Source organism: Symphalangus syndactylus, chromosome 18 (genome assembly GCF_028878055.3).
Source record: "Symphalangus syndactylus isolate Jambi chromosome 18, NHGRI_mSymSyn1-v2.1_pri, whole genome shotgun sequence".
Taxonomy (NCBI): domain Eukaryota; kingdom Metazoa; phylum Chordata; class Mammalia; order Primates; family Hylobatidae; genus Symphalangus; species Symphalangus syndactylus.
The window spans coordinates 105256640-105544997 of record NC_072440.2 but is presented as its reverse complement, the minus strand read 5'-3'; the positions used below and the strand labels follow the sequence as shown (position 1 = coordinate 105544997).

The 288358-nt window shown below is 43.8% G+C and overlaps 3 protein-coding genes across 16 annotated transcripts; 2 read left to right on the top strand and 1 right to left on the bottom strand.

Moving 5' to 3' along the window:
• Positions 1–45466: 45466 nt before the first annotated feature.
• Positions 45467–70249, bottom strand: CMPK2 (cytidine/uridine monophosphate kinase 2). Of its 3 annotated transcripts, XR_008652390.2 has the most exons (7): positions 69372–70249; positions 67801–67915; positions 65529–65730; positions 56382–56615; positions 54219–54911; positions 47041–47154; positions 45467–45593 (listed from the first exon to the last, which is right to left on the bottom strand). XR_008652390.2 is itself a non-coding variant. In XM_055252062.2 (5 exons), exons 1-5 carry the CDS (start codon positions 70044–70046, stop codon positions 54788–54790), a joined length of 1350 nt encoding a protein of 449 aa, XP_055108037.2. In that variant the 5' UTR covers positions 70047–70249; the 3' UTR covers positions 53268–54787. The 3 variants fall into 3 exon arrangements, 1 of the variants encoding a protein (XP_055108037.2); XR_008652391.2 differs by lacking the exon at positions 47041–47154 and having other exon boundaries at positions 45508–45593; XM_055252062.2 differs by lacking the exons at positions 45467–45593; positions 47041–47154 and having other exon boundaries at positions 53268–54911.
• An 11332-nt stretch (positions 70250–81581) lies between these two features.
• LOC129467565 (S-adenosylmethionine-dependent nucleotide dehydratase RSAD2) lies at positions 81582–103774 on the top strand. The gene is made up of 6 exons (XM_055252063.2): positions 81582–82466; positions 89335–89496; positions 92883–93112; positions 96426–96575; positions 99897–99929; positions 102232–103774. The coding sequence occupies exons 1-6, from the start codon at positions 82121–82123 to the stop codon at positions 102394–102396; spliced, it is 1086 nt and encodes a 361-aa protein (XP_055108038.1). The 5' UTR covers positions 81582–82120; the 3' UTR covers positions 102397–103774.
• Positions 103775–123914: 20140 nt separating this feature from the next.
• On the top strand, positions 123915–287400 carry RNF144A (ring finger protein 144A). Of its 12 annotated transcripts, none has more exons than XM_063622844.1 (12): positions 123924–124123; positions 148104–148303; positions 160745–160845; positions 161610–161782; positions 173248–173344; positions 203316–203461; positions 223238–223342; positions 223495–223555; positions 229237–229444; positions 233120–233267; positions 238857–238946; positions 248280–252823. In XM_063622844.1, the coding sequence occupies exons 6-12, from the start codon at positions 203327–203329 to the stop codon at positions 248409–248411; spliced, it is 879 nt and encodes a 292-aa protein (XP_063478914.1). In that variant the 5' UTR covers positions 123924–124123; positions 148104–148303; positions 160745–160845; positions 161610–161782; positions 173248–173344; positions 203316–203326; the 3' UTR covers positions 248412–252823. The 12 variants fall into 12 exon arrangements, with proteins under 12 accessions (XP_055107499.1, XP_055107504.1, XP_055107503.1 ...); XM_063622845.1 differs by having other exon boundaries at positions 161607–161782; XM_063622847.1 differs by lacking the exon at positions 173248–173344.
• The last annotated feature ends 958 nt before the right edge of the window (positions 287401–288358 follow it).

Genomic DNA, 288358 nt, shown 5'->3' with positions numbered 1-288358 from the left:
GGAGAATGGCGTGAACCCGGGAGGCGGAGCTTGCAGTGAGCCGAGACTGTGCCACCGCACTCCAGCCTGGGGGACAGAGCGAGACTCCATCTCAAAAAAAAAAAAAAAAAACAGAAAGCGACCTCAGTGGGCCTGTGTGGCAGTGAATGTCAAGGTCCACTGGGTCACAATGAGAAACGTTGAGAAAAAAAAAAATGAACTCTTCTGATCATAAATAACAGAAACTGTTGCCTGCTCTCGGTGGAGATATTAGACAAAGGAGAAAACACACAGTGAGAGAAGAGAGGTTTTGAGAGAGACAGTCGGCCAGGATGTGATGGGGTCAGGCAGGCTCAGGAGAGAGCAGCTCAGGCAGGATGCCCTGGGGTGGATTGGACTGGATTTCTAGTGGTTGTTCGTAAGTTGTTGCCTGTTCTCTGACGGGGCCACTCTATGGCTTCCGAATGTCAGCAAAGTCTGTTTCTCCAAAGCCTGTGTTGGTGGCTCTTAATGAATGGGGGGAGCGAGGAGTAAAATGCTAGCTGTGGGCAGGGAATCAATGAGGTGAGTGGACAAGAATCCAGGGGCCTGAGCACCGGCTACGAGAATAAGGTCATCCTCGGGCAGAAGGGGATGCTCCCCATAGGACATGGCTTCAGGCTTCAGTCACTGCATGTGGATCTTAAAGAAAGGAAATCTTCAGAAGATTGGGGAACATGGGAGTGGCAGACTCTGGGTTCAGGTACATGAACCAAACAACTTACCTTTTTTTTTTTTTTTTTTTTTTTGAGACGGAGTCTCGCTCTGTCGCCCAGGCTGGAGTGCAGTGGCGCAATCTCGGCTCACTGCAAGCTCCGCCTCCCGGGTTCACGCCATTCTCCTGCCTCAGCCTCTCCGAGTAGCTGGGACTACAGGCGCCCGCCACCACGCCCGGCTAATTTTTTTTGTATTTTTAGTAGAGATGGGGTTTCACCGTGGTCTCGATCTCCTGACCTCGTGATCCGCCCGCCTCGGCCTCCCAAAGTGCTGGGATTACAAGCGTGAGCCACCGCGCCCGGCCTACCTTTTTCCTGCAGCTCCCTATTCCACTTTCCCAACACATTTCAGCTTCCAGCCTCCCTGTCTTTGCTCATACCATTCCTCTGCCGAGGATAGCACCCTTCTCTCAAATGATTAAAAGACCACTTTGCTTTAAAACCAGCTCAGCATTCATCCTATGTGCAAGAGCCTTTCTAAGACCATCTCTGTATTTTCTCAGAAACAAAGGATATATCACTGTTTTTGAGATGCATTATGTTTATCGTTTTAGTGGTCTTAACTTACCTGTCAATGACACAGGGGCCTTCACTTATGCCTGGGTTCAAAAAGAGATGCTGAGACAACAGAGGAAGATGCTGGCACCCTCAGCATCCTCACCTGCCCCCTCCTGCAGGCAGGATTCCGCCTGATGGAATCCCAGGTTTGTGAGACTTAGTCACAGCCAACACATGATGTTTATGATCAAATCACCAAGAAAGAGGCAGAAGGAGAGAATGAAAGTGCAGCCCAATGAGAGCAGCAAGTGCAGAAGGGAGAGAAGGTGTCCAGCCTCATCTGTCTGGGGAAGCTGGGTGTGCATGCAGGGTCGGTGCAAGCATATTTGTTAGTCCCCTGCCACCGAGATGGAGGCCATCAGTTTCTTCTTCTCAGAGATTGGCGCCAAATTTCCTACGCAAGATGGCCTTGGAAGAGGCAAACCGGTTGGAAGAGGGGGTTTGACATTATCACGGGGCTCTCTGCAGAAGACGAGAAAATGTCTACAATTAACGTCAGAGAAAAATAGAAACAGGTGAAGATTGCTGTGGCTCTCTGGGCCTTTCAAGCAGGGTGATGAGCAGCTGACTTCGCTTAGGGGTAAAGGCCAAAGACTGAGCGAAACAAGTACGTGCAAACGTGTTATCAAAACAGGTGCAGGAGAGACTCTCTTAAGCAGAGGGGCAGAACCGGTGGGTCTGAAAATCTCATCGCAGGGCAGGAACTGCAGATCAGAAGAGGGACAGGAATCCGACGGCGGCATTCTGGGCTGGATCCTGATGCGCTTCCTACATGTATTTTTGTGGACAGCATATGCCCTTTTAAAGACACTAAGCACGAAGAAAGAAGAGCCACAAACACCCGACCTGGGATGGGGCCTTTCTGCACTTTAGCACCAAAAATTTTAAAAATGAGAAACTTGGGGAGAGCAGATGACATTTATCAAGGTCTTACACTGCCGGTCCCTCCAGAAGTGCTTTACCTGTAATGTCCTTTAATTCTCACCACAGCCGAGTGCTGTGAGTCTTAGATGATCGACAAGACGTGGAAAGAAAGCAAAACAGAGGCCTGGCCTCGGTGGAGCCCAACGTCAAAGGCCAGAGCAGAAAGAATGGTCGAGGGTGCAGGTCAGAAACAGAGGCGGGGCCCCAGCTGGCCAGGCGTGGTGGGGAAGGCGTGGCTTCCTTAGCCTGGAAGAGCATTCACCCACAGAGTATCCTGAGGTTATCGAAATTCCACAGGAGGCCCAGTGTCCTCTCTCCAAAGACCAACCTCCACCGCTCTTATGATTCTGCACCTATACGTCCTATAGGTCCAGAATTCTGAATTAAATGTTTTGCAGCTTCATGAGAAGAGCAGTGGAAAGAATGTGTTTCCTGCTCCCTCTAGCCAGCTTTAGCCTAATCCCGCTTGTATTGCCATTCTCCCAAGACTGTTCTCACGTCGTTGCGAGGTTGTATCAGCTGAGTGACATTCAAACTGTTTGACATGTCATACTAAGGGAAAAAACCATGCCCACGATCCATTTTCCTGTCTGTTCTCACTTCCCAGGAAAAGCAAAATGAGAGGGGAGGAAGGAGACTGACTAGGTTCACACAGGTTCACCATGGGAAAGAATCCAAATGTGCGGCACATGCAGGCACATTGAGCATTGCCAATCACGTTGCCATGCTGGGCCCTGCATTAGAACACTAATTAGAATCCTCAGTAAATATTAGCACTTGACTAGCTTTAGCTTACCGATGCCAAGACTAGCTTCCTAGTAAGGAGTCTTTAGACTTGTGTAAAAATAGGACTCTAAGGAGGTGACTTCTGTAAAAATAGAAGTCTACAGGTGGAGAGGGGCACACGAATTACCCAGTTGCCTATTAGCCAGCTCCTCATAGTCTCTTAGCTCTCAATTCGATTCTTAGACTTCATTTTTCTCCTCTCAGCAACCAATTTTGTTCATCCCCTGAGATGAATTCAGCAATGCAAAACATTTGCAATCGCACACCTTTGTGTGTGTAAGATGTTAACGGAGAATGTACAATTGAACCAACCAGCCATTGCTTTCTCCCAATCAAGGCTACTCTGATTTTTCTTGTCCTCTCTCACACAACCCTACCACCAGTGTGCACGTGTGTACATGCGCATGCACACACACCCACACATCAACACACAACCACCAATCACAGTGAGCTTATTTTGTATTTAGGTTTGGCTTTGACCTCATTCATTTTTCTAAGGCTGTAGTTTATATGCCAGCCATCTGCAGGCACAGGTCCTCACTGTTAAACTTCTGTTTTTCCCTTCCTAAATTCCTCAGGGAATGCTGGTCAAGCCTGGATCAAGGGTATATGTAGAAGATATGTCGACTGTTTCTGCCAAATAAAGAAATGGGAAGGTTTTGTAAATGCCAAAGCTAAAGCATGGTCCCAAACAATGGATACCATCAACATGAATCATAGAGTAATGATTAAATTATATTTTATTCTCAAAAAAGGCATGATAATGAGCTTTGAATACTACAAACCAATGGGATGTATCTGAACAAATGCTAAATAGAAAATTGAGGATGTACAAAAATCATGCAAAATAACACACATCCAATTATTAAATGATTGAGCAAATAATCTTCATGAAACTTAAAAATAGCTATGTGGAGTGGTCAGGAGATGGAATGTGGCTTGGACTCTCGAAGGTAGGAAGGCTTTCCGATTGCCCTCCATTTGCCCTTCATCATTTTACAAAGGTAGAGGTAGGGTGTGCTGATTGTGCTGAGTAACAGGTAGGGAAAGGGGATGTACATTTCAGTAAAAACACTTAGAGGATGGTGACCATGACCATCTAGTTAGATCCTTTCTTTCTTCCACAAATATGGATTAAGCAACTACAGTCCCTAAGGCACAGCAGTAGCTGTGGAAACAGCTCCCTGGTAGAATAAGACTCCACCCAAGCCATGCCCCCATGGATAAGTGCTGTCTCACAGGCAGCAGAAGATAGCCCTCTGCTGAAGGAAGCTGAGGATGGTATCCCCAAAGAGAAAGCATTTTCACCAGGCTAGGGGAATCATTTGTTAAAACTCTGAAACATGCCTTTTATGAAAATCGTAACCTTTTGGGGGAACAGAGGGAACTTTTTTAAAGCTACAAAGGAGCCAGAACGAAGGAAGAGGAGATGAGAAATGAGAAACAGATTAGAGCAAGGAGCACAGTGTGTGTGCACGTGCCTGTGCAGAGGTGTGGAGGTGTTGAATAAATTACCTAAGAAGTTTGGGCTTCATTCTGGGTGCAATAGTGCATAAGAGATTAGGGGTCATAGCCTCTTTTGAGAAACTGATAAAACACTGATCTTTCTCCCAGGGGAAAAAATAGCATACAGACATCCTTGCAAAAATTCATAGACAAATTCACATTTTTCGCAGTGTCTCTGAAGCCCATGTATGGACCACATATTTATAAAAATATGCAGTGCAGAGCATTAAGCAAATAAGATTGCTAGCAGGAAATGGACACATCTTAAGATTAACATTATTTACTCATTACTGTGTGTGCAAATTTTCATTATTTATATACATTTACTAGAAAGTATTATAATATTTGTTATTATTACTCTACCCACTTAAAGTGAGATCTAAGGAATGATTCTATTCCTAATCACCTGAATTCAAGTTTTAAAAATCTGATTCTCACCAAACCTTCTCTGCGACACGATTACAATTGCACAAAAATCAAGCACCATGAAAATTGTAAGTTTTATGTGAATATAAAGAAATTAAAATAGTTGTTATGTGAGGAAGGTAAGATTACAGGAGATTAAAACATTTCCTTCATGGTGTTATGTATTTATTAATTACATACATATTTTAAGAATTCCTCAGGGTGGCTCTGCTTTTCTTGATTAAAAAATGTGGAAGAAAAAACAGAGCACATCTCTTCATGTCCTGCTCATCATTGTCCTCTCATCTATGGAATGTGACTAGAAAAAAAAATTAGAGCATCTTAAAGATCAAAGTGACATTTGAGGTCATCTTATCCAAATGCACTGCCCACAATAGACTCATCTTAGAAACATCCAGCATAGAGATCTCTGCTGATAAGTCACCCAGTTCAAAAGCAAACTCTCCCTTGTTGAATGGAGACTGTGTTGAGCTGAAACTTTTGACCCTCAACTGTTGCATAAATTTGGCTTTATTCTTCCCATTGCAGCCACAGAGAACATGAGTATTTTCTGTATTGTTTTTTAAATAGTAATCTATCAGTTGTTTGCAAATAGCTGTTAAAATCACTTCTACCTAGTCATCTAAGGGCCTCCTATGCAATATGTAAGCCAAAGTTAAATCAGAGGACTAGCCACCCTATTCCTCATTCTTGTCAGGCACTCAGTTTCCACCATATTGATTTTACTATACTAATTATCAAAATGGGTGTATGGAGGCAGGTATATTCCCTAGGCAAATGCGGCCATCTTATTTACAGCATGAAATTTCAAGCGAACCTCCAAGTACATTTGACAAACAGCAGTGTATGCTGATGTAAATCAAAAGGACCAGTGGTTCTTTTAGTCCATGAGCAATTTTATTGGCATATTCTGAAATGGCTGGTCTTCTCTCTTTCTACTAGGCAGATTGCAAAAGCTAAAAGTCGGCAATTAAGGGGTCAGATTCAACATGAGCCATTCATAACATCACAGGCTATGCTGGGGCAGTACGTCTACAGGGGCATAGCAAGGACATCATTGTCTCAGCCACCTCCTAGGACGCATGGAATACAAGTGACTGATAAAACTGAAAACTGCAGCCAAGGTGGTTCACACTGTTTCCCAGTCACTATCAACTCTGTCCTTCTTGGAGGGCTCCCCATGCTGACTGAGGTCCAGGAACAGGGATGTGCTTGGGCAATCAGCCCCTTCTCCTCTCACTTCATCACTGAGTGCATCACCCCGGTGCTTCCAAGCATAGCTCTGGCTGCTTTCTATGTTTTTTTTTTTTTTTTGTCTTCTAGATGCTTCTGGGAGGGATCCAACTTCACATCCAATGCCTCCTGAGACTGCAGAAGCCTCTCAGGGAGAGAATGCAGGTGGGCCTGGAGGCCACGATGGCTAATGACAGGCTTGGTTCCTGGAACCCAGGGCTGTGGCAACAGGAGCCAGAGGCATCCAATGTGAGCCAGAACCTTCTTGCAGGTGGTTAGGTGGATCTTTGAGACTTTGAGAGAGACCAGAAAAGGCGAATGCGTCCTCAGGTGAAAGAGTAAGACAGAGTTGAGGGAGAGGGTAAAGTACAAAACCCAAAACAGGGGACACCTGGACATCAAGATGAGAACCAAAGTTAAGAAAGAGGCACAAGGAGTCAGTAATGTTGCTGGGAGGAGGGCTGAGATATCTAAATGTTGTCCTTATTGGGTACAGACCACATGGTCCTGGGACAATGACCTGGACCATGAATGGGATCCAGGTGGCCAGGACATGTCCTTCGCATGTGGCTATGTGACAAGCACCCCAGCTTTGTAACTTATCAGAACAGGGTTGCGATCACATCAACACCCTATGTTGGCAGTGTGGTTTTGGGAAAATCACTTCACTGAGTTTCATATGAAGATGGTACTAGCTCTGTGACAGTTTTATCAAGGTTGGTGTTAACATACACACAGTGCCTCCTGTAGTATCTGGCATGTAGCTGATGACTGTATGTTGTCAGCATGTCAACATCATTGGTGTTGTCTTAAGGCTCGCTGTGTCCAAACTCAGCCCATTCTCCAAGTATGCCTTAGCCTAGTTCCTTCCCTAGAGTAGTCAGGATTTTCAGCTGCATCAGTCCAGTATTCAGAATTTTCTGGGAAACTCCTAATTACAAATACTCTACCTCATTGTCCCATAAATCAACTTATCTTTGCAGGTTTTCTGATTGCTTGTTCAGAAAACAATTTCTTCCTATTCAAGGAACTTTAAGGACTACCAATTTTTTGGCTTTGTGTGCTAGAAGTCTACAGAGCCTCCCTGGATGCTGCCAGCATAGACAGTGCAATCCCACCGGGGTTATGTGTCTGAATTGATGTAGGTGGAGCTTTTATCTAGACTCGAGAGGCAGAAAGAAGAGGTAGGAGTTTGGGTTTAACTGAGAACTGGGAGTACAGAGAGGTGGTTGAGGGGGACTCTTGGTGGTTAGAGGGAAAGCCAGAGAAAGACAGATCTTTGCTAGAAATGTTATGAGTCTGGAAACAAGAAATACAGTTAGGGGCCAAGCAATGGAGACTGGCACTGGGTCAGGGGAGAGATCATTCTTTTGCCTTAGCCCAGGTCCCAACACCTGTCTGGTACCCCTTCCACCTGGCTGGTGGCCTCGGGAGCACTTGGCTCATCTGCACAGACATGGGACTTCTTTCCATGGGTACTTGATGCCAAGGCAGCAATAAGCCTCCTGCAAGGAGCTCCATGGATGGCAGGCATAGGCAGTGATGCAGGCCAGGAGACATGACAAATGCTCTTCAGAGCAACCCAAGGTGGTTGCTTAGCAATGTACAGGCAATGCTGGGGAGTCATGGCTGTGGCCACAGACCATGGAGCTGAAGATGCCAGGAATGATGATCATGATGAGGAGGAGGGGGAGGACTGGTGAAGAAGAGGATAGGATGTCTCAGTGTAGAAGAAGGAATGCTCTTTTCTAGCCCTCAGTCATAGGTTCTGGAAAATTTAAGGAGAAATTGTTCTCACACTAAATTTGAGCCAGTAATCACAGTTTCTCATTGCCAGAAGGAGGCTTAAATTCATTCAGTTAATGACACATAAGCAGGATTGTCTATTCAAGTCCCCATAGAACTATGCATCTCTCCTTTACAAAGCAAGGAAACTGAGGCAAGAAGAGCTGAGGCATGTGCTGCAAGCTAAAATCCCCATCCTGCATTCTTCAGTGGACCTCCCTTCCCCAGGGAGGGCTTGAGCCTGCACATTTAATCAATAGCTTGATAGATTTTCTTTCTCTGCTTTCAAAAGATATTATTTCTAGGCTGTGAAAAAGCACGGGAAATTTGCATTTCAATATAGAATGTTTTTTAACAACAATAAGAACCCTGCTCTCTTCAGACTAAGACAGCAGCCTGTTTTCCCCTTTCTGAATCAAAGGGGCCACTGGATAGTCATTGAAGACCTAGAGGAAAGCATCCCTCCCTCTCTAGCCCTGGGTAAAACAGTGAGAGCCTGCTCTAGGATACAACAAGTGGCCCCTATTGAGAGCCAGTAGCCCACAGCAAGAAAATTATCAAAAATTTAACTAATTTTGAGTTAAGTGTTTGAAAGACAATTCAGGATAAATTAATAAAGTAATCAAGTAGCCTAGGTTTTAAAATAGGATAAACATAAAGCTTAACATCAATTTTCTCTGCATAAAGATTATCTGTTTCCTTCTCTCTTCTCTCAATAGGAGGTGTGTGTCTTGCTGCTTAGCCTAACCTCGCCTTCCAGCCTTCTGGACCCTACCTGATATGGTCTGGCTCCGTGTCCCCACCCAAATCTCATCTTGAATTGTAATCCGAATTGTAATCCCCACATGTTAGGGAAGGGACCTCGTGAGAGGTGATTAGATCACAGGGGCAGTCCCCCCCATGCTGTTCTCATGATAGTGAGTGAGTTCTCATGAGACCTGATGGTTTTATAAGAAGCCTTTCCCCCCTTCACTCGGCACTTCTCCTCATGATAGTGAGTGAGTTCTCATGAGACCTGATGGTTTTATAAGAAGCCTTTCCCCCTCTTCACTCGGCACTTCTCCTTCCTGCTGCCATGTGAAGAAAGATGTGTTTGCTTTTCCTTCCACTATGATTGTAAGTTTCCTGACACCTCCCCAGCCCTGTGGAACTGTGAGTCAATTAAACCTCTTTCCTTAATAAACTACCCAGTCTCAGGTATTTCTACACAGCAGCGTGAAAACAGACTAACACACAATCCCTCTCCATTGCTCCTCAAGACCAGGCTTCAACTCTTCTCTTTCTGTTGCTCTTCAGGCTTTTTCCCTCTCTCAGCTCCTTTCTTCTCACTTTGCAAACTTTATGCAAATTTTCCCCATCCATTGGTTAATTTAAAAAATAAAGAATGAAGATCAACCACCTTTTATTTTGCCTTGGTCTTCTTCCCCCTCCTTCTTTCTGATTCTAGGAAAGCAGTCAGAAAATAGAAAACCCACCCTCAGTCCCCTAACTCCGAGCACTCTCTACCACCCTCCTCTTCCCTCTCTAGATTTCATTATTCCACTTCTGAAAGTGCTACACTTTCCTCCCTGCTATGTTGAGTATTTCATTACAGCTTAATCATCTCAAAGCCTTGGGTTAAACTGACTCTAACACAGAAAGAAAAGGTTAATAAGCACAGACATGATAATTGCTCTTATATCTATCCACGTGCAATAAGTCATGCTGCAGCAACCAAAACTGAGAGAGAGAGGTGTTCTGCTGAGGCTGCCAGAACACACCTAAAGGGAAGTCCAGTGTCAAGGAAGCCTATTAGAATGATTATATTAGTGGTAAATGGAATGCAAATGACAAGGTCTTAAAAAAAGATGAAGTCAAGCACTCTCTGATGAACACAAGCCACTTTTGAAGGAAGGATGAAAGATCTTGAAGTGAAAAATAATAATAACAATAATGCATCTTTAGGAATCAGTCATTGCAAGGGCAAGGTGTGGGGTATCTCACTAACCATCAGGTTAGTCAAGATTCAAACAGGAAAGAAAAACATTGTTAGAGTCTAGAATTTGATGGGTGCCAAGATACAAGCTAAGGCTATCAACACAGGCAAGAATCTGATGAATTTCACCAATGTAACCAAGCATGGAATAATCTGTTTCCCAAATCACCTAATCATTTGCCCAAACATATAAGAAGTATCATTGTCATTATCAGTTTACCTAAAATATTATGTTGATTAATAGAATAAATGGGGATTCCTCAGCCAAGCCAACAAGATGTCCTATATTTCTGAGCAATATTTTCATGTATTGCAAACCTAATTAACTTCAAATCCATTGTCTGGTCTCTTGTGTTCAAAATTAATGAGATTTGTATGCAGTCTATCGGAGTAACAGCTTCATGTCCCTCTGTCATTTCTTCAGATGCTGAGAGCCAAAAGGATTTCCAACTAGAAAAATTAAATAGACAACACTCTTTACGTTGGATCAAATGTTACATCCACACATCTAAATTTCAAAGCTAAGGGCAAAGTGTGGAGTAGACATATGTGCCCTTTTTTAGTTAAGACATTTTGAATATGCCTGCCTTTATCTGCACCGTACGTCCCTTGAGGGGCCCAGCCCCACCTGCCATTCTTAGACTGTGACTGGCTCCTCGCTGAGCTCTCAGGTCCTCTGCCCACCCTGTAAATGGCCACACTTTAGCCACAGCACTCAACGCTCAATGGGAAGTTGTATTTATTCCTCTGTGTCTCTTGTTAAAGAATTTCTTTGGGAGCAAAGAACAACCTCCTCAGCATGGTTTACAAAGGTTTCCAGAATCTGACCCTGCCCTGCATCTCTCGTCTACCTCTCCAGCAGGGCTGCACCCTTGGCCCAGGTGGGAACCGCCCAGTGACTTGAAATTGCCTACATGGTCCAGCCTGTTTTCCTGCTTCTGCCTTCACCCTGGTCTCCTTCAGAGACCGTTTACTCCTCTTCTGTGAAGTCTTCCCATTCCTCCCTAGACAGTTACAGCTCCATTGCCTGTTTTTCAGAGTAGCACGAAATTCCACTTTTAGACTGATTACTGAGGATGTATTTGCCTTTCTGCCATCTCCAGTTGAGTGTAAGTTTCTGGGGTCACAGGCTCTGTTTTATTTATTTTACTCACTTATTTCTAGGTGCTGTCACAATGAGTGATTGGAAAATATCTGTTAAAGAAAGGAAATGGATGAAATGAAATGAATAAACAAATGAGTATCTGTATCCCAAGACTGGAGCCGGCTCACTCATTAGACAAAGCCAGTGAGGCTGCCAGCATCGTGGTCAGGCTCCAGCAAGTCGTTTGGTCCCTGCTGTCTTGTGTGGGCTGTCTTGCATATGCGTTTAAAGGGAGTTGCCCCAAGTCTCCCAGTCAGGGCAGAGGATGTGAAGGACGCAGATCACACCTATTTTCCATAGGTTACAGAGTACTCACTCCCTAAGCCTCGCGTTCCACTGCTAGTATTTTTGGCCTAACAGGCTCTCCCAGATTTCATGAATGCCTCCTTACAAAGAGAGGGCAAGAGGCATGGGGACAGGAGCTGGTGCTGGGCTGGCTCAGCCACCCTGGGTCACATTTCCTGTCCCAGACCCAGAGGGACACCCTTTGCCTCTCCCTCTTCCCCAGATAGCCAGGCTGTGATGGACAAGGACCTCCCTCTCTAACCACTGGCAGAGCCCAATGGGGCCGTCTTCCAAAGGCAAATGACCTGAAACCTCAGTGGCTAGCAGGTAACTGGCTCCTCTCCCAGTAAGCCCTGGAGTAAGAAATGTGTCTTCTGAACTCAGAATCCCAATCTCTTTTTCAATAATTACTTGTCCCTGTGTGGGCAAGTTTGGAAAGAAGCAAAAATTTTATAACGTGGACTCTTGAACTTTCTGATCTCAAATCTGTAATTCCAAACATTCTCAGAGCAGATATCTAATCTTATTAAACAGATCATGTGTTTCCTGAGGTTGGATCCATACGCACTACCTGGGACCTCCCTGTAACACTGTTTACAAGTATGACCAGGAGGAAAAGTGTATTTTTGCCTACTTTGGGCCAGACACGTTCCCTAACTCATCTCATTTGAGCTTTTCTGGAATACAGGTGTTATTCTCCCAACTTTACAGATGAGAAAATGGGGCCTCAGGGGAATAAAATGACTCACCCAGAGTACCCAGCTGGGGTCCCTGGAACCTTGCTCTGCAGGTCCCAAAGCCTCTGTTTTGTCCACAGGACTTCAAAGCGTAGCTCAGACTATTCGGAATGGCCTTCGGGGTCTTGGTATCAAGAAGGCCCTGTGGGTTAACAATCTTACTTGGAAATAAGGGACCCAAATTTTCTGAACCCCAAAGCACAGCATAGTCTGCCTGCTATAAGGTAAAATATGAGAAGCGAGAACTGACCCCCTTTACCTCCACGCCCCCAGGCCTCACCCCCATCCCAACCCTGTTATCAAGATGAGGACACCTTTCGCCATTTCCAGTGTGAAACTTCTATCTGGTAAGGGGTAATCAAAGTGAGTCACAATATTTGATTAGCTGTGAAAAGTGCTCTTAATGTCAATGATGGAACACTTCTACCAGGTTAGGGTGAATAGGAAGGGGAGGACAGAGAAAGATCAGGCCTAGCAGGAAGTGGGGGAGCAGAGACTCAGCTTCAAAGCCATGGTCTCCGGTTCTCACTTCCCCACTTATTATATGCAGCATCTGACCTCCACTGCTGAGCACTCCTGTGTCCAGTTTCCACATCCATAAAACAAAAATAAAGCCCTGTTAGCATTATCACTATGGGGTTAAATGAGAAAGTGTACATGAACATAGGAAGCACGTAAATGGAGTTCTTACATTGGTCCAAAAGAAATGCTCTCATCCAGGATTTGTCCGGAATGTGATAACTGGCCTCCCCATGAGATCCACAGCAGAACGGCCAACCTCGCCCTGCACATGCTCGGTCCAGGAACCTGAAATGGTCCTGGGCCATTTCAGTAGTCAAAGAAGCCACAGTAAAGACAGATATAGAAATTTAATTCTTGTCAAAGTTTTTCTAATGATGTCATTCACACATGACAACCAAAAAACTATCATCTAGAAAGAAGCCAGAACATATTAGGGTTAAAAGCAGAGAACTAGGAGACCAGCGTGAGGAGCTGTAGTGATCTATGTGTACAATGGACCATGACACAAAAGCTTAATGAGCAGCTTCAAAGTGCTGCTTAGAACATCTCTGTTACTCAGGAAGTCTTCTGTCATGCTCTGTGACACTCGTTTGTAAACTGTAGGAATGCTATTTTTTATTTAGACCATTAGACCAAAAATACGTTTGGGCAAAAAAGAGAGGGGAGGAGGAGGGAGGAGAGAGGGAGGGAGAAGTGAGGAGGGAGGAAGAAGGGAAGAGGTGCAAGGAGAAAGAATGAGGAATGGAGAGAAATAAGAATAAGAGGGAGGAGGATGAGAAAAGGAGGAAGAGGAGAAAATTTGCAACGGAAGCTCAAAAAAATCAGATGCAGATGGGGCTGCTGTGCTTGGCTGGGGAGGAGGGCCAGAGACCTGACTTTCTGCCTGCCTGAAGGCTCTTCTTTGCCAAACACCTCTTGCGTTCCCTCTTTAGGAGCCTCAGGAGAGATTAGAGAGTAGTGCACCCAGAAAAGCCCAACCAACAGAATACCTGGGAATGACCTCGCATGGCTCTGGAAGGCGTCCAGGACACAGCGGTATTTCCACGTTCACCTTTCCCCTCTCCAGCCACACCAGGCACCACCGGCACCCACTCACACCATGAGCTCCCATGACTCCACCCACTGGCATCCCCTAAGTCCATTTTCCAGGCTGTCTTCGTAAATCATCTTCTTGTCTAAAACTCAAGGGCTTTTTCTGGGTGTGTCCTCCATCTTTCGTGAAAGTTGCCTCCTCTTCCCTCTTAGCATGCATTAGTTATTCCTGATTCCACGGGAGCAATATTGCCATGGCACTGTCAGTGCCTTGTAGGTCTGTCTCCCAGCTAGGTTATGACCTCCTGAAGGAAAGGACGATCACTTGGCTTCTTTTATCCCCATAACAGGCTTAGCACATAAGAAATGATCAATAAATTTTAAGTGAAGAGTAAAGAAATTATCCTGGAGAATGAAAATTCAGTGGGTGTTCTACTAGCACATATAATAAAATTGCTATTTCATTCAATGAGAGTAACACAGCAAGAATTTGAAGGAACGTTACAGAAAGAGCACAGTTCTTGGAAGCAGTCAAGCTTTGGTTCAAATTTTTAAAGCTGGACGACTTTGTGCCTCACCTTCCTCATCTGTGAAATGGGGCTGAGAACGTACTCAACCTGCAGGTGCGTTCTGGTGGACTTTGTGAGTGGGCAAGGACCTGGCTCAGGGCACCCTGCAGTATGTCAGTTACCCGGGAGGGCTGTAAGAAAGTCCCACAAACTGGATGGCTGAAGCAACAGAAATCTTTCCTCTCATGATTCCAGAGGCCAGAAGTCTGAAATCAGCCGGGCCATGCTCCTTCTGAAAGCCATGGGAGAGAATCATTCCTTGCCTTGTCCTAGCCTCTGATGTTTGCTGGAAATCTTTGGCGTGAGATATCTGAGGTATGGAGAGGTCACGTCACTTGCCAAGGGCAGCACAGCTGGGAGTGCCTTGGAACCCGGGCTCTCTGGCCTCAGAATCTGGGTTCTTCACATCACATTTGTATTGTCATTCGACTGGCAGCACGCTCACAGCTGCCTCTCCCTGTCTGGCAGTGAACTCACAGCTGCCTCCCCCTGATTTCCTGCCTTTGCTGTCCCATGGCCCCTCTTCTCCTTATGTGCTTCTGTCTTGTCTTCTTGTAAGGACACAGTCCTACCGGATTAGGGCCCACACTAATTACCTCATGCTAACTAATTACATCTACAAAGTCCCTATTTCCAAATAAGGTCACATGCACAGGTCCTAGGGGCTGGGGCTTCTACATCGTTTTGATGGGTACAATCAGCTGGGACACTCAGTGAATGACCATAGAAATGTGACGTGAAGAACATAAGCTCTGAGGCCACACAGCCCGAGTTCCAAGCCAGCACAGCGTCTCCCAGCTGTGCTGCCCTTTGGCAAGTGACTTGGCCTCTCCACACCTCAGGGGTCTTATCTGTAATGTGGGAATCAGAATCATACTAGCTCATAGAGGTGCTGGAAGAATTTGTGAGTATATAGAGGTAAAGGGCTTCCAAAATGCCTGACACATGGAAAGTGCTACACAAGTGTTAGCTATCGTCATGTTCCCAGTTGAAATACACCCTCCCTATATTCATAGGTAGCCCCATGTGGGGAAAATCATATACACATGTGCATCGGAGAGGGTCTGTGTGTGCAGGGGGCCATGAAGACTAGTTATGGACACTCAAGAGTGAGAAAGATGCGAAGAAAGATTGTGACAACAGGGTTTATAGAAAATGATTTAAAACATGAGGCCAACACCAATGCCTCTTCTGGAGATCCCCAAAAAGGTCCACTTTGTTCCTCCAGCAAAGGCACCCCATATGCTGTAGTCACCTGCATGCAGGTGAGTGCCAGGTTTCTGAAGGGACAACTGGTTCCAATGGCTTCACACTCTATTCCAGAGCGGTGGCAGCAGGTGGCCTTGTCCTGGGGCCCTGGCTGTCTGCTGCTGTACAGGGCATCTCATAAGCAGCGCAGTGGCAGAGCAGCACAGTGAGCCTGGCGACAAGGCTGCGTGAGAGGCAGGCCATCTGGGAAGCCCTGCTAGGCAGAGACCCAGAAAAGTGAGGTCAGCAGCAAGTTGCTTTCCATGTATTTCTTTCCGTTCAGAGCTAATATTCAGTTTTCACATTACAAATAACTATCCCTAGCAATGTTTTACTTCAAAGTCTGAATGGAGCATTTAGAGAGGAGAACAGTGGTCAGTGCACCTCGGACCAAGGCTCCTGCTCCCCACCACATCTGGAGATGGTTTGTCACTGCTTATCCTATCCGTCTCCCCGTGACCACCATTCTCAGGGGGCTCAGCCTCTGTGTGACAGCAGGGGCTGCATGGCCACCTCTCCCATATCTTTGCCCTGGCTGGTGTCACTCTGCAAAGGCTGCAGGGGACAACAGGGGCCCCAGAGGGAGAGCCTGCAGAGAGGGACTTGGCCAAGCTGGCTGGCATAGACTGCACACTGGACAGAAGGTTGCAGACTAGGAAATCAGTGCCAACTGCCCAAAGGCTGTGCTGTTGGGGACCAGCTGGGATAGGGCCATCACCAAGACTGGGGATGCATGGACTCCCCTGAGCCTTCTAGGCATCTCCTGGGAAGAAGCCGGCATCAATGCCTGGGGCCACCCCAGGGAGAGGTGGGTCCTCCTTCTGTAATGCCTGGGGCCACCCCAGGGCGAGGTGGCTCCTCCTTCTGTAATGCCTGGGGCTACCCCAGGGAGAGGTGGTTCCTCCTTCTGTAATGCCTGGGGCCACCCCAGGGCGAGGTGGCTCCTCCTTCTGTAATGCCTGGGGCTACCCCAGGGAGAGGTGGGTCCTTCTGTATTTGCCATTGATCCATGGGACCACTGTGTGCTCACTTCTTCCTCTAATCCACCCCTAGCACTGTTGAGAAACAGGATCCCTGCCAAGTACTGGGGACAAGTGCCATAGGAAGCTCAGGATCCGAGAGAGAGCCACAAGATTCCAGAATACAGGGCCTCGGAGAGAGGCGAGCAGAGCCTACACAGAGGAGAGACCCATAGTCTGCCTGCAAATGACAAGGAGGGTCCTTGAAGAAAAAGCTCCCCGAGCCAGGCCCTAACAATGCAGAGAAACCTGCCAGGTCAGTGCAAGCCCGGGCACTGGCCGGAAACACACAGAGGTGGACAGAAGGTGTCCTCAGAGGTGAGAATGATGAGGGCCCATGTGGCCAGAAAGCCCGTCAATTAAAGCGGAAGTCATCAAGAAAGATCATGCTCACAGACTTACACTCAAGCCCTATAAGCGGTGTGTGTGTGCGAGTGTGTGTGTGTGTGTCTGTCTGTTTACACATTACATGCAGTTATGTGTTGGTAAATGTTTAACAGCTGGCTGGGGATGGAAGAACCCTCCTTTGTCACATTTGTTCATTGCTGTGAGGTAAATGCTCCAGGTGCCAGGTCAGGAGCCAGGCAGTGCTCAGTGGCCTTGCACCAGCACCAGCCAGCCCTAACACACCTTTCTTTTTTTTTTTTTTTTTTTTTTGAGACAGAGTCTCGCTCTGTCTCCCAGGCTGGAGTGCAGTGGCACCATCTCGGCTCACTGCAAGCTCCGCCTCCCGGGTTCACGCCATTCTCCTGCCTCAGCCTCCCGAGTAGCTGGGACTATAGGCGCCCGCCACCACGCCCGGCTAATTTTTTTGTATTTTTAGTAGAGACGGGGTTTCACTATGTTGGCCAGGATGGTCTCGAACTCCTGACCTCGTGATCTGCCCACCTCGGCCTCCCAAAGTGCTAGGATTACAGGCTTGAGCCACCGCACCCGGCCCCTAACACACCTTTCAAGGTGGATATATGTATGAAGCATTTGAATTCTTTTTTAAAGGTATACTCTTATGTAGGACCTATCGATTTTTGGACCCATCAATTTTCTTCAAGTGAGAGTCTATTTTTTCTGCCTTGTATTGTTTTCCACTCCCTGCTTCTCTTTCCTAAGTGGGATGAGAATTCCAACATGCTTGGGAAGCAATCATAATGCCGGATGCTTTTGATTTTTGCCATTTCCCCTCCTGTAGAGTTATCGTTCCCATATCAAATTCAACATTTATTTTAGCTACTTCCTTTTATTCAGTTCAAAGGATTCAAATTAGCTTTTATAAAAAGAGCTCAGGGCTTTGGGTTAAAGAGGCAGATTGAACATCCTTACCCTCCTAAAATCCCATTAAAATGACAACAAAGAGATAAAACTAAAAGGCATAGACTTTAAAGGACAAAGGGAACCAGAGAGAAGACAACATCAGAAAGACAGAAAAGTTTAGAGGCTGAGAAGCGTCAACAAGCAGCACCTGACTCAGCAAAGCAGGAAACCGGAGACCCCAGCTCAGAGCCAGCTGGCCAGGACTCACCCCCCAAGGAGGCTCATGGACTTGAAGCCCCGTTGGGCAGTTACAGCGAGAGGCAGTTGAGCTGGGAATTTATAGAAGCAGCACTGCGGCTCCCAGTGCCTTCCTCCAACCTCAGCTACGGGGGAGTTGCCCTGCCCCACCCTTGTGAAAACACGGGGGTCTCTAGAGATGCTGAACAAAAGGAACCTGGAGCCAGGACAGCAGCTCCACCGAGCAGAGGGCATCATGCACAAAATGGGAGGAGCCCATGACAGTCTGCCCACAGAGCAAGGGGCCCCGCCATCCGTGCCCTGACCAGAGATCAGGCAACAGATGGAGGATGCTTCTGTGGACAAAACAGCTAGGTTCCTGCCCAGTCCCCAGCAGCAGCACAAAACAACCCCACTGCATCCACACAGGAGCACACACAGCCATCCTGAGAGCTGCCGTCTGCTTGCTTTACCCAACACTTACACGTGATTAGACGTGTATGGGAGGGAGAAAGGGAGGGAGTGAGGAGGGAAGGAAGTGGGGGGGAGAGAAGGAGGGAGGAAAAGAGAGAAGGAGAAAGGGAGGGAGGGAGAGAAGAAGAGAGGGAGGGAGATAAGAAGAAGAGAGGGAGGGAGATAAGAAGAGAGGGAGGGAGATAAGAAGAGAGGGAGGAAGAGGGAGAGAAAGAGGGATGGAGAAAGGGAGGAAGGAAAGAAGGAAGGAAGGAAGGAAGGAAGGAAGGAAGGAAGGAAGGAAGGAAGGAAGGAAAAGAGGGAGGGAAAGAGGGAGAGGAAAAAAGAGGGAGGGAGCAGGGAGGAAGAAGGAAGAAAGGGAGGGAGAGAGGGAGGAAGAAAGGGAAGGAGGAAGGAAGGAAGGAGAGAGGGAGGGAAAGAGGGAGAGGAAAAAATAGAAATATATTCTGTTGCTGTTTTGTAGCCCAGAATCCTAAATCAGGGTGTCAGTCTGGAGGCCAGAATCCAACTCTGCTGTAAGGTTCTAAGGGAGAATCTGTTTCTTGATTCTTCCATCTGTGGTGGTTCCAGATGTTCCATGACTTCCAGTCCTTGCCTCTGTCTCCACGTGACCTCCTCCTTGCTGTCCATGCATCCTCTGAGGGCATTGTCATTGGATTTGGGACCCACCCTAATAATCCAGGACGATCTTCTGTTGATAGCCCTAGCTGAATGTCTGCATATTCCCCTTTTCCAAATATGGTAACAGGTTCTGGGGGTCAGGACTCGAATTTCCCTTTCTGAAAGCCACCATTCAACCCACACAGAAGAAACAAGGAAAGACAGAAAGAAGAAAAAAGAGGAAAAAAGGAACCTTAAAAAATGAGAGAATGAAGACAACAAAAATATCTTCTTTGAAAGGACAGAAAGGTGGTCACAAAATCCCGTTAGAGAAGAGAAGGCAAAGCAGATGCTGCATCCACAGAGGAAGAGCAGGGTGGGGAGCAGAGCAGGTGCACACCACACTCAAACAGCACCCCTCACAGTGGCAGGAACTGGCCACAACCCAAGCTTTCATCCTTGAACAAAACATGCAACATGCATGCAATGGAATAGTATTCAGCCTCAAAAAGACGAAATTCTCACACGTGTTACGATATGAATGAACCTGGACAATATTATGCTAAGTGAAGCAAGCCACTCACAAAAAGACAAACGCTGTGTGATTTCACTGATATGATGTAAATTCTCAGAGACAGAAAGTATAATGGTGGTCACCTTGGACTGGGGATAGAGAGAGGGTAGGGTGTTGGTGCTTAATGGGTACAGAGTTTCAGTTTTGCAAGACGAAAAGAGTTCCAGGGGTTGGTTGCACAGCACTGTGAAATGTACTTAACACGACTGAATATAACACCTACAAAGTCTTAAGATGGTAATTTTTTCATGTGTGTTTTACCACAATTAAAGTTCATTTAAAAATGACGGGGCATTCTGAGAGCAACTTAAACTTTGGATACTAAATGTATGATAGCCGAAACTGAAAATTTAGCAGAAACATTTTCTCAGTCTTAAATGAGTTTGGTTTCATAGAAAATGGTGACATCTTGAATGCAGCCCCAGCACCTGCCTCCAGAGCCTGCCTGTCAGTACCATGTGTCAGCACTACACAACACACACGTCGCTGGGGCTGCGTCACTCACTGCCCAAAGAAAGAGCATTTGGAAAATTAGAAATATAGAATTTCCAACACAGAAAATACAAACTGGCTAGGGTGAGATAAATATCTCACTGTGGTTTTGATTTGCATTTCTCTAACGATCAGTGATTATTAAAAAGTCAAAAACTAACAGCCTGCTGGTGAGGTTGTGGGGTAAAAGGAACACTTATACACTGCTGGTGGGAGTGTAAATTAGTTCAACCATTATGAGAGACAGTGTGGCGATTCCTCAAAGACCTAAAAACAGAAATGCCATTAGGCCCAGCAATCCCATTACTGGATATATACCCAAAGGAATATAAATCATGTATCATAAAGACACATGCACCTGTATGTTCACTGCAGCACTAGTCACACTAGCAAAGACATAGAATCAACCTAAATGCCCATCAGTGGTAGACTGGATAAAGAAAATGTGGTACATCCACACCATGGAATACTATGCAGCCATAAAAAAGAACAAGATCATGTCCTCTGCAGGAACATGGATGCAGCTGGGGAACATGATCGTTAGCAAACTAACACAAGAACAGAAGAACAAACACTGCATGTTCTCACTTGTAAGTGGGAGCTAAATGATGAGAACACATGGACACATAGAGGGGAACAACACATACTGGAGCCTGTCAGAGGGTGGAGGGAAGAGGGTGGGAGGAGGGAGAGGATCAGCAAAAATAACCAGTGGGTATTGGGCTTAATTCCTGAGTGATGAAATAATCTATACAACAAACCCCCATTACACAAGTTTACCCGTATAACAAACCTGCACAAGTACCCCTGAACTGAAAATAAAAGTTAAAAAAACACAGACTGGCACGTAGGGCATTACAATAGGCTGAGAAATGAACTCAAGTCATCAGAAAGATCCTGAGAAAGGTCCCAACCATAGACCACTTCAACTTCAGATCCCTTCCCATTTTCTCCATCATAAGCTTGGACTGGTCAAACCATGTCTCTTAATTTTCATGTAGAAACCATGGACTCAGGATGCAGATAGAAGAGAATCAAAGAACTTATTTTGGAAATGAATGAACTTCAGAATCATTACATCCAAAAGGTGGACCTCTCAGGAGAGGAAATGACTCACAGGAAGTGACATTTCTAAAGAAATGAGTGATGGAGCCCAAGCTCTCATTCTGGTGCCCACACATACTTCTGAATTCTGATACGGAAACGTTTCCTTTAAACACTGGATAGTTCATGGAAATGGCAGCAAGGAAAGATAAGACTTTGAAGGTAGACTTCAATTTCTGCCCTTTGAGACTTAAATAGTTATTTTAACTTTTTCTCCAAAATTGTATTCTTTGACTATTTCATGAGTCTACGGAAATTACATGCTGACACACCCCGTGTGCACATGGTGGGTGCTGTCTGCTGAGGGGAAGTAGAATACCATATTAAATAATAACAATGGCAACACACATGTATAAAGCCATTACAGGGTATGTTCACCTGGGAAAAGTAATTGCTTTCATCTAATGAACAAATATTTCAGATGTGTTAGCTAAGACAAGTAGTTTTCTAACAATTCTTAGAACAAATTTAGAAGGTAGATACTAGTATTAGCCTTAGGGATCCAAAGCTAATCTACATCACCTTTGCACAAATATGGAAAATGACAATTAGACAGGTGAAGTAATTTGCCTGTAAATTACTTCAGCTTGTAACTTCCCACCAGCTTGTAAAAGGCAGAGATGAGATTACTTGCAGATCTTTCTGAATTCATTTTCTTCTCACTCTCTCATTTCCAAGTGTGCTTCTCCTGCAAAGTCTGCCTCTTTCAAGCTTGAGGGTTTCAGCCTGGCCCCAAGGCAGTGAGAATTCATCCCGACACAAATCCTATGTGTGCCATTTTATCACATTGGTGTGCAAACCTTCAGACCCTTGGAGCACTTAAATCACAGCTCAGGAGAATAGAGATGAGACAGACAGAGACAGAGACAGAGAGAGAACGAGAGGGATGAGTTCATTGACATTCTGGTTTGTGTAACAAAAAGAAAGCAAAGATCCCCTCCTTCCAAAAGTGTCATGTGTCATCTCAATTCCTCGGTATGCTTGCTCTCGTCTCCCACCCTGCCTGGATATGGACGCCTCTCCAACCCAGGACAGCAACCCGTGGTCCGCCAGCTGGGGCAGGCAGGTGCTGCACATGTGCTCAGCTTCCGCCAGGCCTGGAAGCTCTGCACAGAGACACAGGTGCCCCCATCACCCTCTGCTACATGAGTTCCTTTCACAGGGGATGGGCTGACTGCCCCATGAGGGTGTGTTGACCTGCTCCTGTGGGTGCCAAGACTAACCAAGGCTGCCCCCACTGGCTTGTCTTGACTTTGATACCTCTCCTGCACCTCTGTTTTATCTCCTGGCTGGCAAGGAGGGTGTGGAAACCAGGAGGCAGGGCACACGCTGGGTCTGTCGTGCTCACTGTTCATCAGGGCAGGAACACAGTGGGGCTTGGTGCTGTGGCTGGAGCACAAGCATTTGTTCAGGAAGGTCTCAGATGTCAGAGCTGGAGGCACCAGGGAGAGCCCCAGTTTTTGTGTTTAAGATATTGTTATCCATGCAGCCCTCAGATATAAAACAGGTAAAGCAGAGAGCTGTGCGGGTAGGTCGGAGCAGAGGACTGGATCTCTGCCAGCGTGGGGTCCTTCTTCTTTACAGTGACCCCAAGTGACCTCTGCAGAGCAGAGTTTCAAACCATAGATTTAATGGAGCCTCTTCATTTTTCTTATGAGAAAATAGACCCATGAAGAGGAAAGGCAAATGCAGGAGACCACACTGACTTTTAGCACTGGCTTGCCTCTCCAGCAGTCTCTGGATTCCCAACTCCAGGCTTCTTCTGCTGTCCTCTCTCACCCAGAAGAGATTTAGCAGGAGGCAGCCCACTCACCAGGTCAACTACTGCCCACTCGGGCAGATCCTTCAGGTCCCCTTTTTCTTCTCAATCCCACTTGCCTCTTGCTGAGCTGTGTTTTAGTGTGTGTCAATTTACATTTAGATGGAGAACACGGTCCATTTGCTAAGGTACATTTCGGTAAGTGACAAATTCCAGAATGGCAGTGCATTAGTTACAACCAATTAGGAGGAAATTATCACTGTGAAGTGCCCATATCTACTGCACCGGGACAGAAGCCAACATGTAACATTTATGAGTCTTACCTCATCAGGCTCAGTAGATGGTGAAGAGGTTTAAATCCAATTCAGAAAAATATTTAATGTAAAGACTGAATCTTTAGGACTATAAATTCCAGTTAGTGGACCGAAAAGAGGTTACTCCACGTATCCATGCATCATCCAACCCCTGCTTCCACCCTTACTGGCAGGAACAGAGACTGGAAAACCTCAGCATTCCGAAGACACACAACTTATGTTCAGGTCTTGTTTCTGTGAGACCAGTTTTAAGATGTGTGACCTCAGGATCTTCCTTTCTCTTATATATTAAATAGAGATAAAAATACACCCCTTACAGGGTTGAGGGATTTAAAATGGGTAAAATTTCTAGAGAGTTCGCTCAGCACATGGTAAGTTTTCAGTGAATAGCAACAGTTATCTCTATGCTAGCAGTGCCTACACGGAGGGGCACTGCTTAATACCAGTTAAAGCAAACATGTGTCATCGCAGCAAGTATTTAGTGCCATGTACTACCCAAACATGTTACTGCCTCTTCAGTAGATTTCAAATGCAAAATGCAGCTCTTGCCATCAAAATAACTCATGGGAGATAGGTGAAGAGAAAAATTAGCATATATTTTAACACAAATAATTTTGGATGGATTACAAAATAGAAGTAAAAAGTGAAATCATGAACTAGAAGAAAATTAAGACTAAAAAAGTATCTTGGAATTGGGAAAACTTTCTAAACAAAGCATCAAAGTCAGACGCCATTAAGGAAAAGGTTAGCATGTTTCAATTCTACATAAAAAATGTAACACTTCTTCAGGAAAAAAAATAACATAAAGCCACGCTTGCAAAATTTGTACAACGCAAAAGACACAGGACCTGTATGTAAATATATAAAGGAATCTCTACCATTCGATATTCTAGAAGGACAGTGACCCAGTAGGGTAATCAGCAGAGTATGTGAAGAGACAGAAGACATAAAAAAGGCTTAGAAACAGACACTAATGTACAGATTCATTGATATTAAAAAATACAAATTAAAACAGTGCTATGGGATTGTTTGCTTATATAACTCACGAAAATTAAAACAGGAGGATATTTTCCACTGTTGGTGTGACTAAGTTAATGTAACATTTTTTGGATGCCAAGGTGATCAATTGTGAACAAATGAAAAATAAAATGAATGTATTCTTTGACTCAGTGGTTACTTTATAATGCATTTATCCTACAGATATGCTCATAGGGATACACAAATACATGTATACACACATATAGGCACACATACACACATGCTGGTGTTCATTGGAAGCACTGATGATTCTAGCTAATAACTGGAAACAACAGTCAATAATCCACTCAATAAATTCAGATTGATCTATACAATGAAACACTACACAGATGTGAAAACAGGTGAAGTAGCTATATGTTCATGTGAAAAAAAAATCCCAAAATATATATATTTTCCAAGCAATATTTTAATATTCTAGAGAGAAAAACAAGGTATAGAAAAAAATTGCATTGTAAGCTGCTGTGTGCTTTAGTAACAAACTAAAAATAGAATATGCACAGTGACTTCACACGTGGCCATTTTCTGAAAGGGCACACAAGAAACAGTGCATGTCAGCCCCGGGAATGGGCACTGGATATTCAGGCAGAGGGAGACTCACTTCTCACGGCATACTTTTTACGCTGTCTTTTAATTTTTAGCCTGTAGATGCATCACTTCACACGACAACACAACATTTCTAAAATAATGAATAGATGTGAAACAAAGGCCAACAAAAGGTTAAACTGTGGCTGATTCAGTTCCTCTCTGAACACCGGGAGGAAGGAAGGCTGGGTGGGCCCAGGGGACTGAAGAAGGGTCCATTTCAGAAGCCAAACTTGATCAGGGATTCGAAAGAACACGAGGCAGGAGTGGGAGAAGCCGGGCAGCCCAGGTGGGGATGAGCAGGGACAATGAGAGGCACGGGCTTCAGGGGTGAGACCCTGAGTGTCCCTGGGGGAACAGAGGAGCCCTGGCAGTGGGAAGCCTGGTTGGCCCAGTGGGGAGACAGCAAGTCAAAGAGGGAAGTAAAGAAAAGGCTCCCAGGGGGAGTGGTGAGGCAGTGAGGCCGTTTCCAGGATTGCTGCGCGTATTAATCAGCGTTCTCTAGGAGGACAGAGTAGGATAGATGTATGTATAAAGGGGAGTTTATTAAGGAGAATTGACTCACACGATCACAAGATGAGGTCCCACAGCAGGTCACCTGCAAGCTGGGGAGCACAGAAGCCAGTCTGAGCCCCAAGCTGAACAACGTGGAGTCCCATGTTCGAGAACAGGAAGTATCCAGCACGGGAGAAAGATGGAAGCCAAAAGACTAAGCCAGTCTAGTCTTTCCATGTTCTTCCGCCTGCTTTTATCCCGGCCATGCTGGCAGCTGATTAGCTGGTGCCCACTCAGATTAAGGGCGGGTCTGCCTCTCCCAGTCCACTGACTCAAATGTGAATCTCCTTTGGCAGCACCCTCACAGTTACACCAGGAACAATACTTTGCATCCTTCAGTTTCATCAAGTTCAGAGTCAATATTAACCGTCACACTCCGGGAGCTGAGAAGAGAATGGAGTGGCTTGGTGGGTCCTGGCTACAGCTACAAGACTGATGCCCGATTAAAGCACTGGGAAGGTGGCAGAAGGGAGAGGGAGTGAAAGACAAACCCAAGGGTCATTCCAGAAGCAGATGATCGGAAGGCGAGGACTCAGATTCACAATGGACTCCAGGGAGCCCAGGAACAGAGGGACCATGTTCACAGGGACAAAGGCCGTGGGAGAACCAGGTCCAGAGACAAGACGAGGAAATGACATCAGATGCATCAGAGCAGGGCTGGAAGTGGACAGCAGTACTGAGGAGAAAGGCAGCTCTGCAGCAGGAGATGGAGGAGGCATGGGTGCTGTCATCTAGAGAGAAAAAAGAAAGCCTCAGCACCCCAGGAGTTGCCCCCAGAAGTCATCCAGGGGGGAGAAATCATAGTTTTCCCCACGGCCCTCCAGAGAGGTGACTGGAAACAGGGAGTGGAGAGAGGCCAGAGTGCACGCTCACCCCAGTGTGAGCTCGTCTGTGCTTCCCTCTTGACCTGGGCTCCTGTGAGCCTGAGGGAAGGCGGAGCGAACAGAACAGTTTGGAGTCACTCAGCAGAGGTGACAAGAAGCACTTGGAGAGTAGCTGGGTCCCTCAGGCATGGGGAGCCCAGAGCCAGTCCGCTCATCCCCTCAGCTCCCGAGGAGAGGGGAGCCCAGAGCCAGCCTGTCACCCCCTCAGCTCCTGCAGGCCTCGAGGAGCTAAAATATATCTTTCATGAGCTCTGTGTATAGCTAGAACCTGACTTTTCCCTTCCACGTGCAGACCCACATCCACTGTCACTAATACAATGGGATTTCAGACGGGAAATCTGTCCTAAGAGAAGGAAGAACAAGAGACGAGTGAAATCAAAATGCAGTTGGATTTAAGGGATTAGAACAAGACTCTTCTATACTGGCTGAAAACTCACCTCATAAAATTATAGTCATTGGATATGAGAGCTGAGAGGGAACTTACAAATCTTTTATTGAGAGGCAGTGGAGTATAGAGTTTAAAAGCGTGGCTTTGAACCCCATCAGAAAGCTACTTAACCTCCTTCCTTCTTAGTTTCCTGATCAGTAAGGTGGGAAGAAGAGCATTACCTACCTCGCAGGGTTGTCCTGATGATTAAACAAGCTGCTATTTGTAATGTGTTTAGAACTATGACTAGCAGAAATTAAGAGCTGTAGAAATATTGCTTACATTAACACCCTTTTCCAAGAACAGAGGAGAAAATGGCAGAGGTGTGCAGTAAACTAGTTTATTCATGTTTATTCAGCGAGCTAATGACCTGCCTGGTCCTGGAATCCTGGGCTCCAGATTCTTCCCCTGTAGGGGAAAACAAGACTCCATGAAGCACCTGCAGATGCAGCCAGGACCCCCACCCTATCCCGCCTGGAGCCATCACTGCCTGGCCTCGTGCTAACATCTCTTTCTTGAGAAATTCCACCAGACTAAACAGAGGAAGCTGCCCTGTCTCTAAGTCTAGTCTGCTGTGGCCGCTGACAGTACTTGTAGCCCACATGTATCTCCAAACTGGCCCCCACTGCTGGGATTTGGAGATTGTTTTGGCAAAAAGTAAGAGGCCAGAAAGTCAAGTTATCTCTAACCTCTCCTCCAGAGGGGAGAATATCCCCAGTGTAGTCCCCAATGACTGCATCCTATTCCATCAAAGCCGGGTATCACAGCTTACTTAACCTTTCCCTATTGTTAAGCAATTTGCTTTATTCAAAGTTTTGCTCTCATAAGTAATGCTGGGATAAATATTTTTGGCTTATTGACTTTTATTGCAGTTCTAATGATGCCTTCGGGGAGTACAATTTTGATGTCAAAAGGTAAACACATTTTTTAAATTCCTGGTGCATTTTCCCAAGTGGCCTTCCATAAGATTTGTATCTTTTTACATTCCCATGGCAGGGGATGCTGTCTCACAGACTCTTCTCAGCAAGCAAACATTATGTTTTCTATAAACGTTTGTTAATTTTGATGATTGGAAAGTATATCCTGTTATTTTTAAGTCAGTAGAATTCCAGCAGTTTTCTTCCCATCAAATACCATTTAACTTTCCATTCTGGAAGGGAGGGAGGAAGGAAGCAAGGAAGGGAGGGAGGGAGGGAGGGAGAGAAGGAAGGAAGGGAGGGAGGGAGGGAAGGAAGGAAGGAAGGAAGGGAGGGAAGGAAGGAGGTAGAAAAAACAGATAATATATCTCCTATTCAACTACTTCATGGGCTTGTTGCAACAATAAAATGAGATAATATATTTTAAATGTTAAAGAGTGCTACATAAATGTCAAGTAGGAAAAAAATGAATTCCACTGTACTGACTTCCAGTGAGCACTTATGAATCCTATTAATTAAAAAGGCTTAGACAACTTCATGACATTTAACTGCACTATAGATAATTCACGTATATGGTCCTTGAGAATCTGAGCTGTTCTGGGAAATATGATAAAAATGCGTGATATCTGCCAGGAAGATTGCAGTCTTTTGAGAGAAACTACTTTAAACCAAAAGCATGCTTTGTCCGGGTCTTAGAGAGCAGGCAGGGTGAGATTCGCTTTTCAGAGCACACACCAGCTCAGCCATTTCCTGATGCTCAGATGAGGGCTTTTCTTCAAGGAATGGGGTTGACGTTCATTACATTGCACTTCGCTGTTCTCAGGGAACACAACTGGATCTGCAGCAGAGAGCTCTTCACATTTAGGAAACAGAATCGGCTCTTTAAATGTTTTGTTGACGCTGTAAATAATTGTGCGGATGTTGCTGCTCTAACCCTGCCATCCCCTGGCTGGCTTTGTCACTTCCATCAGGTGCCTAAACATCTCCAGCAAAGCAGCTTTCTCCCACCACCCAGTTAAAAACCTCAACCCTTTCCCTCTAGTACTCCTATCCCCTCACGAACTTGACTTGTCTGTGGCATTTACATCACCTGATATCTTATGCATTTGTTTTATTTTCAGCTAATTGCAACTTTACTGATTTTAAAAGTATGTAGATATCTTTGAATTAAAAGAAAGAAAACAATTTTTACAATTTTGAAATTCTAAACACATTATGTACATATGCTTTTTTTTTTTTTTTTTTTGAGACAGAGTCTCCATTGCCCAGGCTGGAGTGGCGTGCTCTCGGCTCACTGCAACCTCCACCTTCCAGGTTCAAGCAATTCTTCTGTCTCAGCCTTCTGAGTAGCTGGGATTACAAGCGCCCACCATCACAACCGGCTAATTTTTATATTTTTAGTAGAGATGGGGTTTCACCTTGTTGGCCAGTCTGGCCTCAAACTCCTGACCTCAAATGATCCACCTGCCTTAGCCTCCCAAAGTGCTGGGATTACAGGCATGAGCCACCGCGCCCAGCCTAAGATATGCTTTTATTATAGCATTACAACTTCTTAGTGTTACAAAGTCTGTACATTTAAACACATTAAATGAACCATTTACGCAGCCAACAAACATATTTTAAAAAGCGCACCACCACTGGTCATTAGAGAAATACAAATCAAAATCACAAAGAGATACCATCTCATACCAGTCAGAATGGCAATTATTAAAAAGTCAGGAAACAACAGATGCTGGTGAAGCTGTGGAGAAATAGGAACGCTTTTATACTGTTGGGAGTGTAAATTAGTTCAACCATTGTGGAAGACAGTGTGGCGATTCCTCAAGGATCTAGAACCAGAAACACCATTTGGCCCAGCAATGCCATTACTGGGTATATACCCAAAGGATTATAAATCCTTCTACTAAAAAGACACATTTATTTGTTTATTGCCTGTCTCTGTCCTTCAGAACGAAAGCTGTGCGAGGACAGAGACTTTGTCCACGTTAGTTTAGGCTCTGTGTGTTCCCAGCAGCTGCTAGAGTGACTGTCTATTAGAAAATACTCAGCAAAAACATAAGAAAGACTGTAACTACGGGATGAAAGTTCTTCTAGAAAGTCCACGGAGGCCGGGCGTGGTGGCTCACGCTTGTAATCCCAGCACTTTGGGAGGCCAAGGCGGGCGGATCACGAGGTCAGGAGATCGAGACCACAGTGAAACCCTGTCTCTACTAAAAATACAAAAAATTAGCCGGGCGTGGCGGCGGGCGCCTGTAGTCCCAGCTACTTGGAGAGGCTGAGGCAAGAGAATGGCGTGAACCCGAGAGGCGGAGCTTGCAGTGAGCCGAGATTGTGCCACTGCACTCCAGCCTGGGCGACAGAGCGAGACTCCTTTCCTGGGTCTAGAGTCAGACAGACATGAGATGGATTCCAGCACCCATGGGTAATTAGCCACATGACCTGGGGCTGGTTACGCGACATCAGTGTAGCAGCTGATGCTTGGTTTGATGTGAACAATATGCACAATGATGTGTATGAAACTCGTAGCAGATGCTTAGTGGTCATCTTTTCCTTGACTAGAATGTTTACTGTTTCCAAGGGAGATGCATTCTCCATTGGAAAAGTATTTGGTTTTTAACCACAAAAAGAAAGAGGCCTCCTTCAAAGTTTTAATTCATAAGACAGTGTCACTTATGTCAGGTGATGGGGAAAATGCTTAAGGTGATGCTCTCTAGTGGCAAAAATACAGGCCTTAACTGTCCATTTTTGTCTACTCATAAAATTAAATAATAAACCACCGTTGCTCTTGACCTTGGGGGAGAATATTTCCCGTTCGGCATGCTTAAAGGCGAGTAAATCTGCTCTGCGTTGGGACAGTCCCTCCTGTGGAAAGTCATGTTTATGTTTATCTAATGTCATCTCCTGCAGCTGGGAAGTCTTGGTTTTCCAACTTTCAAGATAACTAGCAGTGAATATTAATAGGTGTGCTTCTCTTTGAAGCCAGAAAATGCATTAAAATTCTGGATGTTCTCAACAAGACAGCAGGAAGGAGAAGGAGATTGACCTCAACTTGGAGTTTTTCCTGGCCAGGCCTGAGATGGCTCTTTTTCATTATAATATCTAATTTTATCCTCACAAAAGACCTTTGAGAAAAATGATGACATTTCTGATATATAAATGAGAAAATGAAGTCTCATGGAAATTAAATAACTTGTCCACAATCGCACAGCTAAAAGGGCCCCAATCTGAATCTCAGTCAAGTCTGATTGACACTTCAAGTCAATGTTCCACATTTGTACCTCAATAAATATTTGAGAAATATTTATTGAGCTCATTTGCAAAAGTCATCGTGGTGGTTTTGCCATTAAAAGTAATGGCTAAACACCACAATGACTTTTGCACCAACCTGGTATATACCAGGCATTGTTCCAAACACTGAAATGACAGTAATGAGCAAAACAAAGTCCATGCCTTCATGGAGTGCAGACTCCAGTTCAGGAGTAGAAATCAACACAGGCATATTACAGATATAGGTATGGTTATTGATATGTACGTGGGTACAGGCAGAGCTATGCATATAGACAGAGGTACAAGTGTAATCAGAGACAGAGATGCAGTTATGATGATGGCTGTGATACAGACATAGACATAGACAGAGGTAGGTATTAATAGTAAAGAGGTAGAGCCAAGGGGAGGAGAACGATGCAAGGCACTATTTGGGACTGAGTAGTGGAGAAGGCCCCTTGTAAGAGCAATGCTGAATACAGACCTGAACCAAGGCCTGAATGAAGCGCTAAGCATGACGAACAGGTGGGTGAGTTGATTTTAATTAAGTTTAGTAGGGATGGTATTGGGTGCTGCTCAAAGAATAGACTGTAGGGGGCGGTAGAGCATTGTGTCAGCAGGAAGATCAGAGAGGAAATTACTCAGCTGGTTCTCATGGGAGTTGAAGGGAGCTGGACTAAGGGAGTGATAGAAATGGTCACTCCTTAGTCATCATAGAAGTCACTTCGATTTCCCTGGGGAACATAAAGTGAAGTCTTTTTACAAAAGACTGATTTACTTGAAGGTTTTGTGGGAACCAATGCATTATGGAACACATTATATACCAATACCATGCTTTCTCAAGTTATTAGAATAGTAACAGAATGGCATAAAACAGCATATCTTGTGTTATGATCCTGTTAAAAATTATAAGACATTTGAGACTATAAGTGACTTCCACTTGTCATGGCCAATTAAAGTCATGGCCCACTAGAAAGGGGCTCTTGGTTCTCCTCATGTCTGACCTTATTTTGCAAATAAAAAACTAAAGTCCAAAGATGAATAACTTGTCAGAGGTCACAAACGCAGTTAGAAGTGGGACCTACATCTGCTTGCAGCCAGAAGTTCCTTCATTCATTACTTTGCACGTATGCACATAGAAGAGGAAGAATTAATAATTTTTAAAATTAATAAAATGACCACAGTTCCACCCAAAGTTCACCTTATAAATGTATCTCCAAATTCCCTAACCCTAACCCTTATTTTTCATGCAAGCTCTCTTCAGATAGAAATAGTCTAGAGATACTAGTGAGGATATTTGGAGGCATGAGGAAAACTCTTCAATTGTTAGTTATTACAACAAGACATACTGAAAAAAAATTATGGCTTAAAATAATAACACATTTATTGATGGATATTTTCTTAATTACAGCTTCAGAATGGAGAACTTGAGTGTTTGGATTTTTTTTCTTCAACTAAAACACAGAAAATAATGTTTTCAATCTCAAAGACGAGCATAAATGCATTAGGTTTGGAAAAGCTTACAGACCAGGTTCAGCCAAAAGTGAAATTTGATAGCTCCCTTGAATGCCTTCTTATTTGAGAGAAATGGGACACACCCTCAATTATGGCAAAATAAGCACAACCATTAATGTCATGCATGTTAATAAAAATTTTGGAGACTTCACAGAAAAGTTTATGATGTGTTTTCTAAACCACAGTATTTTGGCGATTGCTCAATAATTACAAGAGCCTGGGCCTTGCAGGACCCATTAGCTGTATCCAACATAAGCAGTGCATCCAGAGTTCTACAATGACGAGGGGGTAGGGAGGTTTTAAGAGCAAATAAACAAGGACATATAAAATCCCCATAATGTCTCTTAAAGCCAAATTTCAAATCATTACCTCACATGGAAGAAAATATATGCATCCATATATATGTACCTAAAAAAAGTGTGTGTATATACATATCATTTACTGCATCAGATATGCTGAGACCATACTGCATTATAAAGAGCACTAGAAAAAGAACTGCAGAACTTCTATTCTCGCGTGCATCTGCTACTAACAAATTATATGACCCTAGGCAGGGCAGGCCTTTCCTTGGGCCTCATTTTTCACAACTATTAAAGAAAGAGATTGCGTTCCATGATCACTAAGGTTTTCCTTTGAATATTTTTCTGACCCTAGGGCTGTATTTAGAATTCTTGAAGCAAGAAATTAGCCACTTTTAAAGATGTGCTACTTTGACCTAGAAATGTTCCCTGTTTTGTCCTTTGTTTTCCCATTAGAGCAGACATTTAAATAAAAATGAAAGGAACTACTGTTGTTTTTCTAGGCACAGTTTGTGTGTAATGAGGGAAGTGATTGTCTCAGCAAAAGCACAGTTCCTTCATAAAGGTTCAAAATTAGTGCTTTTCCTCCCTCTAGTGGAAATGTAATGTATTCGCTCTAAATTGAATTGGTTTCAGCTTTTATCAAATTTAAAAAAAAAAAAAGAGAGAAAAAGTTGGCATATCTAAAACATAATCAGGGATTGAACCAAATGCAATTTGTTACAGGTTTTCCACACAAATGTTTTAAATATTTTACTTGTTTAAATAAATTCAAAATTAACAATGAAAAGCTGCAAAGTAGATTTAGGTCAATTGTAGGTCTCCAAATGAAATAGACAAGTCCAGGCCGGGCACGGTGGCTCACGCCTGTAATCCTAGCACTTTGGGAGGCTGAGGAGGGCAGATCACGAAGTCAAGAGATCAAAACCATCCTGGCCAACATAGTGATAATCCCGTCTCTACTAAAAATACAAAAATTAGCCTGGCATGGTACCATGTGCCTGTAGTCCCAGCTACTCAAAAGGCTGACGCAGGATAATTGCTTGAACCCGAGAGGCGGCGGTTGCAGTGAGCCGATAGTGCACCACTGCACTGCAGCCTGGCGACAGAGCAAGATTCGGTCTACAAAAAAAAAAAAAAAAAGAAAAGAAATACACGAGTCCACATTAGATGCTTGGTATTTAATTTATGCCCACATGCATCTGAAAATCAGTCCACGTATAAAAATTACTAGGTCAAAGCATGTCACTGAATAGGACAAGAAACACAGCACTAACGACACTAATAGGAAAGAAATGTTTACTCCACTGTAATTCGGTCTAACACGTATTATATCTGTTTTACATGAGGGTTTTCTGATTCCCTCTCTCTGAAACCTTTGTTCACTCTCTCAGGCAAAGTAAATCAGAATCAGACCAGGTTTGTCTGACCCACCTGTGCCGGGGTGGGCAGGACCACAGTGATGATCACCAGGTGTGTATGTTTGCCTCGCTATTGAGGGAGGCTCTTCTTACTATTATTTTTCTCTCCTTACAGTTGTAGAGCAACAGAGAGACATGGCAAATCGGAGAAATTGTGACTCCAAAGGTATTCGCATTCCATTGTCTAATAATCTGAACAGTTGTTTGTTTGTTGTAAGTAAAATCAAATAGCACCATGCTGGCTGTATTCAGTCTGTGAGCCACACCAAGGACAGTCTTGCTTAGCCCTGGAAGACAGAGATTTTCTATGGAAGAGTTGTAACAAGATGTGTGCTTTAAAGGATGAAAAGAGTGAAAAAGCAAAACCATACCTAAAAGGTTCTTAAAAATATCAAACATTCGGCCGGGCGCGGTGGCTCACACCTGTAATCCCAGCACTTTGGGAGGCCGAGGCGGGTGGATCACAAGGTCAGAGTTTGAGACCAGCCTGACCAACATGGTGAAACCCCATCTCTACTAAAAATACACAAAAAATTAGCCGGGCATGGTGGCGTATGCCTATAATCTCTGCTACTCGGGAGGCTGAGACAGGAGAATCGCTTGAACCCGGGAGGCAGAGGTTGCAGTGAGCCAAGATCATGCTACTGCCCTCCAGCCTGGATGACAGAGTGAACCTCTGTCTCAAAAAAAAAAAAAAAAAAAAAGAGTTATTAGGTTACATACACAGATTAAGAGGCTGGAGGTGTCTGTTGCAATAATCCAGACGAAGGCTACACTGGATGAGACAGAATGCTGTGCACAAAGTGCTTAGTCTTCCCATGCATCGTGAGCAGTTGCCAAGGCACCAGAAAACCATGTCACCTGGAAGATGTGAATAAAATGAATAAACAAAGCCCCACCTTAGAGAAGACTGAAAGTTTGCAGGAATCACTGTAAGTGAAGCAATAATTAATAGTGGCAGAAAAATAAGTACAGATATTGCATCCAAGAAAAAAATATTTTAAAAGAACCTTAAATAATTAGAAAAGAAAGAATAAAAAAGGAAGGAGGAAAAGAAGAAAGGCAGGGAGAGAATGCAGAGGAGGAGTAAATGGAGAAGGGAAGAAAAGAGTAAAGAAGGGAGGAAGGGAGAGAGGAAGAAAGAAAAGGAAGACAGAAAGGAAAGAAGAAAAGGGGGGAAAGGAGGGGCTTTGGAATTTAGAAAGTTGATAGCAGAAATGAAAATCTTAGTAGAAGATTTAAACACAAAGTTAAAGAAATCTTACAAAATAAAGATATAAAAAGTGACATATGAGGGAAAGATACGGTGGTTTTGCTTGTTTAAAATACCCCACTAGGGACTTCTGCATCTTGCCAAGATGGAGTAATAGAAAGTTTTATCCCCCAACATGAAGAAACCAAATAATCAGACAAGGTTATGAAACATTAGTAACAATTGAAAATGTCCCTGTGACCAGAGAGAAATGAGGTGAGCCCTACAAGTGCCTGAGCACACTGACTTCGGGTAGTTTGCAGACTGAAAGAATAAACAGGAAGAATCCAACAGACTCCCTGAGTTGAGGGATAGAGCTGGGAGTCCCAGGAGACCAAGGCAGTTGGAGCTAGAGATGCACAGAGAGAATGTTTGAGTTCTATAGAGAGTCTTCCGTGAGCATCGAACCGTGAGAGTGAGAAATGCTGCCTAAGGCCAGGTGAAGAAACATCCAAAAAGATTAGAGGAACTAGAACCCAGGGTCAGAGTCAGACACTGCCTAGTGTCTGTTCTTACTAGCCAGACTATACAACTTTATAGTCCATTAGGTTGATCCATTGCAATTGAGCACTACAAAAGATTAGTGAACTTGAACACACAGCAATAGAAACTACCCAGAAAAAAACACAGGGCAAAAAAGAATGCAACAAAATAAATAAAAGACCATCGGTGAGTTGTGGGGCAGCTTCAATCTAATACGTATGTAATTAGAATCCCCAGGGAGAAAAGAGAGCAGTGACAGAAAAACTATTTGAGCTTTTTTCTTTTTCAAAATTTAATGTAAACTATAAATCCACAGATCAAACACGATCAACAAACTTCAAGCACATGAATAACTGTACACCAAAGCACATCATAATCAAATGATTCAAACCAGAGGTAAAGAAGAAAAGCAGCCCAGAAATGATACAGGTTACATACAGAGGAACAACCAGAAAAGGACAGCAGATTTCCCGTCAGAGATAATGCAAGTGGGAAGACACTGGAGCAACATTGTTAAAGTACTAAAAGAAATAAACAAATTCTGAAACCTAGAATGCTACACGAAGGGAAAATCTCTCTCAAAAACCGAGGTAAAATATAGACTTTTTTACATATACAAGAGCTGAAAGAATTCATCACCCACCAGCAGACTCACCATAAGAAATGTTAAAGAAAGTTGTTCAGAAGAAGAAAAAATATTAGACAGAAATAGAGATTTACACAAAGACATGAAAAACAACAGAAAGTGTTGCACACGGTGCCCAAAGCAGCTTTATTTGCAACAGTTAAAATCTGGGATCAACCCAGGTTAAGGATAACATGTCCAGAAGATAAAATACTACCCAACAAAATTAAAAAAGAAATATAGAGGATGGAATAAATTATCGATCCACAAACCAACATGTATGAATCTCAAAATAATTTTGCTGCTAATTGAAGAAAGTCTAATAAAAATGGCACAAACTGTATGATTCCATTTATCTAAAATTCCAGAAAATAAAAACTAATTTTCTGTACAGTCAGACCTGTGTTTGCCTGGGAATAAAAAGGTCAAGGAGGGCAGAAGGGTGGGACTGCAAAAAGACCCAAGGACATTTCTAGAGGTGATATTACAGTTCACTGTCTGTACTGTGGTGATGGTTTCATGAGATTATACATATGTCAAAATTAATTAACTTGTACATTTTAAATGTGTGTACTTTTCTGCAAGCCATTTATACCTCGATAAAGCTGCTAAAGATGGCATTTCTAATTTTCCATGCTGTTGTAGGAAATAGGGAAAATTTTTAAGATGTTAAAAAAGTCACAGATTATCACTGAGAAAAAATGTATTTTTGATAATTTACATCTTCTTAGATGCTCAGCATTCTGCTTAGCATTATATTAAAAGGATTTATCTCAATGTATTTAACCAGTGTGTATTATAAATAAACACATTATACACATACATAAATATATTCTGATTATTTAAAGATAATAGTTATAATAAAACCTTTTTATGTGTACCACTGATTATTTTCTTGGTGTATGTTCCAAAATGATCCAAGCATCCAAACACTTTTAAGATACTATATAATTGCTCCTAGAAAAGAGATTTTACAGAGAGAAGGATCAGCACAAAAGGAGATTAGTCTAGTCTAAGAAAAAAATAAACAAAACCAGGCATGTACCACTGAGGAAGGAAGACAATGGAGAAATGCTGTGTCTGCTTCGCAGCTGTTTCCCTGAGTGGGCAGACTGTTTGAGATAGAACACTAGGCACTTTCATTCCCAGGCCTATTCTATTAATACTTTTGCATACGTGAAGACTGACTGAGCCTCCCACTTACTAATAGAAATGCTTGCTGTGCTTAGGGAAAATTTATTTTAATTTAAAGGACATTGCAGTAATCTGCTCAGGCTGCCATAACAAAATACCACAGGCTAGTGGCTTAAACAGAAATTTCTCACAAGCTGGGCATGGTGGCTCACAACTGCCATCCCAGCAACTCAGGATCCTGAGGCGGGAGGATTGCTTAAGCCTAGGAGTTTGAGGCTGCAGTGATCTATTTCAGCCTGGGAAATAGAGAACCATCCCAATAAGAAGAAAGAAAAGAAAAAGAGATAGAAAGAAAGAGAGAGAGGGAGGGAGAAAGAAAGAGAAAGGAAGAAAGAGAAAAGGAGGAAAGGAAAGGGAAAGGGAAAGGGAAAGAGAAAGAGAAAGAGGAAGAGAAAGAAAGAGAAAGGGAAAGGGAAAGATAAAGGGAAAGGGAAAGAGAAAGAGAAAGAGAAAGAGAAAGAGAAAAAGAAAGGGAAAGAATTTATTTCTCACATTTCTGGATGCTAGGAAGTCCAAGATCAAGGTGCCAGCCAGGTAGGATTCATTTTAAGCCCTCTTTTCTTGGCTCATGGGAGGCCACCATCTCACTATGTGCCCACATAACCTCTTCTTTATGCAGGTGCAAGGAGGGGAAGAGAGAGAGTGCACACATGCAAGGGAGAGAACACTCTTGTGTCTGTTCTTATAAAGACACAAATCCTATTGGATCAGGACCCAACCCCTGTGACCTCACTGATCTTAATTACTTCCTTAGAGGTCCATCTCTAAATGCAGCCACTCTAGGGGATAGGGATACAACATAAGAATTTGGAGGTGGGGGGGACACAAACATTCAGTCCATAACAAACATTCAACTGTTTGAGTAACTCAGAGTGGGGCTCAAAATCTAAAACATTTTGATGAATCACATTAATTTACATGTTGATAATGTGCCACATCATACATTTTAATGTAGCATTATATGTGATTAATTCTCTTACCTTTGTTTTTTTTTTAAATGTCATTACTTCACCTTATTTTCGCACATTTTTACTGTACATAGAATTCTATGTTGGCATATTTTTCTTTCAGTACTTTAAAGATCTTGTTGCACTCTCTTGCCCATAGTTTCTAATATAAAGTCAGCAATAACTTACATCTTTGTTTTCACATAAACATTTATAATGTATTTTTTCTTCAGCTGCTTTCAAGATTTTATCTTTGGTTTAAGTGTTTAGATGAGTGCATTAATTTTCTAGTTATGCTGTGACAGAATACTCAAAATTAGGCCGCTTTAAACAATAGAGATTTATTTTTTCACAGTTCTGAAAACTAGAAGTCCAAAATCAAGGTGTCCTCCCTCTGAGATTCTGAATAGAATCCTTCCTTACCTCTTCCATCTTTTGGTAGTGATGATCATATTTTGGTGTTCTTGGCTTTCAGCTGCATCAGTCCAATCTCTACCTCTATCATCACATGACATTGTGTCTCATGTCTCTATCTCCTCTTCTTATTATGAAGACACTAGTCATATTGGATTAAGGTTCACTCTAATCCAATATGATGTCATCTTAACTTGATTACATCTGCACAACTATATTTCCAAATAACGTCACATTCTGAAGTTCCAGAAAGGACATCAGTTTTAGAAGGTCACTGTCCAATACAACTATGATATGCCTAGGCATGGTTTTCTTTGGATTTACAATGATGGGGGTTCACTGAGATGTTTTGAATCTGTAAATTTATGTTTCACTATATTGGAGAAACATTTTTTGAAAACATTTACCCATAAAAGGGGAAATATGGTTCCTTCACATTTAAAAAACATTTCATTCTCATTCTCTTTTCATTCTAGAATTCCAATTACATGTATGTTAGATCTTTTCATATTGTATCACAAATCTCCAATGCTTTGTTTATATTTTGGAGCAGATAATTTCCACTAATCTATCCTCAAGTATACGGACTCTTCCCTTTGTCAATTCTATTACACCACTAAAGCCATCCAGTGATGGCTTTTAATTTCAGCTGTTGTAATTTTCAGTTCTATAATTTCCATTTGATACTTTTTTAGAGTTTCTACTTCTCCACGAGCTTTCCTATCTTTTCATTTATGACACACATATCCCTTACATCCTTGAGCACAATTATAATAGCTGCTTTAAATTTCTTATCTGCTAACTCCAACAACAGGGTCACCTTGGGGTTATTCTCAATTGATCAATTTCCTTCTCTTGATAATGTTTTATATTTTCTTGGTTCCTTGTATGTTGCATAATATTGGATTGTATATTGGATATTGTGTATATTACATTGTGGAGACTCTGGATTCTGTTACAGTCCTCTAAAAAGAATTGAGTTCTAGGGCGCAATTAGCTTCATTTGACAAGAACTGCACACCTTCTTTTGGATGTCAGCTCAAATCTCATACAAATATTTTAACTTTTGCTGAAGTCTATCCTGCACATCTATGATTTGTGAAATAGTCAGATATTTGGGCAGAGTATATACTCAAAATTTAGGCCTTCCCCCTTTTGGCTATCTTTTTTGCAAGATTGTCTTTCATTTCCCAGTGGTCTCATTTCATAACAGAAAGACCCTTCTGTCTTTTCTATCAGGGTTTAGTCACCAAGGTGGAGCTGACATGGGCCTATCATTAGAATAAAAACCTAAGACATTCCTTTCTTCCAAGTTTCAAGTCCACTCTAAAATCTTCCTCTCTTCTTTACGCTGCCTGCAGAACATTTTTTTTCTCCAGAGTTGACAGTTGTTTTCCACAGGAAGTACAGCTATGATAAGGGCTTACTTAGTCATACCAGGTGCAGAAACAACATGGCACTGAGCAGAAGACACTGTAGCTGAGGAATTACATCTGTTTCTAAATTATATAATGACATATTTGAACCCAGATAAAATAACGGAAAAATATGACTCAAAACAAATTGCCATGAAGTCAACTTTTCAATCCGAGTTTGTTCATATCTTGTCTGCTTCTGTACAAGTGATTAATGCATTCTATATCTCAAAATTCAGTGATGAAAATGAATACTGACTTAACATTGGCAAGAATCAAGAAACTCCATTTGGGATCCCATCAGAAAAAGAAAGACGTATATTTCAGAGCCTTCTGAAGACCAGGTCTGTTTTCTAAGATAATTTAAACTGTCACTTACAAAGTTGTATATAACAAAAATAAATTTGAAGGATGTCTGCCCATTTCTCAAAGCTGAGCTCCATTCCCTTCCCTATAAATTTTTTTTCTAATGTGTGCTCATATCAATATTAACTCATTTCACAACTGCCTATGCCATACCCAATAGTCCTTTGTTATATATTTACTTTTATATTTGAGAAAAATAAAGTTAGAAACTAAGAGATCAGTTATATAAACTCACCATAAATGAGCATATTAAGTATGTGTTAAGATATAACATTATTTTCTCTGAGAGAGAGAGAGAGAGAGACTACAAAATCACCATGTCTTGAACAAGATAGAGATGAATGTTCCTTTCCCATAACAGTTCAAGGTAAGCAGCAAGGGCAGGTGAGCTGACTCTACCATCTCAACCTATAACTTTCCTCTCACAGTCAAAGTGACTTCTTCAATTCTTATTATCTTCCAATGAGCAGAAAGGCAGAAAAGGACTATGGGATTTGAGCACAACCCTCTGTGAGAGCAAAAACAGTCCTGAAGAGGTACATATTTATCTGCTCACACCCCATTGGCCAGACCATACTTCAGTGGCACATATGGTTGCAAGACAGTCCAAGAAATGCAGTCATAATCTAGAAAGTCATGCATCCAGCTAAAATTCTGTCACCAAGAATAAGTGGTAAGTAGATACTGTGGGACAAACAGCATTATGTCACTCTCTAAATACATGAAATTTATGAGGACTAAATCCTGACATATTCTTGACTCTTTAAATTTGCAAATACCTCTCTCCCATATAACATATACCTTAAAATGCACATTGAACAAGAGATAATCACAGAATTGCACTGACATTGTGGTGCTGGACTCAGCTGGCCCAGCCCTTTCCACAAAGGAGTGGTTGGCTATTTTCCATGTCTGCCTCACAGACTGTGATTTAACTTCATGCTTTGGAAAATGGTGAGTTAGTAGCTGGCCATGTGCCTTCAACTTGCTTAGGAGTATTTGAAACTATGTAAGCAGATCAGTGCCTGATCCCAACTGTTCATCGGATCAAATGGAAAACACACACACACAAACACACACACACACACACACACACACACACACACACACACACCATTCCTGAACAGTCTGACTTAATGGATCTGTAGCAGGGTCATGGCATCCCTTTTTGCAAAACTTGCACAGGTGATTCTAATGTATAACCAGAGTTGGGAACCACTGAGCTAAGACATTCAAACTCCATGTTGGCTGTGGGAGACATCAAAAAGCATTGGGCATGTCTCCTGGCTTCAAAAATATTTTAAACTGATTCACTGTTCATATCACATAATGTGTACTTTATTATATATTCTAATCCTCTAGTGTAACTTATGTCTAGACTATAATTTTGAGAATTAAACAAGAAATATGAATTGACTGTCATCTTTGTACCTGGCACTTTTGGGGTATGACAACTTTTACATAGGAAAGTGTCATGGTTCCTTCTCTCGAGGCACCCCAGTCTAGCAGACAGAAAGAAAACTCCACGGGATCTAATCTATTAAGCTCTAAGCAATCAGTCAATAATTGCATATAATTGATTTCAGTATTTTCTTCAATATACATAGCATTTGATATCTCATGGGTTATTTTTATTTTTTATTTTATTTTATTTGAGATGGAGTCTTGCTCTGTTGCCCACGCTGGAGTGCAGTGGCACCATCTCGGCTCACTGCAACCTCCACCTCCCAGGTTCAAGCAATTCTCCTGCCTCAGCCTCCTGAGTAGTTGGGACTACAAGTTGAACTCCTGACCTCAAGTGATCCACCCACCTTGGCCCCCCAAAGTGCCGGGATTACAGATGTGAGCCACTACACCCAGCCTCATGGGTTCTTTTTAAATAGTTTTAATACTGGCTGGGCACAATGGCTCACACCTGTAATCCCAGCACTTTGGGAGGCTGAGGTGGAAGCATTGCTTGACCCAAGGAGTTCAAGACCAGCCTGGGCAATATAGTGAAACTCCATCTCTACAGAAAATATAAAAATTAGCCAGGCATGGTGGGACATGCCTGTAATCCCAGCTAATTGGGAGGCTGAGGCACAAGAATTGCTTGAGCCTGGGAGGTGGAGGTTGCAGTGAGCCGACATCAGGCTACTGCACTCCAGCCTGGATGACAGTGAGACTCTGTCTCAAACAACAACAACAACATTTTAGTCCCATATGTTAGTGAAGCTGTCCTAGGTTCTTGGTGCAAAAAGTAAAAGAATATACATTCAACTCCGTGTGGATCAGAAACCCAAATCAAGAATGGCTTAAACCAGGTAGAAATGTGCTCATCACATGGACAAGGAGGCAGAGCCCAGGGCTGTGGGGGCCCTCCACATAGGAGTACCATTCATCTTTTTCTCCATCTCTCTGGTTACAGCATTGAGTATGCAAGGTCCAGACATTATCACAAGGCATACAGGAAAAAGACGTCCTAGTAGAGGAGCTAACCAGGTCCAAAACAGAGACTGGAATCCATTAAAAAGGGATTGTAGCCAACTGAGTTTGCATTTTCGCCTAATTTGTCAATGATTCTAATTGAGTCTTTAAGCACTCGTTAATTCTCCTCTACCTGACTGGAAGTGTTGATCCAGAAACAGCATGTTTCATTTACAAATGCACAAGCGCCCCCTACTTCGGCCCTAAGGACATCAAGAGTGTGTGTATTTTGCATGACCACTGAGGCCAGAGAATTTATGGACTGCTGTTGGGCTTTTATGGCTCCTACAGTTACCTTTCACCCTTGTTACGTCATGATAGAAATATTAAGCACTGATCGTTCAAGAAGGGGAATACTGCCAAGCCAAAATAGGCCTCTGGCTATTGCACATTTTATTCCTGGTTTTTCTAATATAGGATTGCCATGTGCATATTCTTGCCAGTTCTCTCTCTCTCAGTTTAATCTCCATATGATGGCATAGAGATAAGTGATCTCCTGTTTTGGTATGTGCGAGGGAATGCACTTTCTGTAAAAGAGCCCAAACTGGGGATGTCACCCAAAGATGCTACCCTGTCAGTGGGGTTTAAAAATTACAAATTGGGGACCATTGCCACTATACTGCATGTTCCTCTCCAGTGCCTGGGCAGGAATAAGCATAGCCTGGAGCCACAGAGAAAGTAAAGCCCTGTTCCCTGAAGGGATGGTTCTATGTTGTGATTTATGAGGGTTCCAGCTAAGTTTAGTCCAGGCCTTATGAGGTTGCCTTCCCTACATCTAATTCAAGCATCTTTAGAATAAGGATATCCATACTTAATATAGTCATACACAGTATCGTTTGGAACTTTACATGCTGGGAAGGAAGAATCTTCTTGGCAAATATAGTTTCCAAAGATCAGAGACACAATATGTTCCAGCCAGTATCTTAGACAACCCTCCTTACAGGGGCTATTGTCCAGACATCCCCTGTTCATCCACAAATTTGCAATCACTGTCATTATCAAATATCATACAAGGGTCCAGGATTCCATGTGTGGGCATGTTTAGGAAGGACCATGTGTTATTTATTACCTGATAATAAGGTTGGCGAGGGGTGGCATTTCTGCCCGGGATAGACATTCCCATTGGGAACTCCACCTGGGAGGTCTGGCTAGATTGTTAAAATTTTTCCAGTCCGTCCCAATGTTTGGTGTCACCTTTGTTCCTTCTTAGTCTCCAGATCTCTGTGGTCTCAGAAGTTACAAGCATACAGTTGGCAATATTTAAGGTTTCCCAAGTATGGTCCTTTTCCTTTACTCTTAAAGCAGAGACAGGCATTGGCTATCATTCTATCAACTTCACCTAGTCTAAGGGTGTGAGTTTTACCCTCAGGGGGTGTGTCTTTCTGGGAGGAGTTAAAAATGCTCCCATACCATGTTCCCTTTATACCTATTAGGTCCTTAATGATTTAAGGTAAAGCCATCAGAGGGAAACCCTAAGATAGTGAGTTCTGAATCATCAAAGAGTCCACTCGTGTTATTAAACTGAGTAAACTGTTCAGGACAAACCCAGTAATCAGTCTTGTTGTACAGATCAGTAATATCTGATATTGTAGGGGCCAAAGAATGTAAGGCATTGCTACATCTAACAGTGAATGCTAGTAAACTTGATAGTAACAAAATCTTCATGTTTACTTCTTATCTGTGACTACTATCCCTGCTATATGAATAACAACTAAGCAAAAGATTATGGTAATTGAGACTCTTTTCCCAATATTCCACTTAGAAGATGCCACAGTATATACTCCTACTGCAAAGAGCAAGGTGAATACAATTCCCATATGTGTGAAGTAATAAACTTCCACTTTAAATCTTACTCACCAAGATATACAATTTCTTCGTGGGGGTGGTTTATGAGGTTATGAATGGAATCCCATGGATAATCAAAATCTCCGTAAGTATGTGACAAAGAGACGTTCTAATATCTAACAGCAAATCTCAAGAGGAAAGGTAGAAATGACTTTAGTATCTGGTAAGGTAAGGGTGGGATTGAACTGAACAGAGAGTTCCCACTCATTTACTTATCTTTAGTATTTTCAGTTTGAAATCCCCGAATTTTTCACACTGATATCTGAGATGTTCTTCTGGGATTTCAGGGGTCATTCCAGGTCTTGACTCGAGTGTGATGGATCCAAGATTCCAGTCCCACAAACTTCACTGCCAAGCGGGTGGAGAGAAGGACGGCATAAGGTGCCTCCCAGCTGGGACCTAGGGAGGGGAAAAGAGAGGAAAAAGCCTTCACCAGTACCGAGTCTCCTTGGTTGAACAGAGGTGGCCCTAGTTCTTGGGGCTGGAATTCTGATAGCTGTTTTAATTACTGCTAGAACAGGGCCAGGGAGGTTACATGTTTAACCAGTTCAGAAGTTCTCTATCTAATATAAAATCATTGGTAAGGAAAGACCATCCATACACCATTTCAAAATGGCAAAGGAACACCCCTTCAACCCCAAATTTGAAGGGGTGCTCCTCATCTGCACTAAGGCTATAGGAAGATAAGCAGTTTAGAGGAGGTGAGTTTCTTGAGACCACTTCCTGAGGTGTCTCTTAATGATATCATTTGTTTTCTCCACCTTCCCTGAAGACTGTGGTCTCCAAGCACAATGAAGATAGTATTGTGTGCTCAGTGCTTTTGAGACCCCCTGGGTAATAGTTGCCTTAAATGAGGGGCCATTGTCACTTTGGAGGTATTTAGGGAGTCCAAAATGAGGAATTATTTCATTGACTAGTGCTTGTATCACCTTAGAGCACTTTCTGTTTGACATAGAAATGCCTCTACCCAGCTAGGGAAGGTATCCACCCACACCAGGAGGTGCTGAATTCCCCCTTATCTTTGGAAAATGGGTAAAATCCATTTGCCAGTCTTCCCCTGGGCAATTTCCCATTCTTTGTGTTGCTGGGGATGGGCAGATGCCATTTGTTGAGGGGATTGTTTTTGAGGCAGATCTTACGAGCATTAACAATTTGTTTGACTGTTTTTGGTAGATATTTACCTGAGAACAACCTCTGGGCTAGTTGATGAGTTTTATTCTTTCCCAAGTGAAAAGTTTGGTGAAGGATCTTAAGAACTTTCCACTGACTGGAGACTGACAAATAACATTTGCCATCCTGATTGTAACCATCCTGAGGGCTGAAAAGTGTATCCTTGAGAGGTGGCCCATTCTATCTCTGTAGGAGAATACTGAGGCTTTATTTCCCTTATGGAGCCCTCCCAAATTAGGGAGGCTTCAAGTGTGCTGGGACTTTGGGGTTTTCTTACTGCTGACTTAGCTGTTTGGTATGCTAGCCTATTTCCTTCAGCTATTTCATCCATCCCCTTCTGGTGTCCTTTGCAATGTATTATTGCCACTTCCTGCAGAAGGAAAACTGAGGACAACAATCTATTTCCTAATGGTATTTAATGAAAGACCCATTAGCAGTCAGGTAGTGTCTTTCTTTCCAAATAGTGGCATGAGCGTGAAGAACCAGGAAAGCATACTTAGAATCTATATATGTTAACTGCCTTAGCTTTGCTTAGTTCAAGCACCCTCATGACAGCAATTAATTCAGCTAATTGAGCACTGTACCTGGTGAGAGAGGTGTGCTTTTAATGATGTCATCCAGGGTGACTATTGCATACCCTGCCCTACAGGTTCCTTGTTCTATAATAGAGCTTTACCTGTAAAGAGAGCCCAGTCTCAGTTTTCTAGAGGAGTTTCCCGGATGTCCTCTCTGGCTGCATAGGTTTGCATCACGATTTTTTCACAATCATGTTCAGGTTCTCCAATTTCATCTGGAAGGAAAGTGGCTGAGTTCAGGAAAGGACAGGCCTTTAACTGAACTGCAGATCCCTCCGGCAGCAAAACTTAATATTCGAGAAGGAAATTATCTGTTAGCCAGAGACTTCCTTTAGAGGATAACAGTCCCTCTACATTATAGGGGGTGTAAACAGTCAGGTCATTCCTCATGGTCAACTTAGTCACTTCTGGCACCAGCAAAGCCACCACTGCAACTGTTCAGAGGCAAGCTGGCCATCCTTTAGCTACCAAGTCAAGTTCCTTGCTTAGGTTACTGGATGGCTGCTGGGCTAGGCCTCAGGCCTGAATTAAGATCCCCAAAGCTATTCCCTTCCTTTCTGAGATGTGCAGATTAAATGCCCTCCCTATGGAAAGACTGAGGGTTGATGCTTTAAGTAAAGCTTGCTTTAGCTGATTAAAGGCCTTCTGAGCCTTAGGTTCCCAGATCAGGGAGTGAGTTTTAGCTACTTGAGTTTCTTTTATAAGGTGATATAAAGAGTGAACTATTTCACTGTACCCAGGTATCCACAATCTGCAAAAAACCCCAAAATCCTCTTAGCTGTTTGAGGGTTTTGGGAAGGGGAAAGGAGGAGATAGGCTGAATCCTCTTCTCATCTAATGTGCTGGTTCCTTCTGATAAGACTAGACCTAGGTACCTTACTGAAGTTTGACAGAGCCAAACTTTAGATTTGGAAATTTTATATCCACTACCTGCTAGAAAATTGAGAAGAGCCTCAGTGCATTTTTGAGAAAGTCCCTCAGTTGGGACAAAGAGGGGAATATCATCTACATATTGTAAAACTTTAATCTGAGGATGAGAGAATTCAGAGAGGTCTTTTGATAATGCTTGCCCAAACAAGTGGGGGCTGTCTCTGAACCCCTGAGGCAGTACTGTCCAAGTCAACTTGGTAGCCTGATTGGAGGGATCCTCTAAAGCAAATAAGTATTGGGAGTCAGGGTGCAATAACATGCAGAAAAAGACTTCCTTTAGGTCCCACACTGTGAACCATTTAGTTCCCTCAGGGATTTGAGTTAGCAAAGTATCAGGATTATGAACCACTGGATGGATTGGAATTACAACTTCATTAATGAGATGGAGGTCCTGAACTAGTATCTATTCCCCACTGGGTTTCTGTACCCCTAATAGTGGGGTGTTACAAGGGTTGTTGCAAGGTCCAAGAATGTCCTGCGCTTTCAAATTATTAATGATGGCTTAGAGTCCTTGAGGGGGTACTGCATTAGGGGGTACTGCTTCTAGTTAGGGAAGGAGGCAGGATCCTTAAGGTGAATCTGGACCAGGATAGCAGTTGCAGCCTGGCCAATTTTCCTGTGACTTGCCCACACCTCTGGGCTAATACTGATTTCTACTAAGGGGAGAAAAAAATCTGTCCTGGAACCATAAGGATGGTAGCTCCCATATGGGCCAGAATATCTCTAGTAAAAGACCGGGACGCTCAGCCATGATTAAAAAGGCATGAGTAAATAGCAATTCCCCCCTACTACAACTGAGGGGCTATGAAAAATATTGGGTTAAAGACTTTCCTTAGATGCTCACCATGACTGTGCTATGGGAGGACAGAAGGCCAGGACTGGAGAGGAGAACAGAGAGGCTGGCTCTGGTATCCAGAAGGAAGTTTACCTTTCTCCTTTCTACGTCCAGAATCACCCAGGGATCCTGGATAGTAATGGCAGTGTGAGTTGCTGGAGCCAAGAAATTGAGCCCCAGGACCCATCAGTCCTGCTGGACCATCTGAGAGACTGGCTCTGGACCTAGCGACCTATGTCTCCAGGGACAGTTTGACTTCCAGTTGTCTCCACCACAGGGTGGACAGGGTTGAGGTGGCTTCTTCTTGCTGTCTGGGCAACCCCTTTTAAGTGCCCCAGTTTTCCACAGTGGTAGTGATTAGCAAATGCCCCTCGGGGATTCTGGATTTTATAGGCCTCTAATGTGACCAGTAGAACCTCTGTTTTTTCTCATATTTCCTCTTCTTCTCCTGGGCTTCCTCCTGGACTCTATTGTAAAAGACCAAAGTAGCCACTTTCAAGAGGTTCTCTAGAGTACTATCGGGACCTATGGCCAGTTTCTGCAACTTCCTTTTGATATTGGTGGCTGCCTGGGTAATAAACTTGTCTTTTAAGATTAGCTTTCCATCAACTGAATCAGGAGATAGGGAGATATGTTTCACTAATGCCTCTCTCAGCCTTTCTATAAAGGCTGAGAAATTTTCACCTGGTTTTTGATCTATCATGGACAACTTACAATAATTAAGAGGTTTGGTACTGGTCCTTCTCAAGCCTTCCAGTATGCACATCCAAAAGTGTTTTCTATTAAACGCATCTATAGGATCACCAGCATTCCAATTGGGATTTTCAAGGAATACTGCCTCCCTCCCTATTGGTAATAGAGATTCTGCTACTTGTTCACCTCCTTTTTCTCTTTTGCCCTCCCTTCTTTTAGACTTCTTCCCTTCCAGACTTTTAGACTGGCTATAGGAGATATATTGTTCATCTCTGAATGTTTCTGCTTCCTGTAAGCCTGCCTGCTTTTCTGAAACAGTTAGGGTTTGGCTTAAAAGTAGCATAGCATCTCTCCATGTAAGATAAAACACTTACATTAAATTTTGGAAAGACTCTATACATCTATCAGGGTCATCAGAGAACCTGTCCAAAGTTGGGAATTTCTTAAGTGGCACAACCAGAGGAACAAATGATTTGGCTATTGGGAGCCCTGAATAAGTGAGGCAGGTAGGGCACCCAGAAGTTGCATTTGAGGATTCCCCAAAGGGTTTGACTCTCTGATTTTGGGGAAGTATCTATTGTAGGCTAGTCTGACATGGCTGCCAAGAGTGTGGGGTCAACTGTACAATGCTTACAAAGATTTGGGTTGTCTCTCAAGGCAAAGAAATCTTGTATATAGTAAACCTTGGACCATTTACCCTCCTGCCTACAGAAAATATCTAGTTGTTGAATAGTATATAAAAAAAGACTTCCCTCAGAAAGCCAGGTTTTTTCATCCTCAAGATGGTAAAAAGGCCATGTCCTTGTACAAAAGAATATGAGCCATTTTACCATCCGAGCCTCAGGGTCAAAGGAGTTCCAGTGATTCAGAATGCACTAGAGGGGATTACAGAATGCAGATGGTTTGTTACCCATCTAATAAGAGATGGGAGACAAGGCATCCCTCAGTCCTCTTCCTCCTTTCTGTGTTACCCAGGGTGGAGGAAAGAGAGAAAAGGCATTCCTCTTCTCCTTCCTTCTCTCCTCTGGGTCCCTGCAGCCATCATAGGTGCTGCCCCATGGATGCAAGCATATCCTTCACCCATGGATCCAGAGGAGCCAGTAGGGCATAACTAGTCATGCTCACCTGCATAAGGCTCTAGCTTTCCGCCCTGCTGGATTCCTAGACTCACTCAGCCCAAAAGGCTCCCAAGGTACCCCAAGAGGCCTAGGAGAGATTATGTAGTAGTAGGGTTTGGGAAAGACTCTTTAATGTAGGAATGTCCTAATACCATCTGTGGCTTCCCTTGCTATGGCCCCAGTGAAAAATCAGAATTCCACAGAATGGGACTGATTAACTTCCAAACATAAAGTTCCTTTTTAAAAAAATCCCATTGTAGTTGAATGCAGAACAGGTGCCTCAAATGAACGTAAGAATTGAATGGCTGCCATTCCTTTGATGAGGACAGTATTAAAGCTAAGATTTGTCTTATCGGGATGGCTACCTCCCAGCTGTTGAAAGTGGAGGTTTTTTTTTTTTTTTTTTTTTTGTTTTTGGTCTACAAATAAGACATGGGGTCTGATCACTGACAGAGGAACGTAAAAGGGAAAAGAATTGGGAAACAAGAAGTTTGAGGCAGAGGGATGACAAGGCTCCCCAGGGAGAAAAATTCCTTTCTACTAGGTGGCATTGTAGGGTTAGAAATGTTAGGTAAAAACTCTGACTCCAAATTCTTTTCAGGCAGAAGTTACAAAGAGAGATTTGGGGTTTGATAGGTTGCCCCCATAGCAAGCCCCCACCATAAGAAAATTAACTTCTCTCATAAAAGAACTGTTTAAATTCACTGGACAATGCTGAACTATTAAATGGAGGAAAAAAACAACCCAAAAGGAGACCAGGATATTCACTTGGGGTGAAAGATCCTCCCATATGGTGCCATGAATGTCTATTATTGAGGGATAGAAAGGCACTTACTAGGTGAAAATTTAGACTGAAGTCTTGAATTCCCTGTTTCCAGGAAATCACAAAAACAACAACTCTTTGAATTACATTCTTGATTATTAAGACACCAACTAACTCTACTCAGCAAGATTATATCCCTAGGTTACAAAAACACCCACAACATTGCATGGAAAGAAGAGGTTGGAGACATGATAGCCACAAGAAGAAAGGAAAATGCAATAGGAAAAGATTGCAAGTCTTTATGCTGACTCCCTGATGGGCTGTAGGGGACTGGAGTTAGTCCAAGGGCCTTCAGATAACACTGAAGGGTAGCCCCAGCCAGAAACCTTCAGTTGCCCTGGGACCTTCCAATCCCACATGACAGCTAGGCCCTCTGTGAAAGGAAACTAGACTGGAATAGACAAGAAGCCTCAGAAATGCAAGTAAAGGATGAAAGTTAAAGGTCAACTCTTAATCATCCTTCTGATGAATTCCCTTCTTCCCGGCTAGTTCACCAAAATGTGTTGTAGTCTTACCAATGCACCAAGATGTACAGTCTCTCACTGTCTGAGATAATATCCAGAGTTCTTTGTCCTAATTCCAAGAAGATTAAGGAGTGCAGACAACAAGGGTGAAGTTGGAGTGAAACTTTAATAAGCAAAAAAAGAAAGCTCTCTGCCAGCAGAAAGGGGAGCTCTAATCGGGTGCCTACTATGAGGCCAGTTGTGGGTGTTTTATGGGCTGGAAAGGGGAATGAATGTGCTTAGTCTACCGGCTGTCTTGGAGAAGGTGTGACTCAGCTTGGCCAGGCACCCTGGCCCAGGACCAATCAGAAAGCCTGGCCTAGGACCTTTGCCTAGGACCAATCAGGGGCTGAAGTTATGACCCACAGAGGCCAGACTCACAGTCCAAAAACTGGCAATGAAAGTGCCCACTGGAACTCACTGGAGCCCACTGTGCCCACACCCACAAAAGGAGAAAAAACTTTTTCCTGGGAGCCTGCTGACTATACAAAGGACAAAGGCGTTTTTACGTCAGGACTTTTTCCCTCATATGAGTGAGCCAGAGATTTGTGCAAGCTTTTATCTGAATGGGCCAGAGGCTCTCCTATCTGTGCAGCTATAGGCATGTCTCCAGGCACAACACCCTGTGCTAGTTCCCTTATCAGTGCCTGCAGCTTGATTTTTTCCCCAGGCTGCTTTTTACATTATGTGGGGTGAGGCACTGACCGGTGGGCCAAGGGCTCTCTGAGGAGCCTTCCCTTGCTATTTACCTAAGGCAAGCTAATTCCTTTTAGTGTCATCCTCATCTCTTGGTCCTTAGATGGCTCACTATCACCTCTGAATGCAGCTGATATGAAGAGTTAAAGGGGAAAGTGATAACATCCCCTTGACATTTCAGGTATTCCTTCTGCTCACATACTATTGGCAAGAAACTAGCCAGTCGCCCACCTCTAGCTGTTAGGGGAGCCTTGGAAATGCACTAGGAATTATTGGCACCCATGTACCAAGCTAAATATTACATTACCATGGAAGAAAGGAAGAATAAATTTTGGGGTAACTAATGGTCTATCACAGGAACAAAAACAAAGTTCATCTTGCAACGAGCAGAGCCAAGCAAAGGATTACTTGCCATCAGTTTTAGGGTAGAAGGTGCTATTTTACTGAATACTTGTAAATCATATATACCTATCAGTATATAAAAAGTCCAGGTGTACAAAGAATGAATTACAAAAAGTCTTTAATATTTGTAATGAGGAAATGATATTTAAAATAAAACAATAGCCCTCCCCTTTCTCTGAAAGCACTCTGACCACAAATTCCACTTAGCCTGCCAGCTCACACCTTTCAACTTCCTTTACCAAAATTTCCCTCCTTTACATCACAATATTAAAAGGGGAACTGAGAAAGCACTTTTCAGACAAATCAATATGTACCCAGGATGACAGCATAGATTAGTAAACCACAGCAAAGTTTATTCATGTGCAAGGGACATAAAGATACATTAATTGTTTGTTTTCCTAGGCTGCCAGTATAAGCTTTGTTTAAAGTAAATAAAACCAATAATACGGCTAGATACCACATTGCAAAGAACCCTAATGCTATTTATCAGCTTTAAAATACTTTCAACTGAAATCAATTACATTTTTATATACATATATAGAAATTACCTATAGTTCTTTTAAAAATCCTATGACATTAACATGAAACTTTATTAGAATTTAAGATTCTATATGCAAACCTGATAAAGCCTTAAATTTAATTATTTTGGGGTAATGTCTTCTTAAGAAATGGTAGATAGGATAAAATAATTTATGGATTTATCTGCCTTTGAACTGGAAGGAATTTTAGGTAATCACCTGGTTCAATCTACTCCCTAAAGTCACATAGCTCTATAATTTCCCCTTCACTCAGCTACTTTTTTCTGTCTAAAGATATCTCAAAGCAATTTCATACGTAATCATGAGACATTCAAGTGCAAGATAATTTATCAAGAAATCCCACTCCAAGATCCACTGTACTTATTGAACAAGACAAATTAAGTTTGTGTAATGAAAATACACAACAAACGCTGCATTTAGCGTTTTGACTCCACTTTTAATTAATGAATCATAGCTCCTATGCTGAGGAAACATATTATGTATAGATCAATATAAATAAATTACTGGATTGGCTAAATGAAATGCAACCAGTTCAATGGAAAATGTGCATTCTATTCAGAGCCATACTTTAGAAGAAACGAAAACGAATATAAATAAGCAAAATATAATTCAGAGAAGGTTGGTATATTTGCAGCTGGAACATCTTGGCTTGAATGTCTTTATATATGACTCAGAAGCCTATCAAAAGGGCGCTAAGCCTCAGACACAAAATCAATGCCTTCTTTCTAAGTGTTCCTTACCCAAAAATGGCTCTGCAGGAGTGTCCTTGGACAGCCAGGACACATAGACAGCCTCTGCAGGAACACTTGGCTCTAGAATTTGGACTGAGGAAGATGCAGCGAGCCCATCATGACGAGTGCAACCAGATGTGGAAGAAGCCAGTGTGGGCACGTCACGATCTCATTAGCATGCCAGTGTAGGAGAGGGAGAGGCTCCGGGGCCTCCCTGCTGATCTGGAAGATCTTTCTGCTGCTTCTGTACACCTGGTGCTGTCTGAGTAAGACAGGTCTTCCAGATATTTGGTAGTGATTAAGTGAAACATATATTCCAAGAAAATGTTTACTATGCCAGGAAGAAAGCAGTCGCTGGCCTCTCACTGGAACATGATGAGAGAGTCCTTTGTGATGATGGCTCCATCAGTCAGAAGAGGGTACGATGGCTGAAGTAAAATTAAGATGCCTGGTCTCCAGTTTTCTGCCACACAACATGCTTGTACAACAGAAATTTGGGAACACTGCACAACAAATGGTGGATGTAGATGTTTCAGACAACATCTAATCTAGTTAGAAGTGGCACCTGGCCAGAGTAACTACGGTTCATTAAAACTATTTTGGATTAGGCTTAATACCGTCTGCAGGACCTTTTCTCTGGAGGGGCTGGCATCAACCACATGGCAGCCAGGATTCTCCATCCGCTGGTAGGACATTTCTACCCTGGAGACAGGCAAAACACAAAGAGTTGGTCTATTTTTTCACACAGCTATTTGCATTAATGTTCTTTTCCTACCATAGTATAAATAGCTTGAAGCAAGCTTCCCATGTCATTTATCTCACTGTAACTAGCTTTGCCCACAGAAGACATTCATGCATTTTGTTTAATAAATAATAAATGAATAATAATGTTTAATAGCTAGTACTTGTTGAATACCTGTTTTCTGCCAAGCATTAGCATTTTGCATGATTTTTCTCATTTAATTCTCAAAGTAACCTTAGGAGGGAAGACTGTTGTCATCCCTGTTTTGCAGAGAAGGCAACTGAAGCTCAAAGAATTTAGGGAATTTGTTCAGTGGCAAATTTACCCCAAGACTGTGCCCTGAATAATTTTCATACAAGCCAGAGTCCTTAATATATGCATAGGACTCTTCTAATATTTTGCCAGAAATCTACATATCCTTTCCATGCTAGCTAGCCTTCATGTATATACAGAGTGACTAGTGCCTATTTCTTTATGGAATCCTTATAGCACTGTAGTTAAAATAGGGGTGTCGAGGTGGATCGTCTGCCCTGACAACTCTGCCTGACCGCTTCCTAGCTAAGTGAATTGGTCAAATCTCTTCTCCTCTCTGTGTCTCAGTTTCCTGTTCTGCAAAATGAAGACTGAAACCGTACCTTCCTTGCAAATGTTCACTGAAGTTTAATGGAATTAATACAAGTAAATTGCTTAATATAGTATCTTTACCCACAGCAGCTACCATTATTTATAACATTACTATGTTATGATAACAGTCTATCATTGTTTAGTTAGAGAAAATATTTCTGCTTCAGTTTTTAAAGGCAGTGGTGTAGAACTGATGCATACTCAGTCATGAGGCAGGAGGCCTGGCCAGACTCTCTTCTGCCGTTGTGTTTATAACTTTCTAATTAAAACAAAAACACTGGCTGCAAAATCAGAAAGATTTTAATCCCGGTTTTACTACTGAGTAGTTACGTACATTTAGACAAATCACTTAATCCTTTGAGCCTTAAAGTTGTAAACTGTAAAATACGGCTAATGTTTTTGTCACAAGGATGACATAACATCAGTAAAATGCCTGACACACAGGAAGCATCTAATAGGTAAAAGTTACTATGAGCTCGTTATCTAGTGCTCTGTGTGATTGTACTATGACTGGGGAAACTGAGGCACAGAGACACTTACTGTCTTACCCAGGTGCAGCTGCTCCTAGCACAGCCAGGATCAGTGGCAGGGTCTGATCCCTAGTCCGATGACCTTTGCTTTAAGATAACAATGCTGCAGCCCTGTGGTGACAAGCCCATTGGAAGGGGCTGAAGTAACTTAGAGGATGTTGCGTCTTGTGTTTGAAAACTGGAAACAATATCACTTCCTCACAATCCTAAAGCCAGTGCCAGTGGTTCATCTCCCTTCAGGAACGCCTGCTGCTCACATTGCATCGGGACACCTACTTTTGACGAAACACGCTGTTGGCCTCGAGTTCTGCTTCTTCCCTGGTCTTCTCCATGCCCCGGCCCTGCAGCCTCTGCAACCTTTCCTCAGGATTCACGGTGAGCAGCAGGATGAGGTCAGGTTTGAGCAGGTCCTCCGGCCACTGGTATACAGGGTGATGGGCTGGGGGCAGGTGCTGGAGACCCCCACTCACCTCAGTGGCTATGGCATAGGTGGCCGTGCTGTGCCAGTACCTGAGAAGGAATGGGGTAGTGAGTTCTCTGTCTGCAGAAGAAGTCAAAGTAGCATCTTAAAATCAGCAGCCGGGAATGATGAAACCAGGGTTGGCGCTACAGAAGTTTCTCTAGTATTGCATAAGTTAAATAAAATTAAATTTTATAAACTAAAAAAAGTTATACAATATTGTTTAAAAAATAAAATTGACAACAGTAATAATGCAGTGTGTTCTTCACACAGCTCCATTGACCCATCTCAAACTACCATTTAGTGTGGCCTCCCCTCTGTCATCGCGTCTTTTTGGTCCTGCTGTCCGCATTCCTCTATGAAAGAATGGAGGGGGATGGGGACGATGAACCTGTTTGGCAGTTCATTTGTATTTAAGGGCTGTGTCTTGGCAGACTAAAATTCTGGAAAGCCCATGTCAGTTCCTACACTGTTTTCACCTTGAACTTGCCAATGAAATTCGCGTTCTGGGACCCCTGAGGTAGAAGCCTCTTTGTTTCTCCCAACTATCCAGTCTGCTGATGGTGCCTCAGTATGAGACAGGGAGACAAATACGCCCTGCCCAGCTCCATGAAAGTCCTCCCTAAGCAAGTCAGTCGTTCCTTCTGCTGGCTGTTTTAAAAAGTTATTTTGGGGGAGGAAAACAAAGTTATTACCATAAACAAAAGTCAAATCAGTCTCTATTTAAAAATGCCTAGTGGCTTCCTACTACCTACGGGAAATGCTTGGTCTTCTGGTAAGACCCAGAACATCCCTCCTAGTCTGCACCTGCTTACCTTTTCCTCTGGTGAGAGTGAGGTTCTCAGCCAGCAAAACTCTCCTCTCCCTTCAGACTCCTAGGAAGCCCCCAAGCAGAATTGATTGTTTTCTATTCTTTGCTCTCAAAACCCTTTCTACGTGACTCTACTGAAAAACTCCTCATTGCAAATTAGAGCTACCTGTTATAAGTGTAATATCTATTGTCTCCTCCATTAGGTAATTTCTTGAGTGGGAAATCTTTTTTAGTAATGCATGTCTGACACATAATAGATATGCAATGAATGAATGTTCTTTGGGTGTATAAATGAATAAATGAATTAGAATGATTTCATTTATCAGCATAAATGAAATCTGCTCTTGCCCTGTTCACGCCATCTTCCAATTTTAAAGGACTAAATGGACAATTCAGATCCAATATAAAAGGACCATCACTCGCAATAAATATTTATGATATAAACCTTCCAACGTAGAGATACCCAGGGGCCCCTCCTCATTTGTACTTTCAAATTACCACCTTCAATTCTTTGTTTTTGTTTGTTTGTTTGTTTTGAGATAGAGTCTCACTCTGTTGCCCAGGCTGGAGTGCAGTGGCACGATCTCAGCTCAATGCAACCTTTGCTTCCCAGGTTCAAGCATTTCTCCTGCCCCACCCTCCCAAGTAGCTGGGATTACAGGCATGCACCACCACACCCAGCTAATTTTTGTATTTTTAATAGAGATGGGGTTTCATCATGTTGGCCAAGCTGGTCTCAAACTCCTGACCTCAGGTGATCCACCCGCCTTGGCCTCCCAAAGTGCTGGAATTACAGGCGTGAGGTACCATGCCCGGCCCAATTCTTTAAAATCCTAAAATTTTGATCATTTTAGAATTGAACTCCTCCCCACAGTGAAAAGTACACAGTGGGATCCACATAATAAATTCCCTGTGTTACCTGAACTGTACATCATTCTGCCTGTGCCCCCCGCCCCACTTGTTTTGTAGATGTAGGTAAAAGTCATCTAAGCTAATATAGCCTCCATCTCCTTATCTGGAAAACAGAGATCATGCAAGGTTTGTTTTCCTTCCATAGTTGTTACAAATACAGACAAGTGCTTTAAAAAAAACTGTATCACAGTGTTACTATAAGATAAATATCTAATTCTTATCAGACACTGGTTATAACTAAAGCTGGATCATTGCAAATTATGATAACAGAACACAAGACAGCACTGAAAAGGACACAAGTAAAAAATTCACTTGGTTGGGAGGCCGAGGCGGGCGGATCACGAGGTCAGGAGATCGAGACCATCCTGGCTAAGACGGTGAAACCTCGTCTTTACTAAATATACAAAAAATTAGCCGGGCGTGGTGGCGGGCGCCTGTAGTCCCAGCTATTCAGTAGCCTGAGGCAGGAGAATGGCGTGAACCCGGAAGGCAGAGCTTGCAGTGAGCCGAGATCACGCCACTGCACTCCAGCCTGGGCGACAGAGCGAGACTCCATCTAAAAAAAAAAAAAAAAAAATTCACTTGGGAGTTGATAATCTCAACATCCATCCTTCAAAGCCCTTGTTCACCTCCAAAAGTGTGCTCTGAGAGCTTCAGGCCACCGCCAGCTCCTGTGAATTCTGCCTGGACACCTTCCTACGTGTTACTTACCCAACTCCTGTTGCTCACAAACTTGTACTTTCACTCTCTCTGCCAGATGGATTTTGTCCCTCAAGCTCAAAAAAAGCCAATCAGGGTCTCAGTTTTCTTTTTCTGGTACTTAAACTATAATTTACACCATGGTCAGCACATGCTCCAGATTCACTGAATTAAATACCCACCTATGAATACAGAGTCTGATATTATCTTATTTTTAAAGTCTTCTTTATTGTAGAAAAATCACCAGCAAGAATAGATTTTTAAAGGTAACAGGGGTGATTAAGACTCCAACCTTGACTACAGTCCCCATTAACAATTACTGTCTCTCATATTTTTCAGCTAGATGATGGTATTGTCTAAAATGGATTTCATTAAAATCTTTAAACATGAACAAAACCCACAAAGACAACAAATAACTGCTCTTTTCTTTTCATCTGACAAGGTGATACAGCATTTCTTTAAAGAACTAAATTGCAGACAATTCACACACACAAAGAAGACAAATCAAGGGAAGAATTAAGGACCTGTTTCCTATAGAGTTCTCCCATTGACAATACGGCTGCTTGTTTAAATAATCACACCCTTAGCCCATCAATTTCAGACGCTTCCCACTATTTAGTATTCTCCAATCCTGCCATCAGGGAAGCCACATTAGTTCAAATCAAAAGCAATTTGCCAACACATTATACACAGCTCATATAATAATGCTTTATCTTTTAATAGCAATTTCCTATTTTCAAGGCACTTCCACACACATCCACTCACTGAATCTTCATCACAACTCTTGACAGTAGGCAGGGAAGGGGGCATGAGTATCCACACTTAACAGATCAGAAAACTGGAGGACAGAGTGCAGAAATCCCTGCCTGCACACAGTGACCAGAGCTGCTTCAGGATCCACAGGCATCCTAGGACATAATGGACCTCGAAAGTCATACCCTACTAGGAAAACCTTAGTCTTTCTCTTTGACATAAAGGGGACTGTATCAAAAAAGATGTCAGTATGGTCTGGTTTTTTGTCCCCACCAAAATCTCATGCCAAAGTGTATTAGGTTGGTGCAAAAGTCATTGCGGTTTTCGCCATTAAGAATAATATCAAAAACCACAATGACTTTTGCAGCAACCTAATAATTCTCATTGTTGGAGATGAGGCCTGGTGGGAGTTGATTGTATCATGGGGGCAGACATCTCCCTTTCTGTTCTCATGATGGTGAGTTGTCATGAGATCTGGGTGTTTAAAATGTGTAGCACTTCCCCCTGCTCTCTTGCCTCTGCCCCTGCCCCTGCCTCTCTCTCTCTCTCCTGTTGCCATTGTTTTCTCTTCAACTTCCGCCATGATTGTAAGTTTCCTGAGGCCTCCCCAGCCATGCCTCCCATATAGCCATGAGGAACTGTCAGTCAACTAAACCTCTTTTCTTTATAGATTACCCAGTCTCAGGTATGTCTTTATAGCAGTGTGAGAAAGAACTAATACAGATATCACGTATGATAACATCAGGCCTGTTAACAATAGGGCAAAAACATTTTCCAGGCAAAGCCTTCCCATGAAGGAACAAGATTTTGTATCCTTCTCAGTTCATCCTAAGATTCCACATAACTTGCCAACCTTGAAATTATTATTGTGTTATAACCATTGCCATCCCCATTGTCATCCCAGGGTTAAAACTACTCATGGGCCATCACAGCCTAGACTGCAGCAACAGCCTTCTAGCTGATTCTTTTTCCTTTCTTGCCCCTCTCCCACCACACACTTTATTCTCCACATACAGTCAGGGTGGTCTCTTGATGGAATATTTCAGACATACAGAAAAGTGTACAGAAAAAGTTATACTTTCAAGAAAGGAGTAGTAGTTCTGTGTCCAGATAGGACAAATCGGCTTTTCAGTGACCAGGTTACCCACCAGGAACAAGTGGAAAAGCTAGAGGAGTCAAAATTAAAGCCTGGTAATACTAAATGTCAACAGGGCTGTTAGTCACAGGGAATTGGCAAATACTGCTGTGGGGAGGGGAGGAGACTCAACATGCTTTCAACCCCTTTAGAATACTTTTTGCAACACCTACCAAACCTGAACAGCCACAAACCCCATGCCCCTGCAGTTCTGCTCCTGGGAACCTATGCAACAGAACTGCATCCATATGTGCACCAAAAATGCATAAAATTTAGTTCACAACAACACAGGAAAATCTTCAAAACACATGTGGTATGAAAGAAGTCAGGTGCAAATAAAACTCCATATCCAACAAACAGTTGCATTTGTAGGCAGTTTAAGAACAGGCAGAACTAATATATGGCTATGGCAGTTAGGACAGTCGCTACCCCTGGGGAGGAAATGGGCAATGACTGCGTGGGGGGCAGAACAGTGGTGTAGGGGCTGTGGCAGGCTCTCATTCTTGATCTGGGTACAGGTGACTTGACTGTGTTCACTTCTTGAAATTCCTTGAGATTTACATTTATGATTAATGTTCTTTACCAACTATGCCATACGTAAATGCAATTGCTTATGTTTATAAAAATAAGTAAATCTGCTGTATGGTTCTCCACCTTATACATATGCTGGTATTTATTTATGCTTTCTCCTGTTGATGGGCTTTAGGTTCTTCAAATTTTGCAAGAGTATGAAGGAAGCTGAAAGAAACTTTTATGAGTGTTTCTTCAGTAGGCAGGAGCAATCTTCCACTTTGCTACATCTTCTCAAACTGCTCTCTAAGTGATTATGCTAGTATCATATGATATGCTCTGACCAGCATCTTATGAGAGTTTCTATTGATCCATATCATATGAGGAAACCTTTAGTTGTAGTAGTTTCACTGACTGGATGGGAGTAAAATGAAATCCAGATGGGAGTAAAATGGAATCTCACGGTGACTGTAATCTTCTCATCCCTTTGCCATTGTGATGTAAGTTCAGTATGACCTGCTTATCATATCCTTTCCCCTTTCTTATAGTATTTTTAAAGCTTTTTTTTTCTTTTTTGTGTTTTTTGTTTTATTGTTTTTGGGATTTTTTTTTTTTTTGAAACAAGGCCCCTCTTGCTCTGTCATCCTCTTGCTTTGTCATTGCAGCCACGACCTCCTGGGCTTAAGGGATTCTCCTTCTTGAGTCTCCTAAGTAGCTGGGACTACAAGTGGGTGCCACCATACCCAGCTATTTTTTTTTAATATTTTTTGTAGAGATGAGGTCTCACTATGTTATCAAGGCTGGCCTTGAATTCTTGGGCTTAAGCACTTTTCCCAACTCAGCCTTCCAAAGTGCTTGGATTACAAGTGTGAGCCACTGCACCTGACCTAAAGCTATTTCTTACAGGTGAATTTTTTAAGTATAAATCAGTTTATGTCTCTCCTTTATCAGAAACATTCCAATGGCTCCCCAGTGCACTCAGAATAAAATCCACTCTATGCCACGGCCTACAAGCCCTATAGACCTGCCCCAACCTTCCTCTTCCCATTTATCCAGAAAGCACCTCCTCATCTACTATGTTTCCAGAACATAGAACATTTTCTAGTTGTCAGATTTGTTAGCTTATTTCAGTCTTAGCTTCATTCTTGCAGATTTCTTTCTCCACAGTGCTTTCTGTTATCCAGGAATTTTCACATTTGGCTTTTTTTTTTTTTTAAATCATGGCTCTGACTAATGGTGCTTTCTCAGACAGGACTTTCTAAACCATATCTAGCGGGGGGTTAGCCATTTTTTAGCACATCACTTTGATTTTTCCTCTTCCCTGCATTTATCATGCTTTGATATTATCTTACCTCATCTTATGTATTATTTTATGTATTTGTTCACTTGATACTTTTATTCTTCTATAATGTTAAGTTTGCTCCATGAAAGTAGGGTATTATCTATCTCATTGATATGGTTTGGCTGTGATCCCACTCAAATCTCATCTTGAATTCCCACATGTTGTTGGAGGGACCCAGTGGGAGGTAATTGAATCATAGGGGCAGGTCTTTCCCATGCTGTTCTCATGATAGTGACTAAGTCTTACAAGATCTGATGGTTTTAAAAAGGGGAGTTTCCTCACACAAGCTCTCTGCTCTTGTCCGCTGCCATGTGAGATATGCTGTAACTTCCACTATGACTGTGAGACCTCCTCAGCGACATGGAACTGTAAATCCATTAAACTTCTTTCTTTTGTAAATTGCCCAGTCTCGTATATGTCTTTATCAGCAATGTGAAAAAGAACCAATACAGTAAATTGGTACCAGAAGTGGGGTGCTGCTGAAAAGATACCCAAAAATGTGGAAGCAACTTTGGAACTGGGTAACAGATAGAGGTTGAAGCAGTTTGGAGGGCTCAGAAGAGGACAGGAAAATGTGAGAAAGGTTGAACTCCCTAGAGATTTGTTCAATGGCTTTGACCAAAATGCTGATAATGATATGGACAATGAAATCCAGGCTGAGGTGGTCCGAGATGGAAATGAGGAACTTGTTGAAAACTGGAGCAAAGGTAACTCGTTATGCTTTAGCAAAGAGATTGGCAGCATTTAGCCCTTGCCCTAGAGATTTGTGGAACTTTGAACTTGAGAGAATAATTTAGGGTAATTGGTGGAAGAAATTTCTAAGCAGCAAAGCATTCAAGAGGTGACTTGGATGCTGTTAAAGGTATTCGGTTTTAAAATGGAAACAGCATAAAAGTTTGGAAGATTTGCAGCGTGACAATGTGACAGAAAAGAAAATCCCATTTTCTGAGGAGAAATTCAAGCTGGCTGCAGAAGTTTGCATAAGCAATGAGAAGCCAAATGTTAATCACCAAGACAATGGGGAAAATGTCTTGAGGGCATGTCAGAGACCTCTGCTGCTGCCCCTCCCATCACAGACCCAGAGGTTTAGGAGGAAAAAAATGGTTTTATGGGCCCAGGGTCCCTCTGCTGTGTGCAGCCTAGAGACTTGGTGTCCTGTGTCCCAGCCACTCTAGCCTTGAGTAAAAGAGGCCAAGGTACAGCTCAGGCTCTTGATTCAGAGGGGGAAAGCCCCAAGCCTTGGCAGCTTCCATGTGGTGTTGAGCCTACAGGTACACAGAAGTCAAGAATTGAGGTTTGGGAACCTCCGCCTAGATTTCAGAGGATGTATGGAAACGCCTGGATGTCCAGGCAGAAGTTTGCTACAGGAGTGGGGCCCTCATGGAGAACCTCTGCTAGGGCAGTGCGGAAGGGAAATGTGTGGTTGGAGCCCTGACACAGAGTCCCTACTGGGGCACTGCCTAGTGGACCTGTTTGAAGACAGCCACTGTCCACCAGATCCCAGAATGGCAGATCCACTGACGGCTTGCACCATGCACCTGGAAAAGCTGCAGACAACATCAGCTTGTGAGAGCAGCGAGGAGTGGGGGCTATACCCTGCAAAGCCACAGGGATGGAGCTGTCCAAGACCATGAGGATCCACCTCTTGCATCAGCATGATCTGGACATGAGAAATGGAGTCAAAGGAGATAATTTTGGAGCTTTAAGATTTGACTGCCCAGCTGAATTTCAGACTTGCAAGGAGCCTGTAGCCCCTTTGTTTTGGTCAATTTCTCTCATTTGTAATGGCTGTATTCACCCAATGCCTGTAGCCTCATTGTATCTAGGAAGTAACTAACTTGCTTTTGATTTTACAGGGTCATAGGTGGAAGAGACTTACCTTGTCTCAGATGAGACTTTGGCTGTGGACTTTTGAGTTAATGCTGAAATGAGTTAAGAGTTTGTGGGACTGTTGGGAAGGCATGACTGGTTTTGAAGTGTGAGGACATGAGATTTGGGAGAGGCCGGGAGTGGAGTTATATGATTTGGCTGTGTCCCCACCCAAATCTCATCTTGAATTCCCATGTGTTGTGGGGAAGGACCCAGTGGGAGGTAATTGAATCATGGGGGCAGGTCTTTACCATGCTGTTCTCATGATTGTGAATAAGTCTCACAAGTTCTGATGGTTTTAAAAAGGGGAGTTTCCCTGCACATGCTCTCTACTCTTGTCTACTGCCATGTAAGACATACTTTTTACCTTCCACCATGATTGTGAGGCCTCCCCAGCCCCATGGAACTGTAAGTCCATTAAACCTCTTTCTTTTGTAAATTGCCCAATCTCGGGTATATCTTTATCAATAGCATGAAAATGGACGAATACATTGGTTTATCATTGAATCCTCTGAATTGAAACTAGTCTTTGGCACACAGGAGGTGTCCAATAAGTATTTGTTGAATAAGCCAATGAACAAATGAATGACTGAAAGTATAGACTCATTAATGTCCCCAGTATGCTATTTCCAGCTTCCCTTGGCAAGTTTTTTTACCTTTCTGAGATCTATAGTTCTCATCAGTAAACTGGGAATAACATGTAACATTCACCTACCCAAGTTATAGCTCCAGATACTAGTATTATATATGTAATTCTCTAGCAAATGCCAGTGCCTGGTATAGGTAATTAACAATTCATAAGCAGAATTCCTATTATTATCATAATACAATTTTTTCCTGGCATATACATGTACGTACATGTGCGCACACACACACACACACTCTCATATATTAGGGAGAAAATGTCCAATTCAAGGCATCTTTATACCTACCTGTCTACAATCACAGGAGATTTGGCAGATTCTTTAGCTATTTCGGAGGCCACAAGATAATTGCCCAAAGAGTAAAAAGCTCTTCTAATGATAGTTGGTTCATCATCAAAGATCTTCCTCCACTGGCCAATGCAAGAGGGTGGTGACTTTAAGAGGACAGCCTTAAGTGAATCTGCCACTGACTGGGTCACCGTGGTTTTACCTGCAGGTCATACACAAAGTATATACATCTTAACCACAGCCGAAAAGTTAATATTGACTGAGAAAGAGCACAGACATTCTCTCAACCAGCAAATCAAATGAGTAGACCAAATAACAGGATTCTTTATAAAAAGCTGTAGACCCATAGGAAGTTCGGATTCCTCTGTGTGGTATTAGGAAACCTGGAGGAAAAATTCTGGTTAGTGATCAAATCTGATATTGGGAGTCTGGACACAAGAGCCCCTTTTACGTGTGACTTTTATTCCTGGCAGCTCAGCTACTGCTCACCCTCTTACCACGTTCCCCACTCTGAAGACTTTCTCTCCTCTTACTGTCTATAGCTGATGAACCCATGCCTGGCATCCACAGCGACTCTTCTCGCCCCTCCTCTCTTTCCACCTTCTTCATACCCTGCTTCCACTTCTGTGCAATCCCTTTCCAATTTCCAGCCCTGGCTCTACCACTCACTCCTGTGCTTGCCCCTTTGGGTTTGGCCTTTAGAGCTTTTGTATCTGCTTTAGGCTTCAGCTTTCTCCTCAAAGGCACTGCTTAGGCCTCATTGACTTTCTGACTCTGCCTTGCACAGCCGCGGGTGACAGATTAGCCCCTTCCCAGAGCCCATCTCACAATTCTCAGCTGCTGCCTGGAGCTCAGGACAGGTGGTGATGAGAAGATCTACTCCAGCACACTGTGCACTAGTTTCTCTGAGCTCCTACTGTTTCGATTTATTTTTAAGTTTCTCTATCACACACTTAACACTTTATTACCAACTATCTATTTTCCTTTTTTCTTGGGTTGTCAGGACGGACCCTAACAGTAGCTACCATTTCTCAGTGTCTACTAGGAGCCAAGTACTCAGCACGTTATACTCTTAATTCTCCCAGTGACCCTGCAAAACAGTTATTATTTAATCATCTTACAGATGAAGAAACTGAGCACTGGAGAAGTTAACAAATTTACCTAAACTCACCCTCCTGACAGGCCTTGGTGCAGGACGCAAATGCAGGGCAGACAGAACCACTAGCCTGTGTTCTTTCTGTCACTCTGTGCTAACTCCTTGTAACATTTGTATGTGTGGATGTTTGTGTTGAGGCTGAATTTTTTATGTCTCCTGTAATCCCACCAAACCTAAATTAGCTGTGGGTACAAAATAAATGATCAACAAAACACATCAGCTGAAGGACCGATGGTGTTACAATTCCCTCTGCAGCTGAAAGAAACTATGATTGGTCCTGGGCACAGCCAGTACATTTGAGTGATGACAGCTGGTCTCCCTGAAGGCCAGGACACGGCCCGATCCTTCACATGGAGCCAGGATGGTCAACATGGGCCATCACCTGTGCCACGTCTCCCTCGCTGGGTACACAAGTGCCTCTATATGGAAATTGCCTTCTATATTATTAAAAGTCTGTACTCCTCAAGTTTACACAGGAGGAGAAACTCCTGTGCTGAATCACTCGGATGCTAGTTCTCCAACATCAACCCTCTCCTCAGTGTGTCCTGGGCCATAGGAGCAGCATGTCTGCCCCTTTTGTACTTTGGTCTAATGTGAGCACACGTTGTATTTTGAACTCAGTTTGACAGCTCAGAAGGCTTTTTTTTCTTCATTTCCTAGTTCTTCCACATTTTGCTCCAGAAGAATCTCTGAATTGCCTATGGTTCCTGGACACACCACCCTGGTTCAAGCCCCTGAACCTTTGCCCATGCTATTTCTTCTGTCTGGAGGATGTTACCTGCTTTCATCACCTGACCAACTCCTATCTGTATTTAAAATACAATCCAGGTATCACCCCTGACCATGCACTCCACCCGACAAAGCCCCACAGAGGCCAGATTCAGTGCCCTTCCTGTGTTCCGCCAGAGCACTGAGGATCCGTGCCCACACATCATGCTGCTTCATATTGAAGGTCTTACTCATCTCTGCATCCCAGGGCCTGCCTAGCACAGGGCCTGCCACACAGTAGGGGCACACATAAGGCTCCATATAAAGTTTGGTTTTGCAAGAAGTATTTGTTTCTGCAACTAATCAGTTAGTGTCATTGCCTATAACTAAAAGGTAGTATTATCTTACCCGTGGCATCCAGTCCTTCGATGGCAACAACCTGGAACTTTCCTTTCTGGACCTGTTTTGGGCACTGGTCGACCAGGTCAAGCACCGCCCGGGCTTCAGGAATAAAGGAGGTACACTGTAAAACAAGGTCTATCCATCAGCAACGAAGCCAGGGGGCTTTTGCCGAAATCACACCTAAATGGCTGAGCATAATATTGCCGCATGCTAATAAGGCCTAAGTTATACTGAGCACTGTGCCAGGCCATGGGAATTCAGAGTATTTCGATGCTAGGATGGACTGGAGTGTTTTATTTTATATTGAGTAGCCGAGGCTTGAAACAGCTGTCCCTGTCTGGATCGCTTGGTGGCCTGCAGTCCTCACTGAGCAGGTTTTAGAAAGGCCAGGCGACGCACATCACCACAATGTCCTGTGACACAGCAACCACGGAACTACAGGCCCGCTGGGAACATTGTGTCACAAGAATGGGAAATCAGCTACACAGTGGGTTGAAGAGAGCAGTCTTCATCTGCAGCATGTCCTCTCCTAGCCATTCAGGGAGCTGAGATAAAGAGTCAAGCAGTGCAATCATGAAGCCAGCGGAGCAGCGCCCCCCTGGGAATTCCCAGTTCCTCAATGTGCATTATCTCACTGCATGCTCACAGCATCTCAGAGCGAGGCTCAGACACTTACTTATGTGCTTGCTCTGAGCAAGGCAATCTTCTAAGTGCTTTACAAGTATTCAGTTGCCAATCTCTGTGATAGCTTTGAGGTGGGTGGGGGAGTACTATTATTATTCCCATCATATGAATTAAGGAAACTGAGGCAGAGAGTTGAAGAAACTTGCTCAAAGTGACACAGTTAATAAATGCCAGAGTTTGAATTTAAACACACGTGGTTGATCTTGCACTCTTAACTGCTCCACAACGCTGTCCCGTAAGCTTGGAAAATATTCCCAAGCTCCATGGGGCGTCCTCAGGGGTCATCTGTGTCACAGGAAGACATCTGCCTAGCCCGCGATCAGAAAGAATTTTCAGTCTCTTTCTGTGAGTACCTGCTGCGAGTCAGATGTTTCCTTAATCGTCAGGACAACACCACAAGATGGGAATTTTACATGTCAAAGGGCAAAACTTAAGAGTAGTTGAGTAACCTGCACAAGGTTCATGGCCAGTCGGTAGGTAAACGCTATTTAAGTCTAAATTTCTTAAACCCCCTAAACGCATGCATTTTCTTTTTCACCCCAAGATCCTTGAATGGTGATCATCAGCAAATAAAATTACTTCCCAGCTGACATTATTTTCCCTCACTCCTGGCAGCCCCTTTATTCCCTCTGTACTGCTGTTGGGATGCTTTTACAGCAAGCATCGCGCGGCTTGGTGTAGGTCTATGTTCCACGTCAGGTTGGAAGACCCTTGCAAACAAGAATCTTAAGAGTTGCCTGGCTTACAGGACACCTTCCCTACCTGATTTGTTAACGGAAATAAACAAACCACCCAGGCAAGAACCGGCTTTACAGACCAGCCTCTTGGTCCAGTTCTCTGGTCTGAAGGGTTCAGAGGCCACGCTGGGAGCTGGAAAGGGACAGAACTCTTACCTCCTCCAAAACGGCCCGGGCGGCTTCCCGGTCCGGGAAGACCACGGAACTGGGCAAGTCTGGCACCACCGGGTGTAGCGGGGGCTCCGGGGCGGGCACGACCTGTGCGCAGCCCACCTGCAGCCGCCTGCCGTCTTGCACCTCCCAGAGGCGCTGCCACAGCTGGCCGCGTGGGTCGGCCTCGAACTCGCCCAGGTGCGGGCGTGGTGCCTCCTGGCAGGCGCCCAGCAGCTCGAGCAGCGCTTGCCGGGTGTCAGGGTCATCCAGGGGGTCGCGCAGCAGGAAGCCTTGCTGCGCGCCGCCGGCCTGGCCGCCCGGGCAGTAGCAGAGCAGCCTGAGCAGCTGGCACCGCTGGAAGGGGCCGCGGCGAAGCTGGTGCAGCAGGCGCTGGTGCAGCCGCGCCGCCCGGACCCGGGCCCCGCAGCCGGCGTCCGGGGTCACGGGCACGCACAGCGAGTAGCTGCGCTCCGGGGGCCCCAGCAGCGCCGCCAGGCGGGGGTCGGGGGCGTCTGCGTCGCCGGGGGCGTCGGCGCCTAGGGCGAAGTGAGCCAGGGTGCAGTCGGGAAGTTCCAGGACGAAGCGGCGCGGCGGAGCCATGGCCCCAGCGCAGACCCCGCGCCGCCCGAGCAGCGGCCCCGACAGTGGCCTGCGCAGGAGCGGGCGGGCGAAGGCCATGGGCGCCTCAGCGACACCGCCCTCGGCCCCGCCTCGGAAACGAAACCCGGCGGGAGCCAGGCGCCGGCGGGAAACGAAACCTGGAGGGAGCCAGGCGCCAGCGGGAAACGAAAGCGAAGCGTTGCGGGGAAACGAAAGCCGCAGGCCCCGGCGGGGCGGGAGCCCTGGGGCTGGGGCGCCCTTCCGGCCTCTCCTCCTCTCCGCGAGATTTGCGCGATAAACGGCCGGCGCTCGGGAGCAAACGTTCGGCCCCGGGGCCCCAGGTGCGCGGCTCCGCCGGCCTGCGCGGTCCCCAGGCGCCGGCTCCCGGGGCTGACACCGAATGAGACCCCGCGCCGTCGGCCCCAAGGTAGCTCCGTGTGCGTTCTGCGGGTGGCTGGCCGCCCCGACTCTGGTTTGAGTTCCTCCTCTGCGGCTTATGCCGGGTGCATGGAGGGGGGCGGGGGTGCACGCGCGAGGGACAGAGGGACAGAGAAGTCCCTTCCCGGTGTTAACTGGCTCTTCAACGCCCACGTGCAGGCGCACTACTGCCCTTGGATGACTGACCAGGCCCTGCAGACCATGGCCCTCCCCGACCTCAACTCCTAGCTCTGACCACGCGTCCCCGCCCCTCTAATCCTGCAGAGCTGCTTTCCTGCGGGAACAGGGCGCAGTTCTGGCCCTTCCCTCTCCTGTGTCCTTATCTCACCTGTGCACTCACTCACCTGTGCACACACTCACCTGTGCACAAGCTTTTCCCTCTTCTTGGAATTGCCCTCTCCCTTTTGCTGACTCTCCAACTAGGAAGTGTCGCCCAGATTGGCACCTCGAAATCGTCTTTCTTCCACCAAATGGAAGTTTCCTGCACTAAGGTGAAGTGTGTCAGGATAGCACCCTCTGCCTGCCACGGTCCAGCATCAGCACTGTTGCTGCCTAACAGTGTAACTGCCTAACAGTGTAACAGTGTTTGCCCAGTTATTTGGATGTTTTATTCTGTGTTTACTCGTTAAGTGATGCCTTTTAAAAATGATGTCAAGCAAACCAAAAACAAACAAAAGGACAATATTCTCCAGGGAAACTCTCTCAAAAAAATAGAATTGAGACAAAGATTGAAAACATTAGATGAGCTGAAAGCAGTTTTTTTTTTTTATGTCTTAATAGTATTGGACTTAAACTTGGGATTATGTTTAATTCTGAAAAAAAAAAGTCTTAACAAACGTGAAATATAGATAGGTGGTTGGAATGTGGGTTAATAGGCTAAGAAGAATTAGGAGTTTAAAATTTTTTAGCTCTTTGAGAATAGAATTGTTTTTATTCTCTATCGGGATTTTCACTTTTGGACATTTAGCATGTGCCAGTGGTTTCATGTGTATGTAGTATATGAAAGTAAGAGTCTTCCAGTCACTCCCTTTTCTTCTCTAAGGCAGTACTGCATCCTCAAGCCTGCTTGACCTTTTCCCTATGCCATCCACCTCTCTGGATGTATTAGTCTATCCTGGCTGCCATAACAAAATACCACGGACAGGGCAGCCTAAACAATAGAAAATTTGTTTTCTCAATGTTCAGGTGGCCAGAGAAGCTGGAGATCAAGTTGCCAGCAGGGTTTGCTTTTTCTGAGGCCTCCCTTTCTAGCGTGCAGACCGCCTCTCTTTCTGGCATGCAGACGGCCTCCTTCTCTCTGTGTTCTCACAGGGCCTTTCCTCTGTGCTTGCATCCTTGGCGTCTCCTTGAAGGTCTAAATTTCCTCTTCTAGGAAGGACACCAGTCAGATTGGGTTAGGGCCTACCATAATGTTCTCATTTTAATGTAATCACCTATTGAAAGCCTTATTTTGAAATACAGTCATACTGTGAGGCACTGGGGGCTAGGGCTGAACATGAATTTTGGGGGACATGATATAGCCTATAACTCCCCACATATCTGGGTTAGTAGCCTCTCCTGTGTCCCCCACCAAGGCTATTTGTATCCTCTGTCCTTGACACTCCACAGTCACTTGCCAGTCTCTTTCCCACCACTGAGCACCTTGAGGGTAAGTAGGAAGACCAGCTTCTTCCTAACTTTTCTCTGAGCCTCCAACTGAAAGAAAACCTGACACACAGTTTGCTAAATGAAGCATCCTATCTTTTTTTAATTTAAGTTTTCCTCTCTATTTTTCACCTACCTTCGCCCTACAAAGAGATGTAAAGTTAATAACACTGCAGTATTTGGGCTTAGTTAATATTATATAAGTGTTGAAGATGTTGAAGATATATCTTCATTCATAAAGAAAAATTTCTGTTAGATTTTCAAGCCCCTTCAAATTTGTAGGACAGAGACTCTGTGAGCCACAGCTGGATGTTTATATTGACTAAACATGCCTGTAGCCACCCACCCTTGCAGGTGGAAAGGAGAGAAGCTGCAGGTGGGGAAGATACTTCAAAGAGGTGTCTTTAAATGAATGAATAGCACAGCTGTATCATAGGAAAAACCATAATGTTCAACACTTACAGTATTAAACAAGAGAAAATGAAACTTTTCTAGCCATTCTGCTCCTAAGAAAAAAAAGAAACAAAATGGGAGAATTAAAAATATAAATGGCAATTAATAAATAAGAAAAAATAACACTTTGAGAAAGAGCTTAGTTTTTGAAAACATGTTTAAACAGATATGTTTCTAGGTAGTTTAATTCAATTGGAAAAAGAAAGAAAATGCAAATCAGAATAGGAATCAATGAGATGATAGAATCACAAGTTGAAAAGGATACCCAAAAGAGAATATTACAAACAATTCCACATTCATAAAAGTGAATATTATAAAATAAATGATGAGCTCAGAAAATAAGAATTAATAAAATGAGCCCAGGATAGAATGTTGATTCTGTGACTCTGTAACCCAAATCCTAGGCTAGAAGTTAATGAAAGGGCTAAAAAGCACTGAAGAAGTTTCAGAGATCACTTGGTTATCAAGGAACAGGTAAGCTCTCTCTCACATAACCTTCTGTTTCTTTTTTAAATAAAAATTCATTCTAGCACATTTGTGGGCTTACAACGTGAAGAGTATTCTACTGTCTCATGGAGTTGATTTTCTCACAAAGAAATGCTATTGATACAGCTACCTTTGAGGGAAGAGTTGCCATAACAGGTCTAGCTGCTCACCCCTTGCATATCTCCACAGGAGCCTCTAACCATGATTGCTGGGCCAAACTTTGGAAAGATGACCCTCCAGAGGCTCTTTATATTAATGGTTGGTGACTCTGTCATGTACACCTGGGGCAATACTCCATGACATGCCAGCTTGCAATCATTTTGCACAAACGTCAAGATTAACGATGTGCACCTCATTCATTGTTGGGGTCCTGAGATTTGGTTACCATAGCTGGGCACGTGGCAGGATGTGCCTGCGTGCCTAGCCCTTCATATAATGGCAGACCCTGAGACTCAAACAGGCTTTTCCTGGCCAGTGGTTTCAAACACGTCCTGGTAGTTCACTGCTGGAGGGAGCACACCCTGTGCAACTCAGGTGGTGAAGGACTCAAAAGCTTATGGCTACCCTCTCCAGACTGCTTGACTTACACCTTTTTCCTATTGTTCTTGCTCTGCAGGCTTTTAGAGGAATAAAGCCCAGATGGGAGTCTAACATGCTACTGAGTCTTATGAGTCCTGTTTGTGAATTAGCAAGCATAAAGGTGGTCTTGAGACGTCCACACATGCACACACACACATACCCACTCATGAAAAGAAAAAAAATTTCCAAGATTAGAGCCCACTGTTATTTCAGAGCATGTTGATATTCCATTTTATGCATGTAAATACACACACACATAAACACAAATACAACTTTTGGCCCATGAAGTAGTGAAAGGGAAAGGCAAAGAAGTTAAAGAAGTCTGCAACCAACATCTGTGTACAATCACCAACAAAGTGTACAATATATGATGAATTTCTAAAAATTAGTGATAAAATGCAGGAAACCTAATAGGCAAAGGATTGGAACAAGCACATCACACACAAAAAATATTCAAATGGCTAACAGAGGAAAAGATACTTAATATCATTGGTCATAAGGGAACTGGAAATTACAACCATAATGATAGGAACAGCAGGCCTACAAATTTGTGATGTGAACAAATGTGAAACAGAAATAGTCCTTCAAGACGGAGCCCAGGTGGCCAACTAGTTCTGAATTTAAAATAAAGCCAAGTAGCCATTTGCTGATTAGAGGTCACACGAGTACTGTGACTTCCTGGAAAGCCCACCCGTTCTAACTTTGGGGCTTTGAGAGCTCTCCTGGATCAACCAATCAAAACACAATGGTATTGATTAATCAGAGCTCAGTTGTATAAAACAATCAGGATGCAGCTGTGTTGCCCAATCAGGACTAAGTGAGTTTAAATCCTTCATTTGCATAAATATACCTGATTGGGACCCTAGGTGGGATTTTTGCTATAAAACCCTAGACTTCCTTTTGTTCTTTGGAAAACACCTCTGTTTCACACTGAAGGCTGGTGCAAATTATTCACTGAAATAAAATCTCTTTCTTCCAGATTCCTTTTCAGAGAAGTTTTGTTCACATTTATAGTGTCAGAAGTGGAATAAGAAAAGAATCCTGATTTTTCTCCCAGCACAGTCCTTAACCAACTCATTTGTGCCTCCAAGAAGTCCTTGAGCTCAGTTGTCTTAAATAATTTCAAGGAACAGTACTCACTGTTATTTCAGAGTATTTTGATATTTCATTTCATGCATGTAAATACACAGACACACAGACATGATTACAACTTTGGGACCATGATGTGAGGGGAATGAGGGTCGAGAGGTCCTCTGGTAAGTCTTCCTGAATTCATACCTTCCATGCTTTGGATGAGGTCTTGGAGACTATTTTTCCCCCATAGGTCCCATCTATTGGAACCTCAAAGAGAAACTTCTTTTAGCCATGGGCTTGAGTAAGGGAGCATTCTCAGCCATTCCCCCCATCTAGACTGCAAAGGGGACATTTCCTCTTGACCCCAAGTTTAGGAGGGAGCCTTTCCAGCCAGTTCCCTCCATCCAGACCCTGGAGAGGACTTTCCCTGTTGGCCCAGCGTTTAGGAAGGGCTTCTCAGTCAGGCTATGCCAGTCTGTAAGGTTTTGTGGGGATGCTCACAGTAAGGGCACTGAAAGGAACAAGTTTGTCAGATCACTGCAATGAGTAGGCCATGCTTTCAGTTCTTCCTATCTGGTCAGCTGCCTTCTGGCACTCCAGCTGGATTTATGAGCCAAAATTATGGTTTCAGGTGTTGTAATTGGCTAAGTCTCTGGACACAAATTACCCAGAATAATCTGAAACTTTACTGGCCAAAGTGGGACTCCTTTAAAATTCCAAGACTTGCCAGTCTACACACACAACTGGAAAAAAGAAAATACCAAACCTCCCAGAGACAATGGGAAGCCTTTTTCAGTTGTTGGTACTTTGAAAGTCCTCAGTGGAATCAAGGCAGTCATCACCTCTCTTAGGGAAAATAACTACAAAGTGAGTGAGCACATCAGTGAAATAGAAACATCAGCGCTTGCAGGACCAACACCAAGGCTGTAGAAACACCACTGAAACCATTGTTCCACTAGCTGCCTTGCCTGTTGCTCTACCTGTCTTCTGCACCTTTCTTCACCAGCTTTATCCTTCATTCCCTCCTTCCTCTTTCAGGTTTTCACCTAGTTATTTTAAGAAAAGGTTCTGAACTACTTCTCTAGACTCATCTGTGTGTTTTCTTGTCCTGTGATGAATTCCTGTGATTTATGTTACTTTGGCATTAATTTTAATCCTCCTCTAGCACACGCAGACTCCTTCTTGAGAAAGCTTAAATTCTTTCTGTATTTGAGATGTAAATTTGCCACCCTCTTTTCTCTAAAATTTGGTAAGGGATTTTGCTATGTGGGACAGATACATTTCAACTTATTTTATTTACAGAAATGCTGGTTGAATCCAACTGTCTTCTAAACAAGGGGGTTTTACCTGACTCATGGCTCAAGTTTTAAAATTAAAGCTAAAAGATCATTACTTGTGCCTACCTGTATTTTTGTGTGTGTGTGCGTGTGTATACATGTCTGTTAGTATATTGTCTACCAGATTGGCTTCTAAAAATGGGTACTCATAAGTTAAGCAAATAAGTCAAAATGCTTTTCAAGTTCATATCACTTAGTAATTTTTAGATGGATAAGACTAGTCTAATATTGTTTGTTTGATGGGAATGGCTATGTCTTTGAGTTATCAGAAAAATATGCATATATTTAACATTAAGATTTTTAGTTTTATTATACTTGCCTGCCATTCAGTAGTATAAAGTTGGTTGATAGAAAACAGCTTGAGATTATGCTAGATTTGCCTGAAGTATCATGAAATTTTCCAGGCATAATTATTAAAAATGAATAGATGGGGTGGATGCAGATGGGATAAAAGTTTTTAAATGAACTTTTGGTAATGGTTATGTTTTGTAATATATTTACTTAGGAAGGCTTCTCCAAATCTTTTTGGTAACTATAGCTATAGAATTTTTCTGAGCTAAATTAAATGGTTAATATTCATTGCATATCTAGATCATTTAGAAATAAGATAATGCTAAGACATTATTGCTAAATATGAGTTTAGGCTTACATATTTTTGGCTTCTTAATTCAGAAGAACAAAAGTTCTTTGGATTTGTTAGTAAAAATGTCCTTTTTCATATTAAAAAGATGTTCTGTTAGAAAGCTTGTGTCTCTTGAAATTGTAAAACGTGTATTCTTGGATTGTTGGTATGGCAGATTTTCACTGAAAATTAGGGTTGCTAAGAAATAGTATGGTGATTAAAGTGTGTGATTAAGCTATAGGGCAGAAGGCATTCTGTTTGCAAGTGTTTGAGGAGGGTAGAATGTGTTTTTGATAAAGAAGGTTGAAAAGAAAAGAGAAATGAGAAAGAACCTTGTGTGATAAATTTTTGTCTTACAGTAAAATGACTGGTTATTTAAGAAAGGAAGTATGGAACAGAGAAGAAAGTCTAAGCATGTCATCAAAGGTCTAAGTAAATCATAAGCTGCATGAAAATCAAGTTTATAAAAGCAATTTTCTGTGCAATCAGGTTGGCTACAATTGAAAAGAAATCGTATATGAGTCTTTCTCAGGATTAAACGTTGATGTTAAAAATACACTGATACAGAACTTTAAAATTTGATCTCATGTATTAAAACAAGATTTTCTTAAAATACTGATTTGCTCTTAGTAAAATTGCAAGAGGTTTTAATTTTTAATTTGCAAATCTGTTCCCTTAATAGTAATCCTCTAAACTACAAACAGTTTCTGTTTCTGGCATATTTCCTCCTGAGATCTATATAATTTTCCTGTTTTCAGGTTGTAAATGCAGCTCTCTTTCTCTTGGTCCTTGAAAAGGTAAATTATTTTTGCGTGGCCACAATGATAACCATCTCCTTCAACCTTTTTGTCATCTCCTGTAACTTTTTCTCTGGTTCTAACACTGCTGTCATGGCCTGATGCTAAAATGTTTATTTTGAAGATCTAGAAAACCAAAGTTTTCCTTCATTATAACTTGATTTTACACTCTTGGCTTTTCTTGATGTGTCTGAATTGTTCCACGTAACCAGGAAACTTCCTATGTTGTTCCTAAGAACCAAGGATTTCCATGTTCAGAGTACTAGTTTTCTTGTTTACATTTCTCTATAGTAGCATATGCTTAGAATTCTGGATACATTCTTTCTGTGCCTGATTAAATTCAAATACCCTTCGCATCAGGTTTAACTTTCAGGTTATGTGAATGGGCTTTCTGTAAGGAGAAGCAATCATACTAAAGGAGGTTTGTTTCCCCTTTACCTATTAGGTAACTGGCCTAGTAAACTAAGAGTCTGTGTTTTGCTGAGATAATTCTTTTGCTTCATGTTGTTTTTATTAGGCTTTTGATTACTTAGAGAAGCTGAACTTTAAAAAGTTTAGGGTTTTCACATGCATGTAAATCTGTATTCTTTTCGAAGTCTCCTGATTATCACTTTGTTTATTTAGCAGTGACATATGGTTCCGGTTAATCAAGTATTTTGAACCTTTTGACATCTTTGGCAGGTTTCCTCAATATCAAAACCCTAAATTAAGCCTTTCTGATCTTGTAGAGATACCAAATGATTAGGCTTATTTGGCAAATCATATGGGAAGCATATCAAATAAGAAATGATGTTTAACTTGCTTTAAGTTATATTTATATAAATACGTTATTAATATGTGTTCCAAATTGCGTGAGATCTTAAAATTCCAAGATGTTGTATGATATGGTTTAGATTTGTGTCCCCAACCAAATCTCATGTTGAAATTGTAAACCTCAATGTTGGAGGTGCAACCTGGTGGGAAGTGATTAGATCATGGGAGCAGGTCCTCATGAATGGCTTAGTACCATCAACTTGGTACTGTCCTCAGGATAGGTAGTTCTTGTGAGATCTAATTGTTTAAAAGTGTGTAGCACCTCCCCCTGCCCCAGCATCTTTCTTTCTTGCTCCTGCCCTGGCCATGTGAGACATCTTCTCCCCCTTTTCCTTCTGTCATGTTTGTAAGTTTCCTGAGGCCTCCCCAGAAGCCAAGCAGATGCCAGCATGATGCTTCCTGTACAGCCTGCATAAGAATGAGCCAATTCAACCTATGTTCCTTATAAATGACCCAATCTTGGGTATTTCTTTACAGCAATGCAAGAATTGACTAATATATCATAATATGTGTTATCAGTCTTGAGTATGATTATTTTGTTTAATGATTGTATGCCACAAAAATACCTAAATTTTCTTTTAAATTTTCTTGCAATTATTTCTACATTATTTCTTACAATTTCCTTGTAAACTCTCATCAGAGTTTTGATCATAGCTGTTCTTGATTTTTCTCATCCACAATTATTGTTTTAAATTCTTCTCTAGAAGCATTTGCAATCAGCTATAGCCCAAAATTACTAATTAAGGAAAGCAAAATTAATTAACTAAAAGTAAGTAATTGATAAGGATAATTTTATGACTTTTATTTAAAATGTTGGTTCTACACTTAAATATTTTTTTCAGATTCAAGGAATTTTTCTTTCACTAGCTATAGTTTGCAATAATTTGGTGAAGTATACTTTTGTGAACAAAAGTGGAGGCCTTTGCCTTTCTCCCTACTTGAGTCCTCCAAAATTCAGACACTATTTGTGAGCATTCTTATTTTATTTCTGTAAGTTCAATAAAAATCTGCTCTCCCTTTATAAGCAGGATACTATTGGAAATACTGATTATATTACTAGGCTTTGATTGAAAAGTCATATTTAAGAAGGGTCATAAAATGCCTGGCTTCAAGAGTTACCAGCCTTACAGTGAATACATAAAACTTGTCACTTCCTGGTAGGCCCAAGAACCTTAAGTCCCTAAGTAAAATCTAAAGCCTGCCTTGATTTGGCTTCCTAGCCTCTAGAGGTTCTAAAACCTGAAAGTTCCTGTATGATTAATGTGGAGAGAAAAAGTCATGTTCTTAAGAAAAACTAATGTGCACCTACTACTAGGTTAAATCCCTGTGCACTGTTTTCAAGTTCTGTTTTTCTACCTGTAGACCGGACTGGATCCTGAGTTCTCCTAATTTCCTACAATATCTGGATACAGTTAAATCCTGATAAAGTTTACCAGCCCTCTTCCCTCAAGCAAAACTGTAGAGCCTCTCGGACATTTCCCCTACTCGAATTATTCAACTAGGGGAATTAGGTATTAAGACTGGAGAAAACTCATCAGAGCTCTGGTCAACACTGGGGCTACTCTGTCCATCCTTAACCCCAGCATGCTTTCCATGGACCCTCCCCGGAGTTCTGAATTCATCCAGATTATGGTTCCTATTCTTCACCTATTCTTTTCCAACTAGTACCCCTCACGGGCAGTTGTTTTTCCTTTGGGCTTCCACACACTTCCTAGGCAGGGACTTCTTAGAAACATTCCAGGCCCATATTTTATTCTCCCAGAAAGGAGAAATAATGCTTGAGTTATCCTCACCAGGAGATTTGGCCACGGAAATAACTTTTACCCAAATTCCCATCTATTCAGTTATCCTCAACACTACCTACCCTGTTCTCTAACAGCTATAATTCAACACTCATGATAATCCCTCAGATTATGAAGATAATAGTTGTGGATACTCTCAAGGATATAATTCATCTAGAAGGGCTAACCCTAGAAGGAGCTAGATTAGAAAGGTTTTTCGGGTCCCAATTTAAACTAGATTGTGCTTGGAATTCATAAATGATCAGAAACCCTTCCTGAACTGTTCACAGGATTGCCTGCTCTACCACCCAGGCCATCAGGATGCAACAGAGGTCCATAGACTCCCTTGCTCATGTGGTCCTAGACAAACACATTGCTTTAGACTGTCTCCTCTCTGCACAGAGTGATGTTTGTGCTGTTGCTGCCACTTTCTGCAGGGTAAATACTTCCAGGCAGGTTGAATTTGAAACATCTAAGATCATAAGGCTAGCCAAATCTCTGAAAAACACCTTCAAAAAGCCTCCTAGCTGGACTTTCTAGGTTAAGTTTCTGATCTCCAGATATTTCCAGCTGGCTTCCCCTGTAGTAGTGTTCCTTCTACATGCCACCCTGCAAGTCTTGATCCTCCTCATGTTTGGGCTAAGCATTTGGCACCTCTTTAATATTTTCCTAGCCTATTTTAACAGATGCCTGCAAGAGACCCCCACTAGGATTGTGCTGACCTAACCTTTGAGACTTCAAAGGTTGCTCCAGCCAGAAAGGGGAACCAAGTTAACCCAAAAGAATTTGATTCAAATTTAACAGATACCTGTATGCCTCTCATGATCACATGTTTATGAAGAAGCGAGATCTAGCCAAAAGTGGTTTTCAATTGTGTAAGACCATGGCATGAGAGTTTAAGAAACTTTGGGCTGAGATTTCAAGGACCTGAGATATATCTACTGTTGAATATTTGGTAATCATTAAGCATACAATTTTGCAGATGTTAAATGTTAAGTTAAACACATTTAATGTTTTTTTAAGTAAAATAAGTCATTTCTGTTTCTATTCAGAATATGACAGTATCAGAATAACCCTAACTGAACACTTAAAGTTTGCCAGGCACTATTCTGAATTCTTCACAAAAATTAGCAGTTTTACTCTGCACAAAAATCACATGAGATACGTGGCTTTGCTGATGAAGAAATGGAAATCCAGAGAAATAAAGTCGCTTACTCAAAGTCACCCAGCTACATGATTTGTGGCTCTGAAAGTTCAGCTACTAGGACTCTTCCAACTTCCTACGGGTGTCACGAAAGCACAAGACCACACATTTACACACAGTTCTGATGAAACAGGGCTAAAAGGAAGATTTCTGTAAAAAGGTCAACAACGCTTTCTAAGAAAACTGTAAAGATAAATCAATGATGAGTCGCCGTAATTCTCACCAATTAGGAAGCATCTTAGAAAAGCATTGGATTTCCTCTAACTAAAAACATCTATAAAAAATGATATCGAAATATAGGAAGATATAAATATCTAAATTTTAACACTGTCACCTTGCATAAATTAGGCTGAATAGCTAATGGGATAAGACCTAAATTCAATTTTGTTCCATACTTTTTTACTGTGATCTGAAAGGGGTCTTGAGATGAATGATCCTGTACTCATCTTCCACCAGCCAATCGATCTGTTTATTATTTGGCTTTAAGAAGAAACCCCTCCACCATGATGGAGCAAAAACTGTTACTTGGCTATGTCAAGAGAAAGCAATGCAATAAGTACAAAGCGTGCTGATTAACGCACCTTTGTCTATCTCTATCAGACAGAGAGCTACATATTGATGGAGACTGCTATCCTCATCTGTAACTACATCAAGCTAGAGAGACTGTTATAATACAAGTGGACTGAGGCAGCCATAAGTAGAGAAACCAGGAATGCTTGCCCCGATCTCTACTCTTCAGTCTTGGCCCTGTTTCAACTTTCAGTTTCATACGTGGAAAAATCGAAACTAACTCAGCTGAGTGTTAGTCAAAGAAGGTGTGTCCTGCTCCTTGATGACAGGTTGCTCAGAGACTGCTGATTTCCACCCCTATATAAAGAGAGTCCCCGGCATACAGGGACTGCTCTGCTCCAGGCATCTGCCACAATGTGGGTGCTCACACCTGCTGCTTTTCCTGGGAAGCTCCTGAGTGTGTTCAGGCAACCTCTGAGCTCTCTGTGGAGGAGCCTGGTCCTGCTGTTGTGCTGGCTGAGGGCAACCTTCTGGCTGCTAGCTACCAAGAGGACAAAGCAGCAGCTGGTTCTGAGAGAGCCAGATGAGACCAAAGAAGAGGAAGAGGACCCTCCTCTGCCCACCATCCCAACCAGCGTCAACTATCACTTCACTCGCCAGTGCAACTACAAATGCGGCTTCTGTTTCCACACAGCCAAAACATCCTTTGTGCTGCCCCTTGAGGAAGCAAAGAGAGGATTGCTTTTGCTTAAGGAAGCTGGTGAGTCCATGGTCCCAGACAGAAATCAGGATTCTCAACCATTGGGCAGTGGGGTAAGGTGAGAAGGGGCTGGGGACACACACAAGCTGGAAAGCTTCTCCAAAACTTGAGGTCACCATTTACCATTGCACGGTGAGCATGTTGTCCTATGAGAAAATAATTCAGTAAATTTTGGAGTGGGCATCTAGTCCTTCCTAAATCACAGAATTGGGCTGGAACAGGGGATTTGTGGAGCAAACCTGTCCCTCCTGCCACTTGGAAGCAAGAAGGGGTCTATGCAAAGGGCAGGTCCCTGTAACACTCGGTGTTTGGAAAGAGGCGGTTTGGGAAGTTTGTACTACTTTCTGAGTTTGCCCACAACACTAACGAATTTGGGTTTTCCAGAAACAGTTATTAATAATTAGGAAAGTTGGAAACAAAAATAAAAACTTTGGCATAAAAGCAGCAGTAGTTAAATCTTATATTTGAGTTTGTGTATATTCTTTTATTTTTTTATTGTTTATTTATTTATTTATTTTTTATTATTATTATACTTTAGGTTTTAGGGTACATGTGCACAATGTGCAGGTTTGTTACATATGTATCCATGTGCCATGTTGTTTTGCTGCACCCATTAACTCGTCATTTAGCATTAGGTATATCTCCAAATGCTGTCCCTCCCCCCTCCCCCCACCCCACAACAGTCCCCAGAGGGTGATGTTCCCCTTCCTGTGTCCATGAGTTCTCATTGTTCAATTCCCACCTATGTGTGAGAACATGCGGTGTTTGGTTTTTTGTCCTTGCAATAGTTTACTGAGAATGATGGTTTCCAGTTTCATCCATGTCCCTACAAAGGACATGAACTCATTAATTTTTTATGGCTGCATAGTATTCCATGGTGTATATATGCCACATTTTCTTAATCCAGTCTATCGTTGTTGGACATTTGGGTTGGTTCCAACTCTTTGCTATTGTGAATAGTGCCGCAATAAACATACATGTGCATGTGTCTTTATAGCAGCATGATTTATAGTCCTTTGGGTATATACCCAGTAATGGGATGGCTGGATCAAATGGTATTTCTAGCTCTAGATCCCTGAGGAATTGCCACACTGACTTCCACAATGGTTGAACTAGTTTACAGTCCCACCAACAGTATAAAAGTCTTCCTATTTCTCCACATCGTCTCCAGCACCTGTTGTTTCCTGACTTTTTAATGATCGCCATTCTAACTGGTGTGAGATGGTATCTCATTGTGGTTTTGATTTGCATTTCTCTGATGGCCAGTGATGATGAGCATTTTTTCATGTGTTTTTTGGCTGCATAAATGTCTTCTTTTGAGAAGTATCTGTTCATGTCCTTCGCCCACTTTTTGATGGGGTTGTTTGTTTTTTTCTTGTAAATTTGTTGGAGTTCATTATAGATTCTGGATATTAGCCCTTTGTCAGATGAGTAAGTTGCAAAAATTTTCTCCCATTCTGTAGGTTGCCTGTTCACTCTGATGGTAGTTTCTTTTGCTGTGCAGAAGCTCTTTAGTTTAATTAGATCCCATTTGTCACTTTTGGCTTTTGTTGCCATTGCTTTTGGTGTTTTAGACATGAAGTCCTTGCCCACGCCTATGTCCTGAATGGTGTTGCCTAGGTTTTCTTCTAGGGTTTTTATGGTTTTAGGTCTAACATGTAAGTCTTTAATCCATCTTGCATTAATTTTTGTACAAGGTGTAAGGAAGGGATCCAGTTTCAGCTTTCTACATATGGCTAGCCAGTTTTCCCAGCACCATTTATTAAATAGGGAATCCTTTCCTCATTGCTTGTTTTTGTCAGGTTTGTCAAAGATTAGATAGTTGTAGATATGCGGCATTATTTCTGAGGACTCTGTTCTGTTCCATTGATCTATGTCTCTGTTGTGGTACCAGTACCATGCTGTTTTGGTTATTGTAGCCTTGTAGTATAGTTTGAAGTCAGGTAGCGTGATGCCTCCAGCTTTGTTCTTTTGGCTTAGGATTGACTTGGCTATGTGGGCTCTTTTTTGGTTCCATATGAACTTTAAAGTAGTTTTTTCCAATTCTGTGAAGAAAGCCATTGGTAGCTTGATGGGGATGGCATTGAATCTATAAATTACCTTGGGCAGTATGGCCATTTTCACGATGTTGATTCTTCCGACCCATGAGCATGGAATGTTCTTCCATTTGTTTGTATCCTCTTTTATTTCATTGAGCAGTGGTTTGTAGTTCTCCTTGAAGAGGTCCTTCACATCCCTTGTAAGTTGGATTCCTAGGTATTTTATTCTCTTTGAAGCAATTGTGAATGAGAGTTCACTCATGATTTGGCTCTCCGTTTGTCTGTGATTGGTGTACAAGAATGCTTGTGACTTTTGTACATTGATTTTGTATCCTGAGACTTTGCTGAAGTTGCTAATCAGCTTAAGGAGATTCTGGGCTGAGACAATGGGGTTTTCTAGATATACAATCATGGCATCTGCAAACAAGGACAATTTGACTTCCTCTTTTCCTAATTGAATACCCTTTATTTCCTTCTCCTGCCTGATTGCCCTGGCCAGAACTTCCAACACTATGTTGAATAGGAGTGGTGAGGGAGGGCATCCCTGTCTTGTGCCAGTTTTCAAAGGGAATGCTTCCAGTTTTTGCCCATTCAGTATGATACTGGCTGTGGGTTTGTCATAGAGAGCTCTTATTATTTTGAGATATGTCCCATCAACACCTAATTTATTGAGAGTTTTTAGCATGAAGGGTTGTTGAATTTTGTCAAAGGCCTTTTCTGCATCTATTGAGATAATCATGTGGTTTTTGTCTTTGGTTCTGTTTCTGTGCTGGATTACATTTATTGATTTGCATATGTTGAACCAGCCTTGCATCCCAGGGATGAAGCCCACTTGATTATGGTGGATATTCTTTTAATAGGAAACCTGAAAATTTTTTTAACAAATATGTCAAGGACTTAGCTCTCAAGAATGCTTACTGAGCATCTCCACGCTAGTAACTGGCAGCATCTTGGAGAGAACTCAGCATGTTACCTTCAAATTTAACATCTTCCACTCCGGATCTGTTCTTCCTTCCGTCTTTGTCCTCCTGTCTTTCGTAGAGTACCTTCTGAGCTAGTAACTTCAGCAACATCTCTAGCTTCTTTCCCTCCTTTTTTAACTTTTCTTATTTATTTATTTATTTATTTATTTATTTTATTTTATTTTATTTTTTTTTTTTTTGAGACGGAGTCTTGCTCTGTCTCCCAGGCGGGAGTGCAATGGCGCGATCTCGGCTCACTGCAAGCTCCGCCTCCTGGGTTCATGCCATTCTCCTGCCTCAGCCTCCCGAGTAGCTGGGACTACAGGCGCCCGCCAACACGTCAGGCTAATTTTTTGTATTTTTAGTAGAGATGGGGTTTCACTGTGTTAGCCAGGATGGTCTTGATCTCCTGACCTCGTGATCCGCCCGCCTCGGCCTCCCAAAGTGCTGGGATTACAGGCTTGAGCCACCGCGCCTGGCCTTATTTATTTTTTTTTTGAGATGGAGTCTTGCTCTGTCACCCAGGCTGGAGTGCAGTGGCGCAATCTCGGCTCACTGCAAGCTCTGCCTCCCAGGTTCACGCCATTCTCCTGCCTCAGCCTCCGAGTAGCTGGGACTATAGGTGCCCGCCACCACGCCTGGCTAATTTTTTTGTATTTTTAGTAGAGACGGGGTTTCACTGTGGTCTCGATCTCCTGACCTCGTGATCCGCCCGCCTCAGCCTCCCAAAGTGCTGGGATTACAAGTGTGAGCCATTGCGCCTGGCCTGTTTAACTTTTTAATGAAAGCATAGCATACATGCACCAGATTACACAGATTTCTAGATAATCGAGGAAAACTGTTTTTTTGGTTGTAAGAATTAAAGAGGAAAGAAACACAAAAGGTGGCTCCACAGTCAAGGACAGGTTTATTTTAGAGAAAACAAACCTGAGAGGGGCTTCTGGCTGAGTTAAGTCAGAGCCCACTCTCTTACAGACTAAGAGTTATAAGGATTTAGGGTGGGAGAGTTTATATTAGAGACTTGGACTGCTTCTGTTTCTCTTTGTTGTGCTTATCTGGGAGGGAGAGTTGTGTGTCTTTTCCTATACATCTTCCTGCAGCTGCAGGCATACCCACCCTGAATCTGCTTTTAGCTTCCCTATCTTAGAACACTGAAGAGAAACTAATGTGCTTATTAAGGCCCACTGTTTTACTGGGACCCATTGTATGAGAGTGAAGTTTGGCAGTTACCTAAGAGACTTCCCCTCAACCTCCCTCTGTGCTCAAGCTGTCTTGTCTGTGTTCTACTGTCTGCTCTTTCTGGCTGCTTGTAGTTAGAAGAGAAGTGATTTCCTTGAAATGCATGAGGCTAGAAAGGGAGCTGGAACTTAAAGTGGTGGTGTTTGTCTGAGATGATGGTGCTCCTGCTCTGTCAGTGGTAATTAAAGGTTTAAATTCACATTGAAATTTTAATTTTAATATATATTTTATATATTATATTTAAAATTAAAATTTACCATTCTGGCTAAAGATGCTTCTAAAATATATTATTTACTTTCCTGGCTTTTAAACTGTCTTGAAATTCTACTCAGACTGAATAGAATTAAAAATAAGGAGCATCAGATCTGGGCTGTAATATGATCACTCGTGTATGTTAACACTATTGTAAATAAATTACTGCTTGTCTAAGATCTTAATTATGCCTCTAAATTCTATTCCTTCCCTTTTGTTATTCTTCCATCCCTTTTAAATATACTCCTCAAAATTGTTAGCAGTTCTGTGCCACTGGCCAGGACTCTGTCTTACTTTCTCCAGTTTATCTGCTGCTATATCACCACACTTCTTAGGTAATTATGTTTTGTTTTGTTTTCGGGTTATAATGAGTGTCACTCAAACTGCCTCCCAGCATGATGGATTATAAATAGGGAGGTGATATAATGCCTCACTGTCCAATCGTAGAGACATCTGAGAGTTAAAGGGGGCACTAAAACTCACTCACAGATATTGTTTCGTCTACCATAAACCAAAACTGTTCCAGGCACACCAGCCTGGAGGCTTCTCTAGTTATAAAGACTTTAGGCTTTGGAGTCTAGGCATGTACCCTAGCTCTACTTTTCTCTAACCTTATGATCTTCAGCAAGTTGTTTAACCTTTCTTGGCTTCAATTCTTGCACTAAAAACCAGATAATAATTCCTTCCCCATGGGTTATTTAAGGGTTGAAAGCTTTTACCATATTACCGTGGGTGATGTATGGTGAGGCCAGATACAGATTAAGAGAGACAAGAAAGAGGTTTGCACAGGTTCATTCTCCTAGAATGCAGGCAGGCAGGTGTAGGACGCACAGGCCCATCCTTCTAGGACGTAGGCAGGTAGGTGTGTAACGCATAGACCCCACCCTCCTGCAATGCAGGCAGGTAGGTGTGTAACGCATAGACCCCACCCTCCTGCAATGCAGGCAGGCGGGTGTGTAACGCATAGACCCCATCCTCCTGCAATGCAGGCAGGCAGATGTGTAACACATGCAAGAAACAGATGTTCTTCTCTGAGAAAACAAAATGACCCCAGAGTAAAGACCAAGGATATTGGCAATAGGAGGTTTTCCTATGAATAAACCAGTTTACCTCTCTGTCTCTCTGTAGTGAAACCCTCCTTTGGACCAGCCCCTCCCTTCGTCACAGAAATTCCATTCTGCTATTTTGTGCCACACTGAAATTTGAATGAACAAATAAAAACATCAAAAGAAGAGGCAGACACCAAAACAAATACATAGAGAGGATGTAGGAAGAAGAAAACTTCCAAAAAAATCTATAACTAGTAATTGCAGAGAGATAAGAGAAAGAATTGCATATATGAAACAAGAATAGAATGCCCGGAAAGGAATAGTCAGAATATGGAAGCATCTGGGGAACTAAAAATGGGGTTTCTAAAATTAAAATCTTAATGGAAAGACGAAAAGGTAAAGTCTTACCAAAATGAGACCAAAAAATCAGGGTAGACATAGGAAGGAAGATGATAAGAAAATAGTGGTTAAATTTAGAAACTCCAATATTCCAGTAATAGAAGTTCCAGAAAGATGAAAAAGGAAAAATTGAGACAAGGTGCGAATAAGCAAATAATAAAAGAAGATTTTTCTTTATAACATAAAGAGCTATGATTTGAGATTGAGGCCTTCCAGGTGGCCAGACAGTGAATAGAGAGAGATTCCTAGGACACCCTGTCTTGAAATTTCAAAACATTAGGAAGAAAGCTTCTGGAAAGGGAAAAAGCCATGCACTTACAAAGGAGTACAAATGAGGGTGTTATCAGGCCTCTGAACAACAGCATTTAAAACTGCGTGAAAATGACTTTACCTAGAATGTGATACCTGGACAAACAATTGATCACCAATCCATTTTGAGGCATACAAGTCATCACTTTAATTCCTGCTTTACACTTTTTTCAGGAAGCTTGTAAAGGGATTCTCCAAAATAAGGGAGTTGCCCAAGAGAGAGGGCGATGCAGAATCTAGGACAAGGAGTAGGGAATGGAAACGCAGAGTGAGGAGGAGTGTCATTCCCAGGCTGGCAGCTGGCCCGTGGACAATCACGCCACATGGCGGGGATGTGGCTTTCTGCTTTGCAAATCCTGGTGCTGCCTTATTGTACCCTTTGGTGTCTGAGCAATTCTATTCATCTGCGTAACCAGTTCCCTGCATCCCTGTTTAGATCCCGAATTAAACACATACTATTCCCATTGGGTGGGATTGGTGTTGGGAACCAGGGTTAGGGGAGGGGAAATTAATGAGAAAGTTTTATTTCTTTTTTTTACATTGAGAAAATGCTACTTTTGCTATTAAAATAATAATGTGTATTTGTGAAGTTGTAAAATTCATTTATCACCTTGCACAGGTATGGAGAAGATCAACTTTTCAGGTGGAGAGCCATTTATTCACGACCGGGGAGAATACCTGGGCAAGTTGGTGAAGTTCTGCAAGGCAGAGCTGCAACTGCCCAGCGTGAGCATCATAAGCAACGGAAGCCTGATCCGGGAGAGGTGGTTCCAGAATTATGGTGCGCTCCATGGGGTGGGACTCTCCTTATTGCTACTGTTATTGTTAGTTCTTATATTTCCTTCCATCCTGGGCCTTCAGCCAGACCTGCTGAGGAACTGGAAGGGAGGAAAAACTAATCTTGCTTACTCTAATTGCTTTTCAAGCTGTGCACGGCGTTATGGCAGTTTTAGTTCCTTAGGGCTCTCGGTAAACAAGTTTGGCAAGTTAGATAATAGACCTTTTACTGAGATGACTATCTTGTACATTGCAATTTAGCAAATGCAAGATCTATGGCCTTAGTTTAGACACTAGGTAGGAAAATTAGCACATTTGACAGCGTTGTAATAAAATATCTCTGTTGGGACTGGACTGGATCCATGACCAATCTTATCAGAACCTCGTGGTGTGTGGATTGGCCAATGTGGAGGGCTCCAAGGGATTCCACCGTGTAGCCAGGATTAAGAACCGCTGAATTCTAAGGCTGCTGAGATTCCTCGCAGTTCAGTTTTCTGCAGATGTCATGTCCGTATAGCAGTTCTTAAAACTTAGCAAGAGCTTGGAAAACATTAGCTCTTCTTATACGGACTGTCATGTTGGGAAACAGGTATAACCTGTTACAGTAGAATTCTCTGTTCTTGTTTCTATGAGCTGTTGGAGCCTTGAAGTCTTTCAAAGAGAAGCTGCATTTCTAATCTGTTGAGGATGTTGCCGAGACATCTCTGATACCCCATCTGTGATGGTGCGGACTGTGGGGGAGAGGCGCTGTGGATGTGGGTTGGAGGGTCCATCTGATAAGGGTTAAGCAGGTAGGAAGAGTCAAGGTGTCAGGTTGCAGGTGAATTAGGAAGGGCCTACAAGTATGTGAAACAAAAACGGCAGTGAAGGGAGGCACTTTGTCACACAGGGGGTCTGAGGTTCAAAAGTGAACTTTGGGAACCATACTCAGAGAAAAAAGAAACTGAGGAAGCAGTGTGATGGAGGCTAACTGGAGGGGTTTTCTGGGTGGGTACCCAGCCAATGCCCTTCCTCCAAGATCAGCCATCCGGGACGTCCTCGTGGTGTGCAGAGTAGGGACAGTACTGCATGCCCAGGTCAGATCTCTCAGGCTTGTGGAAGAAAGTGGTATAAATTAGCGAATTTAGAAGCATATAAGAAAGGACACTGGCAGCAGCATGGAGACAACAGGAAAGCATGAGGACTGTGGAGAACGGGAAGCATTGCGCCCTGCTCCTATAGTGCATGAGTGATGAGTGGAGAGCCAGCTAGCAGCTTTCCTTGATTTTTGTGCTGCAAGAGAATTTGGATGATCCTCAAATTATTAAACATAGATCAAAAATCTGCAATTATAAATATTTGCAAATAATTAGAAATATTTTTAGGCATTGTGAGGAACAAATGTATATAGATGCCTATCTGGCCCATAAGCTGCTAATTTTCCACCTCTGGCTTAATGGGTCAGGGATGGGTCTATGCGCTTGAGTGGATGAACAGAGCTGTTTCAGAGCCCCACAACCTCTACAAGTTTGGTAATTTGCTAGAAGGACTTCCAACACTCAATAGCCAGCTATACTAATGGCTAGGGTTTATTAGAGTAAAGGATGCAGAACAGAAACAGCAGGGTAAAGACATACATATCACCAGAGTCCAGAGAGTCCAGACACAGGCTCTGAGTCCTTCTCCATCCCAGGCCTCACAGGTTGTACTTTCTCTCTAGCAGTGAACTATAGGGACATATTTGGAATGTCTTTGCACAGGAAGGTCCATTTGATTCTTAGGGTCTGAGGCTTTATACAGGGCTAGTCAGTTATGCACATGCTGCTATGTAACCAGCTATTGGAACTGAAACTCAGGACCTCAACAATGCAACCAAGGAAATCGTGGATTTTGTTAAACAATCCTGAGAAGTCTTGACAAGTTGACTCAACATGCCCCATTGCTCCAGGTTTATACACCTCACCAATGATGTATAGAATATTGTAGTCACCATATATGCAGGGATTGGCCAAGATTCCACCATGGTTCCAGGTTTTCCTGGAAAGATGTAGTGACTGAGCAAACAGACCTGCTCCATTAAATCTTTCTTCCCAAGAGCTTTGGCAAGGAAAAGCTGAGGACAGAAGGATAGTTATCATGGACATATAGCAAAAGTTGGAAAGGGGACAGAATATAGCAATTGACTTACAGATCCTCAGATGACTTGGAAATCAACTAGGTCTGTCTTTAGTATAACTGATAAGTCTCTATGTTTTTGGTTTTGAACTTAATTTCTGGTCTGTTTGGAGGTCAGGTGCTCAGTTACTTGCCTTTTCACAATGTGATATGCCATTAGGAATTTATTTGAGATCAATTTTTAGAACGTTTTGAGTTGTTTTAAATCATGGACAGTTGCCTTCTTCTGGCTCCAGTTTATGCTAGATGTTTTGAGGGCATATGTTACATACGGATAAAATAAAATTAGCCCAAAATAGGAGTTAAAATGACTTTTTATAATATTAGAGGATAGTTGCTTAAAGAGTTTTTGGAATCTCCAGCTTCTATAATTTGAAAGTAATTTTAAGAAAAAGAGTCAACTCTTAAAAAGTCACAAAACTAGGAAAACTCAGACTTAATCAACTGCAAGGAGTGAGTCAGCCATTGAGAATACCTGTACTTAAGAGGTAAGTGGATACCATGAAGGAGCAGAGGAAATTGGAGGGATGATAAGAGAGGTGGAGTAGAAACTAGTGTGACAGAAACCAAAGCGAAGGTAATTGTGAACACTTTCTGTGCTCCCAAAACGACACACTATCACAGCTCTTCACATACCATGTTGCAAGGAGGGGTCTGTTTACACTTTATTCCCACACCAGGCTTCCCTTTCTCTTGGTTTTCTTGGCATCTAACACAGTTGTCTCTGACATCACATAGAATGTCTCTAAATATTTAGTTGATGAGCCAACTATCAAGAAGATGTCCAGAAGAAGCTGATGAACTTAGCAAAAATACTAGGGATCTTCAACAGAGCAATTTTATCTGTGTGATGGAAAGAAAAAGAAGTAAATTTATAATTGTTCATAAATAAGTCTAGAGGCATCCAAATATATCTACCTGCCTCAAAAATTACATAATTTGTATGCAGGAATAAATGAAAAACCTCATTTAAATATATCAGTAAGTGCTCACATACATGTGCAGAGTTTTCAAATAATCAACTAAGTATTTGCATCATTATTTTACATATATATTTAGTTTTTCAAGTTTGACACAAGAAGAAAGTATAATTCATATCTGAGTGAGTTTTGTGGGTATAAGGAAAAGTGTCTTTTTAAAAATGTAAACAAGATATATTTTTTCACAAGAGATCTAAATAGCCCGAGGGGCTCGGTCCTTGGATAGAAAAGTTTAAAGATGATCATTTTCCCTCAGGTGAGTATTTGGACATTCTCGCTATCTCCTGTGACAGCTTTGACGAGGAAGTCAATGTCCTTATTGGCCGTGGCCAAGGAAAGAAGAACCACGTAGAAAACCTTCAAAAGCTGAGGACGTGGTGTAGGGATTATAGAGTCGCTTTCAAGATAAATTCTGTCGTTAATCGTTTCAACGTGGAAGAGGACATGACGGAGCAGATCAAAGCACTAAACCCCGTCCGCTGGAAAGTAAGTACACAAGGTCGCTTTTGCTGATTTTCTTCAAGAAAACATTCAGGAATGACTTTTTTCAATTAAACTGAAAACAATACTGATACAAGAGAACTCTGGACTCCTTAAGGCAGTCCAGAAGTCAGGTTCTTGGTCTTTCAGCTCTGTTAGATTAAAACTATACTTTTCTTTGCCTTACTTCCCTTTTCTGAAAACTTGAAATGATTTCCTTTGGAAATATTGTGAGGATAAACATCAAAAAATATGCTCAGTGCTAGGAAATGTTTGGAAGAATATGTTCATAGAAAGTCTAAATTTATTTTTAAAACTCTTGGCTTATGGATGGACAGATACTGGTTCCTCATAAATTCTGATGCAGTGAATTTCTGGAAGACATTAGGGGTAAAGTCATCCCCAAGTTGTAGCAAAATGGGACCTTTATTCCCAGATTCATGCTTTAGGGCTGGCCCCACTACCAGCTACTAAAAGCCTAAAGTCCATACACATGCGAGCCAGCTCCACATATGCAGCTCCCACTCCATGCAGACACGCATGACTGAAATCCCAGTTTTCTACCTTTGACTGCTCATCAGAATCAAATCAGGAGGCTGTTTAAGAAGCAGCTTCTTGGGCCTCATATCTGCTGCCCTGAAACAGGGCCTGTGGTGAAAGCAAGCATAGCAGGGAGGGCTTGCACAAACATATATTTCTAACAAGCAGTCCCAGTGAAATGAAAGATAAGATGCAGAGCTCAGTGCTAGCACAAACACACAAAAAGAGATGTGGGAAAAGTCACATGATAGAAAGCTATGTGTGCTACCATACCGTGAAATGGCAAAACAGACTGAGCTTAAGTGGAAGGCTTCATGTAGGAGGAAGCATTTGTCTATGCTCTGAAAAATGGAAAGAATTTTCGTAGGTGGCAAAGACCTGAAGAAGAAAGGCACATCCAGACTAGAAGGCTTGCCCGCACAAAGAACAGCTTTTCCTTCAAAGCTGCCTTGGCTGTTTTTTTAAATCCCATGTCAGCATTCCAAATAGAATTAGGGAGGAGGGAAAGGGATATTCTATCATTTTCCTGAAGCTGTCCTGTAATATGTGGAAATGGGTTAGGGGAAGCTGGAGATGCTACTTTCAAAAATTTTTAATAGGTATGTTGAACTTGAACTTTTGGTTACATATATCAGGACATGATTATCAGCCACATTCCCAGGTCTAGAAGGAACTGGAGAAAAGCTAAAGCGAGAGGTCTGATAGGAAAAACAGGGACACAATCCACCAGGAAGGCAGAGGCTCCAGCGGGAGGGCTAAGCTGCCTTAGACATGTTGACTTTCCTGCCTGCCCCTCTCCTGTCCCCACCTCTCTCCTCTTCCCCGTGTTTCCTGTTACTGTCTTCCTCATTGTTCTCTTTTGGTGTCCTTTTTTCAGATGTGTAAGTATTTTTTCCCCACAGCTTGGTTTTCTCCTATCTCATGGCCTTTCTCTCAGATATTTTGACTCCTACACTGGCTCCCATTCATCTGATTCACTGTAGATTTGCCATCAAGATCCTCTTTTGGTGGAAGGCTAGTTTCTGCCTGTTTGGAAAACCAGATTATTGATGTATGCAGGCTTCCAATTGATGTAAATTGATGCTTGTGGATCAGGTGCCTGTTCTTAGTCCAATCGTACATTGCACTCAGAACCTAGTTTCCTGAGGCTGCCTCCTCCACTGCGAGGCTGTGGGCTGGAAGGTGTCACCAGCCGTGTCCCCGGGACAACAGCACTGGGCATGCGATTGCTCACTGGGAGGCTTTGTTGTGACCTGTAGGCTTGCTCCAGCAGCATGGGAGGAGAGGGCTACTTCTACTCCCTCATGCCCAATCCCACACCCTCAATATTGTTCCCCTTCCAGCTCCTATGGCTTGCTTTTCTCCTGCAGAAGCCCTTCCAGTCTAGCTGGCTGATTCTGGAGTCAAAGTCTGTGGAAAAAAATGCCCATGATGTATGTCTTCTTTGATAGTCAAGTCTGCTCATGATTCAAACCTACATGGAAGGGCATTCCCTCCCTGACAGGCCTCTCCTTACCCTGAGCCTGGATAGGGCATGGGGATGGGTGACAACCCCTCCCAAGATGCTCACAGTCTATTAAGGAAGATACCATGAAAGCAAATAGCAAAATTATCCTATGACCAGGGGCCAGTGGAGGCAGATATCAAAAGACTGAGGAGCAAAAAAGAAGAGGAAAAATAAAGAGTGAGCAAAAAAGGCAACATTGAAGTGTTCACAATTTCTTCTCATCTGACTACAGTGGCATCTGACTGGTTCAGATGATGATATTAGTGAAATTCTGTGTAGAATAATCCTTTCCATGGAAACCCTTTAGATGTGGGTTTGTCCTGGCTCTGTGTTGGGTTGGCTGTCACCGTTTGTCACCTTGGGCAAGTCTCTTCACTTCTTGCCTTTTCTAGGACTGACTTTTATTTTCAAACGATGGTAGTATGTATAGAATAATACACTGTCCACACTCATACACACGTATTTGTTTACTTAAAAGACTGTTGAAAGAGAATATTAATGATTTTGAAAAACTGTTCTTAGGTATTACATGAAAAACAGACATATGAGGCCAGGTGCGGTGGCTCATGCTTGTAATCCCAGCACTTTGGGAGGCCAAGGCGGGCGGATCACAAGGTCAGGAGATCGAGACCACAGTGAAACCCCATCTCTACTAAAAATACAAAGAAAATTAGCCGGGTGTGGTGGCGGGCGCCTGTAGTCCCAGCTACTCAGAGAGGCTGAGGCAGGAGAATGGCGTGAACCCGGGCGGCGGATCTTGCAGTGAGCCGAGATTGCGCCACTGCACTCCAGCCTGGGCAACAGAGCGAGACTCCGTCTCAAAAAAAAAAAAAAAGAAAAAGAAAAACAGACAGACATATGCTAGAGGCCCTCATAAGAATATATTAAAAATCAGCAGAGAAAACAATGTTTTTAAAATGTGCTTTTCTGGGTTATGGGATTACACATGATTTATTTTTATGCTCTTTTATAGTTTATATGTTTTCAATAAGTGCCCATTATTTTGTTGTCTGAAAATATTATGACTCAATCAAACATAATCTCGACAAGTTTTTGAAAGTTTATATTTTAAGAATGTTTGTGCTTCTGACACCATATTCCTAAATTTCAGGGCTAGCTTTCATTTCCCCAAAGTAATATCTTTCTAGATTGTTCCTCAGCTCGTAGAGTCTCTTTGCTCAGAAGAGATGAAGCTTGAAAAGGGGGAGTGAGGTTTGGGGGAAAACAGGATGGAAAGCTCTCTGCAAAGCAAACACTACCATTGCCTTTCAGGTGTTCCAGTGCCTCTTAATTGAGGGTGAGAATTGTGGAGAAGATGCTCTAAGAGAAGCAGAAAGATTTGTTATTGGTGATGAAGAATTTGAAAGATTCTTGGAGCGCCACAAAGAAGTGTCCTGCTTGGTGCCTGAATCTAACCAGAAGGTTGTATAAAGCAAAAGTTGTTTTCTTTATCGTCATACATTCAGATTCATTCCCAAAAGGGAAGTCTCTCAGTCAAGGACCTCACACATTATTATTTTAGAGGGTTCGGTGGTGACAAATGGGAGGAGTGCCATGTCAGGGCAGATAGGGCTGAGGGCTGCCATTGGCTCTGCCACCTCCCAGCTGTGGGGTCTTTAGAGAGCTTCAGTTTCTCTATCCACGATGGATACAGTGGTACTTTGCAGATGATACAATTGTATATAGATTCATGTAGATATTCTTGCTATATGATTCATATAAGTATAATGTCCCTATGTGTCATACATGCATGACATAGCCCCTAAACATAGAACTAATGAATGCCACTCTATTGATATCAACATTATCACTTTACTTAGTTAAATAATCTCTATGTATAATTTTGTTATGTTGCACAGAATGTAGAAGAAGTGTTTCCCGTTTAGTTTTCTAATGTAATGACAATTGGATCCATCCTATTAGCACAAATTTCATACACAGATAAAACAAGGTTGGCCAAAGCATGTCTACACTGTGGAGCTTCAGGTATTACTAGAAGCCGGGTATCTAAAAATGTGTTCTCAGAAGCTACAGAAAAAAAAATCCATTAATAAGGAACTTCCTTATTAATGAAAGATACAAACTTTAAAAAAATTATGATAGTATAATTGAATCCATAAAATTAAAAATATGTCACACATATCATAAAATTAAAAGTTAAATATGTTAACATGATATACTGAATTGTATAAAATAAAGTATTATATATGAAAAGTTATTTAAATCCATAAGAATCTATTAACACCAAAAAAGCAAAACATCCAGTGGGCATAAGTAGGTAATTTACAGAAAAAAAAAATGGTGAATAAACATTTTAAGAGCATTTGATATTGTCTATATTCAAAGAAATACAAAATAAAATATGAAGCATAAAGTTGCAGTAAGAGAGCCAAGTTCATATTGTTAGCAAGAGTATAAATTATTGCAACTTTCCTAGAAAACGAATTGCTAACTTTATAACCTTTATAATAGCCACATATTTGAATTTAGAAATTCCACCTTAAAACATGAGAAATATTCACAGAAGTAGAGAAATACTTATGTAAGGATATGTTACTGCAGTATTAAGAATAATACCGGCCGGGTATGTTGTCTCACACCTGTAATACCAGCACTTTGGGAGGCTGAGACGGGCGGATCACGAGGTCAGGAAATCGAGACCATCCTTGCTAACACGGTGAAACCCCATCTCTACTAAAAATACAAAAAAATGGCTGGGCGTGGTTGCAGGCGCCTGTAGTCCCAGCTACTCGAGAGGCTGAGGCAGGAGAATGGCATGAACCCAGGTGGCGGAGCTTGCAGTGAGCAGAGATCGCGCTACTGCACTCCAGCCTGGGCGACAGAGCGAGCCTCTGTCTCGAAAAAAAAAAAAAAAAAAAAAGAATAATACCAAAAAAAAAAATAAAGATAGCCTGTCATTCAGCATACAGAGAATGAGTAAATCTGTAGGTTCACAGAATGAAATGTTACACTAACAAGCATATTCCAAAAATTTTTAAGTGACAAGGAGAAATTCTGATAATATAATAGTAGGTACAGATAAAAAACAGTATGCAAAATTAATTTGAAGTTTAATCCTAATGTGTAAAAAAAAGTATCTCTACATAATTCCTTTGGTTATCTTGGAGTAGTGGAATTATAAGTAGTTTTAGTCACCTTTATAACTTTTTGAACTTTAAAATTTTGTAACTGAAGTATTAGTTTTATTATTTTAAAAACAGCTTCTCCATCTGCCATCCAAAAATACACATACAGGAAAATCTCTACGCCATATGCTTAAGTAATGCTAGGAGCTCAAAGAGCAGACATTCATTCCTTATGCTTTAGACTTTCGAGGCTCTAGGTAAATGGTTCAAGTTTAAAAGGTAATGTTGAAGTGAACATGAATAAGAAAATCCCAGAATGGAGGACAGGATGACCATCAAAAAGAAGAGAAAGGGGATAGAGGAGGTTTTCCTCTATGCACTATTTTATTTGATTTTTTAAAACTCCATCAAAGAAAGTCTGGTTGAGTGCCTCCTTTTTAAGAGGGACTGTTAACCCTTTGACTCATTGCCATTTTCACTAATGCTTCATGAGCCACGTTTTATCATCCCCATTGTATACATCAAGAGGCCGAGTGGTAGGTACTCATTTACCTGACTTGTATCAGGGGCAAAATCTGAATTTTGATGACCCCAAAGCCCACAAACCTTTTAGCCAGTTTGTTTGGAGCTTCATCAAATCACCTGGGATCTTGTGAAGCAGCAGACCTCTACTCAGTGGGTCTGAGGTGGGCCCACCACTCTGCACCTTGAACTAGTTCCCAGATGATGCTGATGCTACTGGTACCCCACTAGACATTCAATAGCAGGTCTGTTCCTATCCATGCATAGGAGTTGGCAAATGCTGGCCCCAGGGATGGGTCTGGCCTGCCACCTGTTGTAGTACAGGATGCAAGTTAAGACTTAATGAGGGAAAACATCAAAACAAGAATCGTATTTGTGACCTGTGAACATTATGTAAAAGCTGGTTTTCTGGGTCCATAAATTAAGTTTCAGTGGAGCTCAGCCAAGCTATTTTTCTTATGTATCGTCTGTGGTGGATTTTGGGCTGCAAAGCACAGTTGATTAGTTGTGACAGACTGTGTGGCCTGCCAAGCAGAAAATATTTGCTACCTGGCCCTTTACAGAAAACATTTTACAGACGCCTGTCTACAAGGATAGGTATAGAAGGAATACCTTGCCATCACCAGTGCAGGTACAGCTTCTCTATACTTACAGAAGTCATAACTATTTATAAGTGATGTTAGGGTAATAATAAAATCCTCAGGTAAATCCACCCTTTAGCTCCAAAAAATGGCATTCAAGAGAGTTCTGCTTTATAAATTGAAAAGGAGGAAATTAGATACATGGCGGACACAGTCATTGGAAATATCACGTGAAGAGGAAAACGGCTCTCCCAAAGTGTGAAGGGATGGGGAAATTGCCTTGGAGTTCACTGTCAGGGAAGCCTTCAGGATGAAGGTTCTGATGTTTGACCTTTTCAGCAAAGAGCAGAGAATCCAGGCATGCTGTGATCTGTTGGAAACCGAATGCACACAAACAGAGCCTTGTCTTGCGAGGGCCATGCCAAAGGCAACTCAAGGGAAATGAGAAATGCTCGATCCAAAATAATACAATGCAAACACTACAGGTGGACAGTTGAGCTCACATACTGTGAAATGCACCTGAAACTAAATTTGTATTCACTTCTCCTTTGCAGATGAAAGACTCCTACCTTATTCTGGATGAATATGTGAGTATTTCCAATGAGTTAGAAAGTTAACAATTAATTAATTAGCAACAATGCCAGAGTTGAGTTCCATGAGCATAACTATCTAGTACCTATCTGTCCTTCTTAATTAGCACTTCACAGTTTGATGGTCAGTGATTACGATTACGCCAGAGCCCTCACTTCACAGGGTCAAATGTGGAGCTAAACACTGGAACAAAATAAGCTTGAACCCAGGTCCCAGCATTGGTTTGCACTGAGCACCATGTGATATTGTCTGCCATATAGCTATGCATCTGTGGATGTCACATTGAACCCGTTATCACACACAACAGAGTCGTCTGTTATGTAGTCCTGGGCTAGAGGCTCTCCTGAGATAGGGCATCCAGCCTACTTTGGAGGAAGGCCATATCACTCTTCTCATTATCTTGGACAAACCAGGCACAGCCAGTTGTCTTCTGATTGATAAACCTTAGCTTTCGTAAGGAGAGGCTTATGTTTCTGCTCCAAACACCACTGATATTATTCCTACCCCCACTGCCTTCCAAAGGAAGAGGGAAACCTACCCTTCTCAAAATTGAAAAACAAATCACTTTCCCCTTTCCTGTCTTTTTTTTTTTCTAGATCTATAACCTTTGCCACTCTTCCTAGCAAAGGACAAATAATTCCACTCGAAGACATATTTTTTTTTTTTTTTTTTTTTTTTTTTGAGACGGAGTCTCGCTCTGTCACCCAGGCTGGAGTGCAGTGGCGCGATCTCGGCTCACTGCAAGCTCTGCCTCCTGGGTTCTCGCCATTCTCCTGCCTCAGCCTCTCCGAGTAGCTGGGACTACAGGCGCCCGCCACCACGCCCGGCTAATTTTTTTTATATTTTTAGTAGAGACGGGGTTTCACCGTGGTCTCCATCTCCTGACCTCGTGATCCGCCCGCCTCGGCCTCCCAATCGAAGACATATTTTAAAGAAATAAGCTCCAACAACCTTGAATTCGATATTTAAATTGGATTTGTTTTTTGGAGAAATGCTTACTGTCACTTTTGATGTTTGCTTTTCTTTCTTTTCTTTTCTTTTTTTTTCTGAGATAGGGTTTCCTGTCACCCATGCTAGAGGGCAATGGCACAATCTTGGCTCACTGCAGCCTCAGCCTCCTGGGCTCAGGTGATCCTTCTGCCTCAGCCTCCCAAGTAGCTGGTACTACAGGTGTGCACTACCACACCCAGCTAGATTTTTATGTATTTTTTGTAGAGATTGGATTTTGCCATGTTGCCCATGCTGGTCTCCAACTCTTGGGCCTCCCCAAATGCTAGGATACCAGGTGTGGGCCCCCATGCCCAGCTGGTATTTTGTTATTTTCAAGTTAACCAATCATTGTTTATACTCATTTCATTTCTTAACAATATAAGCTTTCTTAATAGAGCATCAGGGAAAAGGTGATAAGGAAAATATTCAGTTTCCGGGTCCAAGGTAGAGAGGAAAATTCAAACAATTTATTTTTGGATTGACTAGGGATTTTGACCAGCATCCCTCAACAAACTCGCTGGTCTCCGCATATTTGGAAAACACATCGTTGAACCAAAATTTGCTTTTACCAATTGAATAACATTTTGCTTCAACAAGTATTACTTGAGCTCCTGTGAAACACTCAGTGTAGGTCATAAGGAGTGTGAAGAAATCATTTCAGCCTACAGAGTAGAATAGGACAGAATAAAACAAATGAAAATGGGTGGAATAAGATCAAAACAAAGAGCCTTCACAGGTCATGGAAGACTCTTCTTGATCTGGCACCTGCCTGCCTTGGCAACACTTTTCTTTTCATCCTCACTCCATTTCTCAAAACAAGCCTTTATTAATATTTATGTATATGCATGCATGCACTGAAGCATGCACATTGTTACTATTCCAGAAACACCATCTACCTCCATTTCCCCAGTACATCATGCTATATCACACTTCTGTGCTTTTATGATACCATTCCCTCCAATTTAAAATCTCAACACATAATTCAGATGTCAGCATTTGGGGGAAGCCTCTCCTGATTACCCCTTCCCCCAGTGGAACTACATCTGCCCATGCGGGGCATATATCATTCTGTTTATTGTGTGCTTAGGTGTCTACTGTGCTTAGCCCAGCCTTTTCCACCAAATCATGAGCTGGTTGAGTAGAGAGATGGGGTCCAAGGGGTTCAATATCAGCCACAGATTTCAAAACATATCTGTCGACATGACTTTCATATTGAATATCAAAAGCTATTTGGGATTAATAGTCTAGATTGAGTTTTACAGGATTCATCAGTTGGAAATATACCAGTTTCTGTTATGAATTTTCTAGATGCGCTTTCTGAACTGTAGAAAGGGACGGAAGGACCCTTCCAAGTCCATCCTGGATGTTGGTGTAGAAGAAGCTATACAATTCAGTGGATTTGATGAAAAGATGTTTCTGAAGCGAGGAGGAAAATACATATGGAGTAAGGCTGATCTGAAGCTGGATTGGTAGAGTGGAAAGTGGAACGAAACTTCAACACACCAGTGGGAAAACTCCTAGAGTGACTGCCATTGTCTGCAATCTTATCCCGTTGGTATTTCCCAATGGCTGAAAACCTGATTTTCTGCTGCACATGACATCTGATTACCTGTGGTCACTGAACACATGAATAACTTGGATAGCAAATCCTGAGACAATGGAAAACCATTAACTTTACTTCATTGGCTTATAACCTTGTTGTTACTGAAACAGCACTTCTGTTTTTGAGTTTGATTTAGCTAAAAAGAAGGAACACACAGGAATAATGACCTCAAAAAAGCTTAGATAAGGCGCCTATACACAGGACCTGACATTTAGCTCAATGATGCGTTTGTAAGAAATAAGCTCTAGTGATATCTGTGGGGGCAATATTTAATTTGAATTTGATTTTTTAAGCAATGTTTACCATGATTTCTATATTTCCATTTTGAAGCTATTTCTTGTTCCAGGTTTGTTCATTTGACAGAGTCAATATTTTTTGCTAAATATCCAGATACCAGTTTTCACATCTCAGACATTACAAAGTATCTGCCTCAATTATTTCTGCTGGTTATAATGCTTTATTTTTTTTGCCTTTATGCCATTGCAGTGTTGTACTTTTTACTGTGAAGTATAGAAATAGTCAACAGCTGTTTCCAAGAACATATGATATGATAATCCTACCAATTTTCAACAAGTCCCTAGAAAGAGATAACACATGGAAAGACGGTGTGGTGCAGCCCAGCCCACGGTGGCTGTTCCATGAATGCTGGCTACCTATGTGTGTGGTACCTGTTGTGCCCCTTTCTCTTCAAAGATCCTGAGCAAAACCAAGATGCACTTTCCATTTGATGATGGAGTTGACGTGGGGGCAGTGCTTGCATTGCTTTGTTCACCTATCATTTGGCCACATGAGGCTGTCAAGCAAAAGAATAGGAGTGTAGTTGAATAGCTGGTTGGCCCTACATCTCTGAGAAGTGATGGCACACTGGGTTGGCATAAGATATCCTAAAATCACGCTGGAACCTTGGGCAAGGAAGAATGTGAACAAGAGTAGAGAGAGTGCCTGGATTTCATGTCAGTGAAGCCATGTCACCATATCATATTTTTGAATGAACTCTGAGTCAATTGAAATAGGGTACCATCTAGGTCAGTTTAAGAAGAGTCAGCTCAGAGAAAGCAAGCATGAGGGAAAATGTCACGTAAACTAGATCAGAGAACAAAATCCTCTCCTTCTGGAAATATCTCATGCAGTTTGTTGATATCACTTAGTATCTTATTGCCTAAAAAATAATTTCTTATCATTGTTTCAAAAAAGCAAAATCATGGAAAATTTTTGTTGTCCAGGCAAATAAAAGGTCATTTTAATTCAGCTGCAATTTCAGTGTTCCTCACTAGGTGGCATTTAAATGTTGCCTGATGTCATTAAGCACCATCCAGAAATTCTGCTTCATAGTCTATTTTCAAGACTTGGTGATTTTGAAAGTTTTGGTTTTTGCGACTTTGTTTCTCAGAAAAAAAAATATTCCTACTTAAATTTTAAGTCTATAATTCAATGTAAATATGTGCATGTCTCATCCAGGATAGGATAGGTTGTCTTCTATTTTCCATTTTACCTATTTACTTTTTTTGTAAGAAAAGAGAAAAATGAATTATAAAGTTGTTCCCTATGGGTTTTGATTGTATCTAAGCTATGATGACCTTCATATAATCAGCATAAACATAGAACAAATTTTTTACTTAACATGAGTGCACTTTGCTGATCCTCACGGCACGGTGGCTCACACCTGTAATCCCAGCACTTTGGGAGGCCAATGTGGGTGGATCGCAAGGTCAGGAGTTCGAGACCAGCCTGGCCAACATGGTGAAACCCCGTCTCCACTAAAAATACAAAAATTAGCCAGGTATGGTGGCGTACACTTGTAATTCCAGCTACTCAAGAGGCTGAGGCAGGAGGATTGCTTGAACCCTGAAGGTAGAGGTTACAGAGCCAAGATAGCACCACTGCACTCCAGCCTGGATGACAGAGCAAGACTCCATCTCAGAAAAAAAAAAAAAAAAAAAAAAAAAAAAAAAAAAAAAAAAACAAGAGAGTTCAACTAAGAAAGGTCACATATGTGAAAGCCCAAGGACACTGATATACAGCAGGTATTCAATCAGTGTTATTTGAAACCAAATCTGAATTTGAAGTTTGAATCTTCTGAGTTGGAATGAATTTTTTTCTAGCTGAGGGAAACTGTATTTTTCTTTCCCCAAAGAGGAATGTAATGTAAAATGAAATAAAACTATAAGCTACGTTAAATACATTTTCAGCCGTTTTATCCACTATTATTCACATGCCACGCTCACCACCCCCCCCCCGCCCCCCCACCACCTAATGCACTGTCAGGATTTTCAAGGCCTTAATGTTTAAAATATTCAAATGTTAATTTCTCTTAAAGGGGAGAAATAAGGACTTCTAACATTACAGTAAATTCAAATTCAGTCTATATAGTGTGTTGCTTTATGTTTTCAGTTTTAAATGTGAGTGTCAGTTTTGTAAAACACATTTAATTGGGAAAGCAAGGAACAATTTCATGGAGGTATCTTACATGTTAAGGGAAGATATTTTATGTTGCATTTAATTATTTCTTTTTTAATCCAAAATTTTATTTGGCCATGTTTGTCTAGAAGTGACAATATTGTTTCTTATATTAACTAGAACCGGAGCCTGGAGATAGAAAATAAGTCTAGTTACATAAAAATTTTAAATTTACGCACATTTGAATTTATCAATTATGAATACATACACTCTACACAATGAATAGTGGAGAATAATGAAAGTAGCAAACCATTGTATATGTCAAAGTATTTTCTATAGCATATATATATGTGTGTGTGTATGTGTATGTGTATTATACTTTAAGTTCTGGGATACATGTGCATATATATGTGTGTGTGTATGTGTATGTGTATTATACTTTAAGTTCTGGGATACATGTGCAGAACGTGCAGGTTTGTTACAGAGGTATACACATGTCATGGTGGTTTGCTGCACCCATCAACCCGTCATCTACATTAGGTATTTCTCCTAATGCTATCCCTCCCCTAACCCCCCCACCCCCTGACAGGCCCCGGTGTGTGATGTTCCCCTCTCTGTGTCCATGTGTTCTCATTGTTCAACTCCCACTTATGAGTGAGAACATGCATTGTTTGGTTTTCTATTCTTGTGTTAGTTTGCTGAGAATGATGGTTTCCAGCTTCATCCATATCCCTGCAAAGGACATGAGCTCATCCTTTTTTATGGCTGGAGAGTATTCCATGGTGTATATGTGCCACATTGTTTTTATCCAGTCTATCATTCATGGGCATTTGGGTTGGTTCCAAGTCTGCTATTTGTGAACAGCACTGCAATAAACATACGTGTGCATGTGTGTTTATAGTAGAATGATTTATAATCCTTTGGGTACATACCCAGTAATGGGATTGCTGGGTCAAATGGTATTTCTGGTTCTAGATCCTTGAGGAATCACCACAATGTCTTCCACAATGGTTGAGCTAATTTACAATTCTACCAACAACATAAAAGCATTCCTGTTTCTCCACATCCTCTCCAACATCTGTCATTTCCTGACTTTTTAATGATTGCCATTCTAACAGGCATGAGATGGTATTTCTCATTGTGGTTTTGATTTGATTTGATTTCTCTAATGACCAGTGATGTTGAGCATTTTTTCATATGTTTGTTGGCCACATAAATGTCTTCTTCTGAGAAGTGTCTGTTCATATCCTTTGCCCACTTTTGGATGGGTTTGTTTGTTTTTTTCTTGTAAATTTGTTTACGTTCCTTGTAGATTTTGGGTATTAGCCCTTTGTCAGGTGGCTAAATTGCAAAAATTTTCTCCCATTCTGTAGGTTGCCTGTTCACTCTGATGAAAGTTTCTTTTGCTGTGCAGAAGCTCTTTAGTTTAGTTAGATCCCATTTGTCAATTTCGGCTTTTGTTGCCATTGCTTTTGGTATTTTAGTCATGAAGTCTTTGCCTATGCCTATGTCCTGAGTGGTATTGCCTAGGTTTTGTTCTAGGGTTTTTATGATTTTATGTCTTGCCTTTAAGTCTTTAATCCATCTTGAATAAATTTTTGTATAAGGTGTAAGGAAGGGGTCCAATTTCAGTTTTCTGTATATGGCTAGCCAGTTTTCCCAACACAATTTATTAAATAGGAAATCCTTTCCCCATTGCTTATTTTTGTCAGGTTTGTCAAAGATCAGATGGTTGTAGATGTGTAGCATTATTTCTGAGGCCTCTGTTCTGTTCCATTGGTCTATATATCTGTTTTGGTACAGTACCATGCTGTTTTGGTTACTGTAGCCTTGTACTCTAGTTTGAAGTCAGATCGGGTGATGCCTCCAGCTTTGTTCTTTTTGCTTAGGATTGTCTTGGCTCTACGGGCTCTTTTTTGGTTCCAAATAAAATTTAAAGTAGTTTTTCCCAATTCTGTGAAGAAAGTCGATGGTATCTTGATGGGGATAGCATTGAATCCATGAATTACTTTGGGCAGTATGGCCATTTTCACGATATCGATTCTTCCTATCTATGAGCGTGGAATGTTTTTCCATTTGTTCGTGTCCTCTCTTGTTTCCTTGAGCAGTGGTTTGTAGTTCTCCTTGAAGAGGTCTTTCACATCCCTTGTAAGTTGTATTCCTAGGTATTTTATTCTCTTTGTAGCAATTGTGAATGGGAATGCACTCATAATTTGGCTATTTGTCTACTGGTGTAGAGGAATACTTGTGATTTTTGCACATTGATTTTGTATCCTGAGACTTTGCTGAAGTTGCTTATCAGCTTAAAAAGATGTTGGGCTGAGATGATGGGGTTTTCTAAATATACGATCCTGTTATCTGCCAACAGAGACAATTTGACTTCCTCTCTTCCTACTTCAATATGCTTTATTTCTTTCTCTTGCCTGATTTCCCTGGCCAGTACTTCCAATACTACGTTGAATAGGAGTGGTGAGAAGGGGCATCCTTGTCTTGTGCCAGTTTTCAAAGGGAATGCTTCCAGCTTTTGCCCATTCAGTGTGATATTGGCTGTAGATTTGTCATAAATAGCTCTGATTATTTTGAGATACATTCCATCAATACCTAGTTTACTGAGAGTTTTTAGCATGATGGGGTGTTGAATTTTATCGAAGACCTTTTCTGCATCTATTGAGATAATTATGTGGTTTTTGTCATTGGTTCTATTTATGTGATGGATTACATTTATTGATTTGCGTGTGTTGAACCAGTCTTGCATTTCAGGGATGAAGCCGACTTGATCACGGTAGATAAGCTTTTTGATATGCTGCTGGATTCGATTTGCCAGTATTTTATTGAGGATTTTCACATCAATGTTCTTCAGGGATATTGGCCTGAAATTTTCTTTTTTTGTTGTGTCTCTGCCGGGTTTTGGTATCAGGATGATGCTGGCCTCATAAAATGAGTTAGGGAGGAGTCCATCTTTTTCTATTGTTTGGAATCATTTCAGAAAGAATGGTACTAGCTCCTCTTTGTACCTCTAGTAGAATTCGGCTGTGAATCCATCTGGTCCTGGGCTTTTTTTTTGGTTGGTAGGCTATTAATTACTGCCTCAATTTCAGAACTTGTTATTGGTCTATTCTGGGATTTGACTTCTTCCTGGTTTAGTCTTGGGAGGGTGTATGTGTCCAGGAATTTATCCATTTCTTCTAGATTTTCTAGTTTATTTGCATAGAGGTGTTTATAGTATTCTCTAATGGTAGTTTGTATTTCTGTGGGATCAGTGGTGATATCCCCTTTACCATTTTTTTATTGTGCCTATTTGATTCTTCTCTCTTTTCTTCTTTGTTAGTCTGGCTAGCAGTCTATCTATTTTGTTGATCTTTTCAAAAAACCAGCTCCTGGATTCATTGATTTTTTTTAAGGGTTTTTCATGTGTCTATCTCCTTCAGTTCCGCTCTGATCTTGGTTATTTCTTGTCTTCTGCTAGCTTTTGAATTTATTCACTCTTGCTTCTCCAGTTCTTTTAATTGTGATGTTAGGGTGTCGATTTTAGATCCTTCTCACTTTCTCCTGTGGGCATTCAGTGCTATAAATTTCCCTCTAAATACTGCTTTAGCTGTGTCCCAGAGATTCTGGTATGTTGTGTCTCTGTTTTCACTGGTTTCAAAGAACTTATTTATTTCTACCTTCATTTTGCTATTTACCCAGTAGTAATTCAGGAGCAGGTTGTTCAGTTTTCATTTAGTTGTGCGGTTTTGAGTGAGTTTCTTAATCCTGAGTTCTAATTTGATTGCACTGTGGTCTGAGAGACTGTTTGTTATGATTTCTGTTCTTTTGCATGTGGTAAGGAGTGTTTTGCTTCCAATTATGTGGTCAATTTTAGAATTGTGTGATGTGGTGCTGAGAAGAATGTATATTCTGTTGATTTGGGGTGGAGAGTTTTGTAGATGTCTATTAGGTCTGCTCAGTCCAGACCTGAGTTCAAGTCCTGAATACCCTTGTTAATTTTCTGTCTCATTGATCTGTCTAATATGGACAGCAGGGTCTTAAAGTCTCCCACTATTATTGTGTGAGAGTCTAAGTCTCTTTGTAGGTCTCTAAAAACGTGCTTTATGAATCTGGGTGCTCCTGTATTGGGTGCTTATATATTTAGGATAGTTAGCTCTTCTTGTTGCATCGGTCCCTTTACCATTATGTAATGCTCTTGTCTTTTTTGATCTTTGTTGGTTTAAATTCTGTTTTATCAGAGACTAGGATTGCAACCCCTGCTTTTTTTTTCTCCCATTTGATTGGTAAATATTCCTCCATCCCTTTATTTTGAGCCCATGTGTGTCTTTACACATGAGATGGGTCTCCTGAATACAGCACACCAATGGGTCTTGACTCTTCATGCAATTTGCCAATCTGTGCCTTTTAATTGGGGCATTTAGCCCATTTACATTTAAGGTTAATATTGTTATGTGTAAATTTGATCCTGTCATTATGATGCTAGCTGGTTATTTTGCCCGTCAGTTGATGCAGTTTCTTCATAGTGTTGTTGGTCTTTACAATTTGGTATATTTTTGCAGTGGCTGGTACCGGTTTTTCCTTTCAATATTTAGTGCTTCCTTCAGGAACTCTTGTAAGCGAGGCCTGGTAGTGACAGAATCCCTCAACATTTATTTGTCTGTAAAGGATTTTATTTATCCTTCGTTAATGAAGCTTCCTTTGGCTGGATATGAAATTCTGTGTTGAAAATTCTTTTTTTTTTTTTGGCCTCCACTCTCTTCTGGCTTGCACAGTTTCTGTAGAGAGATCTGCTGTTAGTCTGATGGGCTTCCCTTTGTGGGTAACCTAGCCTTTCTCTCTGACTGTCCTTAACATTTTTGCCTTCATTTCAACCTTGGTAAATTTGACAATTATGTGTCTTGGGGTTGTTCTTCTCGAGGAGTATCTTTGTGGTGTTCTCTGTATTTCCTAATTTGAATGTTGCCCTGTCTTGCTAGGTTGGGGAAGTTCTCCCAGATGATACCCTGAAGTGTTTTGCAACTTGGTTCCATTATCCTCATCTCTTTCAGGTACACCAACTAAACTTAGATTTGGTCTTTTCACATAATCCCATATTTCTTGGAGGCTTTGTTTGTTCCTTTGCATTCATTTTTCTCTAATCTTGTCTTCACGCTTTATTTCATTAAGTTGATCTTCAATCTTTGATATCATTTCTTCCACTTGATCGATTCGGCTACTGATACTTGTGTATGCTTCATGAAGTTCTTGTGCTGTATTTTTCAGCTCTATTAGGTCATTTATGTTCTTCTCTAAACTGATTATTCTGGTTAACAGTTCCTGTAACCTTTTATCAAGGTTCTTAGCTTCCTCGCATTGGGTTAGGACATGCTCCTTTAGCTTGGAGGAGTTTGTTGTTATCTGCCTTCTGAAGTCTACTTCTGTCAATTTGTCAAACTCATTCTGCATCCAGTTTTGTTTCCTTGCTGGTGGGGAGTTGTGATCCTTTGGAGGAGAAGAGGCATTGTGGTTTTTGGAATTTTCAGCATTTTTGTGCTGGTTTTTCATCATCTTTGTGGATTTACCTACCTTTCATCTTTGATATTGGTGGCCTTTGGATGGGGTTTTTGCATGGGCATCCTTTCTGTTGATATTGATGTCACTGATTTCTATTTGTTAGTTTTCCTTCTAGCAGTCAGACCCCTCTTCTGCAGGTCTGCTGGAGTTTGCTGGAGGTCCACTCCCGACATTGTTTCCCTGATTATCACCAGCAGAGGCTGCAGAACAGCAAAGATTGCTGCCTGCTCCTTCCTCTGGAAGCTTTGTCCCAGAGGGGCTCCTGCCATGGAACTCTCCTGTATGAGGTGTCTGTTGACCCCTGCTGGGAGGTGTCTCCCAGTCAGGAGGCACGGGGGTCAGGGACCCAATTGAGGAGGCAATCTGTCCCTTAGCAGAGCTTGAGTGCTGTTCTGGGAGATCCGCTGCTCTCTTCAGAGCCAGCAGGCAGGAACATTTAAGTCTGCTGAAGCTGCACCCACAGCCGCTCCTTCTGCCAGGTGCTCTGTCCCAGGGAGATGGGAGTTTTATCTGTAAGCTCCTGACTGGGGCTGGGGCTGCTGCCTTTTTTTTTTTTTTTTTTTTTGAGATAGAGCCTCGCTGTGTTGCCCAGGCTGGAGTGCAGTGGCCCAATCTTGGCTCACTGCAACCTCTGCCTCCTGGGTTCAAGTGATTCTCCTCCCTCAACCTCCTGAGTAGCTGGGATTACAGGTGTGCACCACCATGCTTGTCTAATTTTTGTATTTTTAATAGAGATGGGGTTTCACCATGTTGGTCAGGTTGGCCTTGAACATCTGACCTCATGATCCACCCACCTTGGCCTCCCAAAGTGCTGGAATTACAGGTGTGAGCCACCACACCCAGCCAGGCTGCTGCCTTTCTTTCAGAAATGCCCTGCCTAGACAGGAGGAATCTAGAGAATCAGTCTGGCTACAGCCACTTTGCTGTGCTGTGGTGGGCTCCACCCAGTTCGAACTTCCCAGCAGCTTTGTTTGAACTGTGAGGAGAAAACCACCTACTCAAGCCTCAGTAATGGCAGATGTCCCTCCCCCCACCAAGCTCAAGTGTCCCAGGTTGACTTCAGACTGCTGTGCTGGCAGCAAGAATTTCAAACCAGTGGATCTTAGCTTGCTGGGCTCTGAGGGGGTGGGATCTGCTGAGCAAGAGCACTTGGCTCCCTGGCCTCAACCCCCTTTCCAGGGGAATGAATGGTTCTGTCTCACTGGTATTCCAGGGGCCACTGGGGTACGAAAAAAACTCCTGCAGCTAGCTCGGTGTCTGCCTAAATGGCCACCGAATTTTGTGCTTGAAACCTAGGTCCCTGGTGGTGTAGGCAGCTGAGGGAATCTCCTGGTCTGTGGGTTGTGAAGACTGTGGGAAAAGCATAGTATCTGGGCTGGATAGCACCGTTCCCCGCAGCACCGTCCCTCATGGCTTCCTTTGGCTAGGGGAGGGAGTTCCCTGACCTCTTGTGCTTCCTGGGTGAGGCGATACCCCACCCTGCTTTGGCTCACCCTCCATGGGCTGCACCCGCTGTCCAACTAGTCCCAATGAGATGAACCAGGTACCTCAGTTGGAAATGCAGAAATCACTCGCCTTCCTTGTTGGTCTCGTTGGGAGCTGCAAACCAGAGCTGTTCCTATTTGGCCATCTTGCCAGCCCTCCAGGTCAAGTTTAATCACACAAAACACCCCCATATATGCTTAGGAGAGCTACAGCAAGTCCACCTCAGATGCTACTAAAATGGACTTAAAAGATCAGAAAGATTGTAACAATATTTATTTTTATTATTATTAAAAATACACATTTGTAGGATATTTGAAAACAGAGTAAAACAAAATAAAGAAAATTAAAATTACCCATAACTGTATCACATAGAGGTAACTGGTAATTTAGCTCACATCTGTCCAGTCATATATAGTGGTTAATAGAATTGCATTCATACTCAATAATTTTATTTTTCACATTATATCTTCTGAAGCTTTTTAAAGTCAATTAGCATTTTATACTTTAATGACAATGGCCAGTTCTTAACAATTCACAGTAATAGATGAGAAAACATTCAATGACATGAAAAAGTCAGAGTTAATTTGAGAAAAAAACCACTGGATTTTGTTTTTCAGTTGTTTACATATTTATTTATGGATGTGAGTGGTATCCTATTAATTTTGGTAATATTCTGTCTACACACACACACACACACACTCACACACAAACAAAGCTTCTCTGTGAAAGTTCATTATTGGGGAATCTGGAAAACTGCCCAAATGTTGTTTATTTTTTTCATTCAGGGGCGCAACTTGTTCCTAAACCCCTCTCAGCAACACGTCTGAATAGACTGACCTTTGTCAGTTCTCCTACTGGGTTATACTCAGCTTTATCTTTTATGTTTTCTGACATCTGTTTGTGTGGATAACCAGAAAACCTGTGTATATGTGTAGTCGGTGCTATCTGCTTTTGTGAAGAATCTCATTTTTCATTAAATCATAACTCAGATATCACTTTTTCCTGGAAGCCTAGTAGACAGCAGGCATTTGAATGCTGGTTGAGTCAAACTGGCCTGAATTAGTCAGCTCAGGCTGCCATAAAAATATACCATATACCATGTGGCAGAAACAATACACATGTATTTCTCTGGAGGCTGGAAGTCCAAGATGAAGGTGCCAACTGGTTCAGTTCCTGGTCAGGCTTCTCTCCCTGGCTTGCAGATGGCTGCCTTGTCTCTGTGTTCTCACATGCAGGAGACAGAGATCTCTCTCCTCTTAAAAGGCCACCATCCTTTTGCATAAGGACTTCATTTGAACTTAACTACCTGCTAAAGACCCTGTGTCCAGATATAGTCACACTGGGGATCAGAGCTTTGACATGTGAATTTTGGAAGGAGACAATTCAGTCCATAGCATGATCCATCATTTAAATGGTAAGATGCAATATACCTAATAGATTTGACCTGACTTTGTCTGATGCCATTTAATAGATTTGACCTGACTTTGTCTGATGGCAATTAATAAGGCCACTTCTATTGAAATAGGCAGTGCTGTGAGTAGTATGACTTGGTGACACCTGGACGTTTCCAGTCCTTTAAATATTGCCTCCATTAGCTGTGACAGAGCCTGAAATATCTTTGTTGTGATTAAACTTGCAGTTTCTCCACTGATTTTCTGTAAAACTGAGGGAGTTTGGGGAAGTAGCAAACGTTAATCTTGTTCTTCGAGTTGTCATTGGGATGTGTCAGCCCCACCTTTCTCTCAGGTATTGGCCAGGAGAGGGAAAAGAAGGGAACGGAGAGCAAACTTAAGCTATTTACTACCTATTTGCCTACCATGACCTGGTGATGCCTTGTAGTTGAAAGATTTAATTCAGGAACAGCTTGGTGCATATCTACTGTGTGGTGAGACCTGTGCCAGACGCTATGGGGAATATCCAAGAAGAAGAGTTCGGCTTTTCACCTGTGAGAAATTTACAAATGTTAGGACAAGAGTTAGACACATGAGAGAGTTAAACAACTGAGTAGGAGAGGCAACACAGTGATAGAAAAGCACCGGCTGTGGAGACAGCCTGGCTTGAGCTGCAGTACCGTGTTTGATTAAGGGTGCGATACTTAGGTTCACAAAGGCCCAGTTTCCTCATCAGCAAAATGAGGGATCAATGCAGATTAGAGTAAGGACTTGAGTTAATTATACAAACAGCTTCTAGTGGCCTCTGGTAACTACTAACAGTTACCAATGAGTTCACATCATATGAAAGCCATCCTTCATAATCTGATGTAATGCAGGACAAAATAGATAAAAACTCATGTCACAGTTGTGACATAAAAACTCATGACAATTGTCATGAGCAAAAAGAGAGGACATTTGGGTTTTGGGGAAGAACACCTTAGAGAACAGGAGGCTTAAGACGGCTGAGCATTAGTTAACTTACTCATTTAGTATGCACCTATGATGTATCAGCTTTTATAGCAAGTGCTAAAAACACAAAAATGAGCATGAGATTGTTTTGTTGCTAAGGTGCTCAAAGTTTAGTGGAGAAGGCAGTCTTGTAAACGAATAGGTAAAATAAGTGTTGAAGGATGGTAGAAGTAGCAATAAAGTTTTCACACACACACACACACACACACACACACACACACAAGCATGGCAGACTCTGGTCTCTCATTCTACATCTTAATGGGAATATTGAGATGAGTGCTTCGCCAGAGCTCAGGTCTGAAAAATTCGGTAGAACATAAACTTCTAAAACTACTCATCCATAAAAAAGAATGAATTAATGGCATTTGCAGCAACTCGAATGAGATTGGAGACTAGTATTCTAAGTGAAGTAACTCAGGAATGGAAAACCAAATGTTTTATGTTATCATACTTAAGTGGGAGCTAAGCTATGAGGATGCAAAAGGCATAAGAATGACACAGTGGGCTTTGGGGACTCAGTGGGAAAGGGTGGGATGTGGGTGAGGGATAAAAGACTACAAATTGGGTGCAGTGTATACTGCTTGGGTGATGGATGCACCAAAGTTTCACAAATCACCATTACAGAATTTACTCATGTAGCCAGACACCACCTGTTCCCCAATAACCTATGGAAACAAAAAACAAAACAAAAAAAAAAACCGCTCTGCTCTGTTTTGTGAAGGGTCCAATGTCGGCCTTCAAGTGGCCTCAAAAATCAGAGATACAGAAATGTGTGAAGCAACTGGATATAAGACAGCACAGGGTGGTGGGAGCCAGGGCAAGCTAGAAAACATACTCCTCCTAGAGGCGTTCAAGTTTTATAAAACATGACACTCCCCAAGTGAAATACCTCTGAAGATCTGACTTGTCTTATCAGACACCTGTTTTCAAATTCAAGTCTCAGTGCCACCATGACGATCCCTAATTAATTCAATGGTATGTCAGGCATTAGCTGTTCACTGAAAACTGATAACCTTAATCATTGTTCCTTGAAGGAAATATTTTTACTCCCTGTTGTAAAGGCTTTGAGTAGTCATTCATACCCCCTTCTGTGAACATGAGAAAATTATACTTTCTCACCCTCTTTCAGTTAAGCAAAGCTACTAATTCCAGCCAATGATGAGTGCATTTAACTGCTAGTACAAGGCTGTACAACATTTGCTTTTGCGTCCACAGTGATTACAAAGGAGGCCTCATGTTGAGATGGCTGAGTCTAAAAACAGGCAACCTTGATCTTGTATGCTTATTGGGAGGATAGTATTGGAGAGACAAATATGGTCACAGCAAACTGCATATATGGGACAGTTCACCTTTTGAGATTACTTGTTACTATAACACAGATTAGCCCATCCTAACCAAAATGATCCCATAACAAATAACATTCAGATTGTCTAAGGCTAATGATGGAGATACAATTTCAATAGGGGTTAAGGCATTTGGACTTCGTAGTCCCATTTCACAATATTGACCAAGATCTACATTCTCCTTGGGGGTGGCTCTATAACTGATGGAATCACAATACTCTTGGCTTCGGGGGAATGCGCCATTGCCTCCTACCGTGGACACACAATTCTTCTCTTAACTTAAACTATATGGTCCTTAAGGGTAGAGAGCATATTTTAGCAGCTAACAACTTTTGAGCCCTGAAGTGGGCATGGCAAGTATGGTGTTAAGCACTTTGCATAATTTTTATTTTAAATGCTCAGAGAAACCATAGAAGAGAAGTGTAATCATCCTTCATTTTATAGCTAAGGAAACTGGAGCTGAGGGAGTCTAACTGACATGACCGCATGCATAGCTAGATCTTGATGAAACCTAGACTGACTTTGGCAGCCAAGCCCGAGCCAAGCTCAGGGACAGGGCTTTGTCCTTCTTTCTTCCAAACGTCCTGGGACTCAGCTTCTGGGTTTCTGGGTTTTATTTGTTGTTGTTATTTGCTTGTTTCAATCTGTGAAGGCTGCTCCCCTCTTGATGATTAGAAACTGTGAGTGCATGTCTTCTTTAGAGGAAGTGGCTTGTGGCCTTGCCCTGTGATCCTCTGATAAGAATAGGTTCTCAGAAATACAACCCAATAGACCAAACTCTCACACAAAGATATGAAATGAGAGAAGAAGGAAGGAGAAGACAGACTGATAGAGATCTTCATACACGTGCAAGATGGGGAAAGGAGAAAGAGGAATTTGCATTCTTTCATTGGAATATTACATTCTTTCATGTCTAATGCCAAACATACAAATATAATAAGAGAGTAACAAAAGTGGTGTGAGCACAGCTCAGCAGAAAGATTGGCTAACCCAGGGGAGTGACAGAAATGTTACTAGAGGTGTCAGTGGTGCACTGAAGTTTAAAATAGTAGGAGAAATTTTCCAGGCTGTCAAGGTGTGGGGATTTGATGAGAGTGGATGCATTTGTTGTTGTTGTTGATGGTGGTGGTGATGTGTGTGTGTGTGTGTGTGTGTGTGTGTAGAAAGAGATAGAGAGGAGTTTTTAAGTACTGTATGTATTTTAAGGAGATTGAATAATCTAAGGCGAGGAGCATTTAAAATAATAGCAGAATAAAAGTTAAATACTTAGAAACATAGAGCAATGAAACAAAATGACCTCTAAAGGGCCTTCTAAGTATGTTTCCATCCAGAAAGGGTCTCTATAGCCCCTATTCTTATTTTTATTCCCACCATCCCCCAGAACTTTCCATTCTTAGGTGGCATCCAAGGCTCTGTCCATTCCTGCTCAAGCCCACCTGCCACCTTTATCCATAACAGACAAACCTGCTGGTCCTACCAAGCCAGACAATCTATTGTCAGGAAAATGTTTTATGATTCTCTTCTTCTGCAGTCTTGCTGGAGTTCACTTTCCCCATCTTACTGTCTCAGGTCAGGTTCCCTGGGAAACAGACTCTGAGATGGAGGTTGGCTGCTAAGAGATGCTTAGGAAGGGTTCCCGTAGAAGAATGAGGACACAGGGGAGCTGGGATGCATTTGCTGGGGAACTCTGGGGCTAGGGAGCCCTTCAGTGTTGTCCCAAGGTATGCCAAGCGATTCTCAGAAATACAACTCAATAGACCAAACTTTCACACAAAGATATGAAATGAGACATGTGGTATGTCCCAGCCAAGCTGTTTTGGAAGGAGTTTTGCAGGAGGCAGCTACCTTCGGCCAAGGTTGATTCCTGGGATGCAAGCCTCCCACATCCAACAGTCGCAGCTCACGGCATAATGACTGCCTTGGTTCTGTAGGGAATCTTCATGAAGCATTCAAGCATCCACCTTGTGATATATCACCTGAGCCTTGTTCAGTAGGTGGAATAGCAAGTCCTGTTTCTCCCCGTGGCTCTTTATTTTAAACCTCACGTGTTACCACGTGGCAGCATCCACTAGGAATGAGCTGTGGGCACCTGAGTTGTTGTCCAGGACACAGACCTGGATTCTGTACTGTGTTCCCCTTCCACCTATCTGCTACCTGAATTTCTTCCAGGTTCCCATCTTTTCCTAGCTCTTGGCTATCTGCCTTAACTGTGCTCTCATGTCTAAGACTGAATGACTTACTCTAACTACCTAGTACTGTACCTGGGCTCTCCTTCAAGACTCAAGTGCCTGTGAATTACTGCTACTCAAAACCAGTTTACAGTGAATGTGTTAGCTTTAGTTGTTAGTTTAGGCAAGACCATGCTGGAGTAACAAATAAACCCTAAAATTTCAATAGCTTAACGCATGCAGGTTCATATTCTCCTGAGGACCACCCTACCAGTGGGCAACCCACAGATCCAGCTGGCTCCATTTGGTGGTCCTACCACCTTAATATGTGGCTCTGTTATCACTGGGCTGGTGATGGGTAAGTTCAGTGTCATGAAGGTCTTTCTCATTGCCTTGGCTCAAAAGTGAGGCTTATGTCTACAGTCTATGGAACAAAATGAGTCACATGCCCTGGCCTGACTGTGAGGGGGCCAGAAAATCTGGGAAAATGCATGGCTATTTAGTGAGCATTAAATGTTTGCCCACAATGAAGTCTGTCTGCTGTTAAATATAATCATTCTTCGAGACTTGAGAAAGCCTTTAAAAATTTTGTCAAACCCCAAGGGCCATATTCAATTGATTACTGTAGAAAAGCAGTGTAATACAAAGTTAAAAGACCTCTGAATCAGCCTTCTGTAATATTACCATGTGTGCCACGAGCAAGCAGGGATCCTAGATCTGGCACGGCCTCAGTAAACCTCAGTGTTTCCATAAGTGAAGCGAAAAGATCAGATAAAACTTTCTCTCGGGTCCTTTTCAGTTCTAAGTAGAATCTATGGAGCTTGCATTTGAGCCATGCATAGAAGATCTGGTTAATAAAGAACCATGGAAGATTAATTTCTTTCATTCAACAAATTTTTATTAAGTGCCTAGAACTTATGTTGCCATTGCTGGATATGATGGCAAACAAGAGAGACACGTCTCTACTTTCTGGGAGAATGCTAGGAAAAATATCTTTACTTTTTAATTCACATGTTAATATTTTCATTTATTGTCATTTATCTTGCCACCTTTGTATAACACTTATTTTTATTATAACGCTTGTTCTCTAAGTTGTAGTCATGAGTAGACACCTTCCACATGCTTGTATTAGTTTGCTAGGCCTGGTGAAACAAAGTACCACCTTCTGGGTGGCTTAAACCACAGAAATGTATTGTCTCACAGTTCTGGAGGTGTATTAGGGTTCTTCAGAGACACAGAACCAATAGGATAGAGATAGATAGATAGATAGATAGACTAGATAGATGATTGATAGATAGATGGATGGATGGATAGGTAGATAGATGATAGATAGATAGATAGATAGATAGATAGATAGATAGATAGATAGACAGATAGATAGGAGATTTATTATGGGAATTGGCTCACATAATTATGGAGGCCAAGAAGTCCCACAATCTGCTGTCTGCAAGCTGGAGACCCTGAAAAGCTGGTGGTGGAATTCAGTCGGAGGCAAAAGGGCTGAGAACCTAGGGGTGGAGTGGGGAGGGGGAAGCACGCTCTCATGTAAGTGCTGGAAGCCTGAGGCCTGAGAACCAGGAGCTGTGAAGTCAGGGGGCAGGAGAAGATGGATGTGCCAGCTGGAAGAGAGGGAGCATATGTGCCCTTCCTCCTCTGTGTTCACGCTCTCCGGAGATTGGGTGACGCACGTGGGTGAGGGCAGATCTTCTTTACTCTAAGGATTCAAATGCTGATCTTGTCCAGAAACACTCTGAGAGATGCACACAGACATACTGTCTTACCAGCTGTCTGGGCATCCCTTAACCCAGTCAAGTTGACACTTAACATCAACCATCACAGGGGGCTAGAAGTCCAAGTCAAAGCTTTGGCAAGATTGGTTCGTTTTGAGGGCTGGGAGGAAGAATCTGGTCCAGGCTCCTCCACCAGCTGCTGGTGCTTTGCTGGTCATCTTTGGCGTTTCTTGGCTTGTAGAAGCATCACCCAAATCTTTGACTTCAGTTCACATGGTGTTCTCCTTGTGTGTGTCTTTGTCCAAATTTCCCCTTTACAGAAGGACACCAGTCATATTGGTTTAAAGCCCACTCCAGTATGATCTCCTCTTAACTAATCATATCTGCAATGACCCTATTTCCAAAGAAGGTCACAGTCTGGGGTACTGGGGCTTAGAACTTCAGTATATGAATTTTAAGGAGACACAAGGTGTCCGTAACAGTGCTGTGTTAAGTGACTGGAAGGATGAATTTCCTTCTTCACTTGCACTTTCTTTCTTGAAGTGTTTTTTGAAGCTGCTTGAAGACATCTCTGCATCCTGTCTTATGTGGATGCTACGCCCACTGCAGAGATTACTTGAGATGTCAAGGTTGGAAAAGAAAGAGAGGATGCTTTTGAAGGGAGGAGGGTAAGAGTACAGACAAGGGAAGCTGTATTAGTCTGTTCTCACACTGCCAATAAAGACACGCCTGAGACTAGGTAATTTATAAAGAAAAAGAGGTTTAATGGACTCACAGTTCCACATGAGTGGGGAGACCTCACAATCATGGCGGAAGGCAAGGAGGAGCAAAGTCACAGCAGGCAATAGCATTTGCAGGGGAACTCCCCTTTATAAAACCATCAGATCTCATAAAACTTATTCACTGTCACGAGAACGGCACAGGAAAGATCCACCCCCATGATTCAGTTACCTCTCACCTGATCCCTCCCATGACATATGAGAATTATGGGAACTACAATTCAAGATAAGATTCAGGTGGAGAGACAGCCAAACTGTATCAGAAGCTTTGCCAAGAAGACCCGGAGAGTTGCAGGAACTCTCCTCTTTTCCTTGGCATTACCCTGGGAAGGCCGTGTGGCTCACCTGGGGACTGTGCCTCTGGCAGGAAAGCCTTGTGCAGTTTGCTCCTGAGAGAAGGCATGGCTTCTGGAATGAGACGATCAGTAGCACAGATGGGTTGAAGATGAGAGGTTACATTCCACATTCCCAGAACCATAATATCCCCCAGATTCCTGTGTGTCCTTAAGGAGAGAGAGTCAGAATGAGAACTGACATTTAATTTCCTGCTACGCTAGAGAAACAAGAAATGGAATTTGTTAATTTTTAAAATAAAAAAAGTGAATTTTCTATATTTATGGAATGTGTGATTACAAATTCACATAAACTTCCTTGTCTAATCTTTTTTCTTTTCTTTTTTTTTTTTTGAGACTGAGTTTCGCTCTTGTTGCCAGGCTGGAGTGCAATGGCGCGATCTTGGCTCACCACAACCTCTGCCTCCCGGATTTAAGCGATTCTCCTGCCTTAGCCTCCCGAGTAGCTGGGATTACAGTCATGTGCCACCATGCCTGGCTAATTTTGTATTTTTAATAGAGACAGGGGTTTCTCCATGTTGGTCAGGCTGGTCTGGAACTCCCAACCTCAGGTGATCTGCCTGCCTTGGCCTCCCAAAGTACTGAGATTACAGGCATGAGCCACCACGCCCAGCCCCTTGTCTAATTTTTTTAAAAAAATTCAAGTGTGGGTCTTGAGCTTTCCTTGATTTTCTATCTAGAAGAGAAGTGTCAGAACAGCTGTCTGCTTTCCCAGCTTCTGGGCCATTTGCTGCAGCACTGAGTCGCCAGCCTGCTTCCCATGAACAGAGAAATTTTGCCCATCTAGGTAATCAGGAAGAGCTTGTTCAATGAGTGAAGGGTGAGTCATACCGCATTGGCACAAACACTTGGCAACAATGAGTGTCCTTTACAATGGGCTCTATGGGACAGCCCTCTGGGGGAGATGGGCCAGCCAGACCTGAGTAAGGGGCTGGATTGAAAACTGACAGTGACAGGTGGAAGTGAACTTGAGACCCAATAAACTTGTTGTTGGAGAGAACTAGGGCAGCTGCTCAGAGGCATATCTCAGAGGAGAGGATTTCACTCAGTATTTATTGAGCACTTATTATGTTCAAGGCCTTAAGAGGGAATATGTAGAAAAATGCTGTTCTCTAGAATCTTAAGATCTAAGCATCAGAGAGTGAATGCCACAAACATTAAGTGTGGCAGATGCCATGATCAACATAGACAAAGACCAAGTATTACACCAGCTCAGAGATCAGAGATCTGGGGATGGGGAACGCCATGATAGGCCGGGAAGTCTTCACAGAGAAATCTGCATCTGAGTGCCTTTTGAGGCCTGCTGCAAACAAAACTTTCAGTGCCAGTGTCCCCTCTCACTATCTTCCCAACAATGATTGCATTCACAAAGACAGAGCAGGGGAATGAAGTCACATGTGTTACCACATGAGCAATTACAAGTCTCAGTTGGGTCAGGGCAGTTTTGCACCTTAACTCTCTTCCTGCAGCCCCAGATGCAACTATGCAGTCCCCCAGCTTGACTGTTACACCTCTGTGTGTCATGAAAACGCCTGCATCTTAATACAGACCACTTTATTGTGGCGAACACAGTACAATGTCTGTGCATTTGCAGTCACCCACCTGTGCCTTCCCTGAATCCTTCATTCATAAGTAGTACTCAACCAGGAACTTCTCTGGTATCCCAACTTGGACATGGGAGGTGTGAATATATTTTTCATAAAGCTCAGGCCTTTATGCAGAACTATTTTCATCTTCTAGTGAGAGGCTGGAGTAACAAAGTGCTGTTGTTAAGATTCTTCCCATTGTGCATTTTTCTTGAATAATGACATTTCTAAAAAGAATCTGAAACTGAGACATTAGAAGGCAAGTGCTCGTTCATATCTTTGAAGAGGTCAAATATTTACCAGAATAACTTCTCAATCCAGAGGGGGCAGATTTATTTTATTTTATTTTACTATAAAGATGTATGTGTAGCAGAAGACAAATTATGCAGAGCTTTGAGTTAAGAATCATCTGATTTAATTTTTGGAGAAATGAGACAAATTGTAGCTAAGGACTATGGAGTTGTTTTAGTTTGCCAGTTATATTTAATTTGACTATCTATTTATTTATTTATTGAGAGACAAAGTCTCACTCTGTTGCTTAGGCTGGAGTGCAGTAATGCAAACACAGCTCACTTCAGCCTTGACCTCCTGGGCTCAAGCAATCCTCCTGCCTTGGCCTCCCAAAGTGCTGAGCTTACAGTTGTAAGCCAAGGCACTCAGCCTATTTGACTTGTTTAATCCCTCCCAAGAACTCATACATACTATTGCCACCTCATTTTCCACATAACAAAATGGAAGCACGAAGACGTTAATAACTTGCTTAATGGCTAGTAGGTGGTAGAGCTTGAATTTAGACCGCACAGTGTGGAGGGTATGCTATTAAGGAAAAACGATGCTCTAGTGGGGTTTCCATTTAATATTGCAGAAAAAAGAATCTATATATTTAAGAAGGTGTTATTTCATGCACACTCGTAGGTTTTGTTCATATATGCACATCTGACAGATAATTTAACATTTGTGTATCTTGAAGCTTCCATGGGGAGTGGCAGAAGATACAGGAATTCTATTAATACCTTCACAGATCTTAGATTCCAACAAGCTAGATACCTTAAGAAAAAGAAAGAAATTGCTATGCTTGGATCCCAGATGTCCATTCCACCTTTTGGGACCACCCGGGGGGCTCTCTCTTCTCCATCCTTCAAGTCAAGGATAGTGGGGTGAACAGACTGACTTTCCTTGCGAGGGTTGGCTCAGGAAGGCTCTGGGCTCCTCTCACAGCCGCCCCAGCGAGGGTCTGGGAGGCAGGTGCTGGCTCCTGTGGGGTCTGCGGCAGAGCAAGACTGGAGCCCAGGGCGCAGCTGCACAGCTCAACGCCGGTTCGCGCCCTGGTTTAGAGCGTTGGGCTGGGTCACCCCTTCTTTCCTAGCTTGCTAATAATGTGTTACCTCGGTGTAGGAATCAGGGGAGTGTCTTCTGGAGGCCACTAAAGCAGGAGTAGCATTTTCATGTTAGCGTGCACGGGCGGTCTCCGCAGCCCCTCCTCGTGCGGGAGCCTGTCCTGGGGCCTGCGGGGCAGCTCCGGGCCTCGGGTCGGCGCAGGCGGGCGGCAGGGGGCGCTGTGCGGCTCGGGGCGGGGGCGGGGCCGAGCCTCCCGCGTGCCCGGCCTCTGTGCGCGCTCGCGCCCCGCCCGCGTCGCCGCCTCTCCCCGCGAGGGCTCTCGGCAGGCGGGAGGCGGCAGGGCCGGCGTTGCAGTGCGGGCCCTGAGGGCTGCGCTGGAGGGAGGCGCGGGCGGCAAAACGGCGGGCACCCGGCACCCCGCAGCCAGTACCGGGCGGAGCCGTCGGAGCCGCGCACCGCGGACGAGCAGGCCCAGGTAGGGTGACGCGCGTCCCCTTTGTGTTAGCATCGCCCGGGCCGGCCGCGGAGCGGGGAGGGCGGGACGCGGCGCTGCGCGGCCGGCCTTGGGGCTCGGGACTTGCGGCCGCCCCTGCCCCGCTGGGTCCTGCCCGGGCGCCCGGTGGCAGCGGGCGGGGGGCAGCGTCCAGGGCGAGGTCTCGCGGGCTCCTTGCAGAGGACGCCCGCCTTGCCCTGCCCGTGTCCCTGACCTCGTCCCTGCTCTGCTCCTGCCCTGCCCTACCTGTCGCAGTGGGCGCTTAGGGACCTGGCGTCCCCCTGCCTGCCCTGCGCGGTCGCGGGTCTGCGCTGCGGCGCGGGATCAGGGCGCCCCGGGGCACGGTCCCGCGGGCAAGCTGGCGGCGGGGGCTTTCAAGGTTCGCGGCCCCGCCCGCAGACCCTGGGGCTGGAGCCTTGGCCCCGAGAGGAGGTCTGGGAAAGGACTACGCGCCCGGGGCTTCGCCTCCGGCGGGGAACGTCGGAACTGGCCAAGACGATGCCCCGCACATCGCCTGCGCGCGGGGTCCGCGGCTGCTACTGCTCCCGGTCCCCACCGCGAGCCCTTTCCCGGGGAATGAGCCGCCTCCCGAGCCCCGGAGTTCCCTGCGGGTCTTACCCACCCCAGCCACCCGCCGCCGCCCCCAAGCCCCCTGCACTGTGTTTGGCTCCCAGCTGTTTGGTCGCTTCTGCCATCCTGGAGGCTTCCTGGTCCTGGGGTGAAGGGGTGACTTCTTTACCCTAATGGTCTTCGTAGGCAGGTCTCAGAATGTCCACTCCAAAGTTCGTGGTCTTTTTTCTAGCGAATAATGATTTTTAAAATCCATTGAACAAATATCCAGTGCTGCCTCCTGCAGGGTCAAGGCTGGGGTAACAGAGGAGTGAGGCAAGGCCCCAGGGAACTATCCCCAGTGGATCCCTGCTGCCCTGCGGTGAGAAGGGGTCTGGCTCCTGCACTAAGAGACTGGGAAGAAAGCACTTCCCGCAGTGGGGCCTGGGAGATGGAAGGAGGACAAGCCCCAGTGAGTGGGGCTGGGGTTGAGAGTTGAGCCTGGCGGATAAGATGCATTTGTAAATGAAACGCCGGGCAGAAAGTAAGTTGGTGTAGACGCCTGTGGAGCTGTGGGAGTCCCCAGGAGGGAAGGGAGGGAGTCAGGGTGGCTTTGCAAGGGTGGGGGTGTCTGTGTCAAAGCTTGCAGTTGGGCAGGTCGGAGGTGGCAGGAAGGGCCTCTGTCCAGAGAGAGCTGCTCCAGCACAGGAAGGGGGGCGGGGGGACAAGGTATGTGACACGGTGTGAACTTTCCCAGGGGATTCACCCAGTGGCTCCAAAGGAGACAACAGCCTTTTTTATTGTATTCTCTTCTCCAGTACTGAGATTAGGGAACCTCGTTTTTTTTGCACGCTTCTAGTGCCTTTTACATTTTTGTTTTTATTTTTAAAGCGTGCAAAGGAAATGTGACTAGAGGGTCAGAAGAGGAGAAATCGTGAAATCTTTGAATTCTAGGCCAAGACTTTGGGTTTGACTCTGTGTCAGTGGGAGCCGTTGATGGTTTTGGAGGAGGAGAGTGATCTGAGCCCTGCTTTAGAGGGATTTCTGCGGTGTTGAGTGGAAGGGAAGGCATGGTGCACTGTGCCTACTGTGGCTTCAGAGTCAGACCCCCACTGGCTGTGGGCTTCCATCTGCATCAGGCATCAGAGGTTGTGGATGGATTGAGGACTTCATGAGAAAATGGGTGCAAATAACCCAATTTTAATGGGATGGAAATTTTCCAGACCCAGTGCAATTTGATTTTTGCAGTTTGTGTTTTTAAAGAGGCCCCGATTCTAATGTCAGCAACTCTGGAAGAGGAACTAATGAAGGGCAAACTCAAATGCACGATGCAGGCACCCCCAGGTCATCTGTGCCGTGAGGATTTGGGAAACTCAAAGAGCATTGTAAAATGCATATATTTTGTAAATAGATTCCAGTGCCCTCAGCTTGCTAGTTGGTAATCCCTGTATCCAGACTGTTACTAGAGTAAGTCACCTCTCCTGGGGATTCAGTGTGGTTTGGGACTTTGAAGGGACCTCACACTGTTTGGTTGAAGCTGCTGAGGTTCAGGGGCAGAAGTGCCGCTCAGGCAGCGGCAGGGTCGGGAGATACAAGCCACGTTGCCTGCCTCTGAGAACATTCTTTCCCCTGTGGTCCACCATGTGGCCCCACTGCCTACTTTTGTTCACATTTCTCACTCCTGGAAGCCTTTCCCTCTGGGAGTAGAGTAGAGATGGGAAGGAGGCCTGCCCTTGGAGACTGACAATCACAGAACCAGGTGGCCAGCACCCATTTGCCCTACGAACCCTTGTCGTAACCATGGGAACCTTATAGCTTGGAAAGGAGGGGTCAGGTAGCCCAGGCCACAGGAAAAGCTGTGGCTGGTCCAGCCCTGGCATCAGCTTTTCTGGTTCTGTCTGCTGTCCCTTTTTTCCCATACCTCACTTGCAATAGAAGAGGACGAAACTGTGCTCGCTGCCCTGCGTGTTGGGTGGTCTGGGACCATTCAGGATGATATTGAGCCCTCAGACTCTCCCAGAGCACTCAGCCAAGCAAGGAACCCCTGGCTTCACAGGATGTGGGATCTCAGAGGCAGCCCAGAGGCGGGGAATGGAATGGAATGTTTCTAAGGAAGAGGGACTCTCTGTATTTTCTCTGGGGAATTCTCTAACTTTGAGATCCAAGAATGAAGTTGGAGGTGCCTTTCTTTTCTTTAAGAAGTAATCATTTCCAAGACCAGCCTCCTTTCTCCATTGTTTCTGCATTACTGAAACACATGAATACCCTTTCTTAATTAGATGAAGAAATTAAGTTGAAGCCACTGCTCACATACCTGCTGGGTCGTGGGGCTGAAGGATAGAGCTTATTACAATTTCCTGACCCAGCTATCTGGCCCTGGGCCAGCGTCTTAACCTCCCTGATGGCTCTAGTTTTTTGAGGATAAAACTGAGGTGTTGGCATAAATATTTTCCAAGACCCAGAAATAAAAATACACTGTTGGATCATATTATTTTTTCCAGGAGAATAAATATTACAGGACGACTCACCAAGTACAGCCATTCTTAAGGGTTTGTTTGTTTGTTTCCCAAGAGAAAATATTTTAATTTTCAGAAGAGTGGCTTTTTTCCAAAGTGAAATGGTAAGAAATGAAGCTTTGAGGAGGGTGGCTCGTTGCTGATAGGAGCCTTCACCTTGCTCCACTCCACAAATAACCCAAGACCTGAATTTAAAGGTGCTTACTTCCTGGGTGTTCCATAGAACTGGAGGGCAGGCTTTCTGTAAGGAGCAGGCTTATAAGCTGGATGCAGTGTTCCAGACAAAAGCAAGCTCCTTGATGGCATGAAGTGTGTCAACCAGTATTTTATCATCTCAGGTGTGTTTGGCACTAGAGGTGGAGGAGGCGATGGTTAATATTCATTATGCATTTGCCTGATCTTCAGGGCTTTGCTTGGATCGTGGATGCAGTTCTCACACAGCCCCGCAGCACAGGCATGTGTGGCTGTCCCTAGCTGACAGAGGAGCAGAGTGAAGCAGAGAGCAGGGATGTTATCCAACGTCGCAGTCGCACACACGTCGTCAATTTTGAAGCCTGGCTTTGAACCCAGAGGCCTGCAGATAAGGATAGATCCCATGACCTTGAGGAGGCTGTAGTCTAGGGAGCAGGAAGCTCAAACATTAACAGATTGTTTGAACAGCGGGGTCAGGGCAGCATGGGGGGTCAGGGCAGAGTGCAGTGGGACCCACAGGAGGGTGCCTGGATCAGCCCCAGGTGGCAGGGAGGCTGCCTGCTGGGGCGATGCTGTTGGTCTGGGATGGGAGGGACGGGTCAGAGTTAGCTAGGCGAATTAAGAGGGTCAAGGTCACATTTTGGGCCTGGGAACAGCAAGAAACAGCCTGGGGTGGACAGGGAACTTAGGACCAGCACACAGGGCTGAGCTGCCCAGCTGCCTTATCATTGGCCTTTGTAGGGTGGCTGGTGGTCTCTGAGCTGTTTGGACCCAGGTTTCCGTGTGTAACACAGCCAATTTCATTACTGGCATCTCCTGGAAGGTCCTTTCAGTGCATTTTCCTTTTCACTGTTTTGTTTTGGAGCCTCTTTCCCTATCTGTGTTCCCTCCATTTCCTTTCCTCCTCCTCCAGTTGTACCTGGTGGGAGAGTGAGTTCAGGGGAAGATCAGGGGAACTACCTATAGTGACCGTTGGTTTTTTATTTTTATTTTTATTTTATTATTATTATACTTTAAGTTCTAGGGTACATGTGCACGACGTGCAGGTTTGTTACATATGTATACATGTGCCATGTTGGTGTGCTGCACCCATTAACTCGTCATTTACATTAGGTATACCTCCTAATGCCATCCCTCCCCCCTCCCCCTACCCCACAACAGTCCCTGGTGTGTGATGTTCCCCTTCCTGTGTCCATGTGTTCTCATTGTTCAATTCCCACCTATGAGTGAGAACATGCGGTGTTTGGTTTTTTGTCCCTGTGATAGTTTGCTGAGAATGATGATTTCCAGTTTCATTCGTGTCCCTACAAAGGATATGAACTCATCCTTTTTTATGGCTGCATAGTATTCCATGCTGCTATGAAGACACATGCACACGTATGTTTATTGCGGCACTATTCACAATAGCAAAGACTTGGAACCAACCCAAATGTCCAACAACGATAGACTGGATTAAGAAAATGTGGCAACCATTGTTTTTACAGTCAGTCACCTTGCTCCCATGTCTTCCTAGTGACCCATAGTTGCCTGGGGCCAGTTACTGGGAACCTCAGAACTAGACATTAGCCCCACGCATGTGCTGGATATGGCGGTGCAGGCTCTGGGGGCTTCTGCCTATGGGAGCCTGTGGGAGCAAAAGGGAAGGGTTCCTAGTCCTGAAAGTGGATGTTGTCAGAGTCTCTTTATTGATTAAACGGGCTTTTGTGTCTGTCCTAGGACTGTGCACATCTCTTACAACATTGTGTTCCTGGGAATACTTTTTAGGTTTCCCAAGAACTTCTTTCAGGTAATCCTTTGGAGCAGGGCATGTTTATTGTTGATGCGTGGTGTGTTAAGGTCCTCTGGATGGCAGAGGAGTGCAAAATGCATGTAGCTCAACTGCCTCCTGCGAGCCATGCAGAGGGGACCCGCCCGGTTTTTCTTGTCTTTCTTTTTTTTTTTTTTTGAGACGGAGTCTCGCTCTGTCGCCCAGGCTGGAGTGCAGTGGTGCAATCTCGGCTCACTGCAAGCTCCGCCTCCCGGGTTCACGCCATTCTCCTGCCTCAGCCTCCCGAGTAGCTGGGACTACAGGTGCCCGCCACCACGCCCTGATAATTTTTTGTATTTTTAGTAGAGACGGGGTTTCACTGTGTTAGCCAGGATGGTGTTGATCTCCTGATCTCATGATCTGCCCGCCTCGGCCTCCCAAAGTGCTGGGATTACAGGCGTGAGCCACCGCACCTGGCTGACCTGCTTTTTCATAGTGTGTCTCAGACTCCAGGGTGTGCCGCCTGGCTGGTGATCTGGTGGGTTGCAGGAGTGCCCTCTGTGCACCCTCCATCACTGACTGGTCTGCAGCCTCCTCTGCAAGTTTCCAGCATTCTAGAGTGAACTCTCCGGTGTCTGCACCACCTGCTCGACCCCTGCTACAGCCTCTTCAGTGAGGTCTGCCCACATCCTCTGAACAAAAGGGGGCCTGCCAGGGAGGCAGCAGCACTTCCTCATGTCCCTATTTGGGTGGTAGGAAGTGTTCCCTCCACAGAAATACTCAGATGTCTGCGTGAGGGGACTTTCTCCTCAAGTTCAAACATTCACTGAAATGGAAATGCAGTGAAGCTGCAATCAATGCACGCCTTTTTTTTTTTTTTTATAACTTTCTTGGGCAGCTTGTGTGTTAAGCCTGTCGGTGTCTGTTAACACTTCTCTATTCAGAGACCTCCAGCAACGCTCGTTGCCCAAGTTACCTGTGAGCCCACGGTTGAGTGTTCCAGCCTCTTCCTGCGTTGGCTCCAGCCTGTCTTTCCAGGGCTGATCTCAGCAGCTGCTGACGTGTGCCCTGGGACGCTCTCCCACCATCCGTGTGCCAGCTTCCTAATGATTCTTGAAGGTTTATCACAAATGCTGCCTTTCCTTCCAGCTGTAAAATTGCCCATGTGGGTGACTGTGGAGATGCTCTCTTCTGACACTGGCAGTGCACAGATGAGAAGATGGAGCCACACGGAGCAGAACTGCGACGGAGTTAAAGCCCCAGGGTCCAGGCCAGGTCCTGCAGGCCCAGGTGCCTGCGTTCTCTCTCCTCTTCCCAGGCACAAATGTTTTCCCCACCAGGTGCTTCCATAGCAACTTTTTTTTTTTTTTTTTCAGAACCTGTAGTTGCATTTAAAACTCTCTAATCTAATTTTAGTGATTTACGTAACCATCTTATGTCCTCTGCTAAATTATAATCTCTGCACAGGTAGGAACTTACTCATTTTTACGTTCTCTCAGTGCCTATCATGCTCTTTCTGAATGGATTTTTGTTAAGTGATTGAATACAAGATAGAGAAACCTGGTTCAAGAGGGAAGCCTGGAACAGATTATGAATGAAGAAATGGAATTCGAGTGTAAATTCTGTATTCCACCATGATCCAAGCAAACCAGGTTCTCTCTTTAGGTCAGGTCACAGAACAATACACCGTAAGATCTCAGAAGTTGGGTGGGAATATTTGCTTGGGTTTAGGGGTGAGGATGGTAGAATGTAGCCTGGTGGCCCGAAATGCAGAGAGAGAATCCTGGGTACCGTGGTTGTGTAGACACCACGTAAGTGAGATCCAGCGTAACAGCTGGCGAGACTTCCATGGCCATGTTGCTGGGGGGCCCTGGGGCCTGAGGCACTCTGTGATGCACAGGAAGCATATGAGGTGGCCTTTGCCTGTGATGTTCCTCATCCAGCAAAGGGAGATGCATAATGTGGAAAGGTTAGGACCAAGCGCCTGAATGTGCCCATCTGAGCGCGTGTCCTGGGAGTCTGGTGAGGAAGCGATTGTGGAAACGGGAGTCAGCATAGGTGGGCTTTGGAGAGCTGGGGAGTGTAGAGAAGGGGGCGCTCTGAGCTGTCCCAGAGCGGGGCAAAGACCCAGGCCGGTCAGGGTTTGTTCTGGAGGATGCTGAGGACACAGGGCTGTTGGATGAACCCTCAGGAGCAGCAGAGGAGGGGCCTCCATCTCCCTTCCAAGTGCAGGACTCATGAAACACTGGGATGCTTTTGCCAGTGCCTTGGAGGAACTTGCCAGGTAGGGCCACAGGGCCAGAGATGCTTGTGGTTCTTCCTGTATAGGAGTTGAAGAAGTGCAGCTGCTAAGTGTGCTGTGAAGTGTGTGAGGAGCCATCCTTCGTGTTCAATGTGTTCTCTGTCTCTGAGGAATACGTTTTCTGAGTAACTTACGTGCCTGTGGTCTGTGGTGCCAGTTGTGCGCTCACAAGCATAACACAGGCTGTGTGCTCCAAGGGAGCCTTTGCTTTGGGAAGAGTGCAGGCTTGCAAAGACCTTGGGGCTGGCTCTTTGATGGATGGAGAAAGTCAGGAAGCACCTGGGTCCTTCTGTGAGTTTTCTGGCGACCCTGATTGCCACGTGGCGAATTTTGGTAGCGTATGCACTAGAGTGTTGTAGTCTAGGGCAGTGGCGTCCAAAGAGCTTCCAGGAGACTTTCTGAGTTGGCACCTTAGATCTGAACTCTCCTCACTAAAACACTTGCATTTCCTTCTAATCACTTGGCAGAAGTGAGTGATGGTAATCCCTAGTGTGGATGGGATGGGGCTGGCTCTGTGCTCACAGATCTCACTCACAGATCGCACGTCCTTCTCTCTTCTTCTTGTCTCAGTGAAGCACTACCCAAGGCCCTGAAAACTGAGCCAGTCTGGTCTTTGGTGGCTGGCAGAGTGGTGGATAGAGCCAGGTGTATTAGGAAAAATAAAAAGAAATCTCTTTATTTAATCCGTCGTGAGACCCTAAGAAACCATCTGTGTTTCAGCTTCTGTCCTCCTCCTTCAACCCCAGAAGCTCTCTTTACTTCCTTCTTGTTATCATGTGTAGGAGTGAAAGTGGCCAGATATGAGAGTAAGAGTTCCCATATATCCAAGGACAGAAGCAGGCAGGAACCTCAGGATCTGATGTGGGCAAGCCGCAGGTAAAGGGCAGGTTCAAGGCGCAGAATACAGGTAGATGATTCTAATATCTGCCTGCATTTTCATGTGGCTGTCTTCTCTCTCTGTCTCTGCGCTGGGGGTGCGTCTCTTCTCACAAGGACATCAGTCATGTTGGATTAGGGCCAACGCTGTTGATCCCATCTTCGCTTGATTGCATCTGCAAACACCCTAATAAGGTCACATTCATAAGCATCAGGGGTTAGGAGTTCAATATATCCTTTGGGGGAGACATGATTCAACACACACACATGTGTGCACACACACACAAACACACACATACATATGCATCGATACACACAACACATATATATGTACCAGTATCAGGTATAGTGTTTGTGTTTGGATATGTTAGCATATGTTTGGCCAGCAACATAGCACTTACTAACAAGGACTTAAACATAGCACTTACTAACAAGGACTTAGACATAGCACTTTCTAACAAGGACTTACAGCTTTCTGTTTCCTTAATAGCAAGGCACTGGAGGTAGGTGCTTGCTTCCAGGCGCTGGTGCAGCGGCTCGGGATGTTACTGAGAGCCCAGGTTCTCTCTTCTTTCTGCTCTGCCATCCTCAGCATGTTTTCCTTTGCCCCATGATGCAAAAGGGCTGGCCACAGCTGCAGCACATCTGTGTTTAAGGCAGCGAGGGAGGTGGGGGCATTGGTGTCAGCTGCATCTGTCCGTTTTTGTCAGGAAGCGACAAGCTTTTCCAAAAGTTTGGTGGCTGACTCTGTTCAGGGCCCAGTGCCAGAGCCGGGCTGCATGGCCGGCTCCTGGAGAAGGAGAAGGAGAGAAAATGAGGGTCTGCCTGGGAGGAGGTCCTGGAGGACTGGACCGGATAACACATGCGAGAGAACTGCCCCGTGCAGGGGTTGGCCGTGCTAGGCCTTGATAAACTGCCTTTCCCTCTCTTACCTGCTCTTCCTGGCAAAGCAGGAGCCCATGTGGATTAGGCCCAGAGCCATGTGCATGCGGCTTCAAGGTTGCAGGTGTGGGGCTGCGCACACCTGTGCGTTCCATCAATTGGTTTGGTGTGGGTGCAGTGTGGGCCCGGAATCCCAGTCCTGTCCTGGTCGTCTTTGTACCCTTCTAGCACCTGGCACACAGGCTTCTCGTAGGAGGCGCTCAGTAAATATTTGTTGAACTGAATCTGTATCTTTTCCCTTCAAAGACATTTGAGTCCAGAAACAACCATATCCTTTCACTATAATATTCATGAATATCTTACTCTTTATTTCTATTGTTGTTGTTATTTATTTACTTTTGTTCTTTTATCCATCATTTGGCAAAAACTACTTGGTACCAGGGATTCAAAGACACATTGAGGACTATATAGTGAAGGTGAGGACTTGCAGAGAGGAAGGGATGGGGCGGAGTGGGGGGTGCCCTTTCTGAAACAAGGGAGAGTTTACCGTTCTGGAGTCCACGTGGCAGGGATTCATCTCTTAAATCTGCGGTACTTTGTTGAGTCCAGTTTCACTGTAGTAAAAACAACCAGAACACATAGGAAGCCGTGTTGGTCCAGTGAGATTGCCTGCTCTTCACTTCTCTTGTTTGTGAAATAGCACAGGATTTTAGGTGCAGGGTTTTTCATATGCTGAATAAATATTTGTGTAGCCTTTGCTCTAGGCCAGGTACTGTGCTGTCAACTGTGAAAACCTGAGTAAGACTCAGAAGGACGTGTTTGCAGCTCCTCCTCAAAGGAATCCCCAATTTCTGCCTGCTGATTGGCCGAGGGAAGCATTTCTTATCTGTTAATACTTCAATCACTCCTGGGACTCTCTCCCTTTGGCCTGCAGCTCTGCTTCCTTGACAGTGACCTTGTCTTTTTTCTGTCCCTGGCCACGTGCAGTGGATCCAGCCTTTCCTCGGGAGGACCAGCTTGACTGTGCCTGCCTAGGCGACTGATCAGGCCTTGAGCTGTGTCCTGCTGGCCTGGCAGATAAGGGCTGCTTTCTGGAGGCAGGCAGGACTTCTTCCTTGTGTAGCAGGAAAAACAGAATGCAGACAGGTGGAGGGGAAGCGAGGACCTGGAGCCAGGCTGTCCTCTGTGGTGGCCACTGGCCCTGCAGGGCCCCGGAGCCCTTAAACTCTGGCCAGTCCCAATTGAGCTGTGCTGTCAGTGGGTTTTGGGTGTGAAAAACAGAATGTAAAGTACCCAGTCATAATTGTTATATGGATTATATGTTGAGATGATTATATTTTGGCCCTGTTGGGTTAAATAAAATATATTACTGAAAGTAATTTCCCATGCTTTTTAATAAAATGTGGCTACCAGAAAATTTAAAATTATGTATATGGCTTGCATCAGACTGAAGTGCTGATCTGGAGGGCCTTGGAGAAGTGTGTGTCTTTCCAGGTTACCAGCCTTTTGACCAGCTCTTCTAGAGTGCTTACCTGCCCTGGATTCTGGGATCCCAGCATGGACAGGGCCTCTCGTCTGCAGCTGGGGGTCTGGTTTGTGCCATTTCACTGTCACTAGGCACGTCCTACATGCCTTGAGGTTAGTTATGGATGGTTCAGACTCTTGTCCCACTTGTCCTGTTTGGGCACGTCCTTCCTGTAGCCTGCATTATTCAGACTCAACTGTTCAACCAGTTTAACTCTGTTCAGTCTCAATTCAGATTCCAACATTTTTGGGCCTTTTTAAAAAAATGTGTTAAATGGACGGTTTGGGCTAGATGAATTTAACATTTTTCCTTAAAACACTCTATTGTCAAAATCTACCCTGACGTCCATCATCTTTGCATCAAGTTCATTGCCGCAGGCCCCCTTCATTTCGCCTCTGGGTCCACTGCCTGCCTGTGTGTTTACCATTAGCATTCTCCCGGCCTTCAGTGGTCAGGGCAGACGGCACCCGGTGGATCTGGCACATATATTTGATTCCCAGTGAAGACTGGTTGAGAGAAGCCTCTCCCATACCTGTCTCTTCTCTGCATATCCTACATCTGCACCCCAGACTAAGCCCACATGTCTAGAATACTAGACATGCCCCCAGGTCACCAGCTTCTAGCCCAGGCACCGCTGTCCTCCACTGGCCTCCTGTATGCCCTGGCCTCCGTGCTCCTCCCCTCCTTTCTGGCGACTGCGCATTCCTCATTTGAGCCCTTGCCTTCAGAGTTGCCCCAGATTTTTTTCTGCGTCTTTGAAACCTGTGGCTTTCGCTGGCCTTTTCTCCATGGCTGGCTCCAAGGCCTCCTATCACCTGACACCCTCTGTGGTCAAGCGCTTCCCCGTGAACTTCCTCCTCACCTGCTTTTTCCAGCATCCCCAGTGTCTCCTGCTGTGGCACTCTGCCTTTGGTGATGGTCAGAAACTGGCCCATCCTCTTCCTGCCACTTCTGGGGGTTCTGCATGGCCCCTTCAGGCCCCGTCAGTTCCCTGAGCAGCTCTGGCATTTTGGGGGTGACATGGAGTGAAGTCAGTATCCATTTGCTCTCTAGACACAGCAGACTTGGTGCTGAGGGCCTGTGAGCTTTGCCAAATGAAATATTTTAAAAAATTGGAAACAAGTATTAGCTCTAGAGTATTAAAAAAAAAAAAACGGAATTGATGTTAACACATATGACGTTATGTCAACAAAATTTAACTGTTATTGACTTGATTGAAACTCCATGCAGTTACATAGAAATTGTATTTAACCTGATGTGAGGGTACTTTTCAATTTTTGGCATAAAGAGAGATGAGACCTGTGGAATTCACATGTCCCTGAGTTAAATACTGCCCTCGCCACCATATTTTATCGCTTCCCAACTCTCCTTGACAGTGGAGTTGAGACTCAGAGTTTGACATTTATTTTATTTGTTGCACTTCCATAGGGTGAATGTACAGTGAGCTGGGCTCCTGGAGCTAAGCCGTGGGTGTTACTCAGTTTGAATTTCCAGCACAGGACGTGGTATGCTGAACTTCACTCTGGAACTTTTCACTGAACTCAATATATATATATATATATAAATATATTTATTTTAAATAAGGGACATTGGGATCCTGCCTGAAGGTCTGTGTTTCCTTTTTACTGAAACATCACAATGTGATGGTTTTCCAAACCACACGTCTATAAACTGACCTCAAATGGCAAAAACCCTTAGCTGAGGTGCTAATAAAAATAATTATTGTGAAGCTTATACAATCGTAGTTTGGAAGACTTTAAATTGTATTTGAATATTACCTGGTATTGACTTATATGTTATCCACACCTACTGTTTATGTAGAAATCAATTTAGTTACGATATAACTACCATTATGTGATAATAAATAGCTTTGGAGATAGGATAAAGTTTTTCTTGTTAAGCGTGGAACTGTTATTTAGAAAAACAATTCTAAGAGAAAGTAGCTAAAAAAGTGCATTTTCTAATATGATGAAGTGGGTCCTGCTGCAGGAAGGAAATAAATATAAATCATGTTGGCTTGGCAGAAAGAATGAATTTCTAGACCTAACCTGGGTGAAAGGATGGCTTAAGGAAAGATGCGTTATTTTTGTTTGCAGTGGCATGATTACTTTGCACAGTTGCACTTTGGAGAGTCCAGCTCCAAGAAATGATACTAAAGGTGGAGAAAAATAAATGCTTGATGCACAAATGTATTTCTTTATGTTTTTTTAAAGAATAATAGCCCCAAATGGAAAACATCTAAATATAGCTAAGTAAATCTCATGCTCTAATTAGATAAGATTTTTGGAGATAGTGGGCATGGGAAATGTTTCTATTATTAAGTGAAAACAATGGTAAGCAACAATTGTGCAGTTTGATGTACAAACTTGAAAAACGTGCTGAGGAGAGGAATTAGAACTCATAAGAGTTGTGACAGTTTTTCTATTTTTTATTTTTCAATTATGGTTATATTTCATTTTTAGTGAAGTAAATTATTTTAGTTTTGTAAAAAATTAATTGTAAATCCAGTCACCTCCTCAGTCCACACAAATTTTATTACTCCATGTATATACACACACATGCCCACCACACACACACGTCTATGGGTATATATATAATATATATAGATACACACGTGTATATATCTGTATATATATATATTTGTATCTATCTATCTATATATATATAGATAGATACAAATACGTGTATCTATCTATATATACACATACATACGTGTATATATACATATAATTTATTTTTTTGAGACAGGATCTTGCTCTGTCACTCAGGCTGGACTGCAGTGGTGCAATCTCAGCTCACTACAGCTTTGATCTCTGGGGCTCAAGCAATCCTCCCACCTCAGCCTCCTGAATAGCTGGGACCACAGGTGTGTGCCACCACACCCAGCAAATTTTTATATTTTTTTGTAGAGGTGGGGATTTGCCATGTTGCCCAGGCTGGTCTCAAATTTTTGAGCTCAAGCAATCCTCCCACCTCAGCCTCCCAAAGTGCTCGGATTACAGGCGTGAGCCACTGTGCCTGGCTAACTATATATATTTCAACCAATAAATCCACCTTATATCGTAAGTGGACATTTTGCTGCCGTGGGATTGAAGTGAAACAAGGAAGAAACCCTCCTATTATTAATAAACTGGAAAAAGCCATGCAAGCACCCACATTGCTCCTGAAGGGCTGCCCTCCCAGGCTGACCTGATACCATGCACCTGCAGGTCTGACTGAGTACTATTCCTGTCAGAACTGGGACAGTGTGCCCAGCAGAGTCCAGAAGCATCTCCTAGTGCAGCGGTGTGGTCAGTGCTTGAGCAGAGAAGGCAAGACCGTGGGGACAGAGACAGGATCCTGCTCAAGACTTCAGGCCCCACTGGATTTGTGAGAAGACCTGTGACCTCTCTGTAAATGTTCCTGTTTTATTCATCTCTAAAGTGAGAATTGTACCAGGGTTATTCTTTTGTGGGAATCCTCTGAGGATTAAAGAAATCATGCCTATGGAACTTCAAAGGAAAACCTTGAAGGCCTGTCCAAAATGCAGATTCACAAATTACTGTTGGAATTACACAGGTCGGAAGCTGGGTTTTGGGAACGGGGAGGGACAGGCCTGCTGACAGCATTCAGAGTCCACTGTGGAGAACTTCATTGGCTCATAAAAGACTGCCCTCTGGTCCACAAAAATGGAAGTATTTGACCCATGTCATTTTTTTTTCTAGTTTTCAGGTAAAGATAGCCAGGATGAAATAATGCCATATTTCCATTTTTTTCTCTAATTTTCTGTTTTGGTGGTGGTTTCGTTTTACATTTATGGTGAAAATGCCAGTGGCTCTTGTGTTATCTAGAAGTGTGCTGTTTAATCTCCAGATATTTGGAGATTTTCCATCTATCTTTCTCTTACTGATTTCTAGTTTAATTCCATTGTGATATGAGGGCATACTTTGTATGATTTTTGTTTTCTTCTTTGTTTGTTTTTACATTTAAGGTGTGTTTTGTGGCCTGGACTCTTCCCTTTGAACTAAAGGAATGTGTATTCTGCTATTGTTGGATGGAATATTCTTTATCAAGTAGATCAAGTTGATTATTAGTGCTATTCAGTTCAACTATGTTCTTATTGATTTTCTGCCTGCAGAATTTGTCCGTTTCTGATAAAGGGGTGTTAAAGTCTACAGCTATTAGTAGTGGATTTGTCTGTTTCTCCCTGCAGTTCTGTCAGTTTTGCCGTATGTATTTTGATGCTCTGTTGTAGGGTATTACATGTTTAGCATTGTTATGTCTTGGAAAATTGATCCCTTTATTATTTTGTGATGGCCCTCTTTGTTGTGATGATTTTTTTCTTGCTTTGAACTCTGCTTTATCTGAAATTAACATAGCTAGTCCAGCTTTCTTTTGATTAGTGTTAGCATGGTATATCTTTTTCCATCCCTTTATTTTTAACATTAATCTTCCTATTTGAAGTGGGTTTCCTGTAGACAATACAACATGTAGTTGATGCTTGCTATTTTACCCTCCCTGAATATCTGTACCTTTTAACTGGTATATTTAGACCATTCACAATTACACACACTTTAAAAATAGAAAATACTGTGTATTGCTATTTGGAGATTTTTTTTCCTTAGTATATTAAGTTACCTTATTCCTTTACAAAATTACATAGCCAAAGAAATTGCTTTCTAAGTTCTTTAAAATTGGTGTGTGCTTTATCTCACCATTCTAAATAAACTATTTTTTTTCCTGTGGTAATGCCTCTACTATAACAAGCTTCTCATTTTGTGCCTAATTTGGTATCCGGTCGGGTAAATCAATTGGTTCTTTGTGAGCAGTTTAAGCCTAAGACTCAGCTTCGTTTTTATGAGTGATATCTTAGAATCAGGAATGATGGCAGAATTAGCCAAAGCCTTTTATCACAATAAGAGAATTTTAAACAATACTCAATTAATTGATAACCAATGAACCAACGAGTTTGTTCCACAGCTATAATTTGACAAATGTCTCCACTGCTGAAGAGTGTATTTTGTTTTCCCCCAGAGAAGACAAGTGCAGAATAACTCACTGCAGGGCAACTCTAAAGGGATCCCTGTGTTTCCCAGTGTACAGACTATTAGTATACGATGCATGCAAACAGAGAGGTGCTTTATCGAAGCGGGACAAGACCTCTATTCATAGTAAAGTCAAACAAACCACACATGTGAAAACCTCCACTTATAGCGGCTGCATAAGCTTAACTGCACAGAGCTATACTGCTTTTTGAAATACTAACTTGCAAGTTCAGCAACAGCTAAGAAAACAATCCTAGACTTGGAAATTGAAAGACTGGAAGATAATTGGAGGGATTCCTTTGGAACCCCTTTATGTACGTATGTGTAAGGAATTGTAGGTAAGTGGGAGGGTCTCTCTCGAGCAGTATTTTGCTGTGATCACTAGCGGGCACAGGGTCTAAATCACTAGTGGGCACAGAGTCTAAAATGTTCCTTCATTATGGAGAAGATGGAGAAAGGACATGGAGAAGGAAGAGCCTCCACTAACTGGGATTTCTATGTGGATTTCAGAGCAGAGCCTACTCAAAGGATTTGCTTCAGGGAGGCTGCAATGCAAAAAAATGCTGTGTTTTTGTGGGATTTTAATTTAGAGCTTGCAATATGTTATGAGATACAATCCTTGGTGAGGCAAAATAAAAATAATTGTTTTCTCTCAGTGTGTAGTATCTCATGGGTACTGTATCAAAAGTCTTTAGCCTCTAAAAATTTAAAGTTATAAATGCAGAGAGTAAAAAACAACTTTGAAAGGAAAAAACATGGAGAATAAAATTCCCTTTATTCTAAAGCAATTGCCCACAGTGTTTTTAAAATTTTAATTCTTCTAGAAAAATTGTGAGTATATAACTTAAATGTGTGTTCACAAATGGGATCATAGTGTATAAGTATTTTTGTAGTGTGACTTTTTCTTGGCTAATATATCTTAGACATCTTTTCATGCCAAGACATGAAATATTAACCAAGGTTCAGCTTATTCTTCAGTCATATAGCTGTATTATTTATTCAGCTTTTCTTCTATTGATGGGTATGTAAGTAGATTTTCAGTTTTTGCTGTTGTGAAGATTGCTTCCGGGGTTTTTTGTTTTTGTTTTGTTTTAACATACACATGAAATTTTTTTTTTGCCAATGTATCTCTAGTAAATACTTAGGGCAGCACATGTGGGTCAGAGTTACGTGTGTTTTATGTTTTGATCTGTTTCCAAGTCATTTTCCAAAATGGCATCTATTGTTGTTCTGCTAAAAAAATGGATGAAAGCTCCTCCTTCTCCACATTCAACAGTATTGGGTTTTTATTCAACAGTATCGAGGTTTTTAATCATTGCTGATCTGACAAGTGAAATATGGTATCTTTTTACTTCACATCTTTAATTAGGAGTAAGTTTCAGCGTCTTTTCAAATGTTTATCAGCCACTAGTATTTCTCTTTCTGTGAACCTGTTCACATTCTTTACCTGCTTTTCTATTGCAGTGTTTTCTATTGATATTTTTCTTTATAAATTAGAAGTATTAATTCTTCATTACATGTAATGAGAATAATTATTCCCAGTTTTGTTACTTACTTTTTACTTGTCTTATGTTATTTTTTCCAAATAGAAATATTATTTTTATGTATTTAGAACTTTACCATTTCCTTATTTCTGAGGTTTGCTTTAAAAGCCTTTCTCCCCGCTGGGTTATACATATTTTAGTTATTTTTTTCCTCTAGTAAAATTGTAGTTTCACTTTTAGCATTGTTAGGGAACCAGCCTAATCTTTTTTTCCAGCCTATTTTTTTCCCCATCTATAGCTGTTTATCTGAAAACTGTTTAGTGAATAACCCATCTTTCTTCTATTGTTCTGAGACACTACTTAGAAGTATTTAAATATATCTGCATAGAAGACTCTGGGGAGTCCTGGATAAGAGCAGGAGCTCTGCAGCTGGACGTGGATTGCCACTGACCAGTTATGTGACCTGGGCAAGGATTTTAACCTGTTTCTTCTTTTGTAAGATGCAGCTCTTTTTCAGTAGCTTTGCTTTTGCCAATATTGTGCATATCACCGCCAAGTTCAGTGACTGTCACATGGTCATCACTCAAAAAAAAAAAGAAAAAAACCACATGGGCAAGGTTGAGTGGATGCTGTCTGTGCTTCTCACTGCTACTTCCAGGCCATTGCACCTTCTTCCTCCCTAAAAATCCCCCTCTCCCTTGAGACATGTGCCATCAGGCTTTACCATCCCCCTTCCTTCTTCTCTGAGCCTTCTACAGATAACCCCTCCTTTTGTCCTCCTCCGCATTCACAGACGAGTTCATCAACTAATTCACCGTCTTCATCTTCCTTCCTGTTACTACTTTAGCCATTTCAACATCTGCATAGCAGGCCATTTCAAAACTAGATCCCTCACTTTCTTCTTTGGCCTCCTGCTTTTGGTCATCCTCTGTGGTCTTACATTAACTACCCATTCCTGCAGTAACACCCAGTTCTTCTAAAATCTGGACATCCAGCGTCCCATTCTGAGGTCACCACCCTCTGTGTGCAGCTCCCCGTTCCACCTCCCTCACTGGTCGCTCTTCATCCCTGAGCTGCGTCTCTGTGTTTGGACATCCGAGGGCCCCATGGCTCCATCCTCAGGCCTCTTTTGCTGTCTTTCCCGTCTACATCCCTGCCCAGGTGAGCTCATTTAGCCTCCAGTGGTAATGTTAACAGCATGTAGATGGGATGGCCTCTCACTTTGTGTCACCAGACCACCCCCACGAGCCCATGCTTGTTGTCGGCACGGCAATCTGCACACCTACCCTAGGGCTTCTGAGGGACATCCGTGTCATGGACAGTGCCGCTCACACGACTGTTCAGGACAAAAGTCTGGAAGCGTCTTTGACTTCTTTCTTTCCCTCCCTACTTCCCTGCCTCCCTTCCTTTCTCCCATCAAATGCTTTGGGAGGTACCTTCAATATCTGTCAGGTTTCTGTTTCTCACTGCTTTCACTGTTCCTTTGGGGAACTTGGGCGGCTTGGCCTACGGGAACAGTGAAGGCGGGGGGAGCTTCACTGTTATTGCCTGTGCGGAGCAGTGAGCATGTTTGTGGAGCATGTTCTTTCTCCGTACATTCTCACGTCCTGCTTGCTCATTTCATCCAGGACTCACTTAAAATACCACGTCTTCAGAGAGGCCTTAAAGACTAAGAAAATAGTACGTCTTTTCTTTACCTGGTTGTATTTTATTGTAGCTCTTATCACTAACTGATGGCATATATATACACACACCCTCACACATATAGATACATATGTACACACATGTGCATACATAGATGCATATATACATACGTATACACATACATGCATCTATAGATGCATGTGTGTGTGCGTATAGATAAATACTCAGGCTGCAAAGTTCTAAAGGTTTTGAGTGGTTGTCACTGACTTTTTTTTCTCATAAGCCTTTTTATTGTAGTGATTTCAGCTGCTGCTATTTTAGAGCCTTTATTTAACAAGGAGTCATCCTATATAATCTTTAAAAATCACCAACAGCATCCTTTTCTATGTTGATATACACACACTTGGTGAAAGAAAGAAATGAATAAAATAATGTCTTTAATATATGTTTTTGCATCAGGTTGATTTTCTCAGGTTATTCTGAACCATTGAGTCTTTTGTTCATAATCTGAAGTAGCATCTGTGTTTCGAGAAAGGTGTAAATTAATTAATTGTATTAGAATTACCAGACAAGCACACTGTTAGGAAACGAGAAGCCTCATCCTATCCTTCAGTATATCAGATTTTTTTCAAGTCACACACAGTAATTGTGTGTGTGTGTGTGTGTGTGTCACTGAGGGCCTCAGTATGGTGTCACTGAGGGCCAGGTGCTGTCTTACAGGTCCCTAGATAGTCTGAGCTCCTTGAGAGCAGAGACCACATCTTCTTCACCTTGTTATCACTCCTGTGTGCTGTCTTAGCACATGGTCGGGGTGCCAGAAAAGGTGGAGGAGTGCATGAACATTTACTACAGATGTTTCTGCTAAAACCCAGTACATGCATTCCTGGTGTTCTATAAAAACAGGTACTAAAAATAGGAGGGCTTCTTGAGTATTGAGGGACTGGCCACTCAATACTGGTGTGGCTTCGTTACCAGAGGAGTATGAAGAACAATTCTTGATACCTGGGTATACATGCAGCTTGGCTGGAGGCTGTTAAAAATATGGATGGCAAACAACCAAGTGAAATGCTGTGGCACTTCATTAGCGCCCATTTGCTGGTGCTGAGAAAATGCGGGTGCCAGTCAGCTGTGTGACCACGGGCCACTGTCCAGGTGGGGACAGGAGGCTCTGCAACCTGCCAACAGCCCAGGAGCCACACTGGGCTCCCAACACACCCCTCTGGGCAGAAAGCTCTGTGACCAGGCTCTCTTTATAAATCTTTTTATAATGCAGCTGGGAAAGGCTTCATTTGCCAGTGCACCAGCTGAGCAGAGAGCTTTTCTTCCTGCTGGAGGTTATAATTCTGTTTACAGTCTCTTCTTACCTGGGAAAAATGGCAGAAGCTGTAGTAAAAGACACTATATTGTCTTTTGTTTGAAGACTCAGAATTTATTGCCAAGCAAAGGCAGAGAATAGATTTGCAACAAAGTGGATACCATTTTCTGGAATGGGTATCTGGATGCTGCTCAGGACTGAGGAGGAACAGCTTTCTGGAGGTGAGAGGCTTGCTCTGCACCGCCAGGTGGTGTTTGGAGGCTGGGTCAGGGCTCTCGGCTGGCAGAGACGTTGGCATTAAAGGCTTTAGCTTGAGCAGCCTGGTCCTGAGTGTTGCAAATAATTAGCATCCTCTGGTTGCATGTGGGCAATGCTTGCTATTTTACTAAAGGAGCAGTAATGAGGGAATATCTACCAAAAAGACATATGGGCCTGTCCACCAGGCTGTGTCTTCTGTCTGGTCAGATGGAAACACTGCTCCTCTGATTCTCTGCTTTGAGAATACTAGTATGGCCCTGCAGAGGCAGAGGGGGAGAGAGAAAGAGGCAGTTGAATTTGTTCTTTGCTTTTCGAACAGAAATGCCTAAAGTTAAGCAGAGTTTACATATAGTGTTGCAGTCCTGATGAACAAAAGCTATACTGAGAAAGAGAACATTTGGGAAAACCTGAAGTAATCTAGACTTCGTCTTTTAAAATTTTTTCCACTTGGCATGTTTCTCTTCACCTCCCCTCCCCTCCCCTCCCCTCCCCTCCCTTTTCTTTCTTTCTTTCTTTCTTTCTTTCTTTCTTTCTTTCTTTCTTTCTTTCTTTCTTTCTTTCTTTCCTTCCTTCCTTCCTTCCTTCCTTCCTTCCTTCCTTCCTTCCTTCCTTCCTTCTTTCTTTCTTTCTTTCTTTCTTTCTTTTTTCTTTTTTTTTTTTTTTTTTTGATGGAGTTTCTCTCTTGTCCCCCAGGCTGGAGTGCAATAGCGCAATCTTGGCTCACTGCAACCTCTGCCTCCTGGGTTCAAGCGATTCTCCTGCCTCAGCCCCCCATGTAGCTGGGATTACAGGTGCCTGCCACCATGCCCAGCTAATTTTTGTGTTTTTAGTAGAGATGGGGTTTCACCATGTTGGCCAGGCTGGTCTCAAACTCCTGACCTTGTGATCCACCTGCCTCGGCCTCCCAAAGTGCTGGGATTACAGGTGTGAGCCACCACGCCCGGCCTCTTTCTTTCTTTTTAAATAGTAGTTTTATTAAAATAGAATTCACACAGCATAAAAGTCATTGTTTTAAAGTACACCGTTCTGTGGTTTTTAGTATAGTCACAGAGTTTTGTTACCAACATCACTAATTCCAGGGTCTTTTCAGTACCCTCCAAAAATCTCTGCATCCCTTAGCACTCACTCCTTATTCTCTCACTTTCCAAGCTTCTGGAAACCTGTGATCCACTTTCTGTCTCTATGGATTTCTGTTCTCAACCTTGCATATGAGTAGTTTCATATAATATATGTCCTTTTGTGTCTGGCTTCTCTCTCTCATCTGGCACAATGTTTTCAAGATTTACCCATGTTGTAGCATGAATCAGTACTGCATTCCTTTATGTGGCCAAATCCATTGCATGGATTTGCCTCAGTCTTTTTTTTTATACATTCACTAGTTGATGGACATATGGGTCATTTCTACTTTTTGGCTATTATGAATAATGCAGCTGTGAACATTCCTGTATAGGTTTTTGTGTGGAGGTATATTGTCATTTATTTTGTGTGTTTACATAGGTGTGGAAATGCTGGGCCATATGACAACTCTATGTTCAACACTTTGAGGAGCTGCCAAACTATTTCCTAAAGTGGCTGCACCACTTTACATTCTCCCCAGCAATGTGTAAGGGTTCACATTTCTCCACATTCTTGTCTACGCTTGTTATTATCTGTCCTTTGATTCTAGCCATCCTAGTGGGTGTGAAGTGGCATCTCATTGGAGTTTCGATTTGCGTTTCCCTAATTGGTTAGTCATGTAGAGCAGTTTTTCTTGTGCTTATTGTCTATTTGAATATCTTCTTTGGAGAAATGTCTATTTAAATCCTTTGCCCATATTTACATTTGGGTTGTCTTTGGATTGTTAAGTATTCTTCATATATTCTGAATCCGAGGACTTTATCAGATATATGATTTGCAAATGCTCTTTTGCATTCTGTGGGTTGTCTTTTTAGTCTCTTGATGGCATTTTTGACATGCAAACATTTTTAACTGTGATGAATTACAATATATCTATTTTTTCTTGTTTGAGCTTTTAGCGCCATATTTAAGAAACCATTTCTTCATCTGTGATTGTAAAAATTTACTTTTATGTTTTATTCTTTAGAGTTTTATAAATTTTGCTGTTATATTTAGGTCTATGATTCATTTGCTGTTAATTTTTGTGAAAGGTTTAAGGTCTGTGTTTAGATTCAGTTTTTCAGCACTATTTGTTAAAAAAACAAAACAAACAAAAAAACTATCATTTACCCATTGAAATGTCATGATACTCTTGTCAAGAATCAATGAACCAGAAATGTAGATACTTACTCTTGGACTGTCACTTCTAATCCATTAATCCACATGTCTGTCCTTATGTCACTATTACACTATCTTGATTAATATAGCTTTATAGTAAATTTTGACATTAAGAAGTGTAACTCCCCGAAGTTTTTTTTCTTCTCTAGGTTCTTTTTTTTTTGAGACGGAGTCTCGCTCTGTCGCCCAGGCTGGAGTGCAGTGGCGCAATCGCGGCTCACTGCAAGCTCTGCCTCCCGGGTTCACGCCATTCTCCTGCCTCAGCCTCTCCGAGTAGCTGGGACTACAGGCGCCCGCCACCACGCCCGGCTAATTTTTTTTGTATTTTTAGTAGAGACGGGGTTTCACCGTGGTCTCGATCTCCTGACCTCGTGATCCGCCCGCCTCGGCCTCCCAAAGTGCTGGGATTATAAGCGTGAGCCACCACGCCCGGCCTTTTCTAGGTTCTTTTAGCTACTAAGAATCTCTTGGATTTCTTTGTGAATTTTAGGATCAGCTTGTCAATTTTTATTAAAAAAAAAAGGCAACTGATTTTAATAGCGATTACATGTAATCTATTCACCAATTAATCAGTCTGTTAATATATTAGTTTGGAAGGTGTTGCTATCTTAGCAACATGTTTTCCATCCACAAACATGGGATGTCTATTTTTTTAGGGCTTCTTTAATTTCTTTTAATGATGTTTTGGTAGTTATTAATATACAGATCTTACACATCTTTTGTTAATTTGTTTCTAAGTATTCTTTCTGGTGCTATTCTAAATTATGTTTCTTGTAATAACATATAGTTGTTACTCATTCAACCAATTCCCGCCCTTGAATGGAGTGTTTAAACCATTTAGCGTAATTACTGATAATGCTGAATTTATGTCTGCCATTGTACTATTCGTCTTCCATGGATCTTAATGTTATTTGTGTTCTTCTGTTCTTCCATTTTGCCTTCTTTTTCATTAGTTTGTTTTTTATCCTCTTTTAATTCTATTTTTATTTTATTATATACTTTTGAGTTATTTTTCTCATGGTTGCCCTGAGAAGCAAGTGTTTCTGTTGACTTGCACCTCTCTGTATAGGAGACTCACTGGGCAAAGACGAATGGCTGTGATTGAAAAGGAGGCGACAGAATGAAGATCGAGGGACAGTTTGTTATCTCAGAATTGTCTGTGTTGATGGATTTATTCATTAACTTCTTGGTGGACTTTGTTTAACATAGTAAACCTCAGTTTTTTCTGCAGTGTACTATTATGCTTCACACCTGTCTCACTGGATAAGATTTCTAATGTCAGTAGCCTTTCCTCTGGGCTTGAAGAAAGGCTTTGTACCCTGCTCCTCTCCTCCGGGCTCCTCTAACTGCCTGTGTTCTTCTCTTGTTTCTTAGACATCCAGTACCCTGCTGAGTCTGACATGCCCCCAGCCTCCCCCAGCTCTGCAGGGAGCCCTGGTGCCAGAGACCTTCTCCCACTTCTCCCTGTGGGCGCCTGACCTGAGGGCAGAGCCATCTGAGTGCGCATAAGCACAGCAGGACACCAGGACCTGGCCTGAAGACATTTCCTCTCCTCCCCTCTGGACTTCTCAGAGGTAACTTTGAATTCGGAAAATGAAGGCTTGCCAACCTTCATTGATCTCTTCTTAGTGGAATCTCAGGCCATTGTTGGAAAAGATAGTAGGCCTGCCTGGGTGGATTTTTCTATACCTCTTAAGCCACACCATAAAGGCAATTTTCTAGTAGGTTTCCCAGGAATGAATTTTAAGATAGTGTTCAACACATTATTTTATGCCATTGTAGTTATTTATACTTTGGAAAGATTTCCAGGTTTATTCATTTGCTGCTTATAACAATCCTTTGAGTCTCCTGTTTTAGATCTCCCTGATTCACTAGAGGACACATGGATTGAGCTCCTGCATGTGCCAGGCACAGTTCTAACTCAGAACACAGTGAGGCAGCACCAGTGCCTGCTCTCACAGAGATTCTGTGTGAGGAATACAGGTGGAGGATGGGGGTAGGGACAGGCAGGAAGAGACAGACAATTTTCATTTGACAGTAGCTGAAGCAAATTATATGCTATGCAACAAGGCCTAGATATTGTAAAGAAAAGAAAAAGTAGACCGTGTCTAGTAGGACGGGGCAGGTTGCAATTTTAAGTGGAGTGGTCAGGGAGGTCTCTAAGGGTGAAATTGAACATGGACTTTAAGGAGGTGCAGTAACTAGCCACTTAGCATCTGGGCAAGAGCGCTGTAGAGAGAAGGGCTGGTGGCTGCAGCATACGGACAGCTGGAGGAGCACCCAGGCCAGCCTTGCTGGAAGGACTCAGCACAGAGCTGTGAGCTGGGACTGGGCAGGACATAGCGGGACCTGGCTGTGCCTGTCATTGCAGGCTGTTGGGGAATTCTAGGTTCATGATGGGAAATCAGTGTAGGGTTTTAAGCAGAGAAGCAGGGTCTATTTCATTTTAATTGGCTTACTCTGGCCTCCACATTGAGAATAAACTGTAGAAGGTGGAGGAAAGGGTAGAATCCGGGAGACCATCTTGGAGGATATTGCAGATGGCAGAGGACAAGGCTAGAGTCCAGGAGACCATCTCAGAGGACATTAGAGAGGGCAGAGGACAAGGGTAGAATTCAGGAGACCATCTCAGAGGACATTGGAGAGAGTGGAGGACAAGGCTAGAGTCCAAGAGACCATCTCAGAGGACACTGGAGAGGGCGGAGGATGAGGCTAGAGTCCAGGAGACCATCTCAGAGGACATTGGAGAGGGCGGAGGATGAGGCTAGAGTCCAGGAGACCATCTCAGAGGACACTGGAGAGGGCGGAGGACAAGGCTAGAGTCCAGGAGACCATCTCAGAGGACATTAGAGAGGGCGGAGGATGAGGCTAGAGTCCAGGAGACCATCTCAGAGGACACTGGAGAGGGCGGAGGACAAGGCTAGAGTCCAGGAGACCATCTCAGAGGACATTGGAGAGAGTGGAGGACAAGGGTAGAATTCAGGAGACCATCTCAGAGGACATTAGAGAGGGCGGAGGACGAGGCTAGAGTCCAAGAGACCATCTCAGAGGACACTGGAGAGAGTGGAGGACAAGGCTAGAATTCAGGAGACCATCTCAGAGGACATTGGAGAGAGTGGAGGACAAGGCTAGAGTCCAAGAGACCATCTCAGAGGACATTAGAGAGGGCGGAGGACAAGGCTAGAGTCCAGGAGACCATCTCAGAGGACACTGGAGAGAGTGGAGGACAAGGGTAGAATTCAGGAGACCATCTCAGAGGACACTGGAGAGGGCAGAGGACAAGAGTAAAACCCAGGAGACCATCTCAGAGGACATTGGAGAATTCTACTTTAGTAATCCAGACAAGAGACAGTGGGGCACACTCTGCAGATGCAGCAGCAGCAGCAGGGAAAAGTGGCCACATTCTGGATACAGTTTGAAGAGAGAGCCCTTACCATGTCCTTCCAGAGTGGCTGTGAATATGAGGAAAAGGGGAAAGTCTGTAATGACTCCAGGGACTTTAGTTTGAGTAACTAGATGGAATTGTCAGCAATGGAGATGGAGAAGGTTGCAGCCAGAGAAGGTTTGGGTGCAAAAAGGGATTCAGAGGCTGGGTGCAGTGGCTCACGTCTGTAATCCCAGCACTTTGGGAGGCCGAGATGGGAGGATCACCTGAGGTCAGGAGTTCGAGACCAGCCTGGCCAACATGGCAAAACCCCGTCTCTACTAAAAATATAAAAATCAGCTGAGAGTTGTGGCAGGTGCCTGTAATTCCAGCTACTCGGGAGGCTGAGTCGGGAGAATTGCTTGAACCTGGGAGGCGGAGGTTGCAGTGAGCTGAGATCGCAGCATTGCACTCCAGCCTGGGTGACAAAAGCGAGACTCCATCTCAATTTAAAAAGATTCAAAGTTCAGTTTTGAACTTGCTGAGTGTGAGAAGATTATAAGCCACCCACATGGAGACGCCGAGTGGGTGGTCCTATCCAGATCTGATCATTTAAGAGGGCGGTCTGTGCCGGAGATGTGATAGGAGTCTTTGGCCTCTGGTTGGTATTTCAAGGAATAAGATCAGATGAGATCCCCAGTGAAAGAAGGGAGGAGTTGTAAGGACTGGCCCCTGGGGCATTCCAGCTTCATGAGGAGCAGAAGAGGACAAGCCAGCAAAGGAGAACAAGAGGGAACCACCAGGGAGGAAGCGGGGAAAGCGGGAGCATAGAGAGGACTGACAGTGGAGGCTCGGGTCAGTGCCAGGACCAGTGGTCCAGTGGCTGTGGCCACACAAGCTGGATTGGAGAGAAGAATGCAGGGGAGGAAGTGGAGACAGGGATTGTAGACAACTCAGTTGAGCTTTGCTGCAAAAGGGAGCAGAGTTTGAGGTGGTATCTGGTGGGGTAAATAAGCTTAGGAGAATTATTTTTCAATTGGAAGCATTATCAGCATGTTTAGATGCTGATGGGAATGATTCAGTAGAGAGTGAGATATTGATTGTGTGGGATGGAGGGCTGCAGAAAACACTTCTTGAGTAGGAGAGAGAGATGGGTTTGTGGACAAGTGGAGTTACTGGTTTTAGGAGGAACGTGGACAGTTAGCAGTGGGGATGGACCAAATGACAGATACATGCATGGGAGGCGCTCGGAGGAGGAGGCTCTGCAGTTCTCTTCTGATTATCGACCTTTCTTTGTGAAATGGGAGTCAAAGCCAGCATCTGAGCATGCTACATGGAGGAGGGATTAGAAGTTTGCAGAGACCAGGAGGCAGCAGAAAGTCCTCTAGAGAGATGGAGGTACAGAGCGGTCACCTGAAGCATTCACAGCCCACTCGAAGCTCTGGCCGCAGACTGAAGGAGCCACTCTGGGTGACCGCATGCCTCTCTAGATAGCCCTGCTGGGGAGTCGAAGCGTGCAGGAGGTCAAGGATTGAGTGATCTTTTGGCCAAGCTGAGAGGGACACAGTGAAGAGTGGCTGGAGCTGGCAGTGTGTGCCAAGGGAGAGAGGATCCTAATCTCAGAGGGCACTGAGACAGGGAAGTGAGAGAGAGGACAGCGGGGCTGAGGGAGGAAGGAGCAGAGGAGGAGCCATTGGAGATGCAGGAGGAGGCCGGGCACTGTGGGGCCGGGGCGATGGAGAAGGGACCTGCAGTGGCACGGGCAGTGATCTGAGGTGGTGTGAGGAACCCGGAATGTGGGGTGTCTGTGGGTGCTGCAAGTTCCAGTGTTTCTCCCAAAGGCTTGGCTTCCCAGTCATCCTGCCTCACGTTTTCATTGTCCGTACTTTAAAAGGGCTCCTGGAGAGATCTTCCCCTCCCCTTACCTGATTGCCTGCTTACCCCTTTGGTGATACTGGGAAGGCATTGCTAAGGTGTCACTGTTGCATTTCCTGGCTGGGGCACTGTGGCGCAGATGTGAAAGTTGTGAAAGTTGCCATTTGAAGTTTCCCCTCCCACTTTCTCTTCCATTCCTTGGAAGATAAGTGCATTCTAATTTTATGTTTATTTTTTAATCTTAACTTTAACATATTAGGATTATTGCATTTTTCCCTGCAGTGCTTTAGCTGGCCCTGAGATAGGGACTCCTCAGGTGTGAGGGAGACATTAAAGAACCCTGGAGAAAACTCATCACGAGGCCAAGTGGAATTTTGTGTTCTCTCTGTTGGCCACGCCTACCTCCCAGGACGTTCTGTTTGGGAATCTGTCTCAAACAAATTCCAAGAACTGTGAAATGGCTTCATATTCACAAAAGAGTCATGGTGAAGTGGCCAAAATACTAGAAAATGACATTCCAGCACGAGCAAAGATTTTTTAAATGTTTAGAATTTATAAAGAGAGGTGGTTTTCATGGACTATAAACCAGCCTCAATCCAGCCTTCTATGATTGAAGTAGCTAATTTTGAAATACAGGTTTTTGTTCTGTTTTGTTTTGTTTTTCCTAAGTGGGAAATATCAGTAGTTTAAAAAGAAATCGTTGGTTAAAAACTTGACCTTGGCCGTCACTCAGCCTTTGGACCGGCCACGTTTGGGAAACTGCAGCTTTATGTGGCTGGCTCATTGCTGGTCTGCTTTTGGCTAGCTGGCTTTTAGGGCAAAAGTCATTTTTAAAGCATGAACTAGAAGTGAAAAGATCGATACCTTGCTCTAGTTCCTCCTGGTTTCAGAGTTCCCGATGTGTAGAAATGAGCAGTATTTTTAGAAATGGAAACAGAGATGCTCTTCTGAGATGCAGCGGCTGATGGTATTGTTAAAATCAGTCATAACCACATTTTCCACATTCAGCTCAGTTACAGTTTTCTGGGGTTTGTTTACTTTTGTTTTTCAGACTTTGGGCCATTCGCCTCCATGTTCTGTGCTCTAGGCTGTGATGTTAAGTCAGTCTGTTGCTGGGTCAGTCTGCTCCGAGCCTTCCTGGTGTTTATACATGCCAAGTTGGAGGGGGACAGACAACTACTGGCAAGAGAACAGCAAGTGCCTGTTTTCTAGGGCAGTATAGATTTCTCTAGAAAGATCAAGTTAGCATTTAATGAGCATTGATGATGTGCAAGGTCCCATGCTTGAGGCCCCCAGGATAAATGAGGAGACACAGGCCGACTTCTGTTTATAAGAATGTGGGTTTTTTGTTGATTTTTTTTGGGGGGTAATGTTGACAAGCTGAGGAAGTGGACTCCAGTTCCCAAAACTTGGGCACAGGCCAGAGTGAAACTAAGACAATGAGAAATGGATGCTGACTGTTAGAAGAATCCTCACAACCAAGGCAGTTTTGAGCCTGCTGTGAGGAAAGAGATGAGGAGAACCTGGGCCCTGGAACAGCAGGGCGGGGGGGCCCCTTGGAGCCTGGAGTCTGAAGATTTGCCATCGGGAGGAGGTAGAATCTGTCTCCTGGGCAGGGAGAACCATTCAGATGTGTCAAGGGTAGTGATGTGATTCAAAACAAAAGGGTTCTGGATGGTCGAATGGGTGATATCGTGCTTCTGGGATAAAGGGAAGAAGACCCAGTAGGAAATGTTGGGTCATGAGGCTTAACAAAAACAAATGTATTTTTGTCCTTATTTTAAACATACAGTTTCTTTTGATTATTCCCAAAAGCCTAACAACAGAGCTTCATAGACACATGCATATACATTCATTAAAGAAATATCGTGCCTGCTCTCAGACTTACAGCTTCATCAATAACTTCTAATTTTAGCTCAATTCAACACTGCTTTATTAAATATTAATGAGAACACCATTAGTATCTTGCCTTTATAATTTGTTATAAAATGGGTAACATAATTCAATCACCTCAATCTTGATTTAAACCTGACCTTACTGATTTTAATGATGTGTTTTGTGAGTTGTGTTTCATAATTTATCTCTCAGTGCTTTAAAAATTATTTTTGCTTTTTTCTTTCTCTCTAAATGTATGTGATATAAATAAATATAATACCTATAATTGTATGTACATAAATATATAGTCAATGTAAAAACATTTCTTTGAATTTAAAAATAAGGTGAAACCTCTTCTGGTGGAACATAGATAGGGCTGATCGATTTGACAGTGAGAACCTCCTTTGTCTCTTAGGTTGTTAGAATCAGCTAAATATACAAATAATATTGACAGACATGTAACTGAAGCATTTTTAATAATAAAATCACATATTAAGTTTTTTTCAAGCTCGTTCTGAGTATATTGACTTAAACAAGGTGCCTCTAAGTGAAAACGTAATGAGTACAATTATTTATAAAGTCTTAGTATAGTCTCTTCATGTATTTCCCAGAAACTGGACTTGAATGACTAATGTCTTGGTTGTGCATTATTTACATATCTGGTGGTTCCCAAAGGTTTACTTTTGTGGGAAGATCTGCTGATTAGGTTGTCAGCTGATCACTCAGAGTTAGTTTTTTCTTTTATTACTATGTGATTTTTGGCATATATATAGAAGTTCAAGACTTGAGTTTCATTTTTATAATATATCTTCTAGTCCATCTGTGTATGTATGTGAACAAAGTATTGAAGTTGTTATGGCTATAAAAGTGAAAAGTTGGAATAAAATTGATCTTCAATTGAGTCTTATTATACATTTAAGTAATATTTATCCATAGATATACAAACTTCAAGAGAAAAAATCCAAATTCTTCTATTTTCAAGTTTGTTTTTTAGATTTAAGAAATATACATTAATTTTATATTTATCTTGTTTTTATTAATTATATAATCATTACAATTGCAGTAATTTTTAATAGTTGAAACCTTATGGTAACAAGCTATTTCAGAAATTAATACTTTTCTTAATTTTTAAAATCAGTAAAATACTTCCACTGATAAAATATAGACAAAGAATCCTATATTACATTACATGAAGTAAAAATTATGTCAGGAGAATAACAATGGTAATATAGGTTCAGAGAGATAAAGGAATGCTATAAAATTTGTGTCCAAGAAGAAAGTTTCTACATATATAAAAATTAGTGATAGGCCAAAAATTAAATCTTTTTCAACTGACATTGACTTATTTTTTAAAAGGCAATATGCCAGAAGTTACATCATTTTCAGTGATTTGTAGTTCTATTGAATCTTTTTGATGGCAACTGGGGGCGTGCAAAGGGCCTGAGTGGTTTTTAAAAATTATTTTAAGCCGTTATTTAAGCCAAAAAAAGGGACAGCCTCTGCTGCAGGCCACACAGTGCCAATGAGAGGATCTGTGGGAAGAGGTGGAGCTGGAGAGTCGGTGAGGCCTGGCTCTGCCCCATCCTGCCCACGTGATCTGGAGAAGCCACTTCCCTCTTGGATTTGTTCATTGTACAGTGGGAATGGCAGATGCTCTCTCTAAGGATCAGATGTATTGAAGGATGGGGAAACTGTTCATAACGCGTGATCAACATTCAGATATTAGCGTCTCACATGTTAGCTATGGGCTAAGAGCTAAAAGCACACGAAATGACCACCTGCAGCCCAACCTAGGTCCCGAGGGAAGAGGGAAGGAGGTCAGTGTGTGTAACTGGTGGAGCCATGCTACAAAGTGGAAACTCAGCAGATACAAACAAGATACCAGCAAGCTCTGTTGCTCCCAGCTGCAAGGAAGACTGGGTGTGGAGATGGTCTACATGTTTTATTCTCTCAGAGGAGAATACGCTGATGGTGCTGCAGGGCTGCGGGAATTTGGGAGATCCAGATGTGGCTGAGGGATGTCTTCTGTCACAGCATAGAGAGAAGAGACAGCCTTAGAGGAGGTTGATTTTTATTCAGAAGCTCTTGGAGCCACGCAAGTTTGGATCCTGCCCAGAGGTCCAGGGACACATGAAATACCTCATGGTTGCTGCTGACAGCTATTGTTTGTTTATCACTTTCATGTTTATAAATGAACTTCCATTTGCATGGTTATTTTGCCGGCTTAAACAATGCCCCTGTGAGCTGTGGTGCTTCCCGTCATCCAGCTGAGAAAACTGAGACTGAACAAGGCTTGCTCAAGATGAGGCAACCGGCCACTGGTGGAGCTGAAACAAGCCCAGGATGCCCCATTTCCAAATCTCACATTACCTTTCTGCCTGATAAAAATTTTGGAGGGACTCTTAGGAGGTGACTCTTAGTACCAGGAAAGCAGGGAAGATTAGAACATCTTGGAAAATATCTTGATTCCAAATGGAAGTGATTTAGGATTGCAAGACCCTCCAGGATCCAGATGGGCGTGGGCGTGGCGGGAGTGGAGTGGATCATTTCTGGACATTGGTGTTTTGGAGGAGCCATTTTAAGGGCTATCAGCTGGTGTTTTATGTGCTTCGGAAGAGATCTTGAGTACCAGAAATGATGGTGTCCAGCTGTGGGAGGAAGCACATATTGAAATCAGATGAATTATTTTGCTGAGACTAGGAACATGACTGTGAAGTCTATTGGTGGACGAGGTCATTGGGGGCAGAGAAGAGGCACCAGTGGGCTCTGGGGTGTCTGTCCATCCCTGAAAGCATAGGCCATGCGAGGTGACCACGTGGTGCTTTTGATTTCTCTTCTGGGTCCTCTTTGCCCAATTCAAGTTGAAAACTTCGGTGCAGGCTAAAGTCAGCCCCAGAGAGTGTAATATTATCACCAACGCTTCCCAGAAAGAAGGAGTCAAATGCAATTTGAGGTTTTGAAGAATCAGAATGAAGAGCCTGCTGTTAAACATTTCTCCACTATGTGAGTAAGTCAACTGAATGTGAGGATTAACTACAAACAGGAGTTTTGTATATAAATGTTTCCAGGATGGGGAAAAAAAAATCACATTTTTTTCGAAGAAGGGGTTAGCCTGGGGAAGGCATTTCACAGTTCCCTTCCCTCCCCTCCCCTTCCTTTCCTTCTTTTTTAAGGAAATCAAGAAACTTCTGGTAGAACAGAGAATAAATTGAAAGTGCATCGTCTGAGGAAGGTTCTTACATAGGACAGGAATTAAAGGACATCCTGTGTATTAAAAGGGTCATGTAATCCACAACAGACTTTGCGAGCTGGCCCTGGAGGCAGTCTAGGCCTCTTTAGCACAGAGCTGAGTCTCTGGTCGAAGAGACCATGGAGTGAGGAGGGTGTGGACGTCACCCAAAACTTCCGTTTCAGAGACCTGCACTCAGCCAGGCCGTTTGTGTGTTCTTTCAATTCATTGACAAATCAACATTGGATTTTCGGGATTCATTCAGGATCTGTCTTTGCTCTTAATCTTAACTTTTGTGTTTGAGTTCTAAAACTTCTCTAAGGAATTACTTAAGTAATTATGGATAATTTATTTTAAAAATAAATATATGTACACAGTAAAATTATTAAACTACAGAGAGTGTATTAAGTAAAAATTTAAATTCTGTACCTTCTTTCCCAGAGAAAACCACTATCATCATCACCATTATTATTATTATTATTATTTTTTATTTACCCCTCTAGAAAATTTAGGAGGCATAAAAAGATACCCGCTTTTTAGTCAGAACAGGATTCTGCCATATAACTGTTTTAAGCAGTGCGTTTAAAGAGGTGTATTCAGTAGAATTTGACACGTGAGAAACTGCGTTATGTCAGTTTTGGAGCATAATTAGCAAATATCCGTGAACCTGCCTTTCAAACTAGAGCATTGTTGATGTAAATGGTGCTCCCATATATTGCTGCCCTGGCATCCCACCTTTCCCCTGAGCTACCTACTAATCTTCCCTTGCTATTTTAAGCATTCTTTATTGCTAAACCTTATATCCTTTTACTCATTAACAATGATATTGTGCTATAGGTAGACTTGCTCACTCAGTGGTTACTCAGTCTAAGATTTAACCATGTTGTTTTGTGTAACTGCATTTATTCATTTCATGTTGTGTAATATTTGATAATGTTAGCATCGATTTCTTCATGCATTCTCCTGCCATTGGATGTTTGGGTTATTTTTAATCTTTACTGTCACAAAACAGTCTGCTGTTAGTATTCTTGGTTCCTACATACCTGGTCCATAAGTGCGTTTTTTTTCTTGATTATATACCAAGGAAGAGCACAGCTGGGCCTGAAATATAAAAGCTAATTAATGATTAAGTTTGCAAGAAAATGTAATGATTTCTGAAGTGTGATCATACCAATTCGCATTGCCATCAGCAGTGAATAAGAGTTTCCTTTAAGATTTATGCCTTTCTTATCCCAACACTCGGCATTATTAGGTGTCTTAATTTTTGCCAAATTAATGCTAAGATGAATTTAAGGTACCAGTAATGTTGAGCTGCTTTTCCCATGTTTAATCACCATCTGTTTTGTCCACTGTAAAATGACTGCTCATATTTTTGGTCTAGTTTTTTTTTTATTGGATTGTATTTTTCTTATTGGTTTGAACTCATTTTCCTATATTCTGAAGACTATTTTTTGTTTCATGTGTTAAAAATATTACCTCCCAGTTTGTGCCATCCATTTTCGCTTTCCGTAAGTTATCTTTTTAATGACTAGAAGTTCTTGATTTTGACATGCTGACCATATCAACCTTGCCCATTTATAGTTAGGGACTTATATTCTTCTGTATTCTGAGGTCATAAGTCACTCTCTTATATTTTATAGTTTTAAAAGTATTTAGAATTAGCTTTTGTGTGTGATGGAGGAATCCAATATGATTTTTATTCATAAGGAAAAAAATACCTAGTAACATTTATTGAATGGCCCTTTTTCTCTATCTGAAATGCACACTCTGTTATGTGTCATGTTTCCATGTATTCATGGTTTTTTTCTTTTTTTTTTTTCTGTGTCTCCTTTATTAACTTGGTTAGATTGCGCACCTCTGTGTCACTGCAGCATGCTCTTAATGACTCCAGCTCTCTAGTAAGTTTTGGCACTTGGCTTCCAACCTTTTCCGTCCTACTCGGTGGTGTTGGGCTATACCTGGTCCTCTGCCCTCCATAGAGATTTTAGAGTTAGTTTATGAACTAGCAGCACCAATAACAACAGCAGCAAACCCTTGTTGGGAAGTTGCTTGGATTGCATTAAATCTGTAGGTCAGTTTAGAAAGAATTGGCATATTCTGGGATATTGACTTTGCTCATTCATGAACATCGTATCACTATCCATGTTTCTGTGTCTTAAATTTCTACGTTTTCTACTTTTCTCTAGATATACCTTACTTATCTTTTGTTGAATGTGCTCCTAGTACCTTAGTTTCTTTTATACCCTTGGAAATGGAATCTTTGCTGGAGTGTATAAATGTAATTACCTTTTTAATATTGATCTTGCATCTAGTCACTTTACCAAACCTTTGGTATTCTTAATATTTTGTCTATAGATTCTTGTACATATACTGTATTTTTAAATAATGAAATTACTGTTTATTCATTTTCAATTCTTATAGTTTCTCTTTCTTGTTATTGCTTTATTTTTTGCATTAGAGCCCAACGTACAATATTGCATTGAGGTAACAGCAGACATCCTTTCCTCCAGCCTGAGTTTTATAGGGAATGTTCTAATTTAATTAAGAATATGTTTGCCGCCATATTTTTTCTAAATGTCATTAGGTTAAGGAAATTACCTTGTGTTTCCAATTTGTAGACTTGTATTTTATGTTTTTAATCATAAATACATGTTGAATTTTATCAAAGGCCTGTTCTGCATCTATTAAGGGGACCATATGGTTCTCACTGTTTTTTTATGTTCTATTACACTTACAGTATATTCCAATGTTAAATTCTCTTATACTTCTAAGATAAATCTAGCTTGTTTAAATACACATCTGACACACATCTGGATTCTATTTGCTCGTATTTTGTTTTAAATTTTTGCTTCTTTACTCATGAGAGAGTTTGGCCTATATTTTTTCTTTCCTTAACTGTTTTTGTCTGATTGAAGAGGGAGGGTTTTTTTTTCCTGTTTTTCCCAATTTACCAGAAGATTTTGTGTACGATTTACATTATCTGCTCTTGAAATTTTGGTAGTACTCAACTGAAAACGAGACCTAGTGATTTCATTGTAGGAAGATTTCTAATCAATTTTTTTCAAAGTTTGTAAAATTATTTGCATTCATTTCTTCTTGAGTCAGTTTTCTTAAGCTTTATGTGTATATATATGTTATATATAAAAAGTATGTTAACATATATTTATATATATAAGTTAAGAAAAATATTTAAAAATGAGCAAATAGAATCCAGATGTGTATTTATATTTTATATATACATATACACACACATATATATGTTTTAGAGCTGGAGTCTTACTATGCTACCCAGGTTAAGTTGTATTCTTTTAGGCGTGTGTTCATAATTCCCTGCTTTTCAATTTAATTCGTATAAAATTATTCACAGATTTTAAAATCTCTTCTATTACTTATTACAATACAATTGTTCTTTTTTTCTTCCTCAACCAACCTGCCAGATTGTGCGTTTATTATGATTTTCGAAGAAAAACACTCTTGACTTTGTTGACCCCTGTATTGTAACTTTACTTTGTGTTTTATTTATTTTTGTTTTTATCTGTTACAGGTCTTCTTTTGCTCTCTATGAGTTTGGGCTATAGTTGCTTTTCTGACTTGTTCAGCTAAAAACAGCACAATAATTTTTAGCCCTCTTTTTAAAATATAAGCATTTAAGATTATGAATTTTCTTTTCAGGGCTGGACGCAGTGGCTCACACCTGTAATCCCAGCATTTTGGGAGGCTGAAGCCAGTGGATCACCTGAGGTCAGGAGCTTGAGACCAGTCTGGCCAACATGGTGAAACCCCATCTCTACTAAAAATATACAAAAATTAGTGAGGCATGGTAGCGGGCACCTGTAATCCCAACTACTCAGGAGGCTGAGGCAGGAGAATTGCTTGAACCCAGGAGGTGGAGGTTGCAGTGAGCCAAGGTGGTGCCACTGCACTCCAGCCTGGGAAACGAGCAAAACTGCGTCTCAAAAAAAAATTTTCTTCTCAGTACTGCTTTAATGGCATCTCATAAGTTTTCTTAAATAATATTCTCATTAATGTTTAGTTCTACATATTTTTAAAGTTACATATTTTTCTATAACCCGTGAGTTACTGACAAGTCTTTCAAAATTTTCCAACGTGGGGAATCTTTTTATTATCAATATTTATCTTAATTGCGTTGAGGTCAGAACACATGGTCTGCTGAGTTGTTCTTTATGTCCCAGTATCATGTCAGCTTTTGTGAATGTTCTGTGTCTTTTTGAGAAAACTGTGGATTCCCAGTTTATTGGTTCTGGGTTTTACAATCTATTACATCAAGATTGTTTGCAGTGCTTTTCATATTTTCTACATGTTTACTAGTTTTGCATGTTTGCCATTTTTTTTTTTTTTTTTTGAGACGGAGTCTCGCTCTGTCGCCCAGGCTGGAGTGCAGTGGCGCAATCTCGGCTCACTGCAAGCCCCGCCTCCCGGGTTCACGCCATTCTCCTGCCTCAGCCTCCCCTAGTAGCTGGGACTACAGGCGCCCGCCATCACGCCCGGCTAATTTTTTTTTTGTATTTTTTAGTAGAGACGGGGTTTCACCGTGGTCTCGATCTCCTGACCTCGTGATCCACCCGCCTCGGCCTCCCAAAGTGCTGGGATTACAAGCGTGAGCCACCGCGCCCGGCCAGCATGTTTGCCATTTTAAAGTCATCTGTAATGAGTTTTCTCAGTGCGTTGGGGTACTTGGCGTTTTTCCCAGTAAGTATTATTTTTGCTTTGTATATTTTGAAGTTATTTGTTGTATACAAACTTAAAATTTTATGGCTTCTTAATGAATTAAGCCTTGTATAATATATTACCTTGTTTTTATCTAGTTAGGCTTTATTCTTTAAAGTCTATTTTGTCTGATAGCTTTCTTTTGGTTGGCATTTTTCTTGATCACTTTTCTCCATCCTTTGACTTCTAATTTCTCCAATTTCTTATAGTTTTAGGTGTATTTATCTGTTTTTAAAATTTAATTTTACCATTTCTTGGCTATCAAGCTTAATCCATTTATTTTTTATGACTTTAATATATTTGGATTTTTTTCTTCAAATGCTTTTATGCTGTTCTCTGTTTTTTAAGTGCATATTTGTTTCTTTATATTATTACTTCTTTTTTCTGTTATAATTTGGAAGTTATACATTCTGTTTCTCTTGTCTTAGTAGACAGCACTGGTATTTTTCTATGTGCATAGAAAGTTAAAAAAAAGAAAGCCTTAAATTCTCAGTGTCTAAAAACCCTAAGAGCCTTAGAATTCTGTTGTCCACTTACAGGTTTATAAGCTAGGATGCTTATTCATTTTTTAGTTCAATCTGTTTTAACTGGGCTTTAGTTATTTTCTGGTGGGAAGGGTCTTGATAGAATCTAATTCATCATAGTGAGGGAAGTGGATGTCTGCAGTTGTTGATTTTTGTTGCTACTGAAGACACGGGTGGCCCCTTGGCTCAAAACCTGTTTCATCATTTGGATGGAGCATCAAAGAAGATGAGAACTCTTCACTGATAGGTTTTTCTTGACAATTACGTAGATTTTCAATTAAATAGGCACAACAGATTTTCAGTGTAGAAAAAATATTTTATGATTCATATGAACTAGACGAAGGACTGAGATCTTACGTGCGTGTAAGTCCAGGGCCATGTGACACACTTTGCGAATGTGGAAAGAACACAGCACTGGTAAACTTAGCTGTTGTCAAGTTGATATGCTAGATTATTTTCATTCTATAATTTTTTTAAACCTTATTTTCTGTAGTAAACATATATCAACATTTATAAGATGACCCACACACTACCGTCTTTAAAAAGATATTGTTATTTTAAAAATAGACACCTCTTTGTCCTATTTTTTTCTGTGTGACTTGAAATTTGGGGACAAATCAGGATTTAATTATCAAACATGTTTATTAGGGTGTCTGTAGAACAATGACATGGCTTGTTAGGATCAGATAAGAAACCTTTTTTCTTTTGATTGTTTTACTGTAAGGCAACACTGTTGTGTGCAAATATGAATGCTTCAAGGAAATCAGAGGGATCATGCAGTATAGAATTTTCAAAATTTGGGGAGTAGTTTTGTGGTGATCCATTTCCAGAGGAAGTCTTATGGAAGCCTAATGTCTTAAAAATAAATAAAAATAAAATTCAGCTCAGGCTCAGATGGGAATAAGTTTAGCCCACCTGTGACCCCCATCAACTAAGGCTTCCCCTCTGTGGTTCCCCTCTGTGAAACCCACAAGAGCATCCTTTACATTTAAGGCCTTTATGTTACAGAGGAGGGATCGGAGACCTGCTGGGGTTCCAGGGCTGGCCAGTGGCTAGACCGAGTCAATTCTTCTCAGCCCATTCCAGGCCCTCCTGCCATCCACAGCTCATTTCCACAAGCAAATAGAGTTGCTCCTTCATGCAAAGCCAATTAGGAAGTGTCTGGTGCATTTTCTTTCTTAATTATTTCCTTTACAATCATCACTGTGTCTAGATGTTTTGCTTGGATGACCCTCGATTTTCCAGCCAGACTTGCCCTGTCTGTTGCACCCTAGCACCGTGCCTGCTCCTGGCTTTGTTGGTGTCTCCTGGACTGGAAAAGCCTGTCCAGTGTCCCAAACAGGGATTTTGTGACAAGAAGCCCCATTTTAATGGCTGTCTTTTGTTTGCTACAGGCCCTTTGCTGGTCTTCTAGCTGTTGTCACAGAGAGATTGATTCTTTTCAAGCAGACAGACCACATGCTATTTCTGTGCTGTAAATTTCCAAAGCTTCTTCCCTGTCCACCTCTCCAACCACACACTGGAACAAGAAGTGTGTTTGCAGCTATAATCAGCACACTTAAGTACTAGTTAAATTCAGAGTGAGTACAAAATCCGTACAGCTCCTGACTCTGAAAGAGGCTATAAAAATATTATAACATGGCTTCAAGCCCTCTGGGACCTTTAAAAATAAGGTGATCCCTCCTAACCCATTTAAAGCTTATTGGGGGTTCTAAAATAGCCCAGATTACATGTTAAGGGAGTTGTCTGATTCATAGAGGATTGTGTCAGACACCCAGGAGTCCTGGCTGCCGACTAGCAAATTCTTTTCTTGTTTCTGTTTTTTTTTTGGGGGGCGGGGGATAAGATGCACAGTTATAGCCACTTACTTTCCTGTAAACTCCCTGAGGCTAGTCACCTTCCTCTGTATCCACAGCGTGTACCTGAAATGGTTGTGAAATAGACAAACGAGAGTCAGAGGTGCCTCCAGAAGAAGCAGCTTTCAGCTCCCTAATCTCATCTGTACACCACACATCTTTTTGGATGTCATTTCTGTGGGTTGTTGCATAGATCCCCATGATAGCCCTGTGAGTAGCAGGGCAGTTCTCACTAACCCAAATCGCAGATGATGATACTGAGGCTTTATGGCACCATGGAATGGTCCAAGGTCTCATGAATTTAATTTGCAGTTGGGTCTTGAATCTGGGTCTGTTGGATCTTAGACCGAGATTTTTGTTTGCTTGGCTTACTGTTAACCTCAGGTCTGGCGTCGGGATACTCTGTTCTACAATCTAGTGGCGTCCTGGGACCCTGCTCTGCTTCAATATGAGAACAACCATGCATGCTTCTGGGAGGCTTGGTGGTCTATAGTCCACTCCCTCATACATTATTGGATAAGCTTTCAGCACATACATATGTTACAAAAAATATGCAGGGCACTCACAAATTATTACTTACCTGCAGCAAAGTTCTGACTGCTTTCCTTGTCTCAGACTGTAGACGATCATGTGAAAATGACAAGCATATTAAAATGCTTTCTGTTGAAAACTCCATCAGTAGTTCTGAGGGCATCAGGAGCAAAGTTTGGACTCTTCCTGAACGTGTGAGGAAGCTCCTGGCCTGGCTGCAGCCTCATTTACTCTTAGGCCCCAGCACACTCCAACTGGAATGTGAGGAATAATTGGTGGCCCTGGACAGCCCTTTGGTGGCATGCTTTCTCACTGGCTCTTCCCTCCCCTTGGTCCAGTGTCTGCAGGAGGCTCTTCGTGAGAGCCCTTCTGGTTGAGAAACCCCTTCCCTGTCGCACGTGCTTGCCTCTGTTGAATCCTGTATCCCTCTGCCCTGCATGTAGGGCTTTACCAGCTGCATATGGGCATCTGCTCCGGTGTTGAGAGTGCTCAGAGGTCAGAAGGCACTTGGTAAATATTTGCTGAATGAAGGGACTGTATTTTAAAAGAATTCCCTTTTGCATTATATTTGTGCAAAAGTGTGTGCAAAGTGTGACTGGAAGAATGTGATTGTGTGTAGGTAAGTGCTGGATGTTGTGCTTACTAAGAGGGTAACTGGTCTACCTGATGCCCACCTTGGCATTGACCACATCAGGCTCAGAGAGCTCACTGCATAGAGGCTGCTGTGGGATTGGCAGGGAATGGGTACCCCGCATGGTTTATCTCTGTTTCCTCCAAGCAACTCTGCACACTTTTGCATAGAGCTGGCCCTCAACAAGTGCTTTTGGGATTGAATGACACTGTCATCTCTCTAAATACTTGGACTTTATGAGCCCTCTGGTTCGAGACCTCTGCCGAGATCCTAGAGGACACCAAAAGGCGTATTCTGAGAGCTACCTCTCAGCAAATGCTTTTATTTTAAGTAAAAGAAAATGTCCTTGTTTCCTCCTACCCCTTTTCCGATCTTAGCACTCTCTATTGCCTTGCAGGGACTGTGGGCCGTCACTAGCTCCCCGCCTCTCACCACTCAATCTCAACATGTCTGTTTTTTAGCAGCTTGGTGTGAGGCTCTTAGCTTTCCTTCTGGGGGCTGCAGCTGAGACTGCCTAATCTTGGATGTGCCCAGTTAGGCAACAACAGAATGGGGTGGGGGAGTCGGGATGGAGCTCCAGGGAAGCAGATGGATCGCCGGAGGGCTGCTGTCACATTGCATTGGAAGGTGACAGATGGAAGCACACAGTAGTCTGCAGCCAGGCTGTCATGCGCAGCCACCACGGGGCACCGGGCACGCTGTCTCTTCTTGGAAGGTGGAACTTGATCACCGCTCTGCCTGGCCTCAACAATCCCTTCTGCAGGGCTCTGCTCTGGGCTGGTGAAGGGACAGAAAGCAAAGCGGAGTGATTGAAGGACACAGTCCAGTAACTCAGCAGCCTGCCGTGCCAGAGACGGAACAGACGCACGGACAAGGGCAAGCCTTCCTTGCTTTCTTCCCCTACACCCAGGTGACCACCCAGTTTGGGAGAAAAAAAGAATGTTGCATTTTAGGTAGAGCAGCTGATTAAAGTTCTCGAGCCAGATGTCTTAGTGATTCATAGTGCTCTCAGCATAGACCTTGAGCAATAACCCGTGTGGCCCACTTCTATCATTCTTGATGGAGCGCTGGCTCCCTCTGGGAGTTACAAATGTTGGGCTGTGACTAGCACCTTGAGCTAACACAGTAGCCTCTCTCCTATGTCATGGTGGGGAGTGTGTGGGATGTTGAGGTACAAAGCTGAAGAAGGTTCAGTGTCCACGATTCTGGGGGACTGTCCACGTGACCATAATCTATTTCCCAGAGGATCCCAGGCTGGCTGCCTTCCCAATCAGACAGTTGCTTCTGTGGATCCTGCAGGAGGAGGCAGACGAGGACATGGGTTTGGTGTCTCACCTGCAAAGTGGCGGTGGGGTGGGCTGTGCAGAGATCAAGGTTGAGAGTGGGCCCTGCTGAAAGGATCTTGGACACTATTCCAAAGCTTCTCTTTTACCCAGTCGCTCCCTAAAAGCTTCCATTTTACCCAGTGGCTCCCTAAATGGTGCATTAGATCATCTTGCGGGTACAGCGGGGGGGTCCAGTTACTGCTCTCCAGTGCTTACTCCCCTGATCTCTCTGTTACTGCCTTTGGAGCACAGAACACGTGATGCTCCTGGCGAAGCACCTCATTTACTCATTCCAAATACATTCCCTCAGTGAGAGGACAGGGCCTCTGCATCCCTGTGGCCAAGTCACAGCACTGGGTGTGAGGCTGGTGATCTGATACATCAGAAGCGCCCTGGCTTGTCTGCAACTCCAGGGTGTTCCGATCTCAGGGTCTCATGAAGCCTTGTAACTTTCACAACTTGTTCTCTCAGCGGGACATTGGGGTATGGCCAGGAGTCAGAGACTATAAAAAGGAAGCAGAGGGATTGAAAGGCGGGATGGAAGTGAAAGTGGAGCATGGCTCATTTGTGTGATTATTTAATAGATTACTAGGAAAACAGGGATCATGATGTGCAATTGCGTGTGCACATCCAGATAGGAGAGCTGCTGTTGGATGTCTTAGTTCATTTTTTGTTGCTGTAATAGAGTATCTGAGACTGGGTAATATAAAGAAAAGAAGTTTATTTCTCACAGTCCTGGAAGCTGGGAAGTCTGGGATCAGGTGACCTCATGGGGTGGGCTGTTGGTGAGGGGCCACACGCTGCATCATAGCACAGCAGAAGGCATCACAGGACGAGGGGCACATGGAAGAAAACCAAAGTGGCTTCTATAACAGACTCATTCTCAGGATAGCTATTCTACTCCCGTGATAACCCATTAATCTGTTCATCCATAACCTGGGAATGGATTAATCCAGTCATGAGGACAGACACCTTATGACCCAGTCACTTCTTAAAGATCACCACCACCCCCCATACTGTTTCACTGAGAATTAAGTTTCAGCATAAGTTCCAGAGGGAACAAACATAGAAACCATTGCACTGGAGCAGCAAGTGAAGTTCCCAAGGCCCCTGGATTCCCCGGGACTTGTCTACTACCAAATAGGCATTTTGATCTCAGTCAAGGGGCTACCTGTCCCTGCCCTCATATGGAGATCACACAGTGCTGCTGCATGCTGCTTCCTCTCTGTGGCCTGTATGCCGGAGATCCTCTAGCCCTCACATTCTGTGATCCTAAGAGTTAGAAATGAATGTCTTGCCCCTAGTATCCAGGAGGATATTTCATGGCCATGGAGACCACTGGAAATCTAAAGGGAAACATGGGTGGAGGAAAAGTAAACTGTGTTGTTCAGTGAAGCCCTAAAATCCTGTTCTTTTTCCTTATTTTCACTTGGAGTAGACTAGGGACGATGTACATCATAGACCCTTGTGCCTTTGGCATGGAATCTTTGCAACAGAGTGAAAACCTTTGAGGTTCCCAGATCAACTCTTAGAATCTGCCTTACTCTCCTATTTTTTTAAAAATGAACCCAGTTGAAGGTGGCTTCTGACATTTGGAAGGCATACCATGAAGGAACTTTGGCTTGTGTTAGAGAGCTTGAGTCAAGGTGAGTCCACCTGGGCCCCTGGATGATACTCTTTTATAAAGGCAATGAGAGTGGCCAAGACTGTGTTCTGGAAAGTGATGGTCACAACACACAACTGGGGAAGTATAACGCCATCTTGAATTGCAGGAGAAATTAATTACGACTCAGGAGTCTTGGTGTGTAGAGAGAAGGATACTCAGGTAGAAGAGCACTGACTTGCTCTGTGTAGATCAGGCATGTATTTCATCTCACCATGAAGGGAGGAAGTCACCGGGTAAATCTTGAGGTGCTTCCACACCTGAAATGTTCCTGGCAAATATGTGGGTTCCCCGGTGTGGAGGTATAAGAGTTCTTTTCTCCTTCACCGTGGACAGACAGGTCTGTGGCAGTTTCAGGCTCTCTGCTGCATTCACACTCATAAGTGGTTTGTTTACTTCCTTCAGCATGAAGGAAGAACTGAAGAAAGTGCTGGCATGCGCTTAATTTTGAAATTGGCAGTGAAGTGATTGTATGAAGTCATTGGTCAGCATAATGCCAATTTCAGTTGTGTGTGTGTGTGTGTGTGTGTGTGTGTGTTTGGTAGTGAAGAAAGCTTTCAGAAAAATCTGCTTTGCTATTTGAAATACAACGTGGTCCTCTGGATGTCTTTCTTGGACTTACATGTTTTTTATTTTTTCTTTATGGCTTTTAGTGTAATTTCTCTTTAAAACATGTAATAATTTAGCAGTTAGAAAAGGAATAATGCGTGCTTTTCTTTTTTAAGTCTGATGTTAAATCAGTCCGTGGGTTTCCAGTTACCTCTTACTGCATCACAGAAGGATCTATTGCTTCATAGGCATTTAACATGTTGCAATTATCTTTATGATAATAAATCTTTATGATGATAATGATTATGTGCTGCAACAATATGACCAGGAAAAAAAAAATTATTTTCTGAGGGGTGGAGGCGTTTTATTTTCCAGATTGAATTCCTATAAAGGTACATTTTTTTTTCCTCTTAGAATGTGAACTACTCTTTTACAGACCTGCACTTAGTGCCTACTGTGTCCAGGGCACTGTGAGTGGAGTCCCTGCGATCCAGAGTATTTGATACACATCCAGCCTTAGGAGATAGTAATGTATATGGAGAGATGAGACATGCATGCATCCTAAGGACGTAATTTATATTTTATTTCAAGAGCAAGAGGACACTAAGAGAGGAAAGCTCCGATGCAAGGATCTTGCTGTGGATGACATCCTTGAGGCCGTGCCTTCGTGTCTGGCACATGACTTTGAATACCCATCCCTCTTTTGTCCTTCTGCCAAGAATTTCTTTCACTCACATAACAACATCACTCCAACCTTAAAGCCCAGCATGAATAGCCCTTCTTCCATGAAGTATTCCTGACTTGGCCACCTGGAAATGCTGTGTTTTCTTGGAATTCCTAGGCAGTGTGTGGTATTGTGGAAGTAGTATTAGCTGCAGTGTTTGATTGGCATTTGAAAATCTCTCTCTCATTTACTAAGTACACGTGAAATTGAAACAGCCTCACTGTCTGGGGTAATACCTGAGGTTTGTTGTCTCATGGCCAGGGAGAACAAGGACACGGACATATGAAGAGTGAGGTTGAGAGTGGAAGTTTAATAGGCGAAAGAAAGAGAACAGCTCTCTGCTACAGAGAGCGGTCCTGGAAAAATGGATTGTGGGATCCACAGTGAAATGCAGGAGGTTTATAGATAAGCTGGTGGGGAATGATACCTGATCTGCATAGGGAGCTAAAGACTGGTTAGACCAGGTGTGCCATTTGCATAGGGCACAAATCTCTGGTAGCCCCCACCCTAATGATTTATTATGCAGGCGGGTTCTCTGCCTGAGCAGCTGCACCATGTTGCCCTTTTATTTATTACTGTACACGTGGTAACAGAAAAGGGAAGATGGAGCCTCCGTGTTGGACATGCCCGGCCCCCAGGTAACCATTTTCTACGGTGCAGCTGCTGGCATCCCCCACGCAAGCTTCTGGCTTCCTTATTTATGTTTGCAGCTCCATTTTTCAGGCTGTTCTTTGTTACAAGAGAAATGGTTTTGGGGGGCTGCTTTTTGTTAGAAGGGAAGCTCTGCCGAGGACTCTTTTGCCCTCATAATTTCTTTCTACCTCCTGTATCAAAACTTTGTGCTATTTAGCCTTCTGACTGAACACTGGTTTCCTCATCTGTGAAGCCACATATCTCATCAGATTATGGAAAAATTCACTGAAATAGGGAAAACTTCTAACACTTAAGACGAGAAAATTAATAAAACATTAGTTCTTCCCCATTCTATTTTGCTTGGGTATTTATGCACTTGTCTTATTTTATTCACCACAGCATAAACTTCCAGAGGCAGGGCAATGCCTTTTCCATTACTGAGCACAGGCATTCATGCACAGAAGGTCCTCAGTTAATGACGGGCCCAGCCTTGCTGGTCTCCATGGTTTATGCCATCATGATGCCAGTGTTGAATTTGTGGTGGTCTTTGAACTGTGATTGGTCATTAAAGGGAGATGACAAGATCATTTTGATAATTTTAAAAGATGGATGAATAAGGAGACTGTGCTCAGCACTGAGAAGCAGAGGTCAAGGATGAAGTTGTACTTGGACTAGAATTAGGCTAAGTTATAAGTGGTGATTTGATGCATGAAATCCACCTTTCTATGTTTGAGATATTGGAGGACATCTTTTCTGAATCGTGCCTTGTTCCACAGAGAGATACTGAGACCTGAACAGACAGGATCATAGGTAACATCAGGAGTCCTCGGGTAACATGAACACTAAATACCTAAAAATGTATGTTTGATTTTTGCCCTTACGGGCCAAGCAAGGAGTCTCTGGGTTGAAATGTGTGTGTGCGTTTAGAGATAAGTGAATCTCCAGTGATTTTGGGGGCATGAAAGTTAATATGCAACACATTCTGATGCGATATACCTTCTGTGTTGGCTCCATCCTGTTTCTTAATGGACTGATGAACCTCTCTCAGTATCATGTCACTTTCTGAGCTCGTAGACGTTTCTTGTCACACAATTCAATTCTTCGTGACTTGGTTTTCTAAGTTAAACGACCTTTTCTTGCTTCCTTCTTCTTCTCAGAATGAATCTGTGTAATTGGATGTGTGAGGTATGCTTAGTTGCCATTTACCTGAGTCTGTTTCCAAAAATAACAGAACAATTACAAGAGAAGAGGCCCAAACAAACCCTGTAGTTTTAACAAATTTCCTTTTCTCCTCCCTTCTTCCCTCTCTCACTCTCTCTTTTCCTCTTTCTTCTTTCCTCTGTTTAATTGATGAGCAAAAGTCTTCAGCTAGTTAATTACATATCTAGAGTTAAAACTCAGGGTTTCTGAGTCATGTGTCCTTGGTGTGCAGTCAGTGGGTGAGGAACTGGGGTTGTCAAAAATGAATTTAATATAGTCCCTCCTCTCAGGCAGCGGCAAACTAGAGGCAGGCGTGGGACACACTGTATGCCCAGGAGTGGCTTTGCATTTGAGAAACATCCTTCTGGCAGCTGTGCGGGGAATGGGTCGGCCTGGTCTTGCATTTTCCCCACTCCCCTCCTGGCCCACTCCAGCATCTGGTAGGCAGAGCTGTAAAGGAAGTAATGATGTGGCTCAGGAAAGAGGCACGAGGTTAAAGAAAAACTATGGCAAGGGTAGCAGAGATGGAAAAAAAAAAAAAAAACCACAACACAGCAAGATAACACATTGGCTTCCAATGTGAATTTTCATTCTTTGAAAGAGGGAGCATGGTTTTGCACTCAACACAGTAGCAAGGAGTTTAGGTATAAAGTAGGATTTCTGCGCACAGAGGAGTTTGGCCTGCGTGTGTGTGCTGGGCGCCCTGTTTGGAATTGTCCACAGACAGTTGTACCCAACAAATTTCAAATGTTTGCTCCACCATAGCTGGCAGGCCTGTTGTGAGGATATTTACAAGAAATGTGAAATGACCTTTCAGACACATGCACTGGGACGAGGCACAGCTTTTCTGGGCCTGGAGGGAAAATAGGAAAATAGGACACGATCTCAGCTCATGAGGCTGTCATAGGAGGCAGTGGCGCCCCGCAAGGTGGGGAGCAGCCCCCACCACACGTGCGAAGGCAGGTGGAAGCTCTTAGGTGAGTGGGCCTACAGCACCAGACCCCTCCCACGTACGGAGAGCAACTTTCTGTCAATTACTCAATTATAGAAACGTCTATATATTCAGGGCCTTTGTGGAGTTTAAGGGACCAGTGCCTTCTAGAGGGAGAAGCTTTTCTAAGCCTGAGGCATAACGCAAAACCTAAGCACAAATAGCGGGAAGGTGGGGCGGTGACTGATTCTGTGGCAAACGTGGAGCTGCAGGCCGGTGTGGTGGCGCAGAGCTTGGGGAAACGGGACAGGATTGCATCTTCAGGATGGCATCCGTGAAGCTGTTTCCCCATCCTTTCCAGGTAAATAAGGAAAAAGTCACGAGATTTATAAAAATTGCTTTTGGTAATTAAGTGTAATTATATAATCTTAAAAGGAAATCTCTCTTTTACCTACTAGATTGCTATGCTGCTTGTATTTGGTGAAGAGACAGAAAATTTGCCTGAGTTTATTAGGGTTTTCACTTATTAAGCTTTCAGTTTTTAAACAGGATGTGCATTTTAGGTTTGAAGGAGTTAAATGTTTAGTATCATTAAAAAAGAAAGACAAGGAAAAAAGACCCCTCCTCACCCCCACAACACACACACAAATACCAAAATTGCACACTCAGCATTGGAGAAGTTGTTTACTCAGCCACAATTGTTATTCTCCGACCTTTGCAGGTACTTCAAAGTCTTAGCCCATATATTTCATAGTAAGAAGAAACGGTGGTTTAAATGGACTGTGTGAGTATGATTATGACAATATTGGCCAGAGAAACACTGGAATATTTTAAAGTTTGAGTTATTCTCCAAATGTTGGATCTTTTCTTTACCTTCTAGCTGGGATGCAGAAACAACAGTAGCACGAAGACTGAACAGCCGTGGTCAGCATCACCCACTTTGGTCTTCCCAGAACCTGAAAAGTCTGTGCTCTGAGGTTTGTTTGGGGAGAAGGATAAATTGTCCCTGGAGAAATCCCCAGTCACCAAAATGTCTAAAGCAGCCCACTATAAAAAGAATATTTTAAGAGGTTAATAGTAGCCAAGTTCCTTTTCCATGACAACCTCCTGTCGTGCGTTTTGAAGTACAGTAAATGTTGGCATGAGAAGGGGAGTGATTTAGGGGCTATTTTCAGGAGGCCTGAAGCTATTTCAACTTTAATAGAATAATAACTGAGCAGAGTGTTCTGTGAACAGGGTAATTAGGAAGTCCGTAGTTAGGGCAGCAGCACAAGCTTGTGCACTGAAGGCGATTCTTGAGCTGGTGTTACTCCTGGTGGGGATTTTCTGTGGCCAGGTCTCTGGTTATATATATATCCCAGCCACTTGCACCCAGAAGCCCTCCTGATCCTTGAAGATTCATGCTTCTCCCCTGTACAGACTTCTTTTCCCGACTGACCTTCCTCTCTTGGCTTTAGCTTTAGTGCATTGGTTCATGGTGTCAGGAGTTTTTACAGCCATCCACGCAAAACATTTTAGAGACAACTTTGTCTCCTCCCCCCATACCATCCCCCGTATGCCTGTATGATGTCCTCCCTTTCTGTGAGTCTTCCAGGAAGCCTTTGCTTCTCCAGATTCCCATGGTCACCCGCCGAGTCAAGGTTCTTATCAGTTTGTACATGTGTGATAATGAACTTTACCCATCACTATGCATGTAGGTCGTTCTTCCTCCAATGAGTTTATTCTGACACATTACTATAAATCAAGCTTTGAAAACGTTATGTGAAACATGTAATTCTTCATCTACAGAAGACATAGTTCATTTGTCGTCTGCTACAGAAAACTTCCCTTGGGGCATGTGAGCACCAGTGTTATGAGGGAAGGAGGATGAGGGTGAAGGGAACCGGCCTAAGGTCTTGTTAGTATCCCATTGTGCCCCGCCCTTGCCCCTTTTTGCATGGGGACTTTGAGGAGCCCCTCAGCCTCGTCCTGTGGCACCCTGCCCTGGAGCAGCCCCCGGTCTTGGGAGACAGAGTTGGTAGATCTCAGCCCCTGCCCCCTACTTCTGGGTAACTATGAGGCAGGGGTGTGACAGTGACTGTCTGAGTCCTCCATGGGATTAAGCATCCGTTAACAGTAGTGACTGGGGTGGTGAATCCTTCACTTGTACTTCATTCACTTCTTCACATCTACAACTGTTTCCTTGGCTCATGAAACTCACCTATTAAATAAATCACTTGCATAGGAATCATCGTCTCAGGCTCTGCTCTTGGGGAAGCCAAATTAAGATACTTCCATAGACTCCTTTGTTTTTCATGTACAAAATGAGGGAAAACTCAAAAGCTTGCTGGAAATATCAAAGGAATTAAAAGTTCGTGAACATCCTTCAAACCCAAAGCACTAAGCTACTTGACTTTGGAACTCCTGTTTCAGTGGACCTTCTGTTAGCATTTTAAGGAACAGTGTTTTTTTCAGAAACGGGTCACTGCGTGCAGTGAGTTGTTGATATCTATGAAGTAGGGGAAGTGGTGTCCTCTTCAGAGGATTCTTAATTCTGTGGGATTTGGCGTCAGTTGCTTTTGAATGGTATGTCTCTTCTGCTCATTACTCCCAGAATGGTATCATGTAAAACAGCCCAGTGTGGGCAGCCACCCTGTCCTTGCTGATCCTTCCTCAAGGACCTTCTCTTCTCTGGGCCACCCTTGAGAAGGCTAGGGGAGGTATGTTCTAAACTCTTCTGGTGTTCCGTATTTGCATTTGAAGGTACAGAAACAGAATATCCTGCAGGATGAGTTGCAAGTTAAAATACGTGGGCACAGTACTTTCTTCTATTATTTTGGTTGAAGGAGGGGAACAGTGAACACTTAGGGCCCAGAGCAGACAAGGTTAGAACAGACTCCTGGTGGGCGCAGCTGGCTTTGCCAGTGGCTCTTCACCTCCTCAGCTGGAACAAACCACTGATTTATTCTGGGAACACAGAACATGGCTCCAGTAATTGAAATGTGTTCTTGTGGCTGCGGCAGTCCTGGGGGCCTATGCCTGCTGGCCCATCGCCTGGTCTTGAAAAGAGCTTTGCTCCCCCTACTGGGATCAGTCTATTCTCATCACAAGAAACAAACACATTTGAGAAAACAAATCCTTTTCTCCTACCCTATAAAATAATACCCAGAATTACCTGTCAATGTGTTTTTTACAAATTTAGCCACAGTGTCTTGAAAAACACGTCAACTCTTCTTCAGGGCAAAGCAGGCACTGTGAACTTGGCGAGGGCATTGCCAGTGTCTCTTGGCATCATCCTCCTCAAGCATGACCGGTGGTCAGAGCCCACGGTGTTCTCAGGTGTTGTGTGTTCGGGCTGTCCCATTGAGTCCCTGCAGTGGCAGTGAGAGGTTGGTGAAATATGGGGGTTCCTACTGGTCAGATGAGGTCTCGGGCTCAGGGACACTGTGACCGTAGCACAGAGCTGCACCTCGAGAGTGCAGCATGTGGTCTCAGGGTGCACCCTGGTATACCGCCTCTCGGTCCAGGGCTGTAGCCAGTAGGTTAGGTAATACCCCATCCTTGGGGCTAAATATCAGTAGTGATGACGATAATGATGGCCATTCCTGTAGTGCTTCAATGCCATTACAGGCCTTGTTAGTAGGGTGCCACATCTGTTAACTTATTTAATCCTCATTATTCTGAATAGTGTTATGGGCTTAACTGTATCCCCTTAAAATTTGTATGTTGGAATCCTAACCCCCAGTACATCAGAGTGTGACCTTATTTGGAGAGAGGGCCTTTACAGTGGTAATCAAGTTTAAATTAGGTCATTGAGGTAGGCCCTAACCTGGGATGACTGGTGTCCATGTAAGAAGGGGAAACTGGGAGACAGAAGAAAGACGATATAAAGAGACACATATAAAGAGAAGATGGCCACCGACAAGCCAGGGAGAGGGGCCTGGAGCAGATCCTTCCTCCCAGCCTCAGAAGGAACCGACCCTGCCCACACCCTGCTCATGCTCCTGTATCTTCCACAAGTGTGAGAGAATACATTTCTGTTATTGGAGCCACTCGGTCTGTGGTGTTTGTCACTGCAGCCCCAGGAAACTAATAAAAGTACAGGCTGAGCATTCCTAATTCAAAAACTCCACTGAAATGCTGCAGTGTATGAAACATTGAGTGCTGACAATGCCACAGGTGAAAACGTTCATATTTGACCTCAAGTGACAGATTGCAGGCAAAATGCAGTCAGTCTTCCTTTCATGCACAAAATTGTTACAAATCTTTTATAAAATTATACCTTCAGGCTATATGTGTATAAGGTGTATATGGAGCAAAAGTGAATTTCGTGTTTAAACTTGGGTCCTGATATGGTTTGGCTTTGTGTCCTCACCCAAATCTTATCTTGTAGCTCCCATAATTCCCATGTGTTATGGGAAAGACCCGGTGGGAGATGATTGAATCATGGGGGCGAGTCTTTCCCATGCTGTTATCTTGATAGTCAATGGGTCTCATGAGATCTGATGGTTTTAAAAACAGAAGTTTCCCTGCACAAGCCCTCTCTCTCTTTGCCTGCTGCCATCCATGTACAATGTTCCTCTTTGCCTTTCACCATGGTTGTGAAGCCTCCCCAGCCATGTGGAACTGTAAGTCCAATAAACCTCTTTCTTTTGTAAATTGCCCAGTCTCGGGTATGTCTTTATCAGCAGCATGAAAACAGACAAATACACATCCCATCCCCAAGATATCTCATCAGGTATATGCAAATATTTCAAAATCCAAAACACTTCTGTCCCAAGCATTTTGGATGAGGGATATTCAACTGGTACCATTTTCCTCATTGTATACAGGAGAAAACTGAGGCTTGGAGAGGGAGGAACTTGCCCAGGTCCCTTCAGAGAGCAGAGGCTGCGGCGGACAGTGAGCCCAGGGTCTGTCCCAGTGTCCACACCCTCAGCCACCAGCTTCACCAGGAAGTGACTGGCACCTGCTCTCTGCACAAGCCACAGGAGTGCGTTATTCTCACCATCTGATGGCTTCTCCAGTGGCCTAGTCCTTCCTCCTGCAGCCCTCATTGCTGTTTGAAGTTTTGAACCAAATTTGTTGCCCCCAAAGCATGGCCTGCACCAAATTTAGTGCACAAAGTCTTGTGCAAAACTAAACTTTGAGAATATGAATTTTTCACACTAAAATCAATCGTCTTTACCTCGTTTTCCTTATTTGACACATTTTTCTTACTTTTTTTTTTGCAAAGTGTAACATACACCTTGTATGGCAAGTATAGAAAAACAGGAATGCTCAGTCACCTTGTCATTTTACTTTGTGGTGTGTGGTCACTGCGTTTCCTATTGTTCTTTGGCCTTGTCCTTGTTGCAGGAGCTCCAGCTGGTTGGACAGTAGCCTCTGGCTGGGGAGTCATGCCCAGGCCTCTCAGGGTGTGCTGCCGGCTTTGATATTCCTTCAGTTGTCTGGTTCCTTGAGTGGGCCTGCCTTCTTTTGACTGGAAGCCCCAGTAGGGGTGGTAGGGATGGTCAGGGTGTGGGGTCCCAGTGATCAGGCTGTCTAGTATACATGGTGATTCCAGTCTTCTTCAGCATGTCTGCCAGAAGGATCATAAATGTTGCAAAACTAAAATATGGAGCAAATCGGGTCATGGGTGAGTTAAGACTGAATAACATTGCATTCTGAGGTGGGATCTGGTAGACAGCATGCTGCAGTTTCAGGATCAATGAGAGATTTTTCCTTAACCCTTCTCTTTTGCAGTCTTCAGCTGTGTGGAACTTGCTAACATGGGGCAATCAGTTATTCTAGACACAGACAGCTCTGGCACCTGTGTGGGAAGCGGCAGCACTGCTTACCTGGGCCTTGGAATCCTGTCCTCGGATGTGCCATGTATCTGAGTGACATCAGATGAAGTCTTGGACAAAGGACTCCGTGGGCTCTCACTACTTCTGACCATTTTGTTTTTGGCATGGATTCAACTCCCAGTTTCCAGTTCCCTAAGCCTGCTTCTCTACTTTTCACTGGGACCTGGTATATTTCTCTACTGTGGGATAAGAGAGTATACAATGTTTATTTCTAGATTCCTGATTTTGTTCTTTTGAACCTAATGCAGTTTCCTTTCTAGTCTTTTCTCAATGGTTTGCAAAAAGCGGGGATTGCAGATTGGTTCGTGAATGGAGATCCTTGGAAGGGGAGTCTCATTTCTTCTCACATAGGCCCCTGGGGAGGAATTACTGTCTCCCCCCAGGGTTCCGATCCAGCCCATAACCTTATACAAGTAACTTCAAATCAAGCTGAAGCCACCTAAACCCACCCATTTCCCTTGAAGCCAGAGCAACAGCAAACAGCAGAGTGGATTCTAAGCTTAACTGATCTGCCTCCTCTTCTTTCCCTCCTCCTCATTCCAGGCCTGAATTGTGAGCACATGCTCAGTCATTTGCCAGGCAGATCTGAAGCAAGATTGAGTGACAATCTGAGATGCTGCTGTACTTCTTTGTTCAACTGTCAACCTTTGGGAGATAACTTTTCTCCTAGCTACAAAAGGGAGATTATATAACTTCTTATGCTAACCCCCACTTACCCTCTTTAACTGCACATGGCTTCAAGTGTTTATCACTAATTTTTTCCTTTATAGAATAATTTTTCAGGTGGATTGGGTGGAACAGAAATAGCCCCGGGGGGTTTGTTCCTCAGGCTAATTGCTGTTTCTTGGAGTGGGGCTGTGGGATTGGAAGATTCCCCTTGACAATCCTTTTCCTTTTCTGGTTCCCTCCCTTCCTGGCCTCTCTGGCACATAAATCATCTTACCTTAGAGATTTACTGTTTGGTGCACATGTTTCGCAGGACCATAGCTAACAAGGCAGCCAGCTGTTTCTCAGGGTTATGTTCCACCCCGGGGGTGCAGTGCATCCCAAGGAGGCCAAGGACTACGGTTCTGTTCCTGAGCCACATCCAGTCCCAAACTCGCAGAGAAAAGGACCTACAGAGGCTTGCACGTGGCAAAGCAGTGGCAACAGAGGCTTGCATGTGGCAAAGCAGAAGCTCCTCAGTAAAGAGTTCAGTTCTTTACTACAAAGGTGCACGCCCTCTAACAGTGGGGGATAATAGTTACAATAATGGTAGACACCAGCACCAGTGAAGCCCAAGAGACGGTCACGTTTATGGTTTGAAGAGTAGGATTCTGGAGCCAGATTGCCTGATTGAAGCTAGGCTCTTGGCATTTACTAATTTTGTGACATTGGACAAGTTGGGGAACTTTAAAGCCTCTATTTTCTTATCTATGAAATGGGGATGAACATGCCTACTTCACAGTTTACTGAAAGGATTAAATGAGGCAATATACAACTAATGCAGGTTCAGATGGTGCCTTAGTAACTGGAGCTGGTGTTAAGTGTAGGCGATTTGCCACAGCCACGTGGTTGGGTGTCTGAGCTGGGGTTCAAACTCAGTGGCTTCTGATCCCAGAAGATGCACACTTTTCAGTGTAGGATGTTGTGTCTAATATTAGGCTCACATGGTATCTTAGGATCTTTGGATAAAGAGACTTAGGTGCTTATCCTAAAATTGTCATTAACTGTTTAACCACAGATAGTTGGGTTAATTTCATTGCACTGCCTCCATTTCTCCTGTGTATTTCGGCATGTAAGGCCCTCGTATTGCCATCAAACACGCAGATTAAATGCTGATGGAAGGTGGCCCAGGTAGAACGTCCTCCTGGTCACTTCACAGTACAGGGTGGGCCTCTCTGCAGAAGGCCAGCCTGGCAGCACAGTGCACACTGGCTGCAGGAAGATAGGCCAGTGAGGATGAGGGTAGGAAAGGGCTTCACATCAGGACTAAGTCTTTGGAGTGGAAATGGAATTTTAGGAAAATTAACTTTGTTCCAATATTTACTAGAGAAAGGAGAAGATTGGAATGGTGAGACGGATTTTCACCACCCCTAGAAAATCATCAGTACCCGCCGTAGGGGTCGGCATATGGTCCATGGGCCAAATCCTGCTGCCTGTTTTCATAAATAAGGCTTCACAGGCACACAGCCATGCCCGTTGGCTTACGTGCTGTCTCTGGCTGCTTCGTGCCCCAGCGTCAGAGTGGTCTTTTCTACAGAGACCCCATGACCCACAAAGCCTGAAATATTTTCCATCTTGCTCTTAGCCAGAAGACTTTACCAATCTCTGGTCCACACTGTTACTGGACTTCAGGATAGCACATTGTTCACCACAGAAGGAAAGATGTGGAAATTAAGAGTAGGTGAGAATTCTGGAGGATCTAGATTTTTAGGCTATGGCTCATGCTCATTAATTCATCTTAGATTCGTCATTTAACAGCCCCACCTAGTTCGCAGCCTGTAAAGTGGGAGGGTGGAAGTTACAGACATACCTGCTCTCCAGGAGTGCTGAATAGTATAGATTTCTCAAGAAGGGAGAATGGCAGTTGTAGCGTGATCCTGCACATTGTCAAGATTATGGCTGCCTTATGACCATCGGCGCCACATGCATTCTAATTTTCAGAAAATAATTAAATACAGCATTGTGGTTCAGAGCATGGGGCTGGTTGCAGACTGCCGAGATCCATATGCTGTTTCCGTGTCCATGGTGGTGTGATATTCAACAAGCTTCTTAACCTTGCTATGCCCCAGTCTCCTTGTACCAAATGGGAGATAATAATACTACCTCACTAAGCTATTGTAAGATTAAGCGGCTTATGAGTTGGTGCACCTAGTAAGATCTTAATACATGTTAGCTATTATTAGTGCATAATTCTTGTTTGAATTAACACTGCTTTTTTTTTTTTCTTATGGGAAAAAGACAAGCCTCCCTGAAAGGCTGGCACTGTGAAAGTAAGTCAGACTTTACTTACTTATTGTGAAAGTAAGTCTTAACATTCACATTGCCGTGAGCTGACCAACCTTGTCTAACTCTTAGCTCTTGACAGGCAGATGCATCAAGGACGTTGCACCTTTTGACAGTAAAATACATTTCAGATTTTTTATTAAGAAGAGACATGTAGGGGAGCCTCCATATGCTGACATTTTTGGAACTCCGAGTTAGCTCAGAGACAAAAAATTAATTAAAATATTATTTGGAATTTTTTTGGTAATTTATACAATACTAAAATACATTTCCTAACTTTCTTTGAGTAGCCAAATAGATGTATAGAATGAGTAGGCATGATTGCTTGGTTATGACCGGAAAAGAAGTTAGAGACCATCTGTTTATTCTGAATGATTATAATGGCATTTATTTTTATTAAAATCTTTGTGATTTTTAAATATTCACGTGTATTAGTCCATTTTCATGCTGCTAATAAAGACATACCCAAGACTGAGAAACTTACAAAAGAAAGGTTTAATTGGACTGACATTTCCATGTGGCTGGGGAGGCCTCACAATCATGACAGAAGACGAAAGGCACATCTCACATGGCGGCAGACGAGAGAAGAGAACTTGTGCAGGGAAACTCCCATTTGTAAAACCATGAGATGTCGTGAGACCCATTCACTATCACAAGAACAGCACGGGAAAGACCCACCCCTGTGCTTCCCACTGGGTCCTTCCCATAACGTGTGGGAATTACGGAAGCTACAAGATGAGATTTGGGTGAGGGACACAGAGCCAAACCCTTTCAGCATGTGATTCACACTCCAACTTCTTTAAAGGTATATATTGAGAATCCAACTGGCACCTGTGCCTGTTCATTTGCTCCACTGTCCAGCCCTCCCCGCCATGTTAAGTAACTCCTTTAGTGAAAATCTTGGATATTCGGCAAGATGCAGTGGCTGACGCCTGTAATCCCAGGACTTTGGGAGGCTGAGGCAGGCACATTGCTTGAGATCAGGAGTTTAAGACCAGCCTGGGCAACAAGTTGAAAGCCCATCTCTGCAAAAAATACAAAAATTAGTCAGGTGTGGTTGTGGCACAGGCCTGTGGTCCCAGCTACTTGGGAGGCTGAGGTGGGAGGATCCCCTGAGCCCAGGAGGACAGTGCTGCAGTGAGCCAAGATTGCGCCACAGCACTCTAGCCTCAGTGACAGAGTGAGACCCTGTCTCAAAAAATAAAAGAATCTCGGATATCCATGCAGTGTTTATTGATGTGAATACAAATAAGTACACGAAGTTTATCGTAGGATATGTGCTGTTCTATGCTTTGCTGTTTTCACTTAACACATTTTGCAGATCTTTCCATTTGAATGCATAGAAGGCTTTTTCATCCTTTCTTCAGCGGCACAGTATTCCATTGTGCAAGCCTTCCGTGGTTTAGTCCGCAGCCTGTTACTTGGGTTGTTCTTAGTCTTCTGGTATGACAAGACCCCAGTGATTAACTTCCTCCACTGGGCACATGCCTGGAAGTGGGATTACTAGGGTACATGTACTAAACCTTTGGTAGATATATTGACATATTCCCCATTTCATGTGTTATATCATTTTGAACTGCAACCAGTAAGGTGTGTGAGTAATAGTTGACCTACAGCCTCCCCAACAGAGTTTGCCAAATATTTGAATTTTTGCCAACTTGATGGTTGGGGAATGGCATCTTGATATAGTAAGAGTGAATTTCTCTTCTTATAAGTGTGTTTGTTTGAGGGCCACTTTTCTTTTCCTGTGAATTTTATCTTGTTCCTTGATCATTTTTTATTCAACTGTTGCTCTTTTACTTCTCAATTTATTAAGTTATGTATGTATTAAGGAGAATAACTCTTTGGGTACATTTTGCAATGTTTTTCATTTTGTTATTTATTTTAACTTTCCTTGGTTTGCAGAAGTTTTTGAAATTTATATATATATATAAGTTTCATATATATAAAACTATATAAATTTCATCTATAACTATATATGTCATATACATTTCATATGTATATAAATTTATTATATATACATTTCATATATAAACTTTATATATAATATGAATATTGCACAAAGAAAAACAGTTGCTCCTCACTCTCATAAGAAATGATTTTGTGTGACTATGTATTACCCTTTTCTTTGTCTATGGTACCATCATAATGAACAGATGGGTTTTATGCTTACTTTTCACCTACCAAAATTATACCAAAAGGCCATTGGTTAATCCTGCAAAATGTGATTCTATAATACATATTTTTCCTTTTTTTAAAAAACTGGTCTGATATGCCTTTGAAAATATTATATTCATGCACTTACAGCTTTTTAATATTACAGACAATGCTGTAATCCACATTTTCATGCCTGCAATTATTTGTTGAATGGATGAAATTCCCAGAAATTGGGCTTCTTGATCAAGGAATTAAAAAAATTTAAGTTCCTTGATAAATATTACGCATTCCCTCTCAAAAGTGTTATTTCATTGTATGTTACCATTAGCCATGTTTAATGCTTTCTCTAAGACTATAACCAAGTTATTACAATTTTTTAAATGTCCAGTTGATTTTATAGGTGGAAAATAAGCCCTATCATTCTCCACATGAGTAAAGCAGGATGCAGAGAGCTTAGGAGATGTGCCAGGATCCCAGGGCTGGCAGGAGGCAGGCCCAGGGCTGGAAGCCAGGCCTCCTTGTTCCCAGGGAGGGAAAGCTGCATATGCCTTTTGAGTTAATGACACGAAAGCACAGACAACTGGACATGGTTCTTTTGAACATTGTAACATCAATTCATTGGGACCAAATCAACACTGAGCATCAGTATTCAGTGTTTAATGCACATTTTAATTTCACTGCAGAGAGGATCACACCTCATTACTAGCAGTTATTGAGTCCACTCAGTAAATATTTACTTTCTACATGTAGTACATTATACCAAATAGTTGATATCGTATGGGCATAAAATGATCCCTGTTACTGGGAAACTTCTGGTGCAGGAGAAGCAGTAAACCTTTTATTGCTGTTACAGGAGCTTTCTCCCAGGCAGCGAGCTTTAGAGTGTCCATTAAACTTTACTGACCAATTTTTTATGGAACGCTTCCTCTATGCTTGCACTGTTATAAATTCTTGGGATAGAATAGTGAACCAAGCAAATAAAAACTACTGCCCTCATGGGGTGTCTATTCTGGAAAGACAAAAAGAATATAAACAAGAGAAATAAGTTATACAGTAGACAGTACTAAGCCTATTGTTTTAAAGAGAAAATGAAAGCATAGATGGTAGTGAGTGTCAGGGGGAGCTTTTGGGGAGTTTGCATTTAAGATACATCACCCTGGAGTCATTGGAAGTTTCCATCTGGGAGACGTCTTGTGAAATAGTGTCCTTGGTGGGTATGTGGTCAGCTTGGGGAACCCATAGAACTGCATCACAGCCCCACTCCTCATCCTCAACAGGGGCGAGTAGACCAGGAGAGGAGAGGAGGTGTAGGCACCCTTGTGAGGTAAAGGTGCCTATGGTCCTGCATAGCCCTGGAGGACGTGACCTTACTTCTTTCTGGAATGACAGGAAGCTCCTAACAGGACTATGTGTCAGAGGCCTACGATGGCCTGCGAATGTGGAAAACATGGTTGGATATGGTGGGTTCTATTGTTTTTGGTGCTGTAATTCTATATTAATGATGCTCAAGTGACCAAGGACTTGTACTCTCTTAAGAGCACATAATCCCATTAGGCCCATTATCATTTCAACAAGATCCTTCCTGGGAACAGACTTCTAGACAGCCCATGTCTGTTCTTTGTGACTGGTGCCTCCAAGCTCAGGGACACCTTGTAAAGGTTCCAGGGGTGAAAACCCAAGTTCGAACGTGGGGCTGGAAATAATTACTCCATACAGACTTGTGTTATTGTGGGTATTCCCAGCAGGAATGTTTCCTGCCTTGAAGACTGTTCCCAGGTTGCCAGGGTTTTCTTGGGAATAATTTGAAGTTGACATCTCTGTTTCCCTCCAGGAAAGGTTGCATCAGTTTATGTGATCACATTCAAGTCCCTTGAGGCTGGACTCAGAACTAAGCTGAATGCTCAGGAAACAAGTAGTCTGGTTCTGCAGTCTGAGCCTGGACCCTGTCTGTTCGGAGGCTTTCCTTCTCTCTCTGTGAATATTCTCTTTAGAAGAAAGCTCTCTTTCTGCACCTGTGGGGATCATCACCACCATGTCAGAACTAATTCTGAGTAAGTTCTGTGGTTTGTTTTTATAGCTAACAGAGCTTCCCATTGTTGTCCAGCAAAGGGATGGAGCATTGGATGGGTGAGGATTGGCGTCCAGGAGAAAGGGTGGCATGAAGGGTCCACAGTCCTGCAGTGACCACGTATCTCTGCCCAACTTCTGGGCTGCCTCTCTGTCTCATGAGCTCATCTGCACTTGGTGGTCTCTGCAGCCAGGGTCAGAAAGTAGAGAGATAGGGGCAGCCTTGTGTGTTTCCTGAGTGCCTATTGGAGTCTGAGTTCTAGAATAGTGGGTGAGGGGCTGGGGCAGGGGCTGAGCCTTGTGGATCTGAGGGATGTTGGACAGAGATGTCTCTTCTGAATGAGTGGGAGGCGCTGCTGTGGGTTGACCCTGAGCCTATGGTCTTCAGTCTTGGCCAAGGCTGTAGGGATCATGTGGACTTCCTCACAGGGAGGGTGGGAGATGCAGATGAGATGAGATATTTTTTTCCTGGTTATTAGGACAGGCAGTCTCCAGCATTGGCTGTGAGGGAGGCAGAGGTGCTTTCTGTGTGATTATGACTGGGGAAGTTGAGCACTGGATTTATCTCTGCATCCTAGCCAACTAAATGGTCTCTCGTTGCCATTGTTAAACCAAAGCCCTGTTTAATACCTAGAAGACTCTGTGATGAAACAGACATTCTTCTCAGGTGTGAAAAGTTAAAAATCATTGGCTTTTTTTTCCTGAGGGTGGCCTCTTTAGTATTTCTAAAGGTGAAACAATCAGATTAGCAATTACATCTTTGGTGGGGGACCAGAAGTTATTGTTTATGAATGAACCTTCCAGGCTCCACAGAAGCCTCCAGGGTGATGTGTACATGAAAAGAATGTGGGGTTCATAAGTTGAGAGACTTAGGTTTAAGTTCTGAATTTGCCACTTATTACCCAGGGACTTTGGGCAAATTGTGCATCCCTCTTAAACCTCAGTTCTTAATCTGTTGCATGAAGATAATTGAGTTAATGTATTCGTTCATTTTCACACTGCTATAATGAGACTACCTGAAACTGAGTAATTTATCAACAAAAGAGGTTTAATTGAATCAGTTCTGCATGGCTGGGGAGGCCTCAGGAAACTCACAATTACGGCTGAAGGTGAAGGGGAAGCAGGCACCTTCTTCACAAGGCAGCAGGAGAGAGACCACTTGCAAGGGAAATTGCCACTTTTAAACCATCAGATCTCATGAGAATCTCACTATCCTGAGAACAGCCTGGGGGAAACTGCCTCCATGATCCAGTCACCTCCCATCAGGTCCGTTGTCCTTCAACACACGAAGATTACAATTTGACATGAGGATTTGGGTGGGGACACAGAGCTAACCCATGTAATTCCACCCCAGCCTCTCCCAAATATCAAGTCCTTTCCACATTTCAAAACCAATCATGCTCTCCAACAGCCCCCCCAGAGTCTTAACTCATTCCAGCATTAACCCAAAAGTCCAAGTCCAAAGTCTCTTCTGAGACAAGGCAAGTCCTTTCCACCTAAGAGCCTGTAAAATCACAAGCCATTTAGTTACTTCTAAGATATACTGGGGGTACAGGCATTGAGTAAATGTTCCCATTCCAAATGGGAAAACTTGGCCAAAACAAGGGGGCCAGAGGCCCCATGCCAGTCTGAAACCTGGCCAGGCAGTCATTACATCTTAAAGCTCCAAAATCACTTTTGATTCCATGTCTCAAATCCTGGGCATGGTGATGCAAGGGGTAGGCTCTCTCAGCCTTGGGCAGCTTTGCCCCTGTGGCTCTACAGGGTATAGCCCCTGCAGCTGCTTTCACAGGCTGGCATTGAGTGCCTGCAGCTTTTCCAGGTGTCCAGTGCAAGCTGTTGGTGGATCTACCTTTCTGTGATCTGGAGGACAGTGGCCCTCTTCTCACAGCTCCACTAGGCAGTGCCCCAGTGGAGACTCTGTGTGGGGGCTCCAATCCCACCTTTCCCTTCCACACTGCCCATGGAGGTTCTCCATGAAGGCTCTGGCCTGCAGCAGACTTCTGCCTGGACATCCAAGCAATTCTATACATCCTCTGAAATCGAGGTGGAGGCTTCCTAAGCTTAACTCTTGCCTTATGCACATCCACAGGCCCAACATCACATGGAAGCTGCCAAGGCTTAGGGCTTGCACCCTCTGAAGCAATGGCCTGAGCTGTACCTTGGCCTCTTTTAGCCACAGCTGTAGCAGCTGGAACCTAGGGTGCCATGTCCCAAGGCTGCACAGAGCAGCTGAGGCCTGGGCCTGGCCCACAAAACCATTTTTTCCTTCTACACCTCCAGGGCTGTGATGGGAGGCGTTGCCTTGAAGATCTCTGAAATACCCTGGAGACATTTTCCCCCATTGTCTTAGTGATTAACATTCGGCTTCTCGTTATTTATGCAAATTTCTGCACCTGGCTTGAATTTCTCCCCAGAAAATGTTTTTTTTCTTTTTTTACTGCATGGTCAGGCTGCAAATTTTCTAAACTTTTATCTCTGCTTTTTTTTTTTTAAAAAAAACATAAGTTTCAATTTCATATCGTCTCTTTGTGAATGCATATAACTGTGTGCTTTCAGGAAAAGCCAGGTCGCATCTTGATGCTTTGCTGCTTAGAAATTTCCTCTGCCAGATACCTTAAATTATCTCTCTCAATTTCAAAGTTCCACAGATCTCTAGGGCAGGGGGAAAATGCCACCAGTCTCTTTACTAAAGCATAGCAAGAGTGACCTTTGCTCCAGTTCCCATTAAGTTCCTCATCTCCATCTGAGACCACCTCAGCCTGAACTTCATTGTCCATATCACTGTCAGCATGTTGGTCAAAACCATTCAACAAGTCTCTAGGAAGTTCCAGACTTTCCCACATCTTCCTGTCCTATTCTGAGCCCTCCAAACTGTCCCAACTCTGCCTGTTACCCAGTTCTAAAGTTGTTTCCACATTTCCAGGTTATCTTCGTAGCAGTATGCCACTCCTGGTACCAATTTTCTATATTAGTCTGTTTTCACACTGCTATAAAGATACTACCTGGCCCACAGGTAGTAATTTATGAAGAAAAAAGGTTTAATTGATACACAGTTCCCCATGAGGCTGGGGAGGTCTCAGGAAACTTACAATCATGGCGGAAGGCAAAAGGGAAGCAGACACCTTCTTCACAAGGCGGCAGGAGAGAGAGCGCACAGGGGAAACTGCCATTTTTAAAACCATTAGGTCTCGTGAGATCTCCCTCACTATCACTGGAACAGCATGGGGGAAACTGCCCCTATGATCCAGTCACCTCCCACCAGGTCTGTTCATGGACAGATGAACTGGGGATTACAATTCGAGATAAGATTTGGGTGGGGACACAGAGCCAAATCTTATCATTGACTTCACATGAGTGGCAAAATATAAAGTAATACAGAATAGAGATATTAGTAAACCTTGCAGCTACTCGTAAGTGTGTTGCAATGTGCTGTGTGTCATTATTTGATCAGAAGATGGGTGCATTAGGTACATGGGGACTTCTTTATTTTATCAATGGAGGGAGAGCGCCCATCACATTTACTTGGCTCCATGGTTGTTGAAGAGGAATTGCCCTCTTCACACCAAGGAAGGAGGCATTGCCTGATTCACACTAGTGTTTTTTTCTTCCTAGATAACTAGGCAATAAAGAAAATAACAAACTATAGCAATTATTTGTATTCGAATAGATTTTTTAAACAGTTGGATGATAAGACTGACTCCCTGATGCAGCTTAACATTTTTCCTTCGGAGAAAAAACAACAAATACATAAGCCGATGTCAAGTATGTCAGAGAACGGCTGTGAGGTAAAAGGAAGAGGGACAAGGGAGAGAGTGGTGAGAGCCCTGGCCGTGTCTGTAGCAATCAGACGATTGAGAAAGTGGCAACTTCATGGATCCTGGGCCAGTGTGCTTTGGAGAACATCAAGCTTGGTGACATTATTATCACAGTCATCTTCCTGCTGCAGTAGCATTGGGATTCTTTGGGTTTCTGTGCTTGTTTTCTAAAAAGAGGGATCTTTTAATCATTCTCACACCTTTAGTACATTGGAAAATAGCTGAGGCCCCGTGAAATGGAATGCCACAGCTTTATGATTTGCTTGTCATTCCCAGTGAGCTCTGGCTGTACCTAAATGTAGAAATAAGAATCTGCAGAGAGCCTAGGAAAGGCTTTTGTCCTAGAGGTGCTACAGTTTCCAGGTCCGTGAATACCACATGTTCTTCGATCATATTTGCTGGCCTCTCCCATGCTTGTGCTGCTGGCTGTCAGATGTTACTGCTTCCTTTGCTAAAGATACCGTCTCCATTACCAGGAGGACACGGTGTTTGCAAGTCTCCTTTCTTGCGTGAGCTGTTTGGCATGCTTTAAGTGGTAGAAGGGGAATTTAAAGGCTTCAGTTTTCTTTTCTATAAGAAGTCTTCTGGAAGCTGTGTGTGTGCCCTGGGCCCTCTCCCTGGCTCCAGGCTGTTGTCTTTCTAGAACAATCCCTGGGGGACTGTGGATCTCTATGAGCTCAGATTCTAAGAGGAGACAGTGCTGACTTGCCCTACAGCCTTTTTATCTGGTAGTGAGGTTTACAGTCAGCATCACGCCTCTGGCCATCCTGTCACTGGATGGAGCCGAAATCGCTAGTCCTGTCTCTTCTTCCTTTCTGATGGCAGAGGATGCTAGAGGGCTACTTATTCTTATGCAGATCTTAAGTGACATTTTCAGGATGCAGGAGGCTACAGTCCACTGCTTTGGTCCTGACCTCTCACCCACTCTCCTGGAGGATTTCTGGCAGGAGTTTCCTGACTGTTTGTGAGCCTTGTACTGGAATCCTCCTGTGTGGGCCCCCACTGTGTCTGTCTACCTTATAGCAAAGGAGAGGCTGAGGCTCAGGGGGACTCGGCGTTCCCACAGCCATGCAAGCAAACGATGGTGACCCTCCTGACATCACCACAGACGTGCTCCTCCCCAGACGTCTCAGATGGCAGCTCCGTCCTGCTGCCTACGTAGGGCAGAAGCCTTGGAGACACCCTTGACTCCTCTCTTTCTCCCGCACCGATCTTGAAACTGCACATTCTGAGCAGCTTCTTTTTCAAAGTGTATCCAGAATGTGACTAGTTGCCATCAGCCCTGTTTGTCATTGGGCCATGTTGGACAATCCCCATCTTGTCCGTGGATGATTGCAGTCACCTCCCAATGGGCCACTGTGCTCTGCATTTTTCCAGTGCATTGGGGTGCTCAATGCACAGTCTTAGCCCCAGCTCCCTCTCCCTGCCTCATTTTTCCACTGAGCCTGCATAGTTCACAAGCTGTGTATCTTACTGATTTATCTATTTATTTTCTGTCTCCTGGCTAGAGTGTAAGTTTCTCGAGGGTGGGAATATCTGCCTATTCTGTTCACTGTTCACATTTCCAGCAAGGAGAGCACTGCCTGGAAGCAAGTTTCTTTTTTCTTTTCTTTTATTTTTTTCCAAGACGGAGTCTTGCTCTACCATTCAGGCTGGAGTGTAGTGGTGCAATCTCAGGTCACTGCAACCTCCGCCTCCTGGGTTCAAGCAATTCTTCTGCCTCAGCCTCCCGAGTAGCTGGAATTACAGGCTCCCACCACCACATCTGGCTAATTTTTGTATTTTTAGTAGAGATGGGGTTTCACCATGTTGGCCAGGCTGGTCTTGAACTCCTGACCTCATGATCTGCCCACCTCGGCCTCCCAAAGTGCTGGGATTACAGGCGTGAGCCACCGTGTCCAGCCCCAAGTTTCTTGAATGATTGGAAGGATGTCTCTGTCTTTTGTTGTAGCATGTGGGAATAACTATTTACTTTTAACTCGTGTTTTATTCGTCTTAACGGCATTGCTATACATTGGGAAAATAGGAGTGCATAAGTGTATTTATGTTTTCCTGATGGTGCAGATCCTGAAGATTCCCAACCTTTAGGACTTGATGTGGTCCTGACATGCAGGGGTGCCTCTAGCACCCAAGGCCAGGATCATTTTCCTCTCTTTGTTATTTCAGACCATGCGTGGGGTCCACTCGCGCAGCCCACTGGGTTTTGTCTCCAGAGTCTGCAGATATGTTTGCCTCCCTCACTGGAAGTGTAAAGCAGCTGTTATCACCCCATAGAGTTCATTGTATTAGTTTATTCCTCTCTTTCAGTGTTTCCTGTGCTCTCTTCTATTCACTGACCAGTTACTAGAAAGCAAAGACAAAATCAAAATAAACTTCACATAAGAAATACAGGACTTGGTGGAACAGGAAATCTTCTCTATGTATTTGAAATACATAATTTTCTGGGCAGATGGCCAAATAAAGCTGTGGCTTAATACTGATAAATGAAAGGTGATTCCACGGGACTTCCCCAGGTTTCTTTGAACAGATTTAGTGTCATTTTGCATGTTTTAATTCACCTCCCTCCCCCCCCCCTTTTTTTTTTAACAATGGGAAGATTGTCAAAGGCAGCTGCTTTAGAGAAAAAGGGCTTTGATTATTATTATTAGACAGTGCTCCCTTGGTGGCCATTCTGCTCTGGTTGGCTTTTGTAATCCCTTGTGTAGAACAGTATTTAGAACTTTCTAGGCACCTAATTCTGGTTTGCTCAATAACTGATTATGAGTAAGTGGAAGGATTAGGGGCTTGTAAATGTTGGAATAAGGAATGGAGGAACCTCTGGAGTAGGAATTGCAGGTGAGTTCTTCGGGAGGTGGATGTGGAAGGTTTAGATGATTTAATAGACGGAACACACCTCGAGCCACAGGTGTAGCATGCGCCCTGAAATTGGTATGTATCAATGGGGTTTTCAAATCGGAAAGCATGTTTTATCTTTATCACTCTCTTACTTTGAGATCAGTTCTCCTACCTGTGTGGAAGAGGCCTCTCACTGAGAGCAGAGTCACAGGTTTTCATGTGTGCAGAAGGAGTGAAGGCTGCACAGGTTTAGAGAAAGGACGGCTTAGAGGACTCCGGGAAGCCAGCTCTCCCAGCGAGCATCCTGCGGTTGCAGATGAGGCCACTGTTCCATGAAGGTACAGTGACAGCCTCAGGGTCACATGGTCAGTCATTCCCAAAGCTTGCAATAAAACCCAGTTTTGTTTTTTTTTTTTTAAAGCTTATGGAGGCCCATTTCCACCCGATTTCCTCCTCCTTACTGCGTTACCTCCGTTATGTCTTCTTCCATTAGCTCAAGGGATTGACAAGCTCCAAACACAGAAATTTCCCAGGCTTGTTGCTTAGCAACAAGGTTTCTGTTTGGGGCCTTGAAGGAGACAGCCATTGTGCCCGGCCTGCCCCCTTGTTGAGCTGGCCAGAGGCCTGTTCCTAAGCCACCCTCAAGATCAGCAAGTACTGACCTGAAGGAACTGAAGAAACTGCAGATGACCAAATAGACGAGTCTCCCACACCCCACAGTGGCTCTTTGTTTAACAGAGTGTGATTAAGATCACTTCAGGGCAGGAACCCCGTGGCCCACTGCTATTCAAGGTTTATCATAGATGTTCATCTGTATATCTCCTGCTGCTTTTTCTTTGTGTTATGTCTGACAGAGAGAGACACAGAGAGAATGACTATGTCCCTAGCGAAAGTTTTGCAATAAAACAGTAAGGGTAGTTCATTATCTGATAGAAGGAAGTGGGGTTGGGGTGAGGGGCAGGATTGCTGTGACTTCTCAGCAAATCCCTAAACAGCTCAGAATGAGGGAATTATCTCTAAAAAGAAAGAGGGATGATCCAAACATCCCCCTTCAACTCTAAATTTAATGAGTTGATGTTTGATTTTGACAGCATTGCTCTCTGGTAGCCAAAGTGTAATGTTTATCTGGGCAAATACATTAGTGTTGAAATAATAGGCCCTTTGTGTCTTCCTCTGCATCTCATTCCCGGATGGGGGTCAGAACGCGTGGCTGTGTCTGGGCCCTCTGTGGGAAACCGGCCATGATGTTGAAGCCACAGAGAAACGTTCAAGTTTGTGTGTGGAGTGTTTTATCAGCACTCTGGGGAATGGCTGCATCAACTGTTTTGGTCTTAGAAATAAAGAGTGAGTTTCCTGCCATGAATAGCAATTGTTTTCCAAGCCAGGTGGCCTGCAAGAGAGGCTGCCTCCAGAAGCTGGTCTGCAGATCTGCGGGGGCCAGGAAGGAGGCGTCTCGGGGCCACACCCGGGGCAGTGTTGGATGCTTCTCTAAGGTCATTTTCAGCAGGATTTCTGGGGTGTGTGTGTGTGTGTCCCTGTCAGATCACAATTCTGTCCTCTCTGTGGCCCTACTGTGGGACGTACAGACTTAAGAATGCTCTGATGGGGTGGAGGGAGAAGCACAGGGCTCTGCGTGGAGGTCGCCCGGTCTACGAAAGAAAACAGTTCCACGTAAGTAGACTTTCTGCTCACTTACCCTGTATATTGTAGTGTCCAATTATGGATGCTGTCCTCTGCAGTTGAGGTGCTCCCAATGGCTGACCCTTCACCCTCACCTGCAGGTGTAGGTGCAGATAGAAAGTAGAAAGCACCCAAGACCTCCACTTGGTGCCAGTCTGTGGCTGTTTCTCTAGTGAACCTGTCTCTATCTGGCCCTGTGCTCAGAAGGTGGGCGCCCTTCCTCTGGCCCCTGGATTCTTCCTTGTTGATTGTGTATGTTCTTCTCCGTACTCCTGCAAAATCTTAATTTAGGGAAATCTGTTATATTGAAATGACTAAGAGCAGCTTTCTTTCTTTTCTTATATTTCGTACGAAGCTTTAATGCTATGCAGTAGTGCTTGAGAAAGTGTTTTATGGGCTCCTTGGGCCCTTCTGTGTACCTTTCTTGGACTGTGACGGTATTCATTAGCATACCAAAAGCCACAAGAAGTTTAAAATGCTGAAAAATAAGCGAACTAATCTGTTTAACTATATTTAATTTAGTGTTTCTCAGATTTTTAGTGTCAAAGTGTTTCATTTAAAAATAAACTTTTATTTTAGGGCAGTTTAGATTTAGATTTACAGATTTAGTTTTAGATTCAGATTTAGATGGACCGATATAGATTTAGATTTAGAAAATGACGCAGGTAGTACAGAGAGTTCCCATAAACCTCATGCCCAGCCTCTCCTGTTAACATCTTGCATTAGTTTAGTACATTTGTCACAATATTAAACCAGTACTCTTATGTGCTTATCAATTCAAGTACCCTGTTCATTCCAGTTTCTTGAGTTTTTACCCAGTGTCCTTCTTCCGTTCCAAGTTCTCTCATTGCATTTAGCGGTCTTGTCTCCTTAGATTCCTCTGCACTGGGACAGTTTCTCAGGCTTCCATTGAAGACTTTGACAGTTTTTGATTAGGAATTTTGTAGAATATTCTTGAATTGGGATTTATTTGATGCTCTTCTCATAAGAAGACGGGTTATTGGTTTTGAGAGGAAGATCCTAGAAGTGAAACCTCATCACATCCTGGTGGGGTGTGGTCACCGTCAACACCATCCGTGTGCACGGTCACCCCTGATGCTGTTGGGGTCACCTCACTGAGGCAGTGTTTGTCCTTTGCACATGTGTGAGCTCCTTTTTCCACCCTTTTCTAAATTACACTCTTTGGAAGGAATTCATTCTCTACAGCCCACTTCAGAATGAGGAGTTAGGCTCCACCTCCTTGAGGGTGTAGCATCTACGAAAATTACGTGGAATTTTTCTGCATGAGAGATGTGTCTTTTCCCTCATTTATTTATGTGAGTATGGGCTCATGGGTATATATTTTCTGTTCTGGGCGGTAATTCATGCTACTCTGTTGCTCTGTTTTCTTCAGCTACAGCCACTGGGAGCTTTTTCAGTTGTCTCCTATACTGTTTGGACATCCTCCAGCTCAACTTGAATGTCCTGCCCCAGTCCTAGAATCAGCTGTTTGTCCAGTGAACCCTAGTTTCGGTAACTGGAACATTGTGTTAGAATCAAGATCTGGGCACTAGATGTGCTTGTTGAAAACTAGGATGTCATTCCTTCTGTGCCCTGTCAGCTGCTAGAACAAGGAAACATATGTATATACACTAACCAGTGTGTGCACACAAATCTGTACATATTTCTTTATGTAGCCACCTGAATCTGTATTAAGCTAAACATGAGTTCCTACTGATGAGGCCAACTCTATTCCATGAGCACCCTTGCTTATCTGAGACCTTCCACTCCAACAGTGAGAAACCTGGATCCCACTCTCTGCCATCCCTTTACTTATTTGTTCCTTTCCAGTGTAAAGGGACAGTGGCTTCAGAATTGTTAACTCATGCCCTGCAGCAGGCAGCTCCGTCACCTGGAGAGCAGTGCTTATGAACTTGGCCATTGTTATTACAGGTTCGGCTCATTCCCGAAATTATTCCGGTCAGCACCTTTCCCCCACCCGCTTTTCATACAGATAGAACCTTTGTTACAGTCTGCATTCCATCCTGCCATGCCCCTGACCTCCTCAACGATTTTTTTTTAAGTTGCATGCATTAAGGATCACCCTTTGTAAAGTTCTGCTTTATGGGTTTTGATAAGTGCAGAATGTCACATATCTATTATTACAGTATCATACAGAATAGTTTTATTGCCCTGAAAACGCCCTGTACTCACCCATTCAAGCCTCCTCTGCTCTCCCAGCCCTCCCGAAGACACCAGTAACCACTGATGTGTTTGCTGACTAGGGTTTTGCCTTTTACGGAATGTCATATAATTAGAATCATACAGTAGGTCCCCTTTTCTTAAAAAAAAAAAAAAAGAAGAAAAAAGACCTTATTTTTTTATAACACTTTTAGGTTCAAACCAAATTGAACAGATAATACAGAGTTTCCATACACCCATCCCGACATACACACAATTAGCTATTAACATCCCATATCACAGTGGCACATTTGTTAACATGAATGAATATACATTGATCAGCATTCTCTCCCAAGGTTCATAATTTCCTATGGTAGTCAGTTGGGGTTGCTGTAACAGAATACCATTGACCACGGGGCTGAAACAACAGAAATTTATTTTTTTGCAGTTCTGGAGGCTGGAAGTCTGAGAGGAGGGTGCCAGCGTGCTTGAGTTCTGGTGAGGACATCCCCCTGGCTTACAGAGGCTGCCTTCTTGCCGTGTCCTCACATGGCCAAGAAAAAGCATGGGAGCTCTCTCATCCTCTTTCTGTAACTCCAGTCCTGTTGGATGACGGTCCCACTTTTATGAGCTCATTTAACCTTAATTCCTTCCTAAAGACTATATATATTTACACACACACACACACACACACACACACAGGTATATATATATAATATAGATAATATAACATAATATATATTATATAATATAACATTTATATTATGTAATATATATTATAATACAAAATATATATTATATAATATATAATATAACAGCATATATATTATATATAACAGCATATATATTATATAACATATATGATATAACATATTATATATATTGCTATATACATATATAGAGAGAGAGATTGCTACACACATACACACACATACACATACACACACATAGATATAGATATATAGACTTCTAGATGTGCTAAATCTCCAAATATAGTCCCAATGGGAGTTTGGGCTTCTACATACAAATTTGCCAGGGGGATAAAATTTGGTCCATAGTTTACGCTAGGTTTCACTCACCCTTAGTGCTGCACATTCTGTGGGCTTTGACAGGTGGATAATGACATGTAGTCACCATTACGGTTCACACTGAATAGTTGCTCTCCCCTAAATACTCTCTGTGCTCTACCTGATCATCCCTTCCTCTCCATGATCCCTGGCAACCACTGATCTTTTTATTGTCCTTATAGTTTTGTCTTTTCCAGAATGTCCTAGAGTTGGGATCATATGTGTGTAGCCTTTTCAGATTGACTTCTTGCATGTAGTAATAAGCCTTTAAATTTCTTCCATGTCTTTTCTTGGCTTGATGGCTTATTTTTTCAGTGTCGAATAATATTCCACTGCCTGGATATACCATAGTTTACCCATTCACCTACTGAAAGACAGCTCGATTGTTTCCAAATTTTGGCAGTTACGGCTGAGCTGCTATAAGCATGCATGTGCAGGTTTTCATGTGAACATAAGTTTTCACATTAGCTGGGAAACTAGGAGTGTGATTGCTGGAAATAGTTAAGTTGTTATCATTGAGTGGGCATCATCTGCTTGGGAGGAGACAGCATCCAAGACAAGTTTCCTAAAGCGTCATGACACCGTACACTTGAACAAGCCAACTCTTTTACAGCCAACTTTCTACTCAGCCACAATTCTCCAATTTCTGCTGCTGCTGACAGCTCCATATTACGAAGATGTAGCTTTTCCCAGCCACTGCCAAGCTGTATGTGCTCAAGTTAAGCCCAGGAAGCTCAGAAGCAAAACTGAAGTTGGTTTGTCTTGTATCTCTACAAATCCAAAAGGCTCCATCTCATTCAGCTGATGAGGATATACAGAGGAGGTGTAGCACAGTAAATGGCTGTGTCTTAGGGCCACACAGACTGTGACTAAATAGCCCTGTATGTTTGTGCAGGTTACCCTAATCCTCTCTGAACCTTGTTTTACTCATTGGTAAAATCTGAATAATAGCAAACTATCAAAGTCTCAGAGTCAATTGTGCAGAGAAATGAAGTAGTATATGCAAATGGTGAACACAGTGTCTGATGAACATGTAACAGTCTCTCTCTCTCATACATACACATACACACACACATACACACACACACACATATATAAAATTGTTGTTATAATTATGGAATAGCTGCTGTGACCACTGTCCAGAAGGCTAGAACATAGTTCCTCCCCTTGAATAATGTATCATCAAGTTGGGGAGATAAATTCACACATATGACAGACTTTGAAAGCCACACTTACCCAGAAAGACTGGGGACATGGTAGACTTCCAAAGCCACACTTACCCAGAAGAAATGGGAGTTACTATGAGAGTCTCGCCCAGGGCCTTGTAGACACGACAGCGGAGTTTTGGTATTGTTGGAGAACAGTGCACTTGGTGGGCTTCAACCCACACAGACTTGAGTCAGATGGACTTGGGTGGAAATGCCATTGAGTGGAGTGATACGGACCAGTGGTTCTCTGGCTTCACTGTGCATCACAGTCCCTGCCAGGCTCACGGAAACAGGTTACTGTGCCGCCCCACCCACCTCCCCAGAGTTTCTGTTTTAATGAGTCTAGGTTGGAGCCCAACCAGTTACATTCCAGCAAGTTCTCAGGTGATGCTGACACTGCTGTTCAGAGAGCGCTGCTTGAGAAGCCTGGTGGACCACACACAGCAGAGACCCAGAGACAGGGGAGACAGCTGAGAGACGTGAGAAATCAGAGGAGACGTCACACAGCACCAGGACTGATGCTGGGTGTGAAGGGTTTGTAGGATGTGGAGAAGGGATAAGGAAGGAAAAGGGAGTTAGGCTGCGGAGGAAACATGAGAGGGTCCCAGGCAACTGGAGGAGGGCAGGGACTTGCTGGAGGAAGGCATGAAAGTAAGAGGTGGGTGACGACTGGCTGGCAGCTGCCTACCTTTCCCAGGTTTGCTTTGAAGGAGTAAAGGTGGGAAGAATAGGGGCCTACAGAGGTCCATAGCCCTGGGGCTCAGAGATGGGATAGTTTTGGCCAAATAACCACCTTGGACCTTACACGAATCTTCCGAATCTCTCCACAGTGGACTATTTTCTCTTCCAGCTCTCTCTCTCTTCCTTGTGTCCACACCTCTTTCATCACAAGGCACAATCCTTTGCACAGTCTCAGTCATGCTTAATAAGTAAATTGCCTTCTGCACATTTTGAATTGCTTAAATTGAATAATACTTATAATTGACCAGATGTTCCTAAAACAGTTTGCCATTTCACATGACTTGACATTCACATTAGGAAAACAAAGACTGTGCTTTCCTTTATTGTGCATTGTGATTCTCTTAGTATAATCTGATTGCAGGTTCACAGCTGTTCACTGTTTGCAAAATCATATTAAGGCCATCCTGTGTGTAGGGAAGGTCCATGATGGGTTTAGACAATATAGACCCTTTTTTTTTTCTGTAAAATATATCCTGTTGTTGTCACCATTTGAATCAAGATTTTGAGCACAACTCAGAGACTGTTTATTCTGTTGGGGAAAGAATAGTGATGTGATTCCTGGAAATGGTGATGTGACCTGCTTCAAATCCAGCTCACGGGGCTGGCGGGGAAAGTGGGAGGTGAGGGCCATGGGCTGACCTGTGCCCAGGGCAGGGGAAGCCACTGGGGGCCAAATAGAAATCATGGTCCAGGCAGAAAGGAAGTCAGACAGATGGAACCCTGTACGCCGTGCCAGGGGGTCACAACAGAGAGGCAGTAAACAGGAAAAGGAGCCCAGATCTGAAGCTGGAAGGAGAGAGAATTGTCTTGGGAACAAGCACGATGGGGCAGGGCAGAGGTCCAGGACAGAGGCTGTAACTGGCTTATGGGGCAGGGAACTGTTCAAGTGGGGTGGAGGCGGGGATTCCAGGGCCCTCTGTGGAGTGGTTAAGCTCTGCCCTTGGGTAATGCGTTCTCGGGTGACGTCCAGGCTGGGAGCATAGTGCATGGCTGACGATAAGGGAGGAGGCTTTAGGAGGTTTTCATGTTTGATTCTTCTACAAATTTTCTCCATTGGATTGAACTTCCTAAATGACTCATTTTACCATATGATATCTCTTCCCAACAGCTTGTTTTATCCATTTCGTCTATGTAGGTAAAAGTCTAAGCTTGTTAACCTGACATATCATAATGACTTCCACTTACCAAGCTCCTAGTATCTATATATTAGATATATTATTCTAATATATTACTTCTTACTTCTCACTCACTCTTCCCAAGGCTACATGGGTGGTGATGGTTATATAGGCTTTACAGAGGGATAAAACAAAACAAAAACAAAAATTAAGTTCACAGAAGTTAAGTTTAAGTTATGTAATTTCTTCGACATCACATAACCAAGTGGCCAAAAAAAGGAATTTGAAGCCAGGTCTGCTTGACTGCAAAGCGTGAACTCTTTACCCTACAACTTCCCCAACAGCCGGACAGAACTTGTACCCTGTGCTTTTTCAACATTGTCAAAAACAAGCTCTCCCCAGATCTCCAGGCCAGAGGAGCCAGTTGCTAGCCACTGCCCCCTTGAAACTTTTCCAGCCCTGACTGATTTCTGCAGCCTGCCCCAAGCCTCAGTGCCTGGGGTGAAGGTTTGTGATCCGATTTAGGGCCAGCTAACATTTTAAAATATAATTATCACATTGTCCAGTGAACTTTAAGAGATGCTACTTAAAAAAATTATTAAGTATTAAAGCAGAAAAAAGATACAGAGAAATCAAAAGAAAAAAGTCACGGCCCATCAACCTAGGACCCAAAAAAACCCACGTAGAGATTGAAAATGATGACAATCATAAGCATAAGCATAAAATTCAAGGTGTAGAGAAATGATCCAAATGAAAGTGACCTTGGGGAGGCCGCCTTGATGTCTGTACCCCCTGCAGCACCAGAGAGCTGTGTGACGCCTCCAATTATCTCACTCCTCAGGACCCACCAGCTTGAGGTCAAATCGTGATGCTTGTTTAAACTATCTTGAAAGTGCTAGCCAGTCCAGCGGAATTTGTGTCAAAGAGTCCTTTTGTAACAAGGAAGACACATGTATTTTAGACTGAGTGACTCGCAGGCATCAGCTGCCCTTGGAGGAGGCCCCTCCGACTGTGGTCCACTCACGCCCCAGACGCTAAAGGCCTGCGCGGATTCCCGGTGCAGATCCTGGGTGGCCTTCAGTCACCCCCTCAGTTGCTTGAGCTCTGATAGTCAGGGTTTCCTCCCCGAATCTGGCTATTTCCGCCTCTCATGTCCTTCATCACCTGTCACTGGGCCCCATCTGCTGGGTGAGCTTTCAGGATCCTGCAGGCGCTTCCTTCTGGGCCAGATGCGTCTTCTCCCTCCTGGTAGAATTCTCCCTTCTCCCTCCGTGTAGAATTCACCAGGTGGGTGAATTCTCCCTTCTCCCTCCGTGTAGAATTCACCAGGTGGGTGAATTCTCCCTTCTCCCTCCGTGTAGAATTCACCAGGTGGGTGAATTCTCCCTTCTCCCTCCGTGTAGAATTCACCAGGTGGGTGAATTCTCCCTTCTCCCTCCGTGTAGAATTCACCAGGTGGGTGAATTCTCCCTTCTCCTTCTGTGTAGAATTCACCAGGTGGGTTTTCCTAACTAAGTATTAACTCAGTGACACCCAGTGAGGAGTGAGTCATAAAACTTAAGAAAGGGATGATGTAATTTTTTTTTTTTTAAGTTAGGACAGCTCCTTGACCCTGGGAATAAGCTACTCAAATGACAGTAAGTCCCACACCTACCTGTGGTGCACAGCGGCATCGTCAAATTCTCTTTTAAGCTGTGGCTGAAGGAGACATCACAGGGGAAGGGGAGTGTATTTGTTAGGGTCCTCTAGAGGGGCAGAACTAATGAGATAGATACTTATTTAAAGGGGAGTTTATTAGGTAGTATTGACTCACACGATCACAACGTGAGGTCCCACAACAGGCCCTCTGCAAGCTGAGAAGCAAGGAAGCCAGTCCAAGTCCCAAAATCTCAGAAGTAGGGAACTGACAGTGCAGCCCTCAGTCTGTGGTCGAAGGTCCAGGAGTCCCAAAGCTGAAGAACTTCGAGTCTGATGTTCAAGGGCAGAAAGCCCAGCACAGGAGAGCGACAGAGGCCAGAAGATTCAGCCGGTCTAGTCTTTCCACGTTTTTCTGCCTGCTTTTTATTCTGGCTGTGCTGGCAGCTGATTAGATGGTGCCTACCCTGGCTGAGGGTGAGTCCTCCTCTCCCAGTCCACTGACTCAAATGTTAATCTCCTTTGGCAGTACCCTCACAGTCACACCAGGAACAATACTTTGCATCCTTCAATCCAGTCAAGTTGGCACTCAGTATTAACCGTCACAGGGAGGAAGGGATTTTCCTGAGCACTTGCTGTGTGCGGCCAACCCTTTATGTGATTTGCTTCATCCTCAGAACACCTCTGTGAGAGGGGGTTATCAGCCCCCTCATGTGGATGAGCCAGCCGAGGCTGAGAGTGGTCAGGGAACTGTCTGGGGCAGTTCTGTGTGATCACAAAGCATAGCAATGGTTCTGCGCCTCCATGTGGCCCTTGTGCCCTGTCTTCTGGTGAGAAATGCTATGACATTTCTTCCTTCTGTTGGATGTCTACCTTCTTTCCAGCTGCCCTGAAAACTCAAGCCTCACAACCCCCACCAAACCCTTCTGCTCTGACCCTTCCACCCAGGCTTGTCCTCATATTCGCCACGTCTTTAACACTGGAGAACAGTTAAATCCAAGCAATATGTATTTTAGCAAAGGCTTCTCTTCTAAGATGGCTAAGGTTTTGCCCCCCTAGGTTAGGAGCCTGGTTGGCAGGTGTCTTATTAAAATGCACATCAGTGGGAGGGAGGGAAGGATGGGTGTGAGGGTGAGTTGTTTGCCATTTTGAGGGCAGACATGAAAGTTACTGTCAGAATGGTAAGGGAGCCACTCACAGACCCAAGGCAGGCACCCCTGGTTAAAATTTCTCAGAGCTTGGCAGGCCGCGGTGGGTGGATCATGAGGTCAGGAGATCGAGGCCATCCTGGCTAACATGGTGAAACCCCATTTCTACTAAAAATACAAAAAATTAGCCTGGCGTGGTGGCACTTGCCTGTAGTCCCAGCTACTCAGGAGGCTGAGGCAGGAGAATTGCTTGAACCCATGAGGCGGAGGTTGCAGTGAGCTGAGATCGCACCACTGTACTCCAACCTGGACGACAGAGCGAGACTCCATCTCAAAAAAAAAAAAAAAAAAAAATTCTCAGAACATCCAAATGCCCTAGGCCCCATCAGCAGTCAGTTGGCCACCGCCCTGGGTCCCAGCTACAGCCAGGAGACCCTTGCCGTGGAGCAGGTGGATGCCAGGGGTGGGGAGGTCTGACCTTCCGTGCTTCTCTCGTTTCAGACTGTTCTGCGATGACCACAGCAAGGTACCGGCCCACCTGGGACCTGGCCCTCGACCCGCTGGTGTCTTGCAAGCTCTGTCTTGGGGAGTACCCAGTGGAGCAGATGACAACCATAGCCCAGTGCCAATGCATCTTCTGTACTCTGGTTGGTCTTTTTGGATAAAATATATGTTACAGTGATTTCAGGATGAGCGTTTTGCTTTCATTTGCAGAGACACTAGGCAAACCTTTGGACTACATTTTGCCTGACAGTGGAGTCTTCTTGTTGAGGCCTTCACACAGTTCTTGGAAGAATTATTCTGTTAGTCAGGCAGGCTCCCAGAGTGGAAGATTTCCATTACAGTTGCTTGTGGTGCAAAAGCAATTGGTTAAACAGAATTTTAGAAGCTCATGATAACAATTCACAAAACTTACCATAGCGTATGTTCTCCTTGCTACACAGCAAAAGCTTCCACACCTTATATCAAATGTATTTTAATAGTCACATGTCTGAGGTTACGGCAGTGCTAACCTATTGATTGTGTGTAGCTAGAATATTCAGTCCTCAGTGTCATCTTTCACTGGCTTAGTGCTAAACTAGAATATAGATATTTTAAAATCACATTTAATATTTGTTATGATGTAGCCAACATTCTTTTGGGGCCAGATGATCCTTCGGGGCTTATTGAATATGGGGACTTCTAAGTCAAGCATTTGGGGTTTGGGTCAAACTCAAGCCCCAAATTTTATCTATCAGAAAAGATAAATGAGTGTGTGAGGTTTACTTTTAGTTAATCTCATTGAATTTTACTTGTTTTTTCTGTCCATTCAAGGGATGAAAAAAGAAAATGAGTGCATAGAAGCTGGAAGTAGGACGGTAGCTGCCCAGGGTCTGCAGGGAATGGGGAGATGTAGGTCAAAGGGTATGAAGTTGCAGTTATACAGGTTGAATAAGTTCTAGAGACCTAATGTACAGCATGATAATTATAGTTAATCATACTGTTTTGTATACTTGAAATTTTCTGTGAGGATAGATCTTAAGTATTCTCACTACACACACACAAATTGGTAACTCTGTGAGATGATGGATATTTAATTAGCTTGATGGATTTATGATGTATACACGTATACAAAAAATGAATATCAAAACTTCACATTGTTCACTTGAAGTATAAAATGGACAGTCTTTATCAATTATAACTGAAAAAAGCTGAAAAATAAAACACAATGTTTATCATTTTAAAAAGTACAAAAAGGAAAAATGAAAAACTGTCTTCAAAAAAAAAAAAGTTGCTTCTGAATTTAACTGCTGTTGTATGTGGATGGTGTAGACGGCTTCCCTGTGGGTTTTTCAAATGCCTGGATTATAATCTGTCACTCGGACAGTCTCTCTCACCCTGTACACTGATGCGTTCATCTTTCTTGCATAGATTTCAGACTTTATTTCATTTGCACCTCATGATGTCCTTGGTATGTAGGCACAGCAAATATTTTTATCTTTGTTTTATAGACAAGGAGAGGGAGCTTTACAAACATTTATGTCTATGTCTTCTGTTTCTTGTTTATGCTAGATTCAGCCTTTCTTAAGGGCAGAAGGATTTCTGGCCCATTCTGTATCCACCTAGCACCTAGTTTAGTGCAGGACCCAGAAGAGCTAATCAGTAAAAGCTCACAGATTGAAATGAAGTGTATTGATCTCAGTACTGTAGTTGCCATCCAAGAAATATGCCTCATTAAAGCACCGGGAAGATAGCTCCAACCTGGAGGAAAGGAAGTTGCTTTTGACATTTTTCTGAGATAGAGAAGGATAGGAGGGAGATTGATCTCCATCCTGTTAACACCGTGAATGGGGCTCATTGTCATTTCTAGATGAGTTAGGACGGTAGAACCCATCAAGATGGATTGAATAACTAGCTTTACGCAAAATCGCCTCCTCTTGCTTGAAAGGACATCTTCCCAACTGATCGAATGGCTCCCCCTCTGCCAAAAATGCCTTGTGGGGGGTGGGGGCAGGGGGCATTTGCGGTCTCTGCAGTCGCCTGCCTGCTGTCACAGGCCATAGCTTGTGTTCTTACCCTTGAAATAGTTCGTTCTCCCTGGCTTTTTTGCTGAGGCCTTCATTTTTGTTATTGTTGTCTTAGTTTTCTATTTCTAGAGAATTGTAGTAAAAACAAATAAGCCACTTGAATTGAGACCAAAAGCCTAACCAAAGTCAGTGGATGTGAAGGAAGAAGCTAGCACTGTGTTCTCCGAAAGAGGCTGCTGGGAACACCAAAAAAACAGTGACACTGCAGTGATTTTTTTTCACAACTATTTACCAAAATTTAAAATGTTGAAATAGTTCCATCTCTGTCCCTAGCTCGCTGTAGCATGAAGAGAAGGAAGCACCTGTGTGTTGAAGATTGAGAAGGGAGGAGGTGTCGGGGTGCTCTGGTCGCTTTGGTGGCGCCTTCCCCTCTGTGTAGGCTGCAGGTCACCCCAAGCTGGGGGCAGGCCATGGGGAGGAGCCCCGAGTCTGTGGCCAGAGGAGTTGCAACTGTCCTTTTCTGGGGGGTGCAGACATGGAAAGGAAGAAAACTGTGTAAGACTGAAAGGAGGCACTCTTAAAAAAACAGTTACTACAAAATTACAGTTGAGTGCTGAAGTAACTTTATCTCAAGGAGTCCGGGGCTGGAGGGAAAATCATGGCATTTGGAGTCAGGTGTCCTGGAACTGAAATGCCAGCTCTATTTCTTCCCTGAGCAGGCCCCATTTACCCCATCTGTGTAATGGAGATAAAAATAGTTTACCTCAAAGTTCAAGTGGAAGAACATGTGTGAAGTCATGTGGTAGGCAGTCAGCAGGCCTAGTTCTTTCTCATTTTGCTTCTAAGTTTGGGTTTAGAACTGCAGGAATGAAAACAGAGTTTGGGCAGCTCTCCCTAAATGTCTTCTGAAGAACATTTATCTCAAGAGATGCACTCAGAAATGATTTGTGTGGTTCAGTGGGTTTGCTAATGACAGACACTGCACCCTTGTCCACATCCCCCACCACCAAGGCATCCCAGATGCCCAAGAGCAGGAGCAATGTACCGAGACATCCACAGCCAGAGACATACTGTCTACTTACCTGTGTTCCTTTAATGTATTTCAGCGTGAAAGGGACTTGCCTAGCAATTGCTAATATGGCACTTCCCTGAAGCAGGGTCTCCAGGGCTTTCCTTGGTTGCAGGGTGCCTGATGGCTTCTTTGTGATTCTCTGGAGGTCACAAGAGCCTGTGCACACGTTCCAGGTGCTGTGCTAGGCCTTGGGAGCTTGGGGGTGATGAGAGCTACCAGATATCTTAAATTGTTCCATTTGGATTAGTGTGAAGTCTAACTTTAGAAGGCCAAATGTAAAGCTGAACATTTGTGTGCAAAATAGTGACATGTAAGTATAACCAACAAATTCTGTGCTGGGGCACTGGCTGGAGAGAAAGGATTGTGGACACGTATTTTGAAATCAGGCTGCCGTTACCCACCATGAGGGCCAGTCCCATGTTCGTTGTGTCAATCAGAGATGCAACCTGTGTGTAGAGTGACCTGGGAAATTCCTTATGGGCTGAAATCTAAAATGTAGAAGATGTTTTAACTTAAAATGGGACATATTAGAGCTGTTTAGGTCTGTCTTATACGTGTGGCATTTGACAGTTACACTGAGAATGTTAATGTGGTGTTATTGCTGGCAGAGTTATTTGCATTCAGACAGCTGCTGGAACTAGAGATGATACTCTCATCCCAAAGGTGGGAACACGTGAAGCTCAAAGGGAGGGGCTGTGGTCCCATCCCAAGACACAGGTCCTTAGTTATCTGGGAAGGTAGAAATGGCTACATTTCTATTAGTTCTTAAAAAAAAAGTCTAGTGAAAGTTATTTTTTAATCATGACAAGATAGAATAAGCCAAATAAAACATATATATATACACATATTTTTATATATATATATATTATGTTTATATATATAATTATATATATAATTTTTTTTTGCTTTGAGCTAGAATTAAATCTATTCTTATACCAGCTATTTATTGGCAATTAGGAATTTTGCCATTAGAACCCAGATGACAGGATTTTGATATATAACCATGGAAAGTTGTTACTTAAAAATGTAACTTTTGGCCAGGCACAGTGGCTCATGTCTGTAATCCCAGCATTTTGGAGGCCGAGGTGGGAGGATTGTTTGAGCTCAGGAGTTTGAGACCATCCTGAGCAACATAGTGAGACCTTGTCTCTACAAAAAATAAAAAAATTAGCTGGGCGTGGTGGCAGACACCTGTGGCCCCAGCTACGCAGGGAGCTGAGGCAGGAAGATTGCTTGAACCCAGGAGGTCGAGGCTGCAGTGAGCCATGATCACACCACTGCACTCCAGCCTGGGCAGCAGAGCAAGACCCTGTCTCAAAAACAAAACAAAACGAAACAAAGTAACATTTAGTAGACAGACTCTTTCCCATGCAATGCATAACAGTAATAAAAGTGACTCTTAGTGGTTTAAATAAAAAGTTGGGACCAGATGGTTGGTTGAGTTGTGTGGTTGAACATTGCTGTGGGATATAGGTTCAGATCTCTGTTCTGCCTCTGCTACCTGCTAACTGTGATTTTCAACAAGCATCCTAACTTCTCTGTGCCTTGGTTTATTCATTTCTAAAATATGATCAACCTCATGAACAAATTAAATGGGACAATGGGTATGAGGTATTGAGCAGTAGCATGCCTGGTGATAAATAAGACAATATTATTTCCTTTTTTTCTATATATTTGCAAGGTCATTCACCTGGTATACTGCAGGAAAGCTACGTGTAAACCCTAAGCTTCTGATTATGTAACATATTAGGAAATAAGTGGCATTTCCTCACCTAGAAATTAAGCTGATTTGGGGGATGGTCTTCCTTTGAACGTCTTTATGTCCCTGTTAGCTTTGCATTATGTGTACTGCACATAGTGGGTGCTTTTTCATGCACATAGTGGATATTTATTTAATTTTTCAAACATTTTTGAACGCCTGGCTTGTGACAGGTGCCCTGGATACGTAGGTAAGACATAATCCCTGCCCCCTCTGATCCCTTGCTTAGCGGGAGATGCAGGTGTGAGCTGCGATCATTTGGGGCTTGAAGGGCTATATTTGCAGTGTGGATAGTGGGTTACAGCACAGAGAGAACAGTGAATTCTGCCAGAAATACCCAGGACGGCTTCAGGGGCATTTGAACTATCTCCTTGAGAAAGCATGAACGGATAGAGCCACCACGGTGGGACCAGCGAAGAAAAGAGGGTGTTGGGGTATGATGGGTCCAGATTGAGAGGACTTTGCTAAGGTTTCTACTAGTCTAAAGCTCAGCAGAGACATACAGTCATGTGCCACATCGCCATGTTTTGCTTAATGATAGGCCACATATATAATGGTGGTCCCATAAGATTACAGTGGAGCTGAAAAATGCATTCTGCCTAGTATTTACTATTCTGTACTTCTTTTTAATCATTATTTTAGAATGTACTACTACTTATGAAAAAATAAGTGACGTGTAGAACAGCCTGAGGCAGGTCCTTTAGGAGGCATCCAGAAGAAGGCATTGTTGTTAATCTCTTATGAGATGACAGCTCCATGGTGTTACTGCCCCTGAAGAACTTCTAGTGGGAGAAGATGTGGAGGTGGAAGCCAGTGACATGGATGGTCCTGACCCTGTGTAGGTCTAGGCTAATGTGTTTGTGTCTTAGTTTTTAACAAAAAAAGTTTAAAAAAATAAAAAAATTTACAAATAGAATAAAGCTTACAGAATAAGGATATTAAATACATATACACACACATATATATTTGTACATATATATATTTGTACTATATATACACATATAGATTTGTACAGCTGTGTTCATATTTTAGGCTAAATGTTATTATGAGAATAAAAAAGTTGAAAAAATGAAAAAGTTTACAAAGTAAAAAAAGTTACAGGAAGCTAAGGTTAACTTATTGAAGAATGGAGTTTTTATGTGAATTGAGTGTAGCCGAAGTGTAGAGTGTTTATAAAGTCTGTAGCAGCAGTAATGGCTGGGCCTTCACATTCCCTCACCACTCACTCACTCACCCGGAGTAGCTCCCAGGCCTGCGAACTCTATTCATGGTAAGTGCCCTATATAAGTATATGATTTTTTTACACCTTTTATAGCATATTTTAAACCTCTTCTGTGTTTAGAAATTTAGATGTGCAAATACTTAGCATAGTAGTTTAGATGTGCAAATACTTATAATTGCCTACAGTATTCAGTACAGTAGCCCAGCACCCTGTACAGGTTTGTAGCCCAGAGCAAACGGCTGTGCCAGCTAGCCTAGGTGTGTAGTACGCTATGCCACCTAGGTATATGTTACTACACTCTATAATGTTTGCACAGTGACAGAATCGTCTAAGGATACATTGCTCAGAATGTATTCTCTTCTTGGACAGCTCATGACTGTAGCTGGCAAGGACTAGAGGGCTGCAGACTAGCTGTATGTGAGCAAAGCCTGCAAGAGGGCAGCATGCTTTGTCACCTGCCATGTGGCCACTCTGAGCCTTCCTTGGGTCATCAAGGTTGGATCTAAAGGGGGCATGCATTTTCTCATGATCCCCATTTTTCTGCATGCTTTGTTTCCATCAGTAGCCATTGTTTGGCTATTGTGTGGGGACCGCATGTTACAGTAGAGCAGGCAATCAACTGGAAAACCGTGAGTGTCGCTGGTTCTCAGATTGGCTCCAAAGCTAACGAATGGGGAACCTTGGGCAAATCCTTTAACCTCCCTCTCTCCTCTTGCTTTCTCATCTCGGAAAGAAAGGTGGGACTCTTTGGTCTCTAAACTGTGAGTTACATGGACTTTGTCACTTGCTGTCCCACTGCCACTGCCTTTGCGTGTGCACTCAGATTCTTCCTGTGGCCTGTGTGGACCCCACAACTCCATGCAGCTCAAACCAAGCAGAGGCCTCTTTTGCTTTCATCCTCATCCAGGGTCTCCTCACTGTGGTAGCAAAATGGTGGTGGCTGCAGATGTCACTTACTCCCCTGTCCATAGGTGGGGAAAGAGAAGGTCCCTTTCAGTAACTCCCATAGATAAAACAGAGACTTCCTTTCCCAGCAAATAACCTTCTAGCTCTATAGGCTGCACCACCCTATCTGATCCTACTTCTGGGTCCTTAAGATGGGATCTAGTAACTGGCTTGGAGTCTGGCCCGACTCTAGGGTCCAGTCCACCAGACCACATGGCCAAGATGGGCAGAGGAATTTCCTGAAAGAAGTTCAGGGTGTCCCTTCCAAGAGGGCAAAACTGCGACTCCACTCTTGATTTGAAAGTTATCCTCTATGGGAAGGGCCTCCCTGAGTGAAAATGCCTGGCATCATCTGGTCCCTGCCTTTTCTTTTGCCTTTTTCTGCCTTTTTCCCCAGCTTCCTAGCTCCATTGCGGGTGCTCCTCCCCCTTTCTCAATTTCCCACACTAAGCCATCCTAAACTACAGGGCTTCGATGTTTCTCAGCTCTTCAAACATCTGGGGCTTCAACTTACAATAGCATTTCACATACTGTGTGGTGGTTGTGTTCACTGATCTATAACTTCCACTAAAGGAGCTTTTTAAGAGAAGGGATTTTCTTGTGTTCTGCTTTTTCATAAATGTTGGCACATAGTGGCCCTCCAAAAAAATGTTGATGCTCACACATTAATACTTGAGTTCCAAGTGGCTTAAGGCAGGTAAGAGTGAGGTGATTCTCTTTCTTTTTTTTTTTTTTTTTTTTTGAGGTGGAGTCTCGCTTTTTCACCCAGGCTGGAGTGCAGTGGCTCAATCTCGGTTCACTGCAAGCTCCCGGGTTCACGCCATTCTCCTGCCTCAGCCTCTCTGAGTAGCTGCTACTACAGGCGCCTGCCACCACGCCTGGCTAATTTTTTGTATTTTTAGTAGAGACGGGGTTTCACCGTCGTCTCGATCTCCTGACCTCGTGATCCGCCCGCCTTGGCCTCCCAAAGTGCTGGGATTACAAGCGTGAGCCACCGCGCCCGGCCGAGGTGGTTCTCTTTCTAGTCTTACTTTTACGATTACAACTGCTGTTGCTATGGTTTTATCTCTGCGTTTTCTGTGAGCTGTATCTAAGAAATCATAGGGTCGTCAGATTAAGAAGAAACTAAATATCTTACACTGTGATATTGGCCTGCCCTGGTAAGAGTGAATGGTGGGAAATAGTTTTCAAAGTGTCCTTCAGCTCAAGGTCCCTCTGTTCAAATGAAAGTCTACACAAAAGCCTAGTATATGTAGAATGGTTGAAACCAAGCTTGCTCTTTCAGTATGGAGTTCAGGCACCAGGAGGCTGACTGATCATGTCTGCTCTGCAGGCTGGCTCCTAGGGGTTCGAAGGACCATGGGTGGGCTTCCCAGGCATCTCTTCTGGGGTCTGAGAGGTTCAGAGATGCGTGAATCCAGCCATCAGAGTTGCCTCTCCTAAGCAGAGGGCCTCCTTTTAGTCTTGGTTTTTCAGATGGGGAGAAGGCTGACTTGGAGGGTGGGGTGACTTTAGGGTGCAAAGGATGAGTTCCAGGGCTGTTGCAAAGAGCTGAAGCTTCCAACTGCCAAGCTGGCAGTTTCCAGCTGCCAAGATGCCTGCAAAGTAAAGAGCTGCCTCTGCAAGTCTATTCCATGTTCCCAGAACACAGAACAGTTTCCCGACCTCCTTTGTCTTAAGACCAGCACCCGTACCCCTCAGATTCCCTGCTGACAACTCACAGGCTACAACCAGACTTGTCTTCATTTTTATCCGTGGCTCTTAGAATCCTTCTAAAACTTTAGCTTATTGCTTCATCTCACTTCTCATAAAAACCTGTGATCATCCTGATACCAAAGCCTGGCAGAGACACAACCAAAAAAGAGAATTTTAGACCAATATCCTTGATGAACATTGATGCAAAAATCCTCAATAAAATACTGGCAAACCGAATCCAGCAGCACATCAAAAAGCTTATCCACCATGATCAAGTGGGCTTCATCCCTGGGATGCAAGGCTGGTTCAACATACGCAAATCAATAAATGTAATCCAGCATAGAAACAGAACCAAACACAAAAACCACATGATTATCTCAATAGATGCAGAAAAGGCCTTTGACAAAATTCAACAACCCTTCATGCTAAAAACTCTCAATAAATTAGGTATTAATGGGACGTATCTCAAAATAATAAGAGCTATCTATGACAAACCCACAGCCAATATCATACTGAATGGGCAAAAACTGGAAGCATTCCCTTTGAAAACTGGCACAAGACAGGGATTCCCTCTCTCACCACTGCTATTCAACATAGTGTTGGAAGTTCTGGCCAGGGCAATCAGGCAGGAGAAGGAAATAAAGGGTATTCAATTAGGAAAAGAGGAAGTCAAATTGTCCCTGTTTGCAGATGACATGACTGTATATCTAGAAAACCCCATCGTTTCAGCCCAAAATCTCCTTAAGCTGATTAGCAACTTCAGCAAAGTCTCAGGATACAAAATCACTGTACAAAAATCACAAGCATTCTTATACACCAATAACAGACAGACAGAGAGCCAAATCCTGAGTGAACTCCCATTCACAATTGCTTCAAAGAGAATAAAATACCTAGGAATCCAACTTACAAGGGATGTGAAGGACCTCTTCAAGGAGAACTACAAACCACTGCTCAATGAAATAAAAGAGGATACAAACAAATGGAAGAACATTCCATGCTCATGGGTAGGAAGAATCAATATCGTGAAAATGGCCATACTGCCCAAGGTAATTTATAGATTCGATGCCATCCCCATCAAGCTACCAATGACTTTCTTCACAGAATTGGAAAAAACTACTTTAAAGTTCATATGGAACCAAAAAAGAGCCCGCATCGCCAAGTCAGTCCTAAGCCAAAGAACAAAGCCGGAGGCAGTACGCTACCTGACTTCAAACTATACTACAAGGCTACAGTAACCAAAACAGCATGGTACTGGTACCAAAACAGAGATATAGATCAATGGAACAGAACAGAGCCCTCAGAAATAATGCCACATATCTACAACCATCTGATCTTTGACAAACCTGACAAAAACAAGCAATGGGGAAAGGATTCCCTATTTAATAAATGGTGCTGGGAAAACTGGCTAGCCATATGTAGAAAGCTGAAACTGGATCCCTTCCTTACACCTTATACAAAAACTAATTCAAGATGGATTAAAGACTTACATGTTAGACCTAAAACCATAAAAACCCTAGAAGAAAACCTAGGCAATACCATTCAGGACATAGGCATGGGCAAGGACTTCATGTCTAAAACACCAAGAGCAATGGCAACAAAAGCCAAAATTGACAAATGGAATCTAATTAAACTAAAGAGCTTCTGCACAGCAAAAGAAACTACCATCAGAGTGAACAGGCAACCTACAGAATGGGAGAAAATTTTTGCAACCTACTCATCTGACAAAGGGCTAATATCCAGAATCTACAATGAACTCAAACAAATTTACAAGAAAAAAACCACCCCATCAAAAAGTGGGCGAAGCCTATGAACAGACACTTCTCAAAAGAAGACATTTATGCAGCCAAAAAACACGTGAAAAAATGCTCATCATCACTGGCCATCAGACAGACAAATGCAAATCAAAACCACAATGAGATACCATCTCACACCAGTTAGAATGGCGATCATTAAAAGTCAGGAAACAACAGGTGCTGGAGAGGATATGGAGAAACAGGAACACTTTTACACTGTTGGTGGGAGTGTAAACTAGTTCAGCCATTGTGGAAGTCAGTGTGGCGATTCCTCAGGGATCTAGAACTAGAAATACCATTTGACCCAGCCATCCCATTACTGGGTATTTGCCCAAAGGACTATAAATCATGCTGCTATAAAGACACATGCACATGTATGTTTATTGCGGCACAACTCACAATAGCAAAGACTTGGAACCAACCCAAATGTCCAACAACGATAGACTGGATTAAGAAAATGTGGCACATATACACCATGGAATACTATGCAGCCATACAAAATGATGAGTTCATGTCCTTCGTAGGGACATGGATGAAACTGGAAACCATCATTCTCAGCAAACTATTGCAAGGACAAAAAACCAAACACCACATGTCCTCACTCATAGGTGGGAATTGAACAATGAGAACACATGGACACAGGAAGGGGAACATCACACTCCAGGGACTGTTGTGGGGTGGGGGGTGGGGGGAGGGATAGCATTTGGAGATATACCTAATGCTAAATGACGAGTTAATGGGTGCAGCACACCAACATAGCACATGTATACATATGTAACAAACCTGCACATTGTGCACATGTACCCTAAAACTTAAAGTATAATACTAGTAATAATACAAAACCTGTGAAATAGGCAGGATTCTCCATCTCATGAGAGGACTCTGCAGCTCATAGACATGAAGGGGCCTGCCCTGGAGTGAGGTGCTTGCTGGAAAGCCTGACTCAGTTGTACCTGCTCTTTGCATATCTGCCACTCTTTTTTTTTTTTTTTTAAACTTGTGGTATTGATGAACTGAAGTGCTATTAGAGAATTGCACATACCCTAATTCACACACACATACAAAGTGCTTTTCTCGGTGGCATCATTCCTTTAATGAAAAGCATTTTCTCCTCGTGTTGCCTCTGAAATCATGACAGCTATGTTCTGTCCCAGTCTAAAGCCCAGATCCCAACAATCTCTGTTACCCATAATGTAGCCCAGAACCTCCATGAAGCAGAACAGCTTGATGAGGGTCTGAAGTTGTCGTAGTTCCTGCACATTAATCTTGGCAGAGGACTTCACTCAGAGCCCAGGGATGCTGTAGTTATAACTTTTTCTAACTTGGTGTGTATTTTTCCTAATCAAGAGTATGAAAAACCAAAATGCTGAGGATGAACAATTCTCTACACAATTAACAAGAAATGACAGTTTGTAACCTGATGACCAGGATAAGTGGCAAGCCAGAAGATCGCAGCCTGTGCTGCAAAATGCTCCTGGGAAACTGACACGTGTCACCAGGACTTGTGTTTTGGGAAGGGACACCGGCCTCCTCAATGTCAGAGGGCAGGAGAGGGTAAAGGCCCTGTGACTCCTGCCTCCGATGCCTGTACTGGCCTCAGAGGAGAGTTGTGGCCCCGCTACCCCAACCCTTGGTGGTCTTCACAGGTGGGTCCTGGTACCCCAACCCCTCGCCCCTTCACTGTCTCCCTCCTTCACTGGGACCACTGGGACCTCTGGGGCCAGGCTGGCAGCCACTGTCCTCTCTCCATGGCCACCTCCCCAAAGCCTCCCATCCTCCCTTCCCTGTCCATGGCCTGCCATTCCAACAGTATTCTCTGAAATAGACACTTAGTCTATTTAAGTGGGGCTCCTAACCTTCTCCCACCCTCTGACATTGAGGAGGTGGGTGTCCCTTCCCAAAACACAGGTCCTGGTGACAACCATGGGCCTATATCTTGAAGTAGGCTGTCTCTGCACTAGAAATTTGATGTCTATTAAGGGTCCATGAGAAAATGCCGATTCCTGATACTGGCTTTGCTCAGAAAGTGAGCCAAGGGATGAAGGGCCACTCTGGAAGCCTTTGCACACCCTGCCCTAGTTAAGGTCAGAGAGTGTCTTCCTACCTCCTCAGAACTCTGCCGCTTCCTACCTGGCAAGGATCCTTGGGATCTGCTTTCTCTCCCCATTTTGTGGATTTGACTGTTCACCCCAAAACCCTCCTCAGTGCTTTCTTCCAGGAGGCCTGTCTAGGACCGACAGCAGGTAGCACCCTCAACCCTGCCCCAATGTCGGCAGGACCCCTATCAATCTCCCCAGCCCTTTCTTATACAGTGGGTAAAGAGCAAACAAATAAAACTTTTGGTTTCATGATGGGATGGAATGATCCTCAGTTGTCTGGAAAATTCAGGTCTTCCCAACAGAGGCCGAATTAAGAAAGTGTCACAGGATTACAACTTAACCCTCTGCTGTTACACATTCTGAGCAGTTGCACACCTACTCACATTGTGTCACACTCGGCCTCTCAAGCGCATCTGTGCACGTGTCCCCTTCTGTCCAGGTCTTAAATTCGCACACGATTTCACAGACACACTCATTTCACCTCCAGTAAGAGTCTGACCCGGGGATCATCCGTCCTTAACTTTTAACCACCCTCAACATAGTACACTTGCCAAGCCACAAAATGCCTTTCACCCAATGTGACAGCCTTGGTGTGGAGTACATATATATTTGTTGAAGTGACAGGCTGAGTCCCTGCCTGTTCCTGCCTCTGATGTTGGTGCTGTTTGTGTGCACACCCTGCTACCACACTGCGTCTGTTCTGTTCCACTGGTCTTGGTGATGAAGCCGTGGCTGGGTGAAATATGCATTTTTGCTCCTCTGTGAATCTGGGTTGTCATATTGAACAGATAGAACAAACGGGCCGCGCTTCTCTTGCAGCTTGTTTGGAAGCTGAGGCTGCAGGAGCGAGCTCCTTGCTAAGGGGGGAACATGCATTCTCTCGGAGGTCTTCCCTCTCCGCCAGCCTAGCACTGCCTCCAGAGGTGAGGGGAAGGCAGCTGGACAGTTCACTCGTCCCTGTGAGATAGTGGAAAGCACTATCCGCTTGTGGTTGACGAGGGGAAGGAAAAGCCCAGTGGTGTCCCTAGAGAGCCAGATCTTCCTGGCTGTCACCCCCGTCTCACCCTGCCTCTGGCTCCCCAGGCTCAGTCTTCAGATCCTATCACTGCCTCTTTGGCTGCCGCCCAGACCTCAGGACACACAACTGTGAGAACAAAGAGCGGCCTTCCTCCTTTTTGGCAGCGAGTGCGTGGTCACATGTGCAGGCCTCCTCGGGAACGTCCAGCTTCTGGTGGCTTTTGTAGACTGCGGCGTAGCTGCAGGCCCGGCTGCAGGTTGTGCCCAGTCCCTTACCCTCCAGCTGTCCCCTCACAAACACTTTCCCGAAGCCCTGCTGACACAGTGCCCTGATTGAGAACCGCAGGCCTGACCTGTCACACTGGCCTCCCTGCCCCGAGTGGGTTCTTAAAAAGCAGCTGTGGATGACACAGGCCCCCTCCCGACACGGTGCGCTCTCCACTGCCCGCAAGAGTGAGCCCTGCCGCTCCGCTCAGCACTGCTGCTGCCTCCCAGCCCACCGCACCCCATGCTTCCCTGCCCCCTGGACCAGATGCCATTCCCGAGCACACCCCTTCTGGTGGAGCCTGCTTCCCTTTCTCCTGACTGCTGTTTGTCTTGGACAAACTCAACACTGGAAGGGGCGGTTTCTTCCCTGTATAAGGAGATGGAATAAACAGCCTCTGCATCCAGCCCTGCGGCCGTGCCTTGCTCCTGAGACCTCTGAATGGCCAGGGAGCCAGGGCTCTGGGCATCCTCCTGGCCTCCACCCCAGGTCCCTGCATGACTTCCCACAAAAACAGGTGTTCAGTGCTAGCTGCTGAACGGACTTGAGAATCCCAGATAAGTGACAGACTTGCTACTGCTAACTTCCCACCTGGAGTTCTTGAAAGAGAGCATTTCACATGAAATCATTCCGTCCACATCTTCACTGAGCATCTATAGTCACCAGCCACCGTGTGAGGGCCACACAGGGCCCAGAGGCATTACCCCTGGCCTTATCTACACTGCAGATGAGGTGTGCACTCACCCTCCACATGGGCTACAGGGGGCCCATACACAGCATGTGGGCTGGAAGGCTCTTTGATGATGGAAATAGTGCATGGGTAGAATGAGGTTAAGTAGGTGGAGGATACTGAAGGGGTAAGAACTAGTATTTGCCAGGGCCTTACTTTATATAGGGCAAAATCCACCCTTCCAGCAAGGATGCCACCTGCAAAGCAGGATCATCTTCTTGTTCTGTAGCTGAAGGGACTTAGATACCTTAGGAAAAAGGTAACACGGGAGCAGCATGCCGATCGCGACCTGAAGCAGCTGATTGTGAGCCTGCCTGCCTCCTGCGCACCACCCAAGGCTGTGGTGAGAGCACAGGAGATGGCGGATCTAAAGGCTCCACAGAAGCAAGAACTCATATAGATGGGAGTATTTATTTTACGCATAAAGTCTGGGGCTTTTTTTTTTCAAGAACTTTATAAAAGCAAACTTTATAATTTGAACTCTTCAGCTTGTGAGCGAAGTCGCTGTCCTACATCCTTGAGGAAAGCGATCCTTGCCAGAACACATACTGTGCAGCTCGCTGGGCAGTTTGCTCCAGGTTCCCAGGGCCACCCAGTGAGAGTTGCCAGGGGGATTCCCGTGAGGCTGTCCTCAGAAGGGAAGGCTGTGCAGGGGGTCATGCCTCCAGCCTCCTTAACCACAGCCCTCTAGCCTGTGCTGAGGACCTGGCTTGTATGGCCCTGTGGTGGTGGTGTGTAGCTAGCACACCTCTGTTTCAGGGCTCCAGCCCTCCTGCTGGGGCTCAGAGGAATGCCTGTTGCCAGGTGTCTGGCTACTCTGTGTGTGTTCTACTCATCTTTGTGTCCTTCCATTCACCCTCTGTCTGCATGGCTTTGATTCATCGCTTGCTATTTGCCAGCACTCTGTTAGGTGTGGGGAATAGCAAGATAAATAATTAATAGTTCTTGCTTTCAAAGAATTCACCATCTACTGGAGGAGAAACATAAACAGACCATGGATTATTGATGGCTCTAGAAAGGCTGAGAGAAACCCTTGCGGAGTGTGTGAGCAATATCCCGGAGCACCACTGTCTCCGGGGTACTGGAGCTGTGGACTGATTGTCCTTCTATCTGCCAAGCTTATCCCACAGTATTAGGAAGTGGAGGCCCTGGGAGACAAAGGTCCATGCTAGAGCCACATGTCCGCTAAGTGGGTGAGCTACAATTTCAAGGCAGCCTTGTGTGTGATTCCAGGGTCTTTGCTCCCAACCACTGTTCATGGGGCTCTTGCTGCTTCAATTTGGACCTGCCTACATGTAATGCTTGTGTTAATAAATCATGGATCCCAGATAAGCACCTTTGAGCACTGTTTCTGGTCATTTTCTCCTGCTTTTAGGGTCATCAGTAGCCAGCAGGCCTTTGTGTGAAAAAGCAGACAAAAATCAGACTTGCTGTAGTTTTAGGCGGGGCAGATATTTCTCTGTGGCCGCTTCTCCTTGGCAGGAAACTTCTGACGCACTGGAGGTATATTAGCAAATCAGCAGTGCTGTCTCCTCATCAGGTTTCAAAGAGTTGGAAACCAAAGTGGAAAATGAAATTCCTGGAACATTCTGTGGCTTACCCCCCTTTCTTCTCTCTGTGTGGCTGATGCCTTTTTTCCTGCAATGCCTTTGACCCTCTGGCCACCTTTTCATCTCTGGGAAGCCTTCCCTGTTCCCACCCAGGTGGGACCCCTCCTCTCTACCCCTGTAGTGGCCTGTTAGAGCCTCCCTCCCCCCTTGAAGTGGCCCCACGAGAGCACGGAGCACAGTGCATTGTGATGATGATCTGTGCACGCCTCTTTCCCCTACACTGGGCTGTGTGGGTCTTGATAGCATTTGCAGCATTGCAAATGGATCATTGCATTTGCAGCAGCATGAACATGAACATACAGAGGAGAGGTTCTCGGGGTTGACTGACACTATGCCCCTTTAAAGTACGTACAATTCCTTGTTCTACAAAAAAAAAGTTTATGAGGTAAACAGAAAATACGTATTGAATGATTGCTTTTGAAAGAGTTCTTTTTTTTAAAAAAAATAAATTGTATATATTTGTGGTTTACAACATAGTATTATGGGATACATATAGATAATAAAATGGTCATATAGTGAAGCAGCTCAGCATATTCATCATCTCACATAGTTGCTTTTTACAGTGATGAGCACCTAAAGTCTACTCACGTAACAATCCCTGATATGATACAGTCGTATTAAAGTTAGTCCTCATGTTGTATGTTAGATCTCTAAACTGGCTCATGTAAAAGTTTTCAATTGAGGAGTAAGTATGCAAAAAATTTAAAACAGACAAACATAAAACCTCACCAGCCTTGGAATCAGCCACATGTGGGTTTGAGCCCTAGTGCTTCTATTGAGCTGTTGTCAATCTCTCTGAGCCTTGGTTTTCTCATCTGTCATGGGAGCGTGGTAACATGCCATATGACTTTTGTGCATGTTTAGTGAGCTAACATAGGTAATGCGATTACATAGAATCTAGGACTTAGAAAGCATTTGACTACTGATACCTATAATGAGTGCAATAGTAGGAAAATGTGTTAGTATCTGCTTTTAGGCTGTGTATTTTACAGCAGTTTCTCTGTTTACCTATTTTTGTGCTCATTTCAAGACATCTTTGTGCAATTAGAATGAAAACCATAGCTTGTGAGTCATGACCCACTTTATATCTGGAAGAAAGCTGGGCTTGTTTTTGATGGATGCAAGGTCAGGCGCTTGGAACCTCATCTCTCTTTATATAGTGAACAAATTGATATTCCCAGAACATAATCCTTTTGCAGATTGTACAGATAGCTGCATCCTGATGACACATGATATTCATTCTTGGGTAGCTTTGAAACCCAGACATGACTCACTACTTGTTGCATGTGGGTGTACGCTTCATGCCAGTTTTAATTGTTGTATTTTGCTTCTTAGGAAGCGTCATGTTCTATCATTATGTACTGATCTGTACAATATTCTGAGAGTCTTCAGCATTGTGTGTTGGTTTAAGGCATTCCAGTATCCTCCAGAGACCCAATTTAGACAAACTTCATAATAGAAAGTAAAATCATGATCTTGTTGCTAAGGTTTTGGGATTTTTAAATACCTATAACTGTAAGAGACAAATCACATAAGTAGACAAAAAAGAGCCAACAGCCACTATTTACTTAGCTGGTGCTGTCTACCAGGAATTATGCCAGGTGCTTTCATAGATTACTGTCACAAAAGTGCAGGAAGATGGGCATTCTGGTTTTATTGTCAAGTGCAGGGAGATGGGCATTCTGATTTTATTGTCAAGGGAGCTGTAGCTCAAACTCTGACTTGAGGGACAAGGATTGGTTGAGCCTGTCTGGCTCTGAAGCCTACAATCTTTCTCCCTTGTCATGTGGCACCCAATCATAAACAGAAAGTTCCACTCATCTGCCAACTGTTCAGCTCATTGTTACAATGGTTCACCACTCTAGTAGTCCACAGCGCCACTGCCACTTAACACGTCAGCGGATGCTTCCTAGAACCAGGCTGCAGCCCTTCTGGAGGCTGGGTGTGACTCCTCTCTTGCTCATCATCTGCCTCTCCCTTGTTCTGAAAGAAGTCTTTGCATTGGTTTTAATGAATTTATCTCTGAAAATTCTGCCAACTGGAGTCTCACGTAGAACTCCAAGCCTGGGCTCGTCCATACTGACTACTCTGGGAACTGTCTTCATAAACCTTAGGTTGGCAAAATGTAGGTTATCTGTGAAAACCTAAGTTCGGGGCCACTGCAATCATCAGAGCCCAGGCAGATCAAAAGAACACAGGCTGGAACACAGGGTTCAGTGTGGAGCCACCAACATTGTAATTTGCACTTGAAGTTATAGCTCTTGAGAAAAGCTTTGGGAAGTGGCTCTTTCTGAGGACCGCCTTGATTTTTATTTTTTAAAGAAATTGCAGTCTGGAGTCTTCAATGAATGAAATATTCTATTTTGCTAGGATGGGGAGAATTACCAGTTTAGATCAAATTACTCTTTATATATCAAGCATATACTCTTTTCTGTGTATTCTAAACTTTTTCCCTTGCCTAAGACTCTTAACACTCCACTGTGAGGTAGGTTAAACCACTCTAAATTGCAGATCAGGAAAATAAGGATGGTAGAGAGAGAGATTAACAGGCTCGTTCTAAACAAGGAGGTAGAAGGAATTGCAGTTGAATTTCCGTTTAGACCCATTTATTAGTAATAATCATGCATTCTTGTAATAAAACGGATTATACATTTTAGCGGAGAGGTATCAGCTTAGCACACATAGCTTATGAATTTTTCTTGATTAATTGCTATTATATTTTAATAATGGTATTGTAATATTATATATTATTGCTAATATGAACTTTAAATATACTGGGACTGTGATTGAAGTCGATTTGGGGATGCCATTGTGGGATTTTACATCATTTTCTATGCCCTTTGAGTTCTTATATAAGCTCTACATCTAGTTTCTCTTGGTAGTGAGCCTAGCTGGCAAAGCCATATTGTTTCTTCTCATTGCTGTTTATAATATGCTTTTCAGGGAAACACTGGATTTCTAAGACTAGTAGACTTTGTAAAGCAGGAGTGAAGACCACAGAATATTTTATATTAACTCTACCTCATGTCCTTCACTTCCTCTTGTTTTACTTACTTCAGGCTTTAAGCAGTGCCCCCAAGTAGGTAAGGTAGGTAGTGAGTAATTGCCAGATAAGTGAGGCACCCTGAGTGAGGAATGCCAAATACAGTTGAGTTCTCAGCAGGGAGATCATGGACATTTTGTCTGAGCAAGCTTGGGTTCACATCAAGGCTCTGGGTACTATCTGTGTAAGTTGGCAACTTCCTCCTTTGCTGACTCAGTTTTCACATATGAAAAATGGAACAGTCATACCTTTCTTGTAAAGATGCTCTAAGGTTTCAATGAAAGACTGGGAGATAAAATATTTAATGCAGTGCCTGCATCTCATAGGCATTTGAGAAATATTACCTCCCAGCTTCCCTTGCTGCCTTTCATCTTGCTTTTAGAATTCTTGGCTCTTGTGTTTGCTGAGGTTTTGTGCCAGGATCTAACCCATAGCCTTAGCTTTGTGATTGAGCATACAGTCCCTGGCACAGAATGGGTACCCCATAAATAGTTGTTGAATGAATAAAACCTCGAAACCTCAAATGTGTTGGTTGCTGTGGGCTACACAGTGAAAATATTAAACTGTAATGGAACGATGTGCCTGGTCCTTTTTTTAATACATCATGGTTTCTTCAGCATTAAGGAGGTAAAGATGTTTATAGACACTTCTCTGTTTTTCTTTCAGTGCCTGAAACAGTATGTTGAGCTCTTGATCAAAGAAGGATTAGAAACCGCAATTAGCTGCCCAGATGCTGCCTGCCCTAAACAGGGCCACCTACAGGAGAACGAGGCATGTGCAATTGAACAGACTGGGCTGTTTCATGTGCACTGGCATGCACTGCTGAACTTGTCAGAATAACGTGGGTTTTGTTTGGGTGTGCGTTGCATTATATTCTAGCCCTCAGCTTGTTATCATTCCTGTTTGCATTTTTTTTTCCTTAGATTGAGTGCATGGTTGCAGCTGAAATTATGCAAAGATATAAAAAGCTACAATTTGAAAGAGGTAGGTACCTGGTATATCTGCTGGTTATGATTCCTGTAATGTATGAATGTGGATAATTTTGTGGGGAGTTCTTTTGGTAGATATGGTTATACAGCATTTGATAGGAGTGAAAAAGTTGATGTAAACTAAACTTCTGAAATTAAACTGACATTCTGGATTCTCTGAACAGCTCACAGTTTGAAGACCTTGTCTAGTGATCTATTTGGTAGCAGGAAGAATTTATGGAACACAATTTGTTTATAAGGATTGAGGCTCCTGGGGGAGGCTTAAAGATGATGGCTGTCATGAGGTATTATATTTCAGCCAGCTTAAGGCTGAGTTTGAGGGCTATACTCTTGGACTGGCCCAGAATTTAAAAGATGCAAAGTCATGGAGGGGATTCGTGAGGGTAGGCATAGCAGAAATTACAGTAATCCCCGTCCTGACAACAGTCCGAGGGTAGGTGTCCTGCCTGCACTTACTCACCACTGGACACAGGCCTAGATAGTAGGTGCTGAATGAACAATCAAGTCCCTTATCCTAGTAAGTGTCACAACAACTCTGCAAAGCTAATTTGTCATTATCTAATAAACGGATCCCCAGAGAGGCTAACTGACTTGCTCTGATGTCTAAATATAGTGGGTGCTTTGGGACCACATCCCATGACCCTTCGTCGTGAGCCCTCCACTGGGCCCTGAATAGTCCTCCTGGCTGGAGCAGGCCTGATACAGACCCAGGGGTCCTCTGGGAGAGCAGTGTGGCAGGTGCACACAGAGCAGAACACGATTCTCAGGATAATACTGCAAAGCATTAAGCCTTGTGGAATGTCCAGGAGAGGTCTTTAGCTCTGCTCTCTGAAATACTCGGGGTCATACAACGAAACCGTAAATAGTCTGTGGACTCTCTTTGGCTTTGTTTTCATATCTATTCTGGGCCCCAGGCTCGTCTGCTAAAGAGCAGAGTGACAGATGTGTGCAGGCGACACTCCATATGCAGAACATCATTGTGAGGACCCTGCAGGCGGATTCTGAGTTTGGATTGCTGGCGTCTGCTCTCCCTCTCCCTGCACTGATTCTCGGGTTCTTGACCTGAGCAGGGTCTCACCACTGAGACACAGCCCTGGAGGATGGGCTTACATGAAAACACGGCCAGATGGAGACCAGAGGACAATATCCAGAGACTCCCGCTTTAGCTGCATGCAGAGACCTGTTGTTTGTATATTTTTGCTTTTTAAGAGAAATGCTAGAGATAGCTGGGCCCAGTGGCATGTACCTATAGTCTGAACTACTCAGGAGTTCAAGTCCAGCCTGGGCAACATATTGAGACCCTGTCTCTAAAAAAAAAGAAAGAAAGAAAATATGTAGCCCGCTTGAAAAAAAAAAAAAAACTCAAACAGGATTTTTCATGGCATTGACATTTGTTTTCAACAGTGTGTTTATTAAAGTGTCGCATATCATTTGCTTTGGGGCAGTTTATAGCTTTAATATAATGCCATTTGGTACAAAAGTCAGCACGTAGAGCAATAAAATTGATTAATTTGGATTTCTGAGACTTTCAGGCTCTTCTGAGAATATTTTCCAGAGAGAATCCTGACAGAAACTGGCTGTTGTTTGCGTTACGAGAATATGAACTTTCTATGACATTGAATTTAATTTAAAAATGCAGCTGGGTACATTTTTCAACCTAATAATTTTAACTGTTATTTCTTTAGTACTTTGGCTTAGTCAGAAAATCTTTTTTCCTTTTGCATAAACATGAAGCCAACTTGGCTTCCGTTAAAAAAAAAAATCTCTCAAACCTCTCCCTTTAAAGCATTTTACTAACGTTATGTTAAGTTTTTTTTTTAAGTATTCAGACTTCATACTATAAAAGACCTGTCTAGATAAAACGTTAGAATGTCAGAGCTAAAATATAGTTATGGATTCTAGCCAGCACCTTGAAAGAGTTTGGAGACAAGATCAGAAAGCAGATTTTGACTTTCTCTATGGCTCTAAAATCTAGTCAAGTAGAGGACGCCCTGGAAGAAAACTGAGACAGTTCAATGATTTTCTGAAAACACTGAGTTACCGGAAAGTTCTGTGGTTAGGTCATGTTGTGCACACTGTCTGCACTTAGTCTTAGAATGTCTCCTCTGATATAACAGCCTTGGTTTTAGTGTCAGTGTCTCCCCTTCTGGAGCTCTGGGGCAAGCAGGAAGCCGGGGAAGGGGGCCAGGAAGCTGAGTTTTCATTCTGAACACCTCCTCACAACTGGCTCACTCCAGAGTCTGGGTAGGGACAGATTCTTGAGCGAGGGGGAGCGGATGCCTCTTGCTGCGTGGACCCCTCTCTCCATGCTACACTCGACGCCCGTGCCCCTCTGAGACCCGGCGGTGCTGTGCTAAGGGTGTCCCTGCGCATGTGCCTCTATCTGGAGGCTCAGCCATCCCAGAGACAGGACTGTGGGTCCTCATGCCTTCGTCCCACTGCCAGCCCAGTGCCTGGACTAGTGAATGCTGACGTGAAATCTCAACCGTGTATTGTTTTTTTTTTTTTTTTTTTTTTAAGAAAGTAAAGCTCAGAGAGATTAAATAATACGATGGGTTATCCACCTGTAATCAGGCCTGACTAGAGCTGACTCCTGAAAATGTTGCCATCTCACAGCAGGATCAAGCCCACCACCCCAGCCCCGCACCAGGCACCCGCCCGCTGGGCAGGGTAGTAAGTGCAGGGATGAGAGGGGATGCTGGGTGCATTGATCTCTGTCATGTACTTCTGAAAGGAAACTGTTTTAAAAGGAAAGCCACCTTTTTAAAAAGTTTTATGCATTTTTAAGCAGGGAGTTCTTAGAGACCTGCTTCATTAATCTGCCATGAATACACCTCTGGGAGAGAAGAGTTAACATTAGTTTCCTCTAGTGCGCCAAAAAGTATATTATTTGCTTTGTTTGAAAATGTGTCTCATACACACACGTATGTAGATTGGGGAGGATAATGCAGAATGTTAATAGACATCTATGCCTGAGCCCCGGGCCATGTTCACAGGGTGTGACGTGCCCCGGCAGCACAGGAAGGATGTTTGCAGTCGGCAGTCTGAGTAGCCATTTGTCCCTGACCTTTTCGATAGGGAATGTCTCCATGTGAGGACAGGCAGTGCCGTGTCACAGCTATGTGAGGACAAAACTAATAAGATTTAAATCGTTCCCATGGAAACCTTAGCCAGATCTTCCCTGCGTGCTATCCTGGGGGGCCTTTCGTGATGGGGGCATGTAATAGCACCCCCAACTGTTGAGCCAGGAGGGTGGGCAGGAGGCGTGCATGACAGTCACGTGCATGAAGAGACTGAGACCCAGCTTTGGGATGTCTGCTCCTTGCTGATGTCAGAAGCTCCTCTCTGCACAGGAGGGGTGGGGACAGCAGTGGGACGGAAGGGTCCCTAGCAGGCAGCGCTGCCCTTCTGGATCTAGCCCCAGAGCTATACCGGGAGGAGGGCAAAGAGCGGGTGAGGATTTCTCTTCCCATGCAGTGTGTTGTTTAGTGCACAGAGCACTTGCACCCTCCTGCAGGGCTGGGCAGACGCGGGTCTCCTATCTGATCAGGGACATAGCTGGGCTCACCCCACAGCACTCACAGACGGCAGGCAGAGAGTTGTTGGAGGCATCGCAGGGACGGGATGGGAGCGTGACCCAGGCCAGCTGCCTTTAGCCTTTGGCGTTTCCTCCTCACTGCTCAGTGTGGCGCTCAGTGCCCCAGGCCGGCATGTGCACCCCCTCCTTGCTTTGCTGTGACTGTCAGCTCAGGGGAGCCCCAGGCATCTGTCCCCACACATGTGAACCACAGACAACAACTGCTTTTTCTCAAAAAGCCATCTTGTCAGACCTGACAGCTAGGAACATTCTTAGAAAAGCAAACGCGGAAACTATCAACAAATAAGAGAAGAGCTAATTTTGTCCATTCATTCAGTATGAGGAGCGTCCTGGGGATTTGAGATTATTATAACGAAGAGAATTAGAGTACAGCACCTGTTCCTGACCTCCAGCATTCCTTGTTATTATCAAGTTCTTCTTAATCTTCTACCACCCCTAACATTCTGACAGTTTTGTGCTGTTGATTAATTCATGCTTAAAAACAAAGGCAGGGGGCAGCCAGATGAGATCAAGGGTCAGCCAGCCATGGCCAGCGGGCCAAATCCAGTCCTGCCGGTGGCCTGCCGCTGTCAAGTTTTGCTAGAACATTCATTTCCAGGTCACTGTGTCTGCTTTTATGCAACAGCAAAGCCCAGTAGTTGCGACAGAAACCCAGACACAACATGGTCCTCAGACTTAGATGATGACCATCCGACCCTCTACAGAGGAAGTTTGCCAGCCCCTGGATTAGATGACTCGATCGTTTCAAAGCTAGACCCTACACAAGATGGTTTGTAGAGAGCTGAATCTGGCTTCCCCGTGTATTTGGGGAACACGGTAAACACACAGAGCCTTGCACATACCTATGCGTGTGCACCGTCAGGACACCCAGCAGGTGATTTGTCATTAACTTGCTGCTGGTCCCATGGCAATGCGTATAGGTGAAGTCCCAGTCCACGTGTGGCACCAGCCTGTTGTGGATTCCAGTGAGCAGGAATCCCATGTGTGATGCAGGTGAGCGGGAGCTGCCAGGCTGCCAGTCACAGGGCCCAGACATTTGCAAGGACTTGTCATTGCCTTTCAAGTCGTCTCTGAAACTCAGTTGCCCCAACTACTTCCCAAGAAGAACCCCGCTGAAAACTTAGAAACCAGTGGCCTACCAGAATGCCTTTGGAAATAGCCCACATTGCACTGGCCTCGGAGAGATTTCTGGCAGAGCCTTGCTGCTCCCTGGGGTGGCCCTTCATCGACAATTTGGCATCATGCTGGACAAGAGGGAAGATGAAATGAACAACCAGTCTCCCTACAAAGGGCAGCCAATAATTTAAAGAAATGCAATTTTTGGACAAGGATGTGAAGAAATAGATGTGTCAAGGTGTCCTGTTTTTAGAAATCAACTTCGTGGCTAATTCCATTAAATTGGGCTTCTTAGAAATGTGCGCTGTGATTCGGAGAGAAAATCTGGCCCTTGAAGGGTTGGTTTCACTCCATAGTTAACTCACGGCTTGGATTTGAGAAGGGGAGGCCATCTTAGGCAGGTGAACCATTTGGTTAGAAGAATAATCCAGCCATCTCCGTTCCCTCTTCCTTTCGGTCTTCTAACAGCATTTTCCTGGTGCTGGCTGTGTGCCCAACACGGGGCCATCAGGGGCCCAACTTCAGAAAGCTGTCCCCTAGGGGAGGCAGATGAGCAAGCACCATGTGCATTGCTCAGAGAAACCCAGCAGGCTTCTGGAAACTTGGGAAAACTTGGGAAAACCCAAGCTTTCCAGAATGTGGAGGCCTTTGAGCTGTGAGCTGAGTCTCAGAGGCAAGCAGGGCTGACCCAGGGCTCCAGGGGCATTCCAGGGGCAGGAGCACCATTCCTGAGGGAAGCCTGGGTGTCTGGAGTTCTGCTGCATGAAGGGAGAAGTTGGGAAGAGCTATAGTGGAGGTGGAGGTGGAAGGGCGACTTTGGCAGTGCTTTGGTTGGGGCTGGTGGTGCTGGCTGTATTACCTGGACGTGTTCCTCCCTGTCCGTGCACTGAGGGGCTCCTTCCTCTGAAGCCCACATGACTTTCTGGCTTGTTTGATTTGCCCATTTTGTCTCACTGTACCAGAGGTGCTGTTTGATCCCTGTCGGACTTGGTGCCCGGCGTCCACCTGCCAGGCTGTGTGTCAGCTCCAGGACGTGGGGCTGCAGACCCCCCAGCCAGTGCAGTGCAAAGCGTGCCATATGGAATTCTGCTCCACCTGCAAAGCCAGCTGGCACCCTGGCCAGGGCTGCCCGGAGACCATGCCAATCACCTTCCTCCCCGGGGAGACCAGGTACCCTTTGTACACAAGCTGCCACCAAAGGCGTGGGCTGTGGGCCAGGAGAAGCAGGCATGCTTTCTTCCTAAAAGTGCTGTTGCAGTGTAAGTGGTTGTGGCTCAGTCAACCCTAACACACACTGTACCTCTTGAGCCTCACTCAAGCCTGTCATTATTTGTATGTCTATTTATTTTTGAGAATTGACTACGTACCAGGCACTATGCGAGGCCCTGGAAATAGAAAGGTGTGTGAGAACCACACTTAACACGGCTTGGCTGGAATGACAAATGCATGCGTGGTTTGTTACTTTTCAGGGTTTCAAGTCCTGCAGTACCTAAGTTTCTGTAAGACTTCACTGTGTTGAAGGTGATCTGAAATGGGGATACAGGAACAAGAACAGGAGTAGGGTGCACTGGTCGTAAATACTGTCCAGAGGGGATGGGAAGACACTCCCTGGTGGCGGCCTCTACCCTGCAGCCATAGTCGGGCTGTTTGCCCAGGAGAGTGCTGCCGCCCCGTGCTCTGTACTTTGACATTTCGTAGGTTGATGCATAGGAAGTTGATCATATCCAGGTCTTTTTGTCCTACAAAATCCGCAAGGTCACGTGGTTCCGCTGGATACTTGCCCCTGTTCCTGTTGAGTCCAGGATCCTCAGAGAGGAGCTTCCACTCTGCCCCCCACCCTCCCCAGGGTGTGCTCACCAGCTGCTTCCTGTGCGCCCCTCTTCCCATTCCACTGTCCCCAGCTCCCGTTCCTTTCCATGTGACCCCTGTGCCCTGTTCTAGCCCCAGACCCTCTCAGGGTCCCTGCCACACACCCCTGCTCTCCTTCCGGGCGAACGTCTCTTCCTGTGTCTGGAGCGCCCTGCTCTGCCCTCCTGCTTTCCCTGGGGGCTCCTGCCACACTTCAGGTGGGGATCACATCCCTTTGTCAAGCTTCCCAGTTCCCAGGACAGGGTTGGGGCCTCCACCCTCTGTGTTCCCCCTGAGATTGTCTGCATTGATTACAACCCTGGACGTATTGGATTTGAGTTCTTCCATTGACAAGGCCGATTCTGCCATCAGGGCGAGCTCCTGACACACAGGGCCTGTGCTTTTCTGAACAGCCTCCATCAGGCAGGCAGCTGCAAGCACGAACCACTTGTACTTATACTTCACTTGTACTTGGCATCTTAGAGCTTTCAAAACTTTAGATGGAGGCTGGTGAGTGTTTGGAGGCTGATGACTTAGTTTTCTTTATCTGTGACATTCTAGTCTCATTTAAATTATTCTCCAAAGACAATCTAAAGCAAAATTCAGAAATCTCATTTTGTGGAAATTTTTAAATCAGAAGGTGTCACATAAAAACCGGAATTTCTGGCTTATCTGGGAAATCCGAACCCTGAACCTCTCCGAGGCTGCCTCCCCGTGCTGGCAGCCAGTGCAGCAGAGCCCCAGCCCTTGCTGGAGGTGCCTCTGGGGCAAAGCCCCACAGTCCTCACCACTCCTTCTTGTCCCCTGGAACTGAGGCTGCCTGTCAGCTGCCATTTATAACTGAGAAGACACTCAGCTATTTTTTGTATTGGAGGGTTTTTTTTTTTTTTCGTTAAATCTTCTCCTCAACCATGTTTTTATCCAGCCCCTGACCACTTCTCTCATTAACATCACCTGCCCACCCCTTCAAGATGCTCGGCCACATGTAGATTGTGATTAAACTGTCCAAACTCTTGTCTGCTTTTATAATTTGAGTTTACAGTAAATGTTATTAGTAATAATTTTAAATCCAATGCAGATACTAGGAAATATTTGAAAACCATTGTCTATTCCATGCAAAATTTTATGCGTAGCACAGTACTCCAGAACTGGCATATTTTAACTGTTTTCATTTTGAAATGTCTCCCTATGAGACACTGTACACGCTGTTCCTGCCGCTTCTTTCAAAATCAGCTTGTGAGTCACATGAGAAAATTGGTTTCTTAGCTTTAAGGTCACACCTGGCTTTCAAATCAAAACAATGTTATCTAACCTGAAAACCAACCTTGATCACCAGATTCGGTGTCTCATGACTTCCAGCTCTTTGCAAAATCAAAGTCATTCTCAGAAGGAGGCCAGGGCTAAGGTTTGCTCGGAGCTGGCTCTGTGCTGGATCCCTCTGGAGACATTTGCACATATGTTATCTCATTTGCTCCTTGGAACAGCCTTAGTTCATTCTTTATCACATTATGCGTGACCAGGTTGGTCTGTAGTTTGCTTTTAAATTGGAAGCATTTGAGCTAGTGATAGTTGTGTTATCTTTCAGTAACAGTTATTAATAATAACTACTGTTTATCGAGTGCCTGGTACTTATGTGCTGGCTTCTGTGCTTAACATGTGCAACCTCTGTAATCCTCACAACAGTCTGTAGAGATCGACGCTATTAGCCTTATTCATCTGTTTTGCAGATGAGACACATAACACATAAATCGCACAGCTAGGATCTGTCTGTCTCAAGACTCTGTGCTCCTTATGAGGAGAACATACTGCTTCTCTCATTATTTCTTACTCTGTTGCCTTCTACTAACGGACCAAACAGTCCCGTTCAGCTGGAATGTGCACCCCAAGTGGAGGATTGTTCACTGCCAATCATCAGACAGCTCATACTAAAGTGAAACTACATTTAATGCTCATATCGACTAGAAGCTTGTGAGAGATCCTTCAGCCAGAATGCACTCAAAATGCCAGAATTTGCTCAACTGCAGTGAATATATACCCATAAATGTGTTAAATTCTGAAAAGGCTACTCCAAGAAGGAGGGATGCATTTTCTCCTGCTGATATTGGTTTGATTTAGTGAGTTCAAACAATATAGCAAATGGACCCCCATAATCAGTGATAACTCCTCTTAACAGTTTATCATTTATTCCTTCAGATGCTTTTATGAATATTCTTACCCATCTTTTAAAAATTAACAGCATGAGGTGAGTCATACCTAATGTCTGTGTTACCTTTCTTTAGCAACATCGAACTACTGCTACCCTTTATCAAGCACTTCATAAAAGCTGCACCCTGCACTGTGCTCTTGTCACGCGGAATCTTTTCTCACGGTCACACTGATGAGAAAACTAGGGCTTGGAGGGTTGCTCCATAGCTAGTTTGTAGCAGAGCCAGCCCTGACCTCAGCTTAAAGCCCTTCTTGCTAACCCTGCAGACCTAGCCAACTTCTGAGGAAAATAATTTCGTAAGAAGAGCCAGGTGGAGCTATCCCAAGTAAACAGTGTGTGTTTATGTGTGTGTATTTGCAACATTTATTTATTTTTCTTATAACTGCAAAGTATATAAAATTTATATCAACGCTTTGGAAAGTAGACAGCTCTGTGAATAAGGACACAATATTTGACCTTAACACTATTATTCAGATACCTCCGTTATAATGAGCCTTTCGCTGTATTTTCTTTTGTTTGTATACATATATCTCTAAATTTAGGTATGTGTTGATGTTGCTGTAATTTTTTAAAAATTTTTTCTAACTCAAAGTGGCTGATTCACAGTGTTTTGGTTAATTTTTTTTTCTGGAGTTTCTGTTTCTTTGTTTTTTGGTTTTTGTTTTGTTTTTTCATTTAATACCAAGAAAACTCAGTCTGTGAAGTGGAGCCGATGCTTCCAGCATAGCCAGTGCTCCTGGGTCTCCCGTGGGATCCGTCTGTGCAGAGTCCTCACGGCATTTCTCCCACAGTGCTGCTTTCAAAATGGAAGAGGACGACGCGCCCATCAAACGCTGCCCCAAGTGCAAAGTCTACATCGAGCGAGACGAAGGCTGCGCTCAGATGATGTGCAAGAACTGCAAGCATGCCTTCTGCTGGTACTGCCTGGAGTCTCTGGACGTGAGTGTGGCCTTCAGCTTCACCTTGCGGCTTTTAGCTTTGAGGTTTAGATTTGGAATGAGAAAAATAGACCAGCTGTTTCCTAAAGAGCTTGGTGCCTACTCCTGTGTAACAGTGAAGGAACACCGTTTGGTGTTTCTCCTGGGTTTGTGAAAACATTAACTCATGAGTGCCATGGGGACAGAAGCCTTTGTGACTCGTATAGTTCTGGGGCCTAAACACTTCATGCAGGTTCAGGATGCAGCCTGGGATTTAAAGAGGTTTTAGGATTGTAGGTTTTTTCTAAGCGGGGACTGTCATTGTCAGTTTGGGCTGCTATGACATAATATCATCGATGAGGCAGGTTAAATGACAGACATTTATTCCTCATGGTTCTGGGGGCTGGACATCCAAAATCAGGGTACACCAGATTTGGATCCTGGGTTCCTGATCAGAGCTCCTCCTCATGTTCAGGATAGCGAGGACAGACAGAAGCGGGGGCTGGGGAGCTGTTGGGCTTGGTGCCAGTCTTAAGACCTCATTGACACTCATGTCATCTACAGGGCAGGAAAACGTGCAAGCCCTTTGCTGTCTGGCAGAATGGAAGTTCTGGCCTCATACGGCAGCCTTCTCCCAAGTATGCTCACTTCAGTGTCTCTCAAACACACCATACTGTGTGTGCCTGCAAGAGCCATGTCCCTGACAGGAGGGCATAACCTCCCAGGCCCACACTTTTCTGGAGCTTTGAGGCCTGATGCACAGGTTGTTGCTATTTAGCTTCTCATTCTCCTTCCTTGCCCATATTAGGGCGTGGGCATCTTGCCAAAATGATGAAGCTACGATTTTAGTTTTAGAATAATTTATTGGTTCATACTTTTTTAAGAACTATAATTAGGCCGGCCTCGGTGGCTCATGCCTATATTCCCAGCACTTTGGGAGGCCGAGGTGGTCAGATTACCTGTGGTCAGGAGTTCAAGACCAGCCTGGGCAACATGGTGAAACCCTGTCTCTACTAAAAACACAAATTATCCAGTCATGGTGGCATGCACCTGTAGTCCCAGCTACATGGGAGACTGAGGCACAAGAATTGCTTGAACCCGGGAGGCGCAGTTTGCAGTGAGCTGAGATGGCACCACTGCACTCCAGCCTGGGCAACGGAGCAAGACTCCATCTCAAAAAATAAAAATAAATAAGTAAATAAAACTATAATTAAATAGCAGACCTACTTATTTGTTGAAACCATTGTAGCTAGGACAGTCCAAGCAAATCAAGTCGTGTTTCATGAAGGGATATATTTATGTCTGTTCTGCACAGCAAGGATGAATGTATCCAGTCCATCCAATAATAGTATTAAGCCATTCAGGTCTCATTGAAATAAAGGGGGGGGCGGGGCGGGGCAGACAGTCAGAGCAAGTCCATGCTTCCCGTGTTAGCATTTCATCTGTCCGGAGACTGTTCTTTCTTATGAGTGTTTCCGGGCAAGCGTTCATACCGTGGGGCTATCTCAGAGCAGTTCAGCTTGGCACACAGTGGCCGAGATGGGTCACCTCAGGCCTCCAAGGTGAAGGAGAAGTGGTTCAGACCAATGGGCAAAGTGGAGTGAAGCACAGGCTGAAAGATTTGTCTAGAAGAAAATGAGTGTCTCTTTGAGATGGAATATTACATATGGTAACAGGTCTGTAATATAAAGGCTACCTTAAAAAATTAGATTGCTTCTTTTGGAATTGTTCCTTTGAAAGGCCTGTTGTCTCTTTATGAACTTTAAATTACTAAATGAATAGTAGAACCTGATGCAGCTGACCAAATCTGGGTAAAATATCATCATCTTCTATCCTGAGGCTTCATTTTTACTTCCTAGGCAAGCTAAATGAATCAGCGTGGCAAGATGAATTTTCTTTAGCTTAAGTCCCCAAGGGGATTTGTGGAGTGACATCTGAAGCCTTACCAAGTTTTTTAGGGCCTTCAAAGTCTTATTTATGTATTTATTTTTGTATTTTACTGTATTCTAGTTTTTTTTTTTTGAAAACTGATCATTGAGTTATGTTATCGTATCTAATATCTGGCCTGCAATTTATTACTCTTTGTAACTTTCCGTAAAGAAGGAAGAAAGTGAAATGTCAATTTTCCTACACCTTGTCACAGAGCCCCGTGCGGATCGTTTAGGGGCTGCATTAGAAATGGACTGACAGAAGTTTGGTTTCCCCAGGCTGCTTGGACCGAGTGACAGGGACTAGGAGGGAAGCTGTTGTTTTTCTCCTTCCAGCACAGAAGTGTGTCCTCTCTGCTCTAGTTCCTGAGGAAGGCCCTCCCTGTCCAGCTCCACCCTACAGCAGGTTCTGCCTCTTGCTAATGGAGAGGAACCAGGCCGCACTTTTCCTCCATCAGAGACATCATCCTCACGGCCGTGCAGAGTTTCCTATGTTTTCTTTGTACATGAAGAAAAATGACCCTGTGGCCAGAGGAAGCGGACGTGAAGGAAAGGGAGTCTACTGTTGGAGCCCTTTACCAAAGACATTAACAGTGATTTAGGACAAGCACATAAATGCACGGCCTGAATCCAGCCAAGAGCACTCAGAGGAGAGAGGAGGGCCTTCCATGGAGCTTTTCTCTCCTGTTTCCCCCAAGCGTGCTTTCTGGCACATGCAGGCATCCAGGAATTATGAATATTTCAGACCACCTTCTCCCCATCGTGGTCCCTTACTCCCTCTCCTCCCCTGCTTCCCTCTCCTCATCTGCACCTGGCCGAGCCCATCTCCCCTTGAATCCTCACTGCTTCTCAGCTCTCAGTGCTGGCCCAGCATTTGCTATTTACTGTAAAAAGGGACATGTGCAGTTTCTTTCTTTTATGTATTTTTTGGCAGTAGATAGTTAATGTTTATTGAGGTAATTGTTCCAGATCGGCATTATACAATTTGCTGTGGATACCTGCTTCTCTTAACACACACAGTATGTCTGTGAGTTGGAATGAGGAAGGCCAGAGAGGTTTATCTTTCTCAAACTGGTGAGGAAGGGAACCAGCCATCAGTCCCTGATCTTTCAAACTCTAAAAACCATATCTTTGTGTTAGATCAGGCTGTGTCAGAGTGTGAGTGGACATTTTAAAGCTGAAGATACTAGAATTGCCCTGGGGCATTTGCTCTTTCACCAACCCTCTCCCTGATTGCAGCTTCCCGGAGCATGCACCATTGTTTCATCCCACCCCAGAGTTTAATGGAACTTCTCTGAACAATAGGAGGAAAGTATTCCCCATCACAGAAATAGATCCATGTTCCTGCAGCTCCTGGGATCGTTATGCCCCAGGGCTTCATCAATAAACTAAAAATCACAAGTCAATCATTTCTACACTGTGAAACCATATTTGAGTGCTTTTATCAGGGGATAAGAAAAGTGCTTTTTAAATAAACATTCATTTTGTTCATGAAATCTGGCTGCATGTCAGCAACTCCACTCCCTTGGACCCCACGCGGGTCTGGTGAGATGAGGGCGGGGGGCGGGGTGGGGGGTGAAGTTCTTGACCTTGAGGAGCTCGTCATCTCCCTGGCGAGCCCCATAAGGCATGATCCAGACACATTGCTATGAAGGAGGTTGCATGGCTAAGGGTGTAAAGTCCCTGGCGGCCCCAAGGAGGAGTCAGCAGGTTGCTGGGTCTGGGGGCCAGGGGGTAGCTGAGGACTTGAAGGTTGAGTGAGTTTGTTCACCAGAGAGGACAGAATGTGCTGAGCCAGGTTACTGCCAAAGACCTGGGCACGATGAAAGAGGATGTGAACTCATACGTGGCCTGGCCAGAGATGCTGGAAAGATAAGGTGAGGCCCACACGACGGCCCCTGTGTACCAAGATCAGGGGCCTGGCCCCCAGCAGAGGCCTTGCTTCCCAAGGGTAGGATGGATCAGAATCACTTAGGAAGTGTGAGGACTGGGCCCTACCTCAGACCTCGGAGTCAGTATCTTCAGCTTCCAAAAGCTGTCCAGGTGACTCAAATGTGCAGCCAGGCTTGTCCATGTCTGCTCACAGAGATCAGTAACCACTTCTCAACTGGGTAGTACACAGGATTTGGTTTGCGTTTCAGAAAACAAATTCAAAAACATTTAAAGAGCCTGCAGTGCAAGACATTGTGAGAGGCAGTCTGGAAAATGGAGAATGAGCTCATCTCAGTGGTGTGTAAATTAATATCAGCGCAAAGGAAATTTCGGTTAAGAGTTCAAGGAGGAGAGAACTCACAGTGATGGAAGTGGACAGAAATAGCTTCGTAGAAGAGAAAGGTGTGGCCAGAAGTGGCTTTATGTTTGCCTGCTCCTCCCCTTCCTCTCACAGATGGGGTGTCTAGGCACAGAAGCGAGGCGGACAGTGGTAGCTGGGACCCCAGCCCCCAGCTAAAGCCTCTTGCTACTGCACCTGTAACAGCCAGGATTTGATAGCCCTCCATTCACTGTGCATTCAGACACCAGGAGGCTTGACCCCAAAAATCAGCAAACTCAAGGCTGGTGTCCTCCCGACAAGGAGAGGAAGGCCGGCTGCAGCCCCCAAACTATCTTACCAGAGTTGATTGAAAGGAGCAGAAGGCCGTGACCCGTCCTGCTCCTCCTGGTTTTCGGAAGAGTGACTTCCTGTTCCCTCAGGCACATTGGGCCCTGTGTTTATTTGCTCTTTTCTGAAAAAGCAGCTGTCTGTTTACAGCCTCCCTTAAATGAATCAACAGGCTTTCCCCTCCATGGCACCCTGTGCCTCGTCATTTCCTTCATTGATCAGGATTGAAAACGGCTCCTCCTGGTCCGGGAGGCGCAGAGGGCTTGGTATAGAAATGCCATTCCCCTCTCACCAGTGGGTAGTCGTTGAGATCTGGGTGCCAAGCGCTGAGCTGGGGAACACACTTAGAGAGACTAACATGTGTGAGGGTCCCAGCTCCAGGAGGTGGAGGTGGGGTGAAGAACACTTGGAGGGAGGCATCCACAGGCGTGCCCGGAGTGCAGAGGGCCGCCGCCCACTCAGTATGGTCTGAGAAGATGCAGATAGAAAGTGCTCCCTGGGCTGGATCTTGAATCTGAGGAAAATCAAGTGGCCTGAGTGGAGAGGAAGCACTTTCTAGGTGAGAACCCTGACCTGACGGAGGGGGATGGGCCAGCAACAAAGAAAATCATCCAATCCTGGGAATAGCCCTGTCACTGCAGCAGGAAGATGCCAGGGCAGAGGGACTCTGGTGGAATCACACACAGCCGGGGCCAGCAGGAGCTCTTTGGAGCAGCCGTGACCTGTGTGTTCAGTAGCCCTGTGTCCCCATGAGATCCCTTCTCTCCCACAAGCTCAGAAGCCAGCCACTGTGCGGGGAGGCCCTTCTTTGGGCTGGGCCTGAAGTCTGGTTCAAAGCTCTCTCTAGAGCCCAAGGCTGTGCTGTCCAGGGCTGCTGGCTGATGAAGGAAGGCCCTTGGGAGGAGCGGCCTGGGCCTTCAGTGGCTGTGCCAGGTGTTCCCGGGTGTGTGCCCTTCCCTGTGTCACCTCCCTCACGTCTCCACTTACCATGAGCATAGGAGAAGAAATGCATCAATGGCCGTGATACTCACCGAACTGAGCAGGAGCCACTCGTTCATGCCGTCTCTGTCTCTGCCCCTCACAGGATGATTTCCTCCTGATACACTACGATAAGGGACCCTGCCGGAACAAGCTGGGCCACTCCCGGGCATCTGTGATCTGGCATCGGACACAGGTAGGAGGTGATTCGCCTGGAACGTTGATCTCAGAGACTGTGTGTGTGTGTGTGTGTGTGTGTGTGTATCTTTAGTGTTTCCAGACTTGCCTATAGGAGGAAGCTTTCCTGGATAGAAAGAGCTAGCAGATGTGCTTCCTGCTGGGTTTTTGCTGGTATAGGCTTATCCTTATGGAAGCCCTGGCCCAAAGTTAGTGTCAACGCACATCACATTCATTGTCTGATGGGTCTTCAGCATCAGACTTCAGATCACTTGCACGGGCCTCATGGCCTTGGTCATGACCTGCTGACCGTGTTTAGGTCATCCTTGCCTAGCCCTTAACAAAGAGCTTTCTCTTGAGGCCCTGAGATAAGCAAGGTAGTAACAGGAATGGATAACAAGGAAGGAGTAGAAAAATTCCTAGATCAGTGGTCCCCAACCTTTTTCGCACCAGGGACTCACTTCTTGGAAGGCAGTTTTTACACAGACTGGGCAGGGCGATGGATTTGGGATGATTCAGCATATTGCATTTATTGTGCACTTTGTTTATGTCATGATTACATTGTAATATATAGTGAAATAGTTATACAACGCACTATCATGTAGAATGAGTGGGAGCTCTGAGCTTGTTTTCCTGCAACTAGATGGTCTCATCGGAGGGTGATAGGAGACCATGACAGATCATCAGGCATTTAGATTCTCATATAAGGAGTGTGCAACCCAGATCCCTCGCATGCTCAGTTCACAACAGGGTTTGTGCTCCTACGAGAATCTAACGTCACTGCTGATCTGACAGGAGGTGGGGCTCAGGCGGTAATGTGAGCAGTGGGGAGCAGCTGTAAATACAGATGGTTTGCTCCTTTGCTCCCCCCGCCCCCCACCACTCACTCCTGCTGTGCACCCTGGTTCCTAACAGGCCACAGGCAGCTACCAGTCCATGGCCCAGGGGTTGGGGACCCTGGCCCTAGGTGGTAATGCCTGTGCAGCCTTTGGAGTTGATAAAGGACCCTCATGTTGGTTAATATTAACTTGTGCTTTCAACACATATTTATTGCCTACTGTGTGCTGGGTACTGCTCTAGGAGCTGGAGATATACGGTGGTGCATGAGACAGATACCTCCTTTTACGGAGGCTACATTCTATTTAGGGACAGAGATGATAAACCAGCAAGCGCACAGAACCTAATAGATCAGCTAGAGGTGATGTGATGGGGAGATGGTCAGAGGTGATGGCAGAGACAGACCCTTTTAGGGCTTTTCAGTCCACAGAGCAATGCTGGATCTTGTGCTGGGTGAGTGGGAAGCTGCTGAGGGATTAGTGGAGGAGGCACGTTGGCTGCTGCTCCCTGCCTGCTCCTCGAGAGGCAGGAAGGGCTCAAGTCTGTGACTCCTTCACGACATTTCTCAGGAGAGCCTCTGAGGCAGATGTGTCAGCCTCATCTAAAAGATGGAGAAACTCAGTCTCAAGGCAGTTGCCAGGACGAGGGAAAGGTCCACCTGCAACTCCACTTCCTGGACAATCTTAAATGCCGACCACGTGGCAAAGTGTATGGGCGTCCACAGCAGGGGATAAGACACGCCTCCCATCAAAGAGCAGATGCTGAGCATTCTTGACCTCGCAGGCCGTCGGTCTCTGCTGCAACTGTCAACTCCACCTGGCAGCACAGAAGCAGCCGACAGTACGTCAGTGAGTTACCTTGGCCATGTTCCAGTGAAACTGTTTACACAGGCAGGTGGAAGTGACTGGTGATGGTTGCATAACTCTGTGAACACACTGGAAACCATTGAGTGTGTGTACTTTATCTGAATTGCGTGGTACAGGAATTATGTCCCAATAAAGCTATGTGGATAAACAGAACAGATGATGAAGCCAGGTTTGGCCCAAGGGCCGTGGCGTACTGCCCTCTGGTCTAGAGAGTTGGTTTGAGCTCCTCTGACTGTTCTGTCTGCACGTGGCCTGGCATGGCTTGAATCCACAGATCTGCTCTGGCTGCTGTGACAAAGCACTACAGACTGGGTGGCTCAGAACAGCAGAAACGTATTGGTTCAGTCCTGGAGGTCAGAATTCTGAAATCAAGGTGTCAGCAGGGCCCTGCCTGCTCTGAAACCTGCAGGAGAGTCCCTCCTGGCCTCATCCAGCTTCTGTGGTTTGCCAGCCATCTGCGGCATTCCTGGACAGATCAATGCGTCACTGCAATCCTCCGTCTTCCTCCGGCTGCCTCTTCCCTGTGCATCTTCACCTCGTCTTCCGTCACTGTCCAAATCCCCCCTTTCTATCAGGACATCAGTGGTATGGGATTGAGGCCCACGCTAATCACCTCATGGTAACTTGATTGCATCTGCAGAGACCCTGTTTCACATTCTGAGATACTAGGGGGCCAGAACTTCAACATATTGTTTTGGGAGGACACGATTCAACCCATAACAACACCTACATCCGCCTCCCCACACAGCATAGAAACTGCCAGGAGGCTGCATTCCTCTTCTGTACTTGGTTTTCCCTGGGCTATAGGTAGGGGGTGACTGGGTGCTGACTCGGGGGGCCCGGCATTTGCACAGCCACCGTGTGAGTGGATGCTGTTGTGTGCACCTTGGCAGAAACTGAGTCACAGCTTGGTGAGAACTTGGAAACCATTGCCCAACTCTGGCAGTTTCCCTGTAGAGAAGGTGAGTTCCGAGTGAGAGCAGGTGCTTTCCACAGGCACTCTGACTGGCTGTTGCTGGGTGCTAAGCCTCCCACATACTCAGGCTTACCATCCTCACATGTATTTTGCTCTGGAATCTGCGGTGTGAACAGGGCTCAGCCAAGCCAGCCCACGTGTGGCCCACGTGGCTTTGGCTGGGGCAGCTCTGAAGCCGGGCAGGAGCCCCTGCAGGCCCACGCCCCATGCTTCTGGTGCTTGATCTGGCTGCTGGCTTGGGCCTCAGCTGGGGCTGGCAGTCAGATATCCTCACGCCATCGTGCCTTGGAGCTGCCAAAGGCCCAGTGCTCTGTGAACCCGGGACAGCCTGAGCATGGGTCTTGGCGGCCGCATCTTCCCTGCTCCTCCAGGCTCACTCTGAACTTCTTTGGCCTGCAGCGCCCGTGCTCTGCCTGCCTCTCTCCTCTGCCCTGGCTGTTGCTGCCACCTTGGTCTTCATCACTCTCTTCCTCTACTTCTTCTGTGCCTGCCCAGCTCTGCACATCCGCATTCTAACCCTCTCTGTGGCCCAATCCAGGTGTGACCTCCTCCGTGAAGTCTCTTGTGTGTGACTGTCATCCAAGAACAGCCCTCCCTCCCACATGGCCCCACCCCACTCTGGTCATAGCCCAATGCTCATCTGTGTCTTATCTCTTAGGATACAGAAAAGTGCTCTTGAGAGCAGGGACCTGTTTTGCTCATCTTTGTAACCTCTTTGGCACTGGTCCTGTGCCTGGGACACGATGATTTTTGGAAGTAGTGCACAGGCAAAATCATGAGTGACCCGTTTGGCCGTGGGTGTTGACTCGCAGCCCTCTCCACAGGGCTGATGGTCCTCGTGCCTTCAGCAGCTTTCTACACTTGGGGAACTTCACAGGGGCCGGGCAGGAAGCAAAGGGTTGCTGTGTCCCCATCCTAGGAGCCATGAGAGCTGCTTTATTTTCTGGTTCTGCTCCTGGTGAGGAGAAGGTGGAAGTGGATGACTTGGAGCTTGTTCGTCCCCATTCAAAGACAGGAAGAACTGTTTTTGTTTCTCCTAGGGAGGGACAGGAGTAACACCACCTCTCTAATGACACCTAATAGTTCTTCCTTTCTTCGAAGGCAGAGATTGCAGTGATCCAAGATCGTGCCACTGCACTCCAGCCTGGGTGCCAGAGCAAGACTCTGTCTCAAGAAAAAAAAAAAAAAAGTTATAGTTCACAAAAGTGCAGTGGGACCTGGAGCAATAGTGTTTGGGGAAGCAGAGCAGCCAGGAGTGTCAAGGTGCAGCAAGCGACAGCGTGCAGCCATTTGAGTGGACGCCCACCCTCCTTAGGAACCCCAGCTTTGCTCGGACTCATCTCTGTCTGCCTTTTGGAAATGAGTCCCTGTAAAGAGCTCACTTCTGCCACCTCCTGCCTAGTTTTCAGGCTTCCGGCATCTCCCTTGCCCTGTCCTTCCTCTGGGCTACTACAGCACTGAGCGTGCTCCCAAGTGCAGTGCTGTGAAGGACACCCGGTAGCGCCAGGTGCCTTTGTGGCACGTGCACCTGCCAGGCTGTGGGAAACTTATAAGATCGCAAGGCAGAGTGAGACATTAGAAGCCAAGAATTATTTCTTGTTGATAATTCAGCAAGCTGGAATATTCCAGAAAAATAGTATGAAATGAGTGGCACCTAAATCAGACCATACGGGTCCTAAATACTGGACGTTGCAGAAAGTGCTTTGAAGGAGGAGAGGACAGTGTGAGCAGAGGCACAGAATGGGACACTGCGGGGCTGGCTGGGGAGCCTTTGGGAGTGCAGCTGATGGGAAGTTAGAGGCAGAGTAGTGATTGGACTTGGAGAGGGTGTGGTGTCATGCTGTGGACTTAAGTCTGTATGGCACTAGGGAGCCACAAAAGGTTTTAGAGCAGCAGAATAAAATGCTCAGACGGGGCATAACCTGAAGACTTCTGCTGAGCCTCTTGGTCCTCCACATTTGGCCTCGCTTGTCATCTTCATCTCTACAAAGCAGAATCTGCCGGCCTTGTGGCCTCAGAGGAGCCCTGCTCAAGATGGCCTGCTGTTCTGCCTTCTCCACTCCTGTGTCTCTCTCTTGCCCGGTTTTGTTCCTTCTCCCTGTCAAGCTATATCCCTCCCATCCATTTTTAAGGCTTTGCTCCAGCTCCTGCTTCTCCCGTTACCTGTCTCTAAGTAGCCCAGGCCGCAGCACGTGCTGAGCAGCGTCTTTGGAATCTTACTTGACTGTAGCCCACAGGGAGACATGTACCAGCGTGGTAACCTTGTAACCCCTAAAACATCCCTGTGCACACCCACATCGACATAACTGACCCACTGTGTGCTCTTGCATTTTCTGTTTTGCTCTGTTTACTAAAGTCCTCATTTTGACCCACCAAATTGCTTTACCATCCTACAAATGGGGCAGCTGGGCCACCCTCTATCACTGACCCTGCTGTGGGTTAGAACTTCTTGCCTGAGTCAGGTTTCATTGGCTTCCTGGGGACACATTTCTCTGTCACGCAGGGGCTTGCTCCACTCAAACCTCAGGAGCACTCAGAACATGCCCTGAATTCAGTGTCCTGTGATTCCCAACTTTCAGGGTCATTTTGAAAGGTTCCTTCTCCCCAGTTCTTCCTGCCTTTAGATGTGAAGCTCAGTAAGATTATTCTAAGAGACTTGGGGGAATTCCAGCATGTCTCCTTGAGATTGCAGGCTGCTTTCATTATTTTTTACGGGAGCAGAGGTTTTATATGCCACTTGCATCTTACCTGGCACCCTTGTCAAACGGATAACAGTGCTGTAAAGGAAGAATTGTCTTTGTTGCATAAAGTTATTGTACAGTTTGTTTTATCCCAAGTGATACATTTGTTATTCAGTATAGCAGAGTCTCCTGTTGAAGCAAATGAGCATGAGAACCAGCAGAGTGGCCGCGAAGGCGGGGTCACAGGGTGGGCAGATGTCTCACGTGGGACTGACTGTGCAGTTGCTGGAGTGAGCGTGGGTGCTGTGAGCCGCACCTGTGCCCTGTCCCTCTGCCCTCCTGTGCATTCGCTGTACATGCGATTGCATGAAGTGCTTGCTGGCCTTTTTCTAGCGCTACCCCAGAAATCAGCCATCATGTGGAGAAGCATTTCATTTTCACAGGAGTAACCTTACTTCCTTAGGACATCAGCATCTGACAAGGGAGCATCTTACCCAAAACCAGCTCTTCCTTCTCTTCTGAGAAGTGAAGGGAAACTTTCATTACCTCAGTCCACCTCTGATAAAGAGCTCATTTTTAGCCAAAGGATGGCATTTACTAAAGCCAGCTGATTACTGATCTTCTGTATTCACACGCATCCGTGGAGGGGTGCACAGGGATAGTTTCAGAGACTGAGCCGAAGGACCAGGTGTTCCTTCCAGAAATGCTTATGTCCTGGAAGCCACATGCAGTGACTGTTCTAAGGGTATTTCTCACTGAGATTAGTGAAATAGGCACGATCTATCTCTTGTACTTACACCAGGATGCTCAGCTCTGTCTGTTTTAAATAAACATTGGACCTCTGGATTAGCTTTTTGGGTATAGATTTTGCATCTGTGAAATGAGAAAATTAGACTGGATTATAATCCAGGGATCAAATATGATACTGTGATTCTGAACCTGTCTGTGCCACCTTCGGGTACCTAGTTTCAGTGAATTAACAGTGTTCCGTTCACCTTACCAGATCTCAGATTTTGGCTTAGTTTTCCAAGCCCTTGAATGTGGTTTGTACAAGAATTCTCTGGGGGCAGCCATTCAGAACCTTGTCAGTTTCTTTTCAACTGGCTCGTCCCATAAACCTGGGTCAGACATTTATTTTGAGAGGTGTCGGGCTGTGCATGGGAACTTAGAATGGTTTGCAGAAAGGGTGTTCTGGCTTTAAGTAGCATACATCTAAGAAACTTCATGGGAAGGGGTAACTGTTCCTTTAAATCTTAGGGTTTGCCAAGACAAACGAAGCTGTGCTGTACAGATTCTCTCTGGAGCCTGAAACTGTTTACCCATCCCTCTGCCGTCTGTGATCAAGTATCTGACACACATCCACAGCACACACACAGAGTGGTTCTTTCTGCTTTGTGATATTTGCTTTCTGTCTCATTTTTTACTGCTGGCTGCGTAACTCTGGCAATACCTGCATCTGCCTGTCACCAACTGGCAATACGTTGGGTAACCCAACTTCTCAAACAGCAGGCAAATTTAGAGACGAGGTAGACGGAGTGAAAAGCGAAGATGGTGTGTGACTGGCCAAGAATGTGATCATTTGGTCCAGAATTTTGGCATGATTTTGACTGCAAAGAATGTGTGGCTCTTTCAAGACTGACAGTTGTGTGCCAGGTAGTCGAGGTTGCTCAAAATTTCCCTTCAAGTAGGGTAGAGCTTACTGCATGTTTTATGCATTCTGCATATCAGCGTGCACATGATTTCAGTAAAGCACAACCTGAATTCACACTGGGTAGTTCCACCGTTGATATGTTGTTCAGACAAATGAACGTAGCCAACTGGGCAGCAAGCATGGATTCCCAGCATTAGCACAATCTAATGTATAAATGCAATGTGGCATAATTTATTAAATACAATCTAATTTATAAACGTATGCACGTGCATGTGTATGTGTTGGTGTTGACTTTCAGGAGAAATCTCAGTCGAGGTATACTTTCTTCCACACATCTGGGATGCTTTAGTAGAGTCTCATATTTTAGGGCTGATAATGGCCCATAAAGATCTTTTACTTCATTTGTTTATTTTATAGAGGAGAAAACAGACCCAGGGACAAGTGAAAGCTGAGTTGGAATGAGAACCATGTGCTAGTGCTTGCATTTACTGGCCACACTGAACACTAGGTGGCGGTCTAGCCCCGTCTTCGCTCTCAGTTCTGCAGGCTGCATACCTGGGTTGGGACTCTGCGAATGGCGAGGCCGGCTGGAAAGCAGGCTCTGTGCCTCTTTGACCAGCCGTGCTGCCTGACTCAGATGATGGCATGTCTGCATTTGAGGCTTATTTCTTTTGGCCTTTACTCATAACTAGGGATAAACATGTTTCCAAGCAAAAATCAAAAATACGTAACAGTCAGTATTGGGCTTTAAACTCCAGGAAGGACGGGGGCCAGGTCATTCTCTGATGCACCATGCCTGTGTCTTTTCTATTTTCTCGTCGCAAATGCACTATTCCAGTCTTTCTTCTGTAGTAACAACCTGCTTGTCTCCATTATCTCAGCCACCTGCCATTGGAAACCCTCCTTTTCCCTAGCAAATGGTGTCTGTCACTCACATGGTGGGGTGTGTGGGGCTGTACCCCTGGAACCTGATGGCAGTTTCTGTAGAATGTCTTGTTATCAGTTGATTGGATCTTGGTCTTTTTCTGCCAGACAGGGTGTTCCTCGAGGGCCAAGATGTATGCACCTCTGTATTTGCAGCATCAAGTGCAGTGTCTGGGTCAGGGTGGCTGCTGAGAGGAAACTTGTTAGTTAATTGGATATATAGATGTATGGATGTTTGAGTGTTTAGATGGAAAAGGGTGGAGAGAGAGAAGGAAGGGAAAGGAAGAGGTGGAAAAGAAGAATGAGGGAAAAATGAAGGAAAAATATATAGTGGGTGGATGGATATATAGTGGGCAGATGAGTGGGTGGGTGGGTAGATGGTGGGTATGTGAATGGAAGGGCATAGACTGGTGAATTGGTGGGCAGATGGATGATGGTTAGATGGATAGATGGGTGGGTGGGTGGATAGGTGGATGAATAAATAGGTGGTGGGTGGGTGAGTGGGTGGATGGATGAATGGGTGGATGGATGGATGGATGACGGATGGATGGATAGACGGATGAGAGTGGATGGATCAATGGATAGATGGGTGGATGATGGCTAGGTATTGATGGGTGGGTGGATGGTTGGATGGATGGGTAGATGGATGGGTGGATAGAGAGATGGATGTTGGTTAATGGATGAATGGGTAGATGATGACTAGATGGGTAGATGGATGGATAGATGGATGGGTGGGTGGATGGATGGATAGAGAGATGGATGATGGTTAATGGATGAATGGGTAGATGATGACTAGATGGGTAGATGGATGGATAGATGGATGGGTGGGTATATGGATGGATAGAGAGATGGATATTGGTTAATGGATGAATGGGTAGATGATGACTAGATGGGTAGATGGATGGATAGATAGATGGATGGGTGAGTGGATGGATGGATAGAGAGATGGATGTTGGTTAATGGATGAATGGGTAGATGATGACTAGATGGGTAGATGGATGGATAGATGGATGGGTGGGTGGATTGATGGATAGAAAGATGGATGATGGTTAATGGATGAATGGGTAGATGATGACTAGATGGGTAGATGGATGGATAGATGGATGGGTGGGTGGATGGATGGATAGAGAGATGGATGTTGGTTAATGAATGAATGGGTAGATGATGACTAGATGGGTAGATGGATAGATAGATGGATGGGTGGGTGGATGGATGGATAGAGAGATGGATGATGGTTAATGGATGAATGGGTAGATGATGGCTAGATGGGTAGATGGATGGATGGATGGATGGACGGACGGACAGACGGACGGACGGACGGATGGATGGATGGGTAGGTGGTTGTGTGGTTTACACTTTAGCTCTGGAACCTACAGACCAGCCCTCCTTACCTCTACCCTTTGTTTCTTTCTTCCAGGTCGTGGGCATTTTTGCAGGATTTGGGCTCCTGCTCTTGGTGGCCTCACCTTTCCTACTCCTGGCCACTCCCTTTGTACTTTGCTGCAAGTGCAAGTGCAGTAAAGGTGATGACGACCCATTACCCACCTAGAGGAAGCGCGATGCTGGAACACATCCCTGCCTCCGGGAAGTGTGGCTCTCCCCCAACCCTCCCTACCGTCCCCCCCTCACTAAACATCTTTCTTGCCTTATGTGCCCCATTGAGCTTCACAGTGTCAGGCTGGACGCCGTGATTTCAGGGACCTACGTCACAACGTTCGCTGAGGCCCCAGGTGTGGTGGGGAGGGGAGGCAGGTGTGGGTAGGGCACATCCCCACAGATCAATCTCTGCAGATGACAGGGAGGTGCTGTGAGAAGTGCACCAGGCAGCTTTCTCTCTGTGGTAGACTAGGCATGTCTGGGGATGGCCTAAGAGACTTTCTCCTCCTTGGCTTCTAGATGGCACCATGTTGTCAGAGAAGTCTTTTAAGGACTGCCACTCTCTTCAGACAGAATCTGATTATTCCAGCTTGAGAAAAGCACTCTGTTTATGACAACTGTTTTTATTACTAATGGCATTTAGTAAAATCCTTTTTAGAAGGTATTTTTTTTCCAACTGAGTAGTGAAAATCAACAAGGTGCATATAAACCATCCTATGCCTTTCTCGAAATGTGCATTTTAAGAAGTTATAGTTAAACGACTTTTCAGGAGATTTAGAAAGCCTTATGCACTCTTTGTGTTTTTCTTGAAACTTGCTGTAATAACTTTTTGAACGCTGTAAGCTATGTACTGTTATAAATGTGGTTCCTATATTGTTGCATTTCCTTGATAATATTGACATGTTTAAAGGAACATCTCATCTCCATTAGATTTGCCTTTTGTTGTTTTCTCTCTTTGGTGATTCAGCTCAGCTCATGGGCCTCATCCCTTCTCTCTCGCTTTTTATTGTATTCAATCCAACTGCTTTGCTCAGAAATGGCTCTCCTCCGAATTGCTGCCGTCTGGCCTCTGGCCTCAGTCTTCAGGTAGACAGTAAGAAGAAAGCATCCTCATTGATCCGCAGACGTAGGGCCTCTTGGCAGAGGCTGGAGGACTCTGGGGGCTAGGGAAGAGCCTGCTAGATTTTCACATTTTTAAAATGCTCTGGTCATTTTGAGAAATCATGTATCTTACACAGTTCCAAGTCCTATTGCTAACCATTTTGCTCTTGTTGGGGAAAAGAACCTCCCATTTCACTTAGTTTTAACGTGGGGATTTTACCACTTCATCTTTTACAGGGGCTGTCTGTGACCGTTTCAATGGTAGCAGGATGCAGGGATTAATAAGGACACACACACATTACTCCACCGATTGACTTTGAAAAGTGGAAAAAGTGTATTCTTTAAAGAGAATTTACTTCTAAAAGCCACAGGTACTTTTACAAAGCAAACTGCATTGAACTTAAAACTTGTAAAAATAACAGGCAAATATTGTAGATATATTACAGTGGGATTTTTAAAATCTTGTTAAACATTCTATAAAGAAGTAAAACAAAAACAACATCCTTTTATCTCAGTTATTTGCTCATCACAAGCACATTTTTAAAATGTTGCTTTGTGTGTGTTTGACTTCTGCATTTGAGTATCAGTCTCAGGTCCTAGTTTACCTTCCTTGGTTGGAAATTTATTTCTTATTTCCTAACATTGAATTCGTTAGAAGAAACAGCGTCACCTCACTCTTCACCTCTCATGTTGATTTTCCTTATGAAACCGAAGCCATTTAGAAAATCCCTCTGTGTCAAAATTACATTCAAAAGGCTCTCCTTGTAATTGCAAATGTAGTAACTCAGTAAGAACATGCCTGCGACTCCCTTTCTGGATGAAACCTGGGCTGTGGCTTTCTGTAGTTTGTGGTGCTGTGATGGTGTCTACTGTTAGAATAGCTTTTCTGGAGGTGGGTGGCAACTCCATGTGGGAGTCATTGGCTGGGCTTGAGCCCTCAGCCTGTGAGATGTGGATGCAGCTGTCCAGCCTCTGCCCTTTAAAATGCCCAGCACACATGGGAGGCCTGTGGCCCTGTGTCCAGTGGCCCACAGGGCACGCCTCCACCATATGCTCGTCCTTCCTGCCTGAAATTGCTGCTGCCCATCGCATGAGCCCACATAGTAGCACCCCTGTCCTTAGGATGAGAGTCAGCCTTTGGAAAGGCTGCATCCCCAGGGCTAGAGCTCAGATGACCTTATTTCTAGAGGGACAGGCTGTTCTATTGGAAGAGTCTCTGGCCCAGTCATGCACATCTATAGCCCCAGCCATCCTTGTGCCTTCACCTCTGATGTGTTTCACAAGCACGTAGTTCAACCCAGATAGGGATCACAGAGATTCTGGGGCCAGCCAGGGGCAATCAAATTAGCACCTACTGGCTCTGACTTTTTGTATGAAGCATGCCTCAGTTTCCTCATTTTGATCTAGATATAAAATTAAAATTGTCCATTTCCTATATAAATACCAGCAAGATCACTCTGAGATACATAAACTTGCATTTCCTTCTGTTTTAGTAAGGAATGCCAGCCAGACTTATCTTTGTTAGGAATACAGTATTAACCCTGCTTGATGAAAAATGGAAATAGCACACAGGCAGATGGCCCTGGGTTTGGACTTTGGTCTTGCCATCACTCCCCAGTAAAACCTGGGGAGTTCTGCATTGAGTGGACGGACTTATTCCTGTGAAGTGGCATAATTTGTCTCAATTGAAAAATGTCATTCACTCTTACAGATGGTGTTCACTGCAAGCCCCAGAAGCACATGGCATGTGTTCACTAATAGGCCTTTAATCCTGGGGAGTAAGGGGCGAAGGCCCTTAGACAACCACGGCTGCTGTACTGCCTCCCAGGTGGGGTGGCCAGTGAGGACTGGCCATAGCCCGGTGGACCTGTGGCTTCTCTGAGGCCCTTGAGTAACTGACCACATTTGGAGGTTTTGCTGGACATGCCTGACCTCTCGGTCGGGCTCTGCTGTGTAGTCCATAGCCCAGCCAGATGAGCTTGCGGCCTCGCAGGAGACCAGCACCTTGCAAAGATGCAGGTCGCCATAGATGTCCACGTAGCAGAGACTGACTTAGGATCTGAGATAAAGCGCTGGATTGCAGGAATAACTGTCCAAATTAGTGCTTCCTCCTCAACTCACAGGAGTAGCTGTGGACAGAGGAACCAACATCTGCCACCTCTGGCATTTTCTTTTTTTTTTTTCTTTTTGAGATGGAGTTTCGCTCTTGTCCCCCAAGCTGGAGTACAATGACACGATCTCGGCTCACTGCAAGCTCCGCCTCCCGGGTTCAAGCAATTCTCCTGCCTCAGCCTCCCAAGTAGCTGGGAATACAGGTGCCTGCCACCTCGCCCAGCTAATTTTTGTATTTTCAGTAGAGACGGGGTTTCACCATGTTGGCCAGGCTAGTCTCAAACCGCTGACCTCAGGTGATCTGCCCACCTCGGCTTCCCAAAGTGCTGGAATTACAGGCCTGAGCCACCGCACCCGGCCTATTTTCTTAAAGGGGAACAAATGATCTTGACAACATATTATTCCATAAAACCAGTTTAGGGCAGAGGCCAGTTCCTGATTAGAACACAGTGCCCATGGGAGGGACTATCAGAGATGCAAAAATTACTTCAAGATGAGTTTATTGTTTTCATTTGTATTGCTAAGGTTAGAAGTCATTTTACAAATTAAAAAAAATTTTTTTTCTTGGTAGTCTTTAAAAGGGGATTGAAAGGATCCAGGATGGGCTTTGTGTGCGTGTCTCAGATTCTCATTTATTAGTGAGCACCCCTGTGTATATATATAAATCACAAGGAGATCATCAAGGGAAAACATTTTGCATGTGTAAAGCTTCCTGAAGTTCTCTTTAAAAAATACCAAAGCTTGTTTATTTCTGATAATTAACCTAAGCCCTTATGAAAATAAACAAAATGAAGGGATTATGACCGGTATTACCAAAAACACCAAAAGGAACAAAGGGGCCTGCATTAAAACCTATTTGCTAATGCTTCACAACTAGGAGAGCATGCCGTCTTGATGTTTAAAAATCCCAGGGTCTCCACCCTTCCTTTGATTCGTGCAATTCTGTCTTCCACAATTCCGGAGCCTTCAGTGAGGGGTAGCTACATGCCCCATGCCTGCCCTTTCTTTCCTTCTTTGCTCACTTTACTATGGGTGTATTTTAATCTTGTATAAAAATATGCATGAATGAGTCATGCACATGTATATGTTATGTATTTGACAAGTGGTGGTAAAACAAAATCAAAACAGATTTGATTTGTGTTTTTGAAATGTCAGTACATTTTGTGCCACTAACACTGTGATGTATAAAAGAGCTGTTTGAATGCCTTTTAATGTTGTGTTTTGTACTCTGGAATCATATGGAAAAAGTTTGATTTGTAATTTCAATACATATTTTAAATGTATTGTGTCTTACGTAGTTTGTCCCCCCCTTTAGCAGGGATTCCTTTTTAAAGCTATTTTGGCTGGAATACAAGTGACTTTTGTAAACCCCGCGTGGCTCCGTCTTTTATAGTGCTTATCTGACTACTGGCCTGAAGATGGAAAATATTCTATCTTCAGTCTTCAATATTTAATCTATTGAAGATTGCAAATATTCAGTGTGGGAACTGGGGGTGGAGGGAGAACGGGTGAGGCAGGTGAGGGATCTTATATCACTGGGAAAACAGCTCTTGTATCCTGAGATTTTCTGTTTTAGGAATGTTCTCAACTCTTGGATGCCCAAATTACTTGATTTGTTGGGTGAATCAACCCGTCCAGCCATTCCTGGCTCCCTCTTGTGGGGCCAAATCGGTACTGCAGCATCAGGAAGCATCTCATCCCCACTCAGGGCGCTCTGCCTCTATCCGCAGACAAGTGCCTTACAGACCTGTCACATTCTATGGGATGCAGCATGAAAATCAGGAGGTGGCCAGGCGCGGTGGCTCATGCCTGTAATCCCAGCACTTGGGAGGGCGAGGCGGGTGGATCATTTGAGGTCAGGAGTTCGAGACCAGCCTGGCCAAGATGGTGAAACCCCGTCTCTACTAAAAATACAAAAAATTAGCCAGGAGCAGTAGTAGGCGCCTGTAGTCCCAGCTACTCGGGAGGCTGAGGCAGGAGAATCGCTTGAACCTGGGAGGCGGAGGTTGCAGTGAGCAGAGATCGCGCCACTGCACTCTAGCCTAGGCGACAGAGTGAGACTCCATCTCATAAAGAAAAAAAAAAAAAAAAAAAAAAAAGAAAATCAGGAGGCATCCTTTTTCTGCTGGGGGAGAGGGGGAAGTGGAATAAATATGGATCTTTCTCATTTTGTAGGAGAAATAATAATGAGCTGAAGATGTGGTGGTTCACCTTGATTTTCATTCACCTCACTCCAGCTTGTAGGAGAATCTATACCTCATGCGTTCATATGATGCTCAAGTCTGGAATAGGCAATCGGTTCCTTGTCCTGTGTTTAAATTTTAAATCCATTCTTTATATCTACAGGTACACATTAAGGGAGTGGATTTTGTTAACTGGTGATTCATAGTGGGCACTGAAGACTCAATATATCTGCCCTCAAGGAGCTCTTAGTCTCAAGGGGTTGACAGATAAGTCAGTCAATTATCATAAGAAGGTGTAATAAGTTCAATGGTAGACACATGCTCAGCAGGCTTTGCGGACACAGCGCAGCCCTTTGGCCAGTCCTGAAGGTCAGGGAAAGCTGTCCAGAGGATGCCATGTATGAGCTCGCTCTTGTAGACAAGTAGGAACTAGCCAAGCAAAACTGAGAAGTGTGTTCAGAGGAAGGGCCCAGTTCAACAAACGCATGGAGTTTGGTCCGACTGGCATGTCGAGGTTGGAGAGTTACTCAAATGTCTGACCTGGTGGGGCAACTGTGTGCCAAACTCAGGAACTGGACCTTCATTATAAAGGCTGTGTGGGAGGAGTGGGTTAGGGTCCTAGGGCTGCTGTCACAAAGGACCACACACCAGGGGTTACAACAACAGGGCTTTACTGTCTTCCAGTTCTGGAGGTTGGAAACTGAAGGTTCAGGTATCTGCAGGGCTGGATTCTTCTGAGAGCGGTAAGGAGGATGCCCGTGTCGCTCTGCAACCTCCTGGTACTGCTGGCAGTCCTGGGTGTTCCTTGGCTGGTAGATGCACCCCCAGCCTCTGCCTGCAGGTTCCCATGGCATTCTCCCTGTGTGCACGCCTGTGGACACGGCTCCTTCATCTAAGGGCCATGTCATATTGGATTGGAGCCTACCCTGCTGACCTCATCTTCACTGGATCATCTGCAAAGACCCTATTTACAAATAAGGTCACGTTCACAGGTTCTAGGGGGTTAGGACTTCAACACTTTTTGTGGGAAACACAACTCACCTCCATAGGAGGGAGCACGGACTCTGAGTGGGCCGTCTGGCCCCAGGGAGGTCAACCGGAGAAGGTGGACGGGTACAGCAGGTGGCGGGGCTCTGTTGCTAGTGGTGCTGCCTCAGGTGCGGTCCAGAAGCAGTTCTTCCCTACGCTGGGTTGCACATCAATTCTTCAAGCGGACCTGGAATATTGGCATTGCCCCCCAGAAGATGCTGCCAAAAAACAATGACTTTTAAGCAAAATAAATCCATATTTCTCTGTCTACATAGGTACATATATTTGTTTCTAAAAATTGAAAAAAAATTGCCAGCAAAGAGTCTTATCAACATTAAAGAAAGACTCTTAGAGGAACCCAAAGTACAGGGCATAGAGGGTGGGAATGGCACTAACTTTGATAGCATGTGCTTATCTAGAAGGTTATTCTAAGCTTGACTTGTTTGCAGGAGGTACATGAGAGAATATAACTGCTGATGTGGCTCGACCACAAGACAGTGTCCACTACTCAGCTCAGCTCATCTCTGTCTGTACCAGTGAGCAACTCAGCCATTTAAAAACAGCAATTGCTGCCCACAACCTGGTGTTTGCTACTCGCTCTTCTCTAGCTAAAGTCACCCAAGATGTGCATTTTCAGATGAAGCCGACATCGAATGGGGCCCAGAGCAGCAGGGTGAAGAGAGCTGCAGTGGCTGCTATAGCCAGGGAAGGCTGGAGCCACATCGCAGGAGGGTGACTTTGCGTGCATGTGACTCAGCCTGGGAGTACCTGTTCCCTGTTTGAACATTGGGATAAAAAGTCCTGCACAGGATTTTTCTGAGGATAAATGAGGAAATGGCAAGTAAAACATAGAGTACATTTTGGTGATAAAATATTAAGTTGCTCATGCAGTTCCACTGTGAATGTGGCTGAGGCTCCCAATGAGGGTACCCACTCAGCACTCCTGCTTCAAGCACCGAAGGACGCTCTTCCCTCCTGTTTTCCTTGTAGGACCTAAGAAATGAACAGCTCACATCATGGCTCGTGCTACCCAGGGGTGCAAGGAAGCGGTTGTGCTACAGCCTGCGGTTAATGCAAGAAAAATGGAGTCAATATTTTCATATTGGAAAATCTGAATTTGTAGTATCAAAAGTCATTCACTTGTTCTCCTAGGTAACTATCTGGGTCTTTTTAAAATAGATTTTTATTTATTCTTATTTTTTTCTCACCGACTTATAAAATTCATTCAGAACGTGGGTACACGTGATGTGTTTTTTTAGTGCACAAGAAAGATCCAACAAGGGGTAGTCTTTTCTCACTTCTCAGAATTTATCAGCTTATCACAACTTTTATGAAAAGCCCAAAATGCAAAAGGGAGTAACGTTTCAAAAGCTTCTGACAGTTGGACTCCATGTTCATTTTATCCAGGGGTTTAGGAAATTAACATTGTAAATAGGTTTTCATATTTGCCTCCTCAGCCCCTGCTGTTATTGGACACATAGTGGTGACTTACTGATGCTTATCAGATAAAGGAATTAAACTCCTGCTGCTGGGGGTGTGTGTGTGCAAGAGCCTGTATGAAGTACATGTGTGAGTGTGCGTATGTGTCTATGTGTGTGACTGTGTATGAATGTGTGTATTTGTAGTTTGGGGAGCATGTTAGTCCATTTTCATGCTGCTGATTAAGACATCCGAGACTGGGAAGAAAAAGAGACTTAATTGGACTTACAGTTCCACATGGCGGGGGAGGCCTCAGAGTCATGGTGGCTTCTTATATGGCAGTGGCAAGAGAAAAATGAGGAAGAAGCAAAAGCAGAAAGCCCTGATAAACCCATCAGATCTCGTGAGACTTCTTGACTGTCGTGAGAATAGCGTGGGAAAGACCTGCCCCAGTGATTCAAGCACCTTCCCCAGGGTCCCTCTCAAAACGTGGGAATTCTGAGATATACAATTCAAGTGGAGATTTTGGTGGGGACACAGCCAAACCAGTCACTTGGGATGGTTCAGCTACAAAAAAGCCTTCTGCTTGAGCTGGAGGTGTAGACAGTCTAGAAGGAAAAGGCTCAACAGTAGTTGGAAGAAATCCCTATTGTGAACTGAGAACCTCTTCGGAGCCAGGCACTGGCTCACTGCTTTCCATGGGTTGTGTTTCATGCTCACCAAGCTGCGAGTCTTGTCTTCATATCACTGGGGCTTGGAGAGGCCCATTTGCCACAAGTGACACCAAGGATAAGTGGCGGGTGAAGCTGGGAACCCAAGTCTGCCTTACGGGGACCCAGTGTTCCTCCCCCACACATGGCTTCCCTGGGCCTCTTCCCTTCCCGGTTTACCCTGACTGGCACGCAGAGACTGTCTCAGCCATGTGGGGTGGTTTCCTTTCTGTTCCTGGGATAGTTTAAATCCTACATCTGAAGATCGCATCCCAGGAGAAGAAACCCAGTCCTATCTATTTTCAAGCCAGCAAGATGAATGAGAAAAATGAGCTCAGGAAATCCTGAGGGGGAAATAGCTGCTCTCAGGTACACCAATACGATCTCAGATGATTTCAGAGACTACAGACGAAACACGGCTCATCTCCACCTTCAGATAATCGCATACACAAGGACCTTCCAGGGGACCAACATCAGGTGGGAGATGGTGCCCATCGCAGGACAAACACTGCGCTTCCTGGATCAACATGTTGTTCACAGGAGAAACTAATTATCAAAACCACCCTGGGATGTAAACTATTATCGTCACAATTCTTCACTTTATAGGCAAGGAAATTAAGGCTCAGAATCATTAAGAGGCTTGCCCTGTAACAAACAATGAGCAGACCATGGGGCCCGGCCCAACCCCACAGCCAGTAGGAACACACCCAGGCAGGGTTCAGTAAGACACCCAAAGCCACATGAAGGGCAAGGATGGGCCAACAGTGCCCAGAGGAGCCTCCGTGCAAAAAAGGGTGTTAGGAAGGCTGCAGTAGGGACCACCTTGCTTGGAATTAGGGGGTTACCACAGCACGGGGACCTTTCTAAGCTGTTTCCATGGCAGCAAAGTACTTCATAGGAAACGATCACCTTGGAAATTAACATTTCCACAATCTGAAATAGAATTAATCCAAGAGCCAAATTGACATTGAAAACTGCAGAGGTAAGTGCTGGTGAAGTCTACTCAACCTTCTGGAAGTGATTCACTTTCACCTAAAGCCAGATATGAATGCACAGGCAGCAGCTAAAACACAGCTGTCTTGGGTGCCATAGGCTCTTCATTGGATACCTACTTTGCAGAAACCCGTGGCAACTGAGAATGATAGGGATGCAAAGCCTCCTAGTCCCTCTTCCCCCCGGGGCTCAGGCTGTGGTGGGATTTACAGTGTGGACAATTAATCTCCTATGAGAGGGTTTGTGGGGCCCTATAGGATCACAGAGGAGGAATGAATGGCTGCACCTGGAGGGAAGGCAGGGCCTGCGGAGGCTCCCTGTGCAAAGCTATCCCTCTGAGTTGAGGGTTAAAGGCTGAATAGTTTTCAGCGGGGGCTGTAGAGGGATGGGCTGGCCTTCCGGGCAGAGGAGGGTAAGGGATGAGAAACAGAGATATGAAGGTACCGCATTTTCAGAAACACTGCGCATAGTGGCTGAGCACAGTCAGTGCTCAACAAATGTTGCTTGAATGAGCAAATGATGCTTCCAAAATAACTAAGTCCAGGAATGAGCTGAAATTGGCTGTATATAAATCATTGATCAATGGTAAGAGCAATGGATGAGAAATGGCTGATTAGGTAACATTGCTCACACTCAGGAGAGAAAACCTCTGGAGATTTGGTTTGCTGATTCCACTTGGCACACAAAATCCTGAAAAACGAGTCTCTTGGAATCCACAAAGGATGAAGAGGACAAAAACTCAACTGTGCTCAGCGATTTGAGTTTTCAAAGACACGAAAATGAGGTTTTAGTCAGAGCGGATCTTTTTCTCAATTCTGCACAACTCTTAATACATTGTTGGTGCACAATGAATGTTAATAATAATTTAATGTTTTTATTAATGACAAAGGAGGAATCAGCATGTTAATAAAACTTGCAGATGATACTAAGCTGGGAGTTATTACAAACACCAATTAGGAGATGCAGACGATGAAGAGGGACCTAGGAAAGAAAGTTCCAACAAAGTGAGCTTCTGTCTTGCAAATACAAGCAAACGCACCTGCAAAAAAATGTGTGCTGTGGTAAGCTCAGACGGCGAGGCCAACACAGGCTTAGGAGGGAAAGCAGTCCAAATGCAACGGCTTTTGGAAATGCCAGGGGCAGGATGTGTGATGAAAGTCATAAGAAAAAGCACAATCTCCCCGGCTTTTTCAGTCGAAAATGCATTCAATACCAAGTCTTCTCATTTGGTTGCATGTTGGAAGCTGGTCATGACTTTGAAGGAAGAACAGTTTCCCTTTCCCGGGAGATGAATTCACAAGCGAGTAGGACCTCGTTCCCTATCCTCAGTTTGGGTCCTGATATGGTTTGGCTCTGTGCCCACCCAAATCTCACCTTGAATTATAACAATCCCCACATGTCAAGGGTGGCGTCAGGTGGAGACAATTGAACCATGGTGGCGGTTTCCCCATATTGTTCTCGTGGTAGTGAATAAGTCTCAGGAGATCTTATGGTTTTATAAATGGGAGTTCCCCTACACAAGCTCTCTTGCCTGCCGCCAAGTAAGACATGTCTCTGCTTCTCCTTCACCTTCTGCCATGATTGTGGGTCCTCCCCAGCCGTGTGGAACTGTGAGTCAATTAAACCTTTTTTTCCTTATTAAATGCCTCAGCCTTGGGTATGTCTTTATTAGCAGAGTGAGAACAGACTAATACAGGTCCTCTTCAGTCTCTTGTGGACACACCTGGGGCCTCCTAAATTATCTTCTGCTCCCAGCTTCCTCCCCTCTCACCGTTCTGTTCCTGGGGCATTCTCTATTTCCATCTTGTGATGCTTCTGTTAAAAATCATTGGCAGCCTTCTGCTCCCTGTGTGGTTAAATCCAAATTCTTTACTGTTGCCTATATTTCAGTAGCATAAGTTCTCTCATATACCTTTAAGGGAATGTAGAGCAACAGTCTTTTGAAAGATGAGCAGATTCTTAGCTCCCTCACTGGCCTCCATGGGGAAGTCTTAGGACTCTGTATACCAGCATTGGAGGGGAATGTCAAAGGGAACCGGAGCTCCCAAGGGAGGAAGTGCTGGAATCCCAGTGCTGGTGGGACCACTCAGACCCTGTCTATATTTATAAACAAGGAGAAGCTCAGTGAGGCAGAATGCCTCGGGTGCAGTCTTGAAGCTAGTTCCTGGCAGGGCTTGGACTGAAGTTTGGATCCTCCCTTTTCTTCATCAGTGCCTTGGTACCACACCACACAGACCAATGCAAATGCACGGAGACATCACAGTCTAGTGGGGCAGGCCCGAAGGTGATCACACTCCACAGGTGGTAGCAGAGAAGAGCTCCACCCCCTGCAGGAGAAGTCAGAGCAAATTCCTGGAGGAGACGGAATTGGGGTCGGGGATGGAGAGAGCAGGGGGTTGCTCAGAGCACAGATTGGGAGGGAATGCCACCACACAAACACACCCATGCGAGTAAAGCCACAGATGCTCCATGAGAGCTTGGCAAACCTTCAGTGCAGAGCTGAGCTCCAGTAGGGTGAGGGGATTGGAGGTGGAGCAGGTGGATGGGGTAGAGCGGTAAGGGACAGAGGGGATGCACTTTTTAAGGTTTAAGCCAGGCTGGAGGATTTCAGGGTAAGGTTGGTGCTGACACAATAAGATACGGAATTTGCCTACGCCATAGTAGCTGCATGTAGGGGAGCTTGGATTAAGAGGATGAGGGCCAGGACATGAGGTTAGGAAGCCGCCAAAAGGAGCAGCGAAGAGGAGATGAGGGTCTATGCCCAGCCTGTGGAGTGGAAAGTAACAAGCATCAGTAAAACGACAGTTGAGGGCGGGTGCGGTGGCTCATGCCTGTAATCCCAGCACTTTGGGAGGCCAAGGCGGGCGGATCACCTGAGATCAGGAGTTTGAGACCAGTCTCGCCAACATGGTGAAACCTCGTCTCTACTAAAGATATAAAAATTAGCTGGGCATGGTGGTAGGTGCCTGTAATCCCAGCTACTCGGGAGGCTGAGGCAGGAGAATCACTTGAATCCAAGAGTGTGACTTCCAGATGAAGGTGTTCTGCCCTGGCTGCTCCACTCCGGTCTGGTCTGGCTGCCTCAACCTCATGGGATCTTCCTGAGCTTAGTGCTGACTTCCAAGAGTATCACTGAATCCCCCAATATTTGGAATAACCCAAGGACACCCTCACCCACGTATGCCCAATTCTCACTCATATTACTCCTCCCTTAGTCCAGCTTAATTAGAATGCCTAATTGGAAGTAACACAAAGCCTCCAAAATGCCCTATTGCCTCTGTAGCTGTGCCCTGGAGAGAGGAAGTCATAAGTTAACAGTCCATGGTGTCACTCAGAAAGCAGGTGGTTTATACCTTGGCATCACCTCACCTCGATTCTGAACCAGAAAAAAACAAAACAAAACAAAACAAAACAAAACAAAAACACTTGCCATGGCAAACATGAGAAAAGGCTGAGATGATGAGGAATCTTTTTCCTTTCTTCTGTGGTGCTTCACTCCACCTGGGAGCTCACTGCCTAGCATCTAACATGAGGAGCCCCGGCACTTTTCATTTTCTAATCCTCACAAAAGTGCTACAAATAAATATTAAAACCTAAGTCTCAGTTAAGTTCACCTGCTCACAATGAAAATTAGTGACCCATGAAGCCAGAATATGAGCTGTCCCGTGGCCTCCAAGGATGGTTCTCTCCACTGAATCATTGTGTTGCCCAGTGCCTTTTCTGAAACAGGGCTCTGCAGAGGCAGCGAGGGGTCATTATTTTAAGAGAGAAGCTCAATGTGGTTCAGAAAATGTGTTCTGAGCCTCACCCATGCATGCATCCACCCAGGCTCCCCAGGGACTCTTGCAGTCTGTCCCCAGTCCTGTGTTTCAGAAGGGAAAACTCCGGCTGTGACCGCCATTCTGAGAGCATGTTTTAGGTTTCTGTTGTGACATGAGGTGGGGGGTCACTCGTTTACTGAGGACCTTCCTGTTCTCTGTAAATGCTCAGCTTGTATATGAAACAGAAGGATTCCTGCACAGGAGCCCCCCTTTCCAGCGCGCACACACACACACATCATTTGCATATGTAATATTTAGGCAAAGCTGGGAAGTTTCGTTTATTTCGCTTTACAATATTTATTTCATCATTTGTCTTCTTTCTCCTGCACTGCATTAAGTATCTCTTGAAAATGACTTCTGTGAAATACTTCCATATGCATTTAAACTTCTACAACATAATTTTTCAGTTCTTAGTGAAATTGTGAAAGTCAGTTTAGATATTTGCAACTGGTGATAAATTATTTTATTTGATTCCCATGTTATTTTCTTCTCTGGCTGGTATATAATATGAGAGTTGGAAGGAATCGCAATAGGCATGTATCTACCGTTTCTGAAAATGTGGTTTTAGACCAGAAGCATGAGCATTGCCTGAGAATTAGTCATAAATGTAGAATCTCAGCCCCACCTCAGACCTACTGAGTCAGAACGATTTTCAGAAGATCCCCAGGTGACCAGGATGCACATTGTATTAGTTGTTTATTACTGTGTAACTAATTAGAAAAAAACTTAGTGCCTTTAAAGATGTTTATCTCCCAGTTTCCATGGGTCTAACTGGGTTCTCTGCTCAGGGTCTCACAAGGCTGAAAAGATGTCAGCTGGGCTGTGTTTTCATCTGGAGGCTCAATGGGGGAAGAATCGGTTTTCAAGTTCTTTCCATTTGTTGGCAGAATTTATTTCATTCTGTATGACTGTGATCTCAATTTTTTGTTGTCATCTGGAGGCCACCCTTGAGTCTTGGAGACTGCCTACAGTTCCATGCCATGTGGGTTTCCTCAACATGGATGCTTATTCATCAAATTAGCAGAGAAAATTTATTTCTAGTGTATGATAGCAAGATAAAGGACTATTTGTTTTTGTGTATATGTATACATTTGTAAGGTACATGGATATGCTTTGGTTAAGAATTAGGCCAAGGCGGATACCCAGACCTGCAAGACTCAACAGGATTGGTGCACAAGTGCACACCTCCACTTGTTATATAACCTGTTTGTGTAAGCTCATTCTTAGCTTGGAGCCACTGTCATTTGAGAAAGATATAACTGCCCTGCCAATGCCACGCAGGTGCTCTTGGGCATGGCTTGACGTGGCTGTTGTGCAGGCACTGGTGCCCAGAGAGAGAACCAGAGCTTGTCCATCTTGTAGACAGACAGAGGGGAGCTAGTGCACAGCTCAGCATGGCACAGCATGGCTTGTGCTTTTGCCCAGAGAGAGAAACAGCTAAGCTGCTGACCCTGATGGCAGGGGAGAGCCGGCTGCTGCTGACCCTGAAGGCAGGGGAGAGCCGGCTGCGCAGTTGCTTGTGGGAGTGGCCAGCTCAAGCAGCTGAGACAAGGCAGACAGTGTGAGAAAGCCGCTGATGAGAGAACAGTGTGAGAGAGCTGTTAATGAGAGACAGCTGCTGAATAAAACAACATTTTGCCTGCCTACAGCCCCCAAGTGTTCTTTCAGCCATCACCCACTACCCTGGACATAACATTCATATCTGTACATGCACACACATACATATACATACATATATACATACACACAGAGATATATAATCATAGGAGTGACATCTTTGCCTTGGTGAGAAGTTGCAAGTCTTGCCCACACTCAGGTAAGGGAATTATATAGGGTATGGGACACAAGAGCTACCCTAGGATTTTTCTGTCAGGCAAGTTAAAGTCTGAGAAATAATGGACAAATCCAATCTGTTGCCAAATCTCTCATAGGTGCTAGTACCTAAAGCTTTGTGCCATGGTCTGAATGTATGTGTTCCCCCAAATTTATATGTTGCGACATAAGACTCACTGTGATGGTATCAATGGCTCAAGGGAAGTAGCTAGCCCTTTTTGCCTTCTGTCTCTTCCACCATGAGAGGACCACAGCAAGGGGCACCATCTTGGAGGCAGAGAGCTGTCCTCACCAGAACCACACCTGCCAGTGCTTTGATCTTGGACTTCCCAGCCTCCAGAATTGTGAGAAAATAAATTTCTGTTCTTATCAATTACCCAGTCTAAGGTATTTTGTTATAGCCATACAAGCAGACTAAGACACTTTGCTTCTGTACCAATTTTCCTAAGTGACACATCTGGGTTTCTTGCTCCTCCTCATTTGATTTTTAACCACTGTCCCTAGCTCCTACACCACCGTTCCACCCAAATCTCTCCTGCTGAAGCCACTAGTGACTTCTCTGCCACCATGCCCTGCAGGTGCTTTACTCTTCCTGATGGCTTCTCATCAGCATTGACAGGCTGGAACCTCCTCTTTGAAACACTCTCTCTTCCTTTACTGTCCTGTAGCTCTCACTTTCCCAGTTTCCTTCCCACCTTTCTGGCAATTTTTTTCTCAGCCTGCTTTGTGCCTTCCCTTCTCTTCTAAGCTCTGCAAACGATGGAATTATTCAATCCTGAGCCTTGTAGCTCTTCTCAGTGAGCTTTCTTTTCCAGGCAATGCCCCCAACCTTCCCAGCTGAAACTGCTTCTCTGAGCTGCAGTCTCACAGACTGAATGGTTCATGCTCAGTATCTCCTCTTGATTTGGTCTCAAAAGTTCTTAAAATTACACCTGCTCCCAAATTAATGTTTGAAACCATTATACCACCTTTAGCCTACTCCTTCCCTGCAGCTCCATAACTTAGTACTGACACCACCATCCTCTCCATGGTTCCTTCTCAAAACCATTCTTGACACTGACCTTTTTAGCACTCACACATCTAATCTTTCACCAAGTTCTTTCAATTTTACCCCTAAATACCTCCCCAGCATGTTTCTATCTTACCATTTGCATGGCCAGGAGAGTCTAAGCAAAGCCATTACCCACTCCTGTGTGGGCTACTGCACAGGTGAGTCTGAAACCCCAGCAGGTACCATTTATCAAGTCTGCACTTTCCCAGACCAAACATTCACAGTTCCAAATTTCATTCATGCCTATGATTCTAAGTTGATTCTCAGGAATTAAACTGAAAATCCCAGGTTTTTTCTTATCAGTGGAGAATGGAGTTCACAAAAAGCATCCACGGAGCAAAACTAGCACTGTCCTGTGCAGGTCTCTAGGGCTTTCCTCAGAGCAAGTGATTTTCCTTGTCACTTGCTTCCTCTCATTGTCTGGACCTTCCTACCCAGATGCTGGGTGAGCGTGTACACTCCGTAACCTACTGACGTCTAGTGAGGGTCCTTATGGAGCCGCTGCTCTGCCCAGTAACTAGTCAGAAGACTATGTGAAGGCTTTATTTCCTTCCCCAGCCCTAGCCCAGTGGTTTGCTGGGAATTTCTCACCCATAAAACTGATTTTAGCATTAGAGTTAATGACTTTATTTATCTGTGGTCTTGGTTCTCTTACAAATTGGGAACCCTATAAGATGCACTAGCCAGGTGGAGGAGAGCCTCATGGTGGCCATTCTGATCTCATACCCTTCCTGATATGCTCACTGTTGGTCTCCCTTCGAAGGCCTGTCTATGCCAGACTGAACTCGCTTCCTGTCACCCCACACCCATGGTAAGATGTGTCCTCTGTGCTTCCCTTACAACCTAATTTCTCCCATGCTACATCAATTTCTCAGGCAATTGTGAACCTCCCTCCTTATCTTGGGACATGTCTCTCCTCTGCCACTTATGACTGTTATAGACTGAATTGTGTCATTCCTCCCTCCCCCCAAATTCATATGTCAATGCACTGATTCATCTTAGGTACTTCAGCCACACACCAACCATCCCTCCTCAGCCCACCCACCATCCTCAATCTGAGGATATCTTGGTTCTTAACTCTCTTCTAGATCATTCCAGTTATGGTTCCTGCAGCACTGGCCCCATTCCACTTTTTGGGTTTTCAATATCCTCCCAACGGCATTTCCTGCCGCTGCCCTCAAGTGTTCCCTCCCCTGTGTTAGGGAATCCCCACTACACATTTTGTTCAGTCCTTGGGGCCCACACTTGATTCAAATTCCATGGTCTCCCCCACGTTGTGGCCTTCTCTTCTCTTGCCTCAATACCTACTTTGGAGGCATCTCCTTGTGGCTTCCTTGTTTGTGTATCTCATGCACCTGCTTCCACTGCAGTCAGGACAAGATTAAATATGTGCACCAAAAACTCCCTGACAGTCTGTCTACCTGGCACAGCAGTTCAGCAGCCTCACCTTGGGGCTCTTAGTTCTGTGGAGCCTCCATCTGCTGAGGACCCTGATGTTCCTTGCCAGGGACTGCTGGATCTCACTCCCAGGGGGTCCTACCAGTCTGGTGTTTATCAGAGAAACTGCCCATACATCAACAGGAGGTGAGACGGGATGCTTATGGGGATTATTTTACAGCTTTAGTAGTGGAAAATTAGAGGTTTAAAGCTGTCATGCTCTGTCTCTGTGCCATACAGACCTTTTTATATACCCTATACAACAATCTTGAAACAATGAATTGCATTGTACTTATTTACAATAGATTCTAAGTTATTGATGATTAACCTGTTTTTCTAGGTAAAGTCTAGCCCAGCTCTATTGCAGCACCTGGTACCTCTTAGAGGCTCAATAAATACCTCCTGAGTGAGCGCTCTGTGGTCCATGCCAGATGCAAGGTTTAGGGACAGCTTAATGAGGAAGGACTTTCTAATCTGGAGGAAGCTGGGGAGTCCCTTGGCAAGGGTGTTGCAGAGGCAGTAAGATGTTAGACAGTCAAGAGACCTGGGATGTCATCCTCAATTCACTTGCTAGCTAGATGCACTTGGAAATGCACTCTTCTTTGATTCTCAAGTTTTTTTAATTTGCCAAATATTAAAATAACTCCCATCTGATGGCTCTCTTGGATGGTATAAGAATAATGGATGAGGAAGCTACTATTTGCCTTTCATGCAGGAGAGAGGTTCCATTCATCATGTGGAGATTGGAGTTAAGATCTTACAATGCCTAACAATCCTGGAATTGTCAAATTCTAGTTGCTGTGCATCAAATTGAATACATTTTAGATAGCCATACCATCATCATGATTGCTTGGAGTGAATAGATAAAAATTGAAAAAAATCTTGGTGTATTTTCTCATAGAAATCTACCCAGGGGTCAAATGTTAAGCAGGGATTTATTAGTGGACACAGTGTAGTCAGCAAAGAGGCCCATAGTATTTTGAGAAGCTTCCTGGAGGAAGAGGAACTGGAACTAGGTGCTGAAGGGATGTTCAGGTTTAAACGATAGAGTAGAAGTGAAGAAGTTAATGAATATGGCACTTCTGACATGTGCTAGGTGCTTAATGTCATGTAATCCTCCCAACACGAAAGAGGCAAAGATAACAATCTTCTTTTTAATGTAAGTACTGACAGTGTGCCAGGCAACAGATAAGTCAATATGATACCTGAGATGGCTGCCAGGGTAACATAGAGCTCACTCTGAGGACCTAGGGACAGCTCCAAGAGCTGAGACATGAAGAAAAGGTAGGAATTCGATCAGAAATGAAGAAAGAGAAGGAAAGTAATGATCGAGAAAAGGGTGCCCCAAGCCATGAGGATAACATGAGCTATGGCACTCGGTTGTGAAACCACAGGAAGTGTATGGGGGAACTGAAAAAAAGCAAAGTCATTATCAGAATGTTTTTAGCTTTTTATTCTGGAAAAAAAATTGTTTAAACGTAGAAACATGTAGAATAGTATAGAAAATTTCTACAAATTGAACATCATAACTATCATCGAATTGTGGCCATCAACTCTCCTTCCATCTATATCCATTCATTTTCTAGTCCTTATATTCTAAGGCAAATATCAGATATCTATGACTAATTTCTAAATATTTCTCTAGGTGTTTCTAAAGGATAAAAACTTTTTATTAAACATAGCTCTAATAATATCCCATCTAAAAAAGTTAACAATTTTTTATATCCCACATCTCTGATTAGTGTCTAAATCTGCTCTATTATTTCAGAGATTTTTATATTGGTTGGTTTTCATCAGAATCCAATAAAGGTGAACATATTGCAGTTGGTAGACATATATAAGTCTCTTTAACTCTATAGGTTTCTTCTCCTATTTTTGTCCTTGCAATGTTTTTGTTAAACAGTTTTGTTTTTCTACAGAGCACCCCACATTTTGCATTTTGCCGACTGTATACCTGTATACTGTGATATGCTCCCCTTCTCCTGCATTACCTGTATGTGTGCAGGTCATGGTAGTTACCTGTATGTATGCACAGCAGGTCTATCTAGAGGGGCATTTAAAGAACTTGGAGTGGGAGCTTTTTAACATGGATTGAAAGAGGGCGTGGTGAAAAACCTGTTTAAAAAAATACTGTGGATGGGCTGGGTGCCGTGGCTCACGCCTGTAATCCCAGCACTTTAGGAGGCTGAGGCGGGCGGATCACGAGGTCAAGAGATCAAGACCATCCTGGCTAACACGGTGAAACCCCGTCTCTACTAAAAATACAAAAAATTAGCCGGGCGTGGTGGCGGGTGTCTGTAGTCCCAGCTACTTGGGAGGCTGAGGCAGGAGAATGGCGTGAACCCGGGAGGTGGAGCTTTCAATGAGCTAAGATCATGCCACTGCACTCCAGCCTGGGCGACAGAGCAAGACTCTGTCTCAAAAAAAAAAAAAAAAAAAAAAAAAAAAATACTACTGTGGATGTACCAGAATAATATTGTAAAGGATTAACCAAAGGCTTCAGCTTTCAGTATGTCCTGTTCTGTGCCATGCCCCGTGTTCCCCTCCCACCCACTTCCTGAGTCAGGCAGCAAGGGCATCTATGCTCATGTTGTCTGTAGGGTTATTACATCAAACATGCAGAGAGAAACAAAAGAGTCAAGGGTCAGCTTTCATGTTTTAGAAGAGACTTTTGATGAAGATGCAGAGTGACCAGTATAGAGAGAACCCTGGGGACCAGCTGGAGGCAGATAGCTCAAGCTACACCAGAAGGTCCAGGTGCCAGCAACCAGAGTCCAGCAGTTAAGGAGAAATCTCAATAAACTCTAATGACGACAGATGCTGAGCACTGAGAACCCAGTGCTTTCCTTCTCAGTGCTTTGATGCTGGAGAACTTACACCAACTCAGAGGAGAAAGGGTGAGAGAGAAGCACTAAGCCAACTGAAAATCCTTGATTTGCTTGTTTAACATGAATTGCTTAAAATTTAATTTTCTTCTCTTGAGTGAAAGTGGCGCTGCAGGTAGGAAAATAAAGTTGTGTTGTTGTGGACATCTGAACCCACATAAGGGCTTGTTTGTGTAGCTGTTTATACTTACAGTCTTAAAATGCTGTCATAGGAAAATAGCACATTCAAATTAATATTCCCCATCATGTCAGTGTCTTGAAACATTATCCACATTCTGGAAGTTTCAGCCATCAGAATGAATCGTCTAGAGTGAATCTACTGCTAAACATAGTTCCACCAATTGTGCCTCCTCTTTCTCCGTCTCCTCCTCTCACTTCTCTTCCTTATGTTTCTCTTCTTTCTGCCCCTTCTCTTGGCACTTTCCTCAAAACATTTGAAAGTTGAAATAAGACATAATCCTGGTTTTTGTTTTTTTTTTTCCTAATCTAAGATTTCCAGATGGATTATGCTGGCGTTCTGCTTTCCCAGAAAGATTTCCAGAGCTGAGAGGGGCAGGAAAGAGCATATGTGCTGTTTTAAGCTGTCTGTTGCCTCTGTGTGGCCATCTGTCATTTTCTTCAGGCACATGATGACCTGCAGGGCTGGATCGTGCTTTTGTTACCTTCAAATCCTGAAGGATTCAGACAGACTAACATTCCAATGCCTTTTATAACCTTTTCCCCTGGCAAAACTTCAGCCAGAATAAACCAAAAATGAAATGGAAAGAAAGATCACTGCATCTTTCTGGATCCCCAAATTTCCATTCCAGATTTAGGGCTGATGTTTCCAGCTCATGGTCCCTAACCACATCGTTGTCACCCATGGTTTCCCAAACCACACCAGAGATGCGTAGCATTCCCTCACTCTCTTCTCACCTGCAAGAATTTATAACCTCTTCCGAGACCCACTCAGATGCCCCATCTTACAGAGAGCCTTTCCTGTGCAGTCATCCACCTGACCCCATGGCCCCTGCAACCCCTGCAGTCTTTTCTTTTTCTTATGCTCTAGTAGCATGTGGTCAGATCAGCATGCCGGCACTTGTGTTGAATTGCAAATACCTATGTATTCCTTTTTGGCATGTAGTTTCCTTGAGAGGAGATGGGACCTGAATCTAATAGTTTGTTTTTCCTACTTTGTAGTAGGTGGCACCAAATGATTTCTAGAAGGCTGGATGGAACCTATGGAATCAAAGGGAAATAAAGCAACATTTTGATGGCCTGGGCTCTGCTATGGTAGTGGCCCAAGTGTTTCTACTCTGCTCACCCCTGACATTTATGTGAGCTGTCCATGAATATAAAAAAGCTGCTATGATTTCAGACCTGAGCTTCACCATCAGGTCCAAATTAATTCCCTACGTCCAGGCAAAAGAGGAAAATGGCACTCTGACAACTCACCCCAAGCTAATTTGTGTAAATATTTTTACTGCACAGTTTTATGTCTCCGAGTTGGTTTCTGACTTCCAATGTCAGCACACAGCTCTCATGGGAGCCTAGCATTCCCACCATGCTTCAGCTGAATATTTATGAATGTTCCGTAGTAGATATTTTCTATTGTTCCTGGAAGACTTTTATTATTTAGAGAGCAATTAACCATATTCTGAGGGTAAATGGAGGAGCCAAGTCACATGGCAAGGGTTATGATGTTTTGTTTTTTTTTTTATTATTCCAAGATGAGCAAAATAATCTCAGCCAAGGCTTTCTCAAAGATTTGCTTATCTCCTGTGTCTGTCTGCACACATTTCTACGGGCCATGTTTCCCTCACAAGCAGCCAGCTTAAAAATAGGGCTTAGGCAAGTCTTCTGTCAGAATTGCTGACCATTGGCACACCACTGTTTAGGGCCTATGATTTAAGCTGAATGCTGAGGCCTAGAACTACAGCTTACATTTACTTTGGTAATGATGGCATTGCTTTTTAAATTACTCAACACAAGAATGAGAAATATTTATAGTTTTTAGAGGATGATATAAGGAGGGATGAATATTTTGTTGAGTGCTGATTATGTTCTTTAGATATATTATTTGATAGACATTACCTATAATATATTGTATGTATTGTAAAAATATATGAGAGCATTTTTCCCATTTTACTGTGATACACAGAAAGAGAAAAGAGATGATGTGTGAGTTTATTATTGATAAGTAACTCATCATTCCAAAATCCAGTTGCTTAAAACACTGAGCATTTGTTATTGTCCATGAGTTGAGTGGTGACCTGGGCAGTTCTAATCTCAGCAGAGATAACTCAGGCACCTGTGACCAGCTCGGTGTGGGCTGGGTACCTGGTTCTGCTGATTGAGGCTGGACGCTCATTGTGTCTTGAGCTTTGGCTGGAACAATTGGACTAACTTGGCTCTGTTTCATGCAGTTTCTAATTTCCAGCAGGTTTGGCAGCAATTTTCTTCAGTGCAGCCTGAGCAGGGGTATGAGAAAGAGCAGAAACATGCATGGTCTCTTGAGGTCTAGGCTTGAAACTTACATCTTAATTCTGCTGAGTTTTGTGTTGGTGGTGGTCGTGTTTTTGTTTTTGCTTTTTGCCAAAGGAAATCTCAAGACTGGTGCAGAGTTAAAAATGAAGTACATTCGGCCGGGCGCGGTGGCTCACTCTTGTAATCCCAGCACTTTGGGAGGCCGAGGCGGGCGGATCACGAGGTCAGGAGATCGAGACCACGGTGCAACCCCGTCTCTACTAAAAATACAAAAAAAATTAGCTGGGCGTGGTGGCAGGTGCCTGTAGTCCCAGCTACTCGGAGAGGCTGAGGCAGGAGAATGGCGTGAACCCGGGAGGCGGAGCTTGCAGTGAGCCGAGATTGCGCCACTGCACTCCAGCCTGGGTGACAGAGCGAGACTCTGTCTCAAAAAAAAAAAAAAAAAAAAAAAAAAAAAATGAAGTACATTCTTCCTCTATCTGGGAGTTCCTGCAAAGACCCATTGCAAAGGTTATGAATAACGGAGTTCATGTAATCAAGTACAGATGTGTTTTGAGAAATAGTGCTGGGTGTTAAAAAAAAAAAAAAAAGAATAGAAAGCGGGCCTTCAATATCACCAGAGAAAGGTCACAAAAGACATTGCATTATAGTAGCAGGGACACTATAGTCCCAGGGTAAAATAAATTGATAATAGACAGCGAAGAAAGAGAGCCAGATAAAGTTTACTCACCACTGATACTGGAGCAGGATGGACCAGGGGAAAAAGAAAGCAGAGACGTTTATCCAGCTTCTCTGAGTCCCTGATAACGTGGAAGCAGTCTCTCCTCTGCCCAGGGAACTGGCTGATTGATCCTTAATCAGCTCAAATATTGAACTTCTGGTTCCTCTGCATGTTGGGATGCTCACATTACAAATTGGATAGTTTCCAGTGAGCACCAGTGAACCCATCAATCCTCTCCTTTCTCTAGAAACTCTTCTTTTGGTGAAACAAAACATACAGTGAGAAGACAAAACAATAAAAATTTATTAGAAATATTTTTGACCTGAGTACTGAGGAAAAAAAATGTTTGACAGTTATCCAGAGGCTAAGCTTTAGGCAGGTGGGAGGCATGATCAGCATTGCAGCTGGGGAGGAGGACACCTAGTCTGAATGCTAACACTGGATTAGAGGGCAAAACCTAGATTTGGTGTAATCCAGGTAAGAAATTATGAGGCTGCTAACACAGCATTGGCAGTTTGTTTGAAGAAAAGGCTCCTAACCACAGCATTGGCAGTTTGTTTGAAGAAAAGAGGAAGGACATATTTAAGAGATGCTTACAGAATAGACCTTGGAAGTTGCTTTTGTGTAGAGATTTGGAGGTTATGGGGAGAAATAAGCAGCTCTCTGGATTTTGTCTCCAGACCCTGGATGAATGTGCACAGCTTCCGGGGGATGGTTGATACAGGAGGAAGGGTTAGATGGAAGTGATTATGGGTTTAGTTTACAGACAGGTCGAGCTTGATTTGCACACTTGGAACTTAGTGGAAATGTCCAAAGTTCAGGTAAATATAAGAGAACAAAGCTTAGGAAAGTAATTAGGGTGGACCTTAATTTTAGAGCCGTTGTGGTAAAGATGAACAGAAATAAGGATATGGGAGTCAAAGAAGTGTTTGAGAGAGAGTTATACCAAAGGAGAAGAGGCTCAAGGCAGCTGACCAACATTAAAGGATGGGCAAAAAAAGAGCAGCCACAGAAGGCACACTCAGAAGTGGCCCAAGCAGTAGAGGGAAAAAATGGGAGTAGAGAGCAAAACGTTGCAAAAAGGAAGAAATGTTCCAATGTCTAATGTTCCAGATAATTCAAGATCTTTCTGAAAGTACCCATTACCAATGGCAATAAGGAGATCATCAGTGATCTTGACAAATTACACCTCATGAAATATGCCTTAGTCCATTTTCTGTTGCTATAATAGAATACCACATAGTGGGTAATTTATTAAGAAAAGTTTATTTAGCTTATGGTTCTAGGGGCTGGGAAGTCCAAGAGCGTGGCACCAGCATCTGTTGAGGGTACCCATGGTGGAAAGTGGAAGGCAGAAGTGAAATGTGAGTACATGAGACAGAGAGACACAACAGGGGCTGGACTAGCTTTATAACAAACCAGCCTTGTGATAACTAACCTGCTTCCACAATAACAATATTAATTAGTTTATGAGGGTTTTGCCCTCATAACCTAAACACCTCTAATTAGGCCCCACATCTCAACACTGTTGCATTGTATTGTGGATTAGGTTTCCTGTGCATGAACTTTTGGAGGACACATTAAAATCATAGCATATGAGAAAGAAGAAAACCAGAGACTAGGAGGCAGGATTTGCCAAACATGCTTTGAAGGTGTTTGAATGATGAAATGGAGAAAGAAACAGAGCAGTACCAAAGAGGAAAACTTCTTTTTAAAAAAATAAGGTGAAAGAGATTTAAGAGCATTTAAATGCTGATAATAAGGAACCAAGAATAAGCAGGGGATATCTTGGAGTGAGGGGGCTTCAGGAAGAGGAGAACTCTTCTACTGTGACTCCAGGGGGAGGCTAACCCAAGGAGGGACAGATGAACTAGTAGGCAGTGCCAAAGGAAAGTTAAGAAGTTTCTGTCTCAAGGCTTTCAGAACCTCACTGAAGTAAAGGGAAGAGTTCTGTGGTTTCAGTCATGGAGGGAAATGAACAGTTCTAATGTCTAATGCTCCAGATAATTCAAGATCTTTCTGAAAGTACCCATTACCAATGGCAATGAGGAGATCATTAGTGATCTTGACAAATTACGCTTCATGAAATATACCTTAGTGAGCACATACCAACACAGGCTGTAGATTAAGGAAGATTCTGGTAATGACTTTGATAGACTTTCAGGAGGATGGGAAAACGGGAGACTGAAGTTGTCCAGAGGTAGGGAAGGATAAAAGGTGGTATTTGAGCTTTGCCTTGACACATGAATAAACAGATCTCAGCTTTCTACAAATTGTATTTGAGGATAAAAGGAATATTCACATGGATCCCAGAAAGTTCTAAGCAGCCCTGAAGACAGACCTGGAGGTAGCCAGGTAGGCAGAACCCCTTCAAGTCACTTGCATCAGATTAAATCACCAAGCCCTGAGAACTTGGGGCAGTAGTAGGTCTTTTCTGGCCATCATAGGTAAATAAAACATTCTGTGACAATCTACATTCTGAGACAGCTCTGTGATAAAGTGAGCCTACAATAATAGTGCAGTGATAATTCTAGCTAATGTTTATAGGTTGTCTGCTATGTGCTAGGTACCACTCTGAGCATTTTCCATGTGTTGACTTACGTAATTCTTATAACATTCTGATGAGGTAGGTACCATTATTCTTCCCAACATACATATGAGAAAACTGATGCAGAAAGAGGTTAATGAACTCATCTCACATCATATGGCCATTAAGCAGGTCTTGATCTTTAGTGTGGAAGTCATGCTGTCATCCACTGCACTGGACTGTCTCTTGAAATATATGCTGAAAAAAGTGAAAATGTTTGCAGATAAAGAATCAAAGGCCAGGCGTGGTGTCTCACGCCTGTAATCCCAGCACTTTGGGAGGCCGAGGTGGGCAGATCATGAGGTCAGGAGATCGAGACCATCCTGGCTAACACGGTGAAACCCCGTCTCTACTAAAAATGCAAAAAATTAGCCGGGCGTGGTGGCAGGCACCTGTAGTCCCAGCTACTCGGGAGGCTGAGGCAGGAGAATGCCGTGAACCCAGGAGGCGGAGTTTGCAGTGAACCGAGATTGCACCATTGCACTCCAGCCTGGGTGACAGAGTGAGACCCCGTCTCCAAAAAAAAAAAAAAAATCAAGTAGAGTTCCATGTTGTAGAAAGAATGTGAACTGAGTTTCTGCCTTATTTCCTAGGCAGTTAAGTGACTTGATGGGAGTATCTTTTAGCAAGTGTAATCCAGCAGCAATGTGAAGATGGGCTGTGAGAGAGAATGGAGTCAGGAATACCAGCTTATAGTAACAATGAACATAGCTATTATGTTAAAAAGGACTTATTATGTGCCAGGAACTTTGCCTGGCGGTTACAGTATATATGGTATAAGCTAACTTTTCTTGAGTGGTTAACATGTCTCCCATGAGGCACTTTGTGTTTTAGGCACATTTTCTTTTTGAATACCCTCAGCAACAATATGAGTTTGACCCTCTGATTTTCATTTTATAGCTGAGCACCAGCAGCGTAGAAATGTGATGTAATTGGCCTGAGGTCCCACAGCTAAGAAGGAGCAGAATGGAATGGGATTTCAGATGCTCTGATCCCAAAAGCAGCCCTCTTAACCAGTACTTGATGATCACTTTTCATGATATATTAGTTCAGACACTTTGGCCCGAAAGTTCAAAATGCCACTCTTTTAGGTGCACAAGAAAAAAGAGATGGATTTACGACATGATATAGACAAGAATGCACGTGGTTCTCCTATTTACTGGGAAAAGGGTGTGGGCTTTCTAGTGAATTCAGATAGTTCTTTCCAACTCTTTTGCATTGACCTTTTTCCTTTACTGAAGACTGAATCTGTAAGTTTCCCTCACATCCGTTTTCTGATTAAAACTGTTCTTAAGTTTAAATTTCTTTGTCCAAAAAGGATTCAGATCAACACTGGAATCTCTTGGTTCCAAATCCAAATTCCTGGCGAAAAACTCTGATTCCTGGAACAAACTGATCAAATGCCTTCCTCTGGCCCCATCAGCTGAAGCCAGGGCCTGGAGCTATTGTAAAATGACTGCTTCCGTATTGACCATGTCAGATAGGGAGAGTTTAGAGAGGCAGGTTCCTCAGAAGTGGGATGGGGTTGACAAAGATTCTTTCCTTGGCCAAACTTTTGTGGAAAAAGGATCCTGGAAGAGAAATATTATCTTTTGCTACCAAAACTGGCTGAGATTGGATAGATTCTTTTATAAAGTTTTATTAAAATTAGGTTTAGTATTAGTTGTACACTAGTGCAGAACTAGAATTTGGTCTTTTCCGTTAAAATTATATGAAAATGCATGTCATAGAAATAACCAAATATCTTTGGCAATTGCATAATTATCATAATGAACTCTCATATTTTTAAGCATGGCCATATGGCCATTTTAAGTCTTTTGTTATTTATGGACAGTTATTATTTCACTTTGGTTCTTCTCTGAAAGCATCTGAAGTCAGCTACAGTCCAAACTTGCTTCTTCTTCAAAGATATTCATGGAAAAGGCTATGAAAGTTACTTTAAAAATACAGGCTTCTGCTGAGAACTTTAAGATCATACCAGTGGACTGGGTAAGAATTTGCAGAACTCTAATGAAGAAACCTATGGCTTCATGAAAATTCTATCCCAAGCTGAAGAATAACAAGAATTACATGGGACTGAATGAACTGATGAGGACAATATTTTAGTGACTTTTTGTTTGGAACATTGCTGGTTCTTTAATATTTTGTTTTCCAAATTTAAGGAAAGTTTTTTTCTGTTTTGTTTTGTTTTGTTTTGTTTTTTTTGAGATGGAGTCTCACTCTGTTGCCCAGGCTGGAGCTCACCACAAGCTCCGCCTCCCGGGTTCACACCATTCTCCTGCCTCAGCCTCCTGAGTGAGTAGCTGGGACTACAGGCCCCCACCACCACGCCCGGCTAATTTTTTGTATTTTTAGTAGAGATGGGGTTTTACCACGTTAGCCAGGATGGTCTCGATCTCCTGACCTCGTGATCCGCCGGCCTCGGCCTCCCAAAGTGCTGGGATTACAGGCATGAGCCACCAGGCCCGGCCAAGTTTTTCTCTTTTATCTTAAGCTATCTATAGCTTAGAACAATTTTGTAATGTATTCCTTTGTGAATAAAGAGGAAATAATTACTTTTTCCTCCCACCCGATCCCTCTGGAATTAGAAAACTATTAGTAAACATTTTTATTTTATGGTAATGTAGTTATTTGCATATGTGCAGTAAGAATATGTTCTCCTGGTAACAGCACACAATTGAAAACATTGGATATATTATGAAGGCCTTAACTGGAATATTGTATCTTCAGATAAGACTGGACGACTTTAAGAAACTAAGGTTGACTTTATGGAGTCAATAGAGCCTCTTGGAAAAAAATTATCACCATGGTGTGTTGCATACTTGGTTCACTTACATAGTTTTCTTCCAGGTAAATAAAGATGTTACTTCCTGGCAGGCCTAGGAACCCCAGGATATTTTGGAGACCTATAAAAGGGATATTCACTCAAATCCCTAACTGTTTCAGAAACAGCCTGAGAGCAAGTCCTTGGCTTCGCTTTCCAGTTTTAAAAGGCTTTTAACTGTTTAGTCTGAGATTCCCCTAAAAGTTCCAGGAAAGCAAACTCAAAAAGAGCCTGGGTGGTCAGTCATTATTTTTGCTGCATTTATATAAAGAATCAGGCCAAGTTAATGAGACTAAACTTACTTTGCAAGCAAATCAGTCTTTGCTTATTTTTAGTAGGAATGGGAGTGAATGGAGAGAGAGAAATTATGTTTCAGAAGAAAACTATAGCACACCTCTTGTTGAATTTTAGCCCTGCTCATTGTTTTTGCAGTGTTCTGATTTGTCTACACACTGGACTGGATCCTGAATTCTCCAAGTTTCCAAAATCTGGCAACCACACTCCAGACTAATATTTCCAGTTTTCTCCAAACCTTCTGACTTGGAATCATTAAAATTAAAACTGCTCCTTTCCTGGAGCCCCAAAAGCTGAAGCTGGAGGACTTGATACAGACATCAGAGAGATCACCACAATAGCTCAGGTGTAGACAACCTTCATGACATTAAAGCTGAAAACCAGGAAGGTCTATCAGCTTGCCACTGCTCCCGCTCCACCTGAAGAGGCTTCAAGCACAGTTTTAGAAATCTTTTTGATTGGCTGCCCTCTGGGCTCAGAAACTGAATTTCCAACCATTAATCTTTTCTTCCATTAAAAAAAATCCCCTCATTAAATGCCTGACTGCTAGCACCATCCAGTCTGTTGGAACTATCAAGTCCCAACAGGTGACTCAGTGGGTCCATAGTGAACAAAAGGTGACCACATGAGAAAATGAAGTTTCAGCATTTAAAAGAAAGAAGAATGTCTCCTCTTTCCTTGAACAAGAGGAAGGACTGACAAAAACTCCTTGCTTGGCCAAACTGTAGCCACTCACCTGAAGCTTCTCCTACGTCTACCTGTGTACTTCCTTGTAAAATCCAGTTTGGGCCAAGCACCCTGCTAAGTCAGTTTATCAAGAACTCCCCCACCCTTGATATCTGATTCAGTATTTTCAATATATGACCAAGTTTCTCACTGTCCATCATCCCCAGGTGATATCTGATCACCATGGCCTGTTTTCAGCAAGAATCCTCTTAGATTTCTTTAGCCAGAATCCCTGCACCCTCACCCCTGATATCTCCTCTTAGTAATTTTCTATCCAGTGATCCCCACCCTGCTCCTTGGCTATAAATTACCACTTACCAGTGCTGTGCTCCGAGTTGGGCCCAATCTCTCTTTCCTGTTGCAAAATCCCTTTGCAGTGGTCCCTCTATTGTGATGTGCTTTACACAAGTATCATTGAGTAAGGTTTTCTGTGCTTTAACAAGTATCATTGAGTAAGGTTTTCTTTAACAGGGTGATGCCATCTTAGAGAAATGCATTCTCCATAATATTGAATCTGAGTGTCATCTGTAAGAGGTGGATTGTTTATAACACACTTTAAAGATAAGAAAATTAATACAGAGTAATTCATTTGGGTAGTGGCACCGTGAAACTTTGTAGTGAAAATCGTGGTAGGAACTAATGATTGGCTTTCAGGCATTATAGAAGAAAGAAGAATCGAGAGTGGGTTGAGCTTCAGATCCCTCTGGCCAAGAGGGTGGTGCTGCTGATGGAAACAATAAGCAGAAGAAGCAGAAAGAGAGGGCGGTAGCAGTGATTTTGCGCATTAATATGTTCATCCAGGTTTAGGCCATCAGAGGAGAGGAAGAACATTTCAAAATGGCAGACTGCACTGGAGACTCCGAGTCAGACAAGAGAAGCCAGGCTGAAGATGCCAGCCCAAGGGCTAGGGGTTTTACTGAGCGTAACAGAAGCAGCTGGGTATGAGTGAGGAAACAGAAGTAGAACAATGAGAGATGGCAGATAGAGACGGGGACTGAGATTTCAAGTTCTAAGAGAGAATGATCTTGGAGGAGGCCATCAAAGCATAATGTGGAGATAATGTGGAGATGGCTATGAAGAGTCTAGGACCCAAGGGGGCTTCCATAGACCTGAGTATCATTGTCCCATATGCTGAAGTCACCACACACACACCTAAGTGGAGGCTGCCTGGCACCTCCTGGGTTCCAGCCTCTGAGGTGAGTGTGTTTTCACAGGTTATTACAGTGCCTTATCTTCACAGCAATCCTGAAAGGTAGCTTTTGTCTGTATTTCACAGCTGAGGAACCTGGAAACTGAGACAGTAACTTGCCGTAAGTCAGTAGTAGCCCAGCAAGGAAGCCAATCAGCTCAGTCAGCCTCCAAAGCCTGTGATTTCACATGGGGCTTATCCAGATGCACCTGGTAGGTGTTGAGTTGGGGACAGCTGTGTGGGAGGCTAACTCAGCACATCAAATGTAGAGGCTCTGGCCACCCTCCCATTGCTTCCCACAGTCTCCTGCATGACCAGGAGGACTAGGACTGTGCCACAGCCTCCAGGGCTGCCTGGGACTGGCTGTTTCATCTCTGTGGCCAACAGATTTCTATCTGAATTTTTAGCAACAATCCTATTTTGAGAGCAAGCTTGAGCACCAGAGGGCTGTCTGGTTGGAAGTTTTTCTGCCAGGCATTATTTTTCTCGTAACATCATTCTAGCATTGCCTGTTTTCCCTTCTGAGTGGCTTCAATACCTTCATTTCCTTCAAATTCTCTTTTCATCCCGTCTCTTTGTTGTTGTTGATTTCTGTATCACTTGCTCCCTCTCATTCATATTCCCATCTTTCCCACTCCTTCTCTTTCATCTTCTCTCTGCCTCTTCTGTTCTTATTCGGGCAGCTTAAAATACAACACTTTTTAAGAATCTCTATCCATTTGTAAATAAACACAAGGTAATCACTTATGTTTTATTCCCTCCCAAATTTTGGAGGGTTGAGCACAAGGAATTTGCGTTCAGGGAGATGAGAACTCAGGCTCAGGCTTATACTAGAGAAGCTTATGTAAAAAGCACTCAGTAACATGGTAAAGACACAAGTTCTAACTAGAAGTATCTTAACACCCCAGAGATTAACTTGCTGAAATAGTTAAAAAGTTTGTTTATAATGATAAGGAACAGCTTAGCTTTCAATATGTTGTCAACAGCTCTCCTACTTGAACTTTTCAAGGTTTTGAGCTGTCTTTTTGCGTGCATGGAAGTGCTAACGTGAAGACACAATTATCTCTCAATCTAAATGTGGCACGTGGATGAGAAGGTTCACAGTGTCTTCCAACTATCAGGGATGTCCCAGTATTAACCAGACTGAACTTTGAGACTCTAGGAGACTTCTAGAAAAATGAAACTCCAAAGGCCAGATTCAGCAGAATTAGTAAAATGGAGCTTTTCTTCTCTCTCTCTATTTTTTAATCTTTTTGAGACAGGGTTTAACTCTGTTACCCAGTCTATAGTACAGGGGTTCTATCACAGCTTACTGTAGGTTTCACCTCTCTGGGCCCAGGTAATCCTCCCATCTCAGCCACCACACCCAGCCAATTTTTGTATTTTTTGTAGATAAGGGGTTTTGCCATGTTGCCCAGTCTGAGAAATGGAGCTTTTTGTATAAAGAACAGCGTGAGGTCAAGGGAAAACATTGTGACTGCTTTGCAGAGGTTAGCTTTCTACTACTGGTATGAGCCTGTTGGGGATTAAATTGTGTTCTTCCAAAAGTTATGTTGAAGTCCCCCCTCCCAATACATGTGAATGTAACCTTATTTGGAAATAGAGAGTGTTTGCAGATATAATCAAGTTAGGATGAGGTTATACTGGATTAGAAAGGCAATTAATCCAATGACCGCTGTCTTTATAACATTAGGGAGATCTGGACACATACACCCAGAGGCAAGTGCTATGTAAAAACAGAGATGCACTGAGAGCACGCCACGTGATGGAGGAGGTAACAATTGAAGTCACGCGCCCCAAGCCAAAAAAGTTCCGCGATTGCCAACAACCACCAGAAGCTATAGGGAGAAGCCAAGAAAGATGCTGAGCAGTCTCAGGAGTGCTGCCCTGAGGAACACCCTGACCCTGGACTTCCAGCCTCCAGAACTGTGCGCCAATACGTTTCTATTGTTTTGAGATTGCTTTGCTGAGTTTTTTTTTTTTTGAGATGGAGTCTCACTCTGTCACCCAAGTTGGAGTGCAGTGGCATGATCTCAGATCGCTACAACCTCCGTCTCCCAGGTTCAAGCGATTCTTCTGCCTCAGCCTTCCAAGTAGCTGGGATTACAGGAGCGCGCCACCACACCAGGCTAATTTTTTGTATTTTTAGTAGAGACGGGGTTTCACCATGTTGGCCAGGCTGGACTTGAACTCCTGACCTCATTTGCTCCGCCCTCCTCGGCCTCCCAAAGTGCAGGGATTACGGGCATGAGCCACTGCGCCTGGCCTTTGCTGTGATTTTTTTACAGAATTCCTGGGAAACTGACACAGAGCCAGCTGCAGATGTGTGGTTAGGCAGAAACGCAATGGGCAGTGGCTTGGATTTCCCTAGCATGGGAGGCACTGCAGAGTTCCTTATGTGCTTGATGGTCAGAGACAAAGCGTGGGCCAGCAGCACGCTCCTTCTTTGGACAAGGTCTTAGGGCAAAAACATTATAGTCAGGCAGTGTAATTTCACATCACAGCCTCACTACTTCCCAGCCGTGTGACTTGGCCTCAGTTATTTACACTTGGCTCAATTTCTCAATTCCAGTTTCATTGAAGCACCTATGTGATCACATCCGTGTGATGATTACAGGTAAATATCATTGTGGGTAAAGTATAAGAAGGAGGCCTGACATTTACTAATTACAAGATAAATCTCCTCCCTACACTGTGCTTCTTGAGGTTTGGGATGCTGAATGGATTCCCTTCTGGTGATAGTGTTGCATGTCAATGTGGCGAGGATAGAGTTCAGTCACTCAACAAAACAGTCATCTAGGTGTTGCTCTGAAGCTATTTTGTAGATATGATTTAACATTTACAACCAGTTTGCTTTAAATGAAGAAGATCATCTTTGATATTCTGGGTCGGCTTGGTCCACTTCACTTGAAGGCCTTAAAAGAAGAAAGAGGGGAGGTTCTTCTAAGGAAGAAATTCCTCCTGGAACTCCAGTGTCTGCTCCTGCTCAACAGACTCCAGCCTGCCCTAAGGATTTTGGGTTTGCCTAGGCAACTCCCCACGTTGCCTAAGCCAGTTCCTACTGGCTTTTTTTGGTCATGTCATTCTGCTGGGTGACAGTAGGAAGTAGGATGACAGTAGCTTGATGCTGCTGTAACAAATGCCTAAAAATGGGGAAGTAGCTTTGGCATTGGGCAATGAGCAGAGGCTGGGTAAATGTTTAGCCACATGCTAGACAAAGCCCAGATTGCCTTGAGCAGACTGTTGGTAGAATTTGGAAGCTACAGGTGCTACTAGTGAGGGCACAGATGATTTTTGCTATAGAATGGCAGAAGGCTGAGCTCAATCACATCCTTCTGTGTGTGGAAAGTAGAACTTGTAAACAATGAACTCAGATGTTTAACAGAGGAAATTTCAAAGCAAAGTGTGGAAGGTATGGCCTGGTTTCTCTTTGCTGCTTACAGATGAATGGAGGGAAGAACTGTTAAGCAAAGAGAAGCCAGAGCTTGATCAAGAACTGCCTGTCAGGCTTGTAGAATCCTGCCGGAACCTCAGGAAATGGATGCACTTCTATAAAAGGCCTCCTTCAATTTTTCTGCCATCTATCTCTCCTCTTCCTACCCCATTCCATTTTTCAGAGCATATTGTTTTATTTTCTCACGTATCCTGTCACAGAATATTACTGATTTATTTACCTGTCTCCCCCTAGTTAGTGTCTGTTTGAAGGCAATGGCAACATCTCCATCACTGAGTCTTAGAGCTTAGTGGTGTCAGGTACAAAGCAAACAATAGATATTTGTGGAATGAGTGAATGAATGCATGAACCAACTTTGGGACAAGTGCTGAATGATCAGGATTTTGAAGACATTCTAGAAAATCTAGAAAATCAGAAAGACCAGAAAGGCATTTCCTTGACTGGTATCCAAGTGTTTACCTCAAATGGGCTGAGCTGAAGCCAGGGTCATGGGCCAGAATGAACTAGCATCTGACCTGGAATCTGCAGCCTTACACTGCTTGTGGCTTCCTGTTCTTCCTGACCTTGAACTTCCCTCTGTCCCATACATACCATGAGACTCCTTGGAACTCTCCACCACTTCTCCAGCCTCACCTGTCTATGATCCACCCCATCTACCCTGGCCGTACCGGACAACTCTGAGTTCCCCAGAGAACCCTGTCGCCACTCAGGCCCTTACCTGGCTGTTTCCTTTCCTAGGGATCCACCCTGTCTCCATCCCTGGGAAGGTCTACTCCTCCTTCAAGGCCCAGCTCATGCAGTAGCCCCTGTGGGAAGCCTTTCTCAGTCTCCTCCTCACCCCATGTTTGGCTGTTGGGAAACCACTCTGCTTTGTACTTTCTCATGCTGGATTACAAATGTGTCTATCACTCCCCGGAATTGAGTATCAGCTCTGGAGGGCAGGAATGATGTGATGTTCATATTTGTATGAAGGCCAACATGAGGTCAGAACACTGTGTGATTCATATTCATATTTATCATAGATTTACACATATATGATAATTTTCTGAAAGAGGCCAGTAGAAAGTCCTAAGGAATGGGTAATAAGGAATGAATCATTTTTAAAATTAACTCAAAGTCACCCCTGGAGATAATGAGGTATCCTCATGAGGTCAGGCAATCTTAGCCTATGCAAGTAGGGGAACCCGATGCCTGGCACATTGACCGTGTTAAATAACCGTTGTTATTTCAGTGAAGAGTAAAGACCATAACAAACTGATGTTTGTTAAGCACGTACGCTATGCCAGACGCTGTTCTAAGCACATCCCATGTGTGAACTTATTTAATCCTTACATCTTATTTAATCCACACATGAGGTGAAGCTATAAATTTGTCCTCGTAGGTTCACACCACTGTGAATTCAGAATATTCTGTGAACTCTTCAGCCCAGGCCCTCAGTCTGATCTGTGCAGCCTGCAAGGGCATAGGGGAGGCCCACTTCAAATATCAGCTCTTTTTTGAGCATATTCTCCAGTTCTCTTGTTCTCACATCCTTTAACTCTCACAGAGCAGGGTGTGTGCGTTTATCATCCCCCTTACTTGACTGTCCTTTCCCTTTAGAACAGAGCCTTTGCCCTATCCTCAAGAAAAGACTGCAAGCTCCAGAGGGCAGGGGTGTTTCTGCCTAATGTTCTCCAGAGCCCATATCAATACCTTGCACAGAGGACACATGAAATACATTAAATCACAATGACTCTGTTGCATGTTCCTGGTTTTCAGGAATTTGGGAGCTTGTGTCACATAAACAAAAGTCAGTGGATTTCCAGGCACCAGAGCTTTCCTCTCATAACACTTACCACCAGGGCATGATAAAAACTGTGCTCATTCTGGGCCTGCCTACCCATCCATCTACCCATCCATTTACCCACCTTCCAGCCTATTGACACACTTGCTATATATAACTCCACCCTACACCCTAGCAAGCGTACGTAAGTGCAACCATAGCCCATAGAAAATGTAATCTTAATATACAATCATACAAATTAAGTTATGGATTTCTAGTAGACGTGTTATTTTTGTAGATATTTGAAAAAACATTCCATTGTACTTACAGCTTTTAAAAATTTTGTGTTGTCAGTAATTTGTTGTAGTTGTCTTAAATATTTTCCTGGGTCCTTAAAAGCTCTATGCACTTAGTACTTCTCTTTATGGTATAAAGAATTAAATTAGTGAAAACTCATATGTCTGTCCTTTCACCTGGGTTATAAGCTTTGTGGGGCAGAAACGTCTGTGTCTATGTCACTCCTAGAGCCCCCACGCTGAGCAGGGTACCTGAAACATAGGAGGTGAACGATGAGTATTTCTAGGTGGAAGAAAAGAAAGGAAGAAAAAAAGGAAGGAAGGAAGGAAAAAAGGAAGGATGGAAGAAAGGAAGAAGAGAAGGGAAGAAAGAAGGAGGAGGGAAGGAAGGAATCTCTGTATCTTTAGAATTTATTTGAACGAGATGGGATTGAGTGATCAAAGAATGACATGGAAGAGGAGGTTCTCAATTTTTTTCTATAGCATGGCTTGGAATTTTTTAAGGGTAAGAATTATTAGTAAAAGTTTTATTTCTGTTACAAATACTTGCATTCCAGGTACAATTGCTACTAACCTTCCCAAAACTTTTTTATACTCATGGATTCTACAGATTAGAAGTTGGGCGAGGCACAGTGTGGATGGTGGATGGCTCACCTCTGCTCCGTGACATCTGCAGCCCCAGATGGGAATAATAAAATGTTGGGAAGACATCTTTCCTCTTCTACCCCACTCTCCAACCAGAATCATCAGGAGGCATCTTTATTTGTATCTCATGATTAATGGCAGCTGGGGCCTCAGCTGGGCTATCAGCTGGAACATCCCCCCACACGCAGTGTTCTCTTCTCATGGGCCAGTTTGAGCTTCCTCCCAGCATGATGGGCTCCAAGTGAATAGGGCTAAAGTGTTAGCATTTTTATGACACAGTGCTATGGACTGAACATCTCTCCCAAAATTTCATGTGTTGGAAACTTAATCTCCAAATCTCTAAATTTATATGTTGATGGTGTTTGGAAGTGGGGTTTTAAAGAGGCAATTAGAAATAGATAAGGTCATCAGGGCCCCCATGATGGAACTGGTGGCTTTATAAGAAAAGGAAGAAAGACCTTAGATAGCACATTTGCTTTTTTAGTGATCTGATGCCTCCTGCCATGTCATGACAAAGCAGAAAGGTTCTCACCAGATGCAGCCACCTGATCTTGGACTTCTCAGCCTCCAGAACTGTGAGTAAAATAACCTCTATTTTTTATAAATTACCCAGTCTCAGGTGTTCTATGTGGCCACAGAAAACGGATTAAGACATTCAGCCTTGAAAGACACATGGCATCACTTCCACTATATGCTACTGACCAAGCCAGTTGCAAAGGTTGCTCAAGTCTAAGGGGAGGGGACATGTGAAACAGGTCATATTGTTGAGGCATCCTTGGAAAGTGTAATCTGCCATTACTGGTTCACCCTGTAAAATGTGTTTCTTACTGTACTTTGTGGTCAAAAAAGTTTGAAAAATCTCTGCTTCTTCTTGTGTATGTTGTGAATAACTATAATTATTGCATCATGCTGTTTTGATGAACATTTGTTTCTAATTTTTCTTAATTGCAAAATCAATGCTGCATTGAGCCTCCCTGTGTTTCTGTATGCACATGGAGCAGTTTCCTGGATGTCCATGCTTAAAACTCCAAACCCTTTCCCTAGGGCTTGCTGAGGGGAAGATGGCCTGTGTGGTTGAAAGTTTTTTTCTAATATTAAATATGTGTTACTGTATAAGAAATTCATTGTCAATATAATTGATTTCTATTTTGCACTAAAATGATACTGTAATTTCTTTACTAGAAATTATTTGTAAATATAGCTTGATTGTTTTCCCATTTGGGGATTATAAGTGATTCTGTTGCCACACTATATTTTTTGCTAGCCTGATTGCTACCTTAGGAGTTTCATGGAAAGAGAATAAATGGTTCAAAGGGGACCAAAAACACTTTAAAGATTCCTGGTACCTATTGCCAATCAATAGGATGCTATTTCAGCTAGACTGTGGAGATGAAACAAAACGTTTTGAAACCACATTAGTTCGGCCGGGCGCGGTGGCTCACGCTTGTAATCCCAGCACTTTGGGAGGCCGAGGCGGGCGGATCACGAGGTCAGGAGATCGAGACCACGGTGAAACACCGTCTCTACTAAAAAAATACAAAAAATTAGCCGGGCGTGGTGGCGGGCGCCTGTAGTCCCAGCTACTCGGAGAGGCTGAGGCAGGAGAATGGCGTGAACCCGGGAGGCTGAGCTTGCAGTGAGCCGAGATCGGGCCACTGCACTCCAGCCTGGGTGACAGAGCGAGACTCCGTCTCAAAAAAAAAAAAAAAAAAAAAAGAAGCCACATTAGTGTGGTTGTACTAAGTCCTCTTGCATATAATTAGAGAAAATTTAAAGTAGCACAAGGTAAGCAATTATCAGAAGAATAACTCCCAGTTAGTTCATAACTTAGTTTCTGAACCACTCGTTGGCACACCAGTGGGTGCATACAACCCTGTATACAGTGCTTGCAGGGAGGCAGGAGGGTCTGTGGAATCACCCATCCTAACACATACATCTAAGGAGTTAGCAACAGTTCATTGGCCATGGATGTCCTGTGGGACATACTGTGGGGAAGCCCATCCTGCAGGGGTGCCCGTAGCTAGTGCCAGTCATGGTTTATGACAGCAGAGTAACTCATATAATATACCTGGCTTTGAGGTAGCACATTCCTCCTCGGTAAAATCTTGCAAAGTTTGACTCTTTCTTGCTTACAGCATCTGTTCAATTCAGTTCAGCATTCAGTATGTGCCAGCCCCTGTGCTAGAAATACAGATATAGACTCTTTTCTGGGTTCATTGCTGCAGAAGCTGGTCTATAAGACAGAGAAAGGTTGGTGAGCAAATGCTTAGAACACAATAGGATAGTAATGATAAAGAGACATACAAACTAATGCTGAATGGTTTCATCACCCTGTGAATAAGAAGTTATAATAGAATAAGCCTCTTATGGTAAGTATAATGGTGGTGGAGGGATAGGATTTTCCCAGAGGAGCCAATGTTTAAACTGAATCGTGAAAGATAAAGTATTTACTGGTCAGACAAAAGAATGAAGATGATTTCAGGCAGAGACAATTTGCCAACAAACATACTTTGTAAATTAATTGGGAAATGACCTGGCACTTAGAGGTGAGACAGAAAAGAATTCACCCTAGTAGAACCCC

Coding starts and splice junctions, on each gene's coding strand:
- CMPK2 (XM_055252062.2), bottom strand. CDS start 70,046: ATGGCCTTCGCCCGCCCGCTCCTGCGCAGGCCACTGTCGGGGCCGCTG. Junction 56,616..65,528: donor TCTCCTGTGATTGTAGACAG/GTAGGTATAAAG, acceptor ATTCCTTCTCAG/GTACTGGCACAGCACGGCCA. Junction 54,912..56,381: donor AACAGCGTGTTTCGTCAAAA/GTAGGTGTCCCG, acceptor GCCTGTCTCCAG/GGTAGAAATGTCCTACCAGC.
- LOC129467565 (XM_055252063.2), top strand. CDS start 82,121: ATGTGGGTGCTCACACCTGCTGCTTTTCCTGGGAAGCTCCTGAGTGTG. Junction 89,497..92,882: donor GAGGTGGTTCCAGAATTATG/GTGCGCTCCATG, acceptor ATTTTCCCTCAG/GTGAGTATTTGGACATTCTC. Junction 93,113..96,425: donor TAAACCCCGTCCGCTGGAAA/GTAAGTACACAA, acceptor ATTGCCTTTCAG/GTGTTCCAGTGCCTCTTAAT.
- RNF144A (XM_063622849.1), top strand. CDS start 203,327: ATGACCACAGCAAGGTACCGGCCCACCTGGGACCTGGCCCTCGACCCG. Junction 203,462..223,237: donor AATGCATCTTCTGTACTCTG/GTTGGTCTTTTT, acceptor TTTTTCTTTCAG/TGCCTGAAACAGTATGTTGA. Junction 233,268..238,856: donor ACTGCCTGGAGTCTCTGGAC/GTGAGTGTGGCC, acceptor TGCCCCTCACAG/GATGATTTCCTCCTGATACA.